The sequence below is a fragment of the Camelus dromedarius genome, chromosome 35 (genome assembly GCF_036321535.1).
Source record: "Camelus dromedarius isolate mCamDro1 chromosome 35, mCamDro1.pat, whole genome shotgun sequence".
NCBI classification, from domain to species: Eukaryota; Metazoa; Chordata; class Mammalia; order Artiodactyla; family Camelidae; genus Camelus; species Camelus dromedarius.
The window spans coordinates 13,414,375-13,702,732 of NC_087470.1; the positions used below are offsets into that span (position 1 = coordinate 13,414,375).

Here is a 288,358-nt window from a genome sequence, read left to right on the forward strand (position 1 = left end):
CTCCCCCTCGGGTCTGGAAGCTGGTTCCTCCTCCTCAGTGTGTGGCCCGGGCTCCATCAGAAGTTCGCTCTTTCCCAGTTGCTGGGGGTGAATTTAAACCCCATAAGTCTCACCCTCAAGGCCAGTTCAAAGGAGAAAATTCTTACTCACTCAGCTGTGCAGGGAGTGCAAGGCCAAACTTTGATCTGCATCTCAGCAGAACGACTTTGCTCAGCACCAGTGGTTTCCTGGCTGGGCGAGTCACAATACGGGTGCTGGGACCAAACACGGTCCCTAAGGGCACCGGCCGGCCACGCGCCGCGGGCTGATGGTGGGAGCCGAGCAGCTGGTTCATGAACTCAGAGTTTAGGACTGAGCAGAATCTCAACAGAACTTCTGTTTGCTTTGTCACTCTCAGGAAACCAAACCTCGCTTGCTATAGAATAATCTCCACCCAGGAATTCCCTCTTGGCTCCATGAAGGGGGAGAGACCAGGATGGAACCTGGGAAGACGGCATTGAGAGGACCCCCCTCTCACTGAAGTTCATCATTCCCGGGGTGGGTGGTGGCAGGAGTTGGGGAGACTCGGGGGGCAGGGGGCATAGGTCACTCTCCATAATTTCTCCTGCATCTTGCAGTTTTGCAAACTAAAGCTGCTCTGAAAATACAGTTTATTAATTAACTTTAAAAAATTACCAGGAAAGATGATCCACCGTAGGTCGGATAAGATCAATAATGAATACCAACACTGCGTTGTTAACAAGAATACAAATTTTTATAAGGTCCTTAAGAATAAAGAACAATGAATAATATACATCTATTTTTTTTAATACCCCATATACAATCAACATGTTTTTGATCAACAGTGTAAACCAGATAAAAGAGAATCTTGCTTTCCATTTGTACAAATATTGCTTTCGTCATAGCAAACCTTTATACCGTTGAAACGTACCATCGATAGAAAGCTGTCGCTTGTTTCAGAAGGAACTTATTGCTGCCTGTGGCTAATTGCTTGTCACACATCCATCTTTATTTCCAAGGGTTTACATGATACAGGTAAGATTACTCTGTAGCCAAATTAAGTCAAAAGGGCTTCTTTAATAAAAAAATAAGTAAATGCACCTAAAAATGTATAGTTTGATCCGCCAGGTGACCGGGTGGGCAGTCTTAGCATTTCCGCTGGCATTTCAGACAGACAGGAGGAATTTGCAACCTCGGAGGGCAGTTTGTGTCTGCATTTCCATGTGGAAAAGAAAATCATGCTAATTGCTTCAGTTTTCCCCCCAGATACAATGTATACAAAAAATATAAAACGTGTTTCTTAAAGCAAGAATTCTCTTGTTGGACTCCTGTGTTTATAACCCCCATCCAGCTCCTTCTGGCCGCCTCTCTTTGTGATGCACTGGTGAGTCCGGGTTTGCTTTCTTCCCGGGCAACGGAGCTGCCCTTCAGGGCGGGCAGCGAGCTGCTTGCACAAGCGGCAGGAACGCTTGGCACCGGTGCCCCTTTAACAGAGGACACGGGACAGAGTTGTCTGCTCTGTATTTCCTTTGCTTTTCATGGGTTGCTCCCCTCCGGCGCCTGGGCACGTGCATGGAGCCTCCCCGTGCACCCGGGTTCTTAATGCTCATGATGGATGCTGCGGTCTTTGTGCTTAGAGTCCTCTCAATCCTGAGGTCCTTACCCCTGCAGAGCTGGCCTGCAACCCCCACACCTGCGGCCGCCCCTAGGCTGGTGGTTCTCCGCCCTGGCTGTACATCAGCATGACTTTAGGACCTTTACAAAGTGTACATCCTGGGTTTCACTGCCCTGGGGCACGAGAGGGCCGCAGGATTTTCAAAAGCGCCCCTGTGATTTCGCCGTGCAGCTGGGGTTGAGAACAGCATCCCTTAGGGAGGTCACGCTGAGGTTGGAAGACCGTTGGGGGTGGTTCGTTAAACGTGCTAAAACATTATTAGGGTTTGTGGCTGTTTCTAATCTATTTGTCAATGCACATCAAGTATAGACATAAAAATAAAATAGCTCACATCAAAGTCAGATGGGTGTATATAAACCGACAAAGAGTTACGTCACCATGTCTGTCAGTTACAGGGTCATTTTGGCAGATGATGGGGTACCACGCAGCTGGATTTGCCTTTCGGCCACAAAGAGAGCAACTCTTTTCTGCTGAATCGCCCTCGAGTCAACAGAACGTGCTTCAGACCAAGACTCAATGTGCTTTCCAGCTTTTTCTCACCTGATAAATCTATAAAAATGATTCTCCTCTTGACCAGGACGATGCCCTGGCTTAGCTCTGCAAAGACGCTGTGGCTTTTCTGAGAGAGAAGAGGGTTTTCTCTCGCAGCAACTAAATCTCTTTAAGCAGAAATGTCACTTTCGAATTTCGATGCGCCTGCAGCCTAAGGTAAACTGTTTCTTTTAGTAGAAAAACGCGTCTTCCTAAAAAATAGACCTTACAAAGTTCAGTGCTCAAAAATGTACAAAAATAGACTTAACATTTAAAAATCCTGCCTGAATGTGTCTGTAAGAGTACAGAAGCGTGTGGCCCTGATGTGGCTGGTGGGACTGGTCAGAGGGGCAGGGGTCTTTATGCGGGAAGGTGTGACAGCCCCGGCCAGGGAACAAACAGATCGTCGTGTTGTGACAGGAACAGCGTGCGCATCGCAGGAGAGGATGCAGAGCAGATCTTCAGGGCCATTTCAACAGCGGTCACTTGGGGTGAGCAGCCATTCTCTGGGGCAGAAGATTGATTTTTCTTACTTCTTAGAAAATGAACCTGTTCAGGGCTTCACAGAGGCTCAGACTAGGGTATGGGCCACCATTCAGGATGCGTTAGCTGCTGGTGACAAGGACCCAGAGGGTTTGGGAATGGCCACTAACGGCCAAGTCTCAAGGCGCATCGCTCTGGCCCTGCCTCTGGGACTCACTTCCACACACAGACTCTGCCCTGACTCGGGAGCGCGGTGTAGACGCTCAGGCCTGTACCACGGAAGGCGACATTTGCGATGGGGGTCTCAACCCAGGCTGCCCATTAGGACGGCATGGGGAGCCCCTGGGATTCTGATTGAACTGGTCTGAGGAGACCCCACTCCTTTTTAAGTTGAGCAGGTGGCCCTAGTGGGCTGCGAAGGACAGAACCCCGAGTCATATACCCCAGCAGCCTCGTCCCACTCCCCGGCTGTCCCCTACCCCCAACTTTGGTGCTGGTCAGAACCACCCCTCGGGAGCTCTGAGAAGCCCCTCGGCGGGGGCTGCACCCAAGACAAAGTCAATCAGCCTCTTTTCGGTTGGGACCCAGGAGATTCCCAAGGGCAGCAAGTCTGAGAGCCACCGCCTTTGCCCTCCTGCCAGGCAGGGTTCAGATGTTTGCAGTTTGCGTGGGGAAGGGGTGAAAGCTCACCATTAGGAACTTTCGCCAAATCCCTGAGCCTTGTCATCACCTGGGGTTCAACCTGCCGCCCCCACTGTGCTCCTGGTCATCAAATCAGGGACAACCTGGCCTCGGCAAATTCTGGGTTCTGAGATGACGGGACTATTTTTGTAGAGATGATGATTCTATAAGAAGATGTGTAACAGGCCCATTGCACAGCTGGCCCCTGGACAACTCAGGGTCTGGGGCGCTGCCCCTCCGAGCAGGGGGCTCCCCCTGTGACCTCATAGTCAGCCTCTGACTCTTTATCTGGAGATTCAACCAACGGGTGGGTCTCACAGTGGTGCCGTGTTCACTGCTGAGAGCATCCACGTGTCAGTGGACCTGCGCTGTTCAAACCTGTGTTGTTCAAGGGTCAGCTGTAAATGTTAGCTTCCCACCCCGATCTGTCTTCAAAGGCCAGGTCTGGGGCTGGGGCCATGGGGAGAGGTTCCAGGAGCCGGCGGAGGGGGGAACAGCTCACAGACTCTCTGTGGGGCCTCAGGGACTGGGTGTCAACTAGGAGGAACCAAGGACAGGAGTGTGAACTTTGAAATCTGGCCCTCTGCACCCCCTGGATACAGTGAGAACATCTTGGGGGAACACAATCTTCAAAATGAATTTAGCAATTAAGATTTTATGTGGGAAACCTGTACAAAGGAGGGAAAGCGTGGGCCGTTCTTGTTGGTTTATTACGTTCTAGTAAAACATTTCAGATTTACAAAGACTAGGATTTTGCTGCTGAGCTGGAGCAGCACGTCGCTACCAGCACCCTGCTTCTCAGGGCTGAAGACCTGGCTTCGGTAGTTCTGCTCTCACGTGAAGAAATGATGAAGGTGGTTTACGGCCAAGGGCCGAAAATGCCAGATTCTTACAAATGGCGTTTTGCCTTTTCAGGAGTCCTCTCCGGATGCCCCGTGGGGGACTGGCATGAAGGGCAGCGGGGCCTGGGGGCCTGCTTCCCTAGGGGGTCCTCGGGCAGGTGCTTCTGGGGCTGGGCTCCCTCTGCTCAGAAGGCACTTCCCACCTGCCCGGTGGCTGAGGGCCTGGGGGTCTCTCTGCCCAACCCCGTGACGGCCTCCTGGTCCCCCATCCCTCCCTGCTCGGGGCTGTCACGTCTTGCCTGGCATCTGTTATATTATTTTAAGGTTCATATTTATGAGCCAGTTTTCTTTACCAAATTGTGAACTTCATGGAATCAGGGACTATGTTTTATTTGCTTTTTTTTAATCTTTAGGAGGACCTATGCCAGGCTGCTGAGATGTTAAAAGGTACTCAGAACACCATATGATGGAATTGAGTTGAATACAGTCTCCATTTCCATTGGGACAAAATTAGATACTTTGGTGACAAAACTGTGGGGCCCTGATCCGTCTGAGTCAATAAATAATCAAAAGGCTAAAGGAAGATCGTGTGTGTGTGTGTGTGGCGGAGCACAACCACAGACTGAAAAGATGGTCTGGCTAAGGTACATTGACTAGGAGCGTTTACAACACTGTCTACAAAGAACCGTGTTCACGATCGGGGTGCAGGGACACAGGTGAGAAAAAGTTAGTGTCCTAAGTACAGAGGGTCCTTTAATTGCAGAGAGTTATTTTAAGGGAAAATGGTTTTTTTCTGCCCACATACCTGCAAGTGTTCTGAAGGCCTTATCACCAATGTCAAAGTCAAGTTTCCTATTTACCACCTGGGTTCCATTTAAGACATCGCGGTGTCTGCGCTGCACCTGTAAAATGCGCCAGCAGCGCGGAGGGCCAGGGGTTCCCGCATCCCTGCCCGGAGCCTGGACCGTTTCATCACCAAGGGTGAGGAGGGGCTTTGGGCGCAGCGTCCCCGTGAGGCGCAACGTACCGTTCGAGTAAAAACAAAACAAAACAAAACAAAAACCCTTATAGTAAAATAAAAGGAAAATAATTTTCCATGAAGAAACTAAACTGATTTTTGGGGGAGGAGGGGATGCTAAAATATTTTTCAAGAACAGCCTCGTTTCTGCAGTTTCCTGAGATACACCTGTCCCCGGAGCCCCAAAGGACTTGATGGAATTCCTCGGAGGCTCAGATTTGGGGCACTCTCATTCCGTCTCATCGAAGGGCTGTTGGTCTGAACGCTGCTGAATCAAATATGAGCCGATCTTGGTTACTGTTGTCGCCGATGGGAAGAGCGGACTGAGTTCCAAAACAATGGAATGGAAAATAAACAGGTCAGTCTAAGACTCAGAGTCAGAGAACACTGGTCAACCAGCGGAGGGGAAGTACCACAGGGACATTCGTATAAAAGAAAGTCTGAGAAAGAATTCTATCCCCTCTGTTTCTTCCTGGCCCAGGAAAGGATCAAAGTGGCTTATCCTCTTACACCTGCCGTGATTCGATATGGGACCCATCGGGCCAGCTGAGGACACGGAAGACTGGCTGGTTTCTCAACTGTCCTGCGGTGGAAGGGTCCCAGCGGAGCCAACGGAAGCCCGTGGCAGCCCGAAGCCTGGCCCTTGCTTCTCGGTCACAGTTGGGTCTGGGTCAGCTCGGTGCCACAGGAGCCCACTGCAAGCAAAATCAAAGGCGAACTTCTGCCCAAGTGGGCGACGCCCTTTCCGGACGCCTCACAGTCTGGAGACGAAGGAATGGCCCTGGAACTGTGCAAAGTGCGTCTGAGCCGGGGGCACTTCTTGGTTGAAAGACAGGACCAAACCGTGGGTCCAAGAGTTAAGGTGGGCATGGCTGTCAGGACCGCGAAGCTGCCTTGGCTTGGTCCCGGGGGCTGAAGGGAGTGGAATTTTTAGGGTGCCACCGTCCCCCTGCGGTCACGCCCCAGTGAGGTCCCTGCTGGCTGGCGCTGCCCTTAGGTACTTTGCATCCCCAGCTGCAGGGCCCTCAAGGATGGCGTTGGCGAGAAGGCCTGCTGGTAGTCGGGGTTGTCCAGGCTGATCTGGGGGGTGCCTTTCTGCGCCCAGAGGGCAGGGCCGGAGAGGGCGCCGTTGACGCAGGCGGGGTGGGCGGTGTTGAGATACTCGGGATTGTCCACGGCGTTGCTGTGCGAGTTCTGGTAGTGGGGGTCTCTTCCAGGCGCCGGGTGCAGAGGCTGATTGTGGTACACGGGGTTCTGGACAGAGCCCGCAGGCCTTTTGGGGATAAACTGGTTCACGTACTCTGAAAGGGAAAAGCAAGCAGGGGTGATCGGCAAAGCGCATCCCGAGCAGGACCCCCCACCCCCTGCCCCGGCTCATCCTGCGCCCTGCGAACACTCCTCAATGAGGCGACAGATGACAGAGGGCAGGGATGCCTGGGGAGACTCTCTTGCTGGAATAAAGGGTGTTCCTTCCTGTCCTTCTCAAAACAACGGGCACGTCTGTCCTCTGCTCACTGAAAGTTCTCAGAGCACAGCCTCGGGATGTGGGTGTGCGCGAGCAGGCAGGGACAGTCCGGGGACAGAACTTACATGAGGGACACGTTTACAGGCCAAGACTGGAGGCAGGAGACGAACGGGGTCAGATCTGTCACATACACACACACGCACACGCACACTCTCTGTCTCACACGCTGGCTCTTGTGCATCCTTGCTGTCTGCTTCACATCCTAGAAAGTCTGCAGACTGACTCTGAAAACAACCTGGATGTGACTCGAGCCCGACGGGGACCCGTGTGCACGCTCAGTCGTTCTCTCTGCTTCTGGCCTCCCTCCCGTCCTTGCGTCCGCACGCGGGCCGCGGGCCCCACCCGGGGACCAGCCTGGAGGAGGCAGCCAGCCAGGGATGCGCAGGCCGGCTGGCGCTGGCCGGGGGAGGCTGAGGAGAAGACACTCACCAGGCGCCGGGAGGAAGGTGTCATCGAGGCTGTCCTCGGTCAGGGTGCCGGTGGGGTCTGAGCTGTACCGTTGCAAGAAGCTGTCTTCTTTGAGGGGATAGCTCTGCTGGGAAGGGAGCAGGCGAGGTTACTCTAGCTGGCGCCGCTCCCTTCAGCACGTTTAAGCATCACCTGAGAGCTTGCTAAAGCACAGCTCCTGATTCAGCAGGTCTGGGGGAGGGCCTGAGAATCTGCATTTCTAACGACATCACCCGCAGCGGGGGCCCACGCTGGGGCCCGCGGAGGGGGCTGCATTTTAAATTTTATTTTACTTAATGACAAGTGAATTTTCAGTAGCCACAAGTGGCCAGGGGCCTCTGTGCTGGTAAGCGTGGGTCTAATGGAGGCTTCCCACGTGGGTGTCACCGTCCCCTGGGAGGTGGCCCCACCCCGGAGATGCAGGTGTGGGGTGATGCTGGCACTGCTGGTCCCTGAACCACATTCTGAATCGCACTTCGACAAGGGATGCTTAAGTGCCAGAGGTCAAGAGAGGGAACAGTACAGGGAGGAAATTCAAGATGATCTGGGTTAAGGTGGGTGGTTTGTAATGTCTAACCGAGCCACGGTACAGAGCGGTGACTTAACTCCGGTTTATAGGTGTCCATACCTACCCCGTTTCTATCCACGCAGGCCACGGTGGGGGTGTTGCTGGTGGCGCTCTGAAAAAGAATCACAGCTATTCACGGCGCACCCGGGCACGCACCCACGGCCCCTGAAACCAGGAGCTGGGCCTCAGGGAGCAGGTGCATTTAAAGGTGCTCTTTTTCATCTTGATTCATTAGCTTAAAAAAAAACCTGTTTCGCTCTATTTCATTCTACCCCTTAGGGGACCTAAAAGGATTACAATCTAGTGCGTACCAGGGGAATCAAATAATTAACACGCTTAATCGATTCATTCTGACTCTGGCTTTACCATCAGGTTAAAATGTACTTTTGTCTGAGTTCCACTGGACGGGTAGCATTTGCTTTTAAGACTCAGTCTGTTCGAAGCAGCAGACAGAGCTTGGGGAAGAGGGGCGCTGTTACCAGAGAGCTGAGCAGGGGCGTCCGGGAGGTGGCGGGGCTGTGGAAGAAGCCCTGTTGGGGGACGAGGTACTCGTCCGCGTCCACCACATCGTCCATGTCCTCTTCGTCCATCAGGGCACGGTAGAAGTTGGAGTCCGTAGGGCTTGGCAAATGCATCCTCTCGTCCCCCTGGCACACAGATTTTGAGACCATCAGAAGGGCCCCTAGAGCTGCCGGTCCACCTGCCGGCTACTGGGGTGGGCCTGGCGCCAGCAGGTGCTGTGTGTTTGCAGATTTAATTCTAATTACCCCTCCAACCCCGCCCCCTGTTCTCAGAAGGGCAGCTCATCCTCCCTTCTCCCCATCCTGCAGTGAACATGCTGAAAATTCCCCGATGTCCAAAAGCCCCCGAAGGAAGTGCAAACAGCTCAGGGGGTAAAAGGAGAGCCCGAAGTTGGAGCATCCATTGAGCGTGTGCTCTGCCGTCAGGGCGGTGACGCCGCGGTGGACAGTAAGACACACACGCTCGATTTTCGCCCCTGTTCCCGACAGAGCTCCCAGACCCTCGGAATTTCCTACACGATGAATGCAGAATGGTGTCTCTTATGAGGAGATTTTTTAAAGGTGGGGGCTGGTGGCCAGGAGAGCCAACCACGTGATCAGAGGGCGAGCGCCTCCAGGTCTACTCCTGACCTCCAGCGAGGGGAGGGAGACTGGGGGCCAGAGCTCTTACCCGTGGCCAATGACTTGATCATGCTGATGCAATAATGAAGCCACCATGAAACCCGAAAGGATGGGGTTCAGGGAGCTTCTCGGGTGGTGCACCCGTGGAGATTTGGGGAGCGCATGCCCTTCCCCCACACCTTGCCCCGGGCACCTCTTCCATCTGGCTGTTCCTGAGTTACATCCTTTCATAAGCCAGTGATCTAGTGAGTGAAATGTTCCTCTGAGTTCTGAGAGCCACTCTAGCAAATTAACGGAAGCTTCTGCCAGTCGGTCAGAAGCCCGGGTCACAGCCTGGACCTGGGACTGGCACCTGAATTTGGGAGAGGGGCGTGGCTTGGAGGACCGTGGGGTCTGACGCCACTTCCAGGTAGACAGTGTCACACTGGGCTGGCTTGCAGGACACCCGGCTGGTGTCGCAGAACTGATGGCTCGGTGGTGTGGGGACCCTCCCCCCCCCGGCAACACACACATCCAGGAATTGCTGAGCCAAACTTTCAAATGATTTGCATACATTATTTCACTGAATCATTAAAACAGCCCTGTGGGCTTGGTTTGGTTAACCTAATGTGGTCCTGAGCCCCGTTCCTTCATGAGACTAAGATAAGGCTTTGGCCAACTGGACCACGAAGATGATGGGGAGCCGGGTGTGGAGTGTGCCGGGCTCAGACGGGGGGCCCCAGGAAGAGCCCCACTGAGTTTGTGCCCTAACCCAGGTGCACTGAGACCAAAGGTGTGACCGGGGGACGGCACAGGACGGAGCAGAGCGACACGCGATGCTCACGAGAGGGATCTCCCTGGGCAGGGGGGGCGGGGTGCAGACTGTGAACTGGCACCTGGATGACAAGGTAGCGCTGGGGGTCCCGCGCCATCTTGGTGAACTCGATGATCAGCTCACGGAACTTCGGGCGACTGTCAGCATCGATCATCCAGCCTGGGGAGAAAAGCACAGCACAGTTAGCACCCTGAGAGAAATGATAAGGATGGCGTCACGGAAGGAAAGCATTTAGGGTGAGATTCCTTTAGACAAATAAACGAGGAAGGGACCAATTCTCTGTGACAGACTTTTCAGCCCTGGCAAACTAGCACTGACCACTGTTTAAAGACCACAATATATTTGAGTCAAAATGGCAAGAAAATGCTCTCATTTTCTACGCCTCCTCTTCCGGGGGCCAGCATCCTGGTGGCATCACCGTAAGTGACCCAGAAGCCTAATGACATGACACGCATCGCTGGCTGTGAACTGTCGCGGCGGTAGGGCGTCCGGACTCAGTCACCGTCCACACTTGACATTCAGCCTCACCCGTGTTCACTCGGCAGCCCGGTCAGCTGGAAAGCAGACCCAGCTTAGGGAAATTTAGGGAGTTTTCTTTAGGAACCTCGGGGTTTGGGGGCGCCACACCCTGCTGCTTTCGTTGTGGTACGTGCTTGGCCATGACAGGTGCGCCCGGGGGGCGCTCGGTGCCCTCCCGGGGGAGGCTGCGTCTCTCGGTTGTGCCAATGCGTGTGGTGGCACAATGACCCAAGTCTGGACTAAACACTCTGGAGGAACAGCTGTCACCTGGAAACCCTCACAATCTGGGGGGTCCGTCTTTATCTTCTATCCGCAGGATGTCAAGCCAGTTTAGGCCAGAGAGCTTTGTGACTTCAGACCGAGCGTGTCACCTCGCAGGACCCCTGCTTCCTCAACCCAAAGCAAGGACGTTAAAACCGAAGATCTCTGTGCTCTCAAGTTCAGAAAGGCTCACTATTTACACGAACTTGGCCCCATCCGCTCCCTGTGCTGCCTTCTTGGGCGAATGCCCGTCACACGTGTCATGGCACCTTCGAGCCCACGGAACTGGCGATCCGATGACCCTGTGGCATCACAATCGAGCCACACGCTCTTGTGTGGATGAAAACGTTTACTTGCTGCACTGCGGGAGACCGCACCTAAATCCACCCGCCGTTGAAGGTTTAAGCCAAAGCAGAAGCGCTGATTCTGTAAACCTCACGTGGTTCCTCATTGTTAGGCATTTGAAAACACTCGGTCTCTTGGGTAACAGATTCCAAAATGCTCGGGTAACAGATTCCAAAGTGTGGGGCTGCTTTTTCCACTGAGCAGCTCAGCGGGAGAATATTTTGGTGTCATGGTGCATGAAGGATATTTTTTTCTTTTTAAAGGCACTGTTCTCAAATATTTTTATTTTATTTTATTTGGGGGGAGGTAAGTAGGTTTATTTAATTTCTTTTTCAGTGGAGGTGCTGGGGATTGAACCCGGGACCTGGTGCACGCCAAGGGTCCCACGCGCTCCACCACTTGAGCTGTCCCCCCCTCCCCTAGAGGACTTTGATTTCAATTGCTTGTCGCCATAGTGGGCAAAAGTCAGCTCGCAGCGCTCAGTGAGCCAGTGTGGGAGGGCACTGAGGGTGTGCCTGGCCACAGACGCACAGCGTGTCCTCGGGGAGGGGAGGCCCGGGTGGTCTGGCTATCGTGCAGGGGGGTGGGTGGGGTGCGCGGCCACTCACACTTGACCATGATCATGTACACGTCGATGGTGCAGATGGGCGGCTGCGGGAGGCGCTCCCCTTTCTCCAGGACGGTGGAGATCTCACTGGCCGGGATGCCGTCATATGGCTTGGACCCGAAGGTCATCAGCTCCCAGACGGTGACTCCTGTAAGGGGAAGACGCCTGTGAGTCAATGACAATCATGGCGCCTCGTCTTAGTCATCAGTGTTGACACGCTCTTTCTAATGTTGAAAAGCCAACGTTTCTGTGGCCTTGGGCACTGTGCTCAACGGCTGAACACCTCAGTTTACCTCTCTGTAAAGTGGGATAATGACAGCATCTGTATCTCAGAGGCTGGCTGTGAGCCTCAAACAAGACAGCATGACTGAAACGCTCACGAAGGGGCAAAACCCACAAAGGGACCAGCAAGACCTCCCAGGCAGGGCCACTGCCTTCCCGCTTTTGTGCTTCTGTACAATGGCTTGCTTCTGGGAAAACGAAACTTACCCCTAAAATTCCATGGGTTCCTGAAAGCTCACTCCTGATTGGTCTATTTCTAACACCTAATTTGCATTTACCCCTAAAATTCCACTGGTTCCCCAAAGCTCGCTCCTGATTGGTCCATTTCTAACACCTCATTTGCATACGATGAGGACTTAATCAAAACCTAAAACCCTATAAATGCCTGTGTAAACCCACAGACCGGGTCCAGAGCTTGGAGTGTTAACTCCTCTGGGCCCGCCGGCGTAATAAGCCTGAGTTCTCCAACCCTCCGAGTGTCGCTTGGTCTCTGGACAGGATTCAAGTTGCTGTCACACTCAGACAAGGCCAGATAAACAGCAAGTGGCCAGAAAACGGTAAACTTCAACAGTAACAGCCCAGACACCACCACCACTCTGGTGACACACGGATCCTGGTCTGTGGAGCAGGGTTACACACTCAGACATCTGCTCCAAATGACCTACTAGCTACGTTAGAAACTGGGTTTTTAAAGGTTAACAATTTTTTAAACAATTGGAGATTAAAAAACCCCTGTGTTCCTTTTAATAAATATAAACCCCCCATACTGTTAATTTCAAAACCAATCATCATGATTAAAAAAAATCAAAGCGGTAGTAATTTGAGAACTGGTGTTTTTTTCAGACTGTCCTTAAGTTCTGAGGGTCTTTCCATCTCCACGCCTACCTCGATCGAATTCTCTGGTCCAGAAACACACATGCCACGGGGAGTGTGTCCCCACCTGGACAGCAAAGGAGCCCTGGGTGCCACTAGCGATGACCACAGAGGGCCGGAGCCGGGTCCTCAGACTGCGCAGGGAGGGATCAGATGCAGGAACCCGGGGGCTCCCCGAACTCCAATTGGTTTAGCGACCCAGTTTCTTTAGAGCTAGCCTCTTAATATTTATCATCACAGACCTGCATGGGTTTTCCAGAGGCCATTGCAAAACAGAGTGACCCAAATTAATATGCAGAGTGCAAGGTCGGAAAATGAAGAAAAGCAGTGGTCCGGGGACAAGAAAATTAATTCTTCCGTCCTTCCCACCACACAGTCAATACGGACTTGAAAGAATGAAAATCTCATTTCCCGACCTATGAAGTCAACGAATTCTCATCGAGCTAGGCTTAAACATTCCATTTAAGGATGCATAATGACTTCCTGCGGGAAGGCAAGCTTTTCAGGTTTTGGAACAAAAGGTGGAAAAAGGCCGTGTGTGTACCTGGTTGAGGGTTGTGAGCGGGACTGGGAGGTGATGTGAATTCTCTCTTTTCAGCTCTTAAGTGGGACACAGGGATCCCCTCATTGTCTAAAATATTTTTCCTTGAGTGGAAACCAGGGAGCGGAGTAACAGGATATGTTTTTTAAACTAAAAGTTCAGCTTCACATTGTTAACAATTCCGGGGTGCTGCCAGGGAGGGCAGATTATAACTGTTACCGAGTCCAAGCTGGTTCTGCTCGCCCCATGACAGGCCAGTAAATCAGGAGACGAGGTGCTGGGCAAGGAAGAGCGACTTTTTTCGGAAAGCCGGCAGACCGAGAGGATGGCAGACTGAGGTCTTAGAGAACCATCCTGCTCCAGTCAGAATACAGGCTCCTTTTATATAAAAAAAGCCAGGGGTGGGGGCATGGTTGGTTGTTGCAAATTTCTTGCTGCAGGAATCCTTTGTTCTTGCAGCTGTGCAGGTGGGTCAGGTCATGATGCCCCTGCAAACCTCCCACAAAACAAAGGTTACTTTCTATTCTACAACTTGTTGTCTTTATATAAGTGCAGAAGAGCTGACATCCTTACAGGTCAGAGCCCCAAGAACAGGCTCTCCTGTACATTTCAGGCTAAAGGCAACATTCTTTTACAAAAGGTGCAGAGCTGGCAAGTCTGAGCCTAGAAAACAGGGCACAGGGTTAAAGCTAAAAGAGCAGATGTAATACAGAGTCAGATTTGTTCTCCTCTATTACGTAACCAAGGATGGCACAATTTCCACTGAGATGAAAAACACACACGCTCCTGGTGATGCTGACTTTCTGACGCCGGCGGTAATCATTCGAAGGGGTTTAAGTCGCTGAGTCTGACAGTTCCATTTACTGGACAAACATGGACGAAGTGTGGACTGCGAGTGGGCACACAGGACAAGGCGGGGGGACGCAGCCAGGCGGTGGGGATGTGGGGAGGCCAGACCATCCCTGGTCCTCCTGATCACGGTGAGGAGTTCAGGTTTCAGGCGGAACACAGGTGGAAAACCGAAGAAGGTGTTAAGCAGCAAAGTGACAGTCTGATCTAGTTTGAAAATGGAGAGCAGATCGGAGTGCACAGCAAGCTGAGAGAACGCCCAGGAGGGGTCCCTGCTTGGTGTCACCGAGGGAGGGGGCGGCTTGGGCTGGTGTGGTGACCATGGAGACGGCTCGGGGCAGGACCTCCAGTGGGAAACACGGCATTTCTTTCCCTCCCTTGGGGGGAGGAGATAGATCTTGCAAATGACCGAAAATAAGGAGGTACTGGAGTAGCTTTATCTCCTGATCTATGTTGTTAACTGCAGGCAGCTCAGCTCACTCCCACGTATATACACAAATTCATTTACTCATTCACTAAAGTCTGCATCTTTGTAAAGCTTACATTCTAGCAGAAGAGACAAAGATCCACAAATTTTTTTAAAATGCATATGGGAAGTGAATAATGCTTTGGAAAAAAAAGCGCTAAACGGACACTATCCTGAGTGACTTTGCTTTTGTGACCTGACCAAATTCCTCCTGGAAATTCCTTTCAACTGCACATTTTTATGGGGGTGGGGTGACTCCCTGCTTCTCCTCCATTGACTTAAAAGCTGGGACAGGCTGTTAATCCACAGATTAACGCGGATCAGGTGTTTGGCAAGCTTTCTGCATATTTGGGGTGGCATGGGGGGACCGATGGTGGCAACACAGCGGGCAGCGCCTGGCACGCGGTCAGTGGATGTGCTGGGGCCGCTTTCCCGAAAGGTGAGCCCCCTGCAGGCTCGGAGGCCAGAACATGAAAGGCGTGTTTGAGGAGAGAGCCCTTAAGGGGCGGGAGCACAGGGCTGGGGCGGGGGGGACATGGAGGGACAAAGAGAATCAGGTCCCTGTGAGCTGGCCCTCTCCTGTATTTTCCCGCAGATGCGGCCTCACAGCGCATCCCTGCCAAGCCCTCTGTGACACACAGGCTGCACACAGCACACGAACCAACAGCCACGGGGTTATCAGTCACCCATAAAGCCACACTTCTCGCTTGTCATCTGCCTTTCCTTCACTTCACACTCAAGCCAAGAGGTCACGATGGGTTTGATGTCGCGGGTCCAGGCAGTGCCTCAGTGCAAGCTCCATCGCTCCCATCGCCCTCTCTCCTAACAAGCTCACTGACACCTCCAGTGACATTCGGCACGGCAGTCAGCCCCAGTTTCCTCTCTCCCATTTTCTAGGAGAACAGACAAGGCAGTGGTGACGGTGCCACTGATGGTCACTGCCCGCGGTGATGGAGCGGGCCCTGTAAAACCGGCCACAGCACGAGCCAACGGAGCCTTGGCCCCATCCACCAGCCTCAGGGGCTCGACTCACCGTAGCTCCAGACGTCACTCTGGTGGGTGTAAATTCGGTGCAAAATCGATTCCAAAGCCATCCACTTGATGGGCACCTGGGGATGGCGAGAGAGAAACAGTAATAAGACAACTTTTTAGCTTCTCTCTGTTGAAAAGACAATACATCACACTGGGGCAAATTACCAGTGGCAAATCCAGGGCCACCCCAACCCCGACCCCCGGCCCCAGGGCTCCTGCCCAGCGGGAGGAGAGCGTTCAGTCGGGCAGAGAGCAGGTCCGTTCGGCCCCAGATCTGGGGGGCCCCGGCCGGGCCCTGTGTTTGTGGGTGTCTGAGCGAAACTGAAGGGGGGCAGCTGACCCGGCGAGTCTGGAAGGCCCAAGAGGAGGCTGGCGCCCCTCACTTCAGGGAGAGCCCCCCCCGGAGAACCCACAGGGGAGAGCTCATGCCCCTTGGGAGCTCCGGGGACAACTCGGGGGCTCTCTGTGCTGCTCTCAAGGCCCGTAACCGTGGCACATGGTCACCAAGAGATGCAGCTGGAATCGTCACCACTGCCTTTGGCTTCTCGATGTGTTGGGAAGACCTTGTTCACTTTCCCAGCAAACCTGGCTCCCCAGGCAGCTCTGGCTGGGCTGCCCGAAGGGCCTGGCTGGACCCGGGGGTGGGTGGCAGCCGCTGTGCCCTCACCCAGGTCGTCCCGAGAGCGACCCCGCTCGGCGGGCCTGCCCCACCCCGACCCCCGCTGGCTCCTTACTTTGCCCCCTTCCGCGTGGTACTCCTTCTCCTCGGCGCCGAGCAGCTTGGCCAGCCCGAAGTCCGTGATCTTGACGTGCTGCGGGGTCTTCACCAGTACGTTCCTGGCCGCCAGGTCCCGGTGCACCAAGCGCCGGTCTTCCAGGTAGTTCATGCCCTGAAAGGCAGGGGCCCGCGCAGTGAGGGCGCGCGGTGCTTGGCGGGGCCCGGGGGAGCGCGGGCGGGGATCGAGCGGCGGGCGGGGCGAGTCACCGCGGGAGCCCCGTGCAGGGCTCAGGGTCGCCTGCGCAGCAGCCTTGGAGCCCCTCCCCGCCGGGAAGGCGCTGGACCGCTCTGGGACGTCCCTTGACGGACACAGCAAGTTGCACCTTGAGACGACAGTGACTCTGCTCCACGGATGAAAAGGTGGAGTCATGAAGCATCACTAGCTGCCGACTTACTAACTTATCTCGGTCCAGTTACTCAGGTTTCAAACTCAGATGAAGCCAGTGGAAGAGGCCGGGCTGAGACCTGGCTCTGGACCACGTGCCACCGCCCGGCCTCGCCTTCCTTGCACCAGCGCCTCTGGGGCGCCGCCCTCCCCGGCCTCAGGGCTGGGAGCCCCATCTTCCACACCTACCTGGACTATCTCATTGGATTCAGTACCAGGGAAGGTTCTGTCCTGTTTTATTTTCTCTCTCTTTTTATTTGAAGTCATGTGGATATCGAATTTGCTTTACAAAGTGCCACTCCCCACCCCTCCCCGATTCTGCTGTAGTTAGAATCAAGGCTGCAAGAGGAAGAAAGAATATTGGAGAAGCAGCCAGCACAGTGCCCGCGACACGTCGTGAATTCTCCGACGTGCAGTTGTCCCTTGGTACCCGTGAGGTCAGTTCCCGGGCCCCCTCCCCTTCCCACCCAAAGGTGCAGAAGTTCAAGTCCTTTATATAAAACAGCATGGAATTTGTAGAAACCTTCACACACCCTCTTGCGTATTTAAAGTCATCTCTAGATGACTTGTGACACCTAACACGACGTGCATGGCTGTCAACACCATGTCAGCGCTACGTAAACAGTTGCCCGTGCCCAGCTTTGTTTTTTTGGAGCTTTCTGGAATTTTTCTGCTCCCAAAATATGTTTGATCCGTGGTTGGTTGATTCTGCAAGGCTGACCGCGTGACCCCTCAACTCCAGCCCTTGTCCACAGCCTTCTTGGCATCTTTGTCACCTGCCCCTCCTCCCCGGACAGGCGGGGGTGACCTCCCACCCCCACTCCTGGCTTGATGCCTGTTCTCGGTGAGCCAAGCTCCCTGGGGTCCTCCGGGAGCCCTAACCTTCTGGCTTGAGTGTGGCAGCCCTCACCTGTGGGCAGGGCCAGACCCGCGGGCAGGAGGAGAGGAGGGTCCAGTTCTGCACACGCCGTGTTGTCAGTACCACATTCTCTGCACCTGCTCACAACGGTCGCTTCCTCGCTCCAGCCAGGAGGGTGGGCCCCCTTTCCAGGACACTCCCGAACTCTCCAGCAGAGCGAGCATCACAGAAATGCTCACTAAAGTGCACGGAATGGGAACGGACCGGTTCAAACAGCTCTGCCTTCGTCTGCAGCCGTCTGCAGCTCCACTTTAGTGCAAACACAGGGAGCATGTGCAGATAAGAACAGATCCCACGTTTTCTGGCAAGTTCTTTGCTTCCTTATGCACAGATATTTAGGTAAAAGATATTAATGAACTTGTCGTATTGTAGGGAACTTGACAAATTTTCTTCCTAGAGCCCCAAACTAGCCATCATAGGGAAACAGGATCTTATAAAGGAACTACCAGGGATTAGTCAATTTTTGAGGCCTTGAATTGAGGCAGGAAGCCCCATAAAAAGACAGGCAGGACCCCCAGGCAGGGCCACTGCTCTCCTGCCCGCACCATCCAGTTCCCTGTCCCAGCCGCTCTCTCTCACTTTTTGCCTCTGAAACGGCTTACTTGCCCCTAAAATTCTATTGGTTCCCTGAGCTCACTTCTGACTGGTTATTTCCGTCACTCCTGATTGGGTATTACTCTTACTTCTGATTGGTCCACTTCCCTAACTTCTGATTGGTCAACTTGTAGTGCCTCATTTGCATGGGGCTCACTCCTGATTGGTTATTTCTCTCCCTCCTGATTGGTCCATTTCTACAAAGCTTGTTCCTGGTTGGTCAACTTCTGCTGTACTTTATTTGCATATGATGTTGCAAAGTGTAAAACTGGCAGCATATAAAAGGCCTGTGTAAACCTACAAAGGGGGTCCAGAGCTTTAAGTGTTAGCTACTCTGGTCCTGCTGGCCTAATAAACCTCAGTTCTCCAACCCTCCCAGTGTTTCTTGGTCTCTTGCCCAGATCCAGGTTGCTGTCACAACTAAGCTGTAACACGTTTTTCTGCACCATTTCGTTTTTCTTTTCTTGGGGAAAAAATGAAAATGCCCGCTTGTATTATCTAGAAAGCTCTTGAATGTTTAAGATGTTGTTTGATGTATGTTTTTTTCTTGGGGGGGGGCCGGATTAGGCCTATTTGTTTATTTTTGATGGGGGGATTGGGGATGGAACCCAGGACCTGACGCATGCTGAGCACACACTCCACCACTGAGTGATACCTGCCCCCCTGTTGTTTGACTTAAATGTTCCCTTTCCTAAACTGTCTCAGGTGCCGGGACATAAGCCTGAGGGGCTCCTGTCCACTCTGGAGGGAGCTAGCAGGTGTCCCCCTGGAATACCACTTCCAAATTAGGAACTGTTATTTAGGGATGGAGTGTGGGGAGGGGGAGGGAAGCCGTGCTGAGGAGACACTTCCCAGCAAAGCAGGACCTCCTACCGCCTTGTCACCTCTAACAGATGGCACCGCACACTTCTGCCCCACTTCCCCCCACCGCTCAGGTCTTTAAAGGACCAGAGTGACTGCAATAAATCATGACATTTTCTCAGAACACCAGTCGTCAGGGGAGGCTGGGAAAAGGGCGCTAAGTGCACTTTCCATACTCCGGAGCACACAGCTAATCCGCAGAGGGGATTCCATCAGAGGTAACTCGGGGGCGAGATTTCGACTCCTCTGAACTTTGATAAAATTTCCTTCACTGGGCTCTGCCCCGCATTACAGAGGCAGCTTGAAAGGCCAGCTCTGGGCCCAGTAGGGTTATATTTTAACCAGGCACCAAAGATAAGGGCCCTGACGTGGCTCACGAGCTCTCGGAATCCAAACAGACACCCACAGGAAGGAATACCCGTGTGAGCCTCGCGGGGCCTCTGGGAAACTCATTTCCCCGAATCTGCTCGGAGAGCCTCACTTTGATTTAGCGGAATGGATTTGTTTTGTTGGTTAGGATCTGAGAGCCGGGGTGGGTGTTGCAACACTGAGGTTAAAAAGGGATTTGATGAGCCACTCCTGGGTCCTGGGTGCATGCTGGGCTTGGAAGACTTTCCTGGAACAGCATCCTCGGAAGAAGAAAGGCCTGGGGTGGGCTTGACACGTGTGGACTATCTTCCCAGGCAACGCTGGGGCGGAGCCCGGACTGAGGGGCAGGAGTGAGCCGCATTTCTGGTCTAGTTTTCAGCCACCAAGTGCAGAAGCCAGAGGACCGTTGACTTGGTGAGGATGCAAAGGCAGAAAGTAGGGGAGGAGGGTAGGCAGGGGGGCTCGGGAGACTGCAGGAAAGCCTGGCCTCCCCCCCACCGAATGCCTGCCCTCAGAAGAGGCAGGAACGAGTGAGACCGCCCTGTCCCACCCAGAGGCCGTGGGGCACCAGCACGGCTGGGCTCTCGGGCCTGCAGGTCCTCCTCTGACCCAGGTCAAGTGCGGGCAGAGAGCACAGGCCTGGGAGCAAGGATGCCCGGACTCAGATCCCGATTTTGCTCCCTGCTAGCCTGAGACCGTGGCAAGTTTCCGAAACACCCCAGGCCTCACCTTCCCCTTCTGTCTCACGGTTAGGAGCCTTGATCTGGAGCACAGGGAAGCTGGGGCTGGGGGGCAGCCCTGGGGCTGAGGGCCAGGCTCCTGGGCCCGGATGGGAGGTTGTGCACTTGAAGCTGCACAGAGCAGTCAGAGTCTCCCTCCCGATGGCCGAGCGAGGCTGACTGATGACAGCCCCTCCTCCAGCATAAACTTCATTCTCTCCCACCCTTGCTCGTCCATCGAGAGACCACGTTGCAATTTGCCAACATGGGATCCATGACATGGCACCTGGAACCAGCCCCAAGTGGCCGGGATGTCCTGTGACATCACGGGGCGTGGCCACGCCCTCCCCTCCCCTGGATGTGTCTTCCCTCAGCTGCTCATGTGCCCCGAGAGCTCGAATAACTGTGAGCAGTGCAAACACCTGGGGTTTGCCAAATGAATTTGGACCAAACCCAGTAGCCTGTGTATTTGAAAACCAGATCTCTTGAACTGAATGGTTTTTGAAGTCCATCCTTATTAAATTTTATGTTATAGACTGAACTGTGGATTGTTCCTCAGGGCCTCTCCTGCCCCATCCTGGCCACCTTCACATCTCACCAAGGATCTCACATCATCTCTCTGAACGCTCACTTCAGTTGAAGGTAAATCCAAAGTCCCACAGGCAGAGCAGTGGATTTAAACAGCAGATTAAAATTGTGAGTCATATTATACAGAGAACTATTCTAGAAAACTTTCAAGCCTAGGAAACGCAGCTCAGGCACTTTGGAAAACTCACACCTGACCGGGACCCCGGGCAGAGCTGAATTAGTCCTGCAAGCGGGCACTGCCAGATCTGTTTTTGTTTTTAGCTCACATTGTGGAAGACTGATTTTTGAGGGTCACAGAAAGTTCCAATTATGCAGAGACTTGTGGTCAGGCACATATGGGGGAAAAACCAAGGAATGAACATCGGGTGGGCACCGGGGCCCGAGGCAGGTGCTTCTCAAGGTCCTGAGTGGGGTCAGGCGGACAGACGGCAGAGCCCCACCTTCAGCCACGAAGACGAGGGGCAGAGAGACCACCTAACAAAAGCCAGAAGTGCGATCTGAATCCACGACACCATCCACCCAGTTCTGTATTGGGCACAACTTGCCATGGCTATGTGTCCCTCACATGGAAAGCCACTGTCGGTGACCCTTCTGCCTCAGATAATCAGGGGAGAGACTCAGGGAGAACTTCTGGGCTCAGAGGAGACCTCCAGGAATGATTCTACGTTCAGGGAAGCCTACGCAGGGCGAACTACCTCCCCACTGAAATCAGCCACTGTACGGGGCGGCACAGAGTCCCCCCAATTTTCACGTCTATCCAGAACCCCAGAACGTGACCTTATTCAGACATAGGGTTTAGATCTAATTAGTTAAAGATCTTCAGATGAAATTATCCTGGATGTAGGGGGTGGCTAGTGTCTTTCAAGAGAGAAGGTGATGAGGACTCAGACATGGGCAAGGAGGCCACGGGGAGACAGAAGCAGAGATGGGAGAGATGCAGCCAAAGCCAGGGAACGCGTAGACCATCAGGAATGGGAAGGGAGGCAGGAGTCTCCCCTGGAGTCTTCGGGGGGCGCTGGCCCTTCTGACACCCTGACTTCTGACTCCTGACCTGTTGTGGGAGCCACTAGGCTTGTGGCAAATTTTGGTGGCAGCCCCAGGAAACCGAGACAATCATGCAGAGAATCATGTCACCGCGGTGTCTGGGGCACATGGGCTCCACCAGGACCAGCATTTCACAATGGCACGTAACTGCTTGGTTCTGTGACCAGGTGACAGGCGGGGATCTGAGAAGGCACATCCCCAGTCCCTGGGCGCCGGGAGAAATGGACCCCGGCCGGCACCAGAGCAGCGCTGGGCTGTCTGTTATCCTGGGAGGCAGCCTGCCGCCTGGCCAGCCTGGCAGAGAGCCTCAGTTCTGGGAGGGGACCCTGCCTCACCCAGAGGAGCCCATCCTGGGGTGTCCTGGGCGGCCCCGGGCGAAGAGACACCCAAAAGACGTGTCTGTTTGTCTTACGAGTCACCTGCCACTTCTGCTGGGGGCTGTCCAGAGCGGGCTCGGGAGTAATTCTGCAGGGCGAGTCACGCTACCAACCTGGGGTGAGGGGCACGACCAGTGGCCTCCGCCTCCCTGGCGCCCACACGCCCCCTCAGCATCCCCCACCAGCCCCGGTGCCCGAGGGAGCTGACGGGGGTGCCCACAGATTCCTTACGTTCACCTGAGTGAAATATACACGCTGCCAGAAGGAAACAGAATTTAGCAAGTTGGGTTGCAAATAATGGATGCAGCGCTGGGGTCCAGAGGGAGAGGTCTGAGACGAAGAATGTCCGTATGAGCAGCTAATACCCAGCTCGTTGCTGTGGTCCTGTCCTCAGCTCACAGGTGGGGCCATGTCTGCACCCTCAGGCCCCCCCTCGCCCTGCATCTGGCTGTCACAGGGGGACGTGTAAGGAGCCCCAGAGAAGCACCTGTCCACCCCGGGCCGCAGCGCATCAAGCCTCAGAGCCAGCACCTGCCTGTCCACCCTGCCACTCTGTCACCCGACAGCCTCAGCCCGGTGTGCTGGCCAAGTCCCAACAGGGCGAGAGCCACATCCCCCTCCTTTGCCACACATCACCACGGAAAGAAAGCCAGGGAAATGAGAATGCTAACACCACACCGAGGGCACGCAATAAAAAGAAAATTGTGCGACTGTCGCTGAGTAATTATATTTTCAGTGTGCAGTGGGACAGGCACTGATCTAATGCAAAAGACAATCAATTCAGTTGGTCCCAAATGAAAGTGTACGCTGTGTCCGCGCACGCGCGCACACACACACACTCTTGGCAAACTCCCGGTTACCCCAGGATGCAGAACGTAACTGTTGATTTTGCCCCTTGGGGCTTTCCTCTGGGGCCGTCACTAATGATCGCGCCACCCCAGGAGACGAGTCCTGCTTCGAGGCCGTACCTGCCGCGCGCCCCTCCGACTCACCTTCGCGATCTGCACGCACCAGTTGAGCAAATGCTGGGACCCGATGTTGTCCTTGTGCTCGCGGACGTAGTCCAGGAGGCAGCCGAAGGGCATGAGCTGCGTGATGAGCTGCACCGTGGAGGTGAGGCAGATGCCCAGCAGGCGGCACACGTGAGGGTTGTCCACACTGGCCATCACGTAGGCTTCCTGCGTCAGAAGAGGAGACAGAGGGTCAGAGAGGCTCCCTGCGGTGGCCGACGGGGCGGCAGACACATCGTTTCCAGGGGAAACAGCAGAACGCGATTTTGAGTTTGGAAGCGTGTGCTTGTGGAGGACAAGGTGCACGTGGTGCAGGGGACAGGCACGCCGGGGCTCCCAGGTGATCTGTGGGTGACACCCTCTGGGTGGATGTTGGGGCCGCTTCACAGAGAGACCAAGGCAGCCTCGCCACCGGCAGAGTGTGGGTTGAAAACCACGTTTGGGCACTGCACAATCCTCACAAAGGACTCCACTTCAAGGTCAAAAATGCTAGCAGGGCCAGTGGGAATTTGCATTTGGCCCTGCACCCTGATGCCGAGGTGCCCACCAGCTCTGGAACCCTCGCCCCGGGCGCCGTGGGGGGCGAAGGTGACAGCTCCTGGAGGGACCACAGGGGCCTCTGCCACACGCAGCAGAGAAGCCTTTTCGGTGGCCTGGCTTCCAACTCTGCAATGGACAGAAGACATTAAACATCTACGGAGATGACAGACTCTGAGAGACGCCAGGATTCGTCTGAAAGGGTGGTCTGTGTGGCCCCTTCCTCAGTCTTGGGATGGGAGAACCATGCTGCTTGGCAAAACCCGCCCCCCGCCCCTGTCACCCCTGCAAACCCAGGGGCTGACACAGGCCCACGACTACAGACGTCATTCTGACCCTCCTGCCAGTCTCGGGTGGAGGAAACTGATTCCATCTTCAACCCCGCACACCACCGGGCCTCTCTTTTGTCCAACTGGGAATTAGGGAATCCTTTCTTTCAACCCATCAATTCCATCTCTTTCCCCTTAGGATTCAAAGGGTGGTGGCCAATTTATAGCCGATGCCAAAGGGATCACCGGGTCTCCAGGGGAAAAGTGCGGATGCTCCTTGGCCCGTCTCACCGCTGCGGGGTGGCTGGGGTGTGGGCTGTCTGTGCAGAAGCAGGTGCAGCCGGGGCCCGGAAAAGGCACCACAGGGCCCGGAGGTGACAGTGTGGACAGAGCAGACAGGTGGCGGGGCCGGGGGCGAGGGGCGCACGGACAGACTCCTGATCACAAATGTGACGATGCTGTTTCTGGCCTTAACCCTTCCCCTGGCCTTGCTGTTCCTGGGGAAGCTGTGCACCGCCTCTCCTCCCGCAGGCTTCTCTGGTCCTCCTGCTCAGGCCCTTGCCGGCCCACGGACGCCCTTCCACCTTCTCTTTCCCTGATGGACCCCAGATCTGGCATCTTGTAGTTCCTCGGGTAAGCAGACTTAGCATTGCCTGCAAACTTGTCAGCTGACTCCCTGGGCCCCTCCGGGTGCCACGTGAGACGCAGGGAGGTGGGGCTTACTTACTGCCTCAACTTCCCACACCTGCTCCCGCCGCCTCGGCCCGGGCGGGGAGCACTCTGGTCCAAGGGCCTGGACCTTCCCTTCTTTGGCCACTCCTGGGGTGTCCAACACACCTCTGGGCACGTAGAAACCTCAGAAACGTCACAGCTGAAATACACTGAAATCCCACAAAGCCAGAAATTCAAAGCAATCAGAGACCCTGCCTCTCTCTCTCTCACAGGAGAAATCCCCCAGCTCTGGTGTCTCTTGTCTGGATGCTTCCCCGAGTGCGGGTGGGCGGGCGGCCTCTCTCCTCTTCTGCGTTGGAATCATTGAAATTATTTAACATTTATGGGCGTTCAGGAAGCCCTGAGTCTTCAAGAAGGGCTATTTATAAAAAGTTAGGCCTGGAACAGCCTTGCAAGTGGTTTCCTCTGAAACCATTATTCATCTCAAGAGGAAACTGAGGCCCAGGGAACTGGAGGGAGATCACACTTCTGACACCGGGGTCTCCGCCCCTCCGGGCTCACCCCCCTCACCCGTGATGCCTTGCTGGGTGTTCTGGTGGCTGATGGGCCACCAGAGAGCTCTAGACCTTAGGACACACACAGAGAACGTGTGTCAACCTGTTCCGCACCCTCTTTCCCTTGCCTGCCCTAAACTGAAACTGGAAAAGTCTGCGGAAACAGTAACAGGCCGTGCGATTGCCAGAAAAGCCCAGATCATGTCTCTGCTTGAGTCTGGGAAACCGTACAACCATAACACAGGAGAAATCCTCGGGCTGTTCCGATTTTCTCAAGATCTGCTTGAGATTTGGAAACTTCTGAGCGGCCCGTCAGCTGGGGGGCCGTGAGGGGCTGCCCTGGACCTGGGAATCGGGGAGCAGAGCTCGGGCCGTGGGCATCGGGCCACACAGGGCCCACCGGAGCCCTGCCAGGTCCCCGAACCTATTAAAATTTGGTTGAGCATCAGAAGTAGGTCATCCCTTCCGCACCCCCAAACCCAGGCACGATCAGGGGGTGCTGTCTGGTCATGCGTCCTGTTGAGCGTGTGCGGGAGTCCAAGCGAGCCTTGTTCTTAGTTATTTATCTTGGAATCTCAAAGGTGCACCGTGACCTCCAGCAAGAATGCCTGGTATTTCCCCAGAGGGGCGCGCAGCCCGGCAGGCAGAGCCCACGCTCAAGGCGGGGGGGGGGTGTCCCAAGGCTGAGGTCAGAGGCCAGAGTCACAAGGCGCGAGAGCCGCGAGGCTCGGTGGCCTTGAGAGTCCAACTCTATTTCACGTGAGGAACTGGGGGAAAAGATTCCACCGGGTTTTAAACTCCTTCAGAAGAGGCGTTTGTCCACCTTGAGAGGTGCCTCTGCATTGCACAAACTTTACCAGTTAACTAAGCCGCTCCAGATGGGATGGATGGACCTCAGCACTGGCCTGGGTTCAGGAACAAGAGTCAGGGTCCCGGGAGCCGGTTCCCAGTGCGTGTGAGTGTTTCAAGGCACGAGCTCAGACCCACGGGCTGCCCTGGCCCGGGATTAACTGGCTTTTCAACTCCTTGTTGAGACTGGCCCTCGGGGGGCCGGCTTCTGGGGCAGCTCCCCCCCCACCCCACGGGGGCATCGGGAGCCGCAAGGGGGGCCTCAGGCTGCTGGCGCTCACGGAGCTGCCACGACAGGGGTGTGAGAGGAGACAGAGACCAGGGGCGGACAGGACACAAAAACAACAGAGGGCAGACAGACAGGGGGCAGGACAGAGACAGCAGAAGGCAGAACAGGAAGTCTGAACTTTGGAAAGTCTCCCCTTCCTCTCCCTTCCACCCCACCCCTGCCCCCACAGAAGCAGATTTCCTCCAGTCTGAGGGGTCCCGGAGGGCCCTCTGCATTGAGACTCTGTCCTTCCCCAGAGCCCAGCATCTGTCTTCCAAACCGCCCTCAACTCCGCGTAGCAGATGCTGAAATTTCACATCTCAGAGTCGTCCACTGGAAGTGGCCAGGATGCCTTAAACGAGTGAAAAGTGAATTTCGGGAAGCAAATCGTGCAAAACGGATTTCCTTCTGAGTAGCGCAGGTGAACAACGTAGAAGGATGTAAGTGAAGGGACTTTGCAAACTGACTGTTCGCTGTACTTTGTGGGGTTGTGGAAACAGGAGCTGACAGTTTGTCAACAGCCTCCACCTTAACACATAAACCGTTACAATGAAAGGTAACTTGGTTTGATGAGTATTTCATTAAGGTGTCAGAGTTTCTGTCGCACTGTATTAATGCGTCATCTTTTGTGCAGAAAGTACTGGGGAGAGACTTTCCTGCTGCAGTGAAGTCAGGGGAGGCTGCCTGGAGGAAACGGAGGTGTAGAGGGTTTACCCTGGGAAACTCACTGCATCTGGACACGTTTTAAAAAAGCCCCACGTTGAAATATATTCAAGATCTTGTAGTGGCTCACGGTGAAAGAGAATATGAAAAGGAATATATGTACATTCACGTGTGACTGAAGCACGGCGCTGTGCACCAGAAATGGATGCAGCGTTGTAAACTGACTATAACTCAGTTAAAAAAAAAGGTCCATGTTGGCTTTGCTTACCGCACATTTTGTGGGTTAGCTACAAGAGTGAAGATTATTGCATTTGACTTTTTCTTCCTGGTTTTAAGATGAACTAAGTTCTCTAGATTTCTGAGTCAGTAAAAGCAGTCATTTTTCTTTCCTTTCTTTCTTTTTTTTTTTTTTTGGACTGTTTCCCTAACTCACTGCTGAGCCCCTCCACCTTCTCTTTCTCTGGCTCTGCCTTGGGACGTCCACCCACAGCAAGCAGAGGCCAGTGATGTCAACCCGGGACCCTGAGGGTGGGATCTTGCAGTGGGTTCTGCCAGACTCCAGGATGGCCCCCTTTTCATCCAGCCTCTTTCTAAGAGTGCACAGTGAGGGTCCAGAGAAGGTGGACAAAGTTCAGCAGAATCGAAAGGGAAAACACATAACAATGATCTTGTAGAATATTTCCGAGACTCACAGCCATCAGCAGACACTGGAAATAACATTTAGTTACTCTGAGAGAAAGCACGGAAGGTGAGTAACACCACATGGTTAATCCGAGGCACCTTTAAAAACCCATTTCACAGATGAGATAAGTTGTGGCACAAAATGAGCAGGCGTTTCAAGAGTCAGAAGGAACCAGGGCTGGAGACCTACCCCAGCCACGTGATGCCTCCCCTTCTCCATCCAGAGCCTGCCGAGCACAACTTTACCCCCACAGGCTCACTGGGAGCAGGTGGAAAGCCACTAGCGGGCAGGCAGCCCCTGGTGGATGCCAGGGGACAGCAAATTTCCATCGTTTTGGGGGGCGATAATTCAATGGAAGAGGGGTGTCCTCCCCGTGAGACGGAATTACACCAACTTCAGCAACAAGGGAAGAAGACGGGAGCAGTGACCACTGAGAATGTGGTGGTGGGAAAAGCCTGAAACAGAGCAACGTGCCGCCAGCCACGGGACAGCCAGAGAGCAAAAAGCAGAAACTCACGTCCAGGATTTCCTTGTTGGCTTTCGGAGACGTGGCTTCTCTCAACTCCTTGATCGCGACCGGAATTTTAACCTTCTCGCCTTCTGGGATCCAGAGTCCCTAAGACGAAGAGAGGGGGAGACGCTGGCTGGCAATCGTCACACAGGCACCGTGGGACGCGTGGGCTGGCGAGGAGCCCAGCACAGCCGGTGCCGAGAGTCACGACACGTCAGTATCTCTTTACCCATCCTGTTCCTAGGACCAGAGTTGTTACATTAACCATGTCACTTTGTCCAGAATTCTGAGACACTGGGTCCAGGACGATCTGAAATCTGAATTTAGGCAAAGAGGATGTAGAAAAAGAAATGACGAGGAAGCTGCTCTGAGCTGGGCTTTATTCCCACGCTGTCCTGCGGTGATGAGCGGCCGTCTTTCAGCCTCACGTGTGCCACCAGCCCGCGAGCTGTGGTCCCTGAAAATGTTTGTGCCTGAGTACAGGTCTCAGCGGACCACTTACTTGTCACCGTAACAGACTTCCTCTAGACAACTTGGGGGAAATACTGGCGCTTCCCAAACTCTCAGTGGCATAAAGACCATGATAAAGACCTCGGCCGAGGGGGGCCCCCCCAAGAGCCGGGCCCCGAAGCCTCGGTGCGCGGGGGGCTCACCTTGTACACTGTGCCGAACGCTCCGGAGCCCAGCACCTTGACCTTTTTGAATTCTGTTTCCTTCAGGATCCTCAAGAGAGCTTGGTTGGGAGCTTCTCCGCTGGGTGTCAGAGGCTCGACCAGCTGGGAGGGACAGGGGAAGAGCTGAGGCCACCAGCCGCGGGAGGGCTGTCGGGTCCAGATGTGCCGTGGCCCCTGTGCACGGGTGCCTGGACACCGAGGACGGCCCTGCTCGCTCAGGAGACGGGGCCACCTACTCTAACGTCGTGAGAGGCTTGGCAGGATGGGGCCCGACCCCGGCTGCAGGCCTCCGTGAACCCAGCAGCTCCGCTGCTCCAAGTGTGATTTCCATTCCTGTCTCCAGGCCAATTAGCTGGACTGAGAAAACCTGGGTGAGGATAGTGGTGTGTGGTGGTCGCGACCCCCTCACATGCCAGCGCCGTGATGCTCCGAGCTGCCATGGTGGGGGGAGGTGTGGGGTCCCTCCTCCCAGGGACCCGGCCTCCGACACATGGGGGAACACGGATGCTGGCAGAGGACCCTTTCGTGGGAATCATAGAGTCAGGGATAACGCTGGTCACAGACAGTGCTCAAAAAGCAGCAGCCGCTGGTGTAGACGGTGGCATATTCCCAAATTAACATCTCCGGAACCACAGGGCCTTCACAGAAACAGCAGGTGTCTGTGCCCCAGCCTTCCTCCTCGCCGGGGCCGTGCTGGGGGGCAGGGGGGCGAACGGGGAGCACCGTACTGAACACCGGCGGCCACAGCCCTGTATCTTGCAGGACTCAACCCAGAAACAGCTGCGTTTCCCTGCATCCACGTACCAAAATGTACATGTGATGGTCATAACTGGACATTCAGAGGTTCTTTCTGTTTTTTTTTTTAAATTGCAATTAACAAAGTGTAATAATATGATGACATTTAAAATGCAAGCTTGCACCTGCCATTCCCCCCTGGGGGGTGGGGGGCCTTGCTCCCCGTGGCGGGAGGGAGGGAGAAGGGGGAATGGGGAGGAGGGGTAGGGGGAGGAAGAGGAGGGAGGGGGAGGAGGAGTGAGGGGGAGGGGCTAGGGATGGGGAGGGCGCCCCCGACTGCGCACGCGCTCACCTCCCGCTCCTGCAGCAGCCGGCGCAGCGTGCGCTTGCGGACAATGTGGCGTCTGCGCAGGAAGAGGCCGACCCCCAGGGCCAGCACCACGACCATCAGGAGGCCCCCCACGATCCCGGTGGCGATGGACGGAATCTTGGGCCTGGAAGGAGGGGGAGACGCACAGGGTGGGTGGGGTCTGCGGGCAGACTCTGTTTCACATGGTTTCCCGCGTGGTCTGACGCTGTGGCATCGTTTAAAACCATGTCAGAAAAGTGGGATAGGGCGCGGATGCTGAAGGAGAGAAGGCGCACACTGGGGGACCAGTCCTAGGGCAGGGGTTCCGGCTTTTCCACTGTGGGAGCCTCCCTAATCCGCTTTTTCACGTTTGTAAAACTGAGGTGGCATTTGGACTTCTCCAGATAATGATTATATTTTCATCCGCAGATAAAGAAGGCAAATAATTGGAAAAAACTGACTTCAGCCATACTTTTCATATGAATTTGTGTCTCCGTGCATTTCCAGTGTGGCACTCCACACACACACACACACACACACACACACGCACATGAGAGGCGTGGTGTCTACTGGCCAGGCTGGATGGAGGGACCCTTCCAAAAATGTTGGGACTTCTGAAGGGCCCCTTGGCTCTCAAGGTGGGACCACGGCATGTGAAATACTGTAGGGGTGACTTGGAGGCGGCGAGGCCTCGCAGGATTCTGACACACAGCACACTGCTGGCCTGGACGAATGATGTCGCCAGGCAGCCGCAAACCTCTCCAGTCCTCCCCTCCCTCCCACGGAGCTCGGGGGAACAAACCCTCAAAACTCTGGTTCTCTCTGGGGAAAGAACCATCTGAATTGGCAGATTTCTGAATTTTGAATCTTTACAAAGCTGTTCTTCTTAAGCATCTGTGCCATCTGAGGTTCTGGTAAACTTTATTTTTTTCAGGTAGAAATGTTAACATTAAAGATTAAATTACTAGCACCATTTGCATACACAAATGTGCCAGCATCCTTACAAATTTCTCCTAAGTGGGTCAAGCGTACGTCACGTAAATAGGATTTACGACACTTTCTTCTTAGCGAGTGCAAAAGTCATCTCCTGAGTTACCCTGTCTCCCCAATGAATGCAGTTTGAATTAATGGGTTTTAACCATTTTGAAGGGAGCACTGGAAGCTATTAAAGACGAATCTGTACAGAGTTACGCGTTCCGTGGATAGGAAAGGCGAGCGAGTGAGTGAAAAGAGGAAGAAAAAGTTGAAAGGAGTAAATATAACAAAAGAACGGTCATCGGCTGGTTTCATGGTGGGATGAGGTGGACATCGCCATCACTAAGACATTGACTGTAGGATGAAGACTGGACGGAGCTCGCTGGTGTCCTCATAAAAGGAAATCCTTATCTTTGGGAAACCGCCCTATTTGTTTTTACTGTTTTTCACTTGAAGGCGGGAGGGATGGTGAGCTGACTGACCTTGAGGAAGATTGCTGGGGGAAGGAATTTGGTAAATATTACTAGAAATGGCGGAGGTGCCTGGAAGTTTGGCTAGTGTTCTGGGAGGGACGTGAGGAAAGGCTGGTGCGTGGCTTGTGTTATATCATTCCGATTCCTCGACCAACATTATTATTGGTGACACCACTGTTTCCTGGTGAGTCTGAGCAGGAATTCTCATTTCTGCTTGTCTCAGTGCAGCATTTCAGGCAATGATGACAAATCGATCACAACTGAAATGCTAAAGGAAGCCACGGGAGCTTTGTCATTGAACCCAGAAAGCTCACCAAAACCCAGGTTTGTCGTAAGGCCACCTGGGTCAGTGAGGAAAAAGAAGAGACATTGGAAGAGGAGAAGGAGCCAGCAAAACTTGGTGACCCCAGAAGTCAGAGGCGGGCTGCAGACAAAGAGGAGCTGGGCAGTGAGGACCAGCGCCCCAGGACTCAGGCCCAGGGTCTCCCACTGAAGCACAGCCAGCAGTGTGCAGGGGGGTCTCCCAGGGGTGCCCAGGCTGGCCCAGGGGAGGGGCGAGGACCTGCCAAGGCAGAGGGCAGCCGGAAAAGTGGGGAAGCATGACCTTCACCGGGGGTCCCTTTGTTCATTTCTGGTCAGAGCCCAGCCACTTACCTGTTCTCTGCACAGCCTTTGAGACCTGGCCCGGCACAGCTGTGGGGATTGAAAACGAGAAATACACGTCTCGATCATTTCACTTTTTTAGCATTGTTTCTTCTCGGAAAATTCTTATTAACTTGTAAGGCATCCTGGGTCAAATGACTTTCATCAGAATCACAGTGCATCTCAATGCTGGTTCATCATTTACTTATTATTCATGGATTCATTTGCTCATTCACTCAGCAAGTGTGTTTGAGTGACAGGGGTTGTTCTAACACTGGACAAAGTAGACGGTTTGTGGTCTTCATTACGGAAAGGTTCTCGGCTCTTCTGATACAGGTGACAGCTGTCTGACAGCTGGCTCTGGAACGTCCATGCGGGCGGGGAGCAGAGGGGGCCGAGGCTAGAACCATCTCCTGGGCCATACTGATTAGGGAGCTGGGGGGTAGGGGGACAAGTGAAGACATGTGTGCTAGGAAATCGGGGTGATGATTGCAGACCCAGAAAGCCAGGAGCAGGAGCGGGTTTGGTTTGCTTCCACACACCTGAAATGTACACGAAGCCGAGACACCATTTCTCTTAACGTGACCCCTCAGCAGTGGGGCTCCCTTCTACGGGCGAGACCACCATCTGTTACTTTGATTACAGGATGGTGGTTGAAAAGGCAGAATAAATTGGCTCTGAAGGACTGCAACATTTGTCATTGTGAACACCGAGAAGAAAATGAAATTTTCCCATTAAACGGAAGAGACGGGCACTCATGGCTGGAGAAAGATGAAGCGTGCACTTCACATACGTGAAGGGACAGGCGCTCGGTGGGGGGGCACACACTGGCAACGGGGTCTCTTCCTTTTCTATTTCATTAAAAGGGCTCTGATCGCTGGTCCTCTTGGTTTGGAGGGTCTGAGACCTCTTTCTGTGCAGTCAGAAGATGCGGTCCCAGCCCTGCAAGTGTTGGGGGGCCTTCATCCCTCCCCAGGGTTGTTCAGGCAGTGGAACACCGGGGAGCTCTCCTTTTTTTCACAGTCTGTTAGCTCCTAGGAAAACCCAAATCGTCAAAGACGAAAAACACTCGCTAATGGCTGACCATGGATAAAACTGAACCGTATTCAAAATACCCTTTCTGTCTAGTGTTTTTTCCCCCATAATGCCTGTCTGTGTCCAGACTGGAACAGAATGGGAACACTAGGCCGGGCGGACTGCCTAAATCGCAAACTGGAATTGCAAATTTGGGGTGAGAAGCAGGGTTTTGTGCAGCCTGGGACACTTGTGGGATTGCCAGCGAGAAGCTCCTGATGGGTGAGATGCTCATGGGGAAGGCTGGGCCGGTTTATATTTGGAGAGATGACTGGCTGGGACAGTCACAGCACAGGGACCACACAGGGGGGAGATTTGAGCACCAGCAGATTAGAGGTCCTCGGGAAAGCTGAGGGCACCGTGCGTAACTCTGCAGAAGTGACCGCTGAACACCAAACAAAGAGGCCATATCCCACTGTCGTTTAATTTTATCAGAAAAATTACTCCTTGTCTTCCCACTTGACTTTTTCTTTTTTGTCACATGTAATTAAAGCAGGCAAAATTTCATATTATTTAGTTAATCGGCATAAAACTTCAAAGAAGCCTTCCTCTCATGATTTCCTACGAAAATGTGGCCCCATTTAAAAATGGATTTGCTCCTGAAGGGGCAAAACCCACAAAGGGCCAGCAAGACCTCGCAGGCAGGGCCACTGCCTTCCTGCTTTTGCGCTTCTGAAAAACGGCTTGCTTCCAGGAAAACGAAACTTAACCCCTAAAATTCCACGGGTTCCCAAAAGCTCGCTCCTGATTGGTCCATTTCTAATACCTCATTTGCATTTACCCCTAAAATTCCATTGGTTCCTGAAAGCTCACTCCTGATTGGTCCATTTCTAACACCTCATTTGCATATGGCATGAACATACTCGAAACCTAAAACCCTATAAAAGCCTGTGTAAACCTACAGGCAGGGTCCAGAGCTTGGAGTGTTAACTCCTCTGGGCCTGCCAGTGTAATAAACCTGAGTTCTCCAGCCCTCTGAGTGTCGCTTGGTTTCCTGATGGGATTCAGGTTTCTACAACACTCCAAGTCCCTGACCCGTTTTCTAGGGCAACCACCCCAGCCACGCGGGAAGGGCATGGCTTCTGGAAGCAAGCTTGCTCCCAGGTCACAGCTGGGGTCTGGCGCTGCCGGCTAAGAGCCTTTCTAAGTGTCCCTTTAACAATACAGGTCGAGGAGGCACTCCGTCCACTCTGAGACATCGACGAGGCAGTGTATTTGACAATGCCGTGCACAACACAGATACACGGTAAAAGAAATGTTTTCTTATCTTCCCTTACCCCCATCAACATTTCTCCATATTTTAAAAATTAAATCCATTTCTATTACTGAATTCCTATGGAGGAAGATATAGCCAGTAATAAGAATACATAAAACTGGGGTTTTTTACTGATGACATGTTCAAGACATACCAATGTATAAACACATTTATTTCCAAAAGATAGAGAAAGGAGGAAAGATGTATTTATTTTATATAGGGGGTATAATTCTCATTTAGAGAATCTGTCCCCAAATTGCTCATTTTTGTGGAATATGAAAAAAATTGATTAACTGAAAAACTAGCAAGGTACAGTTCATACTGTGCTTTGTAGAATTTGCAAATTGGTCAATATAACCAGCATGCTGATCCATCCAAAGGGAAAATATGAAAAAAATCTTAAAGTTGCTACGAAGGAGGTGTTTGGTAAAATTCAAAATCTATTCTAGATTTAAAAAAATAGTTTTAAAAGTAGGAATACATGACTGTTTCTTTAACACGTTAATAAGGATCTAACTAACAGCAAATATTGTTCTTACCGGTGGTTCATCACAGCCACTCCCACCTCCATCAGATATAAAATCTTGCCGTCCACTACTACTGCATCTGGTGTTATTCTAGAAATTCTGGCCCTTGTAATATGATTTTGTTATAGACAAGAACAAATCTGACTCCATATGTGATCTGTTCCTTTAGCTTTAACCACTGTGCCCTGTTTCCTAGGCTCAGTCTTGCTGGCTCTGCATTCATGTAAAAATAACAAAGTTGCAGAGTAGAGAATAACCTTTGTTTTTTTGGAGGTTGACCTGTGGACAGCTGCAGGAACAAAGGATTCCTGCACCAAGAAGTTTGCAGCAACCAACCACACCCCCTCTGCTGGTTTTTTTTTTTTTTTTTTTTTTTTTGTATAAAAGGAGCCTGTGTTCTGACTGGAGCAGGATGGTTTTGCAAGACATTAGCCTGCCATCCTCTCGATCTGCTGGCTTTCCGAATAAAGCCGCTATTCCTTGCCCCAACACCTCGTCTCCCGATTTACTGGCCTGTTGTGGGGCGAGCAGAATGAGTTTGGACTCGGTAACAATCTGAAACTTTTGGGAAAGAGATGAAGATCGCATTATTGGAGATGATATGGAGTCTCTTCCTGGAAAACTCCAAACCATGAACTGAAGCACCAATTTCACGGGGGAGGGTGTAGCTCAAGTGACAGAGCACATGCTTAGCACGCATGAGGTCCTGGGTTCAATCCCCAGTCCCTCCTGAATAAAGAAATTCTAAAAAGTACAAAATAAAACACTAATTTCAAAGGGAATTCAGTACAGACCAGCAATATGAGATGAATATATGCTCGCGTCAAAAAAATCAAAAGCTATCATATATCAGAAATAATAAGTTAGAACATGTACCAGGAAACGAGCCATTTCACAACAGCAAAAATAAATGCAAAAGATTTAGACAGAACATGAAAGAACAAAACTGTAAAAGTTTATTGAAATCTAAAAAAGGAGTATCTGACTATAGGAAGAAAGGATCACTTCCTGACGGGGGATATAAAATATTGTAAAACCGTCAGCCCTACTCAAATTAAATCATTGGCTTCAGATTTTGTTTGTTTTTGTTTCTTTTGGCGGTCCACTTAGTAAACTGTTCAAGATCACTTGGAACTCACAGATAGATCAGACTAAAATTAGAGGGAGAAGACAGGCATGTGCAGACCACAGAGGAGACTGCAGACTTCCCACATGTTGGCTGAGGACTTACTCTTTAGTCACCTGGGACTGACACTCCTGGACCCCAGGGCCATGGAGTGACGGGGCCCTTCCATGTACCCCCGGGGCGGCCGAAACTTACGAAGGTGAAATGATGGAGGCTGACCAGGTACCAGTCATTCCCAAATCCTTGAGTCTAGGCCCAGGGTTCTTCCATGGAAATGCAATTAAAAAAAATTTTGTTTTGGAAAAACTTAGGACAGACTTGTAAAACTTTCAAAACTCCTGATTTTTAGAAGTCTAATGGGAAGGTTCTGCGTCTCTCAAGAACACTAATATCATCATCACCATCACCACCATTATTACCACCTCATCACCAGCTCCGCCACCACCATCAGTGCCATCATGGATTGAGCGCTCGTGTGTTTCCAGGCACTATTTTAAGAACATTATCCATATTCACTCAAGACCACAAAAATCCTGGTATAGCTACGCAGCATTAGTATCTTAATTGACAGATGACGAAAGGGAAGCACAGAGAGGTTAAGACACTTGCCCAAGGCCACACAGCTAAGAATCTGCAAGATTAGGAAGTACTCTGCTCTGCATTTTCCTTTCCAGGCCCAGAGCTTCCTCCACTCACCCATAGGTGCAGTTGGGGTGGCAAAGGTGACACACGTGACTGGCATCCGCAAACTTCCAGACCAGGGTGCCATTCTCGCCCGCGATGCCGGCGGGGCAGGTCTTCACGCAGTTAGGGCCATCGATGTAGTGGGCACACTTTACACAGCTGCTCGGTCCCTGCACCGAGGTGGGAAAACCACGGCATAAATCAGACATTTATTTATGTCTCTTCTTTTTCCTTTTTATTTCTTGTAAGTGTAAGTTTCCAATTTCAACGAGGTCTAAAATATACAAGTCAGGGCCATGACTGTATGAACGAATATTTAAAGGAAGCTCATATTTCAGAATCATCCTACTGTTTTTGTGGAACACCCAAAGCAATGATTGTTTTTTTTTTTTTATAGTAACTGGATTTAACAATAATATAATTCTAATGAACAAGTTAAATTGGGGAATCTCTAAATTTTGGAATCCCAGTATTCACCGACTGCAAACAAGTATGCCCCACATCTGTAACCAATTAACTCAGATGTGTACGTTTAATGTATTGACCGTCACGTTTCCACAGTTCTGAAATGGCTGTCAGACCATGAGAAGACACTTCTTCAGGCTCCTGCTCGAAACCAACAGCTCCAGCAAACTGCTGCCCTTGATTCAGGGCCAAATGTCTCTTTCTTTTATAGAATGGAACTCACTTTTTATTTAGAATACCTCTCGTGAAAAGAGTCAGTGTAGACGGTCTTAAAGAGGACAAGTTCTTTGTGACTGTGCTTGCTTGATGGGACCACCGCTAACAACTTCGAATTAAGTCTTCCTTTGCCATATGACCCAGGAATCCCGCTCCTGGGCATATATCCAGAAGGAATCATAATTCAAAAAGACACCTGCACCCCAGTGTTCACAGCAGCCCTATTTACAACAGCCAAGACATGGAAACAGCCTAAATGTCCAACAACAGATGACTGGATAAAGATGTGGTATATTTATACAATGGAATACTACTCAGCCATAAAAACTGACAACATAACGCCATTTGCAGCAACCTGGATGTCCCTGGAGAATGGCATTCTAAGTGAAGTAAGCCAGAAAGAGATAGAAAAATACCGTATGAGATCGCTTATATGTGAAATCTACAAAATAAAAAAATAAAGGAAAGGAAAAGACAAAATTGTACTCTGCACTGGAAATTGACATAACATTGTAAACTGACTATAACTCAATAAAATAAAAAAAAAAAGAATTAAGTCTTCCTGACTTTAAATGTGTAGAATATATAAAAACATAAAAGAAAGTGTATTAAGTGCTTTACTTTATTGCATTTTACCAATTACTTAATTTCTCTGATGAAAAGTTAACCCAATTATCAACCAGAAAACCAGTGGTGTACTTTGTAACCGGCTACTTCAAAACCGGTCTGTCATTCTGCGCAATTTAGAGAATTTCGGAAAAACCTTTCCTTAGTAGACTGAGGTATGGCTCTTGAAGCTCAAATCCAAACAGAGCTCCTTACATTGATAATATTGAGAATAAACAACCTCAGGACATTGGTGTGGGAGGGACCTGAATTCTTGCCTGAAAGGTCATTACTGAACACGCAGATTTGAAATTGAATTTTGAAATTTTTTTCTGTGCACTTAAAACTCTTCAAATCATTCGAAACTAATGCTAAATAAGAATCTGGCGGTATTTGATTTAAAGCACTGATGATGGATGTCAGGAGCGGTGAGAGCTGGATATCAGGGTGCCCGGCCCGCATGGGCTGCCCTGTTCTGTACTATGAAAGTGGGCACCCCCACGTGGGTCTGGGGGTTGGACAGGAAAGGTGAGTGTTCACGCCAGGCAGGCATGGCCCCTTGTCAGCTGTGAGACAGCACGGCCTCAAGTCTGGAAAGTGGGCTGGATGGCTGTCCTGGCCACTGCAGGGTGACATGGGGCCACCACGTGGTTCTACCGTGGACGTGGGAGTGGGTAACAAAAACGTGGTCCTTACGCGTCCCGTGCAGGTGACGTTCATGGCCTGGGGCAGGCACTCCGGGTGGCACTGCACACACTCCGAGTTCTCCACGAATTCCCTGGGCTCTCTGATGGGAGGAAGACGAGGAACTGGTCAGTGCCACCCCCACAGATCCCTGCTTCAGAACGCTGTCTGAGGTCAAGTGTCAAAGTCCAGGTGACACAAAACACTTCTCTCAGAAATTCAAAACAATTTTAGGTAATAGTAAAGCTGTCGGGAAGGAAGGACTGTATTGCAATATAATACACTGACTATCAACTGAGTCTCTGACCTTCTCCTGGAACAAACACATAAGCTGCATTTATAATCAAAACATCTCCCCTGCGTTTTTCCTACAGGCACGGTTTTTGCATGTTAGGTAAGCAAGCCAACAAATAAAAAACCCCAGAAACAGTCCTTAAGAGACATCCCCTCCGAAACCCAAGATGCATGGATATTTCAGTTGGGCTGCAAAGAGTTAGTAACTGGGGACTAATGTCTGGGAACAAGAAAGAGCTGTTAAAATTTCCTCGGTGGCTATTACCGCAAACAGTGAGTTCGGAACACAGGCATGAAACAATTTTGCTTGTAAGATTGCAAGCGTTCCCCAAAGATGCACAGATCAGTGTTAAGCAAGAAGCTGATGTTTGAACAGACAGGGTAGTTGCGACAGCTATGCATCATTAACCACGCGTCTTCCATCCAGGCAGTGAACAAGGAGTGTTTAGACCGAAAGACATATTTTGGGGGTCCTCCGTTCAGGGAGACGGCGTCGATTAAACCAAATATGCCACGTGAGTTTTTCCCTGTGCCGCTTCTCTGGGTTCTCACACCTGCAGAAGGAGCCAGTCTGGCAAAGGGAGCAGGTGTGACTGGACACTGGGGTCTCCAACGGAAAGACGCGGGCACCACCGTCCTGGCCATCTTTACCACCTTGTCTCTTGAAAGAGACGTGAACACTGAGATGGTAAGTTCACGTCGATTTGTAGCAGGAAGGACCGCACCGGTATTTCTCATTGTTGAAACAATACTATCATGCATGCAAATTATTCTGTTAAGCTAATGAGCCTGTTGGCTAAAGGATTTCTACAGAATTGAACTCGGTCTTCTCATCCTGTTTCTGTTTCTGACCTAAGCTGTGGTCTAAGCCCAGAGTGTGAGACAGAAAAAAGACTTACTAGAGCCATCTCTAACTCCTAGGCTCTATCACAAAATTTCTCTTTGTCTTTAAATTAAGAAAAAAAATGGAAAAAAAAAGAAAAAAGAAAAAAAGGGAAAAAGAAAAAAAAGAAAAAAGAAAAAGAAAAGAAGGAAAAAGAGAAAAAAAGGAAAAAAGAAAAAAAAGGAAAAAAAGAAAAAGAAAAAAAAAAAAAAACCCAGGGGAAAAAAACCAGAAAAAAACCCAGAAACAAAAAATTGCCTCTGCCACTCTCTCTCCTTCCATTGTTACTCTCCTATTAATTTAGTTTTTGTCATGATTTGGGGTCACTCAAAGCCTCACTCAATATCAAGATCCCTATAGAATCAATGAGCTGTAATTTCATTGCAACAAATTCAACAAATGATATAGGATTGTTTATTTCTTTGTCGATAATTGTCTTTAAAGTTATTTGCATTGTTCAATGTGTCTTGAACATAAACAAAAATTAACCAGGAAACTGTTTTGAGACACCAGGAATGGTGTGCTTCAAAGGAAAGACTTAGTGCCCGTGACCTTGACCATCTGAACCCTGGAAGACTTCCGTTTGTCCTTGGAACTATGTGCAGCTTAGAAAAATGTAAGCCATTTCCAGATAAAGAGATTCTACACATAGGACTGGGCTAAGTAACGAAGAACGGTTGTTCGTTTCCTTTCGTGATCAACAGTTTTCAACCAAAAAAAAAAAAACAAACGAAAAGGGAAAAAGGCAAAAAGGAAATTAACTATAAACCTATAAAAACAACCCTAAGTCTTTAAAAAAATTTTTTTTTATCAAAATGAAGGGATTCAGGAAAGCACCCTCTTACCCCTCCAGAACGTTGCATTTCTCCACACATTCCTTGCCACGGCTGACGTTCCTGCAGGACACGCAGTCTTTGGGGTCTGCACCCCAGCAGCCCTCCGATGAGCACAGCGGGTTACAGACGTGGCCCACGGCCTCTGAGAAGACGGGGGGAGCCACACGAGTCAGCCAAGGGACAGTGGGCACGGGGGGCCTGGGGGTCAGCGTGCAAACACCTGCTGGGCTCCCACTGGCCCGCTCCAAGTCCCCTTTTCCCTGTTGGAACGAGACGTTCCAGAGCTGGCCGACCAACAGGGAAGGTGTGCAGTTCCTTGCTGTGTGCACAGAGCCAGAGCATCGTATGGAATTTCATTCACCTCTCAACTGCGCTATGGTGGGTGGAACTCATTATTATCCCCATTTCAGGGATGAAGAAGCCAGAGCGCTAAGATTTAAATGAAATGATGAAGGTCTCAAAGCTAGGAAGGGTCCCAGCCAGGATGTGAACTCAGATCTGCTTCTGCACAAGGCGATGGCGCTGGCCGACCTTCAAAAGCTGACTATGGCTCTAAAGTCAACCTTGGAAATGCCAGTGTGAAATGTGCATCTGATTCCTGTGTGTGTGTGTAGTTACAGTCATTGGGGACGAAATAAGCAGGAGGGAACACACAGCCAAAATGCAACATAATTAATACTAAATTCAGTTCTGCAAATTACCAATAACTGGTAGCCTGGACTTCAAGGCAAATTCATCTTGTGCCATGAGAATGATCTAGAAACTAATCTGATGAACTTCACAACCCTACTGCAAAAAGACACCTGCACCCCAATGTTCATAGCAGCACTATTTACAATAGCCAAGAGATGGAAACAGCCTAAATGTCCATCGACAGATGATTGGATAAAGAAGATGTAGTATATTTATACAATGGAATGCTACTCAGCCATAAAAAAGGTAACGTAACGCCATTTACAGCAACATGGATGCTCCTGGAGGAATATACGATTTCTTTTAATTTGCTTCTTTAGCAATGTAAAAAAGTAATTTATATACTTGGGAACAGCCCCTTAATTCTCTATACCAAAATCAGTGACCCGTTGGAACCATCTCCACAATCAACAAACGTGATTTACTCACTGCACTCTTGTTCGCTCCTGTTGTTTATAATTTTGGTTTTCTGACTCGAAGTCCCAAATAGTTTCTTCCAGTTTATCGTGTTTGCATAGCACAAGTTCTGGTTTCCTGAAATGATCACGTCGCCGTCACTTATCTCCTTGAGGGAACGCAGCCCTAAAGATGTTATGTCCAGGCCGACAACCGCCAGAGAAAACTGACCACTGGGTTGGGCAGAAGAAAAGTTAACACCGTGAGAAATTATGAGAACGTAAGATCGCTAACCACTTTGTTTTTCTGGACTTTAGAGGTGCTACAGACATTGCAAGTCGTGTTGCAGAAGGCATGCCTTGCAAGTTTGGAAAATTGCAAGTGTTTTTTTAAGCTCCTCCAGGGAAAAGCTAGCATCTCGTTCATTTAGCATCTCTAATCCCAGTGGCAGGCTGGGGGCTGAATAAATGTCTTAATGTTGTCATTTTGTTTATTGCCTTTTGCCCGGAAATTGAGAATATATTTTAACCTCTCAAATATCCAAATATACTTCAAAAATCATGGTGCATCTTTCTATCCCCGCACCCACCCACCCATCCATTTATTGAACAAACACCGGGAGGCAGTATGTGGCTAATTCTATTCTAATTGTAGGTTAACTGTATGTTTCTTAGTCTCAGAAGACCCTTTGTCTAGTGGTGATGAAGTCATTTGAGCAGGTGATTTTAACCCAGTGTGGTGAGAGGGGTGATGTCGGGTACCGTGGAGGGCAAAGAGGGGGGGCACTGAAACCAGTCTGGGGAGGGATCTCCTGGAAGGGGTGATGCCTGCTTGTGCAGAGCTTGGAAACAAGAACGACAATATTTTCTTTGCTACCCAACCCCGTGCTAGCATCCCACGTGGCGATCAATACGTGTTCATTAAGTGACTGGATGGAAGTTATCGAGGCCAAAGGGAGGGAGGTCCTGAGCCTCCTGGAGGAGCAGAAAAGCACCCATGAAAGGTGCTGAGAGCCAGGAGCTCCTGCTGCAGGAGAGACATGGGGAGGGGGGTCTGGGGAGGGTGGATGGGGTCAGAGCACAGATGACCTTGGACACCATGACCTTGGACACCACGTGAAGGACGCTGATGTCCACCAATGATGGGAACCCACAGCAAGGAGATTTGCATTTAGGAAGCCCACCGGCCACCAGGGCGGGGACTGGGTCAGCCCAGACAGCACTGAAGAATTAAGGCACAAGGTGATGGAAGTTTTAAACATAATTAGGAGATTCTGCTTTTTCTGTCTCTTTCTCTCTCCATCCTTCCCTCCCTCTCTCCTCGCACAGCCTGGCTTCTGTCCAGGAGACCCGCGCCACTGCCACTGGCAACACCCCCATCCCTGCCCAGGGGGAGCCAAGACAGGAGTCTTCCCTGCGGAGCTGGTCCGGCTTTGGCAAGAACAGGGGTCACGCTGGCCCAGGAGGAACTGTGTTATCAGCGAACTTCTCAGTCAGTGTGAAAAGAAAAAAAAGAAAAAGCAATCTTTATCTTGTTTAAATCCCGAATACTAAGCCGAGAGGTACATGCCAGTCACCCAAGAAAAGGGACTGAAATCTCTCATCTCTCTACGAACGTGGGGCAAAGAAAAAAAAAGTTCCTGAGAACTCAGAGCCAAGGGGCCTTTCTGGGAAGCAAAACGCTGCAAGTTTACACCCGAGATGCAACGCCGAGACGCTTTTTGGAAAGTGATGCATATGTTATGTGTGTTGCATTCTGAGTTTTAAAAAATATTGCACAATATTACGCAGTCCTCTTAGGGGTCAATTATGGGATCTGGTTCTTGGAACCAGCCTGTTTTCAAGGCAGGTTTGAGTAAGAGGGTTCCAGGCTTCTCGCCACAAAGCTCATTATTTCCTTTATTACGTTAAAGATGCTTTTATGTGTGTGTGTGTGTGTGTGTGTTGCACTACTTGAGCTGCAATCTTAAAAGAAACACTCTACGTTAAAAAGCATCTCAGGTCCCCCTGAAATGGTGTGCTGGTAAGGACACGTCCCCCCATGTCGTTCTGGCCCCAAACGCATCACCTCCACTGAATCACCGGCCATTCTACAAAACGCTGACCTGCACTTTTCAAAAGCCTCAGGGCCGTGAAAGATGGAGAGGCCAGAGGACTGTCACTGACCACAGGGGACCAAGGAGACAGCTGCACGCAGCGTGGGGCGCCGGGCTGGCCCCGCACACGGAAGGCATTCGTGGGGAGACTGGCGGGCCCCCACGAAGCCTGCAGCTCAGCGCTACCGTTCGTGTCCCCACTCTGATGCTCGTCCCAGGCCGAGGCGGGGGGTCCGTGCCGGGGAGCCGGCCGAGCGCCGTGTGCGGCCGAGCGCTAGCATCTCGGTGTCCCTGCTGTGGGGCTCATGTCAAAACACAGAAATAGGAAAGGATGGGCCCGGCTTTGGCCGGGGCCAACTTACTGTTGCTTCGTCCTGCCACGGATGATTTCCAGGTTCTCGAAAGCGTGCAGGCCGGTCCTGTTTTCTGGCCAAGCCTGAATGAGCAAAAACCCTGAAGAGCAGAAGGAGGGGTCAGGCACGCACCGCTGAGAAACCTCTTTTTTTGCACGAGACACGATTAATAGGATTCTCATGGGCAGGAGATATGAACACTGGATTTGATCCTTTTCCATCGCCTTCTCCTCTGCCCACCTCGTCGCTGGACCCCTCAGGATGGCCAGCCTGGGTGGGGCGCCAAGAGAGGAGACGTGGCCCCACCAAGTCACATCATGAGTGACCTGAGTCTTTGCTTCACGTGCTCACCTCTTGGGTGCAGGGAAAACCTCATTTTTAAGTACCACAGAACGAATTAGTCATTCCTCCAGAATAAATGCTTTATGCCACGGGAGAAGCAAATACACCTTGAAGTTCTCTTCCCAAAACACGAGTTTCCCATTTGTGTTAATACGGTAATTCGCAGCACATACCTGTTATTTCCCTTACGGTTTTCAGAATATCCAGTTCCTTTGGGTCCAGAGGCGGAGTACGTGTGAAGGAGTCGCTGAAACAAGCAGCAGAACGATTAGCGACAAGGGAACAGAGCGATGCTGAGTTCTTCTCTTACACCAGTAACTCAGTCTGTGACTTACCCCCTGAATGCCACCGGCAGGATGTGGAGGTCCCCGCTGATCGAGGTGCAGTTTCTGAAGTGCTTAATGTTGGTGGCATTTATAGAGAGTGTGTCTTTAAACTCACCAATTCCTATTCCGTTACAAACTGTAAAAGACAAAGAGAGGTGTTTATTCCATCCACATCTGTTGAGCTAAGAACAGCGAGGCTCCCGCAGGCAGACAGTTGCAGCCGTGGGAGTGATCTCGGCCACACGGTCACTTATTCAATCAGCAAACACTGCCAGGCCGGCTGGGTACCAGGGACCGCAGCAGGGTCTGGGGTTATAGCGGTCAAAGGAGATGCCATCGCTGTGTTCGCTGACCTTGCCTCCTCCTCCCTGTCCCACGTGGGCCAGAGTGACAACAGTGCACCTCACTGTCACTGCCAGAGCTGCTCGCGCCCGTGCGCCCCCAACTAAACCCTCACGCCTCCCCTCACCCTCCCCTGTAACTTGACTCTTAGCAGATAAACTTTTTTGTTCCCTCAGTGTTTACTCAAGCCACACGCTTCGATCTGTGTCCCCCGGTGACAGCAGTGGCAGGTGCCCTGTTTCCACACTCTGAGCCCATTCTATTAACTTAGATCCAGTCCCGAATTTCCTTCTCCAATGCCACCTCCCTCCGAAGCCCATTTATCTATGCGTGGCTCTCCTTCTAGAATTCCCGTGTGCAATGTTTTGGTTTCGGAAACTGGTATCTTTTCAGATTTTTATCTTTACTTGGAAGAATCACCACGGAGAACCTCACTGTGCAGGATAAGGTCCCGCCTCCCCTCAGCCAGGCCTTCCCGGGGACAGTGTGGCGCCCTGTCCCTCCAGCCCCCTCTGCTCCACTCTGCCCGGAGCCCCTGCTGCTTGCGGGGAGGCCCTGGGCCGCCGCCTGGCTGTACGGCGCCTGACTCATGTGGGCTGTGCAATTCGATGGGAGGCTGGCTCAGGGTTCCAAGGAAGTGGTGACTACAGAGTGAGGTGGCTTCGGGAAGACAAGCCCTGAGACGGACACCTGCCAGCAGGGCCTCGCCCTTTAATTACACGTCTGGAAGAGAATTCTGTGTGTTTGAGAGAACATTCCTTCTCTCTGGTTATGTGTGATGGTGATGACGGGGTTACCTTAATTCCCAAATTTGGAGACAAATTCACCCCGAGACAGCAGATTTGGAGAAGTCATGGACCGTAACACACGCATTTATCCAACCTTTGTTTCCTGGGCCCTCCCCGCTTACCCGGGGGCGCTGCCGTACACCCGGAGGGGTCTGCGATGGCCACTACTCCCAAGGTACGAACCGGGGGTGGGTAGAAATGGAGCATAATGACCACAGGAGAATCGAAATGTTTTTGAACACAGAGTCAACAGGACAAAACCGAAAATGATCTTTGATTTTCTTGGTCCATTTGGGGATGCCCACAGTAACCCTCTCTCTCCAGGGGCTTCACTCTCTTACTTCCTCTGTGCCGGGCACTGCCCCGCGTGTTTATGCTCTCCCTTCCACAGAGGCCTCCTGAAGCCAAAGGACACTTATCTCTCAGGGCACCAACCCTCCCGCCAACCCTCCCGCGTGCGACACGGGCAGGCGTCACGAGAGCAGGCGGACACAGACGCGCCGGGAGCTCGGGGCTCTGGCCTGGGACCGAGCCCTCGTGAGCCGTCGGCGTCCCTGGCTGTTGGCCCCTGGGCAAGTCACTTAGATCCTGTGACTCAGTGCCTTGTCTGTAAACGGGGATCGTGGCAGCACCGTCCCCCCCGGGGGGCTGGAGGGGTTCGATGACGCGGAGCCCCGAGAAAGAGTGCACGTGAAATGTGCTAGCACCGGGCAGCCGTCAGCGTCCACTGCGGTCACAGGTGGTTCTCAGGGCAGGTGGCACCTGGGGCGGGCGGTCAAGGTGCGTGCGTCTACCCACTGAGGCGTTTCTTACAACAGCAGCACAGTGGAAACCATCTAAATGACCACACGGAGGGAGGCTGGCCGAATACATCCCGGTACAGCCGCCCAGGGGCGCGTGGCAGCCACAGGGTCATGTGAACTTATCCGGACTGACTTCCGGGACGTGCTCCGCTGAAGCAGCCGGGTGCACAGCGCGCAGATGGGAGGGCAGGACGCGATCTGGAGCTGGGACACGCCGAAGGGAACGCGGGAGCCAGCCGGAGAGCCTCCCACCGGCCACAGGGGGACAGTCTGGACGTCAGACTCATTAATGAGGGACGATGATTATCATCAAAGGAATTGAATTAAAAGGGATTCAGTGAACTCACATGGGGACTGAAAACAATTGTAGAAAAGGGTGTCAACTGATAAGTGCAGAAGACACGATGGGAAATGGGAAATCACCAGAAAAAAGGGGGGAAATGGGAAATCACTCTTTCATAACCACTAAGAAATCTGGGTGACGCCACCTCGGGCAGACTGTCAAGTCTGTCGTCAGAGGAAGGGGGTGAAAAATGGCTGTGTCCCCTGTGCCGGGAAATGAGAGGGGCGCTCCCGTCCCCAGCGCTTCACCTGGGAGGAAAAGCCACCACCACGCCGGGCAAGGGACGTTCTGCAAAACACCCGGCCTGGACCCTTCGCATCAGGTCACGGGAGAGAAAAGGAAAAGGGGGCTGAAACGGTACCGAATTAACAGCGTGCACGGGACCCACAGCCCTCGCCTGGATGCTGGACCGAAAAGGATGCTCTGGGGCAGCGGGAGGAGCTGAAATTAAACCGGGTACAAGCACAGCGCGGAATCCACGTTAAACTCGGGGCGAGTGTGAATCTGCCTCTTGTCACTTAGAACGTCCCCGTCTGCAGGGACGCGTGCGGCCGATCGCGGGGTGACGTGTTCTGACACCTGCAGCCGTCGCAGGGCTCGGAGAACACACACACGCTCACATCTCAACACAAACACGGAGCGAGTGAGGGCAACGTGGTCGGGCCTGAAAACTGGGGCATTTACGTGAAGGGCACACGGGCGTTCGTTACGCTCTTCTTGCAATGCTCTGGGTGTTGGAAAAATTTCAAAATGAAAGATAAAGGGTAAGCAGGGATACGCTGGCAGGGAGGACCCCCCCCAACCCGCCTCCGCCAAGAAGGGCAGAGGATAAAGGAAGGGACACTCAGATCGGGTGACGCCCCCCCGGGGCTCGCCCACACCCGGCCGCGCCCCACCTTTGCCACAAGGCCCGTCGCACTTTTTACACTTGCGGACGCCGTCCTCCTCCACCTCGTAGCTGTCGGAGCTGCAGGCGCGGACGCACGAGCCGTGGTCTGTCACCACGTAGTTACCTGGGGGACAAGACAACGGAGGAAGGCAGTGAATGGGGCAGCAGGTGCTTCCAGGCCGCCCGCGTGTCCTGGACGAGGGCGCCCCCGATGCTCGGCGTCTGTTGAACTTTAAGGACAAAGAACGAAAGGCTGCAAGCAAAGGGATGGGGTCCGGGAGTTCCCCAGCATCCCGGGCCGGGCAGGGGAGGGACAATGCTGACCCAGGAGGCGGGGTGAACCTGCTCCAGAGTTAAAATGCCCCTTTGCAGCCCGTTTTTCCCGCAGGTTTTACCTTCGGGGCTTGTGGTTAAAGCCTGAATATTTACTCACAAGTGGGAGCCCACACAGAGAGCGGTCCTCCATCCTCCCAGACCCCACATCCTGCCCCGAGCCAGACCCGAGACGTGGGTCCATTCCTCAGCCTCCCCTCACGCCTTTTGCGTGTTAACATGAACACAGACACTGGTGTCTTTTGGGAACCGTGTGTTCCGTTTGACTCCCCCGAGTAGGTCCTCAGACCTCTCGCCTGGACACCTGTCATGTCCCTTCTGTGAACTGTTTTTGTCCTTTTGGGCTCTGAGCGGTTTCCTGCGGATTTTAAACTCTGTCTATTAAGCCTTCTCTCAAAGACGGACTCGGAGCCATAATTGTGGCATTTAGACTTTACCTTAATTTGTTACTTTCCTTACGCCGGCTTATTACTCTGTCTGTGTGCAGGACTCTTAAGGGCACAACTTTTACCAGATTTTTAACCATTGAAAGAGGCAGGTCCTCTGACTACAAATGTAAGCCTTTTGAACACCTGTTTAGTACAAGACCTAAACAGGGACATGTCCCAATGGCCGGGGGCTGGTGCCAATCAGGCAGGTGAATCTCCTGGACGCCCACGGCTGGGGCTCAGTCCCGTCCTGGCCACCGGACGCGGGGTCAGAGCAGCGGGGGCCCGGCCCCTCGCCCGCCTGACAAGGGTGCGGACCCGGGGACCCAAGGGCACCTGAGCCCCGGGGGACGCATGGGTGCCAAAGACAGAAGGGGAGGCGGGTGCCACGGGGGGAACTCACGGGGGCAGTTCTTCACACAGGTGGCCCCGAAGCTGTACTTCCCGTTGGGGTTGACGTCCATCTGGTACGTGGTGGGGTTGTAGAGCATGAGCGGCGGGCACGTGTCCTTGCACGTGGCTTCGTCCCGGAACTTGCGGCAGACCTGCCACAGGAGGGACGGTGTGACCGGTGGGACCCCGCGCAGAGAGCCCGGCCACGCTCCCCCGGGGCTGGGGGCTGATCAGGACACAAAGGTCTAGCAGAGCAGTTGCAATAGGGGCAGGAAGACCTTGCTCTTAAAAGCAAGATTTTTCTTAAATGTATCGCCCGGCTGTGATAGTTTATGTGACAATTATGATGAGAAGAAGACACGTCTCTTCGTGAACTTTCAAAATAAGGAAGGCGTTCGCACACTGGAGTAGTCACTCTGCAGTGAAATTACTTTTAAACTTAACTTAGGCTGGGTTTCCCTCTAAAAAACACCCGAGGCTACATTTGAGAATTTACTGCCAAGTGCAGAGAAGCCTGAATGGGAGGGCTGTCGCGCGGAGGGGACCAGATCACACAGCGTGGTGTCCCCACCAAGAGTCTGCCGCCAGGTGCCCATCAGGGTGACCGGGACCAGGTGAGGCAGAAGCCTGGTGGCTGGTCCAGCCTCTGGAGCGTGAGTGTCCCTGTCCCTGACAACCAGGCTCTCTTGAGTCCCACCCAAGGCGGGTCTCCTTGTCCGGAGCCCGCCCAGCTGACCTGGGGGACCCCCGCCTGCCCGCTGTGGTGTCTCCTGGACCCCCAAGGTGCTCCCAGTCGGACGTGTGGCACCTGCCACCCAGGGGGACACCAGGCCTCGCTCGAGCTCTGCCGTAACAGGACAACAGTGTGGTCCAGGACCCCTCGGGGAGCGGGACGCGGGCAGGAGGCATCTGAGCCGAGGTGGGGCGAGCAGAGGTGTTAGGGGCAAAGGACACAGCCAGAGAAGTCCCAGCCACTCAGGGTCCGCGTGGCCTCCTAACTTCACCGTCGAGACTTTAACGACCCTTACGACACAACTCCCTAGGTTTGCGATGAGAATTAAGTGAAATAATGAAAGAATGTGGCGATGCTGGTGCCACTCGCAATAGACATTAGTGACAAATAAAAACACATGTAGTCTTCTGGCTCATTCTGTGCCCAGGTCCCGGCCGTGGTGCCACACACACTGTGTCGTTTGAGACCACGTGGCAGATACGTAATTATCCACCAGGGTCAGACGGGGAGCCCGAGGCACAGAGGTCACGAAGCAATGGTGAGGGCGGGACCCTGGCGGATGCTCCGACCGCCGGCTGCCGCAGATGGCACTCAGCGCGTTTCAATCACGGGGCGCCCCTCCGGGTCTGGGGCACAGAAGCCGCCCCCGCGGGCCGGCCGGGTGGCTCTTACCAGGCAGTCGCTCTCCCGCGGCCCCGTGCAGCCGGCGGCACACTGGTTGTGACAGCAGTCACTGGGGGACCTCCCGCGGCAGCGCCCGGAGCACTGCTGGGCACAGATGACTTTGGTCACTGCAAAGGAGCAGAGGCCACCTGTGAGCTGCAGGGCCAGGGCGGGCGGAGGGTCGCAGCCCGGGGCCCCCGCAGAGCACTGGCAGACGGTGGATGGCGCCTTGATCAGCAGGAGGAGCTGAGTGGTCCTGCAGCTGGAGTTCCCGAACATTCTGCCAAATTCAACTGAGCATGACCTTTCTTTTTCCTTACTTTTTAAAAAATTAAAAATAATTTTTTTAAATTGAGGTCTAATCAGTTTCCAGTGTCATGTCCATTTCTGGTGCACAGCACAGTGCTTCAGTCAGACATGAACATACATATATTCACTTTCATATTCTTTTTCACCGTGAGCTACTACAAGATATGGAATTTATTCCCCTGTGCTCTACAGTATAAACTTATTTATCTATTTTATATACATTAGTCAGTAACTGTAAGTCTCAAACTCCCAGTTTATCCCTTCCCACCCCCCCACCCCCCGGCAACCACAAGTCTGTATTCTATGTCTGTGAGTCTGTTTCTGTTTTATACGTAAGTTCATTTGTCTTTTTTTTTTTGGTTCCACATATGAGCAATATCATATGGTACACAACGGAATACTACTTGGCCATAAAAAATGATAAAATAATGCCATTTGCAGCAACATGGACATCCCTGGATCCCTGGAGAATGCCATTCTAAGTGAATTCAGCCAGAAAGAGAAACAAAAATTTCCTACTTGTTTTTAATCACTTGGGAGAACTGACCAGATCAACTCTAGACTTTCAGACCTGCTAAATTAGATACTGGTTAGAACTGAGTTTTGGGGTAATACAGAAATCCTGTACAAATAAAAATACGCCTGCCAGAAAGTAGCGCTAACAGTCATGTCACAGTTAGACTTAAGGACAGATGGTCAGTTTTCAAGCCGACATGTCCCCAGATTCCTTGGCTTGTTCACGCGTCTCAACTAGCTTCCCTCAAAAAACCCCACTGAAAAAGTTGCTCTCACTTCTTTAGAGGTGGGTGCCCCGAGGAGGGACAGGAAGGGAGAGAAAACAAAATTGCAGACCAGCCTCCTTTCCCAGGGAAACTGCCAAGTATATTATTGTTCGGAGAGAATGGCTGGCACCTGGGTGGCCGAAGTGTCAAAAACAGCCCACACTGGATTAACCGCACGCGGTGAGATTTGCAAGACTGTCACTCACATAACTGCTAACATCTGGCCTTAGAGTCAGCCATGCTTCTGGCGTCTTCAAAGGGAACACAAACACAGTCAGCTACACATAAGGGGAGGAGGAGGCCCTGAAATTCTGCCCCCGACTCACATTTCTGGCAGTTCTCTTTCCCTGCGCCCCAGCAGGTTCCGTTGACACAGCTTGGATCACACTTTGGGCCTGAAATAAAAAGTAAGAGTTAAAATTCACATCTCAGGGAAACGGAACAGATGACAAAGACCGGATGGCACTTTCCCAAGCTCCTAAGCAAAGCCACGTCCTAGACCAAAGAAAAACTTTCAAATTGCGTATTCCGCTTGTTTGTTCAACTGGCTGGTCTGTAAGATGGTTTTTACAAGACTCTCATAAGAAAAAAAAAAAAGTACCATGCACTGCTTTTATTTACATTTTAATTGTGGAAACGGAGGCACAGAGTGATTTTTGACCTGTCACAAGCCACAGAAACGCATTTAAATGGATTCATGGGTCTGGGTTTCAAATTCGCTTAGGCTTGGATAATTTTCCAGCGTCTCCCACCGTCCTGTGAAGGATGCCGAGTCTGGTGGGACGGCTGTGCACCAGCCACACTCGCGCTACGTCCAGTCCTCAGTGACTGGGTGGGCGCGTTGGTTATCCCAGGAGTTGGGGGCCTGCAAATAAAACCTCTTAGACTCCAAGCCAGAGAGGGGCTCTGAAAGCCACACCAGGGCTCAGACGTGCGTGGTGTGTGTCACCTGGCTGAGTATCTAAAAACCTTAGCTACTAATTTGCAAGTTACTGGGATTACCTGTAATTGAACAATCCACTTGTGCCGTTTTTGTAAACGATCAGCTACAAATGACAGCTCCTAAGGTTTTAAATCTCATTAGTTGTGGCTTTGTTTTCATCATCACTGAGAAATCGGAAGGCCAAGTGTTCTATATCCAGACATGCAAAACAGGCTGACCACTAAATTTGTCAGCAAGACGACCAGCCACGAAGAGATTTTCCCTTGCAAAGACACAGTAACCCAAAGGACTCGACACATGTCTCAAAGTCTCCCACTGTCAGGAAGAATTTAGTCTGTGGGAGGATTTAGGTTTCAAATACAAGAGCTGACGATTTGCCAAGGGATCGTTGGACCAGGGCACCCCTTCAACATGATTGACAAGTTTTACAGTCGCTGCCAGGGCTGAAAGGCATCATTGCAATGCTGGTGGCTCCTTTGTGGAATCGTAGGAGACGGGAGGCTGACCCCCAAAAGGATGCTGCGGGCTGTACATTGTGAAGAAAGAAGAACGATGGAGACAGAGACAGAGAAACTGATAGGAAAGAGCAAAAGAAACACATGGCTACACAGTTACCACAGTATCCTTCCTTTTCACCCTATACGTCCCCATATTTTCCAAATTTCTATTGTAAGCATGCAATAAATATATAAAGAAAAATATTAAAAATAAAAATGCTTAATAGTATCTTTCCATAACACAGGAAAACATCTGCCAATCAAGAAATTCAAGGTTTGCTTATAATTCTGTTCTTTTTAAAAATTGAAGTATAGTCAGTTACCATGTGTCAATTTCTGGTGCACAGCACAGTGTCCCCGTCATGCACATACAGATATTTGTTTTCATATTCTCTTTCATTTAAGGTTATTACAAGATATTGATATAATTATTCTTAATTTTCTGTGACCAAAAAAAAAAAAAAAAAAAAAAGAACTGCAGACATTATTTAAAATATGGCTAATAGGGGGAGGGCATAACTCAAGTGGTAGAGCACATGCTTAGCATGCATGAGGTCCTGGGTTCAATCCCCAGTGCCTCCTCCAAAAATTAATAAACAAATAAACCTAATTACCTCCCCCCACAAAAAATAATAAAATTAAAAAATTAATAAAAGAAAAGAAAATATGGCTAATAGAAAAAAGCAAAAAGAAGAAAATAATTAACCAGAGGTAATCAATATAGACATAGAAATTGATGTATATATAAGAAGTAATATCATACTATATGTTGTATTTTAACTTAAACAAGAACTGAAAAAACGTTATGACAAATTTTCCATGCCTTTAAATACCCTTCTTCCTAACGTGAATGTTCAATGGCACGATGGTACCGTAATTTATTTAACCAATCTCTTATTTTTAGATACATAAGTTGTTCCCAACATTTATTATAAACGAGGCTGTAGGGAATATTCCTGAACAAAAATACATTTCTACACCTACAGTTTTCACGCCCCTTATTTTTCCCCTTAGCATCCCCAGACATGAAATCATAGGTCACAGGTGTGCACACTTAAAAGCTTCATGAGATTTTGTCCTAATTCTCTCCGTGGCCATGTTTTATTACTTTACATGCCCATAAGCAGAATATGCGAATTTCTACTTCTCTACACCTTTGCTGATCCACGTACTGAGAAATCAAAAACCAAAAGGAACCCAAATATTTAGCAAAGGCAAAAATAATGCTTCCTTATTTCATTTTAACCTCTTTTTCTTACAGTGACAAATAACATTTTACTTTATTTCTTGTCTCTCTTACTATGTTTTGGGGCATGCTGCTCATGTCCTTGGCCCACTTTTTGGGGGGAAATTCAACTTCTTCTTGGGATTTCGAAGACTGCAGTACGCAGTCACGAAACAAGAGTGTTAACCCTTTTCAAGGCAATCAGATGTTGCACAATATTTTCCCGTCTGTCGTTAATATTTTTTTCTTATGGAAGTTTTCTTTTATGATATCTATTGTTGGCTTTTCTTCAACTTAATATTACAAAAATTCATCTTGATGTTTCCTTCTAGCATTTACATGTAGAATCAATATTTTTTGTGTTTACTATGCATTTGGCACCTCCATTGGTATATGAAGTGGATGATGGATTTATTTTAATTTCCTCTCAAGTAAACTTACACATTCTACCCTCAAATTCCAAACTACACCACCACCAACGTAAAACTGGGGCACATTGGGTGACCTTTCTGAATCTCAACTCTCGGCCATAAAACACTTAAATCACCTTATGAGTAATTAAATCATTCCAGAACAATTTGTTGAATAATGAGTTCTTTTCTCATTTGCTTGAGATGCTGTTTCTTTACAGACATTTGATTTAGTTAGGCTTATGTCTTATTCTTACATGTCTACTCCTAAACCAATACCGTATTGGTTTGTGGCTTATAGCCATGTGATATTTGAGTCTTCTTCCTGCATAAACCTGTCCATCAATCATTCTTTCCCACACTTTCTGGCCGGGCCTTTCCCACGGCTGTGGTGTGATGAGGGAGGTTGTGCCACTGTGAGTTGCCTGAGCTGGCCAACGGCAAACCCATATTGGCCTCACATCCTTTCCATGTCAGATTTTTGGTTATAAATGTACACAATTTAACCTCCCCCGTTATTCTCCAGACAGCTGAGGAAAGGCTAAGCTGGTTCTCTGGATCATACAAAATTTTTCGTAAAATAAAGCTTTTTCGGTTTCTTGTAAACACAGTTGGTGTTATGATGGGTATCTGCTGGAATAATGGATTGACAAAACAAAAGGGCTCGATGCTCATGTTCACAGCAGCATTTCATTCATAATTATCCAGAGGTGGAAGCAACTCAAGGGCTCATCGACACATGAAAAGATAAACCAAATGTGTATGTGCATGTATTCATGTAATGGAATATTATTCAGTCAATACAAAGGAAGGGAATTCTGACACATGTTATAACTTGGATGGCTCTTGAAAACACTATGCTCCGTGAAGGAAGCCAGTCACAAAAGGTCAAATACTGTGTGATTCCACTCAGATGGGGCACCTAAAGTCATCTAATTCATAGAGACAGAAAATAAGAAGGTGGATGTGGGGGCTGGGGGGGCGGGGATGGATGGGGAATCTGTGTTTAATGGGGACAGAATTTCAGTTTTGCAAGATGAAATGAGATGAATGGGGGTGATGGTCATACAACGATGTGAATGTATTAATGCTACTGAACTGTGCACTTAGAAATGGCTAAGACGGTCAAGTTTATGTTAAGGATGCTTCATCATTATCAATTGATCCATCAACCAAATCAAAGAAAAAGCAAACAAAACCCAAAGCAGCTCTTGATTTGGTATATCCACATCAGCTCCAAGTTCTGAGACCAAAAAAAAAAAAAAAGCCCCGTGCATCCACTGCACAGTTGGAGGGAGACAGAGAAGCAGGAGATGGTGATGGCTTCTTATTTTAAAGGACTGGAAAGCCAGGGAGACTGGGAAGGGAGCAAGCTGAGTGGAGCCTGGTGACTTCAAGGGTGTGTCCTCAGAGATTCCCCACAAAGCACGGCCAACGGGGCAGGTGGGGCACCCCTGACCTGCATGCAGCCCCCCCTGAGCCTCTCCCGTATGTGGATGCTTTACCGATGAAGACAGGGTCCAGGCCACAGGCACTGGGTAAATATGGACAAACTCACCCCCGTGAGCTCCCCATTTTGGTGGAGCCTCCGAGTAGGAGTGTCCATGTTACAGAGGAGAACAGATCTGACTCCATATGGGATCTGTGCCTTTAGTTTTGACCAACGTGCCCTGTTTTCTAGGCTCAGTCTTGCTGGCTCTGTGCCTTTTATGAAATAATGTTGCCTTTGGCCTGAAATAGACAGGAGAGCCCATTCTCGGGGCTCTGACCTTGAAGGATGTCAGCACTTCTGCACTTACGCAGAAATGGCCAGTTGCAAAATAGAGAAGACCCTTTGTTTTGTGGGAGGTTTGAAGGGGCACCATGCCCTGACCCCCGGGGACAGCTGCAAGAACAAAGGATTCCTGCAGCAAGAAGTTTGCAACAAACCAACCGCACCCCCTCCCCCCCCTTTTTTTTTTGTATGAAAGGAGCCTGTATTCTGACTGGAGCAGGATGGTTCTGTAGGACCTCAGTCTGCCATCCTGTCGGTCTGCTGGCTTTCCGAATTAAGTCGCGATTCCTTGCCCCATCACCTCGTCTCCCGATTTACTGGCCTGTCGTGGGGCGAGCAGAACGAGTGTGGACTCGGTAACATCCAGGCCCATCAGCAGGAGGCCAGAGATCAGCCCCACCGCTCCCAGAGGGCCTGGCACTGCTTTGAGGCCCAGCAAGCGAGAAGCACACGAGAGTCCGGTCGGTCTGCTCACGCAGGACGGGAGAAGCCTCTGGGCCAGGGCTGAGCTAACGGGCCGCTCCCAACGGCCACACGTGGGCTCAGCTGTGCTGGGGGGTGATCTGCCAGCAAGGGCGCTGCCACCAGGAAAAACACTTTCCCTTCTGTCTTAAACAGGTGCTCAGGGGGAGGGTACAGCTCAAGCGGCAGAGCACATGCTTAGCATGCATGAGGTCCTGGGTTCAATCCCCAGTACCTCCTCCAAAAAATAAAATTAAAAAGTAACCCTAATCACCCCCCCCCCCACAAAATAAACAAAAATTAAAATTTAAACAGGTGCTCTTCTAGTGATCAGATAGTCTGTTGTAGGTTAATGCAAGTCAGCATTAACTCTGCTTTCTCTGATCCCCCACCCCGAGACCCCACAGCTCTGCACCCCCGCCCCAGAGCTGCAGACAGAGAAGACGCGTGGGGACCACTTACAACCGCCCGGCTGGTTCTGAAAGTCCATCGACATATTGCTGAGGAATTCGTTGTTGACGATGTCTCTCCACTGGACGGTCTCCACGCTGCACAAGCTGGGGTTGTTGCTGAAGCGCACGGCACCTTGCAGGATCTCTGCGCGACAAGGGAGCCCCCGTGAGCAGACTCTTGTCAACTCTGGGAGAGATGCATGTGTCTCCTCGCATTTTGCTTTCTGCTAAAAGGAGGACAGTGTGCAAACGAGACTCCCCCCCACCCCAGAACTTCAGAGGTGGGGGGCACAGAAAAGCAAGAGGGGGGAGGCAGAGGGCCTCTGCACTGGGTTCCTGAACAATGAGTGATGGGAAGTGAGACACATGCGGAGAAAGGACAAGGGTGCTGTGGTCACTCAGCATACAACGAGCTGGCGGTCCCTGGGAGGCTGATCTGGGCTGCACCCCAGTGACCACATGATGACCCCGTGGAAGGGCAGAGCGGACAGGAAGGGCGGGTGGAAGGGAAGATGCTGTGAGGCTCTGGGAGCATTTCAACGGAGAAGGGGGTGTGAGGGTGAAGGGGAGCGAAAAGGGTCTGCGTGTGTGATGAAGAGACAGGGCAGCAGGAATGCAGAGACAAAAGATGTCAAAACTGTTCAAAGGAAGAGATGGCAGGACGTGAGAATTCCAGCCTACGCAGAGGCAAGCGTCCTGTCTGTGGCATCTTTGTAAACACTGACTAACCGACCTGTGCGCAGAGCACAGCGCGAGAGCCCTGGGGATGCTAAGGTCAATGATTCCTGCTGGCTCCAATGACCACGTCCACGGAAGGCCGTGAGCCACGGCAGGTGGCAGTGACCTCGTGGGTTTATACCCGTGGTCTTAGCTGATCCTCGCAGTGGCCCTGTGACTACTGTAACTCCAGCGCGGACGCATTAGTGATGCCCAGCATCCCACAAGCGGGCACGGGACGCAGGAAAGGAAGGGCTCTCGTTGGAAGCTCGCCGAGGCTGCTGGAAAGGAGGACATCGCCCAGAAGGCTGGGGGGAACGCAGGCGCAGGAAGACGGAGGGGGCGCCCTGAGCAAAGGCGCGGAGGATCCAGTCACAGGCTGGGAGGAAGGTCTGCACCGGGGAGCTTTGGATGTGCAGTCAGAGACGGCAGGACCATCAGGTGAAAACATGAGTGCGGGAGGGAGGCAGAGTCAAGGGGACGAACTCCGACGCGAGGTCAGAGCTGGAGATGCAGGAAAGAGAGGCTGTGGGAGCATCAGGATTACAGACCAGGGCCCGGAAGGAGGGGACGCGGGAAGTGGGGGGGGGCCTGGCAGGACCCGAGGGCAGGGGGTGAGGACGGAGGGCCCTGTGCTGACTGTCCCTAAGGGCATGTAATTCACATGAAATTCACATGGGAGGGTTATTTAATGCCATTAAACAATCTGGATTGATGCTGTAACAGAACAGATCAAGTCTGACTCCACATTAGACCTGTTCCTTTGACTTGAACCCTGTGCCCTGTTTTCTAGGCTCAGTCCTGCCGGCTCTGCACCTTTTGTAAAACAACGTTGCCTTTAGCCTGAAACACACAGGAGAGCCCGTTCTCAAGGCTCTGCCCTTTAAGGACGTTGACACCTTCGCACTCCTATAAAGGTAACAAGTTGCAGAACAGAAAATAACCTTTGTTTTGTGGGAGGTTTGCAGGGGCACCGCGGCCTGACCCAGGCACACAGCTGCAAGAACAGAGGATTCCTGCAGCAGGGAGTTTGCAACAACCAACCACGCCCCGTCCCCTTTTTCGTGTAAAAGGAGCCTGAATTCTGACTCAGGGAAGATGGTTCTCTAGGACATTTGTCCCCAATCTTCTCAGTCTGCTGGCTTTCTGAATAAAGTCGCTATTCCTTGCCCTACACCTCGTCTCCTGATTTACTGGCCTGTCCTGCGGCGAGCAGAACGAGTTTGGACTCGGTAACAATACAGCCCCAACAACAGAAATAATAACAGTGTAGAAACGGCCGCCGGCACTTTATCTGGAGTAATTCACTTAATTTTCTCAACAACCCCAGGAAGTCTGTCAGCATCGTTAGCCACGTTTTTGAAGACACAGAGAGATGTTCTGGGGCATCTGGCTGGTGAGCAATGGGGGAGGGCTGGAGCCCCAACAGTCCCCGCTCCCACCTCCCTTTGCCTGCCCCGGGGCCCCGGGCGCGGACCGCACAGATGACCGGCATCGGAGCCAGTGGGCATCCCTAAGGCACTTTACAGAATGCAAAACCCAGGGGCTGCCCCCAGGGACAGACAGCAGGGCCCTCCGGGCTCGGGCAAGTGCACACATGTGACAAACGTAGATGGTTAGACCCGGATCCCGGCCACCCCAGCATCCTGGCCCAGGGGGCAGGCAGGCTTCTCCACGCCAGCACCGCTCCATGTCCTGCACCCTCGCCTTCCATCCCCCCTTTCCTGGGGGCCCCTGCCTGTCAGAGCTGCAGGGCTGCAGGGAGATAAGGGCCCTGGGCACAGACAACTGGGCATCCCCGCCGACTGTCACTCACGTGGGACTTTAGAGGGGGGTGCTTTGCCACGATTTCTTTATTTGCACAATGGCAGAGCGTAACATGTGCCCTGAATGAGGGCTGTTGGCATTAAATGAAGCTACCAATTAATTAAATGAAGGCACTGTCCCTGCCATGATCACTGCTGTCTTCATTTCTTTAAAAAAATCAATTTCTTTTCTATCACCTTCCAGTTTCCTCTCCCAAGCGCCTACTCACAAGAATTCAAACTTCATGCTCTATCCTTAACTTAAAAATAGCTTTATGCACAACAGCATTACTCTGGGAAATGCCCCGAATATGGATTGATGACCCTGAGGTCCGGGTGAAGACTGCAGTCTACCAGGAACAAAATGTCTGCGGAGCCCACGTCACCTGGTCATGCTCTCTTCCTCCCAGAACCTTCCCCATGTCTTACTCGGTCTCTGGCTATTGAACGGGGGAGACCTGGTACTTGGCTTAAATCTTCCCTCCTCACCCTGCCATCCACTATCTTCTTAGCAACCTCCACCTGCTACAGCTTGCCCTGGCTGGCACTTCATTCTTCTGCGTATGATCAATCAGTCTTCTCCGAGTGGCATTAGGAAAAGGGACAGGTTCGCTGAGCACCATCCGAGCCACCATCCCCAGGCCCCGGCCTCTCACCCTGCAGGTTTCTCATGGGCAGCTCCCGCAGTCCGGTTTTATTCGCCCCGTAGTTGGACAGGACCGCCAAGGCATGGGTGTTTTCATAGAGCACGTTGCCCCTGATGATCTGCAGGTTTTCCAGAGGAATCTTCTCCACGGTGTTGAGGGCAATGAGTACGTAGCCGGCCACCTCCTGGATGGTCTAAGGAGAGGAAATGTGAATGTGTTATTTCCCTTGTGAGGAACTGGAGAATGCAAGATCTAACATGTGCCAGAGAGCCCGGGACCCTAGCTGAACCACGCACACGAGTGGTTGACACACATAAAGGCACCCAGACGATGGATGACAGCTGGGGCCGGCGGGAGGTGACAGGATGACAGTGACCCCTGCCCTCTTGCCTCTGGAGCCCGCTGGCAACAGCAAACGACAAAGTGTGTCATTTCAGAAGGCTGCGATGTCTTTCGTTTGGTGTTTCACACACTCAGATGAAAATAGAAATGGCATTAATTTATTTTCTATCTGTCTTGCAGGCTTTCCTATTTAAAAAAAAAAAAAGAACAAAACCCCAGAAAAAAGCCAATTGATCCCAAGTTCAAATACACCAAACTTGGAAGCCTTCAGGGCTGGCTCCTAATTGGCTCAGCAAAACCTACCGTGAAATATTCGGGAATTTTGCGAACTCTTGGTAGCTGGGAATCCACCATGGTGGGAGCATTTATACCAGGGAAATAGGCAAATGAGACAAAGCAGGATTATTTTTTTTTTTAAAGAGCTAGTATATGGGGGCTCCATGGCTGGAGCGCTGGTTAGAGAATTAACATCGGTGTCCTTGATGACGGCAGGTGCCAGACTAGTCTGTTTTTCTCTTCGATATTCTTTTATAGCTCAAAGTTGACACTGGCTGGTAGAGTAGCCTCAATTTTTTTTTTTAATGTTTAATTTTTGTTTATTTGTTTGGTAAGGGGGAGGCAATCAGGTTTATTTATTTATTTATTTAGAATGGAGAGATTCTAGATAAAGAAAGATTTAAGATGGAACCCTGGAGCTCGCGCACGCTAGGCACGCCCTTCGCCACTGAGCTCTACCCTTCCCACCTAAAGCGGCCTTTTCATAAAACTTGCATGCACCGTTCCTGAGGACTTGCGACTGCCAGAGCAAGAACAAACATGCTTCCAGTTACACCCTGCCACGGCCTCTATCTGCTTATATTTGCACGGGACACTCAAGTTTATCGCACTAACCTTGAGGAAAGACAGGTCGTAACTATTCTGCATGTAGGTGATTTCCAAGTTCCCTAGGACCACCTCGCAGTTATTAAACATCCTCTGCAGACTCACAAAGTGGTCTTCGAACGTGCCCAACTGGGTGAGCTTGTTACTGGTGCCTTGGCAAACTGAAACAAGAAGAAAACAAGAAAGTTATCATGCGAAAATGCCACTGAAAGCAGCCAAACTAAAATCAAACAACATTCACAAACTTCAACTAATTTCTGTGCCCCTCAGTGACTTGTGATAGGAACTCTGATTGAAGCCCACTCAGGGCAAATGTGACCCCCCAAATGGTTAAAAGTTATATAAGGTACGGTTCAGAGTAAGGGATAGTTCGACCCTATAATGCGTGGAATTGTTTGAAAATGTTAAAAGCTACAAGGGGACGTAGATTGAAAATTCTATGAAAATCTTTAAGACAAAACAGTCTGTAAGAGCTTTAGTACACAAAAAATACATATCATACGGCATTTAAATGATCTAATTATGATGTTGAGTTAATAACTATATAATAAGTTTTCACTTTGCAGAAAGATAGCAGGTCACATTATTGTGTGTCCAAAGGCTATTTACCTATCTGACCATAACACTGTACAACCTAAAGTCAGTGACTGTATAGTGTACATAAAGGAGATAAAAATATTGTACACAAAGGCACCAAAGAATAAAACCAAATGCTAATATAACACTTGGAAAGTGACGGAATGAAAATATACATTTAAAAACACACTCAAGCTACTCGGAAACCAGCCTGCCCCTGTTTGCCCACATTCCTGCCAGGATTCGGCCTCGGCACGCTTAACTCCCTCATGTTTGAAGGCATCAAACGTAAGTGAGGAAAACATTTTCAATTAGGGGACAAAGGTAGACTGTGAAAACACATTTGGTAGTCTACGTATTTCAAAGCAAAGGAGGGCATTATAATAAAGGCACATTTATAAACCTAGCTCTTTGAAAGACAGGTCCAGGCAAGCATAAGACAACAAAGAGGTTTGGGGCTTTTGAAGCGGGAAGCTGTTAAGGGACTGGACTTTGAACCAAAAATTATCGTAAGTGAAGAAATATGGCCCCTGGCTGTGGAGCTGAGATTCAGAACTGGCCAGGCTCCTCCACGTCTGCACCGTAACCAAGCGGCTGAGCACAAACACAAGGTGGAAGTCAGGGACTTCCAAGTCCCTTCCAACAAGGCAGGGACTTTCTTTAGGAACGCTTCCCAAATCTGCATTTCTGTTTTCCAGGTTCACTGCTCCCTCCCCACGGGAGCTGTTCCGAGGAGCATCTTCTGACTGTCTGCTCTTGCTTTCCGGCGCCACGGCACGAGCACGAGTGGAGACACCACATAATCAGCGCGAAGTGTTCACACCGACATTAAATATGAAGCGACCCTCAGCATCCTCTTGCACCCTGTGGGGAATTCCCTCTTCTCTCCGTCTGTGGTCTTATTCAAATCTAGTGGGAGAGAGGATGCTCGCGTGGGGACCACGACAGCCCACAAGATGGACCCCCGTCCACTGGCCCCGAGGCACACAGATCCCGTCACTCTTCTGACCGTCACACTCGGATCGACCCAGCATCTCTGGCGGCTTCCACGCAGGAGTGTGGGCTGCTTGGATCGCAAGCTCCAGCTGGAACCACACAGTTGGCCACAACGCAAAGTCTTCCCAAAGAGTTCCCAATTCTAAGGTCCTTAAGGTGCCAGCACCAATGTAGGTGGCAAGGGTCTGACAATAATGGGGGACCTTGCAGTTGGCACACCTTGGAACAAAAGCTGCTTTCCCAGCTGGCAAACTGTGGTCTCTGAACTTCAGCCTAACTGGTCGGCTTCGGTCCAGGAAGCCCCAAGGATGGGTCATGCCCCGCACAGACTAGACCTGGGGGTTGACGCACATTTCCCAAGAGTTTCTTCCGTACACAGAAGGATGGAAACGCTAACAGAGGCGTTCATTTTAAACATGTTAAACATTTTCAACGGTCAAGGCTGCCAGTTTGTCCATTTCTCTTGGCTGAATCAAAGAATTTTAATCATTAAATCATGCATGAGTGACTTTGGTTAGTTAAAAAAAAAAAAAGGAAACGTCACTCCAGTTTGCCTGTTACAGAGGAAAATAAATGCGGAAAGATCACAATTGTGTTTTCATTTATTATTCAAAAAGGGCTAAATGGGCACCGAAAAGTATTTATCTGATGACTCCCTATCATGACCTTTTATTGTTTACAAATAGTATGAATTACTTTTATATTCAGAAAAAAGACCCTATATTTGGAAGATAACAGTGACATTATGCACATTATTATTATTGTTTTTTAATAGACTTCATTCTTTTAGAGCAGTTTCAGGTTCACAACAGAATTGAGCAGAATATACACATTATTATTTTTATTTATTTTTTTAGTGGGGAGGTAATGAGGTTATTTACTTATTTTAATGGAGGGGCTGGGGATTGAACCCAGGACCTCGTGCCTGCTAAGCATGCACTCTTCCACTGAGCTCTATATCCTCCCCGCAATTTAATTTATTTTTATTTATTTATCATTAGTGGGGAGTACACATTATTAATATGAATGCTAATTTGTAACACATTTTTGGCAGCAACTGGAAAACCTGTGTAAACAAATAAATGGGCTTAAATTTGCTAACTCATGGTGATTCTACTCTGGAAAACTTATTCTAAGGAAATAGACCTAAATTTCCATGCAAAATATTGATTTGTGTGTGTTTTTTTTAAATAATGGCAAAACGCTGCCCAGCTGTCCAACATGTTTATTCTTGAGTTAAAGGAAGCAGTGGATGGACTGTCTGATTCAGTTTAAGGCAAGTCCATCCTGAGCTCTATTCCAGGATTAATGACTAAAAGACCTAAACAAGCAATTCTCCAAGGAAGACATACAAATGATCAAAAAGCACATGAAAAAATGCTCAATATCACTAATTATCAGAGAAATGCAAATCAAAACTACAATGAGGTATCACCTCCCACCAGTCAGAATGGCTGTCATTCAAAAATCCACAAATGACAAATGCTGGAGAGGCTGTGGAGAAAGGGGAACCCTCCTACACTGCTGGTGGGAATGCAGTTTGGTGCAGCCACTATGGAAAACAGTGTGGAGATTCCTCAAAAGACTAGGAATAGACTTACCATATGACCCAGGAATCCCACTCCTGGGCTTGTATCCAGAAGGAAATGTACTTCAGGATGACACCTGCACCCCAATGTTCATAACAGCACTATTTACAATAGCCAAGACATGGAGACAGCCTAAATGTCCATTAACAGGTGACTGGATAAAGAAGATGTGGTATATTTATACAATGGAATACTACTCAGCCATAAAAACTGACAACATAATGCCATTTGCAGCAACATGGATGCTCCTGGAGAATGTCATTCTAAGTGAAGTGAGCCAGAAAGAGAAAGAAAAATACCATATGAGATCGCTCATATGTGGAATCTAAAAAACAAAAACAAAAACAAACAAACAAAAATAAAGCGTACATACAGGACAGAAATAGACTCACAGACAGAGAATACAGACTTGTGGTTACCGGGGGGTGGAGGGTGGGAAGGGATAGCCTGGGATTTCAAAACTGTAGAATAGATAAACAAGATTACACTGTATAGCACAGGGAAATATACACAAAATGTTATGATAACTCACAGAGAAAAAAATGTGACAAAGAGTGTGTATATGTCCATGAATGACTGAAAAATTGTGCTGAACGCTGGAATTTGACACAACATTGTAAAATGATTATAAATCAATAAAAAATGTTAAAAAAAAAAAAGAAAACGGTATGAGCAGCTGTTTCTCTGAGGCTTTCTCCTGCCACGTGCCCAACAGGGGACAGTGGCATTTACGTGAAGTATAGGGTAATGAGCAGAATGGCTTGGCCTTGGTTTCTTGCCTGGACAAAGAATACTCTTTAGTTTCATCTTTATACCAAATATCTCATGTGATGTAATAATAGCCATGAGAAAACGGAAATGTGAGGCCACGGAATCAGCGTTATTAAAAAATAAAAACCACGAACTAGTTATAGTCAGGCAGATGGAAGACAACACTGTTACAAGCAAGTGTTCTTGACTCAGCCAGGGGAAAGATTTTGCTCGGCCACTTCCCCCCTATGTGACACGGAATGACCTTTCTTGAGGGCTGCACCACGGTCCCCTCAAAGACAGACTTGTGAGAGCAGTCCTGGCCCCCCCCACCCCCCGGAATTGTTCTGAGGATTGAATGAATAGAAAAGCTTCGAACTTCCCTCTGTGCAGCTAGCAGCTGAGAACCGTGGCTGTAGTTCAACGTCAGATTCATCTGGGCAGACGTTACGAGACCTCCGGGGATGTGCACTTGCCCTAAGGTGCTGTCTAAACTGGCAGTCTTGGGATCCGCCAGTCGACTTGCTCAAATACTTGGCGTTTAAACAGTTACTTTGTCTCAAGAATAGTCACCAAATCAGAAGAAAGAAAAAAGGAGCATTTGCACGGGAAGAATTTCATGAAAATATGCATTTAGGATGAGATGCTTAAGGAATTTATTCAAAGAGGAATTTAACATCGCTTTAGGGCCATGCATTTGGAACCCAGGGATTTGGGCTACCATTTGCAAGTCCACCGAACCAAGACCACAAAGCGTTCCGTCTTCAAACGTTACTATGATGGTTCATAAATGCACAGAAAAGCGGAAAGATCTATACGGCAAACATCCTTAAAGGACCATTTTACTACGTTCATTTTATCACATATCCATCCATCTTTTTGTTTTCCAAGTGTGTTATAGCCAGTTTACAATGTTGGGTCAGTTTCCAGCGTCGAGCACAATTTCTCAGTCATACACGAAAACATATATATTCACTGTCGCATTCTTTTTCACCGTGAGCCACCACAAGATCTTGTATATATTTCCCTGTGCTCTACAGGATAATCTTGTCTATCAATTCTACATATGCCATCAGTATCTAGAACGGTTTCTTCATCTTTAACCTTGGCCATGTTAATTATAACGTGTCTCGCCATAGGTCTTCTGGAGTTCTTGTTTGGGCCCCTCTGTGCTTCCTGTAGTTGGATACCTGTTGCCTTCTTTACGCTGGAGAAGCTTTCAGGCATGATTTCTTCAAATGTCTTTTCAAGGTCCTTTTCTTTTTCCAGCCCCTTCTGCCTACGGTACGCAGGCCCCTATTAGTGTCAAACCCGCCCCTGCCATGCATCAGGGGTCCATTCATTCGCCTTAGACGCGTGGGTCCACAGAGGCCCCAGCGGAGCCAACCCTTCCCCGCTGCTTGGGGCTGTGTTGCTGTGGGACCCCCCGGTGTGGATTCAGGTTTCAGCCCCCACCTCTGCCCTGGTGACGCGCACCAGGGAATGTGTCCCTCCCGAGCAAGCCAAGATGGCCATGCCTGAACTTGGCCTCTCTTCTCAGGAGAATGTGCTGAGCTAGACGCTCTGGGCCAGCAGAGATACTGGCGATGGCCCAGCTGCGTTGCACCCTCCCCCCCACCCCCGGCAAATCAACACGGGTGCTTTCTGTGGGGCTTCCAGGCTGTTCTGTGGTGCCACAGCCCGCACCACACTCCAGCGCCCTGAGGCTCCTCTGTGCAGTCAGCTCCAGTCCTCTCCCTGGCCCGTCCACTGATGCTCCAGCAACCAGACCTGGCCCAGCCCTGCTGGCTCGGGTTTCGGGCCAAGGACCCCTGTGCTGGTTTCTCTCAGTTCTGTCTGCCAAGTCTGCTACTTCCTCCTCTGAGCCTCGGAAGCTCCCTTCCTCTCCCCACTGGAGAGACGGTGTCCCAGAGTGACACCTTGCTGCTCCCTCCCCACAGGGGAGGGGACAGGGACACATCCTGCATCGATTTCCTTTTTCTTTTTCCTTTTTCACCCTTCCCATTTTGGGGAGGAATCTTCTTGTATTTCCCAAGTAAGAGATATTCTCCCAAAGTTCAGGACGCATTCTGTGTAAATTGTTCGGGACGTCGGTGTAATTTTTGTTGCATTTGTGGGAAAGGATGAGCCAGGCGTCCTTCTACTCCGCCATCTGGGCAACCCCACCCCCACCCCACCTCTGTCTTCCATTTTTATAGATGGCTGAATAGCTGGAAAATCAGAAATGTGCTTTACCCATGTTGGACAATCAGAAACCGATCTGGACCAGAAAAAGATTTCAGAAAGCCACACCCACTGATCTTTTATTCATTCAGTCCAATAAATCTCTTCCAAGTACTTGGCAACACAATTTCTTTTGGCGGCCAGTGTCTCTGGTCATCTGAGTTTTAAACACCTAGACACATACGGAATGAAAATTCATGGACAGATAAATTATTTATGTATCAGAATATATTTCAGGTTGGCTGGAGTATTTCTTGATGGAACAGTGAATTCTGAGCAGGCTGCACCGAAGAAAGGACAGAATGCTGGATCTGGTTTAAAACCTCCCCACGTGAAAATATAAACAAGAGTGAATTTGGTGTGTCTGGCGGGTCCTTGCTGGAGATGCCATGATCAAGCACCTCCTCCCCGGCTTGCACTGTTTTTCGAATCTCCTAGCTGGGGACGGCTGCTGACTCGTGCTCAGGGCTCTCTCTCCCCCCACACAGGCATACTTCTGAAGTGAGTAATGCCACTTCCCTTCCAAAAGTCCGCTGGCCAAACCACTGCTTGGATCTTTCGCCCCCACTGTGATTTTGGTGCTTCTGACCTATTTCTTGGCACCTACCAGCGCGAGTACCAGACTTTGCACAGTCATCCCCAGTTTTCCAAGCCCTTACCATCTCTTACCCCAGGAGGGCCCACTGGAATGGGATGGCTTTGCCCGTCTGAGCTCCCATCACAGCCCATCTGGGAGACCTGATGGAACAGGGCAGATGGGGGAAGGGGGTGGGGGGGTAAAGGGGCCACAGCTGGTCATCCCAGAGCGTAAGCCCAGAGAGGCCTGTGTAAGGAAGTGAGGGATGTAAAACCCCAAATGGGGCTGCTGGCAGAGACCACTGCTTGAAACCATGCTCAAAACGCAACGGTTCCAAGTGTGACTGAAGGCTGCACTCTGTTTCCCACCACCTTCCGCCTCTGACTTGGCCTGAGCATCCTCGGCGGAGAACGGGCGAACAGAAGACACGTGGCAGGTTGTGGACGGGAGCGTGATCGCACGGGGCCAGCGGTCCCGGAGCCCGTGGCCGGCTGGGCTGGCAACTCGCTTTTTCTGCAGCCGCCTCTCCCAGGACAGCTGAAGGCTACAGATCAGGGTGCAGCTTTTCTCCTCCAGCTACGCCCTCATGATCTACGTCACTCCCAGCAAGGCGACGTGGAGGTAAACTGAGGCAGGGCTGACACGGCCCCACCCAGCTCACATCCCTTCTGCTTTACATTCTGCTCAGGCCGACATGACTCACTAACGACAAAGGCTGGGCGACAGCCCCCACCACGGGCTGTGCACCTGCTGACTGAGCTGTCTCTCTGGGGCTCATCTGAATGCCACGCTCGGCTGCGAAGCACCCCAGCTGGGTGGGGCCACCAGCCTTAGGTGCTGTTGGCCACCGAGTGAGGGTTCACGTCGCTCGGGCTGTCTGCTCGTTGGTTCACTCATTTCTTTAATTAACACATATTCAATAAAATGTTACAACGTTTGCCAGCAATGAATCAGAAGGGCGCACTGCCCTGAAGAAATATACTAGCCCTTTGAGGGGATGACTTTACACATGAGACACTCATAGGACATCCCCATGCAGAGGCTGCATCTCAGGTCATCATGGGGGGATGTCTGTGATCACGAACTATCTGGGAACACACCTTATGTTCCTCACCAATGAGCAAATGAACAGACGACTCCACATTCCCTGTAAAGAGGAAGCTGCTACAAGGGCCATGTGTTGGCCTTGGTGATCTCCCTAAACCCAGTCGCACAACTTGCGACACTAGGAAAATAAAGTTCTTCCCATTTCTACTTCTCCCCTGCCTTCCCTTCCTCGGTCACTTGAGGATTACAGGTGATGCTTCTTGTGTCCTAAGAATCACTCCTCCATCCACTCTTACTGAAAAAAGTTCTGGAAAAGATTTGTAATTTGCAAGGGAAGAAGAGACTTCAAATCCAGAATGGGGGGGGGCGTAAGGACCTCTTTTGCACTGTGTTTGGGGTCTCTGTGGCAACACATGTCTACTGTCCACCCCAAAATGGTTGGAATGTTCTTTTAAATTTTTCTTCTATTATTTCCGTTTTTTTTAAAATCAAATGGAATACTACTCAGCCATGAAAAATAACATAATGCCATTTGCAGCAACATGGATGGAACTAGAGATCATCATTTTAAGTGAAGTAAGCCAGAAAGAGAAAGAAAAATACTGTATGACATTACTCATATGTGGAATCTAAAAAAAAAAAAGAAAAAAAAAGGACACTATGAACTCATCTATAAAACAGAAACAGACTTGCAGACATAGTAAACAATCTTATTTCCCATTTTTTTTTAAAACCAGTCTCTAATGCACAACTGTGTCTCAAGGCCATTTTTCTAAATCACACACATTTAAGTTGGTTTATGTATGAGCGTTAAAAAAAATTAAACACACAATAGCCACTCCTTCTTCCAAAAACAAAGGAAATAAAAAAAGTAAATAAAGGAGCCATCAGCAAGGCAACACGAGAGGGCCGTTACAATCGTGTTTTCTCCTGAAAACAAAGATGCTCCCAGCACCCCTCCTGTCCCCACCCAGGGCGGCACCTGCCATGGCGACCCTGCCTGGACCTCACTGTGTGCTGACTTCCAAAGGTGGCCCTTGCAGAACCACAGGAAAGCCCGCAGATGGCGTGCAGATCCCAGAGCACTTGTGACCCTCTGTGAGGAACCCCTAGGAACAAGGAGCAGGGAGGATGAGTGAAGGTGTTGGGAGGCCAGCCTATGGGGGCTGCTTGAGCCAGAATGGATGTGGGGCAGGGGCGGGGTGGGCGGAGGGGACAGAGCTAATGCCACTGAGATTTCTGGGCTGCATCTCTGGTCCGAATCCCTCCCTGTGCCTTTTCAGGCTGGAGCTGTTCTCGGAGATCAGTCATTGTGTCCTTTCTGCTGCTGGGAACAAACCAGAAGCAGTGAAGGGACGAAAAGTCAGCTCCCTAAAAAGATGAGTGGCTTGACTCCCCCAGTGAGCAGAGCCTGCTGCTGGCTTTTCTGTTTTAAAAGATGCAGAAACCATCAGGTCCTCAGCACGACTATCTGAACCAGCACTTCTGACCACAGGTCACCAGGGATCAAAAGTCCACTGGCGCCTGTCAATGACAATGAACTTGGTGCCACGAGGTCTGGATCAGAACTGCGGTGGGTCCCACCGCCGCCGAGGCACCTTCTGCAACACACTGAGTCTTTTCTGTCGCCTGTAAAACAGGGACCCCCTTGGAGGACTCGGGGACATGGGAGACCCCTGCTCAAAGCGCCTGACACACGGCAGACGCTTAGTAAATATCACCACGACGCGAATCTGGGTTAAATCTGGCCCGGATCCCAGTGGAATGAATTGCTTCCTTCCTCCCCGAGCACTCCCAGAGGGTGACCCCTCTGCCCTCTGCTCACACTGTTGTGTGTGTGGCCTGGCCAGCAGCCGTGCGCTCCGGGCGCCGGGGGAGGGACGGGGACGAGCCTACGGCTTGAAGGGCAGGCATCCGGACCCCTATCTGCCCGGGGAGCCCGTGCCAGGCCCTCAGGGCTGAGGGAAGCCACACCTTCTGTGTGCCTTTCACAAAACTCCCCTAGGACAGCTCCCAGATTTCGGCTCAGAACATTCTCTACTCTTGTAATTTTTCATTTAGGAAAAAAAAGCCTCTCCCGGCCCCCCTTGGGGGAGGTTTTGTAAGTGCAGTTGGATTTGCAGGCACATTTTTTTTTTAATCTAATGCCTGTTTTTAAATGAACACTTTCCCCACCGACTCTTAACTTCAAAGCATCCCCCTTTTAAGTTTCATTTTAAAATGGGGAAAGAGTTGTGCAAAGAACACAGGTACGAAGACAGACCTGGCCCCGGTGGAGGGCGGGGACAGGCCTGCCACCCGCTCCTTGGTCGGCAGTGTGACCCACAGCCCGCCCCAGTTCCCGGGCTCGGGGACTGGGAAAGCCTGACTGGAAAATCACTGACAGCTACCCAGTTAACTCAGAGGAAACCTGAGCCAAGTTTCTGCCACAGAAATTTTGCACAGATAGCGCTGCTTCTAGAACCTACGAACGCTCCTTGAGAAGCTATCACTGAAGGGTGAACGGTCTCCTATGGAACCACGTGCTATTCCTGGGTCACGTGCCTGGAAAGAGGGGTGAACGGTGATGCCAACCTGGGTCGCCTCCCACCACGGCCCGTGTCCAGGAAACACAGAGACCAGAGCAACCTGCTTGCTGTTCCAGAGCAGGGGCTGGCAGACTTTCCCCCAGGAGAGCCAGAGAGTAAATATTTGGGGCTTTGCAGATCGTATGGTGTCTGTGCCAACACTCAACTCCGCTGTGGTGCAAAGACAGGGACAGACGACTGGTGATGATGGGGCAGGGCGCCACCCCGGGCCAATAAAACTTTATTTGCAAAACTAAGCAGGGTTTGACCCACAGCCTGCACTTTGCCAATCTCTGTCTTAGAGGAAGACTCAACAGGAGGTCAGCAGGTGTATCACTGGCATTCCCTTTGCCTTGTACTGTCTAGAAGATAAACCTGGTTGCAAGTGAGTCATTTTCCTCCAAGACCGAATTCCAGAAGGGTTTTCCTTAGGGCTAAGGCCTTCCTATTTCATGATCAGCTAAATAGAGGAAAGGAAGACACAAGGTGTGAAGAAATTATAAGGAACCATCACACTGGAAAATGTTCTTGATGTGTGTTTGGGGTTGGAGGCGGCGGGGACTGCGGTTTGTGGCAGGCAACACTGAGTCTTAGAATTGGATGTCCAGCTCTGGACATCCCCACCGTATGCAGGACTCCTGGCTTTGAATATTCCTCAAAAATGGTTATCCAGTCCTGCTTGTCTGTTCTGAGTGTCTAAGAGTTTTAACCCAGCTAAGGATCTGCAAAGGAGTCCGCTCTGTACTTCCAACTCCATCACGTACATTATTTCTTACCTGGGTCTGAAGCTACACCCCTCATTATGTCCCCTGGCTTAACGCAGATGCAACAGATCTCTCCTCTAGCTCAGGGCCCCACGGATATTTGAAGACAATGGCTGTTTCTCACTGCTTTTCCCCACCGCCCCCTGCTTTCCCCAGATCCCAGCCTCCCCAGGGCTCTTGGGACTTCCACGTGTGGGGCCTCGCTTCACAGCGACATCCTCCAGGGAGGCCACCCCGTCCAGCTCCCCTTCCTGGCTTCCTCGGCCTGGGGACGTGCACTTGGGCGGGGGCAGCACTCTGCTGTTTCACAGCACATCCTGTCTCTTGAAAGGATTGCATGTCACCTGAGGACCACAGCAGACATCCCATTGCCTTCTAGCCTATGACCCTGGGAGCATCAGCCAGCAGCCACAGATGAAAAAACACTGCTGGATTACTAAAATTGGGCTGGGAGGCCCCAAGAAAAGACTGGCAGGACCCCCAGGCAGGGCCACTATCTTGCTTTTGTGCTTCTGTAAAACAGCTTGCTTCTAGGAAAGTGGAACTTACCCCTATGATCCTATTGGTTCCCTAAGCTCACTTCTGATTGGTCCATTTGCAATACCTCATTTGCATAAATCCCACTCCTGATCGGGCCATTTCTAAAAAGCTCATTTCTGATTGATCCCTTTGTAACACCTCATTTGCATAAAGCTCACTCCTGATTGGTCCATTTCTATCACTCATGATTGGCCTACTTTGTTACACCTTATTTGCATATGATGTTGCGAGGTCTAGCCTGGCAGCCCATAAAAGCCTGTGCAAACCTACAGCCGGGGTCCAGAGCTTGGAGAGTTAACTCCTCTGGGCCCGCTGGGGTGATGAACCTGAGTTCCCCAGCCCTCCCAGTGCTGCTTGGTGTCTCGCCAGGATCCAGGTTGCTGTCACACTCTTTGCTGCAACAAAATGTCTGCGTTAGCATCACATGTAAGTTTCCAGCAAGCTTGATTCTTTTTTTTTTTTCCCCCAGTTTAATAACTAAAATGGCAGTCGAGCAATGAAAATGGAATTCTACTACGTCTATTAATAGTAGGGCTGACGGTAAATTCCTCTCAGCCTTGGACGAGGCAGTGTTTTTCCTTGCTTGGGTCTCTGCTAGGTTTTAGGTCCTATGACATCCTACCAGCTTAACAGAGCTGGATTTGCTCCTGACCGCAGACCCAGCATTCGGCTGCTGAAAGCCGATTTTTTGATTAAATGGATCTGAGATCGAACCAGTGCGCTGTCTTCCAAAAATCTGTGAGAACAACAGACAGGAAAACTTAGCCACTGCCACCCAAGCTTCGTTAATTATTATCCAAGAGAATACGTTATGAACAACTCATGCAGGTGATTCAGAAAACATTTCATATCCTCTTTCAAAAAAAATTTTTCCTACCTTCAACTTCTCTCTTACGCTTTTCTCTTGTTCACAGAAAATATTCTCTTCTTTGCTAAGCTGTCTTAAGGAGATTATTTAAACGTCCAAGTTTAAGTGCAGTGATCAAATGACATGACTCCACCATGACAGTAATTCTAGACCAACGAATGCCAGAGTGGGTTTCCTGATCTCTTAGTAGGAAACTGACTTTTTTTCCTCTTTGGGGACAATTGGAGACTGAAGCTCCGGGAGCCACATACGGTGCTTCTGAACACCACTAGTGTCTTTCAGGATGCAGGTACATGGTAAGTGAAGTTACAAAGCATTCTTCCAAGATGCTCCGTGTCTATCTGGCTGATGACCGCAAGTCTAGGAGACTCTTGGTAATTAAGGGAGAGGAGGAGCGTAATGGGGCTGGAGCCACGTTGCTGGGTCTAGTAACCACCACAGATGAACGCTGCTCACCCTCACGGTGTGTCTACGATGTCTAAGTACCAAATTCAGGCTCAACAGTTCATCCAGGAGATGGGAGCCCTTTTTATTTGTTCTCATGCCAGCCCAGGATTCTCTGTCTGTCCCGTTCCATCCGACAGAGCATGCTGAGGGAGAGAGAGCCATTCCTGGCACCCTGGGCCCTGCATGTCCCTGCAAGGCCAGTGCTGTGCAAGGACGGTGTCCAGTGGCCTTTCAAGTGGCCTGGGGGCCTAGGCCGAACGCAATGGACTTATTTCAATATGTTGGTCATCTGTAACCTAATGCACTTTTTTTTTTTTTTTTTTTTTTTTTACTTTTGCCTTTTAAGCTATCTGGTTATTGAGGCTGGGAACCAGAGAAGTAAAAAAAAAAAAAAACTGTAAGTGTGTGCTTTATGCTTTAACTGAACTCATCACTAAGATGCTGTTTCTGGCATGTTGTCAAACCTGTAGAAGGGAGTTCGTGGCAACAGAAGGGGGGGACTCCTATGGGGCTGGAAGAATGCCTTTCTGTGAACTAATTTCACTCTGTTGAATGGCCACTCAAACCAGATTTTTTCCCCCCTTGAAGCCGAGAGAAGTTTCCTACACAAACATTTCTTTGTAAGCTCAATTAACTTTTACAATAATTTGTGCTTTTCATTTAAGAACTACAGATGTTGTGTGGGTGGTGGCCGGCGGGGAGGGGGGTGGGAACGAGAGGATAAAGGAGCAGAGGATACAGAGGCCTCCCCCTTCGGAAAATGTGGTAACACTTCCTTTCATGGAAAAAACACATCAGGTTTCAGAATTACTGAAAAATTAAAATCGTTTGTAGACCAGCTAGAGAAAGTCATGGCTGTTTGGTTCGGAGGAGGCCAGACTGGGCCATCTCCCAGCTTCCCTCCCTCCTAACGAGACCCACATGTTGGTGACAATTGTAATTTTCTGCTTGGGAACGGCCCCAAAGTTGGGTAGCAAGGACCCCATCATTCATCAAATGCCAGCTCAATTTGCAAAAGAAACACAAACCCCAAAATATTCAACAGCAATTAGGAGCACGTATTAATGTGCTCAGGGACAGACGAGCCCTTATTAACTAGACAATAAGTTAATTTTCACTGCGCAATGGTTTTTACCGCCAGAAATACACTTGCACTTTTTTTTCCCTCTTAAGTCCAGTAACTTATTATTTAGTGTTGATTTGAGGTGAAATGGGGGTGTTTGGGTGTTAGTGAACGTTTGTGGCTATTTCACAGGACAATTTCTACGTACATTTTATACCCCAAATCCCACAATATTTTTCAGGTAATGATGTTACAGTCACGATAACACTCAGCCGCTTACAAACAACTTTTACAGAATGATTTACACTTTGCACTTGCAGATAATCTCAACTTTCGAACTCACGTCTACCTAATATTTAAACTATTAAAAAAAAATCCAGGGGGAGGGTCAAAAGCTCAGGTGGCAGAGTGCATGCTTAGCAGGCATGAGGTCCTGGGTTCAATCCCCAGCACCTCCTCTAAAAATAGAAAAGCATAATTACCTACCGACCCCTGCCACAATTTAAAAAAAAAATTAAATAATACAGTAATAAATAAGTAAAAATATTTTTTTTAAATTAGCCTAATAAGGAACTACTGAGAATCGAGCCCACTAGAATGAAAGTCCCTTATATGCGTGTGACTTCTAGGCCACACATCATGACAGCCAGGCATCAGGGCACCCAGGATGCTCGGGGGACACCTGCTCATGGCAAGCGGGGCCGAGCGCAGAGGCTGGCTATGGCGGATGCTCCCATCCGAGCCCAAAGTTCCCACCTCGGATATCTGCCTTTGAGCCACCTCCGCGGGGACCGGCGGTGACACTGTGGGCAAATCACTTCTCTCTGAGCCGCCCTTTCCTCTAAGTTAAGGGTGAATGTGTCTCCAACGCCGGGTCATTGGGAGGACTAAACTGGTACCATCTGCAAACCTGTCTGGCTCACATAAGCTATCGCTGGCATCGGGTCACCCTCACCACCATCATTTCAGCATCAGCGTGTGCCAGTGAGGTCCCGGGACCTGGCTAGGGTAGGACGGAAGCTGTCCCTGCCTCACGAGGCCTGCAGTCCGGTGGGGAAGCCAGACAGCCACCAAATCACCCAATGGGACGGTGCCACGCTGTCGCCGTGCGCGTGGCCGTGGGGACGGGGTGGGGTGGGGAACCCGCCCAGTCTGAGAGGTCGTGCGTGGCAGGGTTCCTCAAGGAACGGCCGTCCAGGGGAGCTTCAAGGGCAAGAGGAGTTTGGCCAAGAGGGAGGAGGGTGCGGGGAGGGTGCCTTCCTGCAGGAGGGGCTGCAGCTCTGAAAGGCTCCCTGGCTGCATGTGGGTCTAACTGAGATGCGGCCCAGAGAGCAGGGGTTCCTGTAGGAGGATCCTGTGGGGAGGGGATGCTCTGCGCCTGCGTTGATGCCAACATCCTGGCCTCCCTGACATCGCAAGATGCTCCCACCGGGGAAAGTGGACAAAAGGTCCACAGGACTTCTCGGTACCATTTGTAACAAGATGGGACTCTGCACGTTTCTCTAAACAAGACGGCAAATCGCACCACTCATGCAGAAGCACAGGCTGTAAGGCAGAAGGTCCTGCGGGAACGGTCCTCCCTGGGGATGTGACCGCTTTGTAGGAAAAGCCAGCCCCGTAACCTGGAGCCCGGGGCCGGTGCGAATGAGCCTGGCTTCGGGCAACGCCCTCGTGACCGGCGACTGTCCCTGCCTAAGCGCGGTGTCCATAGTTTGTAATTTTGAACGACTGCAAGTTTTTTCTTAAGATGGAAGCCGTTGTTTTTAAAGCCCGTGGTTTCAATGGTGCACACTTGACTTATGACTAACGATTGTTTGTCTCTATGCCGTGTTGCACCTTCGTAAAATTAAATCATCTCTCTCTTCTAGCTTAAGAAGGCCTCCCGGAGTGTGGGGAGACCGGTCAGGGGGCTGCAGCCCAGGCTGGACAGAGCCTCAAGACGCAGAGTGTGGTCCCTGCACTGAGCTTTCCAAGCCCGGCCCCAGCACGGCGGCAGGGTCGTGGGCATCCCCTGACAGGTGTTATGAAGGCCTTGGAACCCACAGAACTGAGGATGGCTTGGTTACAGAAGCACGGAAGTTGAGGATGCCAGGGCTGTTGACCTTTCTAAATAAAAACCTGGCATGTTGGAGCTCATCATGGCAGTAAGGGGAAAATCAAAGGCCTAGATTATGCGCAGAGAACGGGAGTTCAGTCTGGACAGGGCGAGAGGGGCTGCCAGCCTCAGACGGTGCTTGATCTGCCTGCACTGCGTCCAAGGGACAATCCGGTGACAATGGCCCCCCACCACCTCTTCTCCTCTTGAGCTCGAGTCAGCCAAGTGTGCTGCCCCCGAGCGGTCCCTTCTTTTGAGTTAGTTATGCCAACTCCAAACCTGTGTGAGATGACAATACAGGCATCATAAAAATGCCCAGATCCCCGGTACGCACATAGCACCCCGGTGGCTTCCCAACCAGAGGTTGCAACCGACAGGGATTGTGAACAACATTGTAACCGCAGACCTTAAACGTGCAATGTTGTGATTCTGCAAACAACAACGTCAAACAAGTTCCCAGGGCCTCCTCGGTCCCCACCTCGTGTGCCACGCAGCCTCCACGGTCAAGGGTTGAGTCAATTTCACGCCTCATGGGAAGATCTGAAACACCGATTTCCATGAAACGCACAGAAACAGCTTTTCGATGTCACTGAAGCAGTACGGAATGTCACGGGGACATTCTGTGCCAGGGGAAAAAAACACCAAGTCTGGGCATTCTCAAACCGTGACTGAGCTACAGCAAATTTTTTTTCCCTGTAACTTAAGTTATAGCTTTTATGTTCACATCATGTTTGCTCCCGAATTAGACTTCAGAACCACACACACATGCACATTCAGCTTTAATTCTGTTTCTCAGCTGGGCAAGGTCACTTGCTCCCTAGCCTTTCATTACATTTCCCCCACATTGGGACCCCCTCCTCTGTCTTCTCCTGCAGGCTTTCCTTTTTAAAAACTGCATCTTGCATTTAAACTGACACTTATATGAGCGAGACATTGCAGCTCTGAAGGGCCTCTCCCAAAGCTTCATGAAGCACAAGCACACGATGGACTGAGATGAAACCTTCCAGGATGGTGCCAGCAGGTGGCTGTGAAAGCCAGGAATCTTGGACTCCCAGTTTACCCCTTCCCACCCCCTTCCCCCCGGTAACCATAAGTTTGTTTTCTATGTCTGTGAGTCTGTTTCTGTTTTACGTATAAGTTCATTTGTCTTTTTTTTTTTTAGATTCCACATATAAGTGATCTCATGTGGTATTTTTCTCTCTTTCTGGCTTACTTCACTTAGAGTGACATTCTCCAGGGACATCCATGTTGCTGCAAATGGCGTTATGTTATCATTTTTCATGGCTGAGTAGTATTCCATTGCATAAATATACCACATCTTCTTTATCCAGTCATCTGTCGATGGATATTTAGGCTGTTTCCATGTCTTGGCTATTGTAAATAGTGCTGCTATGAACACTGGGGTGCAAGTGTCTTTCTGAATTAAGGTTCCCTCTGGATATGTGCCCAGGAGCAGGATTGCTGGATCATATGTAAGTCTATTTTTAATTTTTTGAGAAATCTCCATACTGTTTTCCACAATGGCTGTACCAAACTGCATTCCCACCAGCAGTGTAGGAGGTTTGGGAGCAGAAATATGCAGTATTTTCAATTAAGTTTCGCTTATAATGAGAATGACTATGCTCGTTACTATGAGTACATTTTGAACATTTACTTAATTGCTTGAATAGATATTTACATGCAAAGAAGATACTTCTTTTCATCCTTCTTTTCACCCTTTCAGCACAGCATTGCCACAGTTCCATGAATTCACCTGAAACTTGCTAGGTCACACCAAGAAGGCTCTCTACCACATAATCCCATTTTTTTCCAGACAAGAAATTTAAGACACAGCCCAGTAAAATTCAGGAACCAAGTGGATCATTTTCAGTATCTTCTACAGCAAGCCAGTAGATTAAAAAGGAATTTACGCCCTAGTCTTGGAATTCTTTTTGTTGAATGTATATCAGGCTGCTCATCACCCAAAAATAACCCAACATGTGGATTATTGTTACTGCGATCTTTGCATCGAGGATGTGCTACTGTCAACTATAAATTAGTGAACCAATCAGTGCATCCATCTGTCACCCTCTACGGAACGCAAGGCGCTGTGCACTGGCCCCCGCCCTGAGGAACTCAGGGTGATATGCTGAAAGAAGTTAGGGCAACTGCTCAGACCGCTAATTCTCAGCTAAGAGAGAATACGGGTCCACTTTTTAAAAAGCTTCCTAAAGGATCTGATGCTTGAGTGCATTGGGAAGACAGGGAACAAAGAAGGAAGGGACGGAACGTGAGAAGACGGCGAGGTGGAGACAGAAGGAAGCTGCAAGTCCATCCCGTGAGCATCTCCAGCGGAGAGACCGGGAGGAGGGGGCCGCAGGAAGGGCTGGCGCTGCCCCGGGTGGGACAGGAGACACGGGCCGGGCAGTGATGGGGAGGCAGGCACGCAGGCTGCCCCAGAGCCGCGAGATGACCATTCACGTGGTCCAGGGACAGGGATGACGGGGGCCCGGCGGGGCCCCCAGAGGGAGCCTCGGAGCTGGGAGCAAAGGAGGTTTGCGAGGACTGTGGGTGTCTGGGCTCAGCGGCAGATCCCCTGGGTTATTCTCAGAGAGGAGATCCTTCGTGTGAGTCACCCGCCGCTCGTTTCACAAAGCCTGCCTCGGTAATCCGTTATCACTGCTTCCAGCAAATGGGCTCAGATCCACCCCGACATCTTTTCCAGACAGTAAAGGACCCCGCACGTGGATTCAAGGGATTTAAGGATCTGCACTGACTTTTAAAAAAATCAAACAGTATATGTATTTCATTTTTTAAAACCGTATTGCGGTGAGACACTGAACATGAGAGCCATGCTCGCAACCAGCCTTCAGTGCGTGGCACAGTGATGGTATCGGACAGTGGGGGGGGGTCCCCGCACAGAACAGACCCCGACGGGGTGCCCGGGACGATAAAGCCACTTGCTGGTTGGCCGAGTTAATTACAGCAGCCGCTAGGCTGCAGCGCTGAAACGCCCTTTTATTCTGGGACGAGAAGATCTTCTAAATGTCAAGTTCAGTCCATGGGCGACACCCAGGCCAGCCTGGTAACCTGGAACAAAAGGTAAGGACCACCCCATTGTGCTGCCGCGTTGTGTTTCTGGTGTTTTTAACGGCAATTCTCTGAACTAGGAGTTTGGCGTGAGAAGGAATGTGATGGTGGCGGCGGCCGGGCAGGGGGACAAAGCAGGGCCCCGGCCAGCGGGCCCGGGGGGACACGGGAAATGTCTATGCGGGCACGGATGTCAAGGAAAATGCAAAGATGTCCAAGCCACTACCTGAGAGGGAGGGAGGGATCAATGCCACGGAGGGGTCACGACACCCTGTACCTGCCCCATCGCAGAGCCAGCAGGCGCAGAGCCCCCCGTTTTGAGCCTCCTCTGCTGAATCGGCTTCTGAACCCACATGAGCAAGGAAAAGACAGCCTCCTCCTGCAGACAGCTGCCGGAAAGAGCTCACCTTTTCTTTGCACCAGACTTCTTTTTAAATCCCCAAATCTACCCATGGCTGGGAACATCTGAGCCCTCAGAGCTTGCATGGCATGGCCTTTCCAAAGAGGACAGTGGGAAAAAAAATCTCTGTTGCAACGTTCACTTGGGGGCTTCATTACCCAGAAGAGTCTGAGACACTTCCCTGTGTTGTAACACTTGGATCCGGTTCATGGAATCTTCCCCGCTTTCAAAACAGACGACCTCCCCATTTATCTCTTTCCCCCTGGCTCTGTAAACCAGCCCAGCGAAGTCCTAACTTGCAACAAACAGGCAATTCACTCCTCCAGAAAACACAGTTACCCAACCTCCCAAACATGACACCCGGCAAGTTTGTAACCATCATGCCATTTGATTCTGTTCCATCACAGTTTCTTCTTATAGAAGCAATATTAATAATGCCTTTTTAAGTCTGAAGGGTCCACAATAAACATATTAATAACAGGCAGCCTGATTAGCTGCCTCCACTCCTCGTGGGTGTTCGGAGACGTGCCAGCGATGCTCCCGGAACAAATGAGCCCATGTGTCATCCATCAGATGTTTACCGGGCCCCGGATACGTGCCAAGTCCTGCGCCTGCGGCCGGAGGTGTGAATGGTCTTTGCCCTCATGGAGCGGATGGTCTAGGAAGAAAGACGCCACCAATACAGGTGACACTGTCTTCCACCGCCCCGATCAGCAGATTTAAAGGGCAAATGAGACGATGCCTTTTCAGATGGGTCATACCCACAGATGTGTCCTCACTGTGGCTGGTTCCACGTTCTCTTCTCCAGCAGAGCAACTTTGAAATGACAGTGGGAGCAGTTATTTGTCAGGCCAAGAAAGGACTTCATTTTGCCGTTAATAAAAGTTGTGCAACACCCACGCAGGGAGCTAAGCTAAGTTCATGCGGAGTAGCAGGGAGTAGACTGGTCATGACTGAGCTCCGGGGTGGCCATGCCTGTGGGGATGGAGACATCCAGCAGGAGGGCAGGCCCCCAGCCACTGCTCTCAGGACCGCCTGGAGGACGATGCCTGGACCCACAGGGAGACAGAGCAACGTGACAGAAAAGCCCAGGAACATCCTGCTCCGGCCAGGTGGATGGCCCCGGGTCCATCCAGGTGCGCACGGAACAGACAGATGCCCCATTCGTACCAGCCACCCGACTGGAGCCCTGCCCTTCGCACTAGATTGCTTCTCAAGCCCCGGTGGGCACAGGAATCACCCAGGATTTTGCCAAAATGCAGATTTAGAGATTTCCAGACGACCTCAGGGCCTGCCACCCTAACTAGCTCCATCCAGGGGGAGGTCGCACAGGGAATCCATTGAAGCGGCCTCTGAGCAGCTACCAGCTGCAACCGGGTGTCCTCGCGACAGGAGAGGCCGGCAAAGGCCCCCGAAAGGAGGCACCGAGGCGATCCTAACCGTGAGCCAGGCTGCCAGAGGCTGCAAAGCTTCGGGCAGGTAAGAGGGACGCGCACGGCTGCCTCTCCTCCTCCAGGTCAGTGTCTCCGGGCCTCTCCCAGGCGCGCTTCAGTGCAGTGGCTAGAACAGACGGGCCACGTTCTGAAAAAAACCCAGACACTGACCCGAAAGAGGCAACACACCGCGGCACTCTCTCCCTTTTTCTCGGCTAAGACCACCTCTAACCCCACCGAAATGAGGGTCATTCCAGTTTCCAAGGATCAAACGGGAGACCCTCCACTTTCAGAGCAGGTGTCATTTCTGTGTATCTCCCCCAGCTTTGCTGAGGCATAATTCACAGACAAAGTCTGGATCGGTTTCGGGTGCACGATGTGGCGATTTAGGGAACCACGCTAGCACACCCGTCACCTCCCAGAGTTGCCATTTGTGCGCGTGGGGCGAGAACACGTAACATCTACTCTCTGGGCAAGTGCCAAGCGTGCAATGCAGACTTGTTCCCTGCGGCCGCCATGCAGGTTTAGACACTCCGGAGGCTGCGCTGGGATGAGGCACTTATGCCATATTCTGTGACACCAAAGAAAGGGAGGGTGTGACGTTCAAGTCGGAGTCTGTAATCTCAGTGTGTTCCGTGTCCCGGGGGAAGGACTCCATCCTGTACACCGTGCACGCAGGTAAGAGAGCTCAGGATAGCGTCAGAGCAGTTCCCAAAGGCCTGCATTTCACAGCATCCATTCCCTTCTCAGATCAGGCAATTTTATAAAATTAAAAGTCTCGATCATGACACACTTCTTCTCTTGTGACAATAAACACAGTAACCCTCTCCGTGAGCAGTGGGGAGCGGGGCGTGCGTTCAGTTTCAGGCTTTCTTGGTGGATCCCCCCCATGAACCCCTATTCTTTGCTCCTTGACTTTGGAGAAAAGGCGGGATATGCTAAAAGTAAAAATAATAACTTTTTTATGGGGGGGATGTATTTTTAAACTCTTGAGTTTTCCAGGAAGAATTTGTAAAGCAAGACAACTTCACCAGTTTCCCCGCCGCCGTGGACATGTTTATGGGGGAGATCTGGGCCTTTGAATCGGCCACCCCTGGGCGCCCTCCCGAGGCACCAGCCCACACCCCTTGCCCCAGCGCTGTGAATGGGTGATTGATTTGTCCTGTGCTGGGGGACGTGAAATTTTGGGGGGCAGGCACCGCATCTGCTGGACTTGCTACAACCAGACTGATGCCGGACTAACCCACGGGTGAGCAGCCTGCCCTGCAGAGAGGTGGGGACGGACCTGCCCTCCCACTCTGGGCTCCGGGTGACAGCCTCGTTCTGCTGCTCAGCCTACCTGATCCAGTGTCTCCGCTCAAAACCTGAACGGCTAACTTCCGTCTAAACATTTTATGACAGCAAAGAAGTCATTAATAAAAATATAACTTGTGCTACAGACGTTCAAAGCTAGCAAGGACGTGAGGGGTATGCGTGTGATTGTAACACAGATTTACGGATGTGGAGTCTGGGGGTGTCAGTCCATTTTGGGTCCCGAGTCCCTCCTTCCTCCTCCCTCGAGGGGCCCAGTTCCACCTCGGCCCAAACCCCAGGCTCCCTGGTATCAGCACCGTGGTCCTGATGGCAGCCCATCTTCAGTATTTCTTCTGCAAAATCCAATCTTTTGAAATTCGCCCGCGAAGATGCTTTGGGAGTGGGTTTCCAGCGCTGACCGCATCACTCACGGTCACCAGGACACAAACATGAGGACCTTTGTGCTCGGCGGGGGCAGGATGCTGTGGACCAGCCTGTGAGAACGGCTGTGCCTCGCTCCCCACAAGACAGCTGCTGTGGCTGCATGATGTCGCGGTTAGGACCGGGCGGTGGTCCCAGACGGCTGCTCCCTCACCCGCGGTCCCCTCTCCAGGGTTGCCTTCCCGAGGATCCAATGTTTTTGCTCCTTGAATTCTGACAAGTTGCCTTGTTTGTTTTCACCACTTAACCATCCCCTGCTTCCTAACTGTGGGAGTTGGGAAGCCAGGGTTTTCCCAGAGGAAATGCCCCTTCTCTTCTGGACTGGTCCATCCTTCCTGGGGCACTGTGGTCTCTCATCCACTCATGCATTCATTCAATAAACAGTTACTGATCAAAAAAGGCAGCCAGAAAAACCTTTAACCACTGCACCCTTTATCCCACATTGTAAGCCATTTGAATCAGAAAAGCAAGTATCGTTTCCTTTTGAATCAGCTGAATGGCTAAGACACTGGTATGGGAGGTCCCGGATTTCTTGTGACCATGCTACAAATTACACGACCTGCGAGGGTCAGTCTATTTTCCTCCTCATTGTGGCTTAAAGACAGGCTGATGTCACCCATACTAGAGGCACGAGGCGCTGGTTCTGGAATCGGAGGGGCCGAGTTCTAGGTGCTTCCAGACCAAGCACCACGTGTGGGCTCTCGGAGAGTCATTCCCACCTCCCGAGCCTCAGTTACGGTTTAATGTAGTGAATGGCTGGGCTGGACGATTTCCAAGCTCTCCTTTTTTTTTTTTTTAAATTGAGTTATAGTCAGTTTACAATGTTGTGTCAATTCCGGTGCACAGCACAGTGCTCCAGTCACACATGAACACACATATATTCATTTTCATATTCGTTTTCACTGTGAGCGACTACAAGATCTTGAATATATTTCCCTGTGCTGCACAGTATAAACTTGTTTATCTATTTTATATATACCAGTCAGTATCTGCAAATCTTGAACTCCCGCCCAGTTTATCCCTTCCCACCTGCCTCCCTTCCCCCCTGGCAACCCTAAGTCTGTTTTCCATGTCTGAGAGTCTGTCTCTGCTTTCTGTGAAGTGTCATGCTCTGTGATTTTAGGAATGGCAGTGGGAAGACTGAAAAATCTGTATCTTCTAGGAAAACAAAGCAGAGAGAGCACATGTCAGCTTGTCATCCCAGGTCAGAGCTGACTGGCCCGTGGCCCCTCAGCAACCCTCATGCTTTGCTGAAAGGCACAAGCTTTTCTGCACCAAATATGAATTTGTGTTAAAAAAAAAATCCGTAGGGAACAGGGTATAAACAACGACTCAGTGATGAAGCTAGTGTGCCTCGGGGATTTGCCGTCTTCTGACATTATGCCATTTAATCTTCACTCAATCCCGTCCTTTATTCCAATTTTACAAAAGGAGAAACCGAGGCTTGGAAATAAGTTACTCAGTTGAGTCAAGGTGGACGCAATGCTCCAGCGCATCTCTGCTGCCCTTCCTTATGCCCTGTCCCAGGTCCTTGGCATAAAGGCTATGTTTATAAATGTAAGAAAGTTAATTAATATTAATTTTCACCATTAGAGTTCCAGGGAACACACTCATCAGAATAGCTAAAATAAAAAAATCAGACAACGTAGGCACTGGGTGTAGACCCAGAGCAATGGAAACTTTCAGACATTGCAAGTGGGATGGAGTTTGCTAAAACCACTTTGGGAAACCTTCCGGCAACATCACGGAGCAAAGCCATACCCTGGATCCCAGAAATTCCATCTTGGGTACCCAACAGACGTGCACGCGAGTGTACCGAGAAAACAAAGGAAGAAACAGCCCGAACGCAAGGCCATGGTTGACGCGGTGTGGAATTCTCTTACGATGAACTATATACAGCTGAGAAGGAAAGCACTGGATGATTCCATTTCTGCGAAATTCAGGGACAGGCAAAACCAATCCAGGATGCTGGCAGGAAGACCAGTGGGTACCACGCCCCAGAGGGAGACACAAGGGGATGCGGGTTACAAAGGCGGGGTTTGCCTTGTGAAACCCATCAAAGTGCAAATCTGTGCACTTTCCTGAGTCTGCGTCATCCATGAGTTGAAGACTTAACTTGAGAAAATGCTAGGAATTTTCCCTATAATAAGAGGTGCCTGGATTGAACAGGATCCCTAATCAGGAACTCTCGGGTTTTCAGCAGGGGGCGTGCATGGGGCTGGCAGGGCACAGGCATGGGACAGCACAGAGGGGCCAGGACGGTGGGACCCAGCTCGGGACCCTTCACCGCCTCTCACGAAGTCACCTGCACAAGAGGACATGCTCGGTGTGACTGGACGGTTCAGGACAGCTGCCAGGGCTGGAGTTTTGAGCGCAGTGTAGACATGGACGGCAAGCAGTGTGGACCTTCCCAGACCTTGAGACCGCATGTCCACCTGCACGTACACTGGTTCTCTTAAATCCAAGCTGCAAAGTCTTTTTTCCCAGGTCGACCTCTCCTTTCCAGCGTGATTAAGATACATTTTCAAATGTCAAACAAGGTTATAATAATAACCATGAGCCCACATGTCCCGCCCTCTCTTCCAAAATGAGCAAGCTAAGAAAAAAAGCCCTGAGCGCTCACGGAGGAACCCTTGTTTCCAACTTCAGATGCTCATCCGTGTTTTGGGAAGTGCCATGTGCATCCTTCCTGCACACACCTGCTGTCATTCAAAACGTAAAAATTGAACAACGCAAGACCGCCCTGAGCACTGCGAAGTTGACTGAGGCCATCCTTCACTCCAGTTGCGCAATCCCGGGGCCAACCAGTCCAACCGCCCAGCGGAGACACTGGCACGTCCTGGGGTGGATGGAATTCGATGGGAGAGGGAAGGGCACACAGGAGGTTCTCCGCGTAATGGATGGAGTTGATGTAAATACATTCCTGGGTTCTGAGAGCTGAGCATCTCAGGGGAACTGGTGCGTGGCGAGTGACACCTGTGTGGACACTGCGTCCCGCGGTCCCCAGCCCGATGGCCGCCACCTTCGAGAAGGCCTCCAGGAAACCCTTGAGATGTATGCATCTGTGAGTCACCCATCCTGTGACCGATTACAGAATCTATTTTTACAAGACAGAAGAGCTAAAATCTTAGGTGATGATAAATAAGATTTCTTGAATGTCCTACAGGGCAACGCACACTTGTTGAGCTGAATTCATCACAACAGCAACCACTGAATATTTACCCTGTGCGGGCAGCGTGGTGGCGTCCTGCGGTAATTCCGAGCCTCTCATGGGATTAAAACGCATCGCACATGTTCATGTCTGACGCACTCCTGTACTTAAGTAGAGCCTTGGTGGTATTTTAACTCAGGGTACGTTTTTTGGAAATTGTTTTAGGTTTTCATGTGAGCTTAAGGAGTAACAAGTAAAAAGGCTGCCACGTTCCATTTTTTCTATGCAATTTCCTTCTCTCGAAAGCTCATGTTTACATAGCTGGTTACATCATATTTCATATTTCTGCAATGCCAGGAAAAAAAGAAAAACCACAGACACATATATGAATACTTGAAGTCTACTGGACACGGCTACCATAGAAGAGAAGGAATTCTCCAATTACAGCAAAGCCAATGATCCCGCGTTATAAAAAATTAGTAACGGAGATGTTTCAAAAATAGGGTGTTCTAAAAATTGCTAAATGTCCAATATTAAGGAATTGTTATAAATAAATTATTACACATCAATAGAACATGGAGTGCTGTAACATCTTTTAAAAATATTACATGGCATAGAAAACTGTTAATGAGTAAAAAAACACTGTACATACTAATATATGAATATTAATTATAATTAATATTAATAATAGTTGTCTCTGGATGACAAGGGTTTTATTTACTATACTACGTTTTTCTTTGTTTTTCTAACGTTCCAGGATGGCCGGGTCTTACTTTTTAAGTCAAAGAGAAGGAATTAAGGGTGGAGAGAAAAGGAAGTGGCCGTTCAGGGTGCCTCTCAGGGCAGTTTCGCCCTCGCTGTGCAGAAGCTGGGAGCGTTCACATCCCTGCTCCCAGGGCAGGGCCTGGACCCCGGGAGCCAGAGAGTCGGGTGGGCCTGGGGAAGGCACATGCCCTGCTTTTGTAATAGAGGACAGATCTGACCCCATGTGGGATCTGTTCCTTTAGTTTTGACCACTGTGCCCTGTTTTCTAGGCTCAGTCTTGCCGGCTCTGCACCTTTTGTAAAATAGCGTTGCCTTTAGCCTGAAATAGACAGGAGAGCCCATTCTCGGGGCTCTGACCTTGAAGGATGTTAGCTCTTCTGCACTTATGTAGAGGTGGCAAGTTGCAAAATAGAGAATAGCCTTTGTTTTGTTGGGGGTTTACAGGGGCACCATGAGCTGACCCACAAGAACGAAGGATTCCTGCAGCAAGAAGTTTGCAACAACCAACCACACCCCCTCCCCTTTTTTGTATAAAAGGAGCCTGTGTTCGAACTTGAGAGAAGATGGTTCTCCAGGACGTGAGTCCCCCATCTTCTAGGTCTGCTGGCTTTGCGAATAAAGTCGCTCTTCCTTGCCCCAACACCTTGTCTCCCGATTTATTGGCCTGTCGTGCGGCGAGCAGAACGAGTTTGGACTTGGTTAACACTTTCTGCGGGCATTTGGACGGAACCCAAACTTTGAAATAAAAACCCCAGCGCCCCCACACAGCCCTGCTTCTTGCCAAATCACCGTGGGGTCCCTGTCACAGATACATTGTTTGCATCAGAATTGAAGTTCTGTGAATCGACAGGGCAGGGATGTTGCAGAAAAGCTGGATTTCTGAGCCGTGTTTCTGGGTCATGTGTGAACCTGGTGACAGCTTTCGATGACTTTCTCCTTACTGGAGGACAGCCATCGGAATGATACTGGAATGCGGGGAGAAGGGGATTGTCTAAGAACCAAAACATAATGCTTATACACATCAAAGATTCCTTAGGTACTTTTAGAGGCAGAAGGAAGCCAAAAGGAAACCCCCGTCCTGCCACCAACACTATGCGTGTGAGTCACGTACGCCTCACCTGGGAGATAAGAAGGAAGATGCCCGGTGGCTTGACTAGGAAATTGAACGGGATCAACATCCCGGGAGCTCTCTCTGCAGGAGGCACCATGTTATCTTAGTCACCCCCACCCTGAGGCGGGGTGGCCACTGCCACCAGCAAGCGCAGTGTCAGTCTTAGTCACGGTGTTCAGGGAACGAGCTGTTTCAATCCACTGAACTGTCTAGGCTGAGTAACAAAACCTCCTTCCAACCTGACTTCCTTCCATAAAACTTCCTGCCCAGAGCTGTCTGGGCATCACTGCTCTGCCTGCCCGGACGGTTTCTCCGAGAGCCTGGGTTCCAGGCTCTGGCCCTGTCACCTCCCTCTTCGCACTCTCACAAGTGCGTAGCTTGGAGGGGAAATTATACGCATCTGCTGAGTCTACCTACCGGGCGTACGTTTATCTTCCTCTGATGGGCATCTCAGGACCACCGGGACGAAGTGATGCCTGTCTTTGGAAAGTGAGACTGGAGCCCAGGGGCTCGGGGTGCAGATTCAGCGCTGCTGTAAGGCTGTGCGTGATGGAAACCCTGCAGGACTGAGGGTCCAGGCGTCTGTGTGCCCTTGGCCGGTTACAAAAGCGCTCCTGATGGCAATTTCATAGCCCTGACAAGGACTGTCAGTTCACATCCACTGTTCCTTTTTTTTTCGATTCTAACAGCAGGACTCGTAGGAAAACCCTTGTCACTCTTCCCAGGAAGCTTCTGGTGCCGGGGAGGGGGGGCGATGCTCTCTGACTGTGACCTGCACGGCACCCCCGCCATGTGTGCCCAGATCCCCCCCGGCCTCACCCTGTGCCCACGTCTAGACGATGCTAAAGGCCTTGATTCAAAGTGACAACCCCCAGCTAAGCTGTTTGTTTTGACTGCAAATTACGGGTTTGAGCCGCGGCCCCCTCCCACCCGCCGCCTCGGTCACCAGCCCGTGTCCTCACAGTTGGCCCGGGATTCTGTCGCCCGCAGTGACCACGCGACACTGGGACGGAGGGGGACCCGAGGGGCTGCCATCGAAGGGTCGTGATGGAATCACCCTTCACTGCGAGCGTCCACGAGATGCAGAGGGCGGGAAGCTGATTTTGTGCGGGTTTTTTCCACATGCACCTGGGGAGCCCACAGTGATGCATGGGGTAAATGCTTCTTCTTACTAGGCTGGTTTTTTTTTTTTTCCAACCGGAGGCAGGTGGAAAAGGCAGCTTGGCTGTGGCAGGCATGAGGCTGCCCGTGACCCCCGGGCAGTCATGAGCACCCATCAGCTGAGGGGTTCACGGGAGGCCGGCGCTGGCATCTGGCTCTGGCTCCTGGGGCATCAGCGTGCGATGCCAAGCCATCCCCCGCCTCCCCCACCCCACACCCCGCCCTGCCCTCTGGCCTGGGCACCCTCAGTGTGGACAGAAGCACCCAGCACAATGCCTGGCCCAGAGGGTCATCGGATCTGGGTACACTTTTCACCCTTCCACGTTGCCAAAACCTCTCTTTTTATCAACAGCATCCCAAACCCTCCTCAATGTGGCATTTCTGCGGTGTTTACCTGGTGGGCGGCTAATGGAAGAGGCCAGGCCTTCACAGAAGTACCCTCTAATATGCTGGAGGCCGGGCTGCTCCCCCGGGCAACTTAACTCTTCACTTATTTAGCTGAACTCAGTTATTCCCAGGGTAAGGCCAGCCACTTAAGGCTCACTTCAAGTCAGGGAATTTATCTCTATAGGATTTTTTTATTCCATCTGGGTGGTAACATTTTCAGTGTTTCTTAGACCACATTTTAGGCAATTTGAAACCTAACACATTCACGGCTGCATTTTGTTCAAGGAGGCTGGTAAGTCCTCCTCGGAGCCTGTCCGAGGGGGTGGAAACACTTAGGAAACTAAAATCCAAGTCTAATAAAAAATATATATATATATATATATATACAGGTGTGACCCATCAAGGAGGCAGGACCAAACCCGCCCGGCTGGGCAGCTGCCCCAAACCCATTCCTGCAGACTGAAATCATACCCTGGTTGACGGCGCCCCAAACCACAGGCTATCTGAGGGTCGAAACGCTTCAGTCCTGTCGCCTGGATGTCAAAGTCCGTGCACTGGGACGACTGGCCGCCGGGCGAGGAGCGCCCGCAGCCCTGGCCACCTAGGCCAGCTGGCGGCATCCTTGGGAAGGCTGCAGTCAGCTGCCTGCTCGCTTTCAGCGAGTCCAAATCCGATTTCTATGGTTTCTGAATCAGTTCCTGGGAAATAAAGGGAAGGGAGGGAAGGGACAATGATGCTCCCAAGAAGAAAGGCCGTGTAACGCTGGAAAGCCCCCAAAACTCCAGTCTCTGGAAGGAAGCTTTTCTGAAGGCACTCGAGCCCCTTCCTCCCTGCCAGTGGAGAACGCACTCACTCCCCTCTTGGCTCTGAAACGCTCCTCCAGCAGCTCCACACCTGGGCCCAGGATCTGCCAGGGGCCAGCTGGTCATTGTGCAGAGCCTGGTGGCTGCCGGCCAGCGACAGGCAAGAGAAAGGAAAGCAGAGCTAAAACCGGTCCCAGATATAGTCTGAAAAGCGACATTTGAAATTCGACTTCCGAGTGGGGACGGGAAGCAACACGGAAACCCAGTAATTTACAGGATCGAGGGTGGCCTGGGGCCTCGATTCCGCTCGTGCAATGTCTCCCAAGAACTTCCTGGCTACGGATGCATGGTAATTAACCTGCGTGAAATTTAATAACCTTAAGACATTTCAGATTTAAGACAAAGGCCTTGTAAATGATCGAGGGTGGTGCCCAGTCTGCAGCCTTTCCCGTTGGCAGGGCCGAGAGGGCTGTCCCTGCAAGGCTGGGCACACAGGGACACACACTGCTCTGGCTGCCTCCTTCTCTCTTTGGAAATTCCCATGAGATGCATACAAAATCTCTCCTCTCTTCTGTACAGAGATAATATCACACCTCTTCATATACATTTATTTAAAATTTTAAAAATATTAAAATTTAAAAATATTACTTATTTTATTTTATTTTTTGAGGGGGGAGGTAATTAGGTTTCCTTATTTTAAAAAGATTATTGTCTTAAAATTTTAAAATATTTTAAATTAAATTAAATTTTATGTTATTTTATTTTATTTTTTGAGGGGGAGGTAATTAGGCTTCCTTATTTTAAAAAGATTATTATCTTAAAATTTTAAAATATTTTTTATTTTATTTTATTTTATTTTATTTTATTTTATTTTATTTTATTTTATTTTATTTTATTTTATTTTATTTTTTGAGGGGGGAGGTAATTAGGTTTCCTTATTTATTTTTGGAGGGGGTACTGGGGATTGAAATCAGGACCTTGGGTATGCTAAGCCATGCGCTCTACCCCTTGAGCTAAACCCTCCCCCTATGCTTATATTAATAAATCTCCATTTTTTTTTCTAATTTTTTTCTCCCTGTATGTACATTCACACTAGATTATCTAGATAACCTTGTTCAGTGTTTTCAGTGTGGGGAGCTAGCAGAGCAAATACATCACCAGCCTGGGAATAGGACCCAGCTCTCCTCTTCCTTCAGTTCAATGGAGAACTGATTTTCATCCTCATTCAAACAGAGAATGGAGTTACAGGTCTGTTGTTGGTGGTTAAAAACACCAAACAGGCTTCTTCGTCATGCAAATGAACACGTGCCCGCAGTCCCAGTCCGAGGCTCGAAGGATTAATGGGGTCTGTCCTTTGAGACAGAAGTTGACACCTAAGCCGGGAGGAAGTACCGCTTTAAGGGCTGTAAAGGCATTAAGCTGTTCTGCAAAGGTAATCTCCTGACTCACAGTGACTCACATGGGAAAGAGAGGGAGGCCTTGCATTGCTGCTTCGGGACCTGTCTAGTCTTGCTTTCTGCTCCGTCTCTGTGTGCAGGATCACTTGCAACCAAGCTTTTTAAAAAGACAACCCGGGGGGCCGCACCTCAAGGTCAAAAATCAGCCTGACGGCTGCTGAGAACACAGTCCGATGCCCTGAGGTCCTTCACTCCTCCAGACAGTCCTTAACAAGAGTGGAAGTCTGCCCCTTAAACGACAGTCAAATCGGATACTTGGTAAGGATATGAGTCCTTGCAGATTCCTTTTGTCTGGGTTGCACAGATATATTCTGTGTTGGAAGACTTTAAATGACTTTACAGGTCTCATGATTCACTCCTCTGTGTGCATTAATATATTCCGTGTCTAACTTCCAAGGCAGTGTGATTTACTGGCTCACAAAATGAGTTTTTTCTTCACCTAGGTCTTTGCTGTTTATTTTATTCAATGCTGCCTCTCAGCCCTTTCTAAGTCACTCTCCATCACAGAGAAGCCATCAAAGAGGCAGGACCAAACCTGCCTACTTTTTTTTTAACGAACCTTGACCGCTATTGTTCATTTCCTTGTTTCTTTCTTTCTGTCTTTCTTTTTAATAAGTTTACTTCCGCATTGTCGGTTTCCCCCAATTAAAATCTAAGCTCCTTGACAGCCAGCAGCTTGCCAGGCTTGCAATTCCAGCCACCAAGTCTCCTCCCTGCAGGTGGAGTCCAGTCCTGCTCCTGACTCCTGAGTGATAGCTCTCTGAAGACTTGAGGGGGGCTGCTCTAGCTGCAGCTCCCTCCCCCTCCTCCTGTCCTGGCCAAATAAACTCAGTCCTCTCAACTGTTACTCACACATCACACCCCTCACCCGCTTAAAATGTACCACGTCAAGCTTTCGCAAACCTCTGACAGATTTCACTTCCAGCAATTATCCAACAGAGACTCGCCTGAATGCATAAAAATGTACGAAAGAAGATGCTACCTCTTCTAGAAATAACCCGACCATCCAACGTTAAATGTTTGGTCATCGAGTCAAAGAGCTCACCAGGATGGGGATGGCTCAGTGGTGGAGACGGCGTGCTGAGCATGCACGAGGTGTTGGGTTCAATCCCTGGTACCTCCATTAAAAAAAATAATAAAAGTAAAATTACAGGGCGGTTAGTAGAAGACTGAGATGAGCCTTGATGCTCTGATGTGGAGTCTGCTCAAGATCCAGTATGAAGTTAAAAAGGAAAAAAGAAGCCTTTACAGCACAATTGTAGACTTGAGCTCTAAATTATAGTTTAGAGCAGGAATACGATTTTTTGTTGAAAGTTCATTATGGATCTCTCCCCATTTCTCTCTCTATATATATCTCTAAATCTCTGTCTGTCCATCCATCCATCCATCTATCCATCTTATCCATCTATCCATCCACCCATCCATCCTATCTATGTATCATCTTATCTGTCTATCCATCCATCCAGTCTATCTATCATCTTATCTGTCTGTCTATCCATCCATTCATCCTGTCTGTCTGTCTGTGTCTTTGTCTATCCATCCATCCATCCATCCATCCATCTCCATTTCTACACACATATGCTATATAAAAGGCAAAAATTTGGGGGGAGCTATAACAGCTGTGTGGGGGATAGATTTATGGGAATTTTTACTTTATATCATATATTTCGGTCACTTTTGAAGTTTTAATATATATATGTATCAGGTTACTTTGTTTTTTGTTTTTTTTTTTAATTGAGTTACAGTCCGTTTACAATGCTGTGTCAATCTGGTGCACAGCACAATGCTTCCGTCGTACACAAATACACATATATTCATTTTCATATTCTTCCCCCCTCCCGTGAGCTACTACAAGATCTTGTATATATTTCCATGTGCTCTACAGTATAACTGTATCATGTTACTCTGAATATCAGAAAAGCAAATTGTGGCTGCAGAAGTGGTCCTGCGAGGGGAGCGAATCAGAACAACTCCTGTGCTCTGAACACCAGCCATCCCTCCATCCATTCATAAGAGGCACACCAGGTGCGTTCTGGAAACGCAGTGTGTGAAGTCTGCACGGAGCCTGCCACCAGCCATGACTCTTGGTCTGTCCTGCGGGTCTCCCAGCCTGACTTCACGGAAAGAGTCGACCTACAGCCGTTTCCCCATCGCTCATTGCTTTTCTAGGCTCCTACGTGAAAAACAGACTAGCTCAAGGTCAGAGATTCTGCACTTGGAATGAGTCACAGCACAGCTAAGAATCACCTTTCAGAAGTCCTGCCAACTTGAGAAGAATAGAACTTTTGTTTCAACTCCATCTTTCAAGGATAATGACTGAAAAGGAAGTTCAGACCTTTGTTTAAGAGATCCAGTGGGATCCAGTAAAAAGATGTTTCGTTTACACAGCAGTGGGGTTCTTCCCCAGTTACTTCTTTGTTTATTGACATGTTTATGCATGGTTATACAACAGAGTGTAACCGTTCGCATGGATTTTTAAAATTTTTTTTTTTTTTAAGTTTGCAAACCATTTATTTTATAAGCAGGCCTGTCTTTTCAGCCAATTGTTTCAGACAGCAGGGAGGTGGGGAAATCTTGTAAGCGGGCAAACTCTCTTTAGATAACGTATAGCACTTGTGCAAATATCACCTTACGATTTCATGTGCAAACACTGCTCTGTCTCCAGATCTGTGGCCTCAGGAATTTGGAAGTCAAATGCACTCTGGGCAAGTGGAATTCACTCCTGTGCTCGACAGTATGCTCCGTCTGCCAGGGCACTGCTAGGACATTACAAGATAATGAAAAATATGAACTCTGATCATTTTCACTCCCTGCAGCATCCACTCCTCACATATTTCCTTTGTATTCGGTTATAATACCAATATTTCAGATGAACTTCGTTAAACACAAACACCTGAAATAATAATAGATTTTTAAAAAATAGCATTCAATTCTATAGGTGTTACTGAAAACAAAACAAAAAAAAAAGGGGGGGGGGAGAAAAAGGTCTGTCACTGCATCACAAGACCTAATGGGCATTTTCCTTCTTCCAGTTTTTCATTTGTTTCTCATGTAGCTGACCAATAGCAGTGGGAAATAAAATGTACACCTAGTATCAAGCAGAAAAAAACACAAGAGGAAGTGACAGACAGGAAGAAAAACATTTGTTGTAACATAAACTATTTTGTGTAAACAATCAGAATGTCTGCTTCGGTAAACTGCCAAATTATGCGTCTTAATGTATTTCTTTGACAAAGCAGATCGACTTTTCCTGTGTTATAATTTTGCTTAGAAAGGTGCAAGGTGGAAATATACATATAGCCATAAATTACACATATTTTTAACATGTTTATTATGAAGGCAAATTCAGGAACGTTTGCGTTATGAGAGGAGTTGAAGACAGTTCCATGGTTAATCCGGTAATGTCTTTTGACTCCTAGATTTTTAACAAGCTCTCTAAACACGGCTTTTTAAAAACTGGTTTTAAAACGTACATTTTACAACGCAGGTGTTGGGGAGGAACTGATAAACTGCCCCAGAAAGGCTACATTTTTGATAGGGTGCAACAAAATTCCAGAATTTGGGAGAAAGCGTCTTAGAATTAAAGTCTGGAAAGCCACTTTGTATGAATGAAGTCGAGACTTCCACGTGAAAGGGTTAATTTGGAAGGTCGAAGCTTTTATGTCAAAGGCAAAATTTCCCTGAGCCTGAAGCACACGGGCTGGGCATTCCTGGACGTGAAGAGTGATGTTTAAAGGAAACAGGGCTGAGTGTTAATGAAAAACCACTGGGCAATTCGGTGCCCAGAGAAACGGGATCAATTTCAAGTTAGGAGCAGGGTGAAACATTGTGAAACACAGAGATAAAGGCGCAAATATGAAGGGAAAAGGTGGGGATGGCCACGGTGGGTCGTCTAGGTAGGAGCCACTCCTAGTGAATCTGACTGAGTGATTCCATGACCCTGAGCTCACTCCTGACCTGAGAGTGGGTGTGAACCCACAGCGAGCCCCCAACCAGTGCTGAGGGGGTGTGTGAGCAGCATTCATGTTTATCCTGAAGATCCAACCGCGTACTGTTAGAATTACCCATGTCTCTGGGCTCCGTGTCTGGACACAGAGTTTCAGAAGGGCGGTGGCCCTGGCTTTCCATCCAAGCGGTCCAGATCGGCCCCAGACCTGGTCTCTGGCCCTCCTGGGGCTCTGGGTACCGCCTCACATACCTCCTTTAACCAATTCTTGAATTGTACTGTTTTCAAGGAGGAACTAAGAAATTCATGTGACAGTCTTTCTCATTTCATGCTTAAAACTCTCAACATTTACTCTCACCATCTGACTTATTTCAGAGCAAAGAATAAAAATAGTTTTTAAAAGCCACCTCATCAAATGAACACTGATGTTAAAAATAGGTCTTTCTACCGAAACAGCTAAATTACAAACGTTCACTCTTGGCATAACATGAAATACGAACTGTAGAATAAAATCAGGATTCTTTTAGTCTTTGCACCCATGGGCTCTACTTCTAACGTGGGTGAACGTATGTTCTGTGATTCACGGGATGTCGTGAGAGCCTTTAAGGTTGGATGCGAGTGGTCCAGCTCTGCGCCCAGTGCTCAGAGGGACCCTCAGGCTGTGACCGTGGCGCATTCACGGTGTGTCTCCCTCACGCAGGAGCTGTTTTCATGGTGAAAAGGAGAGAAACAATTCGAGTGCATGTAAACCCAACTTCTCCGTTTCCCTGTCAGCTTTGCTGAGGGGCAACTGGCACATCTAAGTGGATACATTTGCAGCATACAAAGTGATGCTCTGATATATAGACATGGTAAAATGAGCCCCGAGGTCAAGGTCATAGAGTTGAACTCTTTGTGTGTGTGATGGAAAATACCTAAGGTCAACTCGTAGCAAATCTCAAGTACACAATAGCGTGTTATTAACTGCGGTCACCAGGCTGCACATTAGAGCCTCAGAACGTACGCATCTTACAATGGAGAGTTTGTACCTGTGACCCACATCTCCCCCTTCCCCCTCCCTCCAACCCAACTTCTCTTTGATCACAGAAGATGTGTCTAACACTCTGTTTTATAAGAAAGTTAAGAGTAAACTCTTTCCTTCTGATAACAGAAAACTGACTTACAAAACCACGTAGAATGAGATTAAAAAAAAAAAAACTAACAGCAAATGAACTGGTTTCACCTCAAGCACTTGAAGTAATTAAGGCAGAGTCTTTCTGCAGTTTCCCACATGTGCAGTTTCTATTCTTCTCAGCCACAAACCACACCAAAAGTACACGGAGCCATGTTATAATGGAACGTATTAACAAGTGACAAATGCTGGAGAGGGTGTGGAGAAAAAGGAACTCTCCTACACTGTTGGTGGGAATGTAAATTGGTGCAGCCACTGTGGAGGACAGTAAGGAGGTTTCTTAAAAACTAAAAATAGACTTACCATATGGTCCAGCAATCCCACTCCTGGGCATATATCCAGAGGAAAATATAATTCAGAAAGGCACCTGCACCCCAATGTTCATAGCAGCACTATTTACAACAGCCAAGACATGGAAACAGCCTAAATGTCCATCGACAGATGACTTGATGAAGAAGATGCAGTGTGTGTGTGTGTGTGTGTGTGTGTGTGTGTGTGTGTGTATATATATATATATATATATATATATATATATATATATATATACATGCAGTGGAATACTACTTGGCCATAAAAAAGGATGAAATAATGCCATTTGCAGCAACATGGATGGACCTGGAGATCATCATTCTAAGTGAAGTAAGCCAGAAAGAGAAAGAAAAATGCCATATGATATGACTTATATGTGGAATCAAAAAAAAAAAAAAGCCATGGACATAGAGAACAAACTAATGGTTACCAGGGGATAAAGAGGGTGAAGAGGGATAAATTGGGAATTTGAAAATTGCACCTCCTGGGGACGGATGGAAATGTTATCTGCCTTGATTGCGGTGGTGGTTCCATGGGTGTAGACATCTATCAAAATTCATCAAATTGTCCACCTGAAATACGTCTAGTTTACTGCACAGGAATCATAGCATAATAAAGGCATTAAAAATAAGTATAAAAGTTAATAATTGAACTATTATTCTTGCATAAACATTTGACATGAGGGGACCTAGCTAAAAATAAGCAATGAAAGCAAAGCTCCAACAACCATAAGCTCATATAAAAATCATTTAAAATACTGATTACACTCCACATCATCCAATCAAAAGAAACATACACAGTACAATTATTTTTCAAATGGGCATCACTGTAATATTAATTGGCCATATTAACCAAAAAAAGTTATTAATTATTAATACTATTTTTAATCATGGAAAAGTTTACTAACCCAAATATCCCCCACATCTGAGCTTTCTGAGAGCAGGTGATTTGTAATAGATTTAACGAAGCCAAAGTATAAATAATAAATGATTCTCCATCACTTTCCCTGACCGACTGCCCACTTCTGGCTTCACCGGAAAGCAACAGGAAAAAAACCCAAAAACCAAAAACCAACCCACAGGGCCACAATCGTGGGTTTTGAATGAGAGGAGTCAGCGCTTCCCAGGGTAACGGGGTCGAGCCTCAGTCCGGGGCTGGGAACCGGGAGACGAGGGCAGACAGACGGCTGCAACCCAACACACCGGGCATCCTTCCACTGAGAATGCAAAGCGACGTTAACTGACCACTGTGGGTCACTCAGCATGTTCCAGGTACCCAGTGCCATGTACATCCTTGGAATTCTTAAGATGACCCCCCCCCCCCAAAAGTGGCCTTAGTTTTTTCTTAATTTATGAAGCTCAAGAAAATGACCTTGCTAAGGTCATACAGCACGGAGGCGACTGGGGTGGGATTTAAACCCAGCATCCCAGGGGACTTCAAGGCTCCATCCACCCAGATGTCACTCACCCGAGGCAGCTGTGCGGAGGGGCTGGGAACCGATGGCTGTGGGCTTCAGTCCAGGGCGGCAGGTTGTCACCTGTGTGGTCTCGGGGTGTTTACCTTGAGTCCCCATGCTGAATTGCTCACAATGCTTTTGGCCACAAAGGGTTATTAAGGAGGAGCCAATAGCTCACAGAACACCACCGATCACTTAGCAAGCATTTGATAAACATTTCCTATTGTTAACAGAAAAGAACAAACCTAACTCCCTATTAGATCTGTTTCTTTGGCTTTAACCCTGTGCCCTGTTCTCTAGGCTCAGTCTTGCTGGCTCGGCACCTTTTGTGAAACAACGTTGCCTTTAGCCTGAAATAGACAGGAGAGCCCATTGTCAAGGCTCTGACCTTTAAGGATATGAACATTTTGCACTTATATAAAGATAACACGTTGCAGAATAGAAAATAACATTTGTTTTGTTGGAGGTTTGCAGGGGCGCCATGACCTGACCCGCCTGCAGGGCTGCAAGAACAAAGAATTCCCACACCAAGAAATTTGCAACAACCAACCACACCCCCTCCCCCTTTTTAGTATAAAAGGAGCCTGAATTCAGACTTGGGGACGATGGTTCTCCAAGACATCAGTCTGCCATCCTCTCTGTCTGCCGGCTTTCCCAATAAAGTCACTATTTGTTGCCCCAACACATCATCTCCTGATTTACTGGCCTGTTGTGCGGCGAGCAGAACGAGTTTGGACTCGGTAACACGATTACTATTAGTAATGGATGTTCATTTATGCTCAGCATGTCCATGGGTACTTCTAGGTGGGCACACACATTATCGATCCTATAAACTGGGTTTTGATCCAGGCAGGGATTAACACTGCTGTTTTTAATGTGAGCACAGGAACTTCTAGCCTCTGGCATGGAAAAATAAAAATAAAAACGTAACCCAAGCCGTAAGTTTTTAGAAACCACATCATTCAAGGAAAATAGTCATGAATTAAAAGCTGTGAACTTGAACTTCCCATACAGTTCCCTTTATCCCTGCAAACCAAGAGGACAAAACCTGTGTGAATATTCCCCAATCCTGTTTGAAATATTTAATTGTGAATGTCAGGCTGAGCTGTAAAAAGGAAGAGACAGGTTCCAGAATATTTAGGGGTTTTGGACAGGACAATATTCTCCAGACTCTTGCATTTGGAAGAATGCATGCACTCTGATGTCTAAATTTCCTTGACAATATTCCTTGCTCAGACTTGGGCACCGCCGTCCCCTGGAACCCAGTTTTTCGCAAAGCACCTCACCAGCACAGCCCTGTCTATACCAACTTTCTGACTTAGACGAAGCTTCAAATGAAATATGCCAGATTTCATCTCCATCTCTTAATGTGACGCTACAGCTTTATGAATGTTTAATTAATTGTGCAAGGGTACCGTTTCAAAAATGCACCAGAAAGCGTTCGGAAAGTAGAGATATTTTAAGACATTGCGATTATGAACGGCGATGAGGCCCTCTGGTTACTCAAACCATAATATTAAGTAGGAAAGATGTGGTGGCTGATAAGGGCTTCGTGGGTTCCCGCAGGGTAAACAGAGCCTGTTGACAGAGCGTTGGTTTCTGAGCAGAGGAGCGGACAATGTAGAACTCAGCCTTGTTCAACATTTGTGCCAGGATTCGGTGAACAAAGCCAGCAGAACTGTGTGTGCTGGGGGCAGAGTGCGGTCAGAGGGTCCTCGAGAAGCTGGAATGAAGAACTGTTGATAACAGTTTTAAAAGGGACAGATGACAAGTGCTTTGCTTGGGTTCCCAAAGCCCGAGACAGCTGGGAGAGGGCAGGTGCTCGGCGGGAAGCACCGGGCCCCTCGGGTAAGTGACAGGGCGGAAAAGTGCGATGACAGCCATCAGCCGGCTGCAGGGAGGGGCGGCTCAGCCCGGGGACTGAGGACACTCAGCTGTCTTGAAAGCGGGGCTGACAACCCCAAGCAGAACATCCTCGTCCTTGCCGGTGGTGATGGAGGGCCAGAGGAAAGGCGAGGTGGGGCCACACACGTCCTAGTGACAATTCTAAGTTATGAGAGCTGCTGAAAGAAGTTGAACACAGGTCATCTAAGGTAGCGGTGAGGTCCCTGTCGTTCAGGGCCCCCTCCCCAGCCCTCCTGCAGACTCCACCGCTTCCGGTCGTGGTCCCGAGAGCCCAGGACCCCCAGGGCTGGCGCTCCGAGAGGGCGGAAGCCGCGATCCCCCTTTCCAGGCCTGGCGCGTCCCAGCTGCGCGCGGGTCACCGCAGTGCGCAGCTGTCGTGGCTCTGAAACAGTTTAGAAGCAGACAGCTGGCGGGGGGTGGGCGGGTGGGGGGGCGATGTTCCTACGTCCCTGCTCTCCTGGGGGCCCGCCCACCTCGGGCTTCACTGGGACTCGGAGGATCTGGCCAGGCCGATGCTTTCAAGATGTAATCAGCACCACTGTTTACACGGAACATCCTGGGATGGAGGGGATGGGGTGCGCACGACGCAGCTGTGGCTGGAGCCCCCGGCGGCCGGCAGCCCACGGTGCGCCCGGGAGCCCACGCCTCTGTACAGCATTTGACATCAGCGGTGGGGTCAGGCCCCGGGCTGCTCGGTGCAAGGCCTCTGATTTTCCGGAGCTTCCCTTTTTGGAGCTCCGGGCGGGGGTGGGGGGCGGAGCCCCAGGCTCGGGGAGGGAGGCCGGCTGCTCCCGGAGGCCTTGGAGATGCTGCAAGGCTGGCTAGCCACGCACGCTGGCCACCAAGCCCACAGAGAGAACGCTGGCCTCTTTTTGACAAAACTGGATTGCACGGGGTGCTCCTAGACCCAGTGTCTCTTAGAAACATTTTAAAAGAAAGTGATTGAAAATCGTAAGATTTAGCCCACCTTATAATACAGGAGGACCTCAGAGAGACCGCAGGCTCGGTTCCAGACCACCCAGTAAGGCAGACACGGCATAAAGCAAGTCACGTTAACTTTTCGGTTTCCCGGTGCATAGAAAAGTCATGTTTACATGATGCTGTGGTCCAGTACAAGTGCAATATCACTGTGTCTAAAACAATGTACTTGCCTTAATTTAAAAATATTTTAATTATTGCTCAAAATGCTGACCATCATCTGACAATGCAGGGTTGCCACAAACCTTCGATCTGTAAACAAAACAAAACACAAAACAAAAACGCAGTATGTTTGAAGCCCAAAGAGCGAGTGCGGTAAAGCGAGGTCTGCCTGCCCGTGTAAACGCTGGCGCATTTAATGCATCAGGTCCACCTCCAAGGGCTTAAGCAAGTCGCTGGCCTGTTTCCTTCCATCAGAAACGTCCCAGTTATAATATTAAGCCGAGAACGGAGACCTTTGCTTCCATTTATTTATTTATTTTCCATCCCACATCTGTTCAGGGAAGTTGGCAGAAGGCACTGGGAGCGATTGTGAAATCTGTGCTTTCTGACGGAGCAGATCCCGGGAGGGGGGGCCACACTGAACTGCCGTCAGAGGATGCCCCCACCCCACCCCCACCGAGGCTGCCACAGCTGGCGACCACCGGCGACCCTCGGGGAGGTGGCTTTGGCAGCAGCGGGCCCTGCAGCCTGATTGTAGCTCTCAGCTACCAAGTCCCCTCTTCCTAGCTGGCACCTGCGTTCCTCCAGGGCCTCGGGGACCAGGTGTCCTGCTCAGCTATTTCAAGCCACCATTTCATCTTTTTACAGAGAGTAATATTGCCCGCATTCTCACGGCTGACTCCCAATTCGGAAGGCCAAGCAGTGGCTTTTAAGTTTTAAAACCAAGTAGCATTTTCTTAGGTACCTTGTTTACAATGTATCACATTTCTAATCTGTTATTCCCAACGTATTATAAACGTTCGCAGAGACAAAAGAATTGAACTTCCCTCACGATCTGTAAAATGATGCTAACGTCGACAAGGAGGCATTCTAAATAAAATTTTTTAAAAGACCAAAAAAAAAAAGTATTAAAAAAAAATCACCCATCCGATGGCCCAAGACAAAAGCAGTCAGATGGGGACAGGCTACCCCAGGACGGACATCTGTTGGTCCATCTGAAATGCCTGTGTCACTGACGAGACATGGGGAAGAGGAATCAAAAAGCCTCCCCGCTTTCTGTGCAGAGAACTGCGTGCCACTGAATTCCAGAGACTAAATCATTAATGGGGTACAGAGAAAACCATGTATGAGCATGTGGACGGAACAGGTGAGAGGGAACACAGGAATATTTCTAAAGTGATGTCCATGTCCTCTCTGAGGCCATAGGAAAGGGAGGGGAAGAGGGGAGAAGACAGGGCACCTGCGATGAGCCTGGGGGGCTGGGTGCCGGGGAGGCGGCTCCCAGGCTCTGCCCCCTGCTCTCCTGCACACAGGCTGCCGGCCGGGAGGCTCTTGGAAATCAGAAGAGTCTGGGCGGTCAGGAATCAAAAATCACTGGGTACATCGGCTCACAGCCGACACCTGGGCACCTCTTACAGTTTACTTGTTCACGTAGTATCTTAATACCCTGTTAAACCTTTTTCATCACGTGAGAAAACTGAAGCTTCAAACCACAGAAGGATGACGGCTTGGGGAGGCCAGGTCTGCCTGCTTTTGCTTAGAGTAATTTCATTTTTTATATTGTTGGAGGAACATGTACTTTGAAGCAAAACTGAGATGATGGAGATGAGCAAACAGGAAAAAAAGACAAAGATACTTATATGGTATTTATAGTTTCAGAGTCCTTTCTATGCATACATGGCAGATAGGAAATTTATTTATAAAAATGGGCTCTGTGAGATTTAATGTTTCACACTTGCCTTTTTTCTATTTAATACATTGCCAAGTTTTTAATTTTAATATATACTTGTCTACAAAACTTTTTTTAAAACTGGCTGAGGAGTATTTCATCATAGGGAGTCAAATCATATTTAACCAGTCCTTGACTGTTGGAAGGCCATGCATGTTTTTAGGGCTTTAGAAACCAAAATTAGGTAGAAAGTGAAAGCAAATACTTGGAATGGAAAAAAAAATCACAAAATGTTTTCCTTATGCAAATTTCACATGCAAATGTCACATGCAAATTTCACAGAACAGAAGACCCGCCGGCACATGGCTGGGGCCACCCAGCGCCTTGGAAGGGGCTTCAGTTTTATCAGCTGCGAAGTAAATTAATTCCCTCCAGGTGAGTGTGGGGTGATTTTTACTTATCCGTTTGCTTTCTGATGGCTACTTGGGCTGGTCACAGCTTTACTGTGTTTTGTTGTGTTATTGAAACAGTGCTGGGCGGGAAGAGTGAGGGGGCTCTGTGAGGTGAGGTCATTCTCACGGGGGGCTGTGGGTCTGAGATGGGCCATCAGGCAGGGGCCACGGAGGAGGCTGGAGTTTTGCATTCCAGGAAAGGTGGCTATCCAGGCCCCCTCCGGAGATTCCGGTTCTGCAGATCCGGGCGGGGCACAGGAATCTGCATTTTGACAGACACCCTTGGGAGTCTCTTAGCATGCTCAAATTCTAAGAACCAGTTACTCCAGCTTCTGCAAGAGTACAGGCTTGGGGAAGTCAGCTTCCCTTGCTTCCGTTTCCTTATCAGGCAAAGGAGGAGGTAATAACGCATCTGGAGGGTTGGTGAGCAGTCAGGGTAATGAATTTACACTACATTCCTTCCATTCCAGTAGCTCCGTTGCACAAGCACAGTCCACGGCAGCTAATCCAACAGAACCTCCAGTAACTTCAGGAAGAGAGCAATTAAGAAACAGCCCTCCCAGCGCCCCCACCCCCAATGCTCTGCCCCAGCCTCCCTGAGCGGGGACACGGCCACCACTCACAGCCACCCCCCGGGGCTGGCACCGGTGGGAAGGAGAGAAGAGGTCTCTTTATCAAAGGGAACTTCGACATTTCTATTTCCCAACTGTGACAGTGGAAGCTGAATAAGGACCAGCCAGGCCTGGAACTCCTGATCAATCACCTTATGTCACAGCGGGAAAAAATATTTTGGTTTCCTGGTCCTTGAGATCATGACACTTCTATCTTCCTAGAAGTAAATTATCTCTACATAGAACTGGTTGTTTTTTAAATGGCAGGTGATCTGTGTCATCGAGTCCCCCATTGCTTGGGATAATTTTTATGAAGGAGCCGAAAAACTGAGTGTGAATTGCAAAGACAGCTGATTCCCTGAAATGCATTTGAGGTTGGAATCTGCTGGTGTGCTGGAGCTGACTCAAAAGTAAATCTCCACACACGTGGGTATATTTTATAGGACTCTGAATTGTTACCAAGAACGTTGGTCAATATAACAATATAACTGGAAAGTCATCTGTTGGGCTGCACCCCACGGGCTTACAACGCCTGGACTTGGCCCCCTTCAAGACCAAAGACAGAGACATGAATGGTTTGAATGGATGGGGGAGGTTGCGCGTCTGAAGCAGGGGCCTGGAGGGACAGCCCACCCCACCGTGTGCCGCAGATGGAGGGCAGGACCTGCTGGCAGCCTTCAGTCCCTGGAGCAGGGGGAGGTGACCAGTTACAGGGGCGACTGACATCAGATTGGCTCATCGGTTACCAGGGAAACCGGTGGGGGCACGCCCCTCGCCGCCCCTTTGATAATCACGGTGGAGAGCCCGATCTAAAGCTGGAGCAGTCATCAGCTGGGGGCCTGGGGCAAGTCTGCAGGATGATGAGTCCTATGAGCGGGTGGAGGTGATGGGTGCTGGTGGAGCAGGGGACATACAGAGAGTGGCAGAACAGACGCCTGGAGTGGCCGGACCATACATCACCTTAACTTTTACCAAGGATTTGCAAAGGACATGTTATTTATTATATAAAAGAAGGGCGTCAAACTGCAGGAAGAATGACAATGACTCTGAGGATGCCAGCAAGCGGGAGTCAGCGGGTCCAGGCCTCCCTCCATACAACGCGGCTGAGCACTGGCAGCCGCGGGCCCGGTGCTTTCAACACAGCCCACAGTCCGGGGCCAGAGTTAAGGAGGCCGTGGCCCCCGAACATGCAGAGGAACCCGGGGCTCCAGACAGACGCTCGTCTCCAAGCCAGTCGCAGTGAGTGACACGCGTACAGGTTTCAGTCGTCACCAAAACCGGGATGGAGGGCTGCCCCGACACCCAGAGGGATGCTGGAGGATGGGGGCCGGAGGGAACAACAGAATTCAACCCGGAGGGAAGTGAGGGGACATTCTCACACTAGGGGACAAGGCTTCATTATGACAAAATAGCATGAGGCATTCGTGCAACCCTGGCTGCTCATTTTTTTTTTAAAAAACCAGAGTACCGGCCACCCTTGGAGGTTTCAGGCCACTGCAATAAAGTGAAAAATCATATTTTTTTTTTTTTTGGTTTCCTGTACATATAAAAGTTACATTTACACCACGCTGTGGTCTGTTAAGTGCGCAACAGCATTATGCCTAAAAAAGCCCTGTATAGACCTTAATTTAAAAATACTTCGTTGCTTGAAACATGCTACCCATCATCTGAACCTTTTTGCAACAGTAACGTCGAAGCTCACTGAGCACAGGTCACCATGACAAATATAATGATGAAAAAGTGAAAATAAAATTCTCAAAAGAGGCACAGAGATACAGAGTGAGAAAATGCGGTTGGAAAAATGGCCCCGGCAGACTTGCTGGACGCACGGTTGCCACAGACCGTCTTTTTTGGGGGTGGATTGCTGGGGAGGGTAATTAGGTTTATGTATCTATTTGTCTATTTACTTATTTACTGGAAGTGCTGGGGATTGAACCCAGGACCTCGTGCATGCTAGGCATGCGCTCTACCACTGAGCTATGCCCCAAAAGGTTCAGGTTCAGGGAGTGAAGAATAAGGCAGGTCATGGTACCAAGGGGTGTATGTAGTCGATCCACTGAGCGCGGGCCACCGGCTCTGTCCTAACCGGACTGTACCGCTGGGGGGAGGTGGGAAGGCAGGGCTGTGCTCGCTTCATGTCTACGTGCCCCATCAGTAAACACCCAACAGACCCCTGATCGGTACCTGCTGAATAAGCGAGCTAGTGAATGGGTCCTTCGGGAGCCATCCCTGCTGGATCCTCGGGTATGCCAACACGTTTTCTTAATCCAAAATTACGTACACTGTTTAGAAACAGAACTACTGCACAGTAACCGGACAGCTGCAGGCAGTAAGAAGAAATTAAGGATGCACAAAGTCACCCATCGGTACCTGCTGGGGGGGACAAATCCCCCTACGCTTTTCTAGAAAGGAGCCACGGCTGAATTCTGATGGACAGAGAGAGCGCTGCTCTGAAACGGCACTGAGATACGGCAAACCCAGAAGATACAGGTGGGAAGCCTGCGTTCACAAACAGGAAAAGTAAAGGGATGGACAGAAGACCTAAACGGGCAGTTCTCCAGTGAAGACATACACACGGCCAAGAGGCACATGAAAAAGTGCTCAGCATCGCTAGTTATCAGAGAAGCGCGAATCACAACTGCAGTGAGGCATCACCTCACACCAGTCAGAATGGCCATCATTATAAAGTCCATGAATGACAAATGCTGGAGAGGCTGTGGAGAAAAGGGGACCCTCCTACACTGCTGGTGGGAATGCAGTTTGGTGCAGCCACTGTGGAAAACAGTATGGAGATTCCCCCAAAAACTAAAAGTAGATTTACCATGTGATCTAGCAATTCCACTCCTGGGCATATACCTGGAGGGAACAGTAATTCGAAAAGACACCTGCACCCCAATGTTCATAACAGCACTATTTACAATAGCCAAGACATGGAAACAGCCTAAATGTCCACCGACAGGTGACTGGATAAAGAAGATGTGGTATGTTTATACAATGGAATACTACACAGCCATGAAAAAGAATCATGCCATTGGCAGCCAACATGAATGGACCTGGAGATCATCATTCTAAATGAAGTCAGCCAGAAAGAGAAAGAAAAATACCATATGAGATCACTCATATGTGGAATCTGAAAAAGAAAGAAAGAAAAACAAACTCATCTACAAAATAGAAACAGACTCACAGACATACTAAACAATCTGACCATTACCTGGGTAAAGGGGGTGGGAAGGGATAAATTTGAGTGTTTGAGACTTGCAAATGTTACCCACTATATATAAAAATAGATTAAAAAACAAATTTCTTCTGTACAGCACAGGGAACTATATTCAATATCTTATAATAACCTTTAATGGAAAAAAATATTAATACAAAGATATGCATTTACATGTATGACTAGGACATGGTGCTGGACGCCAGAAACTGACACATTGTAACTGACTATACTTCAATTTAAAAAAAAAAGTAAAGAGAAAAAGAACTTGTTGACTGAATAATTGGGCCAAACATTCAGCAACTCGTGTTAAGGCACTGGAGTGTTTTTTTAAAAATAATGATTTGCAAAGAGTGTGAGTTAATCATTCTGGGGTAGGCACTGGTGTTTAAAAGGTCTTCAGATGACTGCAAAGAGCAGCCAGAGCGGAGAGCCACTGCGCTGAGGGCTGGCGAAGGGAGGAGCCGTGTCTGGCAGAGCACAGCTGCCTGACCCCGGACCGCCCTCCACTTGGCTTCCACTGGTGGAGCCGGTGCTGCGCCCTCCCAGCTGCCGGATGTTACACGAGCTCAGGATTCAACCAGGGTTGCCTGTGAGTTTGCTGATGTCTCTTCATTATGAGGACAGAGGCTCAGGGAGTCATTGTTTTGTTGTCACAGTGCCCCGTTGTCAATCGAGCCTTGGGAGCTTTTGTCCACTGTTCTTAACAGCTTGTTTCTTCCCCTTGGAGATGCTGCCTCCCAGACATTGGTATGTTTTGAGGTTTTTTTTTCCCCCTAAGTGTGCACACACCCTCAGGGGCACATGGATGGTCTGGAGACCAGGCCCTCAGTGCCACCAGTCTGGGCACCAGGGAAGTTACAAAACAGTACGAGGATCATGCAGTGTCCTCGGGGAAATAACCATCTTTTTGGTCCATCCTTGCAGGCATTTCCACTGGAAAAGGACCCAAGACAATTCAGAATTACTGGGACCCAAGCCTTAATGTGAGGAAAGACACATAAAAATAAAACCACTGAAGGAGGAGCCCCCGAACCCCCTCTCCAAGTCCCCAAAAAGCTTTTGCAAGCAGCTTCCCGAGTCTGGACGCCCCCACGGAACTCTGTTCCTTTTGCTTCACTAAAGTCAGAGGCATGAATTTGCATTCCTACAGGTCATGGTTTTGAATGATCCAAAAGGCTTCTCCCAAACTTGTCGCAACCTTTCTAATATTTCACAGATAAGCAGGGTCTGTCTAGAGCCTGAACAATAAGCACCCAGGAACCTCTTAAAGCCAACAGCAGTGATCACGACCAGAAAAAAAAACCTAAAGCACGATCAGTTTCCATTACTCAGTTTCATTATCAGTTACCCTCTTCCAGGGTCAATCTGGGATAGCCTCGTGGATGCAAAGTTTTAGAATGCCCAGCGCAATGAGAGATGAAGTTGGAAAGTAAGCTGTCAGAATGCGCTGGAGTGGATTTCTCTTCCTCCTTTCATCATGGACTCTTGGTAAACAATGATGACCTAGATACTGGACTCTGATTTAAGGATTCTCCAAGCACTGGTCTATCAACTGTCCTCCTTGAAGATCTCTCTGTGATCGGATCCCCTAACGTGCCAGGCCAGCCTGTCCCCGCACGGTCACCGGGACAGTAGGAGGACCACGCCTAGAGAGCCCCATCGCTGTTCCCAGGAAGAGCCCTGCGCAGACCTCACTCACAGAACGGGCGCTCGCACGGGGCAGCCACCTCTCAGGCCCGATCAAGAGCTCTCTCTCCCGAGGATGGAGAGCTGGATGCTGAGTGAGGGCAATTCATTTTGCCCCTGACCGATCACTGCAAACTCACTTCTCAGATTAGCTTCCAGATGAAACGTGGTGTCGCCAGACGTCACCCTGTCAAGTCGCCCCTCCTGGAGACAAACTTTCCTTTGTCACCGGGAAACGTAACTTCAACAAGCCTAAGTGGGGTCTAACATCTGCACAATAGTTTCATTTTTATACGTGAGGCACGCCTCCCGTGGGCTGCATCCTACGCTCCTGCTGGATTCATTTCCTGGCTGTGTATGGTTTTGCCATTATCTGCACTATAGCTGATGTTTTATGAAGCCAACTGCTCCGTGTCCATCGGCACCTCCACACTCACACGCTTCCTCAGCGGTTCCCTGGGCCACCAGGAACAGTCACGTGACGGGAAGCCAGCAGCCCCACCAAGAGCAGACTGATCTCAAATGCTGACCGTAAACCACACCGCCTGAGACAGACCTAAGAGAAGTCAATTCTGGGCCAACCGATGCAAAAACTCTCTAATGCTTCAAAGCAAAAAAACTTTAAGAACAAAATCCCAGTCTCTAGAGAAAGTTTCCATCAAAATTAGAATGGAAATAAATGCAGTTTCTGCAAAAAAAAAAAAAAGCAAATCACTTCTTCATTATTAACTGTCCACAGATATGAGGAGAAATGAGTGTTTCCAGAATAGGAAATTGTGCAAAATCATGAAAGGACAAGAAAAATAGTGCAGACATGCCACACGATCGGGGCGAGCGATGCTCTGGCTGTGTTTGCCATTAACGGGGACTCAGACTTGGAAACGAGCAGTGGAAACAGTATATATGGATCTGGCCACTGTGGTCGCCTCTGCGATTTATTACGAACTGCATACTATCCATGTTTGGCTGTAAATTGGCCCGGCTAGTAGATTCCAAAACCAAGTGGAGTGAAAAATGACCGATACAACCACCAGCACAGAAGCCCAGAAGCACGATTTCTGTCGTTTCAAACGTGGAAACAGAGCTGAAAGGGAAGAAGGCAGCTGTGTTCCCACAGGACGTGAGTTTTTTTTAACAGAAGTGCCCCGATGGTCTGGCCCAGCACGAGTGATTTCCTGGGTGCCCAAGGGGACGGGACCCAGTAGAGCCTGAGTTCGCCTTCTTTTTCCTAGACACCAGTTGAGGGAATTAAGACACGTATCAGCTAAATCATTTTTCAAAGTCTCCTTTAAATGTGGCTTCTCGATTACGATGAAAACGTGGAAATGTTGGGCAAGTGAGAAAGACGGGGCGCATAAATGTAACCAAGTGAGCTTTGTCCACGGGGATGACGTCACCTGCTTGTCACCATGCCTGGGATGTTTGATACGACAACGTGCAGTGAAACTTGGGAAAAGATACATAAACTTGATTCCATAAACATATTTCCATGTGATATAAAACTTGAGCCCTTTCTAAAAAAACAATTATTCAGTAACAGACACAGCAGAGCACAGGGAACTGTATTCAATATCTTGTAGTGACTTATGGAGAAAAAGAATATGAAAATGAGGATGTGTTTTATGCCAGGTATAAAATTCTGGTTTTTGAAGTAGGGAAAAAAATGGGAAATGAAGGGCTGCAAATGAAAACATTGTTCCTTCTTATGGGTGAGTTTGTTCCATTCCGTACATAAAACTGTTCATCTTCCTTATCGATTCATCTACTGGCGTGCACTCAGGGTGCTTCCAGACCTTGGCAGTTATAAACAACGTTGCTGTTAAGAGCAGCATGTATGTATCTTTTTGAATTAATTCTTATTTCGTGGCTGGCTTTATTCCTTTGGTAACGATGTAAGTTGAAAAAGCCGAAGTTCTGAACGTTCTCAGAAACAATGATCAGTACGTTACGTAAATTTTAAAAATACGGGCAGGATATTGTGTATCTGTATTTACAGGCCATACATTGCATATGTGCAGTCAAACTGTGACAATTCTACCTAATAAAACTGAAAAAGCAAAAAAATAAAGAACGAATCGATGTGTGTTCCTGTGTGACTGAAGCATCGTGCTGCGCACCAGAAATTGACGCAATGGTTGAAACTGACTATACTTCAATAAAAATACATTTTTAAAATGATAGATACAGAGAAGGGAGGGCAGGCTCATCCTCTTGGGGGCAGCCCTGGATCTGCAGGTCTCCCCAAACGGTGGAAGGTGAGGCCAGCAGGGCCACACGGGGACGCTTCACCGCAGGGCTCCGAGTGGGCCACGCTGACCCTACTTTGCAGCGCTGGCCGCAGCCAGCAGGGTGACCCCTCCAGGACACCCGCTGCATCTCACCCTCCAGGGCACCTCCCGTCCCCCCTCAAATAAACCTGCAGAACTCGGCATCCAATGGAACTGTCAGACCAAACGCACAAGGAAGCAAGGGCCAGTTCACAAGGTTTTCACCCACAGTGTCGTGTTCCAGGCCGTCCTGCCGCAGGTCAGGGGTGTGTGCGTGCCCCCCGAGTCAGACCACACCCCGGCACCCGTGTGCGGCTGACGGGGGTGGATGTGCTCCAAGGAGGTGGGCGGGGAGGGCAGGGGACCCTGGCCTCTCCCAGCCCTTCATCACCTGTCTTTCCCAGACTGGTCCCCGTTTCTCAAGCCCCGTATCTTTCTCTGTGTTGGCCAATATCATCGCCAGAACCTTTAAGATGGTGGTTTCATCACTTTTTTTTTTTTCTGTAACAGCTCATTACAAAAGAAAGACTCAACGTGTCGTGTTCTGTAATCATAGCCCTTTCCCAGACATCGCTGGTCCTTTGAACTCAGAACGCCCCACCTCGTGAGGCTGAAGGCATCTCCCTTTTGAACACGAGACTATGGAAACAATGCTCATCCTTACATTAGAAATCGGGGTGAAATATTGGCCTTAGTCTCCACCAACCTAGTTCTCACCAGGACACAGTGTCTGGTGGTGTGGCCCAGGAGGTCAAATGACATCAAAGGAAGCGCTCTGCCCGGCACCCGCCGTCCACAAGGACGCCCTCATCTTAGAACACAAAATCCACAGTAAAGACTTCAGCTAAAATTAAAAACTTCGGGCGTGATGACACAGGAGTACAGTTTGTCCTTTAGCAGATACCCAAGTATAGGCTGGGTCTTTGAAATCGAGAAGGCACTTTTTTCACTAGCTTCAGGGTTAAAATGAGGCTCCTTCCACAGAACAGGAGTTACTATGGCAGGTGAAGACGCAGTTTCACCTTTCACTGGCCTCCCTGCTCGGTCAGGGTGGTCGTCTTTAAAAGAACATATAAAAAAATAAGACGTGTCATTTTAAAAATTCAGGGCTGACAACTAAACAAATCTTTTATATATGCGTACAATAAAGTTTTCTGTTTCTCTAGTGCTGAAAAGAAAAACAGTTCAAACAGTGATGCACTATTTTCTTAAAGCACGTGGCTTGTCACTCCTTGGTTATCGCTGCTGGTATGTCTGGGTTAAGCTTTGACTTTTAATCAGGGCTTAACATGTGCATTTTTCAAAAATTTGGAGAATCTTTCATGTTGTCAAATTGGTGGTTTCAGGACATCATATGCTTCCCACCCTTTCCAATGCCTCCGTGTTGGGTTTTATCTTCTATTTGACCATCACGTCGGGGTCCTGGAGCATGTGGCCAACCCAAGGGAAGCCGGACGTGTGACACTGAAGAAGGGACGTGCTGGGACACCCCACCCTGTCTTTGTAACCGCCAGTTTCCCATCAGTAAACAGGGGCTACGCACCCACCCTCACAGATGGGAAGATTTTTTCTTAAACAAGACAGACATTATTATCAATATTAAAAGTGCACATCTAACCCCTGATGCCTTATGAAGTAGAGAGTGTCACCGGGCAGAAGGCAGACCCAGAGCTGGATCTGCGTCTAATTAATGCTTTGAGAGACTTGTAGGAGTGGACAAGACAGACTCGCAGTTGGAGGAAAGCGTGGTGAAGCAAATCGTGCACGCGGGATACTGCCCAGTGCAGACCTGAGGATGGATGGACACACACACACACACACACACACACACACACACACACACACCCCATGGAAAGGGGCTGCTCTCAGCTGAGAATCAGAGATGCCATAACGGGCCAGGTATGGACCTAATTTTTATATCGTGATTCCAACAAGCCACCAGTTAAAAGACATTTTTGAGGCAACTCGAGAAATGTCAATGAGACTGGTCGTTCGATGACATAAAAGATTTATGGTTGGTTTTTTAGGTGTGATGACACAAGGAAAGCTCGCGATTTTAGAGACGAAGGCTGGAGTGGCAAAATGACGCCGTTCCTTGGTGTGACATGACTGGCTTCTGAATGTCCCAGAACGGGAGGACAGATGGGGAAAGAAAAAATGATCTTGATGACCTGGGGCTCTGGATGTGCATTACAATTTCTGGGTATAACTGAAATTGAAAAAAAGAATTTATTGAAAAAACCACTGAATGGTCCTCCCCTTCTGGGCTGGGCTGTCTTCCGGGAAAGCCCCCACTGTGTGCACAGAAAAGCCATGTACACACGTTCATGCAGCCCTCAGTGTTCTGACCAAAAAAATCCAAAGCAATTTAAATGCCCGGAGCAGCAACAGGCCACACCAAGAGGGAGGAACAATTACACACATGAGTCTGCTTTCTATGATCTGGAAAGCTTTTGAGCAAAATGAGTTTGAAAAAAAAATGGCAAAACAATCTGCATTATATAAACTCATTATACGAAATATAAACAAAACGGAAACTCTTCTTACTTGTGCATATCTATTTGGCATGTAAAATACACAGAAAAAATTCTGGAAGGATCCCCCTAAAGTCTGCGCAAGCAGAAGCGCGATCAGAGAGGCTGAAAATATGATTTCTCTTACTCCTAACTCGCTGCAACCACTGAAAACTTTTTACAAGGAGGGCATATTTTGGAGAAGGTAAGGATGATGGAGGGGGTGGGAGGGGAGGGAAGATGGGGGGAGTGAAGGACGGCAGGAGGTCCAAGCCAGCACATCTCTGGAGCTTTCCAGGGTTCCATATTCAAAGGGACCACAGGAGTCAGATGGAAGTTTTGGCTTCACAGGCAGAGGCCTTACATTCCAGAAAGAAAAGTGTCAGCATTAAAAAAAAAAAATAGGGCTCATAAGAGGGCCATGTCGCCATCAGCAGAATGATGTGGGCCGGGGTGACGGCCCCCCGGTAATGACAGGGCCCGGGTGGCCGCAGAGGTCGCCGGCCCCAGGTGTGCCCCTGCAATCTGTGTCGCAATGAATTACCGCCTTAACAAAGTCATGTGCCAGGCGTTTAATTGGCAAGTGCAGAGAGGCCTGGCGGTTGACTTCAAAATGACTCTGAAATTGCCCCGTGTCATCTGAGCACCCAGAAGTGTGCCCGGTGGGGGGGCACCTGGGCGAGAAGTTCAACGTCTTTGAAGACATGTGTGTTGTGATGCACGGAGATGGCCGAGGAACACCCCTGGCATCTGTTCTGTGGATGGGACTTCAGGCTCTCTCACGGGGTCCTTTGTGCTGGGATGGGGGGCTGCCTTCAAGGGCAGGGCAGGGGGAGGTGGGGTGCACAGTCTGAACCTGGTTTCCTTCTCCTTGGAGGTGGCCACCATGTTTGTGTTTTGGTACCTTTGGGCCTCGTGGGGCTGTTGATCCGGATGGGAGAGGAATGGACCCCAGATGGGTGTGGCAGATACTGAGGATGTGGGAGACAGTGGGTGTGCTTTTTAGGCCCCTGCCTCAGGCCAGGACTTGAGGAAGGACACCACTGCGTCCATCAGTGGCCTCGCCGGTGGGGCCATCTCAAGCAGCTGCCCACGCACCCCCCCAGAGCGACTCCTGTGACACAGGCAGGGCGGAGGCGGCAGGGCGGGGCCGTGGCTCACCTGTCCTGGAATGTTTCCCGCTCACCTGCACAGCTTCCTGTAAGCCCTGACTCAGGCCCGGCCTTTGCACATCCTGGAAGAGAACCCGGCCCAGAGGGCAGGGTCTCAGCCGGGCGCCTGGCTGTTCGTGCATGAAGAAACCCCAGCGGGAAGCGCCCAGCTGGCCACAACATCCCAATGAGTGCGTGAGAAAAGGCCCCTCTCCTGTTCCCCCTTGAGGTTCATCTGTCATGAACGTTCCTAGTAAAATCATACATCGCTGGTGGCCAACAAGACAGCTGAAATGCTTTGCAAGCTTCAGGTGCAAAGCACTTTTTGATAAAGCCAGGGCTCTTCTTTTTTGGGTACAGAAAACAGGACTGTCCGCACGAGCACCCCAGACACCCAGCCTCCAGTAAGCTCACTTAGCAGGCCTAAGAACCTGCATTTTTAATAAGGGCCACCGCTCGTGCCGATCGACTCTCTAAGCGATGATGGGTTACACGAAGGAGCTGTGAGCAGGGGTTCAGAGCAAAAAAATAATCTCTAAGCAACGACGGGTTACATGAAGGGGCTGTGAACAGAGGTTCAGAGCAAAAAAATAATCTCTAAGCAATGACGGGTTACATAAAGGGGCCGTGAGCAGAGGTTCAGAGCAAAAAAATAATCTCTAAGCAATGACGGGTTACACGAAGGGGATGTGAGCAGAGGTTCAGAGCAAGAAAATAATCTCTAAGCAATGATGGGTTACATAAAGGGGCTGTGAGCAGAGGTTCAGAGCAAGAAAATAATCTCTAAGTAACAATGGGTTACACGAAGGGACTGTGAGCAGAGGTTCAGAGCAAAAAAAAAAATAATAAAAAATAATAACTGAGAAGCCTCTTAAAATGACTGTGAAGCAGTGGCAGCACGAAGCGCGGTGCAGGGCAGCCTGACAGCCCCGCGGGCGTGGAGTCTGGATGGAACCTCGCCGCGTCTGAGCGTCTGTGCTCACCCCTAACAGCACACTCATGGTGGCGGGGGAAGTTTTTCCCTTGTTTCAAGTGGGCGGTGGAAGTAGTGAGAGCGTAAGTAAACTCTGGCCGTTAGATAATGGGCCATTATGACTCTGGACGACTTCCTGAATGGCTGTAAAAAAAAAAAAGGAGTTTGTCACTTCCTGCCTGGAGAGGAGAGAAACACTGGGGGAGCATCGAGCACAAAGACCAAGCGTCCGGGGGGACATGGATGGAGCGAAGGGGAGTGGGGCGGAGGCGAGGAGGGAGAGGTGGAGGCTGATTTGGGGCTTGGCAGGGAAGACAGGAAAGAAAAAGTTGGCTCCTGGTCGGGGGGCATCAAACCCCCCATCTCTTGGAGCAGGGCTGGACCCGGGGACCGCGAGCCGCAGGGCAGCCCAGGCGGCCAGAGTTAATGATGGGGGAGAGACGGGAGCACTGAAGAACAAAGTCACCCTGAAGCTCATATTAAAACAGAAAACTCTGCTGTCATTGGCTTTGCCCCAAGATGCTGCCAGGAAAGAGCTGGCTCGCAGGAAAGCCACTGTTTGACTTTTCCCATGCGCTCTGATGCGTCTTTCCAGTGCACTTTCTTCCTCCCGGGCAGCCAAGTCATCTCACTTTCTTTTTTTTTTTTTTTTTTCATGACCACAGACCGTCTTTTTTGGGGGGCAAACCTTACAACCTGTAATTACCGGCTTTAAGACATTAAGAAGGTTCTGGGCTGGAAGCCCTGACCCTCCGCTGACCAGCTGTGAGAAGCGATCTCTCTGAGCCTTAATTTTCCTCAACTGAAAGATGGAGACATGAAAGCACGAAAGCTGTGCGGCAACAGAGAAATCAGGTAATTCACAGTAATTACTCAGCATGGGGCCTGGCGCCTGGTAAGCTCCCAGCATGGCATCAGCGCTGGTTTTAACTGTGTGCGCACCGGAAACGGGGTTGTAAAGAGGGCCATCCACCTGAAGGGGCAAGGGGTGACATTCCATCAACGCTGCGCGTTGTCAGACTCAGGGCGGCGCATTCAGTGGATGAAACTTGGAGCAGACACACACAGTCTTGGAGTCCGCATCGCCAGGTGTCACCAGGACACCTGTAAGAATTAAGGACACGCTGCGGAAAGAACCCCGCGCTGTGCCAAGAGACAGAGGGACCCTGAGTGTCACCTCCCCTTCTGCCTGACGCTTCGCAAAAGCGCATGCCAGAATTTGACCACACCGTCGACTTTACGATGTGGCCAAGACTAAACCTTCTAAATGTTCAAGGATTCTTGTCTGGTTAATTCAGAAGCAATTTTTCAGAAAGCAGACGTCTTCACAGAGCACCAGCTGTATGCTTGATTCTTTCTGCTGTCGCTCTGTTGGGTTTTCATAGAATCTTTTAGACACAGAATCATCCCCATTGTATAGAAAAGAAAACAGCTCAGTGTGATGGGGCAGACGTCTGCGGGTCCAGGAGCACAGGGTGGGGACCTGGGACCTGACCCGCTCCGCCAGGCCATCCCGTGGGATAACGGATGCGCGCAGAAGACTTTAAAGAAGGCAGGAATGATGCTGAGTTTGTGCAACATTAAAAGGACTTGCATGAATGCTGTGGAAACGGCCAGCTGAGCGTCCTCTGATGTCTGATTGCGAGGACTGTGGGCAGGGCTGGGCGCCCCTGGAATTCAGACCAGCAACTGAACTGGGGGAGCCAGGAAGGAACGTGGCAGGCAAGCCCAATGTTTCAGAATTTCTTACCACCCTTCTTGGGAGGCCAGCGGCCAGGATGTCAAATTCCTCTTCCCAGTAACAGCCCTTCAAATGCATGAAGGCAACTCTCAGATCCTCCCAGCTAAGCACCCCCAGGCCTTCGTTATCTCTCCCTGTGGCTTTTCCAAGTGCCTCCCCCACCCCTTGGCCCCTTCCAGTCACGCCCCTCCCAGAGCCTGCTTGCTATGTATCTCCTGTCTTTATCTCTTAACACAACTCGACCCAAATGCACCATAGGACTGGGTTACATGGGGAAGGCAAAGGGACTCTGCAGATGTCACCAGGTCCCAGACTCAAAAGGAGAGTGTCTATGTGGGCCTGGCTTGAGGATGGCAGCGCTTAAATAGTTGGCTGCGCCCTTCCTGGCAAAGACACTCAGGCCATGAAGAAGCGAACAGTCCTGCTGTGAGAGGGCAGGTGGCTGCTGGTGGGGGGGACCCCAGTCTTACAACCTCCAAGAGGTGGGTTCTGCCCAGCACCCCGAATGACCCTGGAGGAGCTGCAGGCGAGAACCAGCCAGATGAGGGCACCGGGAGCCCCTGAGAACCCAGGCACCAAACATGTGAGTGGTTTTGCCTTTACTCAGCTGCGGTTCGCACTTCAATTCTTTCCTGCGCGAAGCGAAGGACCCACACCTGGCGGGGCACGTCCCAGGGGCTCCACCGAGACCTGGGACACGGCCCTCCTCACGCCCCACACCCGTTTTCCTCCATTCATTGGGGTCCCTGTTGTCACCCCTGCCTCATTTCTTGTATTAAAAGTGCCCAGGCCCTTACTGAACCTGGGCCACCATTCTCAGTATGTCACTGACGGACCCATGTGATGTTCAGAGACGGCAGATTTCATTTCCCTGAAGACTCCTCAGCGTGCTTGAGCGATGACTGTCTGCATTATAGCTCACAGATTTTTTTAAACCACAAATTTGATTAATGAGTTGCAATATTTTGGGGAGGGGGGGTCAATAAAAAAAGGATTCTTTCCTCATTCTTTGCTTTCAATCGTAGATCCAGCAGAAAGCTCCAATCACCTTAAAAGTAATTTAAAACTGGGGACATATATAGTGTCTCCCCGCATCACTCCGTCTGTTCTGTGGCAGGTAAGTTTTCCCGCCCCGGCAAGGGCAACCTGCTGTGTGTCCCTCTCATGATGCATTTGCAAAAGACCGTGTTCAGAAGACGCTAGGCCATCTGCTCCAGTCCGTCTGAACGGTGAGGGGGGCTCAGTGGTGTGAGTCATGAGCAAAACCCGAAGGCAGCGCTCCTCCACTGGAGTTCAAGGCCGACAGGCTGCAGGCTTGGGAAGTGAACACTGCGTTTTAAGCGCATGTCGCGGATCACACGCTCCCCGCTGCCTGCAACACGGGTATTTCCAAGGTCGTGGCCACCAAGATCAAAGCCTCCAGCGGGGTCCCCAGGTGACTGTGCTCTGAGCTGAACTGTTCAGTTGAGCGGTGGCCACATCCTGACGTCTGGTACCTGTGACGATGTGACCTTATTCGGAAGCGAGGCCTTGGAAGATGCAATCCGGTTAAAATGAGGTCATCCTGCAGTGGGACGGGTCTTAATCCAGTGACGTAAGATGGTGCATCTTACATGGATGGGTGAGGGTCCAACACCTTGTCTTTACTGAAGGATGACTCAAGTTCCTTCACATATTTAATCTGGACTCTGCGTAACGAGCTTCAAACAATGCTGGCTTAGTCACTTCCCCACAAATGGCCTCAGTTTCCTCTCCTGTGCACTGAGGAGCGGGCCCTAGACTGGTTTTTCAGACAGTGGGTCCCAGCCCAGCCGTGTGTCATGAAATCGTCTTGGTGGGTTATGAACAGCATGAAGCAGGAGAGAAAGAAAAAGACACAGAATGGAAAGAGGAAGAAAAGAAAACAGTACCGGAGTGATATTGTAAAGACGTTATTTTGTAAACGTTTATGTGTAAACGCGACACATTTAAAATGAACCCTTCACCCTCAGCTAATGTCTGGAAGCCGCTGAACTGAATGTTACGTCTTGAAACGTTTCTCGGGCAACCTTGTGAGCCTATGATTGGTTTCAAAATCCCCCAGAGTATAAACAGGAATAAACTTAACAGTATGCTGTGGGCAGAGGGGAAGGTCTTGCAAGTTAAAGAAAAAAAAAGTCACGCATCCTAAGTGATCGCTTTGCCGGGTCTCCATCAAGGAAACGCCAAGGAGTCGTGCAGAAATGGCCAGCGATGCCCCAGGGTGGTGGGTAGGTGGCCTGGTGACGGTCTGCTTGTTCTTCTGTGTCCACCTTTTGTGGGTGTTTTTCTAAGTGTGTACTGGATGGGGGCGCTGCCAGCATCACCAGCACTGAGTCGCCCTGAGGTCACAGTGCAAAAGGGAGGAATGTCCCCATCTGTCCCTCCCCACGTCCATCTTTTGGTGGCTGACCTTTATCATCAAAACAAAAAGAAACAAGAGCTCCTAGTTCTGACAGCTAGGCAAGAAGTCTGGAAACAGGGTAGAGTCAGACAGCACGGGCGAAAAAAAAAAAAAAAGAAAAAAGATCTATGAATTAAAGCTCACGCATTATATTCAAACTAGATCAAGGATTTAAGTCTGACATGCAAAACCAGGAAACTTTTACAAGAGAACCGAACAGAAAGCCTTCAGGACCTGGACTTCGGTGCAGAATTCTCAGACGTGACACGAGAAACATCACCCATAAAACAAACAGAAAAAACCTGATAAACTGGACTTTGCAATGAGAAACTTTTGCTCCAAAAAAGAGCCTGTTTGGGGGTTGGAGAGACATGCTACAGATTGGGAGTAAATATTTGCAAACCACGCATCTGACCAAGGACTTGTAACTCATACACAAGACATACATGAGGAGCTCTCTAAATGCACAGATGTTTTACTTCTGGCGACAGCCTAAATGTTTGCAGCTTTGCTGGGGACACCTGGGGCAGGGCCACCAACAACTGGCCTCGTTCCCCTCTCTCCCCGCAGTTTTTCCAAAACGATCATTGATACACGATGTGGAATTAGGTGCAAGTTCCCTCCCCAGGTTTGTAAGGTGCTTTGTCAACGACAAAGGCAAGAAGCAGGCGGGGTGGGAAAATTGAAGACTCTGCAATCAGGACAGACGCTTATTGCAGTATTTAAAAAAAACCCAAATGAATGAAATACAATCCATGATGAACCGAGTCATCAAAATTCAGATGCAGACAAGATCTTGGCTTGTTTCCCCTGTCACCCTAGTCCTGGTCCTGGAAGGAAGAACACAGGAAACAAAAAAAACCCACAGCTTGGTGGGAGGTAAAGGGAGATATGCATTCCTGACACCTTCAGTTGATTTTTCTGGAAGAACTTCCAGCACACCCCCAGCAGCATCCCAGCGCCTCACATCCACCATGTCAGCCACACACCCGTCCATCCTCCTCCCAGCCCCATCGGCTTCTCCAGCATCCTCTGGATGCAGTCACTCTTTGGATGCAGCGGTCCCTTCTCTGTCGCCTTGCAGATCTTGCCTGTTCTCAACTTTCTGGGTGCCCCACCCCCAAGCATCCTACCAGCCTGGGATGCTGGCATCTCCATCTCCCCATCAGCCCGCCCTGTCTCCTTCTGCACATCCCCCAGGGCCACCAGCCCGCGAGCGGCTGCCTCCGGCGTGCTGGTCCCTCCCTGCAGGGGCAAGAAAAGCTCCTGATTGCCAATCTCCTTTTCTCTGCTCCCTCTTGAAAGCCTAACTGACCATAAGCACCTGTCCCCGGAGGCGGGGGGGTAGGGGACTGGTGGCCTGTGTTTGCACCACGCTCTGCGCCAGGCAAGGATGCGGGGCTACACAGAACAGCAGAGCTCCCAAACCTTCTTCTTATTCCCTTTCTCTGCGGAGGAGGCACATGTGATGGAGGAGATGTTCTGGGGCCCAGGGACCGAGGGCTGCCCCAGGGCTGCCCACACCTGCGTCCTTCTGAGCAGAGCCCCACCCTGCAGACCTGTCACGGCCCCCAAGCTCCTACGATGTCAGCCACACCGGCAGGGCCCTAACCCGACAGCCCTGGCACCTGCAGCCATCAGCGTGGTCCCCAAGCTGACGAGTGCAGGTGTGGGAACACGCAACAGTGCGTGAGATCGGTTCTCCTCTGGGTGCTGGGACCAGAAGAAGGAAGGATGGCGCTCACAGGCTCTTTGTAGACTCAGACACTATTCGGTTTGGGACCATCAGCGCATGGTTGAGGTATTAAGGAAGATAAAGCCACAAAAGCATTTCTCTAAAAGTGCAGTGGGGAGACACTGGGGTGCCGAGGGCTTGGCTGTGAGGAGGGACCTTCCTGGCTCAGCTCGGGCTCTCAGGGAAGATGTGGGGGTATCTCTCACCCCTCCCTCCCTGCCCACATGCCCACAGGGACCAGAACACCCAGGGACTGGAACATACCGCAGGGGAAGGGCAAATACCCCCAAAGTGTCCAGACAAGCCACAAGGGGCAGAAACAGCCTATTTGAGACGGCTCCTCTGCCCAGGGCGGGAAGCCAGGCCTGCACAAGTGGCCCCACGCCAGCCAGCGAAGGACCCGCCCTCCCCGCTCCACACCCACAGTGTCGCTGGCTCACCACCGATAGCATTTAACTGGTGAAACACTGCAATTGTGTGAAGCTGTCCTGGCCAAAGCAAACAGAGCCCGGCGGCGTCCGCCCAGGGGACAATGTCCAGCTCTCTGCCACTGCTTTAGTTTAAGAAGGGAAAAGCTAAGGGTGCGCCCGGAGAAGCACCTTCTCCAAGCTCCTGTTTTCTGAGCGGAACTCCGGCTCCATCCACGGAGTCCAGCACCCGAGGCCTCCCACGAGGTCCCCACTCTCACCGAGGGACCTGGGGCTCCTGCTCTGGCCCATTTCAGACCTCAGTCTTTCAGTCTGATCACTGCCCCAGCCTGGCTTACCCTGGGTTGGGTCCACTTGGAAAGTCAACATTTCTGCCATTTAATCACATCGTCATCCCTCATCAGCAATCCAGACATTACACGATGAAGCGTGCGGCAGGGCACGCGGCACGCGTGAGCTTTTAATTTAGAGAAAAAAAAAAAAAAGACAGAAGACAGACTTTTCCTTTTTGTGTGGATACCAAGACTGAGGTCAAAAAATTCAGCAGTGAAATCATACAACGTACGTTGCGCAAAAGAGTTGTTCACTATTTTAACCAGTGAGGAAACTTTTCAGTCTTAATATGATCTTTTATACACTTAAGTTTTATTCAGTGATTCATTTAAGGAATGTCTCTGTGCCCAAGGTCCTATGCTAGGCACACGGATGTGTTTTTAAAAGTACCGCCATCTAGCACAGAATATTAAACCGCCGATTTCCACCTCGATTTGCAAAGAATGAAGATCTGACCCCAATACCTTCTTCGGAAATCTGAGCCTGGAAAGTAATCTGTAATTAACCTTAACAAAACACCAGATGACTTGTCAACACCTCAGTCACCTCACGGGGGTTTGTTCAACAATTGAGCGGACACACTGGTACTAACGTGGGTTTGCGGACAATTTTCATTCTGCCCTTTTCTGTTCTAAGATGGGGGTGAACTTGGTTTTTAAACATCAAAGCAAGAGAAGGTTCAGATCTTCGGCTGCAAGTCAATCTCCCGCAGTCTCTCTTTTATTCACCGTCTGTTTACTGACGACCTTAATGCCGCACCGGTGATGGGGTAGAACAGGCAGGCATTACACAGATCCAGGATAAATGAGGGGTGCTCACGGCTCCGTGGCGTTACATCCTAGGGGAGGGGCTTGACATGCACAGGTAAGTCTTCTTCAAGCATGAATGGACTGTACGCTCTGCAAATGGAATGCAAAGGAGAAGAAAGCTTTTCCCTGCTGGATGCAGTGCGAATCAAGGAGTAAGCAGGTCTTATTAAGAAGAGGTCTGAAGGGCTCACATAGACGGAACAGATGAAGATGTGTGTCTGTGCGTGTGGGTGTGTCTTTGGCTGGTGTGTGTGAAAATCAGAACCAAATGATAAGAGATTAAAAAAGGAGAATTCTATATACAAAGTAGACAAATAAGTTTATACTGCAGAGCATGGAAATACGTCCAATGTCTTGTAGTAGCTCGGGGTGAAAAAGAACATGAAAATGAATATATGTACGTTCACGTATGACTGAGGCGCTGTGCTGGGCACCGGACATGGACACCACGCTGGAAACTGACTCGATCGCAATTAAAAAAATTATTTTTAAAAAAAGGAGAATTATTCTCTTGACATTAATTGTGTTCCTAAGTCAGGGCCACATAATATTCATCAAATGTTAACCATCAAAGTGTGTAAGGAGAGTGGTTGCTCTGACAGATTCAACCAGCTTTTCCTGGGGTCCCTGAGTCTCGGTAACAAAACTGCCTGGTGGTGGCCCTTAGACTGAAGGAACTTACAGGTCTTTCTTAGGTTTTAAGGATACTTAACATTTTGTTACCATTTCTGTAATCTATTCAATTATGGTGAAAATCGTATTTCAACTGAGAATTTTAGCGAGGGATGCTACCCGAAAAATTAGCAAAGCTCACATATAGTTTGGCTTTGAATACATTTCAAGCTAATAAAACAGTGCTGACAGCAAATGCCTTAAATGAGATGTTTGACATCAAATGCCCCATCATAACTAGTTACTACCGGGCCATTGCTACGTGGGACAAGTGGACGAGGACAATAGTCAAGGTGAACAGTGTTGGACATTTCCAGTTTTTTGGAAATTATCCGTGTCTTATAAAGCACCGCTACGCACACCCCCACCCCTGAAAGCCAGCCCGTCTGATTTAACAGTCCTCTTAGCTCAGCACATTCTGATGCGGAGAGTTGATTTGCATGGATTTTTGTACAATCCTATTTACAAACCAGCTGAAGAAAAAAAAATCGAGTGTTCCAATCCCGGAGTACATTGTGTAGCTCGGAGCTTGCCAGGGAAGGCAGCTGTGGTGCACTCGTGAAGGGCCCCGAGCGCCCGGCTGTCCCCTCCCCGCGGCCCTGGCCCTGCCTCCGGGTCCCAGGAACCTGAGCTTCAGGGCGCCTGTCCTAGTCGCCTTCAAGAAGACGTGTCCCCAAGATCTGGGAGGGACACGGCTCTGTATCATCTGTGATGCGAACTGGGGGGCCAAGCCAAGGGGACAAGTCGGAGCGACACATTGGTTCCAAAATACACGCCGGGGCTCCTTTCGTGTTTGTGTCGTTGCCAAGTCCGCACTCACCGCCACCCCCGTGAGCACGGGCTGCAAGCGGTTTCTGTCCTCAGAGCCCTGTGATGGGGACTTCTGCCACGGTGTCCACACGTCAGGTGGTAAAACCAGCTCGACGATGGGCTGGAGCGGCGTGAAGGAGGCGGCGTCCACACCGGCGGGGTTCATGTCAGTTTCCCCGAGCTGAGCTCCCGCTGTGTCAGTTTCAAGACTGCAGCTCCAGCGGCCGCCGGTGCGCCCCTGCCCCCCCTTTCGGTGACTTACGAATGTTCCGCAGGAGCTTTAAGAAGGCGACAAAGTGACCTTACCAGGATTGTGAGCTGTTTTTTTTTTTTTTTTTTTAAAACAGCTTTACTGAGATATAAAGCACATGCCACCCAATTTACCCATTTAAATTGCTCAATTCATTGTTTTTTGGTATCTTACACTAAATTTTTTTCTATTTTCTTTTTTTTTTAATTTTTGAATTTTTTTGGGGGGGAATCATTAGATCTATTCATTTATTTATTACTAGTTTTTGTTTGCTTTTCTAATGGAGGCACCGGGGGTTGAACCCAGGACCTAGTGCATACTAAGCATGTGCTCTACCACCGAGCTGCACCCTCCCCACCGTGAGATGTTTCCTTGAGGCTGTTCTTAGGCTGATTTTTCCATTAAGGGGACTCTTTTGGTTAAGAACCTTCACCAAAATTGTCCAGGGTTGATAGCTGACAATCGCAAGGTTCAAATTCTGGATGGAAAGGCTTTGCTGAAGTATCCATCTGAAGAGAACTCTTTATTGGGTCATGAGAACGACAGGTTAGCTACCATAAGAGAAAAAAATCATCTTGATTTTGACAGCCAGCAAGCTTCCTAATTGATTACAAGTTTCTCTGGACTTCAAGGAATGGGTCAATTTGTAGCAGTGGTAATTTATAACATGGTTTTAGGCTTTCCTAAATATTAGATGTTCTTCGATAATTTTGGGGGCAGGCCACCCCAAAATATGCCTCAAAGACATATTGAGTATTGTGACTTCAAGTCATTTGAGAAACTGCTGGTGAAAAAATGATATAAAACCCCACTCTGACCTTCCTCTTTCTCCTAGAAAGTGGGAAATAAATAATCTCCCACGTGAAGGTGTCCTCTCTGTACAAGAGGACAGAAAGCATTTTTATCACCAGGCGTGGTGAATTCAAGGCTAAGAAAGCCGTAGAAACAAACTTTGTCACTTTCTCATTTGTCGGCCACCCGAAGCACAAGCCCCTCTTTGTTTGTTAAATCTCCGCAAATAAGTGTTTCTTTGTCTAAAATGATACAAAAACAGCTGGCTTTGGTCACTTTGAGGGTCCCATTTCTATGAGACGTCTGTGCATATGAATTAAATTGGGTTTTATTCCCCTCCTGTTAATCTGTCTTGTGTCAATTTAATTATTAGAGGGGTAGGGAGAAATTGTCCTTTTCCTGACACATCCGAGGTAAAAGCATTAGGTATTAGGCGAACAGGCAAGGTGTTTAAAACACTTAGATATTTTTTTCCAAGTCCACGTTAGTCTCAAAAATAATTTTGAAAAGACTTTGGGTGGCCTTTCGCATTGAGTGAAAGAATATGTCATAACTTACACTTTCTGTTTCTGGTTTATAAACACAGGCCAGATCAGGGGCACCCGCCGTAAGCCAGGCTGTATTTGGATGACACTGTCCTCTGTCTCAGTTCTCACCGAGACAACCAGGATGTGAACTCAGCAAGGTATTCAAGCCATGAAGTAATCGGTCAGCCAGGGCAGGGAATCAAAACGGGATCTCACGGTAAGTATGTGGTCCGGACGGACGGGGACTCATTGTCAAAACACGTATTCTGAAACGTTTTCAGCATGACTCAGAGCAAGTGCGAAGGGAGGGAGCCAGCCTCTTTGTTTCCTCTCGGGGTTAATAGCGTGCACCTTGCAGACAGCCTGGGCACTGAAGGAGCAGCAGAGCCTGGCAGGGGCCCACTGGCCACGCCCAGTGCCTGGAGCCCCGCCCACACCCGGGGGTCAGGTGCCCCACGCCCGCCCGCCTCTCCACCCGCCAGGTGAAGGGTGTGGCTTGCACTCACTTTTTCCAGAAAGAGCTATATGAGTTCAACCTACGATCTGATTATTCCAATTCTAAAGGGGAAGAAAAAAAGATGCAAACAGTATTGTAATTATAACTTGCATAAAATTTATTCCTCGTAGAGGATACACATTTCTGTAAGTATATAAAGTCTTCAAAGAAAAATATGTTGCAATTGCTTGACTGAGTGACACAACAGACAGCATATTTGCTTTTTTAAAAAACATATGAAGCTGATTCTATTTATAACAGCCAAGACATGGAAACAGCCTAAATGTCCATCGACAGAGGACTGGATGAAGAAGATGTGGTATATTTATACAATGGAATAGTACTCAGCCATAAAAAAGAATAAATGCTATTTGCTACAACATGGATGGACCTGGAGAATGTCATTCTAAGTGAAATAAGCCAGAAAGAGAAAGAAAAATGCCATATAATATCACTCATATGTGGACTCTAAAAAAGAAAAAGGAAGACATGAATGAACTTATCTACAAAACAAACAAACTCACAGACATAGAAAACAAACTTATGGTTACTGGGGGGAGAGGGAGTGGGAAGGGATAAATTGGGAGTTCGAGATTTGCAAATATTAACTATTATATATGAAATAGATAAAAATTTCTTCTGTATTCAGTATCTTGTAATAACCTATAATGAAAAAGGATATGAAAATGAATATATGTGTTTACCTGCATGACTAGGACACTGTGCTGTGCACCACAGATTGACACATGGTAACTGACTGTACTTCAATTTAAAAAAAATGAAGCTGATAACATCTTCAGAGGTGGGGAAAATGAAATCTGATGCAGCGGTGGATTTCTCTGTAATGAACAGGGTGGCTGAAGAACACAAATAAGACTCGGATGACTCTAGAAAGTGCTCCGGTTTCAGCTCCTCTGTTCCCGTGTGGGGACAATGGGACAAAGTGGACACAAATGCTCTCAACAGCACATCAGAGCCCAGGATGTCACATAAGCTCAAAACGGAGTTCACCCTTGAACATTTCACGTCCCCACAGGCCACATGTAAAACGTGATCTGCGTTCAGTCAGGGAGTTTTGGGGGAACACGTGGGTACCACTGTGATGTTGGCACTGGCCGCCCCCTCAGTCCAGTGACTGTGGGGGTATTTCCGGCCAGTCCCTTATCCATACGTGGTGCTCAAGTCTTCCAGTGAGGACTGGATTTTATTCTCACCAAAAATCCTACCAGGGAGGCACTATGTTCACACCGATGCCACGGGAGGGAACCGGCCGCGAGGGAGACGCCGTGAGGCTGATGCTCTCAACACAGTGTCGTCCCAAGACTGAATCAGCCCTTCTTTGATCCTGGACATATCTGAGCTGAGGCAGTCCTTCAGTTTTTGGAAAAAAGAATCATAGATAATCAAGTGATTAAATAACAGAAAAAAAAACCCCTGACAGGTTAGATATTTGCATCACTCCAAGGGAAGACAGATGGTGATGCTCTGGTCAGGGACTCAGCCCAAAGTCTGGCCTCGCAGGGTGATCGCGCGGAGCACAGCCTGAGTATTTCTTATGTAAACGTAATGAGACATTAAGACGAGAAATTGGAGTCTGACTGTTAGCAGACTTTCCAGATGAATTGAAAGGAACTGTAGCCACGTACCTAAAAAGATACATGAACGTTCTACACATATGACATTTTAGAAACTGGCAAATAAACAAGTAGAGAAAACAGGGTCCCCTGGAGATGTTGGGTGACTCTGGACATCTTTTCATTTGTCCTGTCATCTTTCAAGGATTTTTTTTTAATATATTTTTATTGAAGTACAGTCAGTTTACAATGTTGTGTCAATTTCTTGTGTGCAGCACAGTGCTTCAGCCATACAGGAAAACACGTATATTTGTTTTCATATTTTTTTAACCGTAAGTTGCCGCAAGATATTGAATATAGTTCCCTGCTCTCTACAGTATGAACTTGTCGTTTATCTATTTTATATCTAGCAGTTAGTAGCTGCAAATCTCGAACTCCCAATTTATCCCTTCTCCGTCTTCCCCGTCCCTGTAACCGTAAGTTTCTTTTCTTTGTCTGTGAGTCTGTTTAAGGATCTTTAAGGACCACGAAAGGAGACAGAACAGCAGACTGTTAAATGCATTTGTCAGTATTTATTTAAACACACCCAAGCAATCTGTCTGTGGTGCAGCCAACAGTCATAAAAAAAGACACCACACCCCATTTCTGATCCTATTGGTGGAAGCAACTAATGGGTAACTGTGCTGACATGAAGTTGTCCTCACGGACCGGTGCCTTTGCATGGAAAAGTCACTTTCTTGGAAAGCGAAACCATCGCCAGGACCGCTGATGACAGCAGCCACCTCACCACGTGCCGGGCACCGGTCCCCTTCACACACACCATGGAACCCCGTCCACGCCACGGGCCTCGGGGCCAAGTCACAAGGTCACAAAGGAGCAGATGGCTTACAGGACTTACTGAGATCCCCTGACCGGGGACGAGGGGGGAGCCGGGAGTCACACCTCGTCTGTCTGCCTTCATTGTGTGTGTGCACTTCCTACCGAGATGCAGCACCTCGAATAAAGCCGTAAATCCACCAGAGTAAGCTTATGTGCTGAATGAAGTCCGTACAGAATCCCCTGAAGACCTGAGTCCCAGACGACTTCGCTAGTAACAGCGATGACCCCTGAACTGCTGTTCTGTAAAGTCAAAAGAAGTTTGCCCTTGAACTTGATCAAACGCACACATGTCACTTTCCTGCAGGTCACAAACAAAATGAGCGCTGGGCTCAAAGTCACGGTCGGGGAGGGGCGGGTACCACGCGTCTGTGTATCTGGCGGGTTTCCCATCGGGGACCGCACCGATCACGGTGACTGTCGCAGCAGCGTTCCAGCTTTCTCCATGCTGTGTTTTTGGGTTACTTTCTGGCCCGATCCAAGAGAAAAATGTGCTGCACCCTTGGCTCTTTGCTGTTTATGTTGCTAAGTTACTGAATATTTTTCCCTTTGCCTTCTTGCCTTGCCCAGAAAACTGTGTGAGTTATCTTTCAAGAGATAAGCGACACTCTGGAACATCTCTGTATGTGTGACCTGACTGTGATGAGAGTCTATCTGCAAAATAAATTTTGTTTCTCTTCTCCAAATGCAATTTGGAGGGAACCCTGTGATTCTGCACTGATTTGAAGAATAATCTGCAAACATGCTAGTATTTAAGTAGAAGTGTTTCTAAAAAGCTCTTGTGACCCACACACGTGCACACACAGATGTTGGAAGGGTGGTCGTAAGGGAGAGACATTCACATCCCAAAAGGGATGCAGAGAAAGACTGAGCCACCGAGTCACCAAAACTCTGCCAACCAGACGCTTGTGAGGAGACGGCCGCCAGGGCCCTGTATTTAATAGACACCTCCAGCCTCCCTGGCTTCAATTCTCCTTTCAAAAGTAAGAAATTTGGAGAGAACTTTTCATACATTTCTCGAAGATCCTGAGTTTTAGAAAGAATAGGCAAGGGTGGGGGAGGGAATAGCTCAGTGGTAGAGCGCACGCCTCGCATGCACAAGGTCCTGGGTTCGAGCCCCAGCCCCTCCAATAAAGAAAAATAAATGAACAAACCTAATTACCTCCCCACCAACAAAAAAGATACAAATTAAAAAAAATAGGCAAAACACCATTATAAGTAACAGAAGCAAATGGAAATACAGATTTAAAACCACGGTTTCCTGGTACATATAAAATAGATAAATAAGTTTATACTGTATAGCACAGGGAATTACATTAGATATCTTGTAGCTCATGGTGGAAAAGAATATGAAAATGAATATATGCATGTTCAAGTGTGGCTGAAGCATTGTGCTGTGCACCAGACATTGGCAACATTGTAAACTGACTGTATCTTAATTAAAACAAACAAACAAACAAACAAAAAAACATAGTTTCTTTCCTTCTGCCCCCAAAGCCTTAACACAAAACATACAAAGTCAGTTTGGGGGATCAGCTCAGGCCCTTGTGTCTTCTTACGTTTCTCTGTCCCCTACACCCTTCTCCCTGCTTCGGAACAGGACACCAGTCCCCAGGTTCCTCCCTCTTCCTCCCAGCAGAGCTGGAAGCTGCCCGCCCAGCCTTTGCTCTGCTTTGGGGGCGATCAGCCCCGGGGGACCCTCCGGGATCTCACGGCTGAGCCCGAGACGCGGCCGGACCATGGCCACGACTCGGCCTCCCGCCGGAGAACTTGGCCCAGACCTCACCTGCTCCCAGCTCCTGAAACATCCCGCGAGTGGGCTGTGTCTCCCCGTGTTGCCATGGAATAAAGCAAAACTTTATAAAGCTGGGATTAAGTGAGATTCTCCTGGGATGAAAGCCATCAGCCTTGTTCTTTTTTTTTTTTTTTTTTTTCTGTTCTCCGCCCGCCTTTCCCTGCTGCAGGACCGGGTGTGGGGAAACCAGAGAAACACAATACCGATGAGTGATTCTACCTGAGGTTTGGAACGGCCAGATCGGAGGAAACCCAAGGCACAGAATGCGTCATTTCTTCCTGGACGTGTCTGTTTATTTCCATCTAAAATCACCACCCGTTGTGAATTATGACCAAAACTGGAAGACTGGAGGGTCCTTTGCAAATGACCACCTGCAAATGCCTCAATTCTCTCATCTGTAAAGGAGATCCCTGAATGGGAGGGAGATTGCCAAGTTCCACTCTAATGCCAGCATCTCATCTTTTTTTTTTAAAAAAAATTAAGAGTTCACTTATCAAAACCCATGCCTGGTTAATGGGAAATAAAGGAAGGTGCTGTGCACGGGAAAAGGTGGGGGGAAACGGGAGCTTCAGGCCTCAAAAAAGACACAACACAATCTCTTTCATTTTTTTTTAGATCGAGGAGAGAAACGTTAACAAAGTGCTTTTCAAGTGTGTTGCTTGGAAAATAAGGCAGCTTGCACTGCTCTCTGTCAGAACTAAAGAAACCTCAGGTCACAGCTCGGTTGGGTACATGACGTATTCCTGGACACTTTTTCTGAAAGTAGAGTGTCTGAAAGTTACATAACACGGGTGTGTGTGTGTGTGTGTGTGTGTGTGAGAGAGAGGGAGAGAGAACGTGAGGGTGTGCTCGGGTGTGCAATCACACCCCTGTGTGTGACCGGTGGAGGCGGCAGGTAGATTAGTTCTTGGGGTGCCCTGTCCTCAAACACCAGGGAAGTCTGTCCTGCATCTTCCCACCCCTGCTGTCGGTGGGCAAACCCCGAACAGGAAAAGTCAGCCCCATGCTCGTCTCTGCAATCAGCCTGCAACTGAAGGTCTCGAAACTGCTTTATAGGGCACTCAAGTCTCATGACCTTTCTCCTAAAGAAACAGTAGCAAAAAGAAGTGAACCCTGGTCCCGAAGAGTCGGGAAGTTCGGTGGCAAAGCCAGACCTCTCTACTCCAAGTACACGCCCTAACGCTGCTCCTAGGCTGCCCTGCCTACCCTGCCCCTCCGCTCCTTCCAGACATTTCTTTCTTTTTCTTTTTCTTAAATTGAAGTATAGTCAGTTACAAGGTGTCAATTTCTGGTCTCATGCATACATACGCATATATTCATTTTCATATCCTTTTTCATTAAAGGTTATTACAAGATATTGAATAGAGTTCCCTGTGCAGTACAGAAGAAATTTGTCTTTTATCTACTTTTATATAAACTGGTTATCTGGGACCGACGCACAGTGTGGATGGCTGCACCGAGAACTGGCAGGAGGCGAGGACAGTAACCACCGAGGGCAAGTCCCCAGGGAGGGTCCGGCTAGTTGGCCATCACTGTGCGCTACACACGAGGACACGGCAGCCTTTGCCTTGACCTTGCTCGGTGTCTCAGTCCAGACTATCCCTGAAGAAAACCATCATCTTATCTGGAGCTGCTTATCTGTTCCCAGAGTAATTGGAGCCAATGGAAGCACTACCCCCAAGGAGACTTGAGGCAGCAGGAAGTGAGAGGAAAAAAAAAAAAGAGACAGAGAAGGGGCCTGTTATCGAGTTTTTAGAATTTTTGTCTGTGTCCTTCTCTATTTTCAGAAAAAAAAAATGGTCAGTATCCAGCCTGAAGTCTATGAGGAATACATGACACAGCTCCACCCAAAACTGGGAGAGCTTTGTATCTAACAAAACTGAAAAAGGAGAAACAAACAAACAAACAAACAAAAACCCTGGGAGAGCTAACAGATGAGTCCAGCAGGGGTGCAGGACACAAAGTTAACATCCAGAATCGGCTGCAAATCTTTATACTAATAATGAAATATCAGAAAGAGAAAGTGAAAAAACAAATGTGTTTAAAATCACATCCCCCTCCTAAAAAAATTATCTAGAGATAAACTTAACCAAGGAGGCGAAAGGCCTGTACGTTGAAAACTCTAAAACACTGATGAAGGAAACTGAAGATGAAGATGATATAAAGAAATGGAAAGATATCCTTTGATCTTGGATTGGAAGAATCTATATTATTAAAATGGCCATACTACCCAAAGCAATCTACAGATTTAATACAACCCCTATCAAAATACCCAGGACATTTTTCCCCCACAAAAATAGAACACAGAATCCTAAAATTCATAGGGAACCACAATAGACCCGGAATTTCCAAAGTAATCTTTAGCCCTCCCAGACCTTAGATCACATTACAAAACTACAGCCATCAAAACAGGATGGTATTGGCAAAGAAACAGACACACAGACTGATGGAACAGATCAGAGACCCCACCAATAAACACACACACCTACAGTCAACTCACCTACAGTCACAAAGGAGGCAGGAATATACAACGGAGAAAAAATTCACTTTGACGAGAGGTGCTGCGAAAACTGGACAGCTCCAAGAAAACCAGGGAAATTAGAACATTCCCTCACAGCATATTCAAAAATAAACTCAAAATGGTTTAAAGACCTGAATGTGAGACATGACACCGCAAAACTAGAAGACAATTCTGGCAAAACAGTCTTCGGCATAAATTGTAGTAATATTTTCTTAGCTCCGTCTCCCAAGGCAAAAGAAATAAAAGCAAAAAGTAAACAAATGGGACCTAATTAAACTTAAAAGCTTTGCACAGCAAAGGAAACCACAGGCAAAATGAAAAAACAGCCTACACAATGGGAGAAAGTATTTGCAAATAATGTGACCAACAAGGGGGTTAATATCCAAAATACACAAACAGCTCATACAATTCAATGTCAAAAAACCAAGCAATCCAATCAAAGCATGGGCAGAAGACTTGAGCACACATTTTCCCAAAGAAGACGCCGAGATGGCTAACAGACACATGAAAAGGTGCTCAACATCGCTAATTATCAGAGAAATGCAAATCAAAACCACAACGGGGTATCACCTCACACCAGTCATAATGGCTATTATCAAAAAATCTGCAAATGATAAATGCCGGAGAGGGTATGGAGAAAACAGATCCTTCCTACACTGTTGGTGGGAATGTAAATTGGTGCAGCCACTATGGAGAACAGTATGGAGGGTCCTTAGGAAACTAAAAATAAAGTTACTCTATGATCCAGCAACCCCACTCCTGCGTATATATCTGGAAAAGACAAAAACTCTAATTCTAACCTGCACCCCCGTGTTCATAGCAGCACTATTTACAATAGCCAAGACATGGAAACTACCCAAGTGCCCATCAACAGATGATTGGCTTAAGATTAATGTATATAATATGCAGTGGAATATTATTCACCCATAAAAAGGACGAAACACTGCCATTTACAGCAACATAGATGGACCCGGAGAATATCATGCTTCGTGAAATAAATCAAAAGCAAATATTATATGATATCACTTACATGTGGAACCTAAAAAAATAATACAAATGAATCTGTACACAAAACGGAAACAGACTCACACTCATAGAAAACAAAATTTATGGTTACCAAAGGGGAGATGGAGAGAGGGACACATGAGGAGTCTGGGATTAACAGATACAAACTTCTATACATAAAACAGATCAGCAACAAGGATTTACTGTAAAGCACAGGGAATTCCACCCATTATCCTGTAATAATCTATTATGGAATATAATCTAAAAAAAGAAAAAAACCCAAAACTGAATCACTACACTGTACACCTGAAACTAACAGAATATTGTAAATCAACTATACTTCAATAAAACTTTTTTAAAAAGAATGCCTGGAACAGAATGATGGTGTTGATTCAGGACTTTTGTCTTTGGAAAATTATTATCACTCTGATATTTCAAAACAAAAAACCAAACCAAAACAATGAGTGTTCTTTTGACTCCAAAGATGATACGGGGGTCCCTCCCTTTAAGTTTTTGAACATGATGTGCCAGTAACTAACTTTTTGGGGACTTTTATCATTTTTTTGCTTGCTTGTTAAGGCATTTATTTGGTTCATTTTCCATACGAATGATTTCCTCCAATAAATGTAATACTTTGAAATAATTTCTCATGAGTTCCATTCCCTGCCTCATATTGTGTCCCTAATTAATCTTGAAAAGCACTTCATCTTGTTCCTGCAACTGCCAATTCGGTCTCCAATTAGTTGGATCATTCCAGCTCTCCGTAAATGTATTAATTATTTTTAAGCTCTGGAAGGTCTGTGTCAGTGTGAAATCATGCCTTTTTTCTTGCTGTATCCTTTCTCCAAGCTTAGGAGCGGCACATATCATTTGTCTTTGCTGGGGTCCGTTTCAAAGAAGAGGAATGTGTGACTGACCCCAGGAGCAGCCAGAACAACCTGCCAGTCATGGTCACACGTCGAGGTGCCAGTCCTGGGGGTGGGGGGCGGTGCCAGTGCAGAGGAGCAGGTCCCGGTACCAAGGAGATGCTCTCTTCTTTGCGAGTCCACAGCATCCCAGGTGAGCTCAGCCCTCAGTCCAACAGCATCAAAGATTTATCTTACCTTCCTAATATCAATCTAAAATTGGCGTTTGACCTGTCCTCTTTTGTGACTCAGGAAACCAAACCTGACAGTGGAAAGAGATGCCCTGTGTGGTACTGAAGAGCGTTTGCTAAGGGCATTGCCATCCAACCTGCCTGCAGAATCTCGTTCCCTTTTCTGCAGACGCCACCCTCGCGGTGTCCCCACACCAGCCCACCCAGAACCGTCTCCGTGTCGAAAAAGGGCTGCGAAGTCTGCAAATAAGAGTCAACGGCGGTGACTCGTTTTCTATGCAACGCCGCAATGTTATAACCACAGTGTTGATCCTTCAGTTACCAATTCTGTGATTTTCTGAAACTCGATTTTCTGAATGCTCTCCAAAGCCAAACTCGATGACGGTGACTCGCAAATGTTACTTCGTATTTCTGGAGGTAAGAACGCCACCCACCGAAAGGTAAGGGGGTCTCTCCAAACTGAAGGGATATGTACACGAAATACACACGGCGCGCGACAGGAACAGACTTCCGGAACCTCAGTGCTGAGTGATCGAGGAGTGAATGCAGCAGAGAATCGTTTAGGAAGGACAGAGGCTGCATGACTCAACTTCACTTGGTAGAAAAATCAGTTCACTTATACTCTGTTTCCCCAGATGCCTTCAACCCGACGGTGAATATCAGAACATGTAAGCGGAGAGAAGTGACAAACGAAGTCCGCGTGCCCTCGCCGCTCCACATCCCCCTGGTGATGCTTCAACCTTAACTCTGGCTTCATGTGCAGACCTCTCCCCATGCCTACGACATGTTTCAAGGTGCCACGATCCTAAAGCTATTTCTTTTTGCAACAGGAACCTTTTAATGAGCCCTTTAAAAAAAAAACAAAAACAAAAAACCCGGGAAACTGGCTGTCCATTTTTAATGACTTTCCACCTCTCCTTGCTTGAGTATTTTGAATCTTAAAACAAAACTGATCTGTTAAGGGCTACAAATGTGTTCGTGTCACCCAGATACTTCCAGTGAGTAAATGACATTCCGGGAATAATAAATCAGAGGCGCCTGAAAAAGCTTTAACTCTTTAGAGTCACCCAGCACAGCTCACTCGCTCGGGGAATTTCCACCCAGCACATGAGTCATCCGCAAAGGTTACTCCCCATCCACCCTTCTCCTCTCTCCTCCCTAGGGAGTTACTTACTTAGAACGTCTTAAGTGTTTATAAATGAAAAACCCAGAATGCAGCAAGAATCCCCCGGAAGCTAAGGAATTCCAGAATTACGCTTCTGAGACACTAGAGAGGAAAAAAATCTCCATCTGGCTCCCCAGTTATCAGGGATCAAGCCACCACCAAAAACCGTCACCTTCCAGATTACTCAGGTTGACTTCCGTAAGCCTTGTGAAGGCTGATGGAAATGCTTTTGGATAAATATTTGTGAAACATTTGCTCTATGCCTTCCGAAGTCACCGTCTTTGGTTCGCGGTGCAGCGTGTAGGCGAGCCTCTCCATTGGTGACGGGGGGACCGCTGACCCCTTGGACCTCCACCCAGGTGGGCTGCTGGCCATCACGCCGATGACCCGCTCACCAAGCTCATATCTGCCTTCCTGTCCTCTATCCTCTGACTTTCTCTTTGCTCTCGAGGCTGTGACGGGCACTTCCAAAAATCAGACATGGAAGATCGATGAGAAATTCCATCCTTGTGCATTAACTTGCTGTGTAATGGTTACATCGTCTCTCCTTGCTGCTCTCAAGCATTTTAAATCCCTTGTGGACTTACAAGAGCTTCTGGTTTCTAACTGGGTTTAAATTGTACCTAAAGAGTGAGCCAGTGGTCATTGGGTGAGAATTTGAAGGACTCAATGAGAGAAAAAAAACAAAACGGCGGGGGGATCAACATTAGTGGCATTTCTCTAACATCTCTGGTTTGTATCTACCTATGTGTTCTTGTCTGTACAGCAGACCCTCGGACACAGGTCCACTTACATGTGGGTTTTTTCCCCCCAACGGTAAATACCACAGCACCACACAGCCTGCTGTTGGCTGAAGGCGCGTACCGTCAACTTATACTCAGATTTTCCGCCGCGCCCACGGTCGGCGCCCCTAACGCACGCCTGTGTTGTTCAAAGAAGGGGAAATCGGACTCTGAAAAGGTGAGGGGCCCTCGCAGGATGTCCGCTTTCTGTCACCTTCTCCTTGACAAAGCAATGCAGGATACTCGAAGGAAAAGAAAAAAAAAAACTTCTCGATTTTTGAAATTGCGATCAACGCTACATTCCATCATTTCCCAAGTGTGTTGGCGACGTGTGCCTAACGGGCGTCCTGGTAAAGAAAACGTCACAACTGGGATGACGTGGGATGACTTCACCTTGACAGTCAACCAAGGCCTGTGAGTGGTACACACAACCCACTGCTAACCCTTCGTTCTGTATCTACAGATTTGTACATCAGCTTGCATGCACTTTAAAATCAATCTCTAAATATTCAAGACATAGCTCAAAAAATATATTCTGTTATGCATCAAAAAGTGATGTTCAGTTGGGCTTGGAAGTTTGCCTTCAGTCCTGGGAAGATCATTCTTTTCAAAGCAGAAGAAACAAAACAAAACAAAACAACTCCTATTATGTTCAGGCAAATGAACCCAGCAGAACTGATACAATTTTTTCCTGCTTTTTGGGCCCATCTGGAGGCACCGCAGCAATAAGAATGTTGATTTGTTACTAGTTAAATGTTAGTTACTGGTAATGGAACCATTAGCGATGAAGGATCGTGGTGTCCAGATGACCGAAATGTACCAAACGCTGTATTTTTCATGTTAGATTTTGACTCCCTGAGGGATGCGTGCGGAGGTAAAAGACAAGGAAAGCCAGAAAAGTGTGCAGCGCCCAGAAAAAAGCCCCAGAACTACCGTGCAGATTCAGCTTGATTTCTGAGTTTGAGAGAGAGAGACAGCAGTTGGAAGTCACGTCCCAGGACAAGTTAAGAGGTGCCTCCGGGCCTGCGTGTGCTGCTCTGCCCGATGCTCTGGCGTCGCCCTCACCAACAGCACATCCTCGGAACCACCCCAGCCACCTGCTTGCTGCCCTCGCTGCACAGACCCTTCATCCCACTTTTCTTGTTCAGGATGCACTTCGTCGGCCTGGGTGATGCCGTGTGCAGCCCAGCTGGTCCCAGGATGCTCCCATAACCTCTGTGCGCACCAATGGTAAAACATTTTGGTGGGGGGATCTCACGGGAAGAGAACTTTTTCCGTAAGTGGAGGTTTAGTATTCACTTAAAAAAAAAAAAAGGATTTTTTGCTCATTATATTTCCTCCCACACCTGGTCTTTTCATTGTAAACACACACTCGGCCCCTCCGCGACTCGGCCGCCGTCCAAAGAACCCCATGCTGTTCCAACTGCAGCAGCACAGGCTGCTCTTACGGACCAAAGTTAGACAAAGCCTGGCCCTTAACGACTTTACCAGGGAGGATCGAGGGGGAGACAGAGGGGGAGGGAAAACCGGCCAAAGCAGAAAAGGATGCAGTCGAGGAGGCGACGGGACCAGTTGGATGTGGCCGTCGTTCTGGCTTCCGAGCACAGATATCCTAATGGCTCTTCTGTTTGAAACTGGACCCCATCTGTGCTTTCCATCTGACCCCGAGTGATGAGAATGGAGATGCCAGGTGGGCTGGAGGAGCGGAGCGGCTTTGGCAGCAGACGGCGCCAGGTCGGGCTTGGCTCTGTGGGTCTGGGGCGGTCCCTCCACCTCTCCGGTCGCCCGTGTCCTCCCCGGCGAGAAGGGGCCACGCTGCCTCTCTTGCAGGCTAATTATCAGCGCACAGGCCTACCCACAACACGGTAAGAGTCATCTCAGGACGGGCTCGGCAAACTTGGTCTTAAAAGCACACGCACCTTCAAGTTCAGAGCACCAGCCTTGCATTTTGAGTCGCTTTTCGGCGATGCTGCAAGTCAGTTTCTGGTATTTCCAAAGAACTGGGACGGAGAGGAGGCGACTGGGAAACCAGAACAATCCCAATACTGCCTCCCAGTAAAATAATACTGCGAATAATCCTGGATAATGCTGCCTGCCTGCCCATCAAACATGATTCCAAGTAGCACAAATATGGCGGTGAGGGAGGAGAATTCGGAAACCCATGTACGTTTTTCCCTGCAGGTACGCAGTGATGAAAGAGAAAACACACGTCCATTCAAGCAACAGGGGTCAATGATCAACAGTTAATTATGTGTAATGGATTTCCAGAGCTATGAGCTAAAATAAAGGCTGCCTGGGGTATGGGGTCCACTTCTGTTTCCTCCTTTGGTGGCCATGGTTTACTCCCGTTTTAATTCACGTGCTTTTGAGGTTAGAACTCCTGTCTCTTTCTTACACAGTGGACACCCCCCCCACCCTCCCAAGTCTTTGAAGACTAATCTTAAGTCAAAACTGATATTTCCTTCTCTACCAAGTCTTGGGAGCAGCTGGGACCGGGAACTATTTCCGAATAGTTCCCCCTCCCTGCCCCGGCATTCCAGCTTCTAGCCTCAAGCTCTCTCCTTCCTAAAAGATAGACTTGTTCCTTTTCACTTATCTCCCCAGCATCACTTCCTCTCCTGGGTCCCAGGGCTTTGGCTCCTCCTCCAGAGCCCTAAATTCCTCTGAAGCTACAATTACAGCCCTATAACCCTGGGCAATGAGACCCCCAGCCCCTACCCCCGTTCCAGCCCAGAATGACAACGTGCAGCGAGCACTCGAGAGGACCAGCTGGTCCAAGCCCCTCACCTCCAGCAAATGTACCCCCAGCCCGAGCTCCTCACCTCCAGCAGACGCACCCCCAGCCCCAGCCACCCCTCCGGCAGACACACCCCCAGCCCGAGCCCCTCCCTCCGGCAGACGCACCCCCAGCCCGAGGCCCTCCTCTCCGGCAGATGCACCCCCAGCCCGAGCCCCTCCCTCCGGCAGATGCACCCCCAGCGCGAGCCCCCCCTCCGGCAGACGCACCCCCAGCCCGACCCCCCCCTCCGGCAGACGCACCCCCCAGGCTAGGCCCATCACCTCCAGACGCACCCCCAGCCCGAGCCCCCCCCTGCGGCAGACGCACCCCCCCAAGGCTAGGCCCATCACCCCCGGCAGACGCACCCCCAGCCCGAGCCCCCACCTCCGGCAGACGCACCCCCCCAAGGCTAGGCCCATCACCCCCGGCAGACGCACCCCCAGCCCGAGCCCCCCACCTCCGGCAGACGCACCCCCAGCCCGAGCCCCCCACCTCCGGCAGACGAACCCCCAGCCTGAGCCCCCCCCTCCGGCAGACGCACCCCCAGCCCGACCCCCCCTCCGGCAGACGCAGCCCCCCAGGCTAGGCCCATCACCTCCAGACGCACCCCCAGCCCGACCCCCCCCCTCTCCAGCTGACGCATCCATGCAGAGACCATGGTCTTACGAAGATTCAACAGACTTAGTTTTTAGGTGCCTCCGAAAGTATGTCAATCAACTTATGAACCGCTTAATAGGTTAAGGAGATTAGATCATAGTTGGCCCACCTTTTCCGAGTCTCTCGGCTAAGTTCATTTGTCTTGGCTCCAAAAACCCACACATGGACAGTGATGCTTCGCACCGAGATGTAGTTATATTTACATGGCGATTTATACGGACGCCGTCCTTGGAGACCTTCAGCCCTGGTAGGGAGAACCGAGCCTCGCACACAGCAAATCTGGGTTAGGAAGGACTGGTCTGATCAGAGCCAAGAAACCCTGCGGGGAAGGGAGAGCGCGGCTGTAACTGCTACCACAGCGCATCCACAGTTGTCTCCTTTTCCTCTGTGGTCTGACATTTGCATGGACATGGGAGAGTGGCACTGATGAAGTGACAGCCCCGTTACATGTAATTGGAAGCAGCTGAGAGCGCTGGGAAGCAAGGCTGCCGCTCTGGGACACGGCGTTCCTTCGCGTGGGTGGGCCAGCCTTCCCAGGGCTGGGACCTGAGGGCCAAACGACACCAAGAATCTTCCGGAAGAGGCAGGACCCTCACCCACACAAGGGACCTGCACGTCCACAACCAAGTGGCCTATTGAGTAAAACGAACAGAAAGCCACTGGCCTGTGGTGGGGGGAAGGGCCTGATGTGCAAGAGGTTTTATTTCTGGGGGACGGGAATGTTCTGGAACGAGACAGAAGTGGTGTTTGCACAACACTGTGAAATGTCCTGGACGCCGCTGGATTGTTCATTTCAAGACGGTTAATTTCTAGGTTGCCAATTTCACCTTGGTCAATTATTTAAGTAAGTAAGTCATGAAACGACCCCCCCCAAATGAAAGAAAGAAAGAAGAAAAGAAAAGGAAATAAAAGAAACAACAGAAGAAAAGAAAGCCACTGGCTTCACGTGAATGGTTCAGAGTGGGCACGTTGGTTTTCAGCTCAAATATCGCTGGTGGAAAATGGACAAAAGTCACCTGCCCGGGTGCCTGTAGTTTGCATCTTGTTTAAACAGCACAGGTATGTCTCCCAACGTTTCACTCACCTTCTTTAAGGTCGCTTTAAAAGACCGATACGTGGCAGAAGTTTCGGCCACGTCCATGTAACGTAACTGAAAACAACAGGAATTTGCTGGGCGCTCACTCTGTGCTAACCAAAGCGCATGCATCCTTCCTAAGGCTCATGTGGTCACGCTGCTGGTAACATGCAGAGCTGGAGCTGGGACCAGGTCTCTCCAGCCCCAATGTCCAGGCTCTTCCTCCAGGTCCCACAGCGTCCAGATTTCCAGAAACCTGCACATCCACTATTCAGAGGGAACGGCGTTGTTATAGCGCGAACAAGCCCAGATATCCTTCTTCTTTCTTTAGTTTTCCTACGTGAATGACTTCTTCTTTCAAATGTTTCCAGATATCCTTCTAAATGACAGTGTCTACCATACAGCCAGCCTCCTGCCCAGACCTTCTATTACTCCCAAAACACAAGATGAAATGTTTAATGGATAAAGAAGATGTGGTATATTTATACAGTGGAATACTACTCAGCCATGAAAAATGATAACATAACGCCATTTGCAGCAACATGGATGTCCCTGGGGTATCTCATTCTAAGTGAAGTAAGCCAGAAGGGGAAAGAAAAATACCATATGAGATCGCTTATTTGTGGAATCTAAAAAAAAAAAAAAAAAAAAGACAAACGAACTTATTTACAAAACAGAAACAGACTCACAGGCATAGAAAACAAACTTATGGTTACCGGGGGGAAACGGGTGGGAAGGGATAAACTGGGAGTTCGAGATTTGTAGATACTGACTAATATATATAAAATAGATACACAAGTTTATACTGTGTAGCACAGGGAAATATATTCAAGATCTTGTAGTCGCTCACAGTGAAAAAGAATATGAAAATGAATATATGTACGTTCACGTAGGACTGAAGCACTGTGCTGTGCACCAGAAATGGACACAACACTGGAAACTGACTAGACCTCAATTAAAAAAAAGATGAAAAGTTTAAGATATTTTCCTGAAGTGGAGACAAAGCACTGAGCAGCTCATTGTGGACATGCTAATGGAAGGATATTATTAGACCCCAGGCTCCTAAAATAGCCTGGTACCCCACTAACAAACATGGATGGAAAAGACACTAAGAAAAGATCTATTTAAAAACTTTTTTCCTGCCTCATGACATTTTCCTTGTAGAATGTGGGACTTTGAAAAATCGGCATCACACAGTGAAATTCGACAGTTTACCATGAGACTACGGCAACTTCACTTCCTGAACTATACACCCCAAGGAAATAATCCCAAAGACAAAAGTAATTTTGCGTAGAACTCCCGATGTACTGTTGAAAACAGAAATATCAAGAAACCACACAAACTGGCCCCATAAAAGAATGACTTCACAAACCAGAATATGTTAATTTAATGAAATAAAATCATAAAATTTCCAATGACAATTCTCTGATTAAAATAAAATGGCTCACTTGGAAAGGTTAAGAAAACTCAGAAGGACAGAAATAAATTAGAATTAAGTTGTTCTTTTGTGGACAGATGGAGGTTCCCCATGTCCCTCGTGGGGTCACCCACGTGCTCCCCGTGGCCGCCAGCGGACACTCAGTGATGCTCCCGGGGGCCCCTCCACGCACCTCTGTGAAAACACGGTTTTCTCATGATGATAAGAAAGCTTGCAAAACTCCAATTCTTCATGCACCCGTGCAAATATTTAAAGGGAGGGATGCTCGGGGCCGAGAAGGTGTTCTGTGCGATAATGTGATGGGGGACATGTGTCCACGGGGTGTCGACACCAGGAGCGCGCACCAGCACACTGTGCACCTTGGTGAACAAAACTGGATCTGTGCTGGACCCTCAGAAGAGACAAGGATGGTGATGCGAGCGGACCCTATGGTGCAGGACAAGGGCTGCCTGCGAACTCTGTCCCCTCCGCTCCATTTTTCTGACAACCTAGAACTGCCCAGAAACTTAAGTCCAGGGGGAGGGTTTACAGCTCAGTGGTACAGCACGTGCTTAGCACACACGAGGTCCTGGGTTCCATCCCCAGTACCTCCACTAAAAAAAAAATTTAAAATAAAACTAATTACCTCTCCCACCCTCCACCCCCCCCAAAAAGACTGCAGTTAAACCTGGAACTATTAAAAAAAAAAGCATTTAATCCTTTGTTCAATTCGGTCCCTCATATTAGTGTCCACGTGACTCCCGAGGTCACAGGAATTTGTAACCTCAGGACACAACGCCAGGACCAGCAGAAACAGGCAGGGCTGAAATTCTGATTCTTCCCGATTTATTTCATCCTTAGTGTCACTGAAATGATCCTTCCTTCCTTCCTTCTTTCTTTCTTTCTGCCGGAGCCCTCCGGACACGTGTTTTTCAGATTACTGGATCAAAGGAAACCAGCTACTCGCGATGTTACATTAAATGACTCGACCCAGACATGGAAGCAGGCTGGGGAAAGCGTACTTTGCACGGAAGTTCTGGTTCACGGTGATGCCCAATAAAACACTAAAATAAAACCACACCTGCTGCACATGCGTTCTCTCCAGTTTGACCCTAACCAGAAGTCTTAGATTTTTTGGGGGGGTGGGGGGAGCGTCTGCGGAAGATGGTGTGAGTTTTGTTTCACAGTGTCCGCAAGACGTCCAAGCTGCAGATCTAAACACAGGGCTTCTCTGCAACCCTGAGCTTTGCCAATTTGTGAGATGCTCGGATTAGGGGTGGTTAGTGCCGGGAAGCCCAGGGAACGCCGGCACGTCCTCTGCAGAGAGGAGGTTACCGACAGCCACCCATCTGACTCTGCTCCGAAAGGCATTTACAAACTTACAAAGGTCAAGTTCCATTCTGGGCTCGCTCTGCTGGCTATGAAATTCTTTCTCACGCTGATGCAGAATTGCGTCCTTCTGCCCTCAAACCACTTGTCTCGGTTCTGGGCCATGGAGCCAGGGGACCAAGGCTACTTTCCCATCCACATCGAGGCACCGCAAACACCCGAGAGCAGCTGTCAGCATCCCGACGTCTGTCCTCTGTGCGGAAGGCTCCTCGTCCTGCCCACTGCCCTTGCGTGGGTCCTAACTCTCCACCCTCCTGGCCACACTCCACTTCCCAAACTCCCGCTCGCCGTGGTCCCTGTAAAATGTGCCTTGAATCCAGTGAAATTATTCTGTGTGACACCGTAGTGGTGGCCACATGCCATCATGCACTTGCCAAAGCCCATAGAATGTCCAACATCAAGAGTGAACTGTCATGTAAACTGTGCACTTTGGTGGCTAATAATGTGTTCATGTTGGTTCTTCGATGGCACCAAAGATGCCACACTGATGAGGGATGCTGAGGTTCAGGGAGGATGTATGTGTGGGTGGGGAGGGCTCTGTGCAAACTCTGTATTTTCTGCTCTAAAGAATAGTGTCTATTAATAATAAAAAAAAAAATGTGCCTTGAATCACCCACAGCATCACGCCCGTCCTGACCAGCACCTGGAGCACCGGACGAGCATCCCCGAGGCCAGGACCCTGCCCTTCCACGCACACGCGCCAACGTCCCCGTCACATCTAATAGCCCGGAGCCAACAGAAACACCCCGTCCTCTTCACGCTGACGCAACTGGTGCTTTTTTCATCGTTGTCAGTCACTCAGCAAATACTGCCGTCAAGAAAATTACGACCCACCGAAAGCTGACAATTTTCCATAAGGTGACTGGACGGCAAACAGACTGAGGAAACACGCAGACTTCTGACCTACAAGTGACCCTGATGGGAAATTTTTCCACGTTAGAAGTCAGCTTTATTCCCATCAGTTGGTCGTTAAAGGCAGGGGCCCAGGCCGAGCCCGGAGACGTGCGCGGGGGCAGTGCAGACGACGAGGTGACGTCCCCTCACGCCCCACCTGCGTCCTCAGACAGGTGTGTTCGGAGGGGCCCGGAGTGTATTTCCAAGGCAGTCAGCTCCTGATCATCGCCCGCTGGAAAAACCAGTGCGGATCCCATCTTTCAGGTCAAAATGTTATTCTTAGAAATTACGTAAGCGGCACTGGTGGCCGCTTCACTGACCTGCAGCACATCACACAAGTGCTTTCGTCTTCCAGGCGTTACGCAAACACAGGGTGGCCACCTGCTTTACTTAAAGATGAGAATGCTCAGGTTTTCCTTCACCTGTTAAGGGACCAACGTCGCTCACGAGACGCCTGTATCCACTCTGCCCTCGTCCGTCTGGTTTCCCATTTTTTGCGACTATCCCATGTGTCAGCAGCCAAGGGTCTAACGCACCTTTTGTATCCCCCCTTCTTATTTGACGAAGTGTCACAGAATCGTGCAATTTTATAAAGCAAATGCAAGCTCAGAGCTGGAGGGACCCACTGCTTTATGACACGAATGAGGCCACCCAGGTCCCCGGGGGCTCCCCGGGTTGTGGGTTCAGCTCTGTGCAAACAAGCACCGTGAGCACGTGGTGCTCGAGAAACTGACCTCAAGCTGGCAGACATTTACCTGAAGGGGAAAGAAACAGTGAACGGAGAAGTCGCTCAAACTCCGAGCAGTTCAGGACGCAGTTCAGTGTCGATGACACTGACCCTGGTGGGGGGGGGGGCGCGTTGCTGGGGGAGCAGGAGGGAGGTGGGGGGAGGCTGGATGGCTCGACGTGGTCCCTTCAAGGAGGGACGCACCTGTCATACCCTTGGGAGGAAAACATCCAAGTCTCATGTGCCCCTATAGTAACAACCAGTTTCTAAACGATGGGGGTCAACACACAAGTGCGAACGTGGACACTGAGCCCAAATACGTTCAATTTCCAACATTTAGGATCTACCTGCAAGACTTAAGGAGCCAGTGGCCTCACCAGGTCGGCATTTTAGGCCGTTTCAGGACCATCCGAGGTAAGCATTACCACCTGGAGGACGGTCACAGGCCGCCTCTGAGGTGCACACGGAGCAATCAGAACGTGAGGGCTTGGGGCCAGTGCTCGGATTTTTCTAGGGCCTCCCCAAGGCGATGCCAATGTGCCGCCAAGGTGGAAGCAAGGAGGAAGCAGCGTCACTGTGAGGACCCGAGGACGGGGTCAGCCAGGACACGGGGACGTCCAGGGTGGCTCTGCTGTGTGACTTGGGGGCGGGTGTGAACAGAAGTGCACGAGGCGGACCTCATGGACTTGTGGGGCTGCCAGTGCGCCCGCCCAGGGAGCTCTGCATCCGGGGGCCAGCGGCGGCCTTTAGCCGTGAGCACGGAGGGGACCGCCGAGGACAAGGCGGAGGGGAGGGACCCGGATGGAGCGGACACGAACACGAAAGCAGTGATGCCCCGAGGAAGCCGCAAGTGCCCACCACCACGGCAGGGACGTGAGTGCAGAGGTGAGGGGCCACCTACTGGGCCCAGGGTTTTGGCCAGCAGGTGCCCCGGACTTTCCCAAGGAGGTTTCACACACTCACACACTGTGGTCAAACCACGCTGCAGATTAAGGGTCCCAATTTGGGGGGCAAAAGACACTGGTGTTTAATGGCCTGGAGCACGAGACTCGAGGACCCATTTAGAGCAGTTGTTGGGGTCAGGGGTGGGGAGCTCTTCCTTCTTCGGAGCCCCAGCCCCCGCTGGTGGGCCAGGCCAAAGCAGGCAGCGAAGGCGCTCCGTTCCTGCCTGCCAGATCCTCGCTGTTGCTCCTGCCTGGGCAAATGTGGCCCTTCCTGCGATCTGCAGCAAGGTGTCAATCCTCAGGAGCTGTTTTCCACCCAACGTCTGCTTTGTCCTGCAGACACCAACAGGAGGGCGACTTGGGGCTGAAACTTCTCGAGGTCAGCGAAGGTCAAGGTGGGTGGAACCGGGCCGGCCAGGTTCTCTCGCTCCAGGCTGGGCGCTGGGCGCTCCCTAACACTGAGCTCGGCCCTGGGGAGCTGCCCGGACGGGGCTGCGGTCCGAGGGAGGAGGAGGGCCAGGTGTGCTGGACCCGCCAGACCTTCCGGAAAGGGGCGGGTGGGGAATCCGGGCCAGGGAACAAACAGGAACGGGCAGGTGGACGTGCCTTCGTCTTCCAGGCCTGCCAGGCGTCCCGACACGTCCCGCACCCGCAGCCGGTGATGTGCCTGGAAATATTCCACTGAGAGGGAGGGAGGGAGAGCACCTCCTTTGTTGCAAGTTGGGGAGAAACAAAACTCCCCTTAGGGACTGAAGGCATCGCCAGTGTCCCTTGGGAACTGGCTTTGTCGGCTTCAAACAAAACCAGCTCATTGTAGCGCAGGTCAGTTAAGAGCTCAAAATAAAATAAAATAAAATAAAGAGTCCAAGCTCATGGGAATCACCTGAAAGGCTGGCCGGGCATCGGCTGTCCTGGGAGACGGGCCACTCACTGAAGTCACCTGGGACACAGGGCGGCTGCGGGGGACAGGAGCAGGGCAGGTGGCCCCGGCAAGGGGAGGGGGTGCTCAGAACTCTCGGATGGGCCGTGCCCTTTGCATTTTAATTGTTTAACTTTTGCTTTTCAGCCCTGGCTGGCTAGCAGAGCAGCACATAACCGGGCTTGTCCCAGGGCGGGTCGCAGGCCCTCGGGCAGGTAGCTCCCGCCAGGCTCCTGTCCCCACTGCTGGCAAGCGAGCCCAGCAGTGAACTGTGTCAGAGTCCTGGGAGGGGAAAGCAGGCCCAGCGGGGAGGTGGCTCCAGCCACGGCCAGGCTGGAAAGTTGCAGAGGTGGCCAGGGCGCTCGGCGGGCTGGGCAAGTCGCCGCGGGCAGGCGACATTCCGGGACATGCACGCTGGCCACCGGGCATCTGCTCCAGGGCTCAGATCGCGGGCTCCTGGGCTCATTTCTAAGGACCCTCCGATCTTCCCAGGGGGTCAAGGTCGCCTCCCGGCCCCCGATGCCGAGGGCCGAGTTCCTGCAGGGGCCAGGCCGTGACGCCTTATTTATTCAAACACCAAGTTGTGACAGTGAAACATGTCAGGGAGCCACGGGGGTTCTTCCTTAAGTAAGCGAAGCCCGTATTAAATTGGTAATAATGAGAAAAGTCTGCTCTGAAGAATGTGCAGCCGGCTGCATTTTTCTCCCTGACCTCAGACAGCTAAAAACAGCATATTTCTCATAAAAACTGAATCCCTAATATGTCTGAAGGGGATTATTTTCAGAGATGGAGGGAGGGAGGGGAACGTCTCAGTGCCGGGAATCCACGGTTTCTTCTCTGCGCCCTCCGCGCTGTCCTGTCCCCTCCGTGCATGTCGCATCCTCGGTGGGCGTCCCCACCCAACCTGCGCTGGGAGCCAGGGACTCCCCGCAGGCTACAGACGCCAACGCGGGCGGCCCGGAGCATCTCTGGACCTGGGCGCACCCATCCTTGCTCCTCAGAGACCCGCATCCCCTGGGCAGGTGTGCCATTCTGTGCGGCCCTCCCAGAGACCCCAGGAAGGGGAGGCGTCATCACATCACATCACCAAGTTGAGGCCCAGGGAGAATGCAGGACTTGAGCAAACTCACTCAGCTAAAGGCAGAGATGCAGAGCGGGAACCAGGTTCTGGGACTGTCACCCGGGTGCATTTTGTGGCCATCAGCGGCCGTGCGGCGCTGGGCTCTGTGGGTGCCCAGGGAAGGAAGCGGGTAAGACCTCTGCCCTTATGGGGCTGACGGTCTGGCTGGAGAGACACCCAGAGGCCACACACAGCCTCCACATGGTGAGGAGGCGCTTATGACCGAAGATCCAGGACAAGCATTCCAGTAGAGGGAACAGCATGTGCAAAGGCCCTGAGGGAGTAAGAACTTCAGTCTGAGAAACCAAGCAGTGGCCAGTGTGGCCGGAGCCAAGTGAGGGGGGACCGTGGGTCAACGTGACACTGGAGAACAGGTGGCGGCCAGCAGGCATGAGTACCGCTCTCGAAAGTTCCCTTTAACCTCGGACAAGCGGACTTCAGAGGTTCGTGACCCTAACTTGAGCCCCATCTTTGCGAAAGGCTTCCTGGGGCCATGCCTGCCACACAGGTCATTCTCTGGGGACCGAACACACGCATGCAAAGAGCTGTGAGCTAAGCCCCAACAGGAGTCTGCCAAGGGGTGACGCCCAGGGCTCTCCTGCGGGCCGGGGGCTGTCACACGGCTCAAGGGGCCTGTCCGGTAAGTTCGGCACTTCATCGGGGAAGAAGGGCGCTGCGCCCGCCCTCCGGGGGTCACGGGGACACGTCTACGAGGAGGGGGTGGGGAGCCGACAGATGCCGGGACACTTGCGATCTTTGGGACTTTTAGGTTTTGATTTTTTTCCTTTTTTTTTTTGGAAAGTGCAGCAAGATTTCAGCAGGTAGAGACACTGAAACTACACTGTAGATGGAGGGCAGAGTGTAGACAGGCAGAGGGTGATGGAGAGGCCAAGCCAGCCCTGGACGATGGGACAGAAGACCCTGGGCAGGGCTGGCAGGAGAAACCTATGGGAGACCCTAGCTTTTATCCATGGGCAGGCAGAGCTGTGGAATATTTTAAGTGGGGAGTGACTTGATCAGTTTGGGTTTTAAAAGAGAACAGTGTTGGGGGGAGGGCATAGCTCAGTGGCAGAGCACATGCTCATTAGCACCTGTGACATCCTGGGTTCAAGCCCCAGTACCTCCTCTAAAAATAAATAAACCTAATTACCTCCCCTACCAGTACCAAAATAAAATAATTAAACAGTGCAATAATAAATAAATAAAATATTAAAAAAAAAAAAGTAAGAGAGAACAGTGGGTGCCCACGGTCATAGCAGCGTTATTCACAATAGCCAACAGGTGGACACACCCAAGGGCCCACTGATGAGCGAATGGATGAACACGATGTGGAAAATACACGCAGTAAAGTATTATTTGCCTCGGAAGGAAGAGAATTCTGCAACGTGCCGTGATATAGCTGAACCCCAAAGACGTTACACGGAGCAAAATGAGCCAGTCACAGAGAGACGAGTGCTGCGTGACCACCTGTACAGATGGGATCTGGGGAGGCCAGATTCACAGAGACACGGTGGTGCCAGGCGCGAGGGGAGGGGAGAATGAGGAGCTGCTTAACTGGGGTCTGAAATTCAGTTCTGCAAGACGGAAAGGGTTCCGGGGATGGACGGTGGTGATGGCCGCTCTGCAACGTGAGTGTCCTTAATTCTGCAGGTTCCCACCTGGGCTGATTCAAAGGCTGCCCCCAAGCCCCTTGTAAGCAAGGGGTTTGCACCCCTCTGAGCCTGTGGACACACAGTCCAGATTCTGTTTGGCTTTATCACTTCATACACCCCCCAGACAGGCCACCATGGGGGGAGCCCAGGGGGGGCATGGCCGGGAGCTACAGGGGAGGAGAACTGAGGAGCCAACCCAGGAACAGCTAATCCCCAACTGTCAAAAGTGGCTTGTGGGCCAAGAATCAGATTCCCTGGTCCAGAGATGGCTGAAGGCTGGACAAGCCAAGGTCTGGGCATCCAGGGGTGGCGGGAATGAGTCCCTGGGACCAGGAGGGGACAGTGGCTTCAGCTTTGCCCCAAATGAAGGTCTGTTCAAATGCATCTCTCTCTGTGCTTCTTATAGGAGGTTGTGAAGCTGGGGTGGAGATTTCTATGCGGATAACGATCATTATTCTATGTCCAATTGGTAAAGATCGCACTATGATTTATATAAAGCATTGCACCCGTGTGGACGGAATTCACACGTGGCTGATCTGAGCATAAAAAGTCATGTAATATTGTATCGCATCAAGCAAACTGAAATACTTCACGGGGCAAAAGCGTATGTACTAAAAGTAAAGAACATTTCCACTTAAAAGGATTGAAAAGACCATTTTATTTACTTAATTTTTTAAAATTGAGTTATAGTCAGTTTACCGTGTTGGGTCAATTTGAAAATACCATTTTAAAATAGCATTTTGAGTTTCTAGCTGTATCTTTGATGGAGTGGAGGGCTCTGTGCTCCCCACAGGCATCGTTGAGATTTGAACACCTTCTTCGGGACAATTCAGCTAGTTGGCTTCTGTTTTCTCTTATCCCGGAGTTTCCCTTCTTCCTTCTGGTGTTGCAGAAGCAACTGAGGTCCTCAGGATCTAGGTGTGGTCCTCATGTGCCACGTGGTCTCCCAGCCACGCCACCTGTGGACACCAGAGCCTCCAAAAGCACCCAGTTCTACAAAAGCACCGAATGCATGAAAGGTTCTGGTTCCACTCCACTGATCACCCACAGGTGATGAAAATATCGACACATCACTTTTTTTTCCCCCAAGAAAAGAATTTCTAACTGCTTTTCAGATTTACTTTTCTTGTCATATTGCGACTGCGTGCGTGTGTGTATAATAGTCGAGACTTGTTGAATAGCTCACAAATCCCAAACATAACTGGGTTTGCTTACTTGTAAAACCATGGAGAGTGAGGTGGATAAGTTTTAGACACAACACATATTCATAAAAAAAACACACATCTTAAAAAAAAAAGAAGAAATTAACTATAGGGGGAGGGTAGAGCTCAGTGTGTGCTTAGGAATCATGAGGTCCTGGGTTCAATCCCTAATTCCTCTGTTAAATATATGTATGTTCATGTATAACTGAAAAATTGTGCTCTACACTGGAATTTGACACAACATTGTAAATTGACTATAACTCAATGAAATAAAATTAAAAAAAAAATTGAGACCAGGGTTACTTGGTGTCTGTACCAAAAATCAGAGTGGAAGTTCTGGGAAATACTGACTAACAGAAAAAGGAGAGCCTTGCTGGGCTGTGGTTTGATGTGTAAAAATGGCTTTGCTCCCGCCATCTGTGCCGACAGCCTGGATTTCCTTTCATTAAGAGACAGAGTCTATTTGATGTGCAGGTCCATCCTGAGAGTCACCAGCGTTTTATTTTAGTTCTTAGAGACACTGAAGAGAAAAATCTGTCCTAGGTCATTCAGTTGATTTTCCTCTTTGTATGGATTCTGGATCAGCTGCTACTTTTTGTCACCTAACCATGTCCTGGATGGCACTGTGTGACCGCCGTGAATGCCGACACTACAGGACTGCGCTGTCCCACTCAGGACACAAGGGGAAGACTCAACCCTCGTCCCCAAGCTCGGACTGCAACCCTGGATCATGCCCACGGTCCCAGTTTGAAACCAGTCCGTCTAGAAAGAGATGCCTTTAACCACTGTCTTCTATTGTCTGGGAACCAAAATAAACCAGACAAAACCACTTTTAAAATCATGGAAGGTCTTATCATGCTAAAAAAAAACGATGCAATGTACATCTCCAAAGGCAAGCTGCAGTGACGTCCAGGGTTACCCTCAGGCCACTGGGCAGTCCCGGCAGTGTCACCTAAATCATGCCAACTCCTGTTCCCTGCGGGGCCCTGGAACCAGTGCGCACTCAGGACTGCCACCTCCCACCCAGGCAACGCCCCGGAGTAAGGCACCTGTCATTTCAAGAAATTATTTTAATAAAAATAATTTAATAAAAACCAGTGGACTCCACTGTAAGCAGGAAGGTGTAAAAGATTTTTGACCATCATCCTTGTTAGCAAAATACATTTTGAGCACCTCTCTCTGATAAATGAGTATCTGATGATAACATACACATATAAGACACATCACTGAGAAACAGGACATGTTTCTGTCTTTCTTCTTCTTTTTTTAGATTCCACATATAACTGAGATCATGCGACGTTTTGTCTTTCTGTGTCTGGCTTATTTCATTTAGGACACTGCCCCCCGGGTTCATCCCTGTTGTTGCAAACGGCGTAACTTCCAACTTTTCCAACTGCGGAATAATATCGCATCGTGTCACATTGTCTGTATCCACTCATTCATCGATGGACACTTACGTTGTTTCCGTATCTCGGCTATTGTGAACGACGCTGCTGTGAACATGACGGTGCAGATAGCCCTTTGAAATACTGATTTAGTTTCCTTTGGATAAATACTCACAAGTGGAACTGTGGGGTCATATGGTAGCTCTATTTTTAATTCTTTGAGGAACCTCCATACTGTTTTTCCATAGTGGCTGCACCCACCTGCAGGAGGGTTCCCTTTTCTCCACATCCTCACCAACACTTGTTACTTTTTGCCTTTTTTTTTTCTTTTTTAAATTGAAGTACAGTCAGTTTATAACATTTCAATGTCTGGTGCACAGCACAATGCTCCAGTCATATATGAACATGCATATATTCATTTTCACCGACTTATTTTTTTGATGACAGCCATTCTGGCAGGTGGGAGGTGATACTTGACTGTGGTTCCAATTTGCATTTCCATGTACCTGTCATTCACATGTATGTCTCCTTTGGAAAAATACTTATTTGAGTCCCTTGCCCGTTTGCTTTTCTGCTGTTGAGTTAGCTGTACAAATTCCATATATATTTTGGAAATTAGCCCTTTATCAGATACATGGTTGCGCACAGATTTCTTTCACCCCCAATTCTCATCTTTTAAAAGCAGCAGGGCAGATGAAGTACACGGAGATCTTTTCCATTAAAAAAAAAAAAATTTGGATTGAATGTATTAGGTTTCATTCTTTTCAGGGCTTCTTACAAAGTTTTCTGCATAACAATAATTCTCTAGTAATGCATAATTTTCTAAATTGAAAATTTTGCAGTTACTGGATGTTGGAGAATTCCCCGCTAGAGCTGGCCTGATGTGCTCTGATGTGAACAGCAACCCAGCCAGGCCTGGAGTTGGGACCGTGAAGCTGCAAAGGGCTTCCTTGCGGCCAGGAGGCTCAGAGCAGGTGTTCACGCCGCTGGTCTGCAGCCTCCCCCCCTTTCTGGCTGCATTTCTGCCACTTTCCAGTTTCGCTGCAATGGCCTCATCAGATTTGAAACTCTCATGAGATGTCTCAACTATTTGCAGGAAACAGACTAATTACAAATAAAACTGTCCTCTTATTTCATGGCTCTAAACAGGGCATTCTTTCAGCATCGTTTGAGAAACCAAAAACAAGAACAGTATTAATAAGAGCTTGACGCACTTTTAAAAGAGCAAAGACTCTGTTTTCTTTCACTCTTTCTGGAGAAGCACCGTTTATCAGGGATTCCTTCCAGCAAAGCTAAGCAGGAAAGAGGGGTCTATTTCCAGAGGGACTATGTCAGCCCGCCTTCCCTAAAATCATTGTTCACGTGAGAGAGCCCTTTTCATTAAGAGAGTAATTTTTTTTTAAGTGTCTCAGGAGGGCAGTTCTTTGAAAACAGCTCTGTGGTCAAACAAACGCGAGTGACAGTGGGTCGTGACATCATCAGACAGGCCCCTTTGCTGCAGGACTTGTCAGAGGCTTTAATACACAATGTGCAGAGGAAGTCGCCTCACACATGTAGGGCCGTCCAAGCTTAGCTGACCACTGAGGACTTTCACTCAAGAACTATTAACACTGACATGTGTCTAAGGAACAAAGCTGGGAGCCGCGTGCTGCCCTTGTCAGGACGGCCACAAGCAAGCTCAGTGACCCTCTCTCTGAAACGCAAGGGCCTGGATCTGACTTCATGTACTGGGGGCAGATTTATGCTTAAATGGTACCTCCACGTGGCCAGAGCAGAGCGATCAGAAAACAAATTCAGTTCGTTTTTACTTAGATCTTTCTTCTTTTTAATCTGTTAGGAGCAACCCTTCCAAGAAATAAAGCCCCAAAAAGCAAAAGATTCAGGCCCAAGATGCAAGGGCTGGGAATGGAGGAGTTTGGGCAATACTGTAGGGTTGTAACAAGACAGGTCTCAAAAAACAAAAACAAAAACAAAAACAAAAAAACCCAAAAAACCAAACCAAAACAAAACAAAAGCCAGGTCTCATGCTTCTGGGACCCTCACTGGACACATTACCCATAGCGCTGACTGGTAAGGTCACACGACCCATGTACATCATTTGAACTTTTCTAGTAGCTACATTTATAAAAAAATAAATAAATAAAACAAAAGAGCTAAAATATACTTTAATAATATATGTGACTTACTGCAACCTACCCCAAATATTTTCATCGTGATGCGCAATTAATTTTTTAAAAGTATTAATACAATTTTCCACGTACTTTTTGTGGTGCCTAAGTCTGCTTATTTATTTTGGAATTTTTGAAAAGCCCAGTACGCGTTTCGGGCTCACGGCTCATCTTGGTCTGGACAAGCCAGGTTTCAAGGACCCGAAAGGCACCAAATGTGGCCCCTTATTGGATGGCAGGGATCCAGAAACCGCAGCATCAGTAACCATGGCAACAGCACAGCACTACAACAGTTAACGTTTACTGAGTGCTTTCTACAGTCCAGGCACTTTTCATACATCACCGCCCTGCATCCTCATTCTGCTGGTGTTTGACAGGTGAGGAAACTGAGGCACGCAAAGAGGTGCCTCGCTAGCTCACACAGCCACCAAGTGAAGAGACTGACTCTGGGGCTCCGGACCCCCCTGTGCACACGGTCCAGAGCCCTCCTCCCTTGGGGCCATTTTTCTTAAGCTCGGAAGGTACCTCAGCTACCGTGAGGCCTAACCCCTTTTTACAGGTGGGAACACTGAGGTCCATGATTGGAAAAAACATACAATACAGAAATTCAAATTAAGCTCTATCAGTGATGTACCTGGGTGTTGTTGCCCTCCATCTGATCATCAAAAACATCTAATTCAGAAAAGTCTCATTTAGGAAAAAAAATCAGTTTGATTCTCTAAAACTTGTCTTATTCAGAGAGAAATGCTTTTGCATTCATATACAGAAGGCAATCACTAATATATATGATAAAGGAAACATTAAAAAAAATCTTACTTAATGGAGCCAAACATTTGAAAATATCTATTTCATTCATTTAACGAATAGTTACATTGAAGTCTTCAACCCCATTCTAATCATTCTTTGATTACAGTGATGCAGATTTAGGGGAGTGGGAAGCAAATCTGGGGGGCCTTTTTCAGAAAGCTGGGAGCAGGAGCATGATGGGGGCCCCTGTCAACAGTTATCTGTGGACTGAGTGTTTTCCTGGTGTCTGGATTGGCACCCAATCCACAGGGCCATGCAAACCTGGGGCCAAGAAAGCAATCTTCACTTTGCAATCGTGAAATCTCTGTGGACCTCAAGGTCCTTTCTCTGTCAAGTCAGACTTGGATCAAGAGTCCATGTAGTTCTGAACTCATTCATTCACTCCACAGACACTTACTGAGCGCCTTCTGTATGCCAGGCACTATGACAGGAGTAACTCTACAAAGTTCAAGAAATTATTGTGTTTCACGATACACACGGATTATGGGGTGGGGGAGACAAGTGTTACAGAACTCCAGCTCACAGCCTGATGTGTTCTTCCAGTGGGCCTCCAATTCCAACAGGACCCTTCCTCACCTGCCCAAATGTCCAGGGAACACCCTACAGGTGTGCAGCCCTGTTCCAAGACTCTAGGACCTCCCTTCAGGCACAGCCAAAAGCATGGTGACTTAGCCCTTTCGGGGAGCACCCCAAACACGAATGCAGTGACCCTGCCTGGCAGGGTCCCGCTGCTAGGCCGCTGTGTGCAGAAATCTAAAACCTCAGCCCAGACAGCCTTGTTTCCGAGTGCCATCAAGCAGAAACAGGCGTGCATTTACGGTGCATTGTGTAATCCAAACTTCTCAGCACATTTCACCCTTGGGCGGGCTGCTATCAGAGGAGGACTGTTGGAGAATGGAGTCATGCCTTCCCTCCACGACAAAGCTGGGTTTTCTTCTGCATCTGGGGAGCAGCAAGCCAGAGATTTCCTCACCTAACGGCCCTCTTGCATTGCCAGGAGGGGGACAGAGGACGGAGAAAGAAAAGCTCACGTTTTACGGGAAATTCATGTCGGTTCTACAACAAGGAGAGAGCCAGTTTCTGGCTCCAGGATCTCCCTGGTTCCTTTTGAAGCAAGTTCATGGGCGGGTATAATTAAGGCGTCTTCACATGACCGGCTTTCACTCGCTGAGTTTTCAGGTTGGACAGGCTGGCGCAGGTAGAGCTGGAATGCTGGCCCCAGCGCAGCTGGTTAGGAATGCCAGACTCCAAGCTGGCTGTGCACTCCTGGGCCCAGCGAAAACCCAGGCAGAGGAATAATTAACTCCGAAGCAAGAGGAGGAATGAAGAACATGAGTGAATTCCAGTGCGATGCTCGAGAAGACGGGTAAGAGCTGAACGTGGCTGGTGGGGCCTGGCCCGGGTTCTCCACCTCCACACTGCTAACATTTTGGGTTGAGGATCGTTCTTTGCGGTGGGGACTGTCTCTGACCTCAACCCATCGGATGTCTGTAATACACCCCAGTGTGAACACCAGAAACTGCTCCAGACATTGCCAAGCGCTCCCTGATGGGAACCCGGGGTGGGATCAAGGGGGACAACTGCCCCCAGTTGAAAACCACTGGTCTAGACCCGCGTGTTCCTGAAATCTGTTCACCTGGTTTGCATCTCAATTCCTATTTGATTTGAAATAGGTACTTCCGAAGGATGCCAGTTCATCGTAATACTTGACATTTAAATGTGATCGCCTATTTTTAAAACAACAAAAGAAGTCCACAGACAGCTTCTCTAGCCCAGGAAAGTTACTGGAACTGCTAATTTCCATTTCCAGAGGTCAATGGGGAAGAACTGTCTGTTAGAGGTGTACGTGTAAAGTCAGGGCTCAAACTCGAAGTCTGACCTCCCATCACTGTTTTGTTTGGCTGTTTCTTTTCACTCCCTCTCTGCTACATCTTCTGGTTTAAAGATTCAAAAATTCGTCTGGTTGATGGTTCAAACTTTTCTAACTTCCTCATACACTCACACACAGAGTCAATTATATTCTATTAACCGCCTCTATAAAAGAGACCCTTGCATCCATAATCGAGAAACACGGGACCCCTGCGCTGAGTGTGGAAAAGCATACGATGCTTGGGACCTGAGTCCCAGAGCTGAATGGATTTTGCTTCCCCTGTTCTTGAAATTCACTTCCTTTCACGGCTGACGCCTCATTCGGTCCCCGTGGTCATCAACGCGCCACCTCTGGGCAGACCCAGACACACAGGCAGACAGGACGTGACTTCCGCCTCCTGTTGGCAATGACAGCCACCAGCCATCTGACTTTCCCAGGGGTCTGCCATGAAGCAGAACTCACTGTTCACAGTGTTTCTTGAAGTTACAGTTAATGGCTATTTCCAAAATAAATGAAAGTCACACTTATTTTTCTTTGATGTAATATTTAAGAGCTGTCATGGTTATGACCTTGCACGATGCACTTAACGTCACTTTTCCGTATTCCACGCAAACATGATTTGTTTTCTTTTGATTACTAAGGGCGATCTGAAGATCATATGTTACTCTTAAATTGCCTGCCAATTTCTATTAATTTGATTTTCTTTCTTTTTTTTTTTTAACAGGGATCTGTACCCCTGAGTTGTTTGAATGATGGTGAATACGGCAGATAAATCTTAAGCCTAACCAGGAATGCATGAAGCTAAGACACGCTTTCCTGATAATTCAGTTTTAATTCACCTTCTAATTCCTTAAAAAAATACCGTCAAACCAATGTACATGCTTCACTGTAGAGATTAATTCTCTGAATAGTAAAATAAGAAAAAACACTCGTCACTCCCCTTTAGATGTGCTTGGTTTTGGCCAAATTATGTGTGAAGCAGACCGAACAGAAAATCCATGAACTGAGATCATTATAAATTTGCCAGTTTAAACAGTGTTCCCCACCCCCTTTTCTAATACACCCATGCCTATCAGTGAATAAAGATGTGTTAGATTTCAGAAGTTTATCTGAAATGCAATCATCCTTTAGATACGTTCAGTGCATGCAGGCAGCATCTATTTAGCGCCCAGTGTATACCTGGCACCATGCTGGGAGTTCTGGGCTGAATGACGTGTAAATTGCTTTTCCCGGGGAGCTCACAATCTAGGGAGAAACTCGCACCAGAACAGAAATCATGATAATGGAATTTAGAGTGTCATAAAAGCAAAGGATACAGACTTGTGGTTGCTAGTGGGGACGGGGTGGGAAGGGAGAGACTGGGAGTTCGAGATTTGCAGATACTGACTGGTACACATAAAACAGGTAAGTTTACACTGTTTAGCACGGGGAACTATATTCAATACCTTGTAGTCGCTCACGTGAAAAGGAATCTGAAAATGAATGTATGTATGTTCATGTGTGACTGGAGCACTGTGCTGGGCACCATAAATGGACACAACATTGTAAACTGACTATATTTCAATTAAAAAAAAAGGCATGTTGCGTAAGGAAATTGGAACTCAAATTATGTTTCATGAAAGAAATGGATGACTTTTAGGCAAAGAGTGTATTGACCACAGAACTTTGTTTTCAGAATAACGATGGACAACTCTAAGAGAGTTTTCTGACACAGTGTGGGCAATGAGTATTTCAAGATTACTGAAGGAAGCTTTTCCATCCAGATCTCAACGAGGAAGGGGCCCCTGACCTCCAAAGACTGCAGCGTCTGGGTTTAACTTTTGGTCCTGTCATGACCCTAGCCATGTGTTTGCAGATAAATGAGTTAATGAGTATATTGAAAAAAAAAAATCATGAAAATGTGCAGAGCACCTACCTCAGGCTCACTCTGTTTCTTTATATTTAACTTCTACCATCATCAGCGACTGACTTCGTGAGTGTAGGCATGCCACTCAACACCACAGGGGCCCAGGCTGACTGTCCCACGGCTGTCACCGTGGTCAGAAGCGCAGAATGGCCGGCGGAGTTCAGGAAGATATGAATGCGCTGGGATTTCTGCCCCTGAAGGTAGATTTCCAGCCAGAACCACACATTTTCTTTGTCACGCACCTAATTTCACTCCTGGGTGAGTAACAAGCATCTTCTAATAGAGATGCATGCCTTCACCTGACAGTTTGAGCAGCTTACAGCGGAATTCTAAACCTTCCAGTGACCTATTCCCTAGTTAATAGCGTCAAGTATACACAAAGGTCACCAAATTTCTCATGCTCGCATAAACATGATCAGATAAACATCCAGGGCCTATTTAATGTTAACCTGAGATTCTTCTGGGAAAAGGCACGCTGGACCTGAAACACAGGAGTTCAAAAATCAAGTTTTATAAAGTAGACACTGAAAAACAAAAACAAACCTCCTGCTGGGTAGTGACTGACCCAATGGGAAACGCAGAGCAAAGAAGAGTCAGGAAAGTACTTTTTAAACGTTACTTTGTAACAGCTCAACCCTGCTCTGAAATAAAAATAGCAACGTGTAAAAGGCATTGCAAAGGTCTGATTCACCCAGTTTTGTATTTACCAGGCGATGGAGAATGTCCGTCCAGCAAACAGAAGATGCATAGAACCATGCACATCTTCCAAGCTCACCTTTTTCTTAAGCATCTCTGGATTCTCCTTGACCATGGGCATCAGAATTATTCTTTTTTTGAAGAAGTGCAGAATATATATATACGTACTTCTGCGGAAAGCTTACAGGAAATACGGCTACAGAGGAATAATCCACTTTTTAAAAAACGGTTTTATTAAGGCAATTTTTTTATTTGTGATTTATTTCTGCCCTACATTTTTATTTTGAGAGGGAGGTAAAAAGGTACATTTATTTATTTTTTAAAGGCGGTATTGGGGATTGAACCCAGGACCTCTTGCATGGTAAACACACACGCTACCACTGCGCTATCCTGGCCTCCCATAACCCACTTTTTATATTTTTCTGGAGGGAAAGCATTCCTCTGACCTCCACACGGCCAGGTTCCAAGCTTGACGCACAAAGGCATCCCTTGCTTTTTTGATACGCAGCTTTCTTCGTTGTAACAAGACCCGGTGGGGACTAGGCTGGATCTACCCCATATAATTCTTGTTTAAAAACACCTGCTGACACACGGTGACCCTCGGGGAGCTCTGAGTTTCTGTTTCACCATCGGCGTAGGAGTTAAGCTGTCCTGTGTCAGAGCTTAATGAGTTGATCTAAGAAAGAGGAAGGTGTCAGCCAGGAGCAAGTCACAGAGGACCCCACCTCCCTCCTCCATCCTCATTAGGACCAGATCCTTGCTCCCAGGCCTGCTGGGGTCACAGTCAGGGACTGCTTCCGCTACAACTGAAGGGGCAAAACCCACAAAGGGACCAGCAAGACCTCCCAGGTAGGGCCACTGCCTTCCTGCTTTTGCGCTTCTGTAAAACAGCTTACTTCTGGGAAAATGAAACTTACCCCTAAAATTCCATGGGTTCCCAAAAGCTCACTCCTGATTGGTCCATTTCTAACACCGCATTTGCATTTACCGCTAAAATTCCATGGGTTCCCAAAAGCTCACTCCTGATTGGTCCATTTCTAACACCTCATTTGCATTTACCCCTAAAATTCCATTGGTTTCCAAAAGCTCGCTTCTGATTGGTCCATTTCTAACACCTTATTTGCATACAGCACAAACTTAACTGAAACCTAAAACCCTATAAAAGCCTGTGTAAACCTACAGACGGGGTCCAGAGCTTGGAGTGTTAACCTCTCTGGGCCCGCCGGCGTGATAAACCCGCGTTCTCCAACCCTCCGAGTGTTGCTCGGTCTCTCAACGGGATTCGGGTTCCTGTAACAGATCAAGGGATCAAAAGGGAAATGAGGCTACTCTTACATGATTATTCAAACATGACAGGGTGTGCCAAAGGCTCTGAGAAAGCCGTGAAGGGCTCGGAAAGCTCCCCCATGCTTGGCGTGCATCCACACACCAGCAACCCGGTGAGCCTGCTCCAGCTTCCCAGACCATTACCGTTTCAGTTCTGAGCACTCACACACCAGAAACGCGAAGGAAGGAGCAGGATTCGGGACTGCAGGCTCCCAGTGGGTGGAGACTACGTTTTCCCCCCAGCACCCAGCAGCTTTCAGGCACACAGCTTGCAGTCAGCACTTAACGCATGCCCACGGCAAGATGGAAATGAAACATGAGCGTTGAGAGTCTGCCCAGTTATACCAATCCATGAAAATAAACCAGCGCTGCTGAACTGCGAGCACAGCTGATGCCTGTGCAATGTGACAGGTGTATGAATCGGGGGCACGGAATGCTCGGAGATCTGGGAGGCTCTGGAAACGCCCACAAGGGGACCTGCGGTCATGGGAACCCACCTGCAATGTGCATGGGGAGCCTTGGGGTTGATTTTCCTCCTCTGTGTGCGTCTAAATACAGCTCCACGAGCCCCTGACCCTGGGAGGTAACAGACAGGGAAGGAAGATGCGGTGACCCCGAAATGACACTGCCTCTCTGCAAGGACTCTGCACTTGGTTACTACCTGTTAAAAGAGGCTTCCCTTGGGGGCATTTTTATATCTATGTAAAGAAGAAGGAGAGTGCCACAACTTTGATGCTGTCCGCTTTCCACCCTGTATTTAAAATGATTTGTAATTAACTTACAATAAACTGAAAAAACAGTAATAGCAGTCTCGCTTTGAGCTGACGAGATCTTTTTGCTGTTTATCCCCAAAGAAAGAACAGACTGATGCCTGGACGCGGAAGTCTCATACCTTCTTTGAGACCCTAAGTTTTCTAATAAAATCTTGGCTTTCGCTGCAGGCTTTTTTTTTTTTTTTTTTAAATCTTCTCTACCAAGTGACCGTGAGTCTGGTATATTAAACACATTACGGTAGAACATACACGAAGAAAAGCGTACAAATCAAAGACGTGCAGCCCCGTGGGTTTTTCACCGAATGCCCACATCTGTGGAACCAGCATGTATTTCAAGAACCATGACGTCACCAGCACTCCAGAAGACCCCTACCTGGGGCACATGTTCTTAAAGAAGGCAAACTGGACCGAAGAGATGAAAGTTAAACACAGGGCGGATGTAGTGGTCGACACAGAAAAACCCAACCGCTTGTGATCTGAACGGAATAGAAACTTAGGAAATTAACCTCAAAACTACAGGAGAACGTTTGGCTTGTCCAATCAATCAATCAGTCAACCAACCAACCAACCAATCAATCAATCAATTTGTCTGTCTATGTTCTCCCTCCAGCCTTTGTTCCTTTTCCCTCCTTATGCCTTCATGACCTCCAAATTTAAAGACCAAAAAATTTTATTTAAAAAGTTACTTTCTAAACAGTATTGTGAAGGCTCTGATCTCTATAATAGCACCTTACAGGCTAATTGGAACAGTGAGCACTTGGCTTAGGGGACTACTAGACAAAGATGTCAAATTGAGTATTTATTTTTTTGTTTTTCTTAAATTTTATTTTATTGAGATAGAGTTGGTTTACAATGTTGTGTCAATTCCCAGTGTAGAGCACAAATTTTCAGTGATATGTGAACATACATAGATTTATTGCCGCATTCTTTTTCGCTGTGAGCTACCACCAGACCCTGTATATATTTCCCTGTGCTATACAGTATAAACTTATTTATCTATTCTATATATACTTGTCAGTATCTGCAAATTTCGAACTCCCAGCCTGTCCCTTCCCACCCCCCTCCCCCACAAGTAACCACAAGTTTGTATTCTATGTCTATGAGTCTGTTTCTGTTTTTTATTTATGTTCTTTTTTTTTTTTTTTTTTTTAGATTCCACACATGAGCGATCTCATATGGTATTTTTCTTTCTCTTTCTGGCTTACTTCACTTAGAATGACATTCTCCAGGGACATCCATGTTGCTGCAAATGGCATTATGTTGTCATTTTCATGGCTGAGTAGTATTCCATTGTATAAATCAAATTGACTATTCAAAATTTTGCTACTAAGACGTTCCATTGGGGGAAGCGGAGCTGGGGGCACAGACCCTCTCTGGGCCTGTTTTGCAACTTCCCGTGAATCCCTAATTCTTTAAAAATAAGAATTTAATGACAAAAAATTTTGCTGGTGCAGAAAACCACTATTCATATTTACACAGGGGGGTCAGCGTTTTGTTTTTAGTATGACTTCTTAAAGAACTCTAACAGCCTTAAAACGCTTCTTAACTTCTTGAGTAAAAAAAAATATTGAGGGAAAAAAATCAAAATATTACGTTCAGACAAATACCTATTCTAAAATGTGTTTTGTGAAAATGAAGAACTTATTTGCGCAAACACTAGTAAGGGGACATGTGACAGTTGACTTCCTTAATCTTAACCTTCCTAGCCACACATTTTTTTTTCTCTCATTCTTAAATTAAAAAAAAAAAAAGCTAACCATAAACTTAACAGGCTATGAAAATAAATGTTTGGTATCCAAACCCTTAAGTGTCTGGAGCGATAAATGCCTTCCTCTGAGTCTTGCCTGTTTTCAAAAGGCCTGCTACCAGGCTGTGCCCGTGACCCCGAAAACTCAAGGATGGCGAAACCCGGCACAGAGGTTAGAATGCCCTTCAAACCATTTATAAATCAAGGATCTCATAAATCCTCCCACTGTTTAAAGCAGTTATGTGCCTCGCAGTGCCTACGAGATAAATGATCATCTTTGAACTGTTAGCTTTTCCATTTTTGGTGTTTCTCGCCGCAAAAGCGGTTTATTTTTACTCACAGATTTAAAACAGCTTTAAAAATAACTTTCATGCGCTGCTGGGAAAGAGCCAAAAGCCTCTGGCACGTTCATCCCTGACCAGTCTGTTAGCGAGCAAACTGGCAAACGAGGGCAGAGAACTGGTGCATTTCCCGGGTTCCCTGTGAGCATCTGTGGGCCTTATTAGCAACTCGTGAGGGATGGATGATGGCAGTCCTGGGGATGGGGCCCCAGGGCGAAGCAGAGGTCCCCGGGCGGGACCCGCAGTGGGTCTAAACCCATCACACGTGCACGCAGCACCCACCTGAAACAGCTTAAATAATTTCAGATCACATAGTAATTGAAAAGGAAACACGGATCCATTTCTTTTTCCCTCTCTCTTTAGAAATGGAGCCGTTGCTGAAGGGCCACGGGCGCCAGGCAGGGTGTCCATCCAGGGGACCACGAGGACACAGAGGCCGGGGCAGCGTGTGCGGCCATCGTGGCCATGTGAGCTTCAGCGACGGAAGGAGGGAGGCTGAAGGGGACAACAGATGAGGCGTGGGGCCGTCACCGCAGCCGAAACAGCACAGGAACGCACCAGCAGGATGCACAGTGAAACCGAGAACATTTTGAAAACGGACTCAAGGCCACACAGGAACAAAGTAACAGTAAGGAAAGTGAGGCTGGCTGTGGAAGGGCCCTGCCTGGACCCTGGGCGTTGGGGGGACATCTGGGCAGCAGCCCAGGGCACAGACCCCCAGTTAGGGGCGCCCCCGTCCCAAAGCACCCCTCCTCATCTACAGCACGGATCGTAAAGGTCACGGTGAAGGTCAGACGTCACAGGGCACATCAGCATCACTTCACAGAGTGGCGGCGCCGAGCTCGCCTGGAATGTGCTCCGTCCTCCATGCAAAGCAGCTCACATCATCCTCTCAGCAGCCCCAGCACCATTAGCAGCTGCATCCCACAGCCGGGGCACCAGGACGCGCGGGGGCCTCTCAACTCGGCCAGCACGCCCTGCAACCCAGGGGGGCCTGGCCCAGGCCCCGTGCTGTGTGCGGGGGGCAGACTGAGCCTCCGTGAGTGACTTTTACCCCAAAACCCAGCAGCCTGGAGACTTTCTGGTATCTTTCCTGTTCTGTGTATGTATATTTCACACCCATGTTCATGCTTTGCTTTTCCTACTTATATAATATTTAACATCAAATAGATGCTACTTAGATAAAAAGGTTATTTTTGCCTTTTCTGGAACACAGAAGTCAAGGACATCAAATGCTTGCAATGACCAGTCCTTGAATCACGGGTCTAATGCACTCCTTCGTCTATTATGATAATATGTAGGTTTGGAAAAATTATTGCTACATTTGATGATTTTGGACACACTTGGAACCAGTGGATGCTTGCAAACATCCACCTAAACGAAGCCTCTGCTTTGAGCGCAGTTATTCCAAAAAGCCCCGAACAGCCAGCACACATGGCTTTTCTGACTTCTGGTTTGCTGAGCCCTCATCACACTAAAAGTGTTTGCAGAGCCCTCGTCACCCCAAAAGTGTTTGCTGAGCCCTTGTCACTAAAAAGTGTTTGCTGAACCCTCATCACCCGAAAAGTGTTTGCTGAGCCTTCTTCACCCCAAAAGTGTTTGCTGAACCCTGATCACCCCAAAAGTGTTTGCTGAGCCCTCGTCACCCCAAAAGTGTTTGCTGAGCCTTCTTCATCCCAAAAGTCTAGTCAGTTCCAGGCAGAGGAAGCATCCTCTTTCTTTCTCTGAGTCAAGAAACCCCGGGACATTTTCTCCACTTAATTTTAATACATGACATAACACATTCCGCTTTACAGCCAAAAACAATAGGAAGGGACACGGATTCTCCAGGAGAATTGATTCTATACTAACTAGCAGGGTGGATCATTGATGACTGACCAGAAGCATCTGCGGCAAAATGACCCCAACCACAGAGGGCAGGACATTTGGGGGGCAGATGGAGTGGGAGTTGCCAGTGCAGGGGCAGGAGGGCAGCGGTCACGTGTGTCACCTGCCCCACAAGACATGTCCCTGCTGCCCATGCGCGGCAGGAGGTGATGCACGGGGATCCCCACCCAGAGCCGTCAGGGCCACGCCAGGAAGCAGAGGTGGGGACACGGGAAGCTCTATGCAGAACGGAACTGCAAAGGATCAGACTCTGGAAGGAAACCCATCTGCAGACACGCTTTCCCGAGAGGCGCACGGAACTGCCCGCACGCCCCACGGCTGCCTCCTCAGACAGGGACCAACTCCACAATTCCATCCTCTCTCCATCTCTGAGGTGCTGCTGGCTGAGCTGGCAGGGAGCTGGATGTCTCCTTTCAAAACCACTGGGTATGAATTAATGATCATCTGTTACTTTTGAAGCTAGTCCTAAACTTAGCGTCTTGACGGAGCACCCTGGGAAGAGGGTGTGTGAGGGTCATGAGATCAGGACCACGCACTGTTACCACACGATGTGGCCCCCACTGGTTCTCTTTTAATTAAAAATGCACCCCGCACGTGGTGTGCAGAAGCCACCAGCCTGCAGGCAGCCGCAACAGACCAGCACAGAGCTTCACCTGCGCTGGCCACCGCCGGCCACCTCCCCCTTGGCACCTTGATGACAGCATGCAAGGCTGGAAGAGGAACAAAGCCTGACCTCTTCCCAAAATGCAGTCCAAGGAGGGGAAAAAAAAAAAAAAAAAGGAATCCTCAAAACTTGAAGAGAAAAACTCACTGCTGGCAACTGTCCCGACCGTGGCTCCAAACACCCCGTTCTCATTGGCTCCCAGGATGGTTCAGACTTGAACTTCTGACAACTTATTTCCCTGGCTGTCTGTCGTCTCAATGTTTTGTTTTTGTAACTGGGCAACATTATGATATTTCATAGCCGTTGCTCAACAATCTAAAAACCTGGCTTTTCGAGCCCTGACTTTTAAGAACAATTAACCACTCGAATTAACCACCCAAGTCTTCCATCCACCCGGGACCTCCTCCCTTACTGCGTCTCCCCCAAACCATTTTGCATTTCAACAAGAAATGAGTGTCTAGAGGCCAAAAGTGAAATGAAAAAGGGAGCAACTGCGCCTGACGGACTCTGTACGCTGTCCCGTGTCACCAAGTTTCTTCACTTTCTGCTCTGCCTTGGCTGGGCAGGTTTTGCTGATTGAAGGTGAAATGGCATGTCTTTTGCCCAAGTAACTTTTGCAAGACTCAGCTCAGTTAATGAAGCGGCCCTGAAGTCGACACACCAGGGAACCCATCACAGGCATCAAAAGTTACATGTTCTACCTATTTGGGGCCAATTAAAAGGTTTTCTTCTTATTAGCATCTTCCTGCTTATCCAGGTTTATTCCATTGCTTTTTTTTCCGGGTTAAAAATGGAGACTTTTGTCTTTTAGAATGTTCAGCCATTCTGTTTTTCAGATATAAACATTTCAGGTTAAACCTTTCTCATTACGATGATTCTGGTACATCTAAATGACTGGATATTTTGTTTTTTGGAATCGTTTAGTTCTAATTTTGGAAAAATCTCCGTCACAATTTCTCTAACCCACAAGTTATCAAGAAATGTATTTAAGCTCACAGCGAAAAAAAAAAAAGTGACAGTGAATATATGTATGTTCACGTACAACTGAAAAATGGTGCTCTGCACTGGAATTTGACACAGCGTTATAAACTGACTATAACTCAATAAATAAATAAAAGAATGTATTTATTTAAAATGTTCTAAACCAAAATAATTTTTTACTTTTTTGTTAGTCTTCTACATAAATTTTGCTTATTTCTACCTGAGACTTGTTTTCCATCTTCTATAAATCTGAATCCACCGATTCACATTATATGCATTTTTTTTTTTTTTTGCTTTTTCCACTCAGCATTGTAAATATGAGATCTGCACACAATACTAATTGAAAAAGCAGTTCATGCGTCAATTGCTGGGTAATGTTCTATTGCATAAGAGTATCAGTTTGTCCGTTGCCTGTTGATGGCCATTTGTCTTGTTTCCAGTGTTTGACTATGATTAATAAAATGGCTGTGAACATTTTGTTACAATAAAAAAAAAAGTTACACATTGTCTCAGTGATGTGCCCAATGCCCACGTGGTCAGTGAGGAGCGACCATTCACCTTCTATGTAGAACTCTGGCCCATTTCACTTGATAATTTTGAAATGTAAATATGCTTTGGGGGGTATTTCTGCTAGAATACTGAAAAGTTTCCACTGTTAGGAAAAAATAACAACAACAAAAAAAGGTTCTTGGTTCTTTCCTTCATAACGGAGGAGAATGAACACCGTATCTGGGATTTCTTTCAGGAAAGCAGGTGTCTCTCCATCAGCGAGAGACCCGCCCACGGCCATGTCCCACGTTCCATCCATTCAACCAGCAAAACCCCTCCAAGCGAATCATTTTCACTTTTGTAATAAGGACAATGATCTCTCCCTAAAGTCAATGCTTCCAAGGATCATTCCAGGCAGAATGGCTTCATACAAAGGGTGTGATGGAGAGAACACGCAATCGTGGTGCGCACACTGTTTGTTAAGCACGTCTCCCTTCGTAATAGCTTTTATACGCCCCCATGAACTGCAGTGTGTGCTTTATTTAAATCACAGAACAGATAAACAAGATTATCCTGTAGAGCACAGGGAAATACATACAAGATCTTGTGGCAGCTCACAGCAAAAAAGAATGCGACAATGAATATACGCATGTTCACGTATCACTGGAAAATTGTGCTCGACACTGGAAATTGACACAACATTGTAAACTGACTATAACTCAATAAAAAGAAGTTAAAAAAAATAAATCACAGGGGTGACTCTGGAACAGAACTGCATTATCACGTTTTGCCACAGGCATCGCTAACTTACCCAAGTGCTCCCTTGCCCCCTCTTTCTTTTCCTTCAGGTATTTATAGATCTGACAGATTTACATTCAGTGCACAACTCTTTAAAGTAGAATTATGCATTTGCAACTTCTAAAGTAAATGTTTTCAAGGCTCGTAAATTCATTGCCTATGGGTTATGAAATTATAATATATATGAGACAACTCTTAAAAAAACGTTGTTATAACAGGAGGAAAAGTGGGAAAGGAAGAAAACCGAGCAGAAATTGGAAGGGGTTATTTAATACCAGTAACAGAAGTAGAACAGAAGTGTTGACGAATATTTTGTTCATTTTTTGATTCACAAAATAGGACTGAAAATGGTACAAGGCATCAATCATAGCTAAAAAACCCAATGACATCTCAAAGGAGGAGTCAGGAGAGTCTGGGGGACATGTGATGCTGGCGTCAAGGACAGGGTGTTGTAAAGCCGGAAAAGCTCCCGGCACATCATTGTCCACCTGCCCCGTGACCGGGGCAAACCGCAGAATCACAGAGAGCCTGGGCCCCTCATCTTCAAACGTGGGTAATTATCTCCATCCCGTGGGGTTGTTAGGAGGCCCAGAAAGATGGATATTAAGGCATTGTGTAAACTGTGAAGTGCTCTACAAAGGCAAGGTGGTGTTATTATTATGACATCAATGTGTTTGCATCTAAATTATAGAGACTGTGTGCTTATTATCGACTTGCTTAAATAGGCATCTTGCATGCACTTAGATTTGCTTTTAATTTCATGGATATTTTCAGTTGGCAGGCGCCTTGGAACCATCCAGTTTATTTCACAGAAGTCGACACAGGGAAGCTGGATTCTAACCTGTGCTCTCCTCCTGTGACTGACAACAGATTATTGGGGAAAAAAACACACTAAACTCCAAACGAAGAAAGATTTTCAGCAGCACTGCTTCTCAAGGAATGATAAGCAAATATGCTTATTTGCATCAAAGATGATCATAAACACGGAATGTCTTTGACACTTTCTAACTTCAAAAAGTTATACAGTGTATCTTTGCAGTCACTTGTCAAAGTTTGTTATTATATGTCTGGTCAAAATTTTCTTTCTCTGCAAAGGTTTATTCATAACAGCTCCCCCTGCCCCCCCCAAAAAAAAGAAAGAAAAGGAAGGACAGAAAGAAGCAGGAGGAAGGACAGATTAAGGGACGACGTTGTGCTCACTCATAAATACGTTCCATGCAGAAAGTCTACTGAAGAACCAGGAAATGGACAGAGAAACGAACCAGGAAGTAGCTACAAGGAAACATTTCTGACTCCGCGTGAACTTTGTAGCAAATCAAAGCTTAGAAAAAGTTTCCAAAGGCCTCATATTTAAAGTCAATACCTCAAAACCCCACAGGTGATACAGTAAATGCTTCAATGACCACCTTTTTGCTTTTCTGTCATTCAGCTAAAATTAATCAAAGGTAGATGAACTTGAGAGTTCGAGTTTTTTTTTCCTTGTAAAAGATGAAAAAAATTTAACTCTCTAAGATTATGTTCAAATATATATTAGTAAAGGGGAAAAAAAGGATCTTGCAAGTTAGTACTAGAACAAACTTAAAATCATTTAATTTATCTTGCTCAGCACAATTTTAACCATCTGTGATGGCTTCTGACAGATATGACGGAACCAGGAGATCCTGTGTAAATGCAAAAAGTATTGCAATGAAATCCTCCTACAGTTTTCAAGTATTCAGCGTTTGCTGGCAAATAAATGAAATCCGATTTTTGATATTAAAATATATGTATTTTTGCAAAACTTTCTGAAATTCCATTTACAATTGTAAGAAGTTTTCTGAGCACAAATCTGCCTGTCCTTCAGGACCTGCACAGACTCAAGAGATGATCTGTTACTATTCCAGACACTAAAGCAGTGACAAATTTAGGAGTAAGGGACAAAGAAACGAACACATGCAGAGTTTTTCTGCACACAAACGTCAGTTTGTCACGCTGGAAAGGCGACATGCAGTGCATCCATTTTTCTCCAAAACCCGGAGTAAAAGTGTCAACAGCTATATTTCATCCCCTGATCGTCTGCAAATGACCTCTGCGAGCGAACAGGTAAACCCGGGCAGTTTTCAACAGTGAATCGGGAAACAGAAATCTCCTAATTCACAAGTGGGCAGCACTCAATTCATCTGAGAGATTTTCAGAGTTCAGTGTGATTCAAAGTATTTATTGTGTCTAGAATTATTAGATTTTTTTTTCATTCTCTCTTTGCTTTCTTTAGTAGGAGTTAAATAAAGGGTCTGACGAAGTCTTTTTTTTTTTTTTTAATTCACTACAAATCATGCTAATGGGGAGAATGTTAAAACTCTCAACTGTAACCCAGACTCGAGCTCAAGCCTTCACACATCTGATTACTTTTTCAACAAATGGCCAAATGACCATTCTAATTTTTAAGCATAAAATGTGTCATCTCTCAGGCACTTTACTTTCGACGTTGTACGTTTCCTTACGGTCATTTAGAAGACAAAGAAGGAAATATTTAAGCCTTAGCCTCTGCATTTATGGAATGACTGGCCAGGGTGAGCCCTGCAGAAGCACCCGCCCCCCGTGACTTCTCTCTCCTTTCCTTTCCTGTGGAGACCGGGCAAAACCCCTCATTTTTTTGAGGTCCAGCTAAATGTGCTCTTTTTAAGACACTACGCAGTCACAGAGACACAAGCCACCCCCAGTCACATCTATGATGAGATGGTGAACTCTGTGCATCCGTCTCCCTGCTCAGCCCTGCAAAATAAAATGCATGACCTTTCAGGACAAGATCAGCTCGGGTGCACATGCAGAGCCCAGCACGAACGAGCTGCACGAAGCCTGTTGTCAGTTCTCGAACCCTGGTGAGCAGCAGATGGTGGCCTGACCCCTGACACCCGACCCAGTGTGTCAGGACCCAGAGCTGGGGATTCAGGGATGCACATTTCCATCAAGTTCCAGGAGCTGCGACTGGTGTCTTGGAGCATCCTCCGAGAGCCACTGTAGTGGACTTTTCATGTACAAATTCATGAAAAAAAAATGCAACTTTGAGACTCATTTACTAAGGAAGATAAAACTGGTCCTGGATCCTGAGGAAGCTCATGAAATGAGCAGGGAGCCAGAGTAAGGGTCAGAGAACAGACTCATATTTAAAATCAGTACCTTAAAAACCCACAGGAGATACAATGAAAGCTTCAATGACCACCTTTTTGCATTTCTGTCATTCATCTGAAATTAATCAAAAGTAGATGAAATTAACAGTTCCAGAGGTTTTGTTTTTTTGTTTCTTTGTCAAAGAGGTGAAAAATTTCTTCTCTGCCACAAGCAAAATGCACACCACTTAATCCATTCATCAGGGAGTTTTAAAAAGTCCATGTGCCCCTCCTCCATCCTCCAGAAGTCCTGATTCAGACCGTCCGGGCTGCAGCAAAACATCCTTTTGTTCAGAAGCTCCTCGGTGATCCTATGGTACATTCAAGGTTCAAAAGCTACTTTTTTTTTTTTTTAAAAAGAAGTCACATCCTAGTCTTTTTGGTTCAGTCCCCGATGTACAAAGGCAAGCAATCTGACGCTGTCTTAAGTAAGAAATGGAGGATCCCCATCTGAGGATCAGCATACAAGTATGATTCCCCAGGGACATGTATGCACATTATCACACATCAGCTGCTGATCACCACACCTACCAGGCTGCTAATAGCCACGCAGCCCAGTTCGAAAAGCAGCCGGTGGTTTAGGACCCAGCCAGGCTCAGTGTGGATGGTGACACATGAGCACGACCCTGGCTGGGGCGAGTTGCTCGATGGCGAAAGGCAACAGGTGCATTAGAAACCACATCTCAAACCCAAGGTCACCCTGCCCTTGGGCTTTTCCATCTGAGCCCTGCAAATTCCCCCGCCAACTGACCCCACTCCTCCTGGAGCATTTCCGGCCTCCGTGAATGGATGCGTATCTGTCCAGGCTCCCAAGTCAGAAGTCTGCATGTCACCCCAGGAGCGTCCATTTCTTATACTCAGTGCATGTAATTATCCATCAGCTCTACCCCAGCCCGAGTCACTTTTTCTGCATCCTCACGGCTGCTGCTTCATTTCTCCCTGCAGGAGTCACCGATCTCCCCGAGGTCCCCTGTGGCCTCGATGACCCATTCCCCACGCTGCTGCTAAGAGCCTTCATTCTGAAGCACCGAACACATCATGCCGGGTCCCAGCTTAAAAGTCCACGAGGACCCTCCCGTCACACATAGCTGTCTGTGGACTGCAGGCTGACCACCCGCCCCTCTCTCCCCATCACACATCACACCAAATAACCAGTGCCCTTCAGAGCTCCGCTACCACTGGTACTTCTCCTGGGGTGCCCTTCGCTCTCCAGGGAAGCCCCCCCAGCTCTCCGCAGGCTCCCATCTGGGGCTGTACCCGGCGCCCTGCCCAGGCAGAATTCAAAGCAAAGACCAATTCCAGAAGACTTCTTCTCCCTGTCCGGAATCCATCATTGCTTCCTTGCCTTGTTATCTACAGATCTCTCTTCCCCGCCTCGACGTCCAGACACTTAAGGGCATGTACAGAGTCAGGTTCATTCCTAGAGGTCAAAATGTGGACGGAACGGCACAAGTCGCGCACCATGGCTCGAACGTACAGGAAAAAAATTGCAAATTAAAGCTAAAGTTGCAACAGGTTGTAACACGTGTCCTTGTATTTGCTGGAAGAACACTACTGGTTAATGAACGAAATTATTTACACTGAATCAAGCCCGGGTTGCTGGTCCAGTAGTAACAGGTCCATGTGCGGCTGCATCGAGGACTGTGGACAAACATTCTCATCTAACCGTCAGTCCCCTCAACTGCAATTCGAGACTCTTGGTAATGACAAGGTCCAGATAGATTCAGAAAGGAGGTAGACTAGATAGACAAGATTATCCTGTAGAGCACAGGGGAATATATTCAAGATCTTGGGGCAGCTCCCGGCAAAAAAGAATGCGACAATGAATACACGTATGTTCACGTATAACTGGAAAATTGTGCTCTACGCTGTAAATTGCCACAACATCGTCAACTGACTGCAACTCAATAAAACAAAAATGTTAAAACAAAAGGAGAAAAGGAAAGATACTCGGCCTCGGGGTCTTTCCATGAGAACCCACCACAACGGGATGGAAGGTGGAGCAAAGAAGGAAATTCTACCCCACACTCCAGCTTTCACAGCCCACTTTCTTAAGCGGGTAGGAGTTAAACTTATTTTCGGTAAATGCAATTCACAGATGCTCTGGCAACAGCGCCAGACATTTGATATCATATAACTTCAGTGTCTTCAGAGATTAAAATGTCAGGTCCAGTGCTGAGCTCCTAACAGGGCCAAATAAACAAGTCACCACTGCTCGCTGGCCCCAGCCACCCCTCCCGCCCCAGCTGGCTCCGGGAACTTTCTGGACAACTGAGCAAATGTGTCCATCTAAACGAGCGAGAAGGAAGCTTGGACCTGATGAGTGTGAAAAAAGTGAAAATTTCAGTCAAACCGGTTATCTGACATCAGACTCAAAGCCTGGATCCTTGCCCGACTTCAGGCTCCTGCCCGTGGGCCGGACAGCAGACGATCCTTAGGTGTCATGCAAAGACACAACTGTTGGAATTTTCTTAGAAAAGACAGTCTTTCAGGAGGAAGATGGAAAAGAAGGTATGGGCAGAAGCTCTGAGGCAGATGACAATGATCTATGCGAAGAAGCTAAGGTGTGAGTTCTATTCTGTGTGCGCTGATGGCTCAAAAATAAAGCTGTAATATGTAGAACAGATAAACAAGATTTTACTGTAGAGCACGGGGAAATATATACAAGATTTTGTGGTAGATCACAGTGAAAAAAATGTGACAGTGAATATACGCATGTTCATGTATAACTGAAAAATTGGGCTCTGCACTGGAAATTGAGACAACACTGTAAACTGACTATAACTCAATAAAAATAAAAATTAAAAAAAAAATAAAGCAGTGATAATTAGCTGAGAGCCAAAATGCTTCTTAGCATCATTTCAAATGTCCACAAGCGACAGAAGGAAACAAAATGGGATTTGCTCAGCACAGATCTGAGGGGCAGAACTGAGTACCCCAGGTGTCCTTCAATATGCCGAGTGTCCCCAACATGCTGATCACCCCCAGAGCAGGGATTGGGGCACCAGCGTGGGGCTGTCTTAGCTGGCTTGCTGTCCCCCGTCCAAAAAGCTTCAGACATTAGCTGCTGGTCCCGAAGCTCAGATCAAAGGAAAAACAAAAGAGTGTTTTCTTTTTAAACACGGCAGAATCCTTCCCCTTTACTGACACCACCTCTGAAAACATTTCAAAACACGTTAGGGCCGTCACGTGGATCAAGGCTGATTACGTAGCACAAAGGATTCTGGCGATCGGCATTTGCAAACTTCAGGGTAAGTTTCTGAAAGTTTATGGTCTATGAAACTGAATATACGAAGCTTGACATGGCAGCCCCAAGCTGATGGAAGCCACCAGTAGGTTCCCGCTGGACGGAACTACACGGGTGTGGACACACAACAGACACACAGACCCTGGTCCCTTTTCAGGTCTGGATGGCAATTTACTGACACTTAACCAGTGGCTTAAAGAACCACACTGCAAACAGCAATAGAAACCATTAAGCTTCTGTTGACCCTGCTCCTTTTAACTCACAATGTCTGGCACATTCTAGAGACTCAGTAAATACTCGCTGAATTGAGAAATGAGGACGCAGAGCCTGGAGCTGGTGAGGGACATGTCCAGCTTCACCCAGAGCTGGGATGAGCACACAGGCCTCCTGGCTTCCAGGCCAGTACGGGGAGGGTTTCCTCAGATCCGATCTCCCCGAGTCTGTCCCTCTCGACACAGCCAGATCTGCTGAACCAAGCATGTCCCCAGAGGCAGGTGGGCTGGGCTGAGGATCCCTGATGCCCTCCTTGGAATACTATCCGGATGGCTTCCAGAGCAGCATTTTCTGTTTTGCAAGAGCAAGGGGCTTGCTCAAACTCCCTCCAGCCATCTCCAAGATCGTGGCTGGCTTGGTGACTTAACTCCCCCACCAAAGGCACGTCCTGAGTAACTGGGAGCAGGAGTCCAGACCACCGGGCAGGGAGGTTTCCCATCCCCGGTCCCCTGCCTCCCCGCCAGCATCTGACATCAGGCGCTCACACCTCCCACCCACCCACCCCAGGACTCTCCAAAAAGCAGAACTCACACGAGACAGTGCAGTCAGGTGGTTGTGGGGAGGCTCTGAGGCCAGACGGTCTGAGCTTGGACTCGGACCCTGCCTCTCGCTGGCTGAGGGAAAGTCACCTCACTTCTCTGTACCCCAGTGTCCCCGTACACAGGAGTACCCTCCTCGATCTGTTGGCAGAAGGGCTAAAAAGGACACTTAGAGCAGTGACAGACGGGACACATGCAGGAAGGACAGCCGTTCCATCTCTTAGAACCGAACAAATCTCTCTAAAAGGATGACGTTTTGGAATAAAACTGACCGACTCCGATCAATACCTTTAATACTTCGTGTCACCAATCCGCCCCTTACATCTCAGTCTCTTTATGTAACTTCACCCGAATGGCATTCGCTTGCCTCCTCTCACTATTCTATTCAGGAGCATTCTGTTTTAAACAAATGGAGGACTAACAGGCAAATTAAGTGGTATTTATATTTTTCTTAGAAACAAATCTCCAAGCAGTAATGGCAGTGTTTGCAGGCGAAACAGCAAAAGGCGGGGGACATTTCTGACGTGAGAAAAGGGATCTCCGGAGGCGCTCCAAGGGTTTAATTTAAAACAAGGATGGGGTCCCTCTGCCACCTGTTGCCAGGTGATTCGGGAGCAGGACCACAGCCTCCCCGGCTCCCAGCAAGGCACAGGGGAGCCCGTCTGACTCCGGGGAGGACACACTTTCAGCAAAAAGACTGACCCCTTATTACTGAAACCATCCCCCACCTCCTCTCTCCCATATTTTGCAAGATTGTTAAAACTCCAGACGTTCCAAAAGACAGTCTTTACATTGGCAGGTGAGCCTTCCTGAGATTTTACCAGCCTCTTCTCTGTTGCCAGTAATTCCCAAACCTGGCTGCCCGACCGAACTACCTGAGGACAACTTTTAAAAAAAAAATCCAGATGGTCAAGTCTCACCCCAGACCAATGGAATTAGAAAGTAGGTGGGAGGCGAGGGGGGGGGGGGTTGGAGCCAGACACCGGTTTCTGTTTCGTTTCAAATCCCAAGGGATTCCAATTTGCAACAAAGTTTGGGAACCACCTTTATGCCTTCGCGCTCCCCCCGCCCCCACCCCAGCAAACACACTCAGCATCAAACCCAGCTCCCTGTGCCAATGACCTCAACTGCAAGTAGAGACCTGACGCTCGGAACCCGGCTGCTCGATCTTGAAATTGTGCAATTAAACCTTCCGAGGCATGTTTCTCATGTCAAGTGGGTTTATGGTCGGTAGTCACGAAGCCAGACTCGCTCATGTTTGGTCTGGACATTTGGCACACGTGAACCATGGACATCAATCCTTTTTTTTTTGTTTTGTTTTAATTAAGTTTAATATTTTGGTTGGCCTAACATCAAATTCTTCTAAAAGCTAAAAGACACATCCCAGAGAAAGGCTCTGGATTTCGAGTTGGAAAGCTTGCTGTGAGCCTTATTTTGAAGCCGTGCGGATCCGGCCAGGAGGGGTTGTGCCCTGGGGCGTTCGCACTGGGACCTGGCTGTCCCCCCCACCCCACGGCGGTCCCACCGCCCTGTCCCCCCCACCCCCGCAAAACACACACCGCGAAGCCGGGACACGCGGCCAAAGGGCTGCAGGCGGGGGCGGTCCCGGGAGCCCCGGGAAGCGCCCCTGATGGGAGCCCACCCGCCCGAGGGGCGCGGACGGCCGGGGCCGCTCAGGGCGGCGGGGGAGCCGCGGAGGGGCGATGTGGCCCGCCCCCTCGTGCCGAAGAGGAGGGACCTCCGTCCCCCCCGCCCCGCAGCACAGGTGGCTGGAGCCCGGGAGGAAGGCTCGCGGGGTCGGGGAGCCGGGCCCGGGGCGCGGGGCGCGGGGCGCGGGGCCGCGCTGTTCCCGTCCCGGGGGTCCGAAGGGGCGGGAAGGACCCCGCGGGCCCGCGCCCCGCGCCCCGAGGGCTCCGCCGGGCCGGGCCGCCCCGCGGAGGGCAGGCGATCGGAGGGGACAGCGCGCTCCGGGCGCCCCCGCCCGCCGGCCCGGAACCGGGGCGCCCGTCCCTCCGCGGCCCGGCCCGGCCCGGCGGCCCCGGGGCGGGGGCCAGGACGGCGGCGCGGGCGCCCTTACCTTTCTTCTCCTCCAGCGCCGGACTCGCCTGGAAGTGCGCGGCCAGCAGCGCCAGCAGCGCGGCGCGGCCCGCCCCGGAGCGCCGCATCGCGCGGGGCTCCGCACTCCGTGCGCGGGACGCGGGGCGGGGACGGCGGGGACCCGGCGGGGGGACGCGGCGGCGGGCGAGGGCTCTCGCGCGGGGGCCGGCGGGCGTGCGCACCGAGCCGGGGCGGAGGCTGCGCGCGGCGCCGGCCGCCCGGACGTCTAGCTCGCGGGGGCGGGGGCGGGGGCGCGGGGAGGCCGGGCTGCCGGGGGAGGGGGAGGGCCCGGGGGGGAGGGCCCGGGAGGAGGGGCGGAGCCGGGCGCGGCGGGAGGAGCGCCGGCCGCCAGGACTCGGGGCGGCGGACAGCGGCGGCGCTCCCCGCGCGGGTCCCCGCGGACGCGCCGGCCGGGCTCGGGGGCCCCGCCTCTGCCCGGCGACGTTTGCCCCGGGATTCCCGCTTCCCCTCTTCCTCCAATTTGCGGAGCGAGCTTTTGCCACCTTCGGGCAAAGTGGCCGAGCCTCAGGCCCAGGGCCGGAGAATGGCACAGAGGGGTGAGCCACCGGTTTATTCCAACGCCTCCGAGCACCCCGGGATCCCAGTGAGGGGGCCAGAGGGTGGCCAAGGCGTTCGCAGCCGGGCTGGGGTGGGCCCCTGGTTTCTAAGATGCGCCCTCACATTCGAGGCTCCTTTCAAAGGATCCTGGAAATCGGCTGAAATAAGGACACCCAACTCTTGGCACAGAGGCGGGCCTTGGGCAAAAGTTTTTGAATGAATGCGTGGGCATCGAAGGAGCCCGCCGCGTTTCATCTGCCTGGAACCAGTCAGGGATGCTTGGAAAGCAGATTTGTGCGGTAAATCACTCTAAATAAAGTCAAGCGCTTAGAATAAAGATTTAACACAGACACGGCCTAGGTGCCCCATGCCCACTGCCCAACCACCACGCGGTAAGTCAAACAGGGGAAAACCAGAGAAACCCACCGAGGGCTCGGCCGGAAGAAACTCGGGCTTTCTCAGGCTGTGGGAACTTTGTAGCTAAATTCCTTCAGCACCTGTCCTCCTGCAGGACAGATGTCCTGGTCTGTCTCCAGCCGGATCTCCTCTCTTCACAAGATCCACTGTGACATTCAGGCGGGTTCAGCTCTGGTCTCCCCGCTGTTCAATCACAAACCTGCAGTCAGTTGGGGTTAAAGCAGGACCTTTCCTATGGCGACGAGAGCTGAACTTGGCATCCTTCCTTCCCAGACAGCAAGTTCGGAGCACAAGGCTTCTCACCGGTGGTCTACAGAAGCTGGAGTTTCTCCTCCGAATTTAGAGTCATTTGCTTCTTGGTTTTAATGAATCAGGACGACCAGTGAGCCCCTGGGTGAAGAAGATGGTGTAGATTCTGCAAGTCATGGCTTTGGTCCCCTCCACGTACTCCAGACAAGGACTTAAAGGGGTTTGTAAAGGAACACAGACGCAGGAAAGCATTGCCTGCGGAAGAAGGGCACCCGAGGCACACAGCAGTGCAATGCAGGATGCAGCCAGGCTGTGTCTTAAAGCAGATCTGCTCACAGAAGGGCCACGGCCTCAGCCCTAAGCCTTTGTGTGGTGGCGCAAATCATAGTGTCCGTGTGTTAAAACACCAAGCCACTGAAGCTGTAATGACTTTTTCTTTACCGAGTAATAGTCATTTTACAATGTTGTGTGAATTTCCAGTGTCGAGCACAATTTTTCAGTTATACATGAACATACATATATTCATTGTCACATTTTTTTCACTGTGAGCCACCACAAGATCTTGTATATTTCCCTGTGCTGTACAGGATAATCTTGTTTATCTATTCTATATACACCCGTCAGTATCTACAAATTTCAAACTCCCAGTCTGTCCCTTCCCACCCGCCGCGCCCTTGGCAACCACAAGTTTGTATTCTGTGTCTATGAGTCTGTTTCTGTTTTGTATTCATGTTCATTTGTCTTTTGCTTTTTTTTTTTTTCAGATTCCTCACATGAGCGATCTCATATGGTATTTTTCTTTCTCTTTCTGGCTCACTTCACTTACAATGACATTCTCCAGGGACATCCATGTTGCTGCAAAGGGTGTTATGTTGTCATTTTTTATGGCTGAATAATATTCCATTGTATAAATACACCACAGCCATCTGTTGATGGACATTTAGGCTATTTCCATGTCTTGGCTGTTGTAAATAGTGCTGCTATGAACATTGGGGTGCAGGTGTCATCCTGAAGTAGGGTTCCTTCTGGATATATGCCCTGGGTCATACAGTAAGTCTATTCCTAGACTTTTGAGGAATCTCCATACTGTTTTCCACAGTGGCTGCACCAAACTGCATTACAATGACTTTTTAAGACTGCACAGGAATTGGTAATGTGCATAGACAGAGATCAGGGTTGTCACTAATTCCTTCTTTGTGATTGGCAGCAACAACTTCTAGGGTGCGACCTCATCAGAGCATGCTTCCCGTGACCCGATGGCACCTCAAGAAGCAGAGCTTCGTGAAAACTGTTACTCGAGGAGACAGCCTGGCACTTCAGGCGCACGAGCCATTATGGGGTTGGTCCCAGTGACTGGACAGGAGCCGGCAGGCCGAGCATCCTCCTGGGACACGTGTGTCAACTTTGAGTTTCTCCTCTGAGCCTGTGATGTGAGGGGTGACATTCAGGGTGATTTTATGCTCTTTGACAGGCGGACAGAGTGCACTCATAAATGTGTTACTTGTTACGTGAAAAACTGGCTGAGCCTGCAGGAACGGCCTCCTCCCGAGAGAACAGAGCTTCACTCAGCCTGGGCCCTGCAGAGAGGATCCTGGGGCACTCAGCTTCTGCAAACCTCTTCAGAGACGAGAAACTGGTCATCAGAGGAGGAAAAAAAAAGTTTCTTAAATTAACTCTTAAATGAGAGTTTAATCCTTTTTAGAAGGAACATGGCAGCAGATCCCCTGAAACCACACGCCCTGTGGAAGGGGAGGGGATGTTGAGGTTGCTCGGCGGGGTGAGGATGGGAGGCCTTCAAATATTTTAAGTTCCATTTTAGGCGAAAGGCATTTGGCCACCTGTCCTCTCTGGCCTTTGAGGTCAAAGCAAAAATTAAAGAGGGAAAAAAACACCAGAGTTGCAGATTTCAGAGTTTTAAAAATCTTATTTTATAAACTAGTGGAGTGAGCTGCTTCCGAGCGGGGTGTGTTTCTCCATCCTTCGATTCTTATGCAGAAGCGTTACTAAGGGTGGCTGTCAATTAAGGGCTGAACCAGACCCCTTCCCATCCTACAATTCTACAAGAACGTGCATTTCTAAAAGAGGTTTCCGTCTCAACGCACATGCACTCAACAGCTCTTCCAAAGATGTGTTTCAAGAAGACACAAGAATTACCACTGGGGGGGGGGGGAGAACTCGGTAGCTGGGGGTCAGGAGTTGGAGGGAGACCAATTTTTCAAATATCTGTCCTTTTACACCTTTACAAGTTTGCACACTGAGCAGGCGTCACCTGCTTCTGGAAAAGAAAGGGTCAGTGACCTCAGCACCCTATACTGATGTTCTGGCAGGGCGCACTGTTTTCTTGGTTTCCTGTCCCTTTGAGTTGCTCTATTTGCATTTTTAAAATTGACTTATAGTCAATTTACAATGTTGTGTCAATTTCTGGTGCACAGCACAATTTTTCAGTCATACATGAATATACATATATTCATTTTCATATTCTTTTTTCCCCTTCAGCTACTACAAGATCTTGTATATATTTCCCTGTGCTGTACAGTAGAAACTTGTTTATCTATTCTATATATGCCTGTCAGTGTCTACCAATCTCAAACTCCCAGTCTGTCCCTTCCCACCCCGCTTCCCTCTGGCAGCCACAAGTTTGTATTCTATGTCTGTGAGTCTGTTTCTGTTTTGTATTTATGTTCATTTATCTTTTTCTTCTTCGTCTTTTTTTTTACACTCCACACATGAGTGATATCATATGGTATTTTTCTTTCTCTTTCTGGTTTACTTTACTTAGAATGATCTTCCCCAGGGACATCCATGTTGCTGCAAATGGCGTTATGCTGTCATTTTTATGGCTGAATAGTATTCCATTGTATAAATATACCACTTCTTCTTTATCCAGTCATCTTTCGATGGACATCAGGCAACAAAAAGAAAGAAAAGGGATCCAAATTGGGAAAAAAGACATAAAATTGTCATTATATGCTATTTGCAGTTGCCTCTGAGTTGAGACCTAGCTGTGGCAGAATGAAAAGAAGCAGCTTCTTTTTTCAGGCATAATATGGTGGCACAAACGTGCTGAAGCCTCTGTTTGTCATTACTATACTCACCAGTGCCATAGGTCACACTCATTCTTCATTATCTCTGGGGTTGAGGGCTGCATAATGCTCCGAATGCGGGATCGCACTTTTAAATGCTAGTTTCTGGCACTGGTGAGGTGTTTGCTGATTATGTTGCACAGGGGTCTTGTGGGAGGTTGCTGGAGGCTGCACACTGCTTTGCCCACGTTAAGGGTTTAAATTCACATAATATTTTATCAAAGGTGTCAGTACTCATTTCAGGGGTAATTAGAACTAGAAATTCCACCTGGAGGTTTTGCCTGGTGGCCTGCAGACCAAGTTCCGGATGTAGATGTGGTTTTGTGGGGCCCACTGAATATTTCTTTTAATTGAATTAATAGCAACATTAAAAAAAAAAAAACCCAGAAGATTTAATATTTCAAATGTGGGTTTTGTGTTTCTTTTGAAACTTTGGAAGTGCTGGCCAGCTGGGTCTGCTTTCCCGCAAGCTGGTGTTGTCCCCTTCCAAAAGGACACTAGGTCTCCAGCTCATGGCAGTGCCACTAAGCCTGATCCACCAGTTCGCGGGGCTTGCTTGTGTGGGTACCAAAGGCATTAGCGTTTGCAGCCTCACCTCCCTGATTAAGTAATGGTACTGCCACTTTTTACATACGGTTCTCAGCTCGCATTTCCTCTCACACCTCTCTTCCTTTTTCTGTTCAATGCATTCCCATCCGTCTCCTACGTGTGCAGGTGTATTTGCTGAGAAATTTTGGTCCAGAGGCCATAATACGTTGTATATCATGACAGACCTCACTTTAAATTAGCATAGTTCAAATGTGGAATCGCATAAAAGGGCAGACGCTTATCATGGCTCCTGATTATACCATATTGTTATTATAGTTGACATTCTTTATGCATAGAATTTGATTTAACCAATTAAAAACTGCTGGGGAGATGGCTTCACTGGGGAATTCTACCCAACATACAAAAAAGAACTCATACCAATCCTTCTCAAACTCTTCGAGAGGATTAAGGAGGAGGGAACACTCCTGGATCCATTCTATTAAGCCACCATCACCCTAACCCAGGCAATAGAAATAAAAGCAAAAATAAACAAACGGGACCTAATTAAACTTACAAGCTTCTCTGCACAGCAAAGGAAGACAAAAAGACAACCTACGGGATGGGAGAAAATTTTTGCAAATGATGAAACCGAAAAAGGCTTGATCTCCAGAGTATATAAGCAGCAAATACGACTTAATAAGAAAAAAACAAACAACCCAATCCAAAAATGGGCAGAAGACCTAAACAAGCAATTCTCCAAGAAAGAAATACAAATGATCAAAAGGCACATGAAAAAATGCTCAATATCACTAAGTATCAGAGAAATGCAAATCAAAACTACGATGAGGTATCACCTCACACCAGTCAGAATGGCCATCACTCAAAAGTCCACAAAAGACAAATGCTGGAGAGGCTGTGGAGAAAGGGGAACCCTCCACTGCTGGTGGGAATGCAGTTTGGTGCAGTCACTGTGGAAAACAGTGTGGAGATTCCTCAAAAGACTAGAAACAGACTTACCATATGATCCAGCAATCCTACTCCTGGGCATAGATCTGGAGGGAACTCTAATCCGAAAAGACACCTGCACCCCAATGTTCACAGCAGCACTATTTACAATAGCCAAGACATGGAAACAGCCTAAATGTCCATTGACAGATGACTGGATAAAGAAGAGGTGGTATGTTTATACAATGGAATATTACTCAGCCATAAAAAATAATAAAATAATGCCATTTGCAGCAACATGGATGGACCTGTACATCATCATTCTAAGTGAAGTAAGCTAGAAAGAGAAAGAAAAATACCATATGAGATCGCTCACATGTGGAACCTAGATGGTGGCAGTTCTGGAGGGTCTGGGAGGGGGAGAACATTGTAGGTTAAAAATGATTCATGAGGTTAGAGACATCCAAGGTAAATTCCTCTTCTATTTCTGTAATGAAATGAAAAATGTGAAATTTCTGCACTTGTAAATTCTGTAGAACTGAGCCACAAGAAAGCCTCAGGTTAAAACTTTAGACATGAGAGGGACCTCAGAGATGGGGCCCTGCCATTTCGTAGGTGACAGGTAAACACCTTGACCAGACGAACTGTTTCAGGGAGAGAGGAAGGATTAAAAAGAATAGTTTCTTAATAAAATAAGACACACTGGAGTTTTCAGGGTTGTTAGCAATTTTATTAAGATTCAGAGTGGAAAACAGCATTTACTCGGTACTCCCTGAGTCCAAGGTAGCTGGGAGACAGAGGTCAGATACCAGTCCTTGCCTTCAGCTTGTGAAAGGTTATCCAGACCAACCAGATGTATGTGTGTGTGTGTGTGTGTGTGTGTGTGTGTGTGTGTGTGTGTGTGTGTAAGAACGGGAACCTTTCTATGCCCTCTCATCCACCAATTTCACTAATTTCTCACTGCCGCCAAAAAATAGGATGTTTTACTATTCCACTAGGGAAAAAAATATATGTATTTATACGTAACTGGGATCCCCAGTGCCTGCATTTAGGGAAATTGCTGTGTCCTTGGAGATCCGTGAGATGTTGTGATGGAGGCATTTAGTTTTGTCACCTGCTAAGATCATTTGGCAAGTGCAGACTGCCTTTCCTTCTTAGCAATCTCGCTTGTGGCCAGTGACTTGCAGACCAGTGGAGAAAGGCAGGGTGTGTCCTGGCCCTCGCGCACCCCCGCCCCAACCATGGGACGATGGTACTTTCCTGTCTGGAAATCAGCCTTGGTCAAGGGAGAGACAGTGCCACTTCTGGGCAGACTCGCAGAAGCAGGGTCCACTTCCCCTCTGTCCCGGTTGGTGACAGTCTGGAGGGTGGCTTCGTCCTCAGCCTGGGCCTGGAGGGAGGGTGATGGCAGGGGGTAGACCCTTCAGCTGGTAACGTCTACACCGCGGACAGGAAGTGGCCTTTGTTAGGGCTACCTGGATGCTCAAGTTGTTTCTTATTCCATTAAACCTTGGCATCCCTTAATTTATACAGGAAGGCCTTCAACCCCGAGTTAAATATTTAAATGATACATATGACACATATATTAAATGATAAGCGATACATATATTAAATGATACAGATTTAAATGATATATATTAAATTATGTATTTTATGTTTGATATGTAAGCATTCATACATATATACGTATATTATACACACACATACATACACACATATATATTTGGGGGGGGCGTTATGAAGTAATCAAATGAACGGAAATCTAAAAATCGCCACTATCTAAATGTGACTTCGAGTACGTTTAATTTAGTCAGTCTTCCCAATCACAAGCGTTAGCTTTTGTCCCTGTAAATGGTCATTCATGCTTGCCACACGGGATGGCTAGGACCTGAATTATTTGTAGGCAAAGCACCCAGCAATTGACAGAAAGCGGTGTGTGCATGCGTTTTGGGAGCTGCGGGCTGTGTACTTAACATTCTTTCATTTCCCCGGAGATTTTCGGAGCCTGCCTTCCATGCGGACAGAGCAACAAACAAAACAGATCGTGGGCTCAGCTCCGAGACCCGCTGGGGGAGCGCAGACCCCATTCGATTTACCCTTCAGTTAGTCTCATGGTCATACAAACAAAATAAACCTAGAGTTAATCATTAACATAAAAAAAGACCCCTTCAGCCTCTCCAAGGCACAAGTTAGCAACAACGATTTTTTCCTCCCCCTGTGAGATTTCTAATTATGAACTTGGAGGACCCGAGTTGTTCCTCGCCTTCAAAAGATCTGCTATTTGCTGCGGCAGCTGCAGGCGGGGAAATGGGCAGTGACCGTGCTGAGCTGGCGCCCGCTGCGCCCAGCCGGGTCTGCAGGTGCCCGGAGCCCCGCGTCCCAGCTCGCGTGGGGCTGGGAGGATGCGCGGGGAGGGGGCGGGAGGAGGATGCGCGGGGCTGGAGGAGGATGCGTGTAGCCGGGAGGATGCGCGGTTCGGGAGGATGCGCGGCGCGGGGAGGATGCGCGGAGTAGGGGCAGGAGGAGGATGCGCGTAGCCGGGAGGATGCGCGGGACGGGAGGATGCGCGGGGCGGGGGGAGGATGCGCGGCGCGGGGAGGATGCGCGGAGTAGGGGCAGGAGGAGGATGCGCGTAGCCGGGAGGATGCGCGGTTCGGGAGGATGCGCGGGGCGGGGGGAGGATGCGCGGCGCGGGGAGGATGCGCGGAGTAGGGGCAGGAGGAGGGTGCGCGTAGCCGGGAGGATGCGCGGGACGGGAGGATGCGCGGGGCGGGAAGGATGCCCAGGGCTCCGAGGGCGCGGGCCCGGCTGCGAGTCGGCCTGCGTTGGGATGAGGGGTGGGTCCCGGGTTTCTGCCCGCCCTGCGTCTGGTCCTCCTTGGGTGGTGCTGCCTGCGAGGGGCTGCTCTCCGATTTGGCCAGAGGTGATGGTTGACCCTTCAGTGTGATTTTGCAAATAAGCATTTCTTGGGCGCTGCGTCTTTTTACTGTTTTGCACACCCCCCTCCCCACTTTTGTGCTCTTAAAAAAAAATCTTTCACTTTTAAATGAGGGTTTGGAAGCAGGACTAGCGGGAGAATTGGGGTTTGCCTGATTTGGGAAGGCCGAGGGAGGGGAATATTGGCTAGTTTTTCTTACTCCTTCTTTTCTGAGACTTAGGGATATTTCTCGAGTTTGTTTTTCTAGCAGGGAGCCAGGTCACCTGCAATGCCTCGCGCCCAGCACCTGCCACAGAAAAAGGAGGGCCCCAGGTCTCCGGGGAGCTGGCAGGGGCTCTCCGCGCGCAGCTGGGAAGGAAGGAGCAGGGCTCAGAGCAGCCAGTTCCGCAAGGCGGACCCCCACCGTGGAGGCTGCAGCTCATCGGCCCAGCACCAGACTCCTCTCCTCCCTAACTCCCTAAAGGTGCCGTTTCACTGGGAGGCTTTGCACAGGGCTGGGTCTTTCCTAGGCGCACGGGAGTCGCGGGCCTCCTTCCACGGGGCGGGCTGTCACCCTGGGCATCAGTGTCCTCCCGGCTACTAAAGTTAGCTGGCTCTCCTAGAAGTGGGGCTGGACACACCTGGTCCTTTGCACACAGTGCTGACAAGTCTGCAGGGAGGTGCCACGCGGTAACCTGGTCGCCCCCCCAACCCCCACCGCCACCCCATACACAGTCCCTCTGATCTGATTATTTGACCAAAGCTAGAACCCTCTAGAAGAGATCCACGGCTTCTAGAGGAAACAAACAGCCCTGATCTGAACCTGCTGAGAGGCGAAGCTCTCACCTGCTCCCTGTCACCTGGTCTGGGCAGCTGTCACTCTGCAAGCCCACCCACAGGTCAGCTGGCAGTGTCTACTGGAGCGGGACACCTTTTTCTAGCCTTAGGACACCTAACGACCCCATGGATGTGGATACAGAGTGAGATAAATTCTGCGGCATCAGCTTTCATGGACCAATATGATCAGTGACGGGCGCACGTGCCCCTGAACCTAAGGGGGCCTTGGGGACAGAAAGAAGCTATATTCTGGAAAGTGCAGGTCCTCTGCTTTATGTCAAGTTCCAGCTGCTCGCAGCTCCTGCAGGCATTCCTGGGCTAGGATTCCGGCCAGGAATTGTTACTTGACCCCCAAGGCAGGAAATTATGCCTCTGCTCTGAGCGGGGCTGTTGGTGACCCAGGACCAGCTCCAGCAGGCTGTGACCTCCCCGAGGCAGTGTATACACAGCCACCGACTCCTTTCCCTCCAGCAGTGACCAGAATGCTCTTCTGGTCACCTCCCAAGACGTGGTGCTGGAGAGACTTAACCTTTGCCCTCATTTCCACATCTTGTTTTGGGGTAAGGAGAGAAATGAGTGGAATGTGGCTCTCAGCTAGTCCCAATTCCATGTGAAGACCAGTTTGTATAGTAAACTCCTTGGCCATTGTACTTGAGAAGCCTTTGTGGAGTGACAGCTGTGTGCCGGGCAGTGCATACAGTTCACTCCCCAGATTGGTACCACAGTGTCCAGCACATGTTTTAATGGGTGGAAAGCTGCCAGTAAACACAGACATTATAGGATAAGTGAAGGGGGAGAGTAGAGCTCAAGTTGTAGAGCGCATGCCAAGCATGCACAAGGTCCTGAGTTTGATCCCCTGTACCCCCTCTATAAATAAATAAGTAAACTTAATTACCTCCCCTCCAAAAATTAATTAAATTGTAGGATAAGTGCTGTGCAGAATAATGAAGTAAGGATAGAGCAGAAGGGTCAGTGCATCTTCCATGAGATGGCGTGGTTGGCGGCACCCCCTGAGAAGGGAGGGGGCAGCAAGTAAGAGCCGACACAAGTCACCAGTGAATCTGGGGATTGTGTGAAAGATGAGAGCCAAGGAGGACCTCAAGGTCTTGGTCAATGAAGAAGGGATGGTGGTATTTCCTGAGATGAAAAATGGAGAAAATCTTAGAGAGTGATTTTTGGACTTGCTACCGAGACAGGAGGGAAGGGAGCAGGGCACCACCACTGAAGGACTGACACAGCCATTGCGGACAAACTGGTTCCAACCAAGATGGCGGAAGACTCAACTCCCAGTAGACCTTGAGCCTCATGGGTGCGCCATAAAACCTAACAACTCTGCACCTCGGGGTGGCTTCTCTCTTGCCTTCTGAGGTGGACCACACTCTTTGTGAGTGGAGTGTGCATCTCTCTAAATAAACTTGCTTTCACTTCACCATGCCTTGCTTTTGAATTCTTTCCCCGCAAGAAGCAAGAACTCATCCTCGGGCAACACTATGTCTGAGATACTTTTAGACTTGAAGATATTAGGGAAGTAGTTGGGTATCTGAGTTTGAGCTTCAGGGGAAAAGGTCCAGGCAAGAGATAAAAATTGTGACTTCAAAGTCTTGGGACTGAATCAGAGCGTCCAGGGATTAGAGACGCTTATAAATAGAATTCAGAGGCCTGAGGCCTCTAATGTGAGGAGCCCCGGGAGATAAGGAGGAAAAAGTCAAGGAGACTGAGAAGGAGTGGTCTGATCTGCTGCCCTGGGGGCAACTGGAGAACCGGTTTTAAAGACAAGGGTTTAATTAGCTGCATCCAGAGCTGCAGACCTGCCGGGGAGCCCCGCACCGGCACCGGCTTGTCACTGGTGTCTCCCCCCAGAAAGAGGTTTCGCTGGCGTCGTGGGGCCGGAGTCTGAATGGAACGGGGGTCTAGTCGGCATTTTGTTAAATTTATCGACAGATTTAAGAAGTACTTGAAGAAGGATTAATGAGATGGCCACATTCAGGCTAACACATTGGTCAACTGACCTGACTGACTGGCTGCTACTCTCAGTTCCAGGCGCATTGTTAAAACTAAAGCTATTAATTTTACTGTTTCTACTTCATTCCAGCAATCCAAAGCTGCAAGCCTGCTTGGTCTCTGAGTCAATCTCCAGGGAGAAGGTCACAGAACTGAAACCTTACAAAGTAGGCCACATACCAAGAGGACCGCGCCTTGAGAGCTTGCGAGATAAAGAGATCGAAAAAGTGACAACGGCTGGCCTCTAGAGAATCGGTCCCCTGGAGGCATCAGGACACCGTTCTGAGTCTTCTGATGAGAAAATGATTCTGTTGGTGGTTACTGATGCTTCACTGTTTGAGCCATGGCTGTGTAATCACCCCAGCCCATCCCCAAGGTGGGTCCACGGTTTTGAAGGCACCAGCCTGCTGTGAGTCCCGTTTGCCCCGCAAAGCGATAAAGCTGCCTCTTTCCTTCTGAGCTCCAACCCCTGGCCTCTGAGTTATTTGGCTCGTCAGGGACGGGGGCCGATATTTCGGCCACATACTGACATCTTTAAAAAAATTGTATTTTATTTTTCTTGACTTTTCGTTAATTGACAAGGTTCTGTTAGTTTCAGGGGTACAGCAAAGTGATTCCGTTTTGCATATATATGTTCTTTTTCCAGAAGTATTGACATCTTCAAAATACTTTCTGTACCTCCTTATAATGTTAAATCTTCAGAATCAGAAAAAAAAGTATTTTTCGACTTACACGTCTTCCCCCCCCCCCATATATTGCATAGGCTGACGTTAAATAACAGTTTTGCTGTGCGGGGGGACTGAAAGGTAATTGTGGGGGGACGCGGAGGCACAGTGCTAAAGGCACCCACAGTAGGGAATGGACGAGCAGGAGGACTGGGGAGGACCAGTGTCCACGCACAGCATCAGCAGCTGCCAGGATCAAAGAAGGAGGAAGGAGAAGATGGACAAGGATGCTCACTGCCTCGCCTTGGAAGTAGGGGAGGGTTCAAAGGACCCTCGAGAAAGACACCGGCTTTGTCCCTCAGGTCTTAAGAGATGTGGCGGGCTGTTTGTTTATTAACTGAGCTTAAACTTTGAGTACTTCATAAATTCACATGGTTCAGAATTAAATAAGATGAAAAATGTGTACAGTGAAAATACAGGGCTCCTCAAACTTTTGTGATGTGAAGTGCATTTTCCTTGGTTTAAACATTTATTTTCAAACACTAACAAGCTTTTCGGACATCTGTTAAAAGTCAGAGTTCTTTTTTGTTTGTTTGTTTCTGTTGTTGTTAAGTATATTACATTTTAATAGATTTTGAAGACAGTTTTGAAGTCTATTTTAAGCAAGAGCCTTGTTTGCTTTTGATTTGGGCCAGTGGGAAGCGGGTACTCATTACACATTCTTTTTTTTTTTTTTTAACTCTACACTTTCTTTATATAATAGTTTGCATTTTGGTTATTTGCTGCCCTGGATACTTCCAGGAAGAACAAGTTAAATATTCAGGGTGAGTGAGTTGACTATAAGATGTGAAGTTTTCAGTTATGAAAACGGGAAAAAATATGTAACATTTTAACTTGACTGTGGAAGATGATGGTTGCATGTTTCTCATTTGTGTGTTTCCAGCTTTGTGATAAGACGCTTTAATCAATCTCTTCAATTTAAAAGAAAAAAGAGCCCTGTACTGCCAGCCACATGGCTTCCTCCGAGGAGGCATTTCCCCCAATCTTTCAATATGCACAGCATTGTTTTTGTGCTGAAAACGTGTATGTAATAATATACTGTGGGACTCATTCTGATGCAGGAAAAATGGATGTGGGGCAGGAGGGGGGGCCGTGTCCCAGGTCTCAGATGAGTCCCTGGGATGTGCCCCACCAAGAGTGCATCCTTGGCTTCGTGCAGGAAAGAATTCAACAGCGAGCCATCGTTGAGTAAAGGCAGATTTATTTAGAGAGAGACATCGTATGTATGTTCTTCATTCAATAATTTTTCTGCAAGCTCATCGCAAACATTTTCAGCTAATCCGATTTGCCTGACTCCACTAGTCTCTTGTCCAGAATATATTTTTATCGACCACATATAATCTTTAGTGGACTGTAACTTAAATAATTTTATTCCATATTTCTGTGTCTCATCTTAATATAAGTCTTCCCCTTCAAGGAACCATTATCTCATCCATTACGGTATCTGGGCCCCGGGGAAAAATTTTTTTGATAATTTTCAGTCAAAGTGTTAATCAACGTGTTAGTATTTTCCAAGTGTATCACCTCTTTTAATCGTTTCATTATTTGCAAAGTGCAAATTGATAATAATTTTTATATAAAATAATATAAAAATAATAATAAATCAAAATGGCTATGAGACATTACGGTAGGCAGCAATGTGACCCTGCACGGGGGGAGTCTTTTGACCAATATTTAATCATAAATATTGATTTTGCTAGACTTATGCAGATCAGAAGAGGAAGGAATTTTTTAATTTCTTCAGAAGAAGTAGGTTTCAACTCTTTATTCAACTGTATTCCGTGTTTAGATGTAGGAGTAATTTTTGTTCCGTATCTCTGTTTATCTTCTTTGCCAGAAGGTTTATTATTTAGTCATTTAAAAATAGCGGAAGAACTTTGCCTGGGCTGGTACCACGAGGTAGTGCGGTCAGAAGTCCACTTTTTCCTGTGATCATGAACGACTTCTGTCTGCCAGGAAACTCTTTCCACCGAGAACCATCCCGTGCGCCCTGTTTCTTCCTCTTCTATAACGAACTGGTCTAAAACCTCGGTGTCTTCAACTTCAACACCGTGTCTCCTCATTCTCTGACCTTGAACTTGACGAGATTTCTATTTCTGTGTCTTCTTCCGACCTCCTGATCACTGCCAGAGTCATTTTCAACAATGCATTTTCACATGGTCGGGCAGACATGGTAAGGATCTGAAAAAAAATCATGGAACAAACCTTGAGCGATGCACAGATTTTGAGATGCAGAATGAAACTGCCGAGCTGAGCGGAACAGAGCAGGCAAATGGAAAGTGTACCATTTAAAGCAACTTCTTATCTATCGTTGCTTCTAATCGGATCACACATCGCTACCAAGCTATCAAATAGCAAAGCAATGGGACAGCGTCCCGGACTATTCCATTACCCGAATTTATTCCCTGCAGAATAACAACGTTCCAAGAAGAAATAAAACTGTAAATAGGCTGAAAATTGAAAATAAGAAAACAGATTTTTTTTTTAAAAAAAATTCCAATTACACTGGACAAAACAGATTAATTTTATTTATTTATTTAACATTTTTATTGATTTATAATCATTTTACAGTGCTGTATCAAATTCCAGTGTAGAGCACAATTTTTCAGTTATGCATGAACATATATATATATTCACCATCACATTTTTTTCTCTGTGAGCCACCACAAGATCTTGTATATATTTCCCTGTGCTCTGCAGTATAATTTTGTTTATCTAGTCTACAATTTTGAAATCCCAGTCTGTCCCTTCCCATCCTCCGCCCCCTTGGCAACCACAAGTTTGTATTCTATGCCTGTGAGTCTACTTCTGTTTTGTATTTATGCTTTGTTTGTTTGTTTGTTTTTGTTTTTTAGATTCCACATATGAGCGATCTCATATGGTATTTTTCTTTCTCTTTCTGGCTTACTTCACTTAGAATGACATTCTCCAGGAGCATCCATGTTGCTGCAAATGGCGTTATGTTGTCAGTTTTTATGGCTGAGTAGTATTCCATTGTATAAATATACCACATCTTCTTCATCCAGTCATCTGTTGAGACATTTAGGTTGTTTCCATGTCTTGGCTGTTGTAAATGGTGCTGCTATGAACATTGGGGTGTCATTTTGAAGTAGGATTCCTTCTGGATATATGCCCAGGAGCGGGATTCCTGGGTCATATGGTAAGTCTATTCCTAGTCTTCTGAGAAATCTCCATACAAAACAGGTTCATTTTAAGCATCACACTGAGGTCAAGAGTGAATGCGGACCCCGCAGAAAACACCTGATCCACAGTTTGGCGATCCACGGGTTAAAACATCCAAACAGCCATGCCAAGTAGGCAGTTAGGAAGTCAAGTCTGAGGCTCAGAAGCGTAGTGTAGGATGGGAAATAAATGTTTAAACAGTCATAAAGCTGTCCAGTAATATTTAAAGCCCTGGAAATTGATGAATTTACCTGGAGAGGGAAGAGAGTAAAGACTGAGAGGCAGAAGACAAGGAAGGCTCACCTTGATCTAGAAAAACCCCCACATTTACAGCCAAGGTGGAGGAGACTGAAGCGGTGAATGGGGCTGAGAGGGAGCAGGCAGACAGGTAAGACGTCCGGGAGAGAGGGCAGTGGGAAGCCAGAGGTCAGCAGTGATTCACACAGCAGGAAATGGTCAGAATGCCAAGGGAAAAAGAATAAAGAATAAATATTAGCCATTGGGTTCGGTGATGTCAAAGTCACGGTGACATGAGTGAGAGCTGTTTTGGGAAAGTTTGGGGGGGTGGGTGCCAGATTTGAGTGGGCTGGAGTGTGACTCAGATCCTGTTTTCGTGGGGCTCCTGACTTCTGAGTCTCTCCTTCCACGTCTGCCCTTTGAACCTGGTGGCCCTGTCATGACGGTCAGACTTGACTCAGCCCCAATCTCAACACCTTCCTTCTTTCTTAATAGCCCCCTGGGAACCCAGCTCTTGGTTCCAGCCTCGCCATCATCCTGGACAACACATGAGCTATTCCTTAAGTGAACATAATTGAAGCTTTACCCATCCAGGGAACGAGATACAGAGCTCAAGCTTGCATCCGGGCTTTGCCACTGATTGCATAAAATTGGAAATCTGCTTACCTTCTGTTTCCTCATCGGTGAAATGAGGACTAATCACACTGAATTAACAGTGACATTGTGAGGGTGGACGTTCCTGGTACACGATGCTTCCTCAATAAACAGAAGTTGGCTCCCCCCAGCTCTCCTGTCCGTTCAGGAAATAACGCTCCCTTCTTAAGGAGCACCCCTAGATTCGAAGAAATGTTTCCAGTGAGATATTGTGATCAGGGAATGGAGACGCTTCTCTGTGATGTTTCTTTTTTTCTTCCAACGTTTATTCATCAAGACCCCTTCATGTGGGAAGCACAGAGCCAGGACTGGGGCGGTCGGCGATGATTAAGAAGGACGTGGCTGTTTGCCACCTGACTCATAATCTAGTGTGACAGGTAGGCAGTGCAAGGAAAAAGCAAAGTCATAAACAACAGGATTATAAAAGTTGATGGGTGCTGGGAAGGAAATATAAAGGGCGGTGAGAAACAGAATGCAGGGTTAGGGCTGCTGCAGATGAAGTCATTGGAGGAAGGTTTTCCTAAGAGTTTGACGTGTAAGCTGCCATCTGCAGGGCATGAAGGAACGAAGGACACCCGTCATTTTGACGTTCATCGATAGACTGGGCATTAACTCAGTGATCCCTGAGGAACTATGGAAGCCTGTTGGTGTATTAACCTCTACACTGAATCCACATCAAGGTGGTTGCACGCTTATTAACTTGTTTTTTTTTGTTTGTTTGTTTGCAGTTGCTTATGCTTAATTAATTTTCTTTTTTAAAAAAATTTTATTTTATTGAGTTATAGTCAGTTTACAATGTTGCGTCAATATCCAGTGTACAGCACAATTTTTCAGTCATACATGAACATACGTATATTCATTGTCGCATTCTTTTTTGTCGTGAGCTACCACAGATCTTGTATACATTTCCCTGTGCTATACAGTGTAATCTTGTTTATCTATTCTATATATGCCTGTCAGTATCTACAAATTTTGAACTCCCAGTCTGTCCCTTCCCACCCGCCTCCCCCCTTGTCAACCACAAGTTTGTATTCTGTGTCTATGAATCTGTTTCTGTTTTGTATTTATTTTCATTTGTCTTTTCCTTTTCTCTTTCTTTTTTTTTTTAGATTCCACATATGAGCAATGTCATATGGTATTTGTCTTTCTCTTTCTGGCTTACTTCACTTAGAATAACAATCTCCAGGGACATCCATGTTGCTGCAAATGGCATTATGCCATCATTTTTCATGGCTGAGTAGTATTCCATTGTATAAATATACCACCTTTTCTTTATCCAGTCATCTGTCGATGGACATTTAGGCTGTTTCCATGTCTTGGCTATGGTAAATAGGGCTGCTATGAACACTGGGGTGCAGGCGTCTTTTTTTTTTTTTAATTGAAATACAGTCAGTTACTACTGGATCATGACTTCAAAAAGGGGATGATAAAAGCACTGAAGGACATGAGACAGACTGTGAAAAGAGACAGAGAGTACTATAAGGAGGGACTAGAAGCTCTAAAGTGGAGTCAGTTAAAAACAGAAAACTCAATGGCAGAGATTAAAGCCGAGCTAAAGGCAGGCAAAAGCAGACTGGACGATGCAGAGGAACGAGTAAGTGACTTGGAAGACAGGATAACAGAAGTCACTCGATCAGAACAGCAGACAGAAAAGCGAGTGGAAACGAATAAAAGCGATCTAAGAGACCTAAGGGATAATATAAAGCATGCCAACCTACGCATAATAGGGGTCCCAGAAGAAGAAAGAGAAAGGGGGATTGAAAAGGTATTTGAAGAAATCATGATTGAAAGTTTCCCAAACCTAAAGTGGGAATCAGATATCCAAGTACAGGAAGCCCAGAGGGTCCCCAACAGGAAGAACCCAAGCAGACCCACAACAAGACATATTGTAGTGAAGATGGCCAAGTTTAAAGACACTTATTAACTTGTAACATTTTTCTTTCTCCTTCACCATCTGTCAGTTGATCGAGCCAAGCGCTTTTTAAATATTTGCTGTTTCTAATCTATTTGCGGGCTGAGAAGCCTTGTCATCATGCTGGTTAGAAACACACGGAGATGAAATGAAATTGGCCTTGGATGGAGCCTCTCTTAGGAGTCAAGTACCTGAGTGTCAGAGCCCGAACTTTGCACCAGCTCGGCAGGTTTCCTGGCGGCCGCTTTTGCTCCTGGGGTCTTGGCTGCATTCTGAGAAGCGGGGTTCAGAGTGGGTGACCTCCGGCCAAGGGAGGTGATGCTGGGCAAATGACATGTCATCTCTGTCACTGAGGTGACCAGTTGAATCTGTGTAGCGTGCAGAGGATTCACCATAAACCTGGGAGACACTGGCTAGTTCCCTTGCTGGTGTTGGGGTTTTCTGTCCTCCACTGATGGCTGTCACTTCTGCTCATGATCAGCTGTCCCCTCACTAGGACCTCTATCTTTGCGTCCTTCCGGACAGACAGCTCAGGTTAGAGGAACTGTGTTTGGGAGGAAGTAGGGTGCAAAGGGTCCCCAAATGCCTCCTCCCCTGAGCTCCATTCACAGAAACTCTTTAGGGTTTTTTTTTTTTTAGAAGCTCAGAGATTCCTTCCATCTATTTGAACTTGAGTTTGACTAGGCACATAGCAGAGAGGCTAGAAAGACTGTTCTTCCCAGCTCTACAGTTTTATCTGAAATTGGCTTTCCTGTCCTACAAGAGAGCTCGGGAGGTAAGAAAACAGGAAAGCAAGTCTCAGAATGATTTTTCTGTCCTTTAAGAGAAGTGCGATTGGCCGTGTTCCTCTGTCCCAGCATCTCACACACGTGATAATTTTTCTTCTTATTTCTAGACTGTCTCCTCTTCTCCAAGAATCCCAGCCCTGCTTCAGGTAACTCCGAGTCAGGGCCAAAAATGGGAGAGACGGGGGTATAAGGGATAAACTGGATTTTGAGATTTTATTTTTGTTACCGGGATGATCTTCTCGGTTTTGTAGCTGAATTACAGAGTATGTATGCCTCCCTCTTGGAAAGCCAAGAATTCACAGCCCCAGAGAGGGCTCAAGAATTACAGGACAAGGTTGCGGGCAACTCCATGAATTCAAGACAGAAATGTCGTATTTATCTGGTCTTTCTGCTCCAACTTTCCAAAAAGCCAAAACCGGCCCAGAGGCTGAGAAACAGGTGTGACGGGCTGGGTGGGCTCCAGGGAGCCCTTCTCCAACTGGACACTAATTTTGGTGACAAATGACTGACAGGCAGTGGGCATTGTGGAAAGCACCAGAGAGCAATTAAGAGGCCCCGTGGCAATGGCTGACCCCGAGACAAATTCCCTAATTCGTGTAACTTTGAGCAAATTGCATACTTAATTTTGGGTCCTAATTTCCCCATTTTAAAAATGAGATTACACTTTGAGAATGGTTATGGATTCTTCCAGCTTGGAAAAACCTGCTTTTTGTGGGAAAATAAGGCATTTCTTGGATCTCAATCTCAATCTAAATCTCCAGTGATCCTACGAAAGTCCTAAAAATCCATTTACATACTTTATCCAGGGATGTGGAAGTCCACAGTGCATTCAGCGGGTTAGAGATTGGGAAGGTTCGAGGTGGCTTGTGTACAAAGTGGCCGCCACATGACAAAGTCCCCAGCTGGTTGTCTTCATTAATCCTATTGTTATAATTGAAATGACAATATTTCATACAAAATCATCATATAAATTATACATAGAGGGGATGAAGCCATGAAACCAGGACACTTTGACACATAGGGGAAAAAAAAATACTGGAAAAATGAAATGTCCTGTTTTGAAAACAATTGTATTTGGATGGTGGACCTAATAAATATTCTTTTCTTTTTTCTATTTTCCAGCATTTTTTAATGTTTTTCTTTGAGTATTAACTACTTTGTGATCAATACTTTGAAATACCTTATATTTCAGCACAAGGTGAATTTCTTTTGCGCGGAATGTCAGTAGGAACAAAATTACAAAGACATCCTGGCCAAATGAATGATTCTTAAAAAAACGATCCACATTTAATCCTAAACATTTGCATTCGACACTTAATTCCTATGCAAAAGCTGACTTTGCCTAGAAAAACCTGAGGCAGAGGCAGCATTCAGTTTTGTCGTCTTCACAAAACTATTTTAACTGAGGTGACTTGTTTAAATTTCACAGACCACAGTGGTAACGGGGAAAGAAAAATAAGAAAAACGCTTCCATTTAGCAGAATTTAGGAAAAGACGATTCAGCAGTTAAAACGCTTTGCTGGAATTTTGGCATTGGACACTCTCTGTATTAGTCCCTTTTGTAGGATAAGAAATTGGAAAAAAAAAAAAAAAGCCTCGGTTCTTTTAAGCAATAAAACGGTCGTTAAACCCTCCTCTTGGTTTGAAATTCACCATTTCGGGGTTATTTACATTGGGTCTGATTCAACACATCTTTTTTCCTCGGGCTTTCAAATCCAGTTAGTTTTTGTTATGCTATTTTTAGCTCTAACCCTCTTTCCTGTTCCTGCTCGCCACCAAAATCTGAAGGTTGAATTTCATTTCAGTTTCCAATTGCCCGCTGGAAGCCTCGCTGAGCTCTTCCTGCTGCCTGGTTTTCTGGTGGGAAAGGTTTGTTTTATTTTTTTTTTTTCTGACTCCGAGGGGGAGTGCATGAAAATCTTCTCTCCTCTTCCCCGAGGGCTAGCAGAGATGACGCCTTTGGGGATGGAGAGGGCCCTGCCTCTGAGCTGTGATGCAGCCCGGCTGGCCTCCCCGGAGCTGACGCTTCGTGCGGAAGCTGGGGACCTGGGTGGTGTGTGTTGGTGGCCGGAAGCCTGTCCTCGGCCTCCATCCAGCTGGGCCCCTCAGCACTTACCCGCTGTGGTTGCAGCGTGGCTCCCACTGGCTCCTGGAGGCAGTAAACCCCGGAGCATCTCCTACCCCGAGGGCTCTGATGGGAAAGCCCAGCGGTTCTCATCATTTGGAACTCGGTACTGTTCTCTGTGTCTCTCCAGGCACTCTTACGTCTTAAATCATTTGTTTGCTCCCAAATGCCCGGAAAGCTCAGTGCTGCTCAGCTCAAGCCGGTGGAGAGCCCCACGGTGATGGGTACTTGGGTACAAAACTCTTCAATGAATATCTTTTGTTCATTCATTCATTCAATGATTCGTTGACTGTCGGTTCTGTCTCAGACACTCCGCTAGGTGGTAGGGACACCAAACATATTTAAAAATTGGCCGAGCCTCCGAAGAGAAGACTAGTATGAAAGATCTAAATGAAAAACAGAAAAAAACCGAAAACAAACCCAAAGAACACAAGTGATTGGACAACATCAGAAATGTGTTTAGACAAACTGCAGGGCGCAGAGGAAGCAGGGCTGAATTCTTCCCCCAAGATCTGCTCGGTCTTCACGGAGGAGGTGAATGGGCAGTGCTTCCCTTGGAACGGGGTTGGGCTCGGAGCAAGAATGCCACGCGCACAAAGGCAAAGAGGTGTGCAAAAGCCTGGCAGAGTTTTGGTGTTTGCTGAGGGACCGGGAAGTTACCGGAGGTTAAGCCGGCGAGGACCCGGTTGTGTCATGATGGGCGCACCTATCCTTTGCTAAGGACCTTGTGTGTGTCTGTGAGTGATGGCACTGCAAGAAGGAAAGAGGGCTCGGGGCTCGTAACGCTGAAAGGTAATTCTAAACCTTAATTCCCCGGCAGTGTGGAGGGTGGGCGGGCAGGGGGAGATGCCCGAGGTGAGAATGAAATTGTTGGGTGGATCGAAATGGTTTGCAGCTTTGGAAGCCCCGGGGAAGCGCCCTGGGCAGGGCTACATTCTTTCAGGGGGGCGGGGGCTGAGGGCTGGCGGGACCTCTGAGGCCCTGGGGAGGTGGGGAGTAAGAGGGTACCCAGGAAGAATCGTGGCGGCTGCCAGGGGCAGGGAAGGGTTGACGATGAAGGGACCTGTGCTTGTTCTGGAGTGAGTAGGGGCTGTTGGTAGGGACCCCACGTGAGATAATGAACCATTAGACTTACTTTTTCTTTCTTTTCTTTTTTAAAACTGAAGTATAGTCAGTTACAATGTGTCAGTTTCTGGTCATGAATGTGTCAATGTCCCAGCCATGCACCATCAGCCTTGGATTTTGAATTTTACCTGCAGGCTCCTAAACATCTGAGGGACATCTGAAGTTTTGTTCTGAGACCTAGACAACATGTAAGTGTGGTATTTGCCGCAGCAGAGCTGACAAAACTCCGAAGTGAGATTTTATTTCTTCCCGGCAAAGAAAGTAAAACTCAGGGAGGTTGAGTAATTTGCCCAGCGTCACAGAGATGCACGCGTGCCGCTGGTCGGAGGCAGATTCTTGGCATCTTGGCTACTTTTCCGTTTCTCCTGGGAGCACAGTAGTCACTTGTGATGATGACATTCAAATATTGTTCCTTAATGAACAAAGACAGCAAGTTTTCATAATAATATTTGTATAAAAATGTGGTTTTCATCACCCAGTCATATAGGGGGACGTAGGTCCTTGTTTCTGCCCCCACCCAACTCTGTTTATTTTTCAAAACCATAAAAGAAATGAAAACATGTTAAGTTCCGAAGCAGACACATTTGCCTATACACATGGGGCAATACAAGCCATGAGGTTTCCATAAACATTTCTCGGCCACGTGATATGTGTTCTCTAAATACCCCACAAACATGATCGCTTCTGGTCTTCAAAAATGACATTTCTTTTTCTGTGGTGTGTGGACAGTTTTGCAATCACATATTGCTTGCGTGTCATTAACTTGTGAATAATGGTTCAAACCGAATTTTCATTGTTACAAAAAATGGCATTAAGTGTCCACATGTGAATGAAACGTGTTGATCCGGAGCTGAGAATCTAAAGCAGGCGCTGCCAACGAGCGGCTTCCAAGCCATGGTTGGGTCCGGCCCGTAGTCCACTGGACAACAGCGGAAACAGGAAAATAATTGAATTAGCAAGATTTAAAGGATCACAATAGATAATCTGGTAGAAACATACTGAGGTGTTATTCCCATCTCGCCTCCCTCGGAACTCATACACCTCACCGGGCGGTCACCGCGCAACTCCCAGCTACCTAGAGGCCAGCGAATTCTGAATCTTTCTGCGTCATTTGAACCAAAGCAGAGACAGGTGCACAGGCAGGCGGGGTTGATCGTTGTGCTGTTGAGGGAAGAGACGTGAATTCCTAAAGCTGAGATCCTTGGAGCAGCAAAAAATTTCCCAAGGACTGGTCTGTGTTTGTTGGTGATGATGAGGGTTCTTTCCTGGGTTCTAGCTTTTTTTTCCACCATCCCTCCAAAGACCGAGATGGATTTGGTCATTGGGAACCTAGCAGACTGTCTGGAACACACACAGCGATCGGTATAAAACACACACGATCTGCCTATAGATTAATGAGAGCAATGCCACAAACGTCTTTTTGTTTAGATTGTGAAGGACGTGCAAGTCATGAAAATTGACCACGTGGCAGGTGGTGAATTTCCTGAAACTGGAGGTGCTTCAGCAGGAGCCGAGTGACCATATGTCAGGGTAGGACCGTGGACAAGATTGGACAGGTGAATGCCCGACTGTGTGACTTTATGATGGCCAATTATGTTATTACACAATTAAGCCATGTAAATACACGGTGACATGGACAGTCAACTGTACAAATATTAGACCTAGATTCAGTGGAAGATGGAAATCCTGTCTCCCTGCGAGTGCAAGTCTTCTTGGTGAAGCACCGAGGCCGGAGTGGAGCTACATGAGTTGTAAGTTCGGGGATTAAAATCAAATTAATAGCTGATCCTTAACAACTGGGAAAGTTTCCAACTAATTGTGAAAATCAAACATCTGAATGCTCTTTTTAATATCATATATAAATGAAACAAGTAGGTTACAAGCACATGGCAGTGTTCGGCTTTGAGAGAATCTTTTACAAAGACAAAAAGGAAAGGATGGTTGAAATGGTGAACATGAATTCTTTGAAAAGTATCTTATTCAAGTAAAGTTCTCCTTATTAAAACTATTCTTCCTTAAAATAAATAAACAACATGTTGGCCTCCAAGTTTATGTGATTTCCATCTGTAGCTTCTCACCTTTTACAAAGTCAAGCCAATAAATTATCAAAACCAGAGTGGATTTTACAGTGGAAAATCTGACTTGAAACAGTTTTTACTGTCGTGGGCTTTTTCCAGACAGAACTTGTAAAATTACCAAGAAATGAATGTTTTAAAAAACAATATTGTAAAACGCCTCATCACTCCTGGGCAGTCTGCTTTCATTCTGGAACACAGGGAGTTTTAATTTCTTCCTTTTGTACGCTGTCCTGAAAACTCTGACCCTCCTCTTAAATCTTTTGTTTATCTGCTTGTCACCCTACAAGCCAATAATCTTTTCAATCTTTTATTGTTCTTCCTTTAAAACATTTTTTTTTGGTCGTTATTAAAAGATTAAAAGAACCACATGTCCACAATTTAAAAATCACATAAAAATACAGAAAAGGAAGTTAAAAAAAAAAACTACCTTAAATCTCATTCATGAGAAGCAGCCATTATTACGAGTACATTTTTCTAAATCTCTCTCTTTTTTTTTTGTATATATATAAATATATATTTTAAATTGAAGTTTAGTCAGTTTCCAATGTCGTGTCAATTTCTGGCGCGCAGCACAGTGCTTCCGTTATACACAAATATACATATATTCATTTTCATTCTTTTTCACTGCAAACTTTATTTTTATTATTTTTTATGGTGGGGAGAGATAATTAGGTTTATTTATTATTATTGTTATTATTATTATTATCATTTTTTTCTTTAATGGAGGCACTGGGGATTGAACCCAGGACCTCATGCATGCTAAGCATGCTCTCTACACCTTGAGCTATATAAACTTTAAATATTGCTTTTTTTTTAAACTCAGCTTAATCCCCTTTTGTGTATCGTGGTTTGTTCTTTTTCGTCACTGAGTGGTATCCATCATAAGGATGGGCCCTGGTTTGTTCCCCACCCCCCAGTCACCTGCGGAAGGGTACTTGGTTTATTTCCAGCTTTGGACTGTCACAAATCAAGTCCCTATGCACATTCAGGTGCAGGTTTTTCGGTGAACACATTTTCATTTCTCTGGGATGGACACCTGAGGATGAATTTCTCGGTTGCACAGTAAGCAATATGTTTAGTTTTGTAATAAAATGCCATACAGAGTGATTGCACCATGTCGTGTCCCACTTGCTATATGGGACTGATTCAGTTTCTCTGCATCCTTGCAAGCATTTGGTATTCTCATATATTATTTTTCGAAGTCCATGGCAATACCATTTATACCTTTTCTCATCATCACTGTCCACTACAATGATTTCTTCCTATGGCTGTATTCTTAAAAAGATTGAAAACTCAACACCAGTGAATGCTGTTTTTGGGTTGTTGGATGGGTTGCATCAAGCACTTTTGTTGGTGTCCCTTGAGTTTAAAAATCTTACTTAAAAAAAAAAATAAAAATCTTACTTAACACAAGTCTGTATTCTATGTGTATGAGTCTGTTCCTGTTTTGTATTTATGTTCATTTTTTTTTTTTTGCCAGATCGGAGGTGGGCGGGAAGGGACAGACTGGGAGTTCGAAATTTGTAGATACTGATGGGTGTATATAGAACAGATAAACAAGATTTTACCGTAGAGCGCAGGGAAATATATACAAGATCTTGTGGTAGCTCACGGTGAAAAAGAATGCGACAGTGAATACATGCATGTTCACGTATAACTGAAAAATTGTGCTCTGCTCTGGAAATTGACACAACATTGTAAACTGATTATAACTCAATAAAAAAAAAATCTTACTTAACCATCATATCGGTGTGCTGGTCCTTATGCTCTTGTATGGCTGAGAGTATTTTTGGCCTCAGTTCTGCTGGGCATTGCTTTGGTGCCTTCCGGCATTTCTGGATATTATGAAGACCCTGACTCTCCGCCCCCTCCCTCCTCAAGGTGACTTGTTTCTCCTACCCGAATACTTTCTTAATTCTTTACTTTTGGAATGCAGTCATTTCACGGGCTGTATCTGGTGTATCTTGCTGTGGGTTTTCCTGAGTGTGTTTATGATATTTGGGCTTAGTCAAAGACAGTTGCTCCTTGAATGACGTGGGTTTGAAGTGGAGGTCCACTTACACACAGATTTTTTTTCGTTAAATACATACTACTAATACTACGAAATCCTTGGTTTTGTGGTGTCTGCTGATGTAGGAACCTTAACAAGGAGCAGCAACTGTAAAATTGTACCTGGATTTTCCATGCATGGAGGGTTGGTGCCCCTAACCCCGACATGTTCAAGAAGCAATTTTTTTAACATTAACTTAATTTTTATTTTATTTTATTTTATTTTTTAATGTATTTTTATTTATGTATAGTCAGCAACTGCATTTCTTTATTGCAGAAAAGCTTTCTTGTCCCCTTGAATATTTTGTTTACGTTTCCCTGTTTTGTTCTTAAGACACAACAGTTCCTTTTACCTCCAGGAGGCTCTCTGTGCTGGGAGGCAATAGAAATGGCCAGTTGATATACAGCCGCCTCTCCCCCAATATTCCATGGGGACCTTCCACTGTCCCCACGGTCTCGTTGCATTTTGCAACGGCCATCTCAGTGACATGGATCTCTGTCTGCCTCCTGATTGGAGCTTTTGGAAGGAAGCCTCAATCTTTCTACATCACCTTTGAGTCCAGGCTGGGAAGCAGTTAGAGGGTATGTGTCAGTGTTTGTCACGTGGGGTTTGGAAATGCCTTTGATTCATAAAAATGGTGTTTTTCTCCCCCCTTACCTTTCATTTGGTTGTTTTGGAGGGAGTTGAGGAAGGAGAATAAAGCAAAATGCCCAGCATAAGATTCTTTAATAGGAAGTGTTCACGACCTCATCTTCACCTTGTCTTCCCTCCGCTCCTGGCAGAGTGTTAACACAGGGCTGGATAATACTTATTCAATGATTCAACAAATGAGTAGATTAACAAATAACTTATGCTCTGTAATAAGCCAAAGTCACAGAAAATGATAGTGGCTGCAATCAGCTAAAAGAAGTAATCAAGACTTTGACAACCATCGACTGAGGGACCCGTTAGAGAACTCATGCGGTATTGTTCATCGTTCCCCGAATTGCTCGTGTGTAAATCAAGCAAGTGAATCACTAACAATCTCTTTCCGTTGTGAAAACTGCTGAAATTAAAGGGTCGTTATCGTCCAGGAATTTTGGTTGTAAGAATGTAGCTGTCTTCATGAAGTTTCTAGGATCGCCAGATTTTAAGTGTTGTAATTACGATTGAAATTTCATGGTGAAGAAGAAATTGTAATAGAGAACAGATCTGACTCCATATGGGATCTGTTCCTTTGTCTTTAACCTGTTTTCTGGGCTCAGTCTTGCCGGCTCTGCACCTTTTATAAAACAGTGTTGCCTTTAGCCTGAAATGGACAGGACAGCCTTTTCTCAGGGCTCTGACCTTGGAGGATGTCAGCACTTCTGCACTTACATAGAGGTGGCAAGTTGCAAAATAGAGAATAACCTTTGTTTTGTGGGAGGTTTACAGGGACAGCGTGACCTGACCCATGTGCACAGCTGCAAGAACAAAGGATTCCTGCAGCAAGAAGTTTGCAACAACCAACCACACCCCCTCCTCTGTTTTTTTTTTTTTTTTTTTTGTGTAAAAGGAGCCTGAATTCTGACTGGAGCAGGATGGTTCTCCAAGACATCAGTCTGCCATCCTCTCAGTCGGCCGGCTTTCCCAATAAAGTCGCTCCTCCTTGCCCCAGCACCTCGTCTTCTGATTTACTGGCCTGCTGTGCGGCGAGCAGAACCAGTCTGGACTCAGTAAAAAAATAAAAACTTCCAGGTGGCAAGAATAATCTGACCACCAGAGAGTCAGGTTATTTGAGTTTTCTGCTTGATTCTGTTCTTTGTGCTTAACACAGAGCTGGGCACACAAGGAATGATATCAGGGCTCTGGTTTTTTGTTCTTTTTTTAATGAGAAGACTGGTAAAATCATGGTAAACAACTACAAAGTATAGAATTCTGCTCTGAAATCCTTTTGTCTTAGACGCAAATATTCAAGTGAGTCTTTATTAAACTTAACAGATACTAACTAAAACAAAACAAATTAACCAAGGAACTTTTTCTGTGCACTGTTGGTGGAAATTAAACTGGTACAACCATCGGAGATGGGTATTAGCTTTGAAAGGTGGAAGATGCATTAGAATTTAACTTTTAGATACAGACCTGACAGAAATTCATGCCCACGTGCACCAAAAGACACACACAACGTATTTATGGCTCCAAATCAGAGACAACCCAATTGTCCATCAAGAAGAGAATGGATTAATAAGTCGCAGTAATTCATATGAGGAAATCCTATCGTTTAATGTCAATGAATGAACCAGAGCTACATGGGTCAATTTGACACACAGAATGTTGCATGAAAGGGATGAGGCTCTGAGAAATAAATACTGCATCGTGCCTTTGGTACACATTCAAAATCAGGTAAAACCAATCTCTAGTGTTAGGCGTCAGCATGGTGGTTCCTTCTGAGTGGAGGGAAAGGGAAATGATTGGAAGGGGACTGAGCAGAGCTTCTGAAGAAATGTTTCTTGACATGGGCGAAAGTTACATGAGTGTGTTATCTGTGTGATCAGTCCTCAGATTTCTCCCTTCTGACTTGAATGCTTTGCTGTATGTGTAAGATACCTCAATAAAAAGTTGAAAATATGAAAACAAACCATCAGAACAGAGACTTTCAAATGGGAGATTGGGAAGAGAAGGAGAAAGAACAGAGGACAACAAAGATGGCAATTCTGTGTGTACGTGTGTGTAAGTGGACAAGACGAAGCGTTTTAGGAAGAGAGAATGAAAACACCAATCTCAGCTCTTGAAACAAAGAGACAACCCTTGAGGGAAACCTAAATTAGTACTAAATTAAACTAGCAACACACCACGTTGCCTGGAGAGCAGGTGGGGCAGAGAGAGGGGGCGTATTACCATGATTTAACGATCACAGTAGAATGAGAGACTCAAGGGGTGGTGAAGTGAATATATTTTAAAGGAACCCTCATTCTTCTATGATGAGATAGCGATGAAATAAAATTTCATAGAGGGAAATAACTGGTCCCTTGTTCTAAAAAATAGCATTATATGCATCTATCTCTGAAAGCATCGGAAAATTACAATGAGTGAAATGGAAAAGCACAGTGGAAATGCAAAGCAATCATGTGGAAATGGTATTTAAAACATCAAAAGATAATGAAAAGAGAAAGAAAGAACAATATCGAATAATTTGCTGGACGGTATTCAGTTCACCAGTCTCTACACTAAATGTGAGCAGCCTCCAAATGGACCCCAATGATCGTTGCATCTTGGTGCTCACGTATTTGTGCAGTCTCCTTCTCTGGACGAAGAGACTTGTTTCTAAGCCTAGACTATAGTAAAAGTGGTCAGCTGCCACTTATGGGAAGAGGTTACAAAAAGTCTGTGGTTTCTGTCTTGGACTGCCCTCTCTTGTTCTTCTGGTCACTTGCTCTGAAGAAACCCAGCTGCCGTGTTGTGAGCTGCCCGTGGAGACGGCCGTGTGTCAAGGAGCTGATGGCTCCCACTGTGCAAATAAATGAAGACCACCTAAGTGAGAACAGGCAAAGGCTGCTTGTTCAGAGCTGGCTGGAGCCAGGAGTCGACCATCATCACTTACGTTCCTTCAGAGACTCAAAGGCAGGCAGAGCCGTGGGGAGGCTATACAGTGGAAGAAAGAGGAGGCTTATTTCTAGGAAAGTGGAACTTACCCCTAAGATTCTATTGGTTCCCTGAGCTCACTCCTGATTGGTCCATTTGTAGTGCCTCATTTACATGGAGCTCACTCCTGATTGGTCCATTTCTATCACTCCCGATTGGCCCATTTCTACAAAGCTTGTTCCTAATTAGTCAACTTTGTTACACCTTATTTGCATATGATGTTGCAAAGTATAGACTGGCAGCCTATAAAAGCCTGTGTAAACCTACAGACGGGGTCCAGAGCTTGGAGTGTTAACTCCTCTGGGCCCGCTGGCGTAATAAATCCGAGTTCTCCAACCCTCCCAGTGCTGCTTGGTCTCTTGCCTGGATCCAGGTTGCTGTCACAACTGTGCTGTAACACACTTTTGCTGCAACATTACTAGAGACAACAGTCTGACTTCCTGCAAGCCCGACTTACAGCAGGCTGGCTTCCTGGGCTGGTGACCATAGACAAGAGATGGTTTCTCTGGACTGGTTGCTGTGGGTGGTGGGTCAGAGCTCTATTTTTTTTACATAGTCTGGCCGTTGTCATTTGTATATTCAGTTTCTCAGTTCCCCCTTTTGGTCATTCTCTCAAGTGCAAGAGATTGACTGATTCAGGAAGAACTAGAAACTCAGATCTTCACCACTCGGAGACTGTCCAGTTGTCTATGTTGTCACTTGTGTTGCAAGATCTTTCTGATCCTTTTCTTGTATCATCATGGTGATCATCTGATGAGAGAGTTGCTACGTAGAAGCATTTAAGACTCTAGAGAAATACAGCAGAGTAACCACTGTGACAAAAATATAAATAATTAATAGTCTCTGGTAAGATTCTTCATAACCAGGAGCCCCACTGGCCCAACCCAGGCCAAGAGAACAAACCCCATGGGCCATGAGGGTCAACCTTAGTAAGCCAAATAGCTTTTCCCTTAAAACGATGTATTTTTTGTTCCAACTTGTTTGTTTCATTGTCCCAAGAACAATGAGAAGTATTGGCAATGGCACAAACCCACCATGACTGAGTGACAAGAAATCCAGAGCAATGTCCGTCACTGGTTGTGCCAGTGAGTTAAGATGGCCCAATATTCCATCTAGGGCAGAGACAGTGTCATGAACTCCTGCCAGATTTAGTCGTAGGTTTCTCACAGTCTTTTCTATTTGTATGATACCATTGATGGGAGCACTTCAATGAGCCAGCAAGTCTCACAAGCAGAGTGTCTGGAATAATCAACAGTGGCCTCATTTTGGAACTCGCATCTGAATCTGAATTCCCAAGATTATCGATTTGTAGAATTAGAGTCTCTCTGTAAAGGCAAGTCTCAGAACACCATTCCCAAAGTGCATGAAGTATTAGTTTGAAGCAAACAGAACCAGGCATCCTGGTCACAAAGTATACAGTGGAGGCACATGAAGACCAGAGAAAAAAGGGGGTTGTTCACAGTATGAGGTTAGAACCAAGATCCTACACGAGCTTCATTATGTATTTAGATCTCTATTAGTCTCTGCCAAGTCATATTTGGCCCGTCATTCTACAAAGATTGTTGAACTCAAATTTAGAATGATCTAGGGTCTGATCCATAGATTTCAATAATTGGTTCTTTTTGTGGGAGAAAAGGACGCTGGCAAAGTAGTTGATTGATTGGTTTAGGATCAGTGGTCCATGTAGTTGCAAGTGGAGATGCCACCAGCTATGATGGTCTATGGTCTCATTTCACGAAGGTGGAATTGCCCAAAGGTTTTGATCGTGGGGGACTGGATGGTGTATAGAGCATTCAGTAAGAATGAAGGCAGTGGCTACTATTTGGGGTCACATAAGGGTGGCTTCAGAATGACATGTTCTGACTTAACACTTAAGGAGGGAAGAAAAGAATAAAAAAGGTTATATGGCGGATGATGACAAGAAGTCTACAGAAAATGAGAAGACTGATTACCAGTGAGCATGTAAGAAACAAACCAGGAATTAGATAGGGGTCTTAATTTGACATCTTAGGCAGAAGCTGTCCACTGTCCATTGTCATTTATTTGTTCTGAAGGTCTCGGGTCAGCTGTTTGCTTCGGAAGATTGGCTGTGTTTGGAGGATCTCTGACCATCCTTAGTTTGAGAGCACTGTGCAGAGTTCTGAATTTCTTCTTTAGTTGTGAAACGTGAATCCAGAGGTTGACTCCCCAGAGTTTCAATGTTGTGTTTATTGATAACCGTACCTGACAGGGTCCCTTCCAGCAAGGCTCATGAGCAGTTTTTCTCTGATGTCTCTTCCAATAACAAAAATCTCTTTTTGAAGCTTGTAAAGAGTTGCAAGAAGGTGGCCTTAAATTTGATGGGGGACTGGATATATCCAGCTATAGCACATGAGTCCCTTGCGTGTGGTTGGATGGAGTCTCACATGGGGGGTGAAATTCCTAGACTCATGGGCCTTCTAGTCACTAATTCATAGATGGGTAACCAGTGTGTCCCCCAGAGAGTGGATGGTACGGCCATAAGTGCTAGAGGAAATATCTTTGGCTAAGGATACCCAAAGGCTTCTGAAATTTTTCGTAACTTTAACTTAAAGATGTCTTTGGTCCTTTCAATTTTTTCCCAAATTTAGGTGTTGGGGACATACAGTGTTTGAGTCAGGGATAATGTTTCACAGGGCTGTTTTATATGGTTCCCATCAAGTGTGTGCCTCAATCACTCAATGCAAAAGTAAGGATGCACCAGATTGGAAACACAAAAATCAAGCAACTTTTTAGCAACTGTAAGGACTGTAGCTTTTTGGCAAAATTCAACTCATCCTAAAGATAGACATATAATGGTTTCATGGAAAAACTTATCCACTTGAAGCCACCTGGGGCTACCAAGTAGCCATCCTGAGAGCACCAGAGATTACCCGAGTGAAGGGTGCGATCAGATTTTTTTCCATTCTTCCTTTTCAAAACCAGGGGCTAAACGTTGATGTTTTATGATGGCCTCTGTGAATCCCTCCAGAGATTTATCACCTGAGGGCTTAGATAGGACCACAACCTGGTGAAAAAGGCTTGTTTGGCATAGTGATCTGTATAGTGTTTCCCTCAACATCCATATTATCTTTTTTTTTTTTTTAAATTGCAGTATAGTCAGTTACAACGTGTCAATTTTTGGTGCACAGCACAATGTCCCAGGCATGCATATATGTATATTCATTTTCATATTCTTTTTCATTAAAGGTTATTACAAGATATGTGGAATGTGGAAAAAAAGAAAAAGAAATAAGAGGACCCTAATGAACTCATCTACAAAGGAAACAGACTTGCAGACACAATGAACAATCTTCTGGTTACCAGGGAAATGGGTGGGAAGGGATCCATTTGGGAGTTTGAGATTTGCAAATGTCAACCACCGTATTGTCTTTTTTATTTGACGTGGACCTCAACCTTTACTAGCTGCCTCTCTAGGTTGTAGGAACACACCTAAACGTTCGTGAACTTGCTGTCTACTTTTTGGTGGGAGCTGCAGTGGAGGTACGTCCCCCAGAGCACACCTGCCATCGGCATATGTGATGACTCTCCGGTACCACCGAGCAGTGAGGGACAGCAGTTCTGCTGATGGTCCAGAGGTCTTAAACAGATGAGTGTCTTCATCCATTTGGTTCACGTGCTGGCAGGACAGCAGCATTACAAGGGCCAGTGCAGGAGACGGGAAGCCTTGGGCTAAAGGCTTTCAACTGTGGGTATGATCTCACCCTCTGCTTCTGGTTTTAAGGGCTATTGGGGAAGGTTAGATAGTGGTTTGGTACGATCTGGCTGAACTTTCATAGGATCAGCTACAATTATTTTGCCTGTGTCGGGAGAAATTTTAGCCCATAGTCAGGTGCGGGGTCACGATCTTGATTTGGGGGTATGCATTAAATGTAACAGAGGAGACAAAGGTCTATTCATGGCAGACACAACTGGATTGTGAATAGAGGAGTCCTTGGGGACCTCAAGGAATAGTCCCTCTGCTGCGCGTTTGATATTCCAATTCCATTGCAAAATGTCTCTCCCTCCTGAATGCACAGGGGTTGGTATCACAGAGCAGGAAGGAAAGTTTTACACTCAAGGGCGCCAGGATTACTAAGGGAAACCCTTAAGGGGCTGAGACAGAGGGAAACATCTGTGGGTTATCTGAAATGCTTTCCACCTGTGCCGTATGTTTACTCCCAGGAGAGGCTGAGCAAAGGTTTAATGCAGTTTAATGCAGTATCTGCCGGGAATTGACAAGGATGACCACCGCCCTTTACAGTTAATTCACCTTTGAGTGTTTAAGGGCATGGTGGGGGATTGAGCCCTCTTGCCTTTCTCAGAGCTCCCTCAACGATCTGAATGGATCATTGTTATCTTCTGAATAGGTGTTTGTCTTTCTCTCCCGAGTTGGGAACGTCTTTTTTTTTCCCCCAGTGTCCCTTCTGTTTACAGTATCTACAATGTCCCTGTACAGAGCAGAGATGTTTGGTTGCGGGGTGGGGGGTGGGGGTGGGCATGTTTGATCTGCAGGGCCGAAGTTCACTTTCTGTCCTGTCTTGTTTTTGTTCTGAAGCCCTTTCGAAATATTCTGCCAGGTGTTAGTTTAGCTAAAGGCATTATTTCTTATTCTAATTTCTGTTTTCAAATTAGGTGTCCAGTTTCAGGCTTAAATCCATTGACAAAATGAGATGAGAGGCCTGTTAGATTCTTTAATTCCTGAAGGCATTTTTCTAGCCTATCCTGAAAATCTCTTATTTTTTCATCTGTTTTTTTCATAGTTTTTTTTTGGAAAAATTTCATGGATGGCTTTTAGGAGACTTCACCTTTCTTGCATTGCCTTTTTTTTTTTTTTTTTTGATCCTCAGGTTTATTGTGCACAGAGGGGTCTTGTGGGTCCCTTTTTGGGTCAGTAAAATTAGCTTTTGCCCTGCAAGTTTGAGGATCTGAGGTTCTGACCAACATGTGTACAAGTTAACATATGTCAAGTAACTGTGGGTTATAGGCACCCAAAAGAATTCTAAATTCCTCCATGAAGAGGAGAATCTTTAATTACAGATCTCAGTTCAGTTTGGGTCCAACGTTTAACTTCTGTAGTTGTCTGCAAACCTGGCTCAAGGGAAGGGTGGATCTTAAGAGGCAACTAGCATTTTGGGATTTCAAGAGAGTTGTTGGGAAAACGTAAGGGGGTCCGGACAAGGGGGAGAGGAGGGAGAAGGTGCAGGAGGAGAGAGACCAGAAGGATAAGGGGGCGAAAAGGAGCAGCTGGATAAGGGAAGCAGCTGGAGATCAAAGAGGGGGCACTTCCTAGCGAAGTGAGTCTACTTTCTTCTCATTCAATTTGTGAACAACTTTGGCCAAAGCATCTTACCGTGCAGTGCTTTCTGATTCAGAATTTCACTTGGAGCTCTCACGTCCCAACCCCAAGTGCTGCTCCCTGGACTTGGGAAATAGATTCTGTTTCTTTTCTAAGGCACCTCTCAGATGACCAAACGTGTTCCAATCTGGCGTTCCCCAGAGCGGCCAACGGAGGCTCACAGCATATCTGAAATAAACACATTTGTTTTATTCATTTGAAAAAAGCCATTGATTCAACATTGAGTGTGAAAAGAATCTAAGATCGATTGAAAAAGACTCGAGACTTAATTTTGGAAATTATAGCAGTAATTTACTCATCGAAGAATGTAACAGTCAAAAATGTAGATTTATGAAGCGTGAAAATCATCACCATGGTTCCTCACGTTCTGGCAATATGCTGGTTTTTTTTTTTAAGACAATGACTCAAAGATACACTGAACATTTACCAGTATTTATACCATAGCTAATATTAAATTTATTTAAGTCTGTAATTTTTAATTAATGTTATAGTGGTGAAGTTATGCATTTGGAAGGATATTCGGATTGTAATTTGGATTGCAATGAAAGTACCCATAAGAAGCAGGCATTTTTGCTGGTAGAGAAGAGGGTTTGGATTTGCACAAGCCCAGGAGAGCTGGCGAGGTCAGCAGGGATGGAACGCTATGCATCTGAGTCTCAGGTCTCTGACTTGACTGGCAGCTGGCCATCCCCACCCCAAAGCAGATAATCTGGCCCCCTGGTGGGTGGAAAACCAGAGACACTGGTGTCTCTGAATCAAAGCCAACCTTACAGAACACAAAATTAGGATGCAAGGAGCACCTCCTCCGGTAAAGTTTGTCTAAGTGGACAGCAGTCTTGGAAAACCCATTGGTCCGCGAAGCTGACTTGAAGAAGAGACTTACAATGCTTCTGCCTCTGTTCTGTATTATGATTCTTCTTTCTTATGACAGCACAACACAAAAGTCACATTTAAGACAGACAAAAGGGATGAACAAAAGTTGCTTGATTCCACCAAGGTTGCCAAACAAACGGGGACCGATAAGAAAATCCAGGTACCAAATTATGAATAGGTAGCTGAGGAATTCATGGCATAGACAGCAGACTCAGATGCAGTGCCGAGTTAACCACGTGTTCATACCAAACAAGCAATGCAAAAGCAGCAGGACCCAAGGAAGCTCTGTGGGTACCAGCCCTGGATGGAGGCCAGGGTCCACCTGCTGGGCAGTGCAGGCTGGGTTTTGATGGGGCCTCCACAAATGACTGTGGAAATGAATGAAGACCCCCCCCAGTGAGAACAGGCAAAGGCCATTTCTTCAGAGCTGGCCGGAGCCCGGAGTTCCCCGTCGCCACCTACGTTCCATCAGAGACTCACAGGCAGGCAGAGCCGTGGGAGGCTCTACAGCGGAAGGAAGAGGAGGCTGCAGGAGCGCCTTGCCTGGAAGCTGTGCGACTCGGGGGGCTGGAGGCGGCTCCTGGGGGCGTCCTGTGGGATATGTTAGAGGTACGTGCTTGGCTTCCTCTGGTGGGTCCCGAGTTGGAAGGAGGGACAAAAGGGAAATGCCAGCCACTCATCGAGTCCTGGGCATTCAGGGCTGATTGCTCCAGGGGTTCTTGACTGGCGTTCTGGGTTGTTTCCAGAGACAGCAGCCTGCCTTCCTGCAGGGCTGTGGGTCAGAGGGAGCTTCCCCGGACAGGCTGCTGCAGGTGGCGGGCAGGGTCTATTTTTGCAAAGAGTCTGGCCATTGTCTGCTTTTATATTCAGTCTCTTACCACCAAGAGCCAGAAAGGACCCAAGACCTGTCAAAACCCAAGGGTCTTGGTTGAAGGGTCTCAGCTGTGGGTCTTCTGCAGTTGAGCACAGAAATGGTGAAGACCCTGGCCAACACCTTGTTTGGAGCCTTGTCAGAGACCCTTAGCCAGAAGGATCCACATAAACCACTCCCAAATTCCTCACCCAGGGAAGCTGTGAGATAGTGTTTTGGGATAATTTGTTGAACAACAATGGATATATAATAACTAAATGTAAAAGAACTTGACAGACTTAAAAGACTATGATTGTGTTAAGAAAATGCAATGCGTCTATATTCTGTTTGAAAGACTTAAAACATGATTTAAAGAAAAGGTGAGAAATAAAAAGATGAAGACATTATATCCAGGAAATGGATGGGGAGGAAGAAAATCTGTTTATGAAAATACAAACATAAATACATTTGATTTTATTGGTTACAAGGTCACGTACTGGAAAATAAAAGCTATTATTGTTCATTTGTCATGTTATGGGTGAACTGTATTTTCTTTTCCATGTTGCTTTGTTTTCTACTTTTCTTATACTGCACAGGGGTTTTAGGTTTTGACCAAGTTCATGCCATATGCAAATGAGGTGTTAGAAGTGGACCAATCAGGAGTGAGCTTTTGGGAACCAATGGAATTTTAGGGGTAAGTTTCATTTTTCCTAGAAGCAAGCTGTTTTACAGAAGCGCAAAAGTGGGAAGGCAATGGCCCTGCCTGGTCCCTTTGCTGGGACACACCAGTGCTGCGGGAGAGGGTCTTGGGTACAAGATCTCCTGGCCAGTTGGACTTAAGCTCTTTTCCGTGCTGTCCTTGCTTCCCCCTCAACTCTAGTAGCACTGGTGGCAGACACCTGGGATCCCCGAATGCACACTGTACACGTGGAGAGGCTAAACAAATTGATTTCCACAAATTAATTAATGGGGTGTAGAGTTTGTCACATCCCTTGGAGGTATCTAGGCTTTTGGAAATCAGTGATCTGGTTATGAATGGACCCAATGGCTCTGTCCACCGTCCCTACAAATCTCTCCACTGCATGCTGTGGCTTCCCCTGGGTAAGTTATTTATTTGTTTTTCAGCCTTCAGTCTGAGTCACCCTTGTTTATGGATGTTTACGGCATGACCCAAGATGGCGATGATGACCTGAGAGCGTGAGGTTCCCGAATGTGTTCAAGCAATGGGGCCAGGGGGCCATTTTGGTTCTTGTTTGGGAACAGGTACATGTGCTGAGCTATGAAGACATAGCCGGCGTAGTTGGCGTCTGTTGGTGGCTTGGCACATTCCAAGGACACATTCAGGTGTGCAATCACCTTGGCTGTGGCAATGCATAGAAATGGGATGTTCTGCTGCAATTAGAATAACCTCAAACAGTACAAAGTACGGACTTCTCATGAACTTGAAGCTTTCTCTGGACTCCCCGACCCCCCCCCCCCCCACCAAAATGGGCTAAATCCTGATTGTAGATGAGTTGCCAAGAAATCACCTTACACTGGGGCTGTGTTAGAATTTCACTTGGAATTCTGGAGCTTGTCTGAAACTTGGCATCTTAGACCTGAAAGGAAAAGATTATGAAAAGAATATTTAATTTGCTCCATGCAGACACTTGATGTCCACATACTATTTAAAGAAATGGTTTAATAATCTGTAATCTTGACATTTTCAACAGTCTCATTAATTAAAGCCTTTCTAGCTTTTCAGCTATGCTTTTTTGCATCTCATAAGCAGCACCCAAACACTTCATTTATTGCAAATTATTTATTGACCTATTTCATTTATACTTTTAATATTCTAGCAATTTCTCTAAGTATGGGCAGACTCTGACTAGTAAGTAAAAGCTTTAGGAAATTCTAAGGCTTAGTCAATCCCATGGCTCTATCTGAATCTAGATATCTGAATTCCAGAGTGCACTCGTGTACTTAAACACCACACTGTGTGATGTACGACCAACACAAACAAACACAACTCTGAAAAGTCAAAACAGATGTCTGGACACCTGCTCATAGCAGCACTATTTACAATCCCGAAGACATGGAAACAATGTAAATGTCTATCAACAGATGACTGGATAAAGATGTGCTATATTTATACAGTGGAATACTACTCAGCCATAAAAAGGATAAGATAATACCATTTGCAGCAACATGGATGTCCCTGGAGAATGTTATTCTAAGTTAAGTAAGCCAGAAAGAGAAAGAAAAATACCATATGAGATCGCTCATATGTGGAATTAAAAAAAAAAAAGACAAATGAACTTATATATAAAACAGAAACAGACTCACAGACATAGAATACAGACCTGTGGTTCCCGGGGGGGAGGGGGGTGGGAAGGGATAAACTGGGAATTCGAGGTTTGCAGATACTGACTGGTATAAAATAGATACACAAGTTTGTACTACAGAGCACAGGGAAATATATTCAGTATCTTGTAATAACTCTTGGTGAAAAAGAATATGAAAGTGAATATATGTATATTCATGTATGACTGCAGCGTTGTGCTGTGCACCAGAAATTGACACAACATGGTAAACTGACTATAACTCAAAAAAAAAAAATTAAAAAATAAAACAGATGTCCTGGCATCAAAGACAACTTCATAGCCTTTCGTCCCCAGCAGAAACCTGGTGTCCACATCCCATCTGTCCTCTGACCTACCTCACGTTGCCTCGGGCACGGACGATGTCACCACACGGACAGAACGTAACGTGTGTGTGTTGGTGGCTGAGTGGCATTGCTGAGATGCCATAAGATATTTTTCCTGGACACATCCTGTCAACCTGTTTTGTGTCTGTCCCAGTGGGCGGAACACAACTATTGTGTCCAAGGAAACTTATCATGAAACAGAGCATGCAATTAATGCCATGATTCCAGAGGAGATCTCATCCTTTGAAAGACAACACATGAGCTCCAGAACAGACAGGCAACCACACCAGGTTTAGAATGAATTGTCATTCCTGCCTTCCCCTGAGAACTACTTTAAATATAAGAAAAAGCTTTAATGAAGTGATTGGTGAATCTACTTTATCTCCAGTCACGAATCCAGGAAATGAAAACTTTTTATCACTTAAAATCAGTAGTAATTAATGAGTCTAGGATTCCCACTTGGGGTAAGGAGAAAGTTCTGGAGGTAAATTGTGGGGCTGGTTTCACAACATGGTGAATGCAATCTGTGCCCCTGAATTATACATGTAAAAATCATCTGCTTTGACTTTTCAGAGTTTTGTTTGTTTGTTTGTGTTGGTCGTACATCACACAGTGCGGAGTTTAAGTACACCAGTGGACTCTGGAATTAAGCTATCTATTTTTGAAGTGGTCAATTTTATTATGTAGATCGATATTTTATCACAGGAAAGAAATCAGTAGGTTCTCAGTTAAAAGGAAAAAGAGATAGATACTAGAATGTGTCTTGGCTCTGCTCAAAGGCATCTAAAAACAAGACGGGCTGAGCCCCAAGAGGAAGACTCAATGGTCCAAATCATTTAGGGTCAACTTGCATTGGGTCTTCATATTGGTGTAAGGATATTTTGGGTGGCGTGGTCCCCTTATCCTGCTGACACCAGCAGGTTTAAAGGATTCTGCATCACTGAGCTGAATTCCTGTCTGGTCAGGTGATGATCAGACGACTGCCCTTCTCTTTTCTGTGCCCAGAGAGCTTGAGGACAGAGAGGGTCCTCCAGCCGCCAACACTCCCCAGTTCCCTGGGCTTTATCTGAAAGGTCCAAGTTTTCAAGCTGTTCGCTGGTTTATCAACCCCCAAGAGATGCCCAAATCTGACCTAAACAGGTAGAGAGAAAACTGCTATACAAATGGGTTGGAAAGAAAAAAACACATTGCAACGAAACTGTGTTGTCTCTGAACAAAACTACTGGAAGAGACAGAAGAAAACTTTGATACTAACATCTAAGATCATTCCTAGCATGACTTCAAACCACCTGGACAAGTGAGTGGGTCTAAGGAGCCCTGGAAAGACTGTATTTTCAAGAATCATTTCTATAGGTCATTCCTAGAGACGTTTCTGTAGGCGGGAGGGATGTAATGTACCATGTGGCCGTTACAGCGAACACTGCTCTGATTTGTTTGAATGTTGCTAAAAGAGGAAACCCTAAGGGTTCTCATCACAAGGGAAAAAAAAATTCTTTTTCTTTTTTTCTTCTTTTTCTTGTAAGTGTATGAGGTGATGGATGCTAGCTAAACTTATTGTGGTATTTGTAAGTCAAATCATTATGCTATAGGTTTTAAATTTATACAGTGATAGGTGTCAATTTTATCTCAATAAATCTGGGCGGGGAAGAGGAAAAGAAAGCGAATCAATTCCTGGTGGTCAGTCTGATCAAGTTGTACCCAATTTTGGAAAAATTGGATTTCTGTCTTTTATTATGGACCTCCAGTTCTTTATACACCTTTTTATACACCCTCCTTGCCCCTCTTTGTGTCTTTCATTTCCACCCCCTTAAGAGTGCATTCAATGAATAGATTTTCTTAAATTAAAATGGTCCAATTGATCATTTTCTCTTTTATATGGTTAGTGGGTTTTTTTGTGTGTCCTGTTTAAGAAATCTTTGCCTTCTTTAAGGTCTTAAAAATGGTCTACTTTGCTTCCTTCCAAAAGACTCATTGTTCTGTCTTCCATATTTACCTACGAGACATCTGAAATTGACCTTTGTGTGTGTGTATGAAGTGAGGTAGGGGTCAAGATTAAATTTTTTTTCATAAAGAATCTCCTATTGACCCTACCTGGTGACTGTGTTTGTGTGGTTCTGTTTCCAGATTCTCTGTCCATTCCATTGGCCAATTTCTCTATCTTAACCCCAATTCCACATTATCTTATTCACCACAGCTTTACAAAAGGTCTTGACAGCTGGCAGGGGAAGTCCTCCAGCTTTGTCTTGATTTCAGAAGATTTCCTTATCTATTCTTGACCTTTTTGTCTTTCCAAGTAAAGTTTTTTGGAATTGCTTTGATGACTTGCATCCAACCACAGACACCTGCTGGGGAGCTGGGCGGGACTTGGTCAAATCTGCAGATCAGCTGGAGGAGAAAACGACGTGTCTGCAACATTGTACCTCCCAGACCACCCCTATAATACATGCCTTGGTTTATTAAGGTGTTCTTTATTTTATTACAATAATGTTCCACTGTTTTTTTTTTCATAGAGATGTGCATATTTTGCTAGGTTCATTCCTAGGTATCTGATGTATTTCATCGCTTTTGCAAATGGTGTCTTGTTAAAATTTTTCTGTTTTTTCCCTTACACCAAAACACGTTTTTTCAATGTAACAGCAAAATTTTCACAATTTCATTATGAAAGTGTTTCAACATATGGAAAATTTGAACACAATTGCAAGGAGCACTTATAGACCACCACCTAGACTTGAATTTAACATCTTAACTTACTTGCCTTTTTTTTTTTTTTTTTTTTTACATATTTATCTATCTCTTTACCCATACACCAATCAGTCTTGTTCTGGGAGATGCATTTTGAAATAAGTTGCAGACATTAATACCTTCTCCCTAATTATTTCAGCAGGCATTATCATCAACTAGAGTTCAGTATTCTTTTTTTTTTTTGTGGTTCCTTTATTTCTTTTGTGGTTGAATTTTCATACAGTGAAATGAATACATCTGAAGTATATGATTTGAGGCAGACAGATGCACACACTCATGCAGCCCACATCCCTATAATTATATGGGACGTTACCATCACCATGTTCCCTCATGCCTCAGCCCTGCCAGTCTCTAACCCCACATCTCTAGAGGCAACCACTGTTCTTTTCTCTTTTTTTTTTATTAATAGACTTTTTTTTTTTAGAGCAGTTTCAGGTTCACAGCAGAATTGAGCAGAAAATACAGGCAGTTCGCACGGAGCCCTCCCCACCCACACATATGTCTTCTCCGACTTTCAACATCCCTCGTCAGTGTGGCATCTTTGGTACCATCGATGAACCAACATGGACACATTATTAACAACCAAAGTCCACAGTTTACATGAGGGTTCACTCTTGATGTACATTCTGTGGGTTTTGCCAAAATGCATGATAACATGTGGCCACCACGATGGCATCATACAGAATAATTTCATTAGAGGCGACCACTGTTCTGAAATTTTCAGCACAGTTTTTGCCTGTGTTAGACATACGTTTAAATGAAATCAAACAATTGTCGTGTGTATAAGTAATTTGTTCCTTCTTATTCCTTAATACTAATCTATTTTAGAAATATTCCACAATTTATCGATTGATTCACCTGCAAATTGACACACTGACTGTTTCCACTTTTGGGCTATTATGAACGTTCTGGTACAAATTTTTTTGTGGACGTTAATTTTCATTTGTTTTAGATAAATACTCAGAATGGGAATTGCTGGGTCAAGGGAGTGTAGGCTTAGCTTTGTAAAAACTGCCAGAAGTTTTCCTAAAATAAGTATATCAGTTTACACTCTTCCCAATGAGTGTGTTTTAGTTGCTCCGTGAAACTGATCTTTGCATGTTGAACTTGTACTTAAAGACCTTGCTAATATGACTTACTAAGTATGATACTTTGGGTTTTTATGTATGTAATTATCCAGCCCGAAAAGAACGCATTTAATTTCTTAACTTTAATAGCCTTTTGCCTTTTATTTATTTATACAGTTTGCTTAGAATCTCCAATTCTTTTTTTTTTTTAAATTGAAGTATAGTCAATTACAATGTGTCAGTTTCTGGTGTACACCAATTTTTTAAAAAATGGAAGCATATTCAATTACAATGTGTCAATCCTGTTCATTGTCTATTAAAAGTTATTGTGGACTGCTTTGTCTCATTTCTGATTCCAGAGGGAAAGAGTTTAATAATGTATCATTTAGTGTGATGGATCCAGGTGGTCAAGGGTACAAACTTCCAGTTATAAGTTATCAGCGTGGTGACTGTAGTTAACAATACTGTATTATATACTTGAAATTTGCTAAGAGGCCACATCTTAAATGTTTTTTTTAACATTTTTTAATTGATTTATAATCATTTTACAATGTTGTGTCAAATACCAGTGTAGAGCACAATTTTTCAGTTATACATGAACATGTGTATATTCATTGTCACATTTTTTTTTCTCTGTGAGCCACCATAAGCAGATCTTAAATGTTCTTAACACACACACACACACACACACAAAGGTAACTATGTGAGGTGACAGATGTTTTAAATAACCTTATCATGGTGATCATCTTGCACTATATACCATATCAAATTATTACATTGTACCCCTTAAACTTACACAATGTTTTGTGTCAATTGTATCTCAATAAAGCTGGAATTAAAAGATTCATCCTGGGGTTTTAAAAAAAGTATGATGTCTAATTGTTCCTTTCTATTTCATGTCTGCTAGGACTTAAAAAAATTTGTGAGTGTTGATTTTATTAAATGCTTTTTCTGTACGCATGATGGTTACGCGTATCATTTCTTCTTTGTCAGTTATTATGGTATGTAAGTTATCTGTTGCTGTGTAACAAATTACCCCAAGCTTAGCAGCTTAAAGCAACACCTGACTATTTTCTCACACAATTGCTGAGAGTCAGACGTCCCGGGGCAGCCGGGCTTGGCAATTCTGGCTCAGGGTCTCCGGCGAGACTCCAGGAAAGATGGTGGCCAGGGAGCCGTCATCTCTGGTCATGCCTGGGGCTGGAAGGCACCCTTCCAAGGCGGCTGACTCATGGCTGCTGGCTGTTGGCACAGGGCCTCTGTTTCTCACCACATTCTCACAGGGCTGCTCGAGTGTCATCAGGACAAAGCTGCTTGCACAATGCCTTTCAGACTTTGTCTCCAAAGTCAGATACTCTTTGCTTTATTCTGTTATGTAAAAGGGAGCCAGCCAGTCCAGCCCACTCTAGGGGGGGAGGGCACTGTGCTCCAATATTGAAGGGAGGGGTGTTACAGCATCAGTGGACGTATTTTAAAACCCTCTCTTTCAAATATTAAGCCACCCTTAATTATTTCCCAGAGTGAATTTCCTTGGTCATAATGTATCACTCTTTTGTATATTGCCACCTTTGGTTATTTTCATTTAGTATTTTTGTTTGCATGTATTTTGTAACGTGCTTGTGAAGTTTTGGTAGCTAAGTTATCCTGGCCTCATAAAGTAGCTTAAGATTTTCGGTTTCTTCTTGTGTCAGTTTTGGAGACTAGTATTTTTCAAGGAATTTGTCTGTTTCATACAAATTGTCAAATTTTGGGTTACAGAGTTGTTTATGTTACACACTTGTGATCTTTTTCGTATCTGTACAATATGTATCAATCATCTTCTTTTCCTTTCTTTGATCAGTCTTGCTAAAGTTTATTAATTTAATCTTTTAAAGGAAATAACTTTTTCTTTGTTTTTCTTTTTTGAAACAGCTTTACTGAGGTATAATTCACATATCATAAAATTCAACCACAGCAAATACACCACTCAGTGACTTTTAGTAAAATTCAACCAACCTCACAATATAGTTTTAGGACGTTAACAAAATCATTATCTTCCAATATTCTGATAGTCCTGGTTGACTTTTTTTTTTTGGTAATTTCATGAGTAACGTTGAACCCAAACCACCAAGCTAAGCCACTCCCAGATTCCTGAATCACAAAAATGATAAGAGGTGTTTTAGGCTTCAGATGAACTTCAGAATCATTTAAACAAATTGGTCCTCCAAACATCATTGCTATTTCAAATTAAGATTTCCATATTGCATAATGATATGAGTTTTCCAGAGAAATAGAAACAATAGGATACATGTATATGTGTGTGTGTGCACGTGTGTGTACACACATACTGAGCAAAAAGATCTACCATCAACAAGCTGGAGCCGACGGTGGGAGTTCCAGCCCGATTCTGCATCTGGAGACCAATGTTCTAGCTCAAAACCATTGGGACAGAGAGAAGGAATTCTCTCATTCTTCATTGCTCAGTTTTTTTTTTAAATTGAAGTACAGCCAGTTACAGTTTCTGGTGTTCAGCACAATGTCCCAGTCAAGCATATACACATATATATTTATTTTCATTTTCTTTTTCATTAAAGATTATTACAAGAAATTGAATATAGTTCTCTGTGTTATACAGAAGAAATTTGTTTTTTAAATCTATTTTTACATATAGTGGCTAACATCTGCAAATCTCAAACTCTCAAATGTATCTCTTCCCACCCCGTTTACCCCAATAACCATAAGATTGTTTACTATATCTGCAAGTCTGTTGTTTTTTTTATAGATGAGTTCATGGTGTCCTTTTTTTTAGATTCCACATGAGTGATATTATATAGTTTTCTTTTTCTTTCTTGCTTCACTTCACTTAGAATGATGATCTCTAGGTCCATCCATGTTGCTGCAAATGGCATTATTTTATCTTTTTCATGGCTGAGTAGTATTCCATTGTATAAATATACCACAAATTCTTTATCCATGAACATTGATGGATCTTTATCAATGGACAATTAGGTTGCTTCCATGACTTGGCTATTGTAAATAGTGCTGCTATGAACATTAGGGTGCAGGTATCTTTTCAAATTAGAGTTCCTTCTGAGTATATGCCCAGGAGAGGGATTGCTGGATCATATGGTAAGTCTATTTTTTTCTAATCAAGCCTTCAATGGATTGGATGCAGCCCATTCACAATGGGAAGGGCAATCTGCTTTACTCAATCTGTGGATTCAAACGTGCATCTCCTTTAAAAACACGCTCAGAGACACAGCCCACAATAATTAGTTAATGAATTATCTGGGCCCCCATGGCCCAATCAAGTTGACTCATGACATTAACCATCATGAGTGTTTAGAGCACAAGCTTTGGAAATGAACAGAGTTCCAATTCTTGCTCTGCTGTTCATTAGCGGCAAGACCTTAATAGTTACCCTTATTTGTCTTCTAGATAAATTTTTATTAAAAACGTTATCCATATGCATAGTTCATTGGCCTCCAACTCCCATCCTGAGATGTCAATTACAGGTGTTCCTTTCATCACCAGGAGCCCTGTTTCTCTAAGAATTCTGACAGAGGCCAAGATCTTTGGGAGAAACCTGTTACCTCTTTGGACACAGCAGGTCCCACCACTTTGGAAATTCCTTTGGCTACTTTTTGCCTCGTTGCTGGTAAATACCATGGGGATGGTTTTCAGATGAGCGCGTGGCTTCCCAAACCAACGTGAACACTGATGGAGGTGATGCCCGGTCTCTCGAGCTCACGCTCTGGTTTGTGGTCGCCAGTGGCCCTGTTGCTGATGACAGAGAGGCTGCTGTAGGGAAGAGGATAAATCATTTTCCTTAGTTGCTTTGGACCCTTTTGAAGCAAGTCCCTCACCTCTCGGCTTGAGGCCGGGAATTGCAAATGCCCCCAGGCATTTGCCAGGAGCTGGACGGTTGGTCTGTGTGCTGTTTGTGCAGGAAAGGGAGACAGTGTGAGGTGAGGGGACTCTGGACCGGGGGCCACGGATCCAGAGTCTGCTCACTGCCCAGCTATTACCTGGTTGTAGGGCCACGGAGCTGGTTGTTTAAACTTCTAAAAATGCCAGGATTCGAGTTTTTATTCTGCATGTGGTTCTTTGACAGTTGTTTCATGCTGCTGTTTCTCAATGATTTTTGTCCTATCCTTTGTTTTATTTGCCATCTTTGTGACACCTGGCACCGTGGGCCCCTCCCTGTTTCTCGAAGTTCCTCCTGTATTGGCTTCTGTGGCCCCCTTCTTCTCTCTTTCAGGATTTCTATCTTTCAGGACCCCCTTTTTCAGCCCCTCTCTGCTCCCTTCTCCTGCAATGTTGACATTTCCCCAGAGTTCTCTCTCATCTTCTTCCTGGATGACGCCACCGAACCTGGCACAACTATTTCCTGACTCACTGTTATCTCTTCCAGCGAACAAAGCTGGAGGATGGATTGGTGGGGCTGGAGATCAGCATCCTTCATCTCTGGCGTGATAACAGAGCCAGGCACTGCTGGGTCTGAGGACGGCTGCTAAGATGGGAAAAGGGGCGGAGGCAGGAAGACAGTATCAACTGCTTCATGATGGGAACTTCTAACATCGCCGGTGTGATTAACATCTGAACGTGACTCTGATCAAACATCTAGATGTCACGACCCGCTTACAGAAATCTAGAGGGTAGTGGGCTGTCAGCAAAATCTACAAGACAAGCCACTTACTTTCCGCAACAAATAAATTGGAAAAGAGGCAGGGAGGATGGGAGACAGAGAAAGAGAGAGAAAGTAGACTTAGAAAAAACCTTAAGAGAGATTCTTGTTTGAATTCCGATTCAAACAAAATTAAAAAAAAATTGGTCATTAGGGGAAGTTCGTACACCAACTGGACAACGGATAACATTAAGAAATCATGGCTAGAGGGAGGGAGGGAGGGAGGAATGGATGGAGCCCAAGGGATTTTTGGGGCCATGAAATTATTCTGCGTGACACCATAGTGGTGGCCACATGTCATCATGCACCTGTCAAAGCCCATAGAATGTCCAACACCAAGAGTGAACTGTCATGTAAACTCCGGACTTCAGTTGATGATAATGTGTCCATGTTGGTTTATCGATTGTCCCAAAGATGCCACACTGACGAGGGATGTTGAGGGTCGGGGAGGACATACGTGTGGGTGGGGAGGGTTCCGTGCGAACTCTGTATTTTCTGCTCAATTCTGTTGTGAACCTGAAACTGCTCTAAAAGAATAAAATCTATTAAAAAAAAAAAGAAATCATGGCTAATTTTTCTAGATGTGATAAAGGTATTCAGTTACTGTTTTAAACAAAAAAAAATCTTTTTTGGAAACATTTATGGGTAAAAAGATATGATACCTGACATTTACGATATGAACGCAATCTAGGTTGGGGTGTCGGTGGGGATACGGGTTAACGTGTTTGGCAATGAGATGAGAATTTTTGAAGCTGTCAGAGAAGGCCTCCTTCGGAAAGTGGCACTAGAGCCCAGACTTGAACGAGTTGCTGGGAGGTGGGTGGCAGGCGCAGAGGCCCGGAGCTGGGAGCCGGTCTGGGGAAGGAAGGACGTACTGAAGGACAGGGAGGGAGAGGGGTGGCTGGGGGAGCGAGTTGAGACCAGTGGGACATGACTGGCGACTTCAATCTGGTGAGGCCACGTGGACCACCCAGGAGACGCAGCTTTTACTGCTCAGGTGTCTGGGAGCCACCGGACAAGGGTGCATGCACACCACCCCACGTTCCAGAAGACCCACTCTGGGCTGCTGCATGGAGGATGAAGCCATCAAGGACGGAACGGGGGGTGGATTTCTTCCAATAATTCTCGCAGGAGGCAGGGTGAGGGCAGCCATGATGAGAAGCGATGGAAGCTGAGTAGATACTGAAGGTGGAGCTGATGGAATTAAAACAGGCAGCACATGGGAAACAGGGAGGAAACAGAGTCGAGGACCAGACGGCCCGTCACAGGCTTGCAACGTGGTAGGCGTGCAATCTACATTGTGCAATGAGTGAGCGGATAGTGTAACAGAGCAGGACCCCGGGGGGCCCTCCTGGGTCAGACCCCTCCTCGTGTCCTCCCCTGCAGCTCCTCTCGGAAGGGCCCAGCTTATAGCATCCCACGTATATTTCCTGAGTGTTTCGGATGCTCAAAACCACCCCCAAAGGGGAGGAATTAGCTACTTGATGATGGAGAGCATGTGGCCCCCGGACCGTCTGGTGCCTGGGGGCTGATGATGCTGACCCCCTCTGTGACCTCCACGTCAACCAGTCAGAGGACTGTGCACGAGCTGATCACACACCTGCAATCCCCCTCCCTCACTTGGCCTTTAAATATGCTTTGCTGAAACCCTTCGAGGAGTTCGGGGTCTTCTTAGGCACGAGCCATCCTGTCCTCCTCGCTCGACCCTGCAGCAAACCTTTCTCTGCTCCAGACTTGGATGTCTCATTTTGCTCGGGCACACGAACCTGCCTTCAGTCACAGTATCACATTCTGATGTGTTCTTCCCTAAATTGAAATGTCCCCAAGGGCTGGGACCACGAAGGAGCCCATGAAATCTTTCCTCCCTAACTGCATGTTGACATCGTCCAGAGGGACGGGGGTGGGGAATTGGTTCAGGAGGGCCGGGCAGACGTGGACTGTTTGCTGATCGGGAGCCCCGCTTCTGGCCCTGCCAGTCCCCATCAGCTCCCAGAGCCACCCGGCTGACGGGGACACGCTCGTCCGCTATGAAGGGCACAGGAGGCACTGAAAAGCTATGAATATATTTCCACTGTATGTGGAGACCCGGTGTGTGCAGTGGGAACAAAGTACGTGTTCAGTGGGGGAATTAAGACCCCAGAAGCAGAAACCCTGCTCTTTGTATGTTGCCAACAGTTCAACTGAGACAGAAAGGAGCAGAGCCATTGTTTTTTGAGGAACAAAGATGAATCTTGCCCGAAATGAAGAATGAGCAGAGCCCTGGTTCTGAAGTTCTCATTCAAACGGCCCCTGTGTGTGGTGGGTACAGATGGGGGACAGAGTGGGGGACTGGCCAGGACTTCAACCTGACCCACTGAGACTCGTTTGGGATGCCAGCTGCAGGCGTTGACTGGAGTTCAAAGCCCTGGACCCAAAGAAAAGAAAATCCCAGGGGCCAGGACCGGCCTTTCTCATTTTTTATTTCTGCATCCCGGAGTGGCAGAACGCACGATTGGCAAGACTTGCGAGTTCCCTGCCGCTTTTGGGCCTCTGCACGATGCCCAGTACAGCTTCCCTCAAACTCCCCTTTAACTTGCTTCTCAGTTACCCCAGAATTAGACCTTACAAGGTGAGCCTGCTGTGGCTCCTTTCAAGTCTCGGAAAATAAAATAAAATAAACATTTTCTTCTCGCCACACCGAACTACACCAGCAGACAGAATAACTCTTCTTTGGAAAAGGGCTAAATTTGGTGGTACGACTGAAAAGTTGGGGAGAGAATTATTTTATTATGCGCCAGCTACGTGGAGGCGTAAGTCTGGAGCAGACAGCAAACCAAAACCAAAAAATACCGTGGAATGTCTCAGTCTGTCTCTGTGTCTCCCTCGTACGTGCAATGGAGAACCCAGATCACACACACAACGGCTTGTCGTGATATTATACGAAATTTAAAGCTATTTTTAGTGCATTTAGTTTAGTTCGATGAATAAGCAGCTGGGACTGGGACTTAGCTGATTAAAAAGTTAAACTAATTCATAAGGTCCACGAAGGTTTAATAATTCGCCTCAGACACAGTCAGAACAAGACACACCCTGGGGGTTCCAGTCCCCTTTGCTGAAATTAATTCGCTATCAGGGAAATAAATGAAGACAACGAAGCACATGTTAATCCTTGTGGCAAAGCGCGACTAATAAATTCAAGAGTGTTTGAATAAAATTTTAAATTAATTCTATGTCCTACTGTATTCAAAGATCTTCGCGATCCATTTCATTCGGTTGATTGCTTTTGTTTTTTCAGCTCGACACAATCAAAGTCATAAAACCTAGAGGTTTGTTGACCAGTATGTAAACGGTGGCCTCTACGATGTTAGCTACTGTATATAAAAATGGATCTTAAAAAAAGTTTCCTTTGTAGAGCACAGGGAACTATGTTCAATATCTTGTAATAACCTTTAATGGGAAAAAAATACGAAAATGTATCTATGTGTGTATCTGCATGGCTGCTGTGCACCAGAAAGCGACATATTGTAACTGACTATACTTCAGTTAAAAAAGAGTGAAGTCAATGAGTTTTAAAAAGAGAAACAGTTCGAGAGATCAGTAAACAAATTTAAAATATTGTAAAAAAGAAAAATAAAATATGTGGATCCACCGTGGCTGTTGATCTGAATAAAAAGGTGAAATGAAGCCAGCTCGAAAGTGTCAGAAGGATGGGTTTATGGGAGTCAGAAAGGAGTTGTAATTCGGTACATGCACACTGTAGCCATTTCCAGGAGGGTCTGCTGAGGTTGTGGGGTAGGGTGTGCATATGGGCAGGGGAGTTGAGTCAAAAGTAGGGGGGGTACAGCTCATGGGGTGGAGTGCGTGCGTAGCATGCACAAGGTCCTGGGTTCAATCCCCAGCACCTCCCCTAAAAATAAACAAATCTAATTACTTCCCCACAACCAAAAAAAAAAAAAAAAAGGAATAGAATCTACTTGAGTAAAGGACCAACAGAGCCCAGCTTGGAAAATTCCGTGGGCAAACAAAACCCGTCCAGCCACACCAGCAAAACTCCATTCAAGCTTATTTCCCCCGGACCAACCCGATCTGGGTCATTTCTTGTCCAGGCCTCCAGAAACCACAAGCAAAACCTCCCAAGGCTGAAATGAGGCGGCGTCAGTAAGAAAATTCCAGTATTATCTGGTTTTGCTCTTGGAAGTCAGGCCCGGATGGGAAACCAGTCCTGCAGCTGCGAGATCCCGAGGGCACGTGGGTGAGGTCTTCACGTTTTGTATCCTGGTTTTCATTTTAGACTGAAATTCTTCCACAGCATCCTTGCTCCTTGGACCCTTCTGATTTATGAGAGAGGCTCTGTTAAGATTAATCTCTCCATGCTTTCCTGGCTGTGGTGGGAACCTTTGTGGGTAGATGGTCCTGAGGATGGAGAGGGAGCCGCCTTTGCTGGGAATCTGGGAGTCTGATTGCTTTTGTATGGACCTTGAATCAAGCCTGCGCACAGACCGGCGTGTCCTCTGCTGATGCCACCCCGGGGGGGAGGCCGACGATCCGCCACCTCCCCTCCACTAGGTGACCAGCATCCCAGCCCTCCGCCTCCTGACAGGTGCAAGGTCTCTCATCTACTGTCTTACCCCCCCTCCCTCTCGTTTTCTTTTCCCTTTTGGAGAGATTTAGGTGGAGATAAAACTTCAGTGTTTTAAAACAATTTCCTGGGACTTCAGGAAGCCTTGAGGATAAAATGTGTGGTTTCGGTCTGCCACGCCTTTAGCCAGAGTGTGTGTGTTCTGGCCACATTTCTGTGTTTCCTTCTGTAGCTCCGGGGGGGTTAAGCTCAGGGACCAGCCCACACACCGGGCAGGTGGGGGATCCTGGACATTCCCCGCCTCATCCAGGGGGCACGTGCTTCTGCTTCGTGTGACCCAAAGGCGTGACCCCAATAATTAAGACTTTGAGGAAAAGGAGACAAGTAAATTTGAACAAGAGATGGGCGCTGTGCAAACCACATCGGACACATTTCTATTTTCTGGATTCCTTTTTGCATTTCTCTCTTGAATGATGCTGTTCATTCAACCCCTGCAATATTACAGAGCTACGCAGGTTTAGTTTTATAAATATAACAGTGACACACGGAGATAACACAGCCTGGTCCATCTGTGTGAAACACTTTATTGGTAGCGGGAGGAGAGAATCTGAACTGTGGTTGCCTGTTTTTACGTTCAGCTAAGTTTTACGAATGCTTCTGCAAACTGTGTATTTATTTGGAATTTTTGTTCTCAGTGATTGATTTTTAATAAACGCTTGTTTCCCTGGTTACCAAAGACACGTGTGCTAATGGATGACGTTTCAAGAAACACAATGTTACAAAGTATTAAGAAAAAACTTCACTAAGTCCATCACCAAGGACCAATCGTTATCCACATCTGGTCTACTTCCCTGTGTGTATAAAAATATGTCCATTTGTACGTACACACATTCCCCTTTCTAATTTATATTATCTGGTATATGTAGCTTCATATCCTATGGTGGGTCAACATTAAATACATTTTTTCAATTAAAATGAGTTATTCTGTACATATTGCTTTGCAACATGCTTTTTTACTTTGCAAAGTATGCAGACCACCTTGTCTTCCCCAAGTACTTTATTATAAAAATTAATGTCGAATTTGATAATAGAAGCAGGGCATTTATTGTTATTTCCACTTGTATTTCTTGTTTAGAATGACATTGTCAGATCTTATTATTAATCATTTTCTTTTGTTTTTTTGGTTTTAATCGTTTGTCCCTGGTATCTTTTGCTCACTGTTCTATTAATGCAGTTGGCTGTCTTGTATTAATTTTTGAGTTTTTTTAAAATTTGTTATGAGAGGAGGTAATTAGGTTTATTTACTTATTTCAGTGGAGGTGCTGGGGATTGAACCCAGGACCTTGTACATGCAAGGCAGATTCTCTGCCACTAAGCTATACCTTCCCCCTTGTCTTTTTTTGATTTTTATGACCTTTTTATATAGTAAGGTAAGTAATCCGATGTCTGTCCCATGTGGTTCAAATTCATTTTCCACTTTTGTTTTACATTTTACTTTTTGAATATAAAAAGCTTTATATTACTCAACAGGTTAAGTTCTTTTTTTAAATTTTTTTTTTCTTTTTTAAATGAAAGTGTAGTATACAATGTTGTGTCAATTTCCGGTGAACAGCACAATGTTTCAGTCATACATATACATACATATATTCCTTTTCATATTCTTTTTCATTATAGGGTTCTACAAGATACTGAATATATTTCTCTGTGCTGTATGGAATAAACTTGATGTTTATTTTATATATAGTACTTAGTATCTGCAAATCCTGAACTCCCAATTTATCCCTTTCCACCTCCTCGCTCCCCATAGCAATAAGTTTGTTTTCTATGTCTGTGAGTCCGTTTCTGTTCTCTAAATAAGTTTATTTGCATCATTTTTTAGATCATACATATAAGTGATATATGATTTTTTTTCCCTCTTTCTGCCTTACTTCGCTTAGTAAGACAATCTCCAGGTCCATCCATGTTGCTGTAAATGGTACTATTTTATTCTTTTTAATGGCTGAGTAGTATTCCATTGTATTATATACAAGTGTTTTTTTTTTTTCCTATATTTCAATTTTGTATTTGATATTTTCTATCTTAAGACTTAAATTTTTTCTTCATCTTGGGATTTTTTTTTTTTTTTTACCTTTTCTCTCTCCTTCCTTTTTTTTTTTAAATTGAAGTATAGTCAGTTTACAATGTTGTGTCAATTTCTGGTGCACAGCACAATGTCCCAGCCATACACATACATACATATATTTGTTTTCATATTCTTTTTCATTACAGATTACTGCAAGATAGTGAATATACGTAAATCCAGGATACTGAAGACATCTCAAAAAACAACTCAGTTCAAATAGCCCAATTAAAAAGTGGGCAAAAGGTCTGAACACACGCTTCACCCAAAAAGGCTTGTGGATGGCAAATAATTACAAACAGACTGACATCGCTGATCATTAGTGAGGTGGAAATTTAAACCACAGCCATTCAATACTACACACTTAGTGACGAGCAGAAATTTAAAAGACTATCATACAGAGTGTTGGTGAGGCTGTGAACAAACATGAGTTCCCGTGCAGTGTTGGTGGAAATGTAAACTGGTGTGACCACTTTGGTAAAGGTTTCCTAGTTCCTTAAAAATTTAAACATGATCCTGCTGTAGATCCAGCCATTCTGTGTCTAGGGCAATGGCTCAAGAGGAAAGAACATGTGTGTCCATACAAAGATTTCCATTTCTAACCAAATGCTAAAAGCAGGTTTATTTGGAACAGCCCCCAACTAGATAAAAAGCAACCCAAATGTCCATCAACAGGTGAACAGTTCTATCCAGACACTGGAATATTACTTGGGAATCGAAAGAAATGAGAGAGGGATGAATCTCAGAATAATTTTGCTGAGTAACAGAAGCTAGCAAAGAAGAAAGCAAACAAACAAACGAAAATTCACACATTTATAATTCTAGAAAACAAACTGTGTAGTGACAGAAATCATATGGGGGTTTGCTTAAGGAAGAGGCAGGGAGGGGCGAGAGGGAGAAATTACAAAAGGCATGAAGAAACTTTTAGGAGTCAAAGAATTGTTGGAGGAAGCGAGCTGGAAAGACAGGAGGTATTGTCGAGAGAGAGTGATGCTGGAGATTTTGTGGGGTTGTGAATGTGGGTAGCGACCAGCTCTGGGGCGACCTCAAGAGAAAAAGAGTCTGACAGGGCAGAGGAAAAGCAGAATCAAGGAACCGAGCTGCCCAGGTGTTAAATGGATCATTTTGGTGCATATCAATAAACCAAACATTGGGCCAAGGATGCTACAATATAAATATAAAGCGAGAACGTTAATAACATAAAAATAAAAATTTAGCAAAAATTAAGAAGTGAAAGGACGTGCCAGTATGCTCATTTCCTAATCTTTTGAGTGGCAAATCATTAGATACTTAAAAAAAAAGTTGATAATCAACATATGGACATTATAATCACACCATTAAAAGGATGAAACTACGTCAGAAATTAATTACAGGGATGCCAAGCGCTGGGGACAATGGGAGGCAGTGGGCGCTAATCTCATTTTGCTTTGAGAAGAATCAATTGATTCCATTAAAAGTTAGTAAGTCCTGCATGGGATCTGGAGGCAGAAAATGATATTCGTGAAAAATCCAGAAAAATCTGAGTCGATTCTGGAGTTTAATGAATGATACTGCGCTGACGTCATGTATTAGCGTTGATAACGGTTCTCTGGTTATTGAAGACGGTAACGTAGGCGTAAAGCAGAGTGGAAGGTATATGAGAAGTCTGCTTTGTTGGTGGCAATTTCTGTTGAGTGTAGATTATCTCAATATTAAAAGTTATTAAAAGTTGAAATCAAGAAACAGTGCCACACAATTATTATTAAAACTCATAATGTCACCCACCAGAAGCAACTGAAGCAAAATCTTAACGGCAATAATCCTAGAAAATGAAACTGGGGTCAAAGGCGCCATCTCCAATGATGTATGTTCATACATCACTGAAAAATTGTGCTCTGCGCTGGAATTTGACACAACATTGTAAAATGACTGTAACTCAATAAAAAAATGTTAAAAAAAAAGAAAAAAGTATCAAAGAGATAAACGTTAAAAAAAAAGATGCCATCTCTTTCAATTTTGTACCTTCTTGTAATGTCTAAAAATATGTTAACCCACACACATAAATTATTTTAAAAGCCATTTGAATTTTATTGACTTATTTCTTTGAAGATTGCATAAAATATTTATAAAGCAATTTTAGTTTCAAAACGTTACTGAAACTTCACTCATTTGCAAAATGTGGCAAATACTTTAAAGAACATATTGTTTCTATAGCTGGTATTTCATATATTTATTTTTGTCTTCTTAGGCAATTTAGGTTGCTTGCCAAAAAGATGATGCTGCAAGGAAATTAAAGAACTGTTATAATTCGGTTTGTCATGTATCATTGAATTAAACTCCATCACATACTAAAGGCATAATAAATGGAATTCAATGGTAGCTTGGGCAAAGGTTTACATAAAATAGTTCAAATTGTGTCTATAATGTAACCTGCCAGGAGTTTATACTCCCGGACTATTTCCTTTGTATTATTGTGTTATCACTGTTTCCTGAATTAGATTAAAACAAAAACAAAAACAAAACCAAAACCAAAACCAAAACCAAAACCAAACCTGTGTTCTGTTCCTGGGCTGACATATTAGCTTACTCCATTATTATTTTTTTAAAAGAGTATTGTTTTTTCTTTAATCTGAATCAAATCGTTAAATAAAGCAATTTTTTTTTTTTTTAAATGGAAGGACTGGGGATTGAACCCAGGACCTCATGCATGCTAAGCACGCGCTCTACCACTGGGCGTACCCTCACCCCCTAAATAAAGCAATTGAATGCTGTAATTCCAAACTTTCAGTTTCTGAAACAAAAGTTTAGCAGTAGGGATTCGTTTTTTAATTGGATCTTGTTCCTTGTTCCTTTTCTTGTTACTTTCTCTTTGATTCTGTAGCACCTCCCTCCCTCTTCAAAATATTTATATTTTAAACCATAATATTGTCCCTAAAACTCGACTCTATGACGGTTTGGAAGGATGCTCGTGCAGGCAAGTCAGAGCTGAGAGGAAGTGGGTAGGTAGTTCAGAAGTCAGATGAACGCCGCATTGAGAAAAAAATTATTCAAATTCAGGAAACATTCCCCACCCCCCGAGCTCTGACACATCCATGCTGCCGGAACAAAATCTATAATTAAGGACACTTTACAAATGGATGAGAAAAATCTAAGTTCCTGGATTCACGGAGTCTTCACTCACATTCTCAAAAGAAATAAAATAAATAGTGTAAGGAGAATGCGGGCTCTAAAATATGAACTCAAATTGACTAGTAGTAATTTTAGCTATGGTTTAAGAAATAGCTTTAAATATTTAAACCCAAAGAATTTAACTTGGATGCCTGTAGCCAATAAGTTTGTTTTCCAGCACTAAAATAGAATCAGAGGCCCCAGCTTTGGCGAAAGGAAGTTGCTTGTCTAGGGGGTAAAGATTTTGCCTAAGAATTGATTTTGGCAAAAGGTGACTATAATTTAAAGAGGAAGAGAGAGTGTAGCATTTTTTGGGTGGTGTATGTTTGACACGCTTTAAAAGCTAAACCCATTTTTTAATTGCTTAATTAGCATTATTATTTTTAATATATATATTTTATTGCAATATAATCAGATTATAATGTGTCAATTTCTGGTGTACAGCACAATGCTTCAGTCTTATAGGAACACACATATATTCATTTTCATATTCTTTTTCACTGTAAGTTACTGCAAAATATTGAATATATTTCCCTGTGCTCTACAGTATAAACTTGTTTATTTTATATATATTAGTTAGTATCTGCAAGTCTCGAACTCCCAATTTATCCCTCCACTCCCTTCCCCTCCCCCATAACCATAAATTTGTCTGCTATGCCTGTGAGTCTGTTTCTGTCTTGTAAATAAGTTTGCTTGTTGTTTTTTTTTTAAGATTCCACATATGAGCGATCTCATATGGTATTTTTCTTTCTCTTTCTGGCTCACGTCACTTAGAATGACATTCTCCAGGTTCAAATTGAGATAAGTGGCTTTTAGTATTTTCAAAAGTTAAGCAACCATTACCACTATCTAATTCCAGAATATTTTCATCATCCCTTAAAGAAATCCGTATCTGTTATCAGTCACTCCCCATTCCTGTCCTGTCCCCAGCCCATAGCAACCACTTATCTGCTTTCTGTCTGTAGGGATTTGCCTGTTCTGAACATTTCATATAAATGAATCATACAATATACGTCTTTTTGTGTCTGGCTTCTTTCATTTAGCATGATGTTTTTAGAGTTCTTTTACCTTGTGTCATGTATCAGAATTTCATTCCATAAACTTACCATATGATCTAACAATCCCACTCCTGGGCATCTATCTGGAGAAGAATATAATTCAAAAAGACACATGCACTCCAGTGTTCATAGCAGCGCTATTTACAATAGCCAAGGCATGGAAGCAACCCAAATGTCCATTGACAGATGGCTGGATAAAGAACACATGGAACAATGGAATACTACACAGCCATAAAAAAGAATAAAATAATGCCATTTACAGCAACGTGGATGGACCTGGAGATCATCATTCTAAGTGAATTCAGCCAGAAAGAGAAAGAATAACGCCATATGATATTGCTTACATGTGGAATCTGAAGAAAAGGACACAAATGAACTTATCTACAAAACAGAAGCAGACTCACAGACATAGAGAACAAACTTATGGTTACCGGATTGTTAAAGGGGTTGAAGAGAGATAAATTGGGAATTTGAAATTTGCCTCTCTTGGGAGTGATGGAAATGTTAGCTGTCTTGATTGTGGTGGTGGTTCCGTGGGTGTAGACATCTATCAAAATTCATCAAATTGTACATTTCGAGTATGTGGAGTTTACCGTACACAAACTCTACCACAATAAAGGCGTTAAAAATGATCAATTATATGAACATACCAATGTGTTTATCTATCTATCCACTAATGGATATTTGAGTTGTTTCCAGTTTGGAGCTATTATGAACGATGCTGCAATGCACATTTGTGGACAAGTTTCTGTGTAAACACGTGTTTTCAATTCTTTGGGGTATATAGTTAGAAGTCGATTTGCTGAGTCATATTATAAGTTTATGTTTAGCCTTTCTGTTGTAGTCATCCTAGTGGATGTGAAGCGGCATCTCGCTGTGGTTTTGGTTTGCAGCTCCTTAATGACTAATGAAGTTGATTATTTTTTCATGTGCCTATTGGCCATTTGTATATTTTCTTTGGAGAAATGTCAATTTAGATCTTTTGCCCAGTATTCAAATTCTTTTTTGTTGTTGTTGCGTTGTAGGAATTCCTTCTATGTTCTGGATGTTAGGTCCTTATGTGACGTATGATTTGCAAATATTTTCTCCTATTCTGTGTGTTGCTTTTAACTTTCTTGATTGTCAGTCTTTTTTTTTTTTTACTTAACCATTTTAAATTGTATAGTTAATTTACAATGTTGTGTTAGTTTCAAAAGCACAGCAAAGTGATTCAGATATATATATATATGTGTGTGTATATATTATTTTCCAGATTCTTTTGCATTATAGGTTATTACAAGATATTAAATATAGTTCCCTGTGCTACAAAGTAGGTCTTTGTTGTTATTTATATAGTAGTATGTATTTTGATTGTATCTCTGATGCACAAAAGTTTAAAATTTTAACAGTTCAATTTATCTCTATGTTCTTTTGTCGTTTGTGTTTTTGGGTTGCATCTAAGAAACCATCGTCAAATATGAGGTAAGAAAGATTTACGCTGATGTTTTCTTCTAAGAGTTTTATAGTTTTAGCTTCTACATGTAGGTCTTTTATACATTTTGCATTAGAATTTGTGTACAGTCCTCTTGGGCTGTAGGATGGCTTCTCAGGGCCTGAGCCCAACACCCCAGAACTGCTGGGGGAGAGGGTCTCTGCTGTCCATGTCTTTCCATAAACCTGATGGTCTAATTATAAAGGAAATTCATATATAGTGTGAGAGAAGAGCCCAACTTAATTTTTTTACATATGGATATCCATTTGTTGAAGGGACTATTCATTGCCCATTGAATGGTTTTCAATGGCAAATCAATTGACCAAGGACCCAGTTTTATCTGTGGATGCTCTGTTCTTGCACATTGATCTACGTGTCCATCTTAGCGCCAGTATTGCAAGGTCTTGATTACCACTGCTTTGTAGTTAAGTTTTGAAATTATAAGTCTCCCTTCCTTGTTCTTCTTTTTCAAGATTGCTTTGGATCACTTGCAATTCTGTATGAATTTTAGAATCAGCTTCTCATAGTCTACAAAAAAAGTCAACTGAGGTTCTGATAGGGACTACGTATTGAATCTGTAGATTAATTTGGGGAGCATTTCTCTCTTACCAATGTCATGTCTTCTGATCCTTGAACATGTGCTGTCTTCTCATTTATTTAGACATTTTAAAATTGCTTTAATACTGTTCTGTAGTTTTCAGTGTATAAGCTTGGCCCTTCTTTTGTTAACTTTATTCCTAAGTAGCTTATTGTTTTTTTTATGCTATTATAAATGGAATTGTTTCCTTAAATTTAATGTTTGATTATTTACTGCAAGTGTATACAAATAGAATTGATTTTTATATCCTACAGCTTTGCTGAATTCATTTATTAGCTCTACTTGCTTTTTACCTGCTAAGCTTTTTCGTGAGCCCATGGTGTACGCCAGCTGTCACCACTGCCGTGGCATCTACAGGGTTGAATGTCTGATTGACTGCTTTTGACAAACATTTCTGGAGAGAAGGCTTTTTGCACTGGGCAATCTCCAAGTCAGTGAGGTCAAGAGGGTCTTATGAGTAGGGTCTTCGAAGGAACCACTAAGAAGGTCAAATGATGACAATAATCTGGACGTGGGGCTTTGAAGGAGGTCTGCCCACTGGCTGCCGGCCTGCTGGTTTCCACCATGATTCCAGGCTGTTACTTTTCCAGGCTACTGCAGAGTTGGGGAAGTGGGATGCGGACATGTTAAGATGCCTTGTACCTTACTGTTCCTACTGACATCCAGCAGTTATTTGAAGAATAAATATTTCCTAGATTGCTGAAAGAATTTTGGTTCACTTCCCGAGTTCTGAAAATGTTAATTCTGGCAATTTTTGTCAGCGTTCTCATTGCTTTTATGGAGAAGAGGATTTTTGGCTTTTCTTATTCTGCCATTTCCACTGACAATGCTAAGTTCATTTTTTTTATTATATAAAAATATACATTTAATGATAAATCTTTAATGTCATGGATTACTACATCATTAAATTATTCTTTGTATGAAGTCACATAATTTTAGAGACGATGTTCGTGAAATCTTAGTGTTTGAAGCATTATTGTAGCCTAATAAATGGTAAATGGAACACAATTGATGTGGATAATTGAAATGCTTTGTCAAAATCAGTGAGCTGGAAACTGCATACCACACCTGCCCGACATCTAGTCACACCTTCAGGTCCTCCTCCTCTGACCTCTCCAGAATGGGTGCTTTGCAAAGATACAGGCTTAGGCTGCAGTGAGGATCATTGCCCTCACCCCTCACCGTACAGGGTGAGCATCAGAATCCTGATCAACCACTGAAGGTCAAGATTCTTCTGTGAGCCGGTCACTGCCTCCCATTTTTATGTGCCTCTGGACAAGAGGGAGGGGTCTAAACAATTTTGCTGCTTCATTTATAAATGAAAAAGCAGACACACACACACACACAGATGAAAAGAAAGGACAAATAGTCATATTTATATATTGAAGCAGGAAAATAGGAAATGTACTTTTGTCTGGTTTTCAGTTCTAAGACAGAACCCTTTTCTTTTTTTTTTTTTAAATTATGGCTGACAAATCTTTTTGACTTGTTCAAAGAAAAGGATTAACTCCTTGGATACAGACAACCAAACAGCACACATCCTTCCACCTTACCTTCCCACCAGCCCCTAGCCTCCTTCCCAGACACACCCAGAAATTATATGGAGCAGTTTCTTTTTCCACTCAGTCTTCTGTGGGCAATTGCTGACAAAGGGGGAAAACTGAATTTACTGAGTGAGTGAAGTCTTTCCTGTTAGGGGATTTGGCCTAACCCCAAGTTGTTTTGTGTAGTAAGTTTCACAGGGGTTCAGGAAGAGTCTTTGCCTGGACATATCCTGGAACTCTTGGGGCCACACCTATGTCAGAGCTGCACGGCCCAGGTACGTACAAGGTGTGACATGCAGGAGCAATCTCAGTTGAAATCATAAGAGAAAGACAGGCTCCTCTTTGCTACATTCTTTTCTTCTCATTGGAGCTTCTTTATGACCTAGCATTTCCCCCTCTTTCTCTTTATTCAAACTGCTTCCAGTAAAAACATTGGAGAAATTCATCAGCTCCACAGAAGACGAAGGATCAGATTGAATGAACACCCCTCTTAAGAGCCTTTAAAATTGTAACAGGAAATAAAACCTTAAGCTACAGAATGAAGGTCTCCTAATAGATTTGGGGTCCAAGCATTACAGGCTGGAGAAATGAGAAGTGTGGTTTGGAACTAGAGCCCCCTCCCTGCTACCCTAACACCCAGATGCCTTTCTTAGGTAAATATGAATGGTTGTGTATCTGATGGCTCAGCGAGAGCCTTCTCCCCACCCTTCTTCCCAAGGAGCAACACGTGTCTTGATTTATGACACCCTCTACGCACTCATCAAAAGAAAAAGCCTCCGAATCCCCTGAGGAATTCAACATGTGAGTTTCTCAACGTGTCTCTACCTCAACACTTCTGCCATGGTTTTGATCAATTCCATTATTCCTTTACTGTAATCCAACCTTATTTCAATTTTAATCAATAGCCTATATGCTAGACCACTTACATAAAGTGGCTTAGTGCCATCTGACACAATCCTATCTCCTGTTGCCCAATTTCCTTGAATCAACTCTGCCATTTTTATGATTTCTAAAAACTTGATTTCTTTCTAGCATTCCATTATATCCTTAAATCCTGAGTTTTTTCCTACATAGTTTGGTTGAATTAACCTCCTGGATTTTGTCTGTCGATGAACCTGGCACCATATTGGCCTTGACAATTTTGAAACTGATGCAGAAAGTCATGTAACACGTTAGCTTTTTCTGCTAGAAATTAACAGGCTCTAACGTAGTTTTCTTCTATAATATCATCCTATATTCATTCATTTTGTGCTATTATTTGATTCTAAACCCTCACATCTCTTTATTTTACTTTATTTACCTATTTTATTCCTCTTGATGTTAGCAGGTTTTTAAAAAAAATTTTCCTGCAAGGCTTATACTCAGAACAAGCCCATCTGACATGAATTATTTTTAAACTGTTTCTTGGATATAATCCCATTTTCCTCCATTATCCTCCATCCTCTCCTCCTGTCCTGCAGATGTAGAGAATAAATGTTTCTCATTTCCATTGGGAATGGGATAAACTGGGAGTTTGAGATTTGCAGATACTGATGTCTACATCTTGACCAGATAGATTCACATGTTCTTGTCAACCTGTCTGGGTTCCACAATACTAATTCTCACTCTATTTTGCTCCCTATTACTTTCCTGTTTTCCCTTAAAACCTTGATACAACAGTTGTTTTAAAGTCATTATCTGTCAATTCCATCACCTCTGTCCCTTCTGGGTCAGTTTTTATTCACTGATTTTTTTTTTTCCTGGTTTTGGGTCACAGTTTCCTGCTTTTTCACATGTTTAGTGCTTTTTAATTAAGTCAAAATGAATGCTGCAGTGTTGATGTCTGGATTTTTTTTTTCTGTCTTTTTAAAAATGTACTGAATTTTTTTGACAGAGTTCCGCTTCTCCTGGAGAAGCTGGGTCTTTCTAAGACTTTTTGAAATGCTTTGTCAGGGCAGGTTTCCAGTAACCCAGTGCTAGGGACAGTTTAGGTCTACTCAGGCTTCACTTTCCTGAGCTCTCTGCTGGACGCCTTTGGTGTCTAATGAGCTTTCTGTGCTCTGGCTTTTCCATGTTAGCCATTCTGACAGGTGTGAGGTGATCTCTCACTGGGGTTTTGATTTGCATTTTCCTGATGGCTAGTGATGTTGAGCACCTTTTCATGGACCTGTTGGCCATCTGCATGTGTTCTCTGGAAAAATATCTAATCAAATATTCTGCCTATTTTAAAAATTAAGTTGCTTGATTTTTCTGCTGTTGAGTTGTATGTGTTCTTTATGTATGTTGGGTACTAATTATCCAACATATGATTTGCAATTATTTCTTCCCATTCAGTGGTTGCCTTTTTTCACAAACCTTTATTGAATTCGTATTGTGACCAAACTTGGAGCAAATCAATTTGCCTAAGACTAATTTGCCTAAGACTAATTTGCCTAAAACCCATTCACTTAAAGGCAACTTATGTTATTAGTACATTTATGTAAAATTTATATTTATCTAATACTATTATTTATTTGTATTTTATATGTAACAGGATGATTTTAACCTGTTTAGAAAGTTTTTTTTAGATATACTCATTTGTATTTTTCTAACCTCTGAGCATTTCAAAGATATTTTTAGCTAGTTTTCTAAAGGCATTGCTGCCCAAGATTTAAGTAAAAATTAGTAGTCATTCTTTAATTGCTGCCACATTAAAAACTTGGCTTATGCATTAAAGACTATTTTTGCATCTTAAAAAATTTATTTTTATTTTATATATTTTAATTGAGTTATAGTCAGTTTACAATGTTGTGTCAATTTCTGGTGCACAGCACAGTGCTTCAGTCATACATGAATAGACATATATTCATTTTCATATTCTTTTTCACTGTGAGCTGTGATAAGATCTTGAATATATTCCCCTGTGCTCTACAGTATAAACTTGTTTATCTATTTTATATATATCAGTCAGTATCTGCAAATCTTGAACTCCCAGTCTGTCCCTTCCCACCTTCCTCCCCCCTGGCAACCACAAGTCTGTATTCTATGTCTGTGAGTCTGTTTCTTATTTTTATTTAAAAAAATTTTTTTAAATGGACATATCGGGGATTGAACCCATATTTTTACATTCTTGATGTAACTTTTATCCTATCAGTATACTTTTGAAGTTTTCTAGAATTTTTAAAAACACAAGATTCAGTCACTCTTTTAAAATGTCTTTGATCTTTCTGGGTAAGTATTTATATTACACTGTATCATATTTGAGTCATCAAATCATGTCTTTTGAATATTTTGGAATATTTTAGGGAATGTTTAGAACTGTTGTACAGCAGACAAATTATTAACCAGTAAGACTATACTTGCTGTTTCTTCCCATTTGTAAGGTATTTCTGTTTTTAAAAACATATTTTTAAAAATTATTTTTAGTGGGGAGGTTTGTTGTTTTATTTTTTGGTGGAGGTGCTGTGGATTGATCCTAGGACTCCCTGCATGCTAGACATGCCCTCTACCACTGAGCTATAACACCCCCTCCCACCCCAGATATTTCTGTTCTGATCTTAATTTTTTAAAAAAGAATTAAAGGCCATATCATGCATTATGTAAAAGCATCATTATACTTCATTTTCCTCATGCCCAAATCATAAAACAATACTAGGTCATGAATTGCAAAGCACTGCATAAATTAAAACACTTGGTACTTAGCCATAAAAAATGATAAAATAATGCCATTTGCAGCAACATGGATGGCCCTGGAGAATGTCATTCTAAGTGAAGTGAGCCAGAAAGAGAAAGAAAAATACCATATGAGATCATTCATATGTGGAATCTAAAAAACAAAAGACAAGTGAACTTATATATAAAACAGAAACAGACTCAGAGAGATAAAATACAGACTTGTGGTTGCCAGAGGGGAGGGAGGTGGGAAGGGATAAACTGGAATTTCGAGATTTGCAGATTCTGACTGGTATATATAAAACAGATTAACAAGATTATACTGTAGAACACAGGACTATATATTCAATATCTTGTAGTTGCTCACAGTGACAAAGAATATGAAAATGAATATATGTACATTTATATATGACTGAAGCACTGTGCTGGGCACCAGAAATTGACACGACATTGCAAACTGACTATATGTCAATAAAAAGAAAAATTCCAGAAAGTTCCACACACAAAACAACCCAAACACCCAGTGACACACCAATGAGACCAGCGCTGCAGTGGGCCAGCATGTGTGTGTTTACAGGTGCCAGGTGAACAGCCTTCTGGGTCGTCCACTATTGATCAGTGCTTCCTGGAAACCGACGCATCGAACAGCCTGCCTCTGAAATGTTTCATAATCGCGCATTCCAGTGAAAGGCCAGGTCATTCAACTTCTGTATGTTGCAAGGCTTCATCCAGGGAGCTGATTCACCATCAAGTGTAGCCCCAAAGATAGCAGCTCTCAGAACCACCATCCAGAAGACTCAGGATCCCTCCCTGGAAACACAGCAGCTCATTCATTCATCCGGTAGGTGTGCTGAGTCCTCACGGTATGCCAGCAGTGTTTTAAGTGCTGGGGTACAGTGGTGACCAGGACAAAGTTCTAGATGTACAAAGACAGTCAAACCATAGACACATTTATGACATTGCACGGAGTGCATTGAAAACAGTGGACCAGGGCAGGTGGACAGAGAATGTCCAGGGGGTGCTAATTAGACAAGGCTGTCAGGATATGTGGTGGGTGTGAGGGAGTCAGACATACAACATCTGTGGGGATGTCACCGAGAAGAAGCAGCAACGGTGAGTCCCTCTTTGTTGGGTTCAAGACCAGCCAGGTGGCTGAAGCTTGGTGAGCCCAGTGGAACATACAGGTGAGGGCAAAGAAGTCAGTCCAATCAGGTGATGCAGGTAAAGACAACTATTTTATCCCAAAGTGTGAAAGAACGTCATTGGAACTTGTTGGTGAGGGGGCAGTGGTCACAAAGGGACTGAGAATTTTCAAAGGCTCACTCTGCACTCTTGATTAATGCCTGTGGAGAAGAGCAGTTCACATTGTTGGGGAGGAGAAGTCCTGTCTCTACTCTTAGGTGAAATGACTGGGGGCCTGTGAATTAAATCAGCAGAAGACAGGGTAATGAGAAACAGCACCCAATTTCTATTAACATTTATGTGCATGAGAGTTCTTGAAAAGAAGTGAAACTCAAAGGCATAGTTAGACTTGGGGGCTTATCTACCCTTTTAACAAAGGAAAGAGAGTTTGGGCTTTAAGGGATGATAAATTGTGGGCAACTGATGAGAAAGTATATGGGGGAACTGCGGAAGTTAAGGGCGATTTTAGAAAGGTCTGTTTATGGAAACTTGTCTGAGTGTTGACTCTTGTCTGCAGTGATCAGAGAGTCATGTCTCTGCCTGGCATGAAGCGGAGGCACCTTCCCAAACGGAAACGTTCGTCCTGCTTTGAGGCAGATAAGAGGAGGGCAGAGACCTCTTTCTGCATCAGTTGATTCTCAATTGTTTTCAGCCCACAAATAATCCTTTTGCTAAAGGGGCATATTTTGGGGTGGCGTACACTGGTCTCCTTCAACTCTCTTAAAGAATTTAAGAATGCTGGTTCACACATGATGGTTGTAATGCGCCTCCTGGGCCTCTTCCAACAATACATTTATTATTACCTGTTGATTAAGATTGTGTGGAAAGAACACACACACACACACACCTCTCTGGGTTTCAGTTTCCTTTTTCTTAATATTTTTGGGTAAAATTTATATATAGTGGGAAGTGTACAGCTTGCAATGTTGACAAACTATCAACATAACAGAATAAAAAGCTAGAACTCAGGGAATTCCTTTGGGCCACATCCCCATCGGTTTCCACCCTTCCTACTCCCTCACTCCAAAGACAATCATGGTTCACGATTTTTTTTTTTTCAATATGTGATTTTTCCTACTCTCTCTCTCTCTTTTTTTTCTTTGTATAAATGGGATCATAGAGTATGTGCTGTTTCGTGTAAGGCTCCTTTCATTCTGCAACCCGTTGCTGAGATTCAGCCATGTTTCTGCTACTTTCATTTCTCTTTCAACACTGAGTTGTGAGGGACCTGCCCTCCGACTGTCTCGCAGTTTGCCTATTCATTCTCCTGTTGGCGGACATCTGGACGTCTGGGCTGCCTCCAGCGTTTGCCTATTATGAATAAAGCTGCTGCGAACGCTTATGTACAAATCTTTTTGTGGCTACATGGCTTCTTCTCTAGGAGTGGGGTTGATGGGCCCCCCGGTAAATGTGTGTTTAATAAAAAACACAGGGTCTTTTCCAAAGTGGTTGGTCCATTTTCACTGCCACCAGCAACGTCGGGGAGTTCCAGTGTCACCCTCTTTAACTTAGCCATCCTGGTGGGCGGTTGTGGAATCTGGCCGTGGTATTTGCTTGATGACTCGAGCTGTTGGACACTTTCTCATGTATTTATCAGGCATTTGTGTATTTCCTTTTTGAAGAATCTATTCAAGGTTGGATAACTTTACAGCCAGAGTAACTTACTAAAAAAAAGAAACTAACATATTCCAGAAGGTACCATAGTCAAAAAAAAAAACAAAAACAAAACCCAAAACAAAACAGAGGATTGAAATATAAACGATTAAATCAGAAATAGGTAATCAGAACAAAGAAAACAAGAATACAGTAGTTATATAAATTGGGTTTTAAAATATCTATACTTGACAGTTCGCCGGAAAATCAACTTAGAAGGGAAAACTTGTAAACTGGAAAATAAAATTCAGAAGAAGAAGTGACAATTCATTAAATGCATCACATGGAAAAGTTAGAAGTGAATACGACGCACAAGTGCGTGCAAATAAATTTGAAAATTTCAATGAAAAGATAATTTTCTGATCCATACCCAGAAAAATATAATTGATGACTAACAGAAGAAGGAGATTTTCAGCGTTATCTGGCAGAGGGGAGACCCTTTCCTGCCATCACCAAATACGTACATTAAAAGTCTTTGCCACTGTTTGTCTCCTGGCTCAGAGAACCACTCCCATTTCCTCACCCTCGGTGAACCTTGAGCTCTCTCTACATCAGTTACCCTAGAATTAACCCAGTGTTTTTTACCTTCGTACATTTTGATTTGATAACCTGCATGAAACAATTAATTTTTCTGATTCTGCACCCGTTGCTGGTTTCATCGGTCCCAGCGTGGAGGGCAGGCAGGGTGCTGTGAAGCCACCGTTCAAAGTCCCCTTAGACTTGATGGCTGCAGTTGGCAACAAAAACCTGTCCCTTCCAGCTCACGTCACTGCGAGATGAGCAGGAGAAGTTGTGCAGAGTCAGGTAAGGAGTTCCAGCTTCCAGACTGGGATTTTTGGGTTATTGTCAGAAAGGTCACTAAACGTCATCACATCTTACATGGCCCTGAACTCGCTTTGTTTTTCTGATTGTAAAGAAATGTCCATAGCAATGGGGACACATCTGAGGTCCCAGCGGGTGACATTGGATGTCCCATTCTTCCCACTGACATCACTTTTCAGTTTCTTTATATTTAAAGTTAGCTACACATTGAATAAAGATAAGAATTGTTAACTTTCAGATCACAAAAGGCTATAAAAATGCAAAAAACGCAAAGGAGCACGAAAAATCAGAAGTGCCAGGACCCACCGCATTTGTTCCTAAGGCTGCCACATACAGGGTGTAAGGACCCTGGGGGGTAAGGGCCATGAAGAGGGCGGCTTAAAATAATTGAAATGTGTAGACACAGAGTTCTGGAGGCCACAAGATCACAAGCAAGGTGTCAGCTGGGCCAGGCTTCCTGTGAACCTCTGAGCAGGACCATAGTTTGCTTCGTCCTGGCGTCTGGTGTGTGTTGGCCATCCTTGGTCTACTCTGGGCTCCAGCAGCATTCCTTCACTCTCTGCCTCTGTTGTCATGAGATTTGCCCCTCCTGGTCTGTGTCTCTCCTTTTCTCTAAGGACACCAATTTTGTTGGATTAGACGCCCCTTCTACTCCAATATAAATTTACCCTAATTATGTCTTCAACTACTATTTGCAAAGAAGGTCACGTTCTGAAGTTCCGGGGTTTAGGACTTCAACACACCTTCTTGTGGGGTTTCGGAGACACAGTTCAACCATGTGTCCTTGGGGGAAAAATATCCCTGAAAAATTTGTCTTACAAAGAGAGGAATGAATCACAGAAATTAATTGGTAAGAAATTAGTTGATAAATTAATTGATAAGGAAGGCTTTAAAGGACACGATGGTGAAATAATTGTCCATGTTACCATAAAGCCATGCACGCCTTGAAGTAAAATGAAAGTAAACACAGATAATATTAAAAAAAAATAAAAATTCTATTCGTGAAATTGGAGAAAACACACAACATCGTAAAATGATTATAAATCAATAAAAAGTGTTAAAAAAGAAAAGAAATTGGAGAAAAGAACTGTAAGATATTGGGAGATGGGTTAGAAGTCATAGAAGCATCTTAAACTTCTCTTTCACAGCTGGTGATGCTGGATGTCACATTCTTTCCACAGACATCACTTTTCAGTTTATATTTAAAGTTATCTACACGTCGAATAAAGATAAGAATTTTTAACTTTCAAATCACAAAAAGGCTACAAAAATGTAAAAAAAATCACATCATCGCTATAAGTACAGATAAAGAAAAAGTGAGAAAAAATGTGAAGAGGAGTGAGCATAAATATACAAATAAATAAATATTAAGGCACACGACTGATTAAATTAATATTAAAACCCCATATATTGAAAAAACAACATAGTAATTGACTATACATAAGAGATACCGCTAAGCAAAGTAATAGAGAAACAGTCTAATAAAAAAGAAAGATAAAAATATACTGGAAAAACGCTTTGTAGACAGAGTAGGGTGGGGAGGTTTGGAAGGAAATGGAGGTAATTTTAAAATCAGACAACGTGGAACTTACTGGACAAAGTGAGACAGGAGGGAAGGGGGGCTGGCGTAGATGTTCAAGAAATGATACAGCAATTAACACCAAGATGGTGAAAAAATCAACACCCAACAGACCTTGAGGTCCAAGATGGCGGGAAATGGGATTTCCAGTGAACCTGAGCTCCACTGGACACTCATCGCAATGTATTAACTGCTAACGGGCACTCCCACAGGCATGATGGTTCCGAGGCTGATCATAAAGAGTCCATTTCCTGAGAATCCCCACCTCTTCCCCAAAGTGGTTGGAATAACCCTCGCACCTGTCAGCATACGACGTTACCCAGTCCATAAACACTAACCACCCCGCACCTCAGGGCCACTCTCCCTCCTTCTGTCTATGGAGTGTGTGTCTCTCTCAATAAATCTACCTTTACTCAACTGTGGCTCACTCTTGAATTCTTTCCTGTGCGAAGCCAAGGACCCACACTTGGTCTCACCCCACATTTTTTTTCTTGTGTCAGAAGCACAGAGAATTCAAAGGAACCAGCACAGGGGATTCAGCAACACTCACAAAAACACGGCGGATTCGACAGTGGAATTACGACACTTGCAAACTTTTATGGGAAATGATACAGCGTCAGAATAAAACTAAAACGCTTAGAAATGCAGGGAGAAATGGACAAAAATCTCAAATTGCAATTTGCCATGATACCATCCCTCGATGTCTTTAATAGACAAAAGTCAATACTACGTAAGGACAGGGTGGATTTGAAAAATGTAACCAATCATCTTGCTTTAATAGAGACTTAGAATTTTTATCCGATGAGCAGAAAGTACACTTACTTTGCAAAAATGAAGAAAATATTTATGAAACAAAGCGAAGCTTTTAATGCATTAAAAATATAGAAGATGTAGTCTGGATGTAAATAACAAAATCCAGCCAACCCAAAGCAAAATCCAAGCCACCAGACATTTTAAAATAAAAAGACCAACAAAGATGTGAACAGTAAATCAAAGACAAAATTAAAGTCCAATTCTAGGCTATTTAGGAAATTACTACTATAAAAATACTAAATGTTCAACAGAATTGAATGTAAGAGACATTTTAAGTAACATTATTTTTTTAAAAAAGGAATGAATAGAAATCAATTTTAGTGTTCATCTGGTGAGAAAAATTGTAAATGAACAAGAAGTGAGAAAATTAATTCAGTCTAAGTAGATGAAACAACTTAACCAAATATATAGTAATTGATATATTGATATTAATTAGTATCCATTAAATAATGAATATTAATTAAGCAACTTAAGTAACTTAAAGTTACTTGATTAATGAATATTAATTAAGTAATTAAGTAACTTAAAGTTAATGTTACTTAAGTAATGAATATTAATATCAAGTAATGAATATTAATCAATAAAATTATATTAATACATCACAAAATACAAAGCAATTGATTTGAAAGCGACAACAGACAAACTGAGTAAAATAAATGGACTCATAAACTTCTGGCCCGGGGTCAGGGAGGGGAGTCTTAAATACTTAAATCCTCAAATTCCTACTGCAGGCGACCCTGATTTATGCGGTCTGAGCTACAATGCTCATTTTTAACAAAGTTCTAGACTTGATCTTGTGTTTTTCTCAAAAGACTGTAAATGTGGACCTGTTTTAAAAGCAAAACAAACCCCTCAGTATATCCTATGTTGTTCTATTATGTATGTTATTTTATTTGGATCAATGCATGATGTTCATATTTCTTACACATCCATAAAATCAAACACATTTACTAACAACCAAAAGCAACATTAATTCAGAGTGACTGGTGGCGTCTGCTGTGGCTGGAATTCGTAGTCGGGAGATGACATTTTGTGTTTTATCTTCTCCTCCGTTCACTCTTGAATTTAAGCCATCACCACTCTGCATTTCAGCCCCTGTTAACCCGTATTTAGATGTGACCGCCAAGTTAGTCGTGCCCTTCAAAATGCATTATTAATTGTAAAAATCTCGTTTATAAATGTCATGGCTGATTAACTGGTATCCCAGCTCCCGGGAGCGTGTTCCAAAGTGGCACAGAGCTGGGTGAATTCTGCATCAGCAGGATACGGTGCTGACAGACCCACTCTGCACTCTCGCTCGCTCCTCCCGCTGCTTTGTCCTGTTCTGGAAGCTTCCACCCGTTCATGCCCCCAAATGTGCGGTAACACCATTTAGTCTGCACTTGGCCCCAGGGCACTGTTCTGCATTAAGCCCACCTCTGTTTTTTCATCGTTAGCACGCATAGCAACTAAAGTAACACATTTAACCGCTGTTGCGGGCAGGTGGGGGGTGTTGGGGGGGCGGAGGGGGTGGGAGTGGGGGTGGGGGAGTGGGGGGTCTCATAAGGTCAAACCAGGATCTCAACAGGGGACGCCAAGGTCTTGGATTATGATAAGGCTTTTCCACGGTAGAACTTTGTCTTTACAGCTGGCAACCTGGGAGGGGGTTAATTATTGCACTTTAACATGAGGCCTTTGCCCACTTAATCGGATTCACACATACCTATTTATCAAGATGCCAATCTTGAATAATACATCTTTATGTCTTGGTGACCAAAGATCTGTAAACACAAATATACATCCAGATATTGACTTACAAGAAAGTTCTCAGTTATAAGATGATCCACGATGTACCAACATTATTATTATTTTTTGGCATTAGCCATACAATCAATATATAAAGTTCAAAAGCTTCCAGGAAACTCATGGTCCCTTGAGAGTGTGTCCACTAACATCCAACAGGGTGCAGAACAATCAGAACCATCGCCCACCCGCAGGCTTGGGAGGGCACAGACAAGGGTGGTGGACCGTTCTGGGCCCACGGTCCCTTTCTGGGCTCAGATAGCTTGCTCTGATTCTTGGCATTTTCTGCCATTTGCAGCAACGTGGATGGACCTGGAGATCGTCATTCTAAGCGAAGCAAGTCAGAAAGAAAAATACCATATGAGATCACTCATATGTGGACTCTTAAAAAAAAAAAAAGAACACTCTGAACTCATCTGCAAAACAGAAACAGACTCGCAGACTTAGTAAATAATCTTATAGTTACTGGGGAAAGGGGGTGGGAAGGGATAAATTTGGGAGTTTGAGATTTACAAATGTTAGCCACTATATATAAAAATAAGTTTGAAAAAATTTGTTCTGGTATAGCCCAAGGAACTATGTTCAAAATCTTATAATAACCTTTAATGAAAAAGAATGTGAAAATGAATATGTGTGTGTATCTGCACGACGGGGACACTGTGCTGCGCACCAGAAGTTGACACATTGTCACTGACTGTACTTCGATTAAAAAAAAAATCCAGTGCTTGGTATTTTCAATTTTCCCCCTCAATTGGCCAAAATGAAAACTCCCCGCACCCCCAGCTCCCCTCGGCAGGATGTAGGATCCCGTTTTCCCACTCCAACTAACTGGTCCCATACTAGGGAGTTGGTCCAACTGGTCCAAAAAAACTGAGTTTCTTTTATGCACTTGGTCCTGTCCTGGGTGCTGGGGTGCTTGGGAGAAAGACTGATCAAATCAGGTGGGGGGAAGCCAGGTAAACACCAGACAAGGTTATCAGTATGTGTGGGAAGACACCGTGGTACCACATTTTAAAACATCTTTAGGCCAACGCTGCATAATTTCTTACTTGCTGTGGAAAATAATCTATAATTTTGCAGTTTGGGAATTCTCAACCTTATCACCTGAAATAAAATGCACAAGCTAAAAGTTGAGAATTATAGTTTATTTGGCTGACATTCTGAGGACTTGAGCCCGGGAGACAGCCCCCAGATTGCTCTAAGGGATTGTTCCAAAGAAGTAAGGGAGGAGCCAGGACGTACAGGAGTGTTTGCAACAAAGACAAGGTAGTCGGAAAGATGACAAAAGATGACTGTTAATTAAAGAAAACCAAACATCTCAAGTTAAGGGACTGAGCACTTTTCTATGTAAGGGAAGATGCAAAGGTTTGGGCTCATTGAAATCATTCCTTTGATGTGCACCTGAGCTCTCTAAGGCCAGTGTCCTGTTCTCTCCCATCCTGAGTCCTCTCTGGGGGCACCACTGGGGGTGGCAGCAGAGGAGGGGCTGCCTGCTTGTCTGCATCCTGAGTTTCCTCTGCTCACCGCTGGGGGTGGTCGTAGCAGCTGAGGACCTGGTGGCCAGAGCATCCTTTGTTTACCAACATGGCTAGTAATATTTTTGGTTCATAGTCTGATAATTTCTTCAAGGGCCTGATTGGATCCAAAGAGACTTCTAAACAAAAAATCTGGTTATGCCTTTCTGAACTGGCTTGTATCCAGCTGGGATGTCCTCTCAGCCTTCTTGTAGTAAAGTCGCTCTATATTTTAAAAGGATGTGTGCTGAATTGGAAGTTGGGTTGCGGGCTGGAATTTTGCTTTCAGTTGATTGATTCGTAAAGTGGAACATGTGGATAAATTTGATAATGTCATATAAGTTTGGGCATTTCATTGTAAAATAGTGCTACTGCTTAATTTTTATTTCCTTTCAAAAAGGATCGTAGAAAACCAGCAAGTCCAGATTTCACAGAGAGAACATGTTTTATTTTTTTCAAATTTAAATCAATTAATTATTGTGTATTTTAATGAAAAAAGATGTTGGAGGGTAAATTAGGAGTCTGGGATTAACAGATATACGTGACTGTATATAAAATAGATAAACAACGAGGACCTACTGCGTAACACAGAGAACTATGTTCAGTTTCTTGAAGGGGGAGGCCATAGCTCAGTGGTAGAGCACATGCTTAGCATGCACGAGGTCCTGGGTTCAATCCCCAGTACCTCCTCTATAAGTAAACTTCATTATCTTCCCCCCTCCCCCCCCAAAATTTCTTGAAATAACATACAATGGAAAAGAATCTGAAAAAAAAAATCTATATAAATGTATAACTAAATTGCTTTGCTGGGCACCTGAAACTCACATTGTAAATCAACTACACTTCAGTAGCAACAAAAATTTTAAAAAGCATTTTGAAATTACATTGTTTTGTAATCTGGTTAGTGGATAATTGAGATATATACAGAATTACAAGTGAAATAAAATTAATAAGGTATTTATGGAAAAAAAAAAGATGTTACTACAAGATGTTCTGCTAGCCAAGTCGATCCACTGAAAGGAAGTCGGCTCCCAGCAACGCAACTTAAATTCAACACATACTTAAAAAAACGTTTCTATTATAAACATCTAACATAGTCAAGACAAAAAGAGGTCTAATTTGCTTTTGCTGTGTGCGTGTGTGAGGGCTGGTTCATCTCATCCAGGACAGTTTCTGCTCTTTTTCTGTTCTGTAGAAGGATCCATTCTTGTCCGTTTAGCCATGGCATAAAAGAGGACATACTTTATTTTAAAATTGTATTTGTTTTTTAAGAGAACATACTCTAAATTGTCTAGTTCTTATCAAAACACACAGTGAAAAGTAGCGTTTCGAGCACCATCTCGAAACCTTATGAGAATAGCAGCAAGTTAATTCCTTCTTCCAACAAGGAAGGGAAATATGAAGATGAAAACTGAAATTAATTAAAAAGGAACATAATGAAAATCAACAAAGAAAATTTTCTTTTAAGTGTAATAAATTGATTGCTTTTGCTAGGAATTTTTATTTGTTTTCAAGTCCAAGTTGACAATCTTTGTACTTTAACTGAATTGTTTGTTCATTTACGTTGAGTGTAATTACAGATATAATTAGGTTGAAATCCATTTTCTTACAGACAGAAAGAGTTGGAAAACATTTGTTTTCTACTTGTCTTCCTGTTCTGTTTTCTTTCTTCTTTTGCTTTTTGGGTTACTTAGACACTTTTTATTATACATCTAAGTATTCACTTGTTAGTTATACCTTCTTTTATGATTCTTTCTGTGTCTATCATAGAGATTAAAACACATACCTTCGTCTTACGAGAGTTTAACAAAAAGTAGTCCTTTGATCACTTCCCAGACAATGTAAGAACTTTAGAACATATTTACTACATTTAATTTCCCGTATTTTGTGTTATTTTCACGTATTTTAATTTATAAATATTTCACACCAGGTAAGACATTATTACAGTTTTTATAAAACTAATATTCATTTAGATTTATCCATTTATTTATTCCTCCCTTCCCCTTTTATTTTTTCATGCATTTCAGTTCTGACTGGAATCACATTCCTTCTGCACCGAGAATTCCTTTCAGTAGTTCTTTGGTGTAGATCTTCCAACATTAGTGTATGTGTGTTAATCAAAGTCCAAATTCCAAACTGATTTCATCAGTTTCTTCATTGCTGTCTTTATTTTTCCGTTCCACGATCTACATTGCATTAAGTGTCATGTCACGTTTCCTTACTCCCATCTGGTCTGTGACAGTTTCTCTATTTTTTTTCTTACCTTTCACAACCTTGACACTTTTGTAGACTCCTTGGTATTGCCAATTTTTATTCGCTTGTTTTTAGCCATTGCAATAATTACATAACGGTATTCATTGTGGCTTTAGTTTACATCTTGTAATGAATAATCATGTTGGTCATATTTGCCATCTATATTGGTCTCCTTTTAGTAAGCCACTGTGTAAATCTTCTGCCTGTTAAAAAAAATTAGATTATCTGTTTTCTAAATGTTGAGGTTTGAAAAGTTCTACATGCCTTCTGGATACAAGTTCTTTGTCAGAATGTGATTTGTAAATATTTTATCTTTTTCTGTGGCCTGTGGTTTCATTCTCTTGACAATGTCTTTTGAAGAGCAAACTATTTTAATATTGGTAAATCTAATTTATTAAGTTTTTTTGGATGGGTAGGGCTCTTGGCGTCATATTGAAGAACTCTGCCTACCTCAAGGTTACAGACTTTTTTTTTTGTCATTTTACATTTTACATTTACGCCTCTGATTCATTTTGAGGTAAGCTAAGTGTAAGATGTAAGATTCATTCCTTTTGCCTGTGGAAATGAGCACCATTTGTTGAAAAGACTTTGCGTTCTCTGATGACTTGCCCTTGCAACTTTGACAAAAACCAGCTGAGTACATTGATGTGTTTTGTTCCTTTGATCTACATGTCTGTCCCTCTGTAAAGAACTGATTGGTAGAGAAACATATTGAGAACAGATTTGCAGGACTGGAGCCCTGTATTTCCCCTAGAAGCAACGTTCAGTATTTGCTCAGCCAGTGTTTGTGGCACCTTCATGGAACATAACTATTGCAAATAAACAACGGACTGTGAATATATTTTCAACCTTTTCTGCTTCCGGGCGACCTTTATCTAGGAAGTTACTGGATGGTAGTTTCTACCAAAACAGATGCAAACACCAACTAAAAGGAAGACAAGAAATAGAAAAAAGATACAAAGGATGGGAGGAGCAGAGGGAATTCCAGGATGATTGTGAAGATGATTTTGACCTCAAACCAGCATGGAGAGCAAAGAAATCCAATTGTTCCTGCTCGACCTTCCATGACTTTGTCGCCCAAATCAGCTGAGAGGTCTCATGTCACCCAGTGGAAGTGTTTTCCTCTGAATTATCCCTCAGAGTTGGAGGCTGGCTATGCTGAGTTGCTTAGAAGAAAACACATCCCTTTTTCACCCTACCCACCATCCATATTCTTGCTACAGCATTTCTAGAAGTTTTAACTTTTTCACTGACCAATGACTTTCCCAAATGGGGCTCTTGTAATGTCTCAGGTCAACTGAAGCCACACTGTGATCCTGGGAAAGGTGCACTCACCCTCTCTTATCCTGGAAGCTTTACCAGCAGTGGCCAAATTTAACTTTCCTGAGAGCATCTCTTAAAACATCTAAATAGCGTTATTTATTCTGGAAACACACATACATGGAAACACAAGAAATGAAATTAAGGAACAGGTTAGTGAATCCCTCGGCATACGGGTTACCTTGGAGAGGACAACGGAGTGGGGTAAAAAATCAGGAAGGCATTTCTAAGGGGCTGGTAACGTTCTTTTCCCACAACTTTGTGATGTGTACCTAGTGTTTGTTTTGTTCAAACTCCACAAAGTCACACACACATGCAAACATATGGGCAAGCACACATGGTCACACCCTTTTCTGAACGCACTGTACATTTAAGAAAGCAGTTGAAAAAATGAAAGTCTTTTTTAAAAAATCCCCAGATAGAAAATTCGAGAAACCCTAATAGCTGGTCCCAAAGACTTGCAGTAGTTGTATTTTTTGGTTTCGCCATTGAAAATTTTGTTCAACGGCTGTTGAAGTGTTTTGACACTGGTCTCCTACTTTTAAACATAAAGGCTTTCCATGCAAAGAATAAATATGTTAATATACAGTAGAAGAAGAATTAGGTCAGAATTCAGATACAGGCATTTAATTCAGGTCACTGGTCTCAAGCTAAGAACACTCAAGGTATCTCTTTCTACCAGGGACCTATTCTATATCTTTTCTTTTCTTTCCTTTTCTTTTCTTTCCTTTTCTTTCCTTTCCTTTTCTTTTCTTCTCTTTTCTTTTCTTTTCTTTTCACTTCCTTTTCTTTCTTTTCTTTTCTTTTTTCCTTCCCTTTTCTTTTCTTTTCTGGTGCTATGGCTGTTTGCTTACTGTTCCTTCCACGTAAAGGTTTGTTTCAGTTTGATCAAAACATCTATTTTTTCCCTAGTGGATGAAGGCAAAGGAGGAATTTCTTACAAAGAAAAAACATAATTCAGAGGACAAAACCAATGTGGAGAACGGGAAGCCTGACCTCATTAACGGTCATGTCTACACGGAGAAACACATCAAAAATGCTGGAACACATTGAATTCATTATTTAGAAAATTCCTATTCATACACGATAAGACAAATGGCCATTAAGAAAAGTTGTGAAATACTTTACGCGTTCATCATCGCATTCTTTGACAGCCTTCCCTGCACTCAATCCTCATGAGCTATTTTGTTTGCTTTTTCGCATGTGGAATTCATTTTGATCTTGTACAAATTGGAAGCCAAGACCTTGTCATGTAAATCTTTGATTTCCCAAGTCCCTACACATGTGCAAGAAAAAGATAAATATTTGAATGATGCCTGTGAAAGGAGATTCAATGGAATTTTCCCCTGGCCTTTTTTGGCTAATGTACCCACTTATTATGCGTGAGAGGTGGGTGTGATTTAGAAGTGGACTGAGGAAATTCTCACCGGCTTCAGAAGAATACAAGAAAATCTTTCCAAATTCTACAAGGCAAATTGATCTTTCTCTTTACTTCATTACCTTGGGACCTTGAATAGATCCGTTTTAGAAAAATGAGATGTTTTGATGTGCCCTGATCTAACTGGACATATATATATTTTAAAACTATAGAGTATGTTATTTTCAATAAATGATCGTGACATTTCCTAGTTATCCGAGAATTGGTGCTTGTTTTCCATCCTCTAAACATCTCCTTGGAGGCTGTGTATCTTCATTATAACCCCTGTGTTTGCAGGTAACTGTCTCCTTTCTCTGCTAGCCCGTGATTTCTGCGCGATCAGGACCTGGCTCTCATAAGCCCCAATCGCCAGGCTTTAGTGAATCTATGAATGAGTATTACATAAGGCTTGTGGAGCCAGCTGGTACTCTCTGGAATGCAGAGCTGGCCACAGCCTGCCTACTGTTCACAGTTTCCCACACCCAGACACCCCACACCCCCCCCCCCCAATTCCAGAATTAAGTGCTTGCCCATCTCTGGAGGTGACCACGCTAAGCCTGAAGTCCCCAGGAGCCAATGAATCACAACCAAAACTATGCTCACAGGTCTGATGAGGCCAGGAACTGAATATGGGGTTGGAGGCTCTGCTGTGATGGGCGACAAGGTGGGAGCCAGCCATCTCCGTGAGGCTAATATTGTGTACGTTTTAGAAGTGAAAAAATAAGATTTATATTTTCTAACAAGGACAAAACTCCAATCATTGGGTTGTATCTTTTTTCCTGGAAACACGTCCTACAGAAAATGAGTTCGATGAAAATTTAAAAGTCAGCAAAACAAAAGCCTTTCTTCTTATTTGATAATTAAAGCAATTGGGAGAAGTTAAAGTTGCTGCTTTCAGCCAAGCTGAACAGGTTACATTACTACGGGACGGAGAAATGCAAATAGGCCCAAATCTTTTTAATATAAATCTGTAAGTGGGGAATGCGTCCCCCTCATTCACAGACTTACTTGACTGGAGCCTTTTCAAGTAGCTTCCTGCAGGAATAAAAGTCCACTCTGGGAACTCCTGTGATGGAACACGGCATGCACTCTCGTTTAATTGAATATCCCATTTTAATTCATCTGCTTTGTGGCCTCACGTTATTTCTGATCACAAATGCAACACAGACACAGGAGGGCTACAGATGCTGCCTGAGCATCCATCACGAATCGGTGCAACCCAGTGAGACAGGCTCCATCACGCCCACGTTTCAGGCGAGGGAACTGAGACCCCCAGGGGATAAAATAAACGTTTCAGTGTCAGCGCAGCTGAGATGCGATGTGGGACAGGAGTGGAATTCAGGTGCACCTGATCCCAGGGTCCACGCTTGGCTCCACTGATTCCATCAAGTTTAAAATGTGGGTCTTTCCCGTGCCATCTGTCCTCACGACGGGGACACATCCATCTCCCGTGGTACCAGCAGCATCCCCCGGAGCCGTACCTGCAAAGGTCCTGCATCCACAGTCCCACGGGAGGTGGCCCGCCTTCTTGCTGCTCCTTAGAACGATTTCTTGTTTTCAGTTCCGGTTGCCTGGCTGTCTTTTCTGTCCCTAAATTCTTTGACGTCTCCCCAGGTCCTTGTGATGGCTGCTTCTCTGAAACGACTTCTTGTGGATTTCTCCTTTCTGAAATAACGTTACTTTTGTCTGAGACAAAGATTGCAAGAAGGAGGAGCTGTTACCTTGAGCTCTTAAGATCTGCCAGGCACAGTGTGAGCGCATGCATGGTACGTGTGCACGTGTGTGTGCACGTGTGTGAGGGTGTGAGCCTCACGACCCCCTGTGACATGGAGGAGATGACCTTGCACATGAAGGGCGGTTCCTCACCTTTGGACATGCGATCACACGTCAGTCACCAATGGGACGATTACCTAGGACAGACCTGGGAGGCGGATGGAAATGCTGGAGCTGGCAGGGGTGTGACGTGACATCAGAGACTCCCACGGTGGCTCCTTTTGTGGCTACAGTTTCCTTCCTTACATCCTCAGCACCTTCTGAATGGCGGGGTGTTTACGCTGACCTTTTTCTTACTATTTATGACACTTTTTTATCTGCAAAGAATATTAATCACTCATATTTTACATGGATTGCATGTTTCCCCTGTTTATCTCCCTTTTAACTTTTTGTAATGTACATAAGATTTAAATTATCTATAATTATTGACAGGTCGGTATAGTCCGTTACCATTTCTTCTAGCATGTTTATTCTTATTTATTTTCTTGCTTTTTTTTCCTTAGAAATTTTCAGTCTAACTTGGACGTTAGTTTAGACTTTTTTTATAAACTTTTTTTTTTATTGATTTATAATCATTTTACAATGTTGTGTCAAATTCCAGTCTAGAGCACAATTTTTCAGTTATACATGAACACATATATATTCACTGTCAAGTTTAGACTTATTTTTGAATGTATTTGTGTGTGTGTGTGTGGTGGTGTATGTCAAATGCTCCTTCAGGTACTTGTAGATCAAGTCTGAAAGCCATGTCCATATAATTAAGTAAATGAATAAATCCATCAATTTGAAAAATAAATAAACAGGATGTTACCCAGATGCCACGCCAGACTCCGAAGCCCCATGGGTGCTGGCTGGGCCAACAGCTGGTGACCGTGTGTCCTACAGGTTTTGTAGAGGGTAGAAAGTACCTTTCCTGTTCTCATCGGTGGGGGAAGAAACATCTGTTGAGCTGATCCTGTGTGCCAGCGTACAGGAAAAGGTATCTTTTTCCTTCCCGTCTAGCCAAAGAACATTCATTTTTTTTCAGATACTAAGGAGAGCAGCAGCTCCTTTTTCCATTAATGTTTGTAAGCAGGTGCACAACTAGCAAACGATTCTGTCGGCTTTCGCTGGGACTCGTGTTCCTACCTTGAAGAGCCTTGTAGGGATGAAGGTTTCAGTCCTTTTTTTTCTTTTTTTTACGTAGCAACTAAAAAGACAGGATGTTCAGTTAGATTTGGAAAAACAACCTCAACGGCCAGCTTTTTGTCATTTGTTGGCAAAAGCTGAATCCGGGACATTGAGAGCATCCTGATGAAGTTAATGGAGGAAGCAAGAGAAATATGCCGGCTGACTGGCAAACTCATCATGAAGGTTCTCACCCCCTTTCTACCCTCCCATCAGATAAAGTTCCCAAGAGCAGAGTACCCTCCTGCTGGCCCTGCTCCTCCCATCTTCCGGACACGCCCTGCTAATGCCTGCGAATAACACTCCAAAATGGTACTTTCTGGAGCCCGAATTCAGCCACATTTATTGAAGACTTGCTAGATGCGGAGAGCCTGTGAACTCTGAGGGATATGAAAATGGTTGAGAAAAAGCACAGTGTTTGTGCAAGTCTGTGCCCCCCCTATTGTGATGTTGAAGGGGCCCCCAGTGTGATGTTACTTGGTGGTGGGGCCTTGGGGGTGTAACTGGGTTGAGCTGAGGCCAGGAGAGTTGGGCCCCTGCCATGGGATCAGTGTTCTTATGGGGAGAGGCAGACAGACCATGGCTTTCTCTCTTCCCAGGGAGGTGGCGGCTGCCGACCAGCCCAAAGAAGAGGGCGCAGGATGGAGCCCGCCCTGCCCGCACCTCAATGTTGCACTTCTGGGGTCCAGAACAGTGAGAGATAAATGTCTATTTTTACAGCCACCCAGTCCGTGGTGTCTCATTACGGCAGCCTGAGCTGACTAGGAGAGCATTACCTTCAACAAGTTTAGAAGGAAACACATATGTATGTAAAACATGTGTTTAAGTATATAAAAATACCATATTAGAAATAAAACATTGTATTATAGGTGTACGTATTAATTAAACATTTTTTTTTCTCTTAAAAGAGGGGTGAGATATTGGTCAGTTATAGGATGTGTGCTTAGCATTAATAAGGTTCGGGGTTCAATCCCCAGTACCTCCTTAACCAAAAAAAAAGAAATAACTTTGTGTATGCACAGTTTAATGGACACTAATAAAAATAACTGCCATGTATTTATCATTTTGAGAATTAAAACATTTACCAGTTATATATCCAGAGGGAACTCTAATGCGAAAAGACACCTGCACCCCAATGTTCATAGCAGCACTATTTACAACAGCCAAGACATGGAGACAGCCTAAATGTCCATCAACAGATGACTGGATAAAGAAGCTGTGGTATATTTATGCAATGGAGTACTACTCAGCCATAAAAAAGAGTAAAATAACGCCATTTGCAGCAACATGGATGGTCCTGGAGATCATCATACTAAGTGAAGTCAGCCAGAAAGAAATAAAAATACCATATGATATCACTTATATGTGCAATCTTAAAAAAAAAAAAGGGATACTACGAACTCATCTACAAAACAGAAACAGACTTGCAGACATAGTAAACAATCTTATGGTTACCAGGGAAAGAGGGTGGGAAGGGATAAATTTGGGAGTTTGAGGTTTACAAATGTTAGCCACCATATATAAAAATAGATTTTAAATAATGTTTCTTCTGTCTAGCACAGGGAACTATGTTCAATATCTTGTAATAACCTTTAATGGAAAAAAATATGAGAATAAATATATGTACGTACATGCACGACTGGGACCCTGTGCTGCACACCAGAAATTGACACATTGTAACTGATTATACTTCAATTAAAAAACAAAACAAAAGAAAAACACATTTCCCAGTTTAAAAAATTTTTTTCTCTTTCCCCATCTATATCTCGTAAGAATTTAAGCTCCAGAGGGCAGTGATTTTTTTTTTTATTATGTACACAGTTTTATCAGAGGAGGGTCTAGCTCAAGTGGTAGACCGCATGCTTAGCGTATACAAGGTCCTGGGTTCAATCCCCAGCACCTCCTCTAAAAATTAATAAATGACTAAATCTAACTATATCTCCCCACCAAAATAAAATTAAAATACGTTTAAAAAAAGTTAAAAAAGAACATGTTTATAAATAAACCTACCCTTCAAGCAGAAATCTATGCTTCAAGCACAACAGTATCCCCGGTTCCTGGAATATACCTGGAAAATAGTACACACTTTCTGGGGGTTTGTCAAATAAAAGAAAGGCTTGCTGAATGACACCGAGGAATCAGAAAGGAATTCTAACGGGCAGGGTTAGAGATAGTTCCATAACGAGGGGTCATGGACTTCCGCACGGTGGAGATGGAAACACGCTTAGTGTTTGTATAAACAAACACAGGAAGTCATGAATTTTACAAAAATCTGAAACAGAGCCTTGGAGAACAGGGACCCTAAAAGTAATTTATGTTCATATTGTAGACAAACTTGAAAGTCACAATGCAGCTTTTTTGAGCTTTTTTCTATAAGCTAATATTTCTGCATGGAAGTAAGATTTTCCATGACTGTGAAGCTCTGCAGCACATTACTTTTGGAATATATATATATATTTTTACACACCCCTCTTTGAGATCAAAGCAGACCTAAAGCCCCTAAGGATGTCTGCAGTGAAACCAAGTAGGCAGCTTACCAGGTGAACGCAGAAGTCTGTTTACCTCTCGGAAACTCACTCAAGTCTCAGACTTCTGTGACAACGGAATCTTTTTCTCAAGGGCCATATTTTTTAAATTTATTTTTATTTTTTAATAGGCTTTATTTTTTTTTTTTAGAGCAGTTTCAGGTTCACAACAGAATTGAGCAGAAAACACAGAGTTTGCATGCAGCCCTTCACCCCAACACATTTGTCCTCCCCGACCCTCAACATCCCTCATCAGTGTGGCATCTTTGGTACCTTCGATGAACCAACATGGACACATTATTACCAACCAAGTCCACAGTTTATATGAGGGCTCACTCTTGATTGTACATTCTATGGGCTTTGACAAATGCATGATGACATGTGGCCACCACTACGGTGTCTCACAGACTAATTTCATCGCCTTAAAAATCCCTTGTGCTCCGTCTGCTCCTCCCTCCCTCCTCCCAAACCCCTGGAAACCACGATCTTTTCATTGTCTCTGTAGCTGTGCCTTTTCCACAATGTCATTTGGTTGGAATCATTGAATTTGTAGCCTTTTCAGACTGGCTTCTTTCAGTTAGTAATATATCTCTTAAGTTTTTTCTATGTCTTTCATGGCTTGATAGCTGTTTTTTTTCATTGCACATATATTTTTAAATTTTCATATACGTATGGTTCATTGTTTCTAAGAACGTTCAGAGCTTTAGCTTTGTAAACTTACATAGTTATCAAAGGCAGAAAGCCAAGCGCAAAATAAAAATTAATTCAGAAAGATACACACCCCTTGCTATGAACAGCGACATCATTTATAATTGTCAAGGGCCGTATTTTTAACTTGCGGATCGAATGTTCTGGAATCTGTGGAGACTTGAACATCGCTGTGGCATCACCCAGTTCTGTGTGTCCTGTCCAACCGCGGGTTCATAAATTCGGGTTTAACGCAGGGACCTGCATTCTAGTCTGGCTTTGCCACTAAGCCAGGCTATTGATTGAATTTCCATGAGCTTTTTCTTTCTTTCTTTTTTTTTTTTTTGGCAGCTGTAAAAGAAGAGATTGAATAAGACCATCGTTAATTTCTATGATTTTATGCTCTGTGACTAAACTCAGTGAGAAAAATGTCCTTGAGATCTGAGGACACGATGACCTCAGAGATGGGCTGACGTGACTTCCTCGGAAACCTGCTTCCAGGCTGTGCCCCACTTCTTTCTTATCCCTGGATGCACATCATTCACAGCCTCACACTTAACAGCTGACTCTGCCTCCCATCCTGGACTTACTTCCCGGGAGAAGCAGGCAGAGCTCTCTCGCCCTGGCTTGGTCATAAAATCTGGCCAATTAGTTTGGAACAGACCTACTGAGGTCAAAATTCTTCTCCACATGCGTTTTTCCACGCTGTAATCCGATTGTGGAATCTTTGAGCTTGATTAGTTATTATTACACTTAACATACAAATACGAGCATGAAAGACATAAAAAAAAGTCACGAGATGGTTTAATTAATTGTTTAAAAAGTGACTGATTTAAATCGCTAAAAGGAAGCAATTATGCTTGACAATATAGTCAGAGGGCATAAAATAATATAATCAGACTGGAATTTCAAAATTGTAGAATAGATAAACAAGATTATACTGTAGAGCACAGGGAAATATATACAAGATCTTGTGGTGGCTCACGGTGAAAAAGAATGTGACAATATATGTATGTTCATGTATAACTGAAAAATTGTGCTCTACACTGGAATTTGACCCAACATTGTAAAATGATTATAAATCAATAAAAAATGTTAAAAAATATAATCAGAGGACATGAAATAGAACAAGAGCCCTTGTTTGTAATATAATTAAACAGGTAATTATTCTCTGTTCCTTATAGCAACCTGGCAAAGTGTGAATTCCGTATTTATATACGAGAGTGAAAGTAATATTTCCCATCAGTCAAAATTCAAAATAGATGAAAAGAAAGTCAGTAACAAGGATCCTTCCCACTCCATCCATCCAGCTACTTACCTTCTCTTCCCAGATAAAACCAATGTTGAGTTTTGCCTTAAAGGAAAGCATCTCTTGCTTGTCTATGCAAGCAAATTCTTATTTTTCCACTTCCTTGCCCAAATCCCATCACTGGTTCTAAGCCTTTGGCAACGGGCACACTGAGCCTTCTGCAAACGCAGAGGTCACCACACTCCTGATTATCGCCCACTTCAGGGTCACCTTGAGCTCCGACCTGTGCATCCATGACCTGCTAGCAGCCTTACATCTTCGGGCGCCATGTTAACATCTTTGATTTTTTTGTGGGCGTCATGCCATGAAGGAGGTGGAGAAGGTCTCAACAGAATAACCTTGATTCTCAGTTGCTTCTCTTAAAGAAAAATTTTTTTTTATTAATAGGCTTTTTAAAAAGAGCAGTTTCAGGTTCACAGCAGAATTGGGCAGAAAATACAGAGGGTTTGCACGCAGCCCTCCCCACCTCGACCCTCAACATCCTCATCAGTGTGGCATCTTTGGTACCATTGATGAACCAACGTGGACACATTATTATCAACCAAAGTCCACAGTTTACATGAGGGTTCACTTTTGATGGTGCACATTCTATGGGCTTTGCCAAATGCATGATGACATGTGGCCACCACTGTGGTGTCACACAGACTAATTTCATGGCCCTGAAATTCCCTTGTGCTCCGTCTGTTCCTTCCTCCCTCTCCCCAAACCCCTGGAAACCACGATCTTTTTATTATTTCTCAGTTGCTTCTCTTTCTTTATACAGGTGCCTTTGTCTTCAAACTTTCCCTTCTTCCACCTACACGTGTGTGACTCTGACTTGAGGCACTAAGACAGCTCTCCCCTCGTCTCCTGCAGAATATACTGACACCCCCACCCCAGTCCGTCCTGGTTTAGGGGTCCTTCCTCTGCCTCCCGTGGCCGCTGTTCGCACCTGCCATTGCCTTTTCATCTGTCTCCCATCCCCACTGACTCATTTGGGCGCATGCATTAGGTTTTCACAGTTCAATTCTTATCTAACTCAAGGTCTGATAAATACAAGGTTACTTGATGAATAGCAAGTGCTTGAATCCATGGAAATAGAAAACGCTAAATTATCAGTGGAGGAAGTGGATTCCACCATCAACTAATTTGCATCGAAACCCAAGGCTTGTTAGTAAAACCCACGTACGTGCACACCGCTGAACCATCCAGTGGTTACCCTTGCCTCCTTCAGAGTCACATTCCTCTCATTCCTGCATCAATGCTTAGCTGTGGGTCCTTGCAAAGTTTACTTAACCAGTCTTTGCCTCTTGTTGAAAAATATAAAATACGAATAATAATCGTCTCTAGTTCAGAAGAGTTTCATGAAGAATCAGTGAACACACACACACGTATATGTAGCATTTCCAACAGGGCTTGAATAAGAATTTAATAAATATTGATTGCGATTTGGAATCCAGAGTGATGTGGCTCAGATAATTTGACATAATAAACGAACTCGTGCATGAATAAATAGGTAATGACTCTGAATGCCATCTCTTCCATATCTCAGGGAAAAAGTCATAACTCACTCCTTTGCTCAAGGCAAAAATCTGGAGATTGTCTCTGACTCATCTCCGTGTCTCACCTGCCCCTCCCTCCATCCAACCTGTCACCCTGTTGTGATGACTCCATCTTGTAAACATCTCGAAAATCTGTTTACTTCCCTCCGCCCTCTCATCAGCTGCCGTGTTCAAGGCCATGTTTGTTTTTCCTGGGCTATTTTGGGAGCCCCGAATCTAACCTTGCTGCTTCCAGCCTTGTTTTTATATTCCATGTCCAGAAAGGCAGGCAGAAAGGAGCTTCCGAAAAGGCTTAGTTTTAAAATTATATCACTCCCTCGATGAAGACCCTTCCTCAGCTCTTCCTGGGGTCTTAGTTCCATGACTTGTATTGCAGGATGTGGTTTGTGTCCATGTTTGCAATTTCCTGTCATTCTCAACCTTTAAAACCCCTTTATCCATACTTTTAGTTCTCGCACTGGGCTGGACTCCCCTTGAGTTTAGTCTTCTGCTGAAGCAAATCTATCTTTTCTCCCCCCACGTGTTGTTCTTCTGAAAATCTCACGGGAGTCGTCGATAATGTTCACAAAGGTAAAGAGATTCTGATACCAGACATTGGATAATTGCTGCCCTCAGACAGTGACCTGGCCAGGAGAACTTCAAGTGACCCCACAGCATACAAGCCTACACACGTCAGGGCTTCTAGACAGAAAGACGGAAACCTGAAAGGTGGTTAGCATGAATATCCTCTGAGAGCTAAGGAAGTTACTGAGCACGTGAAACACAGAAGAGATAACTTTTACAAACTAAAGATGACAAGGACAGAAGATACTCAAAGCACAAAAAAAGCTCTCTGATCCCTCAAAAAACTAAAAATAGACTTACCATATGTCCAGCAATCCCACTCCTGGGCATATATCCAGAGGGAACTCTAATTTGAAAAGACACCTGCATCCCAATGTTCATAGCAGCACTATTTACAATAGCTAAGACTTGGAAACAACCTAAATGTCCATCGACAGATGACTGGATAAACAAGCTGTGGGATATTTATACAACGGAATACTACTCAGCCATGAAAAAGAATAAAATAACACCATTTGCAGCAACATGGATGGCCCTGGAGAATGTCATTCTAAGTGAAGTAAGCCAGAAAGAGAAAGAAAAGTACCATATGAGATCACTTATATGTGGAATCTAAAAAACAAAAACAAACACAAACAAACAAACAAACAAAAACAAAGCATAAATACAGGACAGAAATAGACTCACAGACAGAGAATACAGACTTGTGGTTGCCAGAGGGGTGGAGGGTGGGAAGGGATAGACTGGGATTTCAAAATTGTAGAATGGACAAACAAGATTACACTGTATAGCACAGGGAAATATACACAAAATGTTATAATAACTCACAGAGAAAAAAATGTGACAATGAGTGTGTATATGTCCATGAATGACTGAAAAATTGTGCTGAACACTGGAATTTGACACAACATTGTAAAATGATTATAAATCAATAAAAAATGTTAAAAAAAAAGAAATATACTTAAGTAATTTACCACATTAATGAGGCTTCACATTATAGTTAAGACTAGGGGTTCCAGAACCAGATGCCTGGGTTCGAACTTTGCGTGTCTCAGTTTGTAGCTTTATGACCTTGAACAAGTTACTCAAGTGCTCTATTGATCTGGGTCTTCTTTTGTAAAGTTGTTATTACGATCGTATCTCAGTCATCAAGGCTGTTTGAGGTAAATGAGTTAACGTGTGCGGAGAATTTGGAACACTGGGTGTATTCAGCTGTCAAGTGCTCCGTCAAGATGTGTTGATTTTTCCATTTTCTTTCTATGTAAATTTCTCCTTGAATTTCCAGTTGAAAGATTTGTCACTTATAAGATAAAACAAGTGGAAAGCAGTGTTTCCCGGGAAACAAGGGTACCTGTGTGAGTTAAGGACCTGGTATATTCAGTGTCTGCTCGGTCAGCTGTGGACTGAGGCTGGATGCCCAGGGGGAGGAGGGGAGCCCAGCCACGGTCACACACCCCCGGGGCCCTCCAACTTCTCTCAGAATGTTCTTTAAAGGAAACAGCTTATGCTTTTCTTGTAAAAAAAAAAAAAAGAAAAGAAAAAAAGGTACTTTTCTTTTGAACTATTATTTTGTGCTTTATAATGCAATAGATGGAGAATTCTTTTTTTATCATCTCATTGATTGATTGCCTTGAAAGGGCTCTCCTTTCTTGCAATAGAGAGCCTGCAATTTGATACAATGTTATAATACATGTTTAAAAACGATCAGCTTAAGGATAATAGCAATTTATCTACCACTTTTTTTTTTTATTGAGTTATAGTCAGTTTACAATGTTGCGTCCATTTCTGGTGCACAGCACAGTGCTTCAGTCATACACGAATATGCATATATTCATTTTCATATTCTTTTTCACCATAAGCTATTACAAGGTATTGAATATAGTTCCCTGTGCTGGACAGTATAAACTTGTTTATCTATTTTATATATACCAGTCAGTGTCTGCAAACCACGAACTCCGTTTATCTCTTCCCACCCCCCTCCCCACTGGGAACCATAAATTTGTTTTTTATGTCTGTTACCTTGTTAATATCCAGCCTCTGTGAATCCTGTTGGTGTTTATTTTTACGTCTACTTGCATAAGAATATTTTCATTTAGTGGTATTTTTTTTTACGTCTACTTGCATAAGAATATTTTCATTTAGAGGCATTCTGAGTTTGTGTATGATTTTTGTATCCCAGCTCTTTAACGCAACGGCACATTATGAGCTCAGAATTCTCTGTTCCTGTATGATTTAAAAACTGCGTCCTGCACTGCTTCCTTCCGTGTTATATTGATCGGATGGGGTGATGGGGTTTTAATCACAGTAGGTGCCCTCTGTCTGCCCCCCCAAAAAAGGAAGGACTGTCAATTCTGCTGACATGTTTCTAAGATTCAGGTGACGCCCCACTCCAGGGTGTGCTGATGGTGTTTTGTTTTGTTTTGTTTTGTTTCTCCTTCTCAGTGAAAGAAGAAATCCAGTCCAGGCAGGCCCTGGGTCTTTGGAAGGGGGCTCCTGCCTGGTGAGACCCCCGCGGGCCTCCACGCCAAGCTCTGCATTGAGCCGGGTGGGGAGCGCAGGGCAGCTGAGCTGGGATGCTGGGCTGATGCGGGGACACACAGCGAGGGGGCAGCTGCCAGAGACCCTGCGGGGCCTAGTCCCCCTCACAGGACAGGACAGTGACACTGGCCATTTCACCCGAGAGCGAGAAGACAGAGTGTGTTACAGATCAACGTACAAAAAGAGAAAAATGCATATCAGGCATCCTTGAGTGACTTAAACAAATTGTCTTAAACCAACCTAGTTAACCGTTCCCAAGTATTTCCAGCACAATGTGTGCTGGGAGCCGGAGCGCCGGCCTGGGGAGCGGGCGACCCTGCGACACTGGGCTCAAGTCCCAGCTCTAAGGTCTGATGCAAAACTTGCCAAAGCTTACAGTGCTTTTCTGTGAATCCATGACTCCTTTGTAAGTAATATTTCCCTTAAATGAAGTGTGGAGAAAATTAATTAAAAAAACAAACATATGGACAGAGAAGGACAAACATCCTATATCACTTATATGTGGCATCTGAAAAAGTGATACAAAAAAACTTATTTCCAAAACAGAAATAGACAGAAAACAGACTAATGGTTACCAAAGGGGAAAGGGATCGGGGAGGGAAAAATGAGGAATTTAGGCTTAACATATATACATGATTGTATATGAAATAGATAAACAACAGAGATCTACTGTAGAGCGCAGGGAACTATATTCAATATTTTGTAATAACCTACAACGGAAAATAATCTGAAAAAATAATACACACGTGTAACTGAATCACTTTGCTGCACACCTGAAACGAATACAACATTGCAAAGCAACCTTATTTGAGTTTAAAAATGAATAAATAAATAATATTAACCTGGGAAAAAAATCAGGTGTACATTGCTGGGGACATCATGAACCAGCGAGTACCCCTCTTAGGAAAACAAGAGAGAATTAAGTAAGAGATTAAGTTGTTTTGCTGGAGAGACAATTGGTGTTCGTATCATTGTGACTCTCAAACCGTGTGACAGTTGATGCCCCTTATGAATCATAAGAGAATTGGTTTCTGTTTGTGTAATTTTGATGTTAGATTTATTTTATTATGTGTTCCTAAAAGACACTGTACGTGGAGTACACGTCTTATGGTAAATATTTAATTACCTGAAAATTAAACCAACAGTCTCTATCTGATTCTGGATAAATAATTTGCTATTATAAATTATAATGTAAAAGCTACATTTTTCCCCCCAGTTATTTCTCATTTTAAAGACTTACCTATTCAGTGGAAAATTTGGGAAGCAGTTGAAAGTATAAAAATGCAGAGAAAAAAAAAATTTCTATAACTCTACACCCAGGAAACCGATTTGAACATGTGGAATATTTTTTCAAGAGTTTTTCTGATGCGTTTTTTAGAGTAATTGAATTCATACTGAACATACTTTAAAGTTTGGATTTTTTGAAACATTTTTATTGATTGATAATCATTTTACGATGTTGTATCAAATTCCAGGGCAGAGCACAATTTTTTAGTTATCCATGAACATACATATGTTCATTGTCACATTTTTTTCTCTGTGAGCCACCACAAGATCTTGTGTATATTTCCCTGTGCTCTGCAGTATAATCTTGTTTATCTGTTCTACATTTTGAAATCCCAGTCTGTCCCTTCCCACCCTCAAGTTAGGTTTTGCCTTAGTGAGATTTAAAGGCATTTCCCCCCAGCAGAGGGAAATTACATTCAGTATAATTTTTAAAGTTGCATTTTATTTCATTGAGATGAATTAATTGTCTCTGACTATATTATAGAGGTTTTTTTTTTTAATGTTTTCTTTATTAAAACTAACCCTAGGTTGAAATATTTGGCTTCAAAACCTGCCCACATTTCAGAATATTTCCTTAAAATAAATAAGTTCCTGAGAATTGAAATTACTGTGTCAATATGAATAAAAAAAAAAAAACACCATTCTTGTTAATATTGCCAGAATTCTCGGAAAAGTTTCTGCTTGACTAGCAGTATCTGAGGGCACTCAGTGAATTCTGTTTATTTAACCTTTGTACCGTCACATTTGAAATCATCTCACTTTTAATGGAAAGAGTTCTATAATTAAGAAGCTAATGTCTTTTGAATGCTTGCTACCCATTTATAATCTATTTTATGTTGTGGTTGATTGGTGTATGATTTTTGTTTAAAAGATGACTTTACATGAAATGGATGGGTAAGTAATTTGGACCAACTTATCCGTTAAAAGTCACTAGAAAAAAAGGCAATGTGTGCTAAGGGCACCCGAAACTTGATAAATTCAGGGAACCACTGAGCTAGGAGACAGGAGGGAGAGTACAGGCAGGTGGTGACCCAGGATTTAATGTTCTTTATCTCAGGAGTCCTTTGCTGGTTTCGCAGGGGATGGCTGAGCCTTTGAGCTGCGCTTTGGGTGAATTTGGGAACCCCCATCACTGTCGATCAGAACCCTGAAAACCTGGCCCCCAGTACTGAGCTGAGGGGCAGCAAGACTCACAGGGACTCAGCTCTGCAGGGATCACCTGTTACCCTGGAGGAGGGTCACCAGGAGACAGCCTCCCCCCCGCCCCAGCCACCTGCAAAGAGAAATGTCAGTCCTCCTTGGTCTGACCTTGTTTCTCCAGACAATTGTCCACATGCAGCGTCTGTGTTGACACTCCTTTGGTGTCCCTCAGATTCTCCCAGGCTCACCTCTTATGTGAGCCATGGATGGAGCAGTCAGCGGCACACAGGTTTCTTCCACCAGCTTTGTGCGGTGCAATCTGATGGGACCTCAGCTGGGGTCACTCCCTGCCCGGGCTTCTCCACTGCCATGGCATAGAGGGTCCAAGCCAACCCACTGTGTGCTCACCACGCACAGCCCAGAAGTGTAGGGGTTAATGCTGCACAAAGATGATGGAGGAGATGGGTGCATGGCCCCGCTTCCCCCGGGACACTCATTTCATGGAGCAAACTGGGAGTCTGCCATGCCTGCGCTCCAGAGTCCGCATCCGGTCCCAGCCTTTCACGGCTCCCTTGCTCGGCTGTCCCTCTCTCCTTGTTTCACGCCACCTGTCTCACATCCCTGCCTCCTGGACTCACTTTCCAAGTCAAGTGCTCACACGCAAGCTTTAGTCTCGGCCTCTGCTTTGGAGGGAACCCAAACATACAGTTGATCTCAAAAGGAACCTTAGAAAACAGATCCTCAAGATGGGGTTTTAGAGCCGGGTCTCTCACTGGATGGATGGGAGTCAGGGCATCGTGTCTGGCTGTGGGGGGTGATTGCCCCACTGGATGGGGCACATAGAAGTATGAAACTCAGTACTGTCATCTCTGCAAGACTGGGTTGTGGCACAATTAGGAAGGAAAACAGGAGGTTACATGCTGGCTGTGGTCCCTGAACGGCATGGAAAAAAAAAAATGGGAATTAAAATCTGGCTTTTGCTAACTGCTTCGGAAGCCTTGAAAACAATACAATGACATGCTTGGACCAACGATCAAGTCTAAACACTCTGTGAGATTCTGAGGGTCTCCAAGGTGGTGTATGGTGGGCAGCCCCGAATCTCCTGCAGGTCCAAGGGCGGAGCATCGAACTGCCAAGTTTGCAAATGAGAATAAATGAAGACACAGCTTTACCAGGTCTGAGATGCCCAAGAGGAAATGAGGGGGGTCTGAGACCCCCTGAGATGGGTATGTGATGAGCTCAGACCCTGAATCCCCGGGTCCAACAGACGCAGCATCCTTCCTCTTTCCAAAGGAGCACACACTCTGCTTGTGGTGCTGGGGACCTCACCAGAGAGGCACCTCACACGATGACATCTGTCCTCTCTTGGATCCACCCTTGCTGCCCTCTCCGCCTCTGACAGTGACAGTCAAATCTCGGCACGGTCTGAGCAGGAAGAGCCAGTCCCAGCTCGAAGGAATAAGCTGTATGCAGAAGTCATTGTCCCCGAGTTCCACGTACCAGCTGGAATGGGGAGGACGCACATTGCAGTGGATCTTGAGAAAATAAAAATGAGGATATGGAACTCCGTGGGGGAAAATTCACTTGCATGGTTCATTCCCTTGTGCTTGGGCTCAGCGACCTTCCGAGGACCACTGGAGCCAACCCTAAGACACCCCAGGGGATGGTTCCTCAAAGCTTGGGTATGAGAGTCAGATGCTTCAGCATAGGATTGAGGAGAGGATCAAAAGAGTCAGGAAGGTGGCAATGATGGAATGGGTTTATCAAGTAAGACCAGGAGATGTAGCATCTCAGCAGGCTTCTTGGGGGCGCCCTGAGGATGCTCCCCTCCCTGAGGTGGAAGGCAGCCGTGTCTTTGGGGATTTCTGTGATGCTGGTCTTTGGAATCAATGGTAGGATGTCAACCGTAGACACAGGTGCATGGTATGGATGGGGACGGTGGTACTGCAGGATGGAGGGTCAGGTGGTGGTCCCTAGCCGTGGCCAGCACAGTGAACACAGCTACAGGAGTGACAGTGATGAACTCAATTCAGGGCACCCTCCCTGTGACAGTCTGTTCTGAGGAAAGAGATAGGTGGATGGCTTGATTTTCCTCGAAACTGTAAAAATAACCACCAAATATCCATCAAGTATCAAATGGACTAATAACTGGTGATAAGAATCATATATTGGAATTCTTTCCAGCAATGAGAATGAAATCCCGGCCACGGGCAAAAATTCAAATGGCTAAACTTACTGCTGAGCAAAGGGGTCCGATGCAAAGGACACATATGAAGTGGTTCCATGTGTATCAAGTTCAAAAAGCAAGCAAATCTAAATTCTGACAAAATAAAGGAGAAAAATCATATGATTATCTCAGTATAGGCAGAAAGTCATGTTCAGTGTTTCTTAGCAAGCCAGGAATAAATGGAATCTGTAGCAATGAATCTATTTGTTGATGAACTATTGAAAGTTTTTCTTTTAAATTGGATGACCAGCACTGTAGGTCTCTAGCAAGAAATAATAAGGCAAGATAAATAAAATACACCACGACTGGACTGGAAGGAAGAAATAAAACTGCCTTTATTTGCCAACAACATGATTGTGTGTGTAGAAAAATCTAAAAACGCTACAGATGAACAATTAGAATTGAGTGAAGTTTATGACAATTGTGGTCAATAGAATTCAATATGTTATACACAATCTGACTCCTATGTGCCAGCGACGGTTAGACATGAAATTTAAAATTATACTTTTCATGAAACATCATTAAGCATCAAATAGCTAAGAATAAATCTAATATAAAATGCACAAGATTCCTCTGCTGGAAACTTTAAAACGGTATTGAGAGAAAGGGGGTGAGAAGGGATAAATTGGGAGTTTGAGGTCTGCAGATGCTAATTACTACATATAAAATAGATAAGCAACAAGTTTCTTCTGTGCAGCACAGGGAACTCTATTCAATATCTTGTAATAACCTTAAATGAAAAGGAATATGAAAATGAACATACGTATGTATCTGCCTGATGGGGACACTGTGCTGTGCACCAGAAACTGACACGTTGCAACTGACTGTACTTCAATAAAAACCAAAATAAAACAGCATTGAGTGAAGTTAAAGAAAAATAAAGCTATATAGTTTGGTCCTGGATTAGAAAATTGGATGTTATTAAGATGCCAATTTTCTGTGAATTAATTTAATTGATAAAAATCCTTATTTAAAAAAAAAAACAAACAACCCAGCAGGTGTGTGTATGCGTATGTGCAAGCCGACAGGCTAATTCTAAAATTAGTACAGAATTTTAGTGTCCAGTCAAACAGGGAGAAGAATATAAAAAGTTGGAAGATTTGTACTCTGGATACCAAGAGATGATTAGGTGAGAGGAATTTAAAAATGTTCTATTTGTATGAAGATAGAAAAATCAACCAAGTGAAAAGAATAAAAAGTACAAAAATATATACGGTCACTTGATTTATGGCAAAAATATTATTGGGTAAGTTATTGGATATTATTGGGATAAATTGGGAGTTTGGGATTAGCAGATACAAATCACTATATACAAAATGCATAAATCACAAGGTCCTGTAACACAGGGAACTTCTATTCAATAGCTTGTAACAACCTTTGATGAAAAAGAACATAAAAAGGATACACATTTGTGTAATTGGATCTCTCTGCTGTGCACCGGAAACTAACACGACCTTGTAAGTCAACTCTACTTCAATAAAAAAAGGAAAATGCCCTCTGCCTCCAAAAAAAAGATATCATTGGAGAATAATGGGGAAAGGGCAGCAAGTGAATGATGCTGGATATCCGTAAAAAGTGCATAGCCACAAGAAAGCAATTTAATCTTAATCTTTAACTCCACATTGCGAAATCATAGAAAATAAATGCGTTGATCTCTGTTTCCACTTCCTGGCGCAGATCTAACACCCTTGTAAGTTCCTATGTCATAGAAGCACCAGGAGCATCTTTTGTTTTATTATTTAGTCTTTGACCCTGGTTCCTGACCCTAAATCTCCTGGATTTCCCTGGGGGAAAGAGTGTCTTTTGCTGGATAAGGTGACCTCTGGTGGGCTCCAGGGTGGGGGCTGGTCACTAGAAAGACCAAGCCGTGATGGGAAATGTGGGATTTCAGCCTCACCCCCGTCCTCTCAGAAGAGGAGAGCGGCTGGACGTCGAGCTAATGATTGGTCACGTCTATGTGATGAAATCACCTTAAAAATGTCAAAAGTACGAGGTTCGGGGTGCTTCCAGGTCGGTAAACACATCTGTGTGCACCCCCACTCCACGAGGACAAGAGCTTCCAGACCTCCCCATATATACCTGTCCATCCGCAGCATTTATCATCTTTATTATGTCATAAACCAGTAACTATAAATGTTTCCCTGAGTTCTGTGGGCTATTTCTAGCAAACGATCAAACATGAAGAGGGGATCATGGGGTCCTCCAAATAGCAGCCAAGTTGGACAGAAGATGCGGGTCACTTGGGGACCTACTGTTTGCTGTTGGCATCTGAAGTCGGGGGAGGCTTTTAGGACCGAGTCTGTAAACTGTGGGGTCTATAAGCTCTGTGTCAGAACTGAGATGAAAAATAGGACACTCAGCTGGTGTCCGAGGACTGCTGGGTGGAAAACCCACACGATGGATGTCAGAAGCGTTGTGAGTGCGAGAGCAAAGGGAAACACAATGAATCCTTTCTCAGATGTGTGCTCTCCACCAAGATAAAACCCAGGTGGACTGTAGACATCTCTGTGAAAAATAAATTCATACAATTCCAAGGAGATAACAAGAGAATACGTATGTCTTCAGGATTAGGGAAAGTTTCCTCAATGTTACAAGTAGTCACCAATAAGAAAAAAAATAAAAGACGAAGGAGAGCATACATTAACACCAAGACACATTAAGAGAATGAAATAGAAGCCACTGGGTTTGAGAAGATTATTTGCAACACATATAATTGAAAAGAACTTGTATCAGAAACAAAAATAAACTCAAAATCAATCAGAAAATGACAAGTCACTTTGGAAAACTGTTTCTTATTATTTTTTTTAAAGCACAGGGAAATATATACAAGATCGTGCGGTAGCTCACAGCGAAAAAGAATGCGACAGTGAATGCATGTATGCTCGTGCATAACTGAAAAATTGAGCTCTACACTGGAATCTGACACAACATTGTAAACTGGCTACAACTCAATTAAAAAAATAGTTAAAAAAAAAAAAAAGAAAACAAATATATGTATGTATGTGAATGACTGGGACATTGTGCTGCGCACCAGAAATGGACACATTGTAACTGACTATATGTCAATTAAAAAAAAAAAAAAAGAAGAAGACTGTTTATTGAGGCATTATCTTTAATGGCCCCAAACTGAAAACAAAAATTTCATCACCATTATAGTGACTTAGTAAATTAGCGGCCATAGCGTCACGCAATGGAATGCCAACCAGGAATTAAGCTGAATTAATTACAACTGCACCTAACGTAACACTATGAATCTTGCAAACATGAGGTTGAGAGAAAGAAGCCAGGTGCAAGAAATGTACGCTGTCTGATGCCATCACAGAAAGTTCAAATCTAGATCAATCGAATCTGTGATGTGGGAGGTCAGGATGGTAGTTGCTTTCGGAAATGACTATAGGATTGAAGTCCTGATTGCAGGCGGTTTAAGGGGCACTTGAGGGGGTGGCTTAGTCTAATTCTTGATCTGGGTTCTCATGTCATGATGTGTTTTTTGGTGATAATTCTTCATGCCATGCATGCATATAATTCCATTTGCTGAATGTATGTTATGTTTCAATAGAGGCGTCCCTCTGTTGAAAGAAAAGAAGTTACTCACTGGCGTATAAAACTTCAACATTCAGTAGCCACTATATATAAAAATAGAGTGAAAAAAACCCAAATTTCTTCTGTAGAGCGCAGGGAACTATATTCAATATTTTGTAATAACCTTTAATGAAAATATAAAAAGAAATATATGTATGTACATGCATGACTGGGACACTGTGCTGTGCACCGGAGATGGACACATTGTCACTGACTGTACTTCAATTAAAACAAAACAAAACAAAACAAAAACCACAACAACGAAAAAAACTTAAACATTCAGGGGTAGAGCCAGCTTCAAGCTCACTCAGATCTCCTTGCTGACAAATCTGTACGAAATGCGCAAGTGTCATATTGGCAGCAATGTTAGGATGAGCAGCCAGGACATGGCTAAGTGCCTTCAATTTATACACTTCTTTCCTTCCACCTTTTACTTCCACCCTGTGAGTCATTTCCTCCGGGTTAACGGCTGCCTATGTGCCTCACTCTGTGTGAAAGGTAGGCACGGGGCACGTTCTTCAGTCCCATCCAGTAGGGGTGAAGTCTGCCTTTTATGGGAAATAAGTTCTTGAAGTTTCCCATTAGCCATCCGATTCACGTAAAATTGCACAAGAGAGAATTATTTGCTTGGAGAACGGCCCCACGGATGATAATTTGGGTACAGTAGTTAATTAAGTAATGAACTATACTACTCCCTCCGGGTATGAATCAAACCTATTTCTCTCATCCCTGGAGGATCATTTTTCTAAGATGTCGGTGCCCAGTCTCTTCTCAAGGATGTTTGTACAGCAGCCAGCCAGGCTGGGTGGAGATACTGGACAGAGGGCAGGTGGGTTCACGGTCCACTGTGATGGAGATAATGGCTCCCCTGGGGAGGAGGGCAGGCAGGTTGACTTCAGTTCCCCTATAAAAGATTGGGGCTTCCTAAGCCTGGGGTCCTCTGGCTGATACAGACCCATGGTCAGGACACCATCCACATGGTCACTCCGTCATCACCCAGTGGGACTTGTGGGGCAAGTGGATTGATGCAAACATGACTTTCATGCTCCCTGTGGTGCTTGGAGGAATAAAGGTCTTTGTCTCGGAGCCAGGAGTCTCGTGTCTTCCGCCAGCATCCTTGAAACTGTGGCCGGCTACGTTATTAGCTTGCAGTAGGATAAATTCTCAGACCTTTTGTAATTCTTGAAAGAGATCGACTTGAAAGAGATGGACTTGGCTTCATCTAGTGTTGCTACCACGTTTACAGTACGATCCAAAGCTGAGATTCTGAGTTGAACAGTGCTGAGTGATGAAAATGCAGCTGAGTAAAATTTAAAGACCAAGTTGGCTTTAGCAAATGGTCCGTGGTTCGAGCAGCATCTCATCCAGGTTTTTAAAGGCAGAAAGAGGCGGAGGGAAGAAGGGAATGGTTAGCAAAGAATGCACTGTGGTCAGGGACGGTCTTATCTAGAGGGTTACCTCGCTAGTGCTGACCAGTGAAGAGTTCACCCCTAAGAGAGGTTGAAACTGCTGTTAGATTAGGTATTAAGTTTTCTTGTGGGGCTTAGCTCAGATAACTCTGCTTGGTCCTTTTTTAAAAATTGCATTTGTATTTTTAACAACGGTATCCCACGTAAGTTGCCCAACAGAGTAGGCAAAAGTTGCATCAGTTAGACGGTGATAAAATGGTTCAGTTTATTCCTCTTTTGGCCCTGGGGCGCAGGCTTCACACCATCACCTCCCAAGTGGTCCAGAAGCCCCTGCTTCTGCCTGGGGCTAAGCGTTCATGCTGTTGGCCAACGCTTGTCTCCCGAACACTGACCACAGCGACTCCAAATGAGATGCTCAGTGAGTGAGCAGTGAGTTCCCGACTGTCCTCCAAAGATGGCAGGGAGAGTGACACCTTGCACCGAGGTCCCTTCCAGGCACTTCCAAGAAATGTTTCTGATTAACTTCCAACGCTGAAGAACAGACTGTCTCCATTTTTTCCCTCCCCATGTGTCTCATCATCTCTGTCTCTCTCTTTCTCTCTCTTTTTTTACCCTAAATCTCTCTCCTCTAGCTTTGATCTACTTTCCAACACAAAGAAGAAACTTTGCTCTCCAAGTAGGCACCCCAGTCAGAGCCTTTGTTTCTGTTTTCACTCAATAGACTCGCTTTTAGGGCATGTGGTGGTGAGTGACAGAGAGCGGAGACCCCTGGGTGCATTTGAAAGAATTTAATGTGTTTGTGTAGAAATGGAGGGGACGCTTTCCAGCGCATTTGTATTTCCATCCAGAGTTTATTATTTTTTTTTCCTGACCTGCGTGTGGCTGGACGGTGCCCATCTTCACGTGAATGCCCCGCCGGAATCTAAATCTTGACAAGTTGCAAACAGGCCCATTGTCCCCTCCCTCTGTGGTCTCTGTCCCGGGGATGGACATTCAGGCTGATTCAAAACAGAGTGAGTGTCAGCTCCTACTGAAGGCGAGTGACTCGAATGCTAATGTCAGCTCTCTTTGAATCTCCTGAGTGCACAAAGAAACCGAACAACAAATGGGGGTATTTGGTGCCCAGAACTTTGTTTTTAATGACTGAAAATGAAAGACACCCACAGGGAATATTTTTCCACTTAAAAAGATTTACGTGTATTTTATTTAACTCAAGTTTCAACTAATAGTATTAGAGGGTCGTCTTGTAACTCTCCTCAGCGACTATCAACTAATAGTATGAGACTATTTGGATTTTCAGACGTAAAAGGAAATGATTTACCATAAGAAACATTGTGTTCAGCATCATTTATCTTTGCTTGTAACTCATGCCATTGATAACGCTAAAAGTATCACATATTTGCATGTTTCAGGCAAAGAACAGACCTATTAGAAATTCCATCCCTCCAAATATATTAAGGAAATGCCTGCATTGATTTGAGTTCAGCTGTGAATTCTCATCTTTGAATGTGACCGACATAGTGTAAGTGAGGGAGACTGGATTCTGTTTTTACCGAGCCTGGCTGCTGGGCATTGTTTCTGGTTCTCATTAAAAAAAAAATCATTCCACCTAAGAAGTGCCATATGAAAGGAGGCGCAGTAGCCCAGAAACGTGTACCTTGCTCTTTACGGACAAATTCCCATCATAGTGAGAAAAGAACAAAACCCACATAAACGTTACGTGGTGATTTGCCTCTCTCCTGATGCTACAAAATTCGCTCTTAAAATTGTGCTGAAATGTCACCTATAAAAGTCGACACCTCTACCCAAACAGATTTTTTTTTTTGCTGCGTGGGGTTTCTACATTGAGACACGTTGCGACCTTTCCAACAGCGTGGGAAAAAAATGTCAGTGTCCAATGTCATTCTCAACGGTAGAAGTCCGTCAGATCTCTTATTCCCCAGTTTTAAATCCCCTCAATTCTCTCCTCTGTGTGATCCCTGAAGGGGGCTTTCTAAATGCAGAATTTACTATGTCTGTCCTCTGCCTACAGACCTGCTGTGATTATTCGTCAATCATAAATTAAGGAGCAACTCCGTACCGTGTCACTCAGAGTCATTCTCAATCTAAGCCCAACCTTTATTTGGCCTCACCTTCTGACATCACCTCCACTGCCCCCCACTTCATTGCACCCACAGTTACACATTAGAGCCCACCTTCCCTGAGACCCCACCTCACCACCAGCTCTGAGTCTCTGTACCTCTGTTCTGCTGACCTGTGTCAATCTTATCTCCTTTCCTCCTTACAAACTGTCACTGGAGATCTCTTGGGGTCCTTCCTCAGCTCAAGTGTCACCTCTCAGCTAGGTCCTCAAGGGAGAGTAAATCGCACCATCTTTCAGCTCCCCTTGAAATTTTGCATTTCCTCCTGGTGAAATGACCACGTCACATAGCATTATTGTCACCCGTCACTTTTCTGTACTGTGATTTGTGTTTCCTGCTGGCTCATAGTCTGTCTCCCAGAAGGCACTTTATTTCTTGTTCAAATTTGGTTTTATATAAACCTTTAAATAAGTTATAATTCATTTACTGAATATCACCAGGCAACACCACTAGCCAGTTCAGTGTTCTGTCACTGCTGTAGATGGTAAATAAAACTCAGACTTAGACTCTGTTTGGAATCCAAGTTTTTCATCATGGAGAGAATGGATAATGGCAGAACACAGAGTGAGAGTAAACTAAAACAAACAAATGAAATCAGAAGACAGCACCAGAAAACTGTAAACAGGTTCATCCAAATAATTAAACATAGAATTACTATTCGACACAGCAGTTTCACTTCTGGGTATGTATCTCAAAGGACTGAAAGCAAAAACTCAAGATACATGTACACCGATGCATATGGCAGCATTATTGACACTAGCCAAAAGGTGGAAACAACCCAAAGGTCTATCGGTGGATGAATGAGGAATGAAAAGCCGATATACACATTAAAATGGAGTAGTATACAGCCTTAAAAAAGAACGTGATTTGGACGCATGATACAACATGGATGCGCTTTGAACACTCTTTGCTAAGTTAAATAAGTCAGACACAAGAGGACAACTGTTGTATGATTACACTTATATGAGGTACCTAGATTAGGCAAGTTCACAGAGAAAGAAAGTAGAGGTGTGGTTTCTGGGGGCCAAGAGGGGGGCAGATGGGGAGTTATTGTTTAATGGGGTACAGAGTTCCAGGTTGGGATGATGAAAGAACTGTGACGATGAACAGCCGTGATGGTCGCACAACAGTGTGAGTGGACTTCATGCCCCTGAATTGCACACTCTAAGTCGTGTATATTTTATTTTATCATAATAGAAAAAATGAAAGGAATCCTTCCAATATCTGGAGGCACATCCTAGAAACTTACTGTATCTAACACACTTGTACCTCTGCTAATATCAGCAGTATCTTAAAAAAATTTTGGTTTCTTCCACTTTATTTTTATTGACAAAAAATCCTCATTGCTTCACCGTCATCCGACTCATTAGTGTGAACCAGATTATCAACCAACGTTCATGCTGAAATTACCCATTTTTGCCAACAAGAACAATTCCTTTGTTGATTAGATAGTAGTCTAGCATTTATTTGTCGTCTGATTTTGTGACACTGTTCTTTAGCAATAGAAGTGGTTGGCTTTTGTAAGAAATAGCAAATCATGCTTAAGTTACACGTGTATGGAAGTAAAATAAAGAATATGTATATTTTATTATTATTCATCAATTATGTGGCACGCTTCTTTTGGATCAGTAAAAATTGTAATAAACTGATGTACATTTTTTTTTTTTTTGGAGCGCAGGTTGTTAAGCATTTTCCACTTACCACTGTTTCGTATGGACTCGATCTCTGAAGCTGCTTTGAAGTCCACAGAAGCATCACTCCTGGGGTCTCTGTGTGCCTGGTGCTGACTGGCACCCTTAACCCTCATTCCCCACTTCAGAATAAAAACACCTTCCCTGGATGTGCATTTACCATAACAAAACTAACCACCCTCGGCAAATGGCTAATCTCACCATCCCCTGGGCGGGCAGGCATCCCTGCATATCCTGCCCTTCACAGAGTCTTAAGGCCCATTACTCAGAGGAGCCCCTGAAGAGTCTTACCTCACTTACAGCCACTCAGGTGCCTCTGCACGATTTGATCACACAGCCCCTTCCCCCAAATCAAAGACCCCGCACGGCCACCCTCAGGGCTCACATAGGCACCTCTTGTCTGTGTGGCCCACTGTTGCCTGTAGCAGGGTATCTTTTAAATTTTTCCTTTGTCGCTTAAACTTTTC

General features: G+C 46.5%; 1 protein-coding gene and 2 non-coding genes across 3 annotated transcripts; 1 reads left to right on the forward strand and 2 right to left on the reverse strand.

The window, feature by feature from the left end:
* Positions 1–732: 732 nt before the first annotated feature.
* EGFR (epidermal growth factor receptor) lies at positions 733–181,781 on the reverse strand. Its single transcript, XM_031445008.2, is given in 29 exon segments — positions 733–6,274; positions 6,277–6,531; positions 7,185–7,290; positions 7,835–7,882; positions 8,250–8,417; positions 9,788–9,885; positions 11,460–11,606; positions 15,503–15,578; positions 16,236–16,391; positions 23,128–23,313; positions 28,157–28,255; positions 28,804–28,926; positions 29,912–30,053; positions 32,011–32,049; positions 36,677–36,834; positions 38,648–38,738; positions 40,658–40,790; positions 41,771–41,970; positions 44,195–44,285; positions 44,701–44,774; positions 44,863–44,989; positions 48,026–48,142; positions 49,183–49,324; positions 50,578–50,696; positions 51,986–52,054; positions 57,433–57,567; positions 60,601–60,784; positions 61,825–61,976; positions 181,579–181,781. Coding segments are annotated over 29 exon segments (3,612 nt in total). The 5' UTR covers positions 181,667–181,781; the 3' UTR covers positions 733–6,185.
* Positions 37,185–37,321, reverse strand: LOC116150670 (small nucleolar RNA SNORA2/SNORA34 family). The gene has a single exon (XR_004134398.1). It is a non-coding gene; the product is annotated as a small nucleolar RNA SNORA2/SNORA34 family (small nucleolar RNA).
* Positions 132,377–132,449, forward strand: TRNAA-CGC (transfer RNA alanine (anticodon CGC)). Its single transcript has one exon. It is a non-coding gene; the product is annotated as a tRNA-Ala (tRNA).
* Positions 181,782–288,358: the final 106,577 nt, after the last annotated feature.